Genomic DNA, 288,358 nt, shown 5'->3' on the forward strand with positions numbered 1-288,358 from the left:
CACTAGAGGCGCTGTGACTGTAGGTCACCTGTTACGTATTAGTGTTGGTGGATACTACGTAGAGAGTGTAGTCGACCGTTGTTTTTCCTGTCTTGTTCTGCGTCTCGCAGCGTGGAGTTTAGTCTGGCGTGTGTGTATGGTTGAATTGCGCCAAGGAATATTGTACGTACTAGAGTACGTATTCCCGTGTTCTTTCTCGGTTTGAAACAACTGCGTGGACACTTGTGTGACATTACGTGGGTGCTAATCACGGTAGTTGTGATCCGTCACTCGGAGGGAAAGTGCCCCTGTTGCTGGGCAGTTCTCGAACAGGACAATGGTGGAGTACTCTACCCACGAGCTTGCTGATATGCATCTTGTTTATGGAGAGGCAAACCGAAACAGCCGTGAAGCACGGCGTTCGTATCACGAACGTTTTCTCAATAGGCGGTTACCAGCACATGCACTCTTTCAAAGACTTGATGCTTGACTCTGTGAAACTGGAACTCTACTACCCCGTAGGTGGGATTGTGGAAGACCTCACACTGTGCGCACTGTGCAATTTGAAGAGGACGTGTTGGACGCGATACGAGACCGTCCTGACACCAGCACACGTGTCATTGCTCGTACTCAACAAACCCACCATAGCAATGTGTTCCGCGTTCTTCAGGAGGAGAGATTGCACCCATACAAATTGCATAAGGTGCACCACATACTGCCCACGGACTTTCCCCTACGCATGGATTTCTGCCAATGGTACGTGCAACAAACTCTTGCAATTGCAGATTTCCCAACAAGAGTTTTGTGGATCGATGAGGCAATATTCACCAGGGGCGGCATGTTCAATAGCCACAACAGCCACGTCTGGGATATGGACAATCCGCATGCAATCATTGTGCGTCATCATCAACATAGGTTCGCAGTGAATGTGTGGTGTGGCGTAGTAGGTGACCACTTGATAGGCCCGTACATTTTGCCCTCTACTTTGTGTGCTGGGAATTATCGGGTGTTTCTACATGACGTATTACCTGAAATTTTGGAAAACGTGCCACTGGCAGGTAGACAACGTATCTGGTTTCAACACGACGGCGCCCCCGCACATTTCGACCGGGGAGCCAGGGCCTTACTCAAGGATATTTTCGGCGATCGTTGGATTGGCAGGGGTGGACCTTTACCGTGGCCACCTCGTTCCCCCGACCTCACACCACTGGATTTCTTTGTGTGGGGAGAAATGAAAAGGCTCATGTATGAAACCCCTGTGGAAAGTGCTGAGGATCTCGTAGCTCGTGTTAATGCCGCGGGTGGGACAATTGGTGACATGCCAGAGGTATTTGCGCGTACCAGACAATCAGTGCTTCGCCAATGCCAACTTTGTCTTGAAGTCAATGGCGGACATTTTCAACAAAGTCTCTGAGTATACCGGTGTTTGTGAGCCCCTATCAGCACCGCATAGTGTCTTTTAGTGAAAGGTGCGAGTGAAGATGCTGGATATCGCTGTACTTCATACCGTCGATCTGCATGTGCGGAGGTTGTGCGCTTCTCAGTGGAATCCCTTCCAGATGTGCTGTGCCTGGAAATGTTACATGCCATTATGTGCGTTTTCTCGCCATTCTCCCTCTTCATTTCTTCGAGGATTACCCACTTTCTTTTGGGAGCTCTCTTGTAGTATACGTATGTACAACCTGACGTCATGTGGCCATTGTTTAACTTTCGTTTTTCGTACTGCAAAGTAGTGTGTTAACATTAACGGATTGAAAACGTTTTTTTTTTATTACGATTTTCCCGTATTTTTTTCCATTTGGGATGGTGTCCCAGCAGTAGTGAGACATGCGACAAATTGGTTTCTTTTCTTCTTCGAACCGCAATGTGAACCTTGTACAACAGGAGATTTGCGAGTTTTTTTCCTATTTCCTGGGTGTGGGACGGTGTCCCAGCAATAGTGGGACATGTGGATATACGTCACCATTTTTTACTGGCTACATTCCGATCTCAACATTATGTAGAAGATAGTAGTAAATTTCTTGTATTTTCCATCAGGGGATTCCCCACTTTCTTTGAGAGTCCCCTTGCGCAATTTACACTGGGCCTCAATTGATGCACCATTGTATTCGTCAGGCACGACTTTCTTTGTATTCTTTTAATCCGACATTGATATCTTTCTTCCTTCTTGAGTTATTGTGCTTTAAACATGGTGTGAGGCGATTTTCGCACGCCTGTCACTCGCAAACGGTGCCGATTTCGACATTTTTTCACATGGCATTTTTTCCTTGTTTTTACTTGTCGAATCACCTCCCAAGCGTTGTAACAGGTATTTTGCAACACCCTGTATATGTTATAGGACTATCGATTTTTTTTACTAAGGGAGCCCCAAAAATTTTACTTGCAAGGGGGCCAGAGAAAAATGCGCTACGCGACTGGTTCATACATACAGTATGAGAAAAATGTATATTTACATATATTTTTTTATTTGTTTTAATCACAAACTGTTCAAATATTTTACAGGGCCGTTTACTCGAAAAAGCCTTTCTATGAAAAACATATATCTATATGTATGGTGCCAAAAACCATACAAGCGTGTTTTTTTTTAAAAAAAATTTAAAAAATCAATTTAAATAAGAAAAATCATCAAAGATTTTTAAAATAAAAATCAATATTTTTATCCACCCTGATTTTCATTAATAGTTTCCTTTTCTTTCCTCTAAAGTTACAACTTAAAACGGTCTGTATTTAAGCTATATTTCTGTTGTTAGGATAGATTGAATGATTTGGTTTATTTTACTTTATTTTATTTGCTTTTCTGCCACTTTTGGCTAATCAGGTAGATGGGTACGAGTGATGATATGATGATAAAGGGATACTCACAAAGAACGTCCAGATCGGGATTCGATCCCGGAGTTGTTAGAATGTTTAACATCTAATACGTTTGTTGCTTGTGTTGCGTTTTATAGCCTATAGACAGTAGTTATTTTTATGATTCTTGCTCTAGCAATATATTGTAAAATTGTATTGCCTGCATTTAAGTCAGTCCACGCAAGGAATTATGATACCTTCGTATTCAGTAACACACACAGATTAGATTGTTCTTAGAATTGCCTGTTTCGTGCTTCAACACATAAGCACTCAAATGCAATGACTTGGAAAAATTAAGTTTTAAGGTTCACTTTCTTTCAGCGTATAAAAAAAGATGTAGTGTCTTCATTTCTACTTCAAACTTACGTCGCTTTACTTCATCTTTCATATTCTTCTTATCTTTGACATTTCTCCCTTTTCTGCGTTTCTTGGTATGTTCTCGTCGCCTGTGTCAAGATTCAACATTCACTTCCAGTCCGTCTGCATACGACGCGACTATCCACCCAGTGCGCATGCGCTAGACGAGTCCAATACAAAGAAAGGGGTGATGGCTACAAGAAAGAACGGAAACAGAGAGGCAATTTCCGTAAAAAGCTTCCGTTGCTGACAGCGCATTGAAGTTTAAAGCGTAGTATCAAATGTTACCGCAGTAAAAACCGAGTGACCTCATACAAAAAAATACCGATCAGAAACCACCGCTCAGCATGTTTCATATGTCTGCTCTCATATGTCACCTTCCACATTGTGAACACACCTCGTAGATGGTTCTCTACCTATAAAGGGCAAGGGAGTGGAGCTTGAAGGGCACTGATATTGAACTCATAGCAACAGATCCTCAGAAAAAGTTGCGATATCAAAGACTCAAAGATCAAGTGAACACGCCTCAAGAGATAAGATTTTAACCACGAGCTTAAATTAAAGTTTCACAACACAGCATAATAGCTCTACTTCTTCCCCTGTCCGGAAAAAGTTATTAGAGCATCGCTACTCAAAGATTTTGCATCGATTTTCAGTTCGTAATATATTTAATCTACTCCTAGGTTTTTACCCGTGGCGCAACAACCCGTGCCCTTCACTTCCCGACCCACCTCCGACTCGAAACTACCATAAGATTTTTTACGTCTTCAGTTCGCGCACAAGTTTAGATGCTAATAACTGCTGAAGATACGGGAAAATAATGTTTTCTCTTAAAAGAATAAGAGAATAACATTGGCACTGTTGAAAAATGCAGCACATGTAACCCGTAGCAGTGAATCTGAATATATAACATATATTTCAAATGGATATAGGCTACCACTTTACGGACACACTAGCATAAAGTTGCATTACCTGCATTATAATAGAAGTTGCATCTTCTAATGAAACCCTTCTCGTGCGGTTTTGAAATATATTCCCCAATACGAACTAGTCAAATAAATTACATAAACTTCACAACATTCAAAGTACGAAAATTTTGGTGTTTACATTAAGATACCATATCCATATTATATTTATACGGCACTTCTTTCTTTGCTCCTGAAATACTTATTGTGAAATTTACTTTAAAGTCCATTAAGAACTAATTACAATTCATAATTCATATATCATTACAACACTAGCAGATTTATTTACTGTGGCGTTACACACAGCACAGTCTATTTGTTACTGCCAACAAACCAGAGAGAAGGGACATACATACTTATGTGGCTGTTAAGTGTTTACTTCCAGTGGCGTCGCTAGGCCCTTTTGGAGGGGGCTTCAGCCCCCCCAATCCCTCGATAAGCCCCCCACAGTATTTCGAGAAAACATATTTGAACAATTGTTAATGCAGGAACATACCTCTAGATACATATTCTGGGAAAGACTCGTTTCGTTGTGACAGTTTTTTTTAAACCACGATCTTACATCTGACATGTCATGTCTTTAGCTGGCAACAGTGCAAACGATCGCCGTCATTTGTTCTATTTTCACAACGGTTGCTACGCGAGGAAACGGTAGTGGTGCGTTTTGTGTTACGGAGTTTGTGATATTGTGTGTTTGTTATCAAAGCTTTTTGTGACATTTACTGTTGTTCATACAACAATGGACAAATTTATTATTCGAAGTAAGCGCCTGAAATCGAAAATAGGAAAAGGAAGAGTGTCATGAATTGTGTGTGGATTGTGTTATTGATACTTTTGCAAGAAATTCGAACCGCAGAGTACAGCTGATACATAAAGACATAGTTCACCAGCATTAGAAAAACAGAACAAGAATATCCATCTGTTTTCATAAAATTTAATGCAGTAAGTCTATGTTAGTTTTAATTCCTTATGCTTGTTATATATTATTGTCTTATTAATCACTTTGCTATTTTCAAACATTAAAAATATTTACAATAGTAGTAAGTCATGTATCTGGTTATAGCCCCCCCAAAGCAGGTGGCCTAGCGACGCCACTGTTTACTTCAAAATAGTATTCGCGTCGGTTGTGAAAGTAAAAATAACAGTAGGAAATTTAGACATCCAACTATTTATTTAAAACAATAATATTAATAATTAGTAGACTCTTCACTCAACAAATGTTCTCCTCATGTTCATCTTTGAACTGTCTTGAATAAACAAAGCAGTCGAACATCTATTGTCTTTCTTCTTCTACTTCCTACTTTAGCTGGCGAGTAGTTCTGGTTGATAGTTGATGGTATTAACGATGGAATTAAAGACAGTTTCAAATTCTGTCGGGAACTGAATAAGAGAAAGGTACCTAACTGCCGTGTGAGACTGACTTTAGAAAACTCATTAAGGTTCCCAAGTAAAAGTGTCCGAGCAGATTAATGGTACCAAGGTTATAGCAAATTCTTTCATTGTTCAATTGGTTTTTGTGTATTTATATTGAAGTAGTTGTTACGTCTGCAGGTATATGAGTGATTAATAAATAAGAGTTTTATGCTCAAGTTGGTTAATCGAGACTGGAATTGAAGTTTAAAGTGAGATAAGAATTGCAGTACAAATGTGCCTCCACAGGGGATCGAAACAAGGACCACTTGAGTACAACACCACAGCTTTGTCACTGTGCCATCGGGAAGACCCTAATAAAGAAGGAACCGAACACTAAGATACAGATGCGGCCTCGGTGGCCATTGGTCAAATCTGGGCTCGAATTCTGGCCAGAGTCAAGGGCGCCCGCAGAGGACCCCCCCCCCTGAGATATCAGGAAAGACTTCATATAATTCAAGTGTTCAAAATGTAGCGTGAGCACGTGGACGAGGGATCGCTACGACGCCAGGGGTCCCGGGTTCGAATCCAGGCATGGGCATGGGTGTTTGTGAGGGTCCGTTCATCAATTTCATATCATCACTCATCTCCATCGCGAATAGCCAAAAGAGTTGGTGTTTTAAGTCCACTTTATGCACAGTAAGGCTAATCGGGACTGGACCTACAGTTTAAAGTGGGATCCGAACCACTTGTGCCTCCACCGGGTATCAAACCCGGGACCCCTTGATTACAAGGCAATGACACTACCACTGCGCCATGGGGGAAGCCCCAATAGCCAAAAGAGGCAGAAAGCGAAGAAAATTAACCCAATCAATCAATGGACGGGGGGTGCCGTGAAAGACAGTAGATTATGTGCCTATGCAAATTATCCTAGTGCTGCGGATGTTATGAGAATTCTCTTAACTGGAGGAAAATACGTTTCCCCCACTATAAGCATTACTGCCCACCCCAGAGAAAAAATCCTGCGGACGGCCTTGGCCAGAGTATGGGGGGTTTCAGTGTGTTTCTCCTCTCATTTACGTCCTCTGATCATCATTCATCCTCATCGTCGCGATGAGGGGTGGAGAAGCAGCATTCAATAAACAACATTCCAAGGTGCAGCTATAGTCTACCTGTGTGTTCTTAATACCTAAGTAAGGCATGAATATTTTAAATTTCAATTGAGATATGAGAATAAAGCTCGTGCAATAGACTTAAAATCACATGCCTGCCATTCTGCTCGTACATTTTTAGTTTTGAGCTGACAACACTGCTTCTCAGCTGACTGGATTCTTTACGTTCCTCTTTGCCCCTCTTGCTGCTAGCAGCAGTTCCCTGCGCAGACACCGCACCATTACATTGGATTATTTGGAAAGTCTCACCAAGGCGCATTGCAGGTGAATCACCGCATTTAAGTCTTTCCGGGTGCGACAAGAGCGCCGCCAGTGGCAGCCTGAAGCATCATCACTTCCTTGAAAACGTAGGTATCAGGAAATGCAATTTCACTCACAAGCTCTGTACAAAAAAAAAACAACTTTTTGCTTTGGTTGGATGTGACAAAATCCGTTCTCTTTTACGGCAAATAAAGAACATTATCATCGTCAGTATATATTTTATTTGACTCAACACACACATGTTGGTATTTATAATTCGGTACATAAAAAGAAGCAGGACTGAAGCCATAACTGTGAACCTATCGATTATCGAATCAACATCAAGTTTCGCGTGAAAACTCAAGAATTCTGCATCAGAAACATTCGAGATGGTGATCTATGATTAAGCCAGCCTCACACGGTGTTTACATTGTTAATATTGAGAATTGAATTGGTGACTGGTAACAACATGCAAGATTTATTTCTGGCACTGCTGTACATGGCACAATTTACATATCGCGACCTTAAAGTAAAAAGGTTCTATCTGCCAATTCGTAATATTCTCTAGGAGAGCTAGTTAAAGATTTGACTATGTGCACAGGGAAAACTAATTATTCCAACAAGTTGTCCCTCCGACATTTGTATAGTGATACCTCCCTCTCTAATATATACAGGAAAATTAATGAAAAAATATTACTAATGTTCAGGTATTGCAACGACGAATTTACAGTTACAGCCTTTTTACACCAAAAGTAACGTTTCAGATTAGAGTAAAAAGGTTATCCCTTAAATATTCAAACTTTTTGCAAAAGAAGAAAGGTGAGAAATTAGTTATATTCTAGTTATTCTATATTCTGCATAAACTATGTACATGTTAAAGTAAATAAGATGTAAAAGGTGCTCCAGAGTACAAAATAATACAAATTGTTTCATTCAATACTATAAACCAATTACGTAAGACTGTGAAGATTGGATTTTGAAATAATGTTTAATAGAAAGTATTGACATGTGAGTCAGTTGAAAAAAGTAACCATGTTGTAAATAGTGTTGCAATATATAATCGCAGTGGAAACACAAAACGTTCATTTTAACATAATATGCTACTGCATATCCTTCTGATAAGAAAATGAAAAGTATTTGTACTCATTGAGAGTAGATATCGCTTATTGGCAACAAGGCTGTAAACAAATGAAAAAAAAAAGTATCTTATATGTTTCTCTTCAGCACCGTAAGCAAAGCAACGTTTGTCCACTTCATCATATAAGTGAGATCTGACACTTTTTCTTTACTTCTTTCTCTACGTTGGAGGTTCCAATAGATGGATACATAGGAGATGAACGTTGTGCCATTTGTCTGGTTGTCACAAAGGCCGGAAACAAAGCAGATAGAACTTTTTTACCCCAACTTAAAACCTCGTTTGCAGATAGTACCATATGATAGTACTTTTTTACCCCGTTGATTTCTTCGAAACTAATATACTTCGAAGCATGATCTTTACGGAGTACAAAGAATGTAAACCAATTGTCTGCTTAAGGTCACAAACTCATTTTCGCACAAAAGTGCAGATAGAACTTTTTTACTTTAAGGTCGCGCAGCTATACATGTGTTATGTTCACTAGCGTAGGGGCTGGAATTCTAAAGGTGGATATTACGTAAATGCGTTCTGGGGTAGATGCACAATAAAAGATTTCGTAATTACCATCTTTAGCCTTCGTTTTAAAAGTTGTTCAAATACGAAAATGGTAATCGGGGGTCATTTTAAGGTGAGTTTGCATTTAACACTTTGGTTTTTTCAGGGTTCTTTACTGCTTTCATTTGAAAATTTGGATTTTCTGAAATTTTCAAGAGGGGATGAAGCCCCAACACATCAGCTGTTACCCTGCCCCCGTGTCAGGGCAACAGTGTTTTTTCTCTTATTGAAATATTTATTAATATGTTAATTAATTGGGTAATCAAGTGTATAAACATATATATGTGTGATTAGTGTAAATCAATTTATTATGTATTTTTAGGTTCGTATTATTCCATGTATAAATACCATGTAGCTCTCTGTTCTTTCTTCGTGTTTCGAACGTTCAAAAGAAAGGCGGGCAGTTTAGCTGCTAAAGATTAAAAATTTTGAAAGAAGGGCCGTTGGCAACAGACGCCAACCAAACATATATAAACTCTCAGATCTCGAGGGGGAGGTCGGCTGTTGGAACTGAGATTTGGAAGGGAGAGGCTGTTTTTGCTTCGGTTAGCTAGGACCGGAGGACAGGTCTCCCGAAACGGATGCTGTAAGAGATTGGATTGCCGGGCAAGCTAGTGCCTTGGTGTCCAGTTTACAGGTAAAAAGGTAGTTTGTACTGGATGTTATTTTGAAGTAATTACGGTGCGCCGGGCAGCCTAGTGCCTTGTCACCGTGGAGGTTGAGAAATGTACACGTCGGGCGACCTCGCGCCTGTTAAGACGTTTCTTGGGGTAACGCGAGTCTACCTTGTGACAAGCGTACTCCAGATGTAATTCATGAAATGTAAAGCATCCAGGTACAAACAATAGAGATTCCAACATCAAAATTAGAGTTTTGGCCCGATAAATAATTAGAGAAATGAACGTTCGGATACGACTTGTATATACTTCAAATTTTACGTTAATTAAACTATAGAAAATATCCAAAATTTCCGTTTTTAATTTCACAGATGCTGGACAAGGTAATTTATCCCCCTGATCATAAAGGTTTCGCAAAGGTTATCCGTTGTCTCTTGTAGTTAATTATATAATTATGTTGACTTGTAGCAACCCACGTCCATTGAAAGATTCCCCTAGACAAATCTGAGCCGAGTACGAAGTGCACCGAACCTCGAGTGCGGAGGTAAAGTGTGGGGGGTCAGGCGAGTAACACAGCTCCCTTTGGGTACGCCAGTGGTTATGTTCAGTTCAAAATTATCGTAAGCAACTGTTCGAATAAAATATATAAAATTTATACACGTATAGAACAATAATAATTTGCTGACTTCTAGTGTTGCTCACGGGACGGGACATGTCCCGTCTCGTCTCGTGTCTCGTCTCGTTTTCGAGACGAGACACGAGACGGGACAAGGCTTTTGAAATTCGAGACGGGACGAGACGGAATGCCTTTCTCGTCTCGTTTTCGAGACGAGACACGAGACGGGACGGGACGGCTTTTGAAAAGTCTCGTCTCGTCTCGAATGTCTCGAAAAAATAAAAGCAAAATATTTAATCAGTTGCAAATACTTGTTTGCTTGGAATAAAGTATTTCAATTAGAAACGTTGATAAACGTGTATTAAGTCAAAAGAGAGGAATGAATGAACACTTAAACTTATTTTCAATACTCTTTCGAAACATAGCATTACTCCCCATTTTCACCTTTTCAAAGTGGTGTATTCTGCATGATATCACTTTTCTGCTTATAATACCAACTTGATTAACAAATATTAATTTGTTTAGTGTATATATATAGAGCTATCTGTATGTGACTTTCGTTCAAGATTCGAGCGCCGACCCACGCATAGGTGATTTCTCATTCATTTATGTCCTGTAATAGCCGAGATTAACCTAAGTTTTACCCAGTCTTAAGAACTGGGGAAAAGTGTTGAATGTGGATGATTTTAAAACATCACGAATATTTTCAGGACCACAAGACATAATCTGTAGTACGGGCAAATTATTCTAATCGTGGTCGTTAGTGACAACGCTAATTATTAAAAGACATTCAAAGTTGATTCAAGATTTGGTTGGTTGGTTGATTTGGTGTTTTAAGTCCTCTTTTTGCACAGAAAAGCCAATCGGGATTGGACTAATAGTTTGAAGTGCCTGCACTGGGTATCGAACCCAGGACCAAAGGTGATCGAAGAAAACCAGACACTACATGTCTGTTGTTGTGGATTCATAGCGGTTTCTTACTATTCAGGGACTTTAATTTCGAGATGATGAGTCTGAGGAAACCTTAACAAAAGGAATTTCTTCGATACTCTTGAAGTTAATGAGGGAATGATATTATTTGGAAATGTATTGAACGTGAACCTTAAAATGCAAATTAAATTCGATTCAAAACATATCGCGGCCAGGTAAAAGAATGCTTATTAGGATTTGCCATTCTTCAATCATTAGATGCAGGTTCGCTCTTTCTCGTACATATGAAAATCGAAGAACTTCTTCCCACGAACTCCATAGGTGCCTGTAATAGAGTAGCACAGACATACGTTGGAGTGGTAGAGTAAGAGTAAGTATTGCCAGGGTCAGAATATTTCTTGAATTATGAGATAACTGTAACCTTTGTCTGATTTTTTATCCTGTGATAACATTTCCCTGAAAGGTGAAACACAAATTTTGCCCAAAACTCTTCAGCGTTACGAAGATGGTTGTCCTTAAAATCTTTGAAAAGGCTTGCTCGAAACAGGATGCTGGATGCAAACTGCCTCATTTGGCTGTTCTTGCCATTGAGAAGAAATGTCAAGTCCTGGACGTACCAAAGGTGCGCAATGAGTTCTCCAAAGCACATAGAGCAGAATTCTCCTACAGGAGAATTGCACTTTACTAAGTGCCTCACATTGTTTCTAATACTTAAGAAGATTAATTTCTTCCAACGTCACGTTTATTTTGTAAGAAAATTAAACTCTTAGAAGCATTATTTTCATCATTTATATTATTATCTTATAACTTAAATATTTATATCAGTAGTTTCATCTCAAGAAAGACGATGAATTATAAAATTATGAATGTCTTTCAATACTGAAATAGGCCACTAGAGACAACGCAACTTACCAATAAAAAAGAATTAATGTCTTTATTAAAACGAATCATGTGGAGATACACTCGTAATCAAGAAGTAAATTTAGGCAGTAAACGTTCACTCTAAATAAAAGACACACACAAAACACCATACATGAATATAATAATAATTATTATTATAATTATTATTATATAAGTATATATATGTGTAGTGTTTTCGGGCGTTTTAATGTGACTGCCCCCTTACAATATTTTGTTGCCAGGCTTCCCCCCTTAGTCAAATTTCCCTGGCGCCGTCACTGGTTGGAAGTAAATTTATTAGGACGAGGAAAGTAACATTAGCTGTTGACAGTGTTGCACCAAAGGACGTGATATGTGCTACTGTTTGTATAAATGATAGGAAATTTAAGTTTCCTTCATTTGATCTTAGGAAGAGGTTTTCTGAGACAGAGTGGGATTATTTTACACATACATGGGAAAGGGTGGTTGTTTAAAGATAGAGACGCATTTTGCACATTTTTTAAAAGTTCCGACAAAACAAGAATTTAGCCTTACTGTTATGAAAAGAAATAACGCAGTACGGGGAAATAATAACTTCACATTTTTCGCACCTGGTGGGATGCAACACAAGAGTATTGCAGGAAGTCTATGAACGAGGATGAAGAAGGATATGTGAAATTTGACTTACCTGCGGGTGAATTAGTTTATTCTAATATTCTTAAGGTTGATATTGTTTCTTTTTGTTTTTTTTTAAAGTTCACTTGATTCGCAAATAGGCTAAATCGCGAACCGACCTACAGTTTAAAGTGCGATCCGATCCACGTTGTGCCTCCATTGAGTATCGACGCGAGGACCCTTCATTACAACACCTCGACGTTATTACTACGCCATCGGGGAGGCACCCAATTTACACAAATATGATGATTCCAATAACACGTTATATGCATAATCTGATAATGATGCACTTTGGGTGCATCTAAACATATTTTTTTCAACTATAGCATGTCTAAAAGAATCATTGAAGTTGGGATTTTTATAACTTCAGGAGGCACGGCTCTGTAAACGTGCGATATAAAATTAATGCAGGTTTGCCTTCCATACGTGGTAGTTTTGTCACGTTTCTTTGCTTCGTAAAACATACACTTTTGCAGGAAAGGCTTCTTGCATCCTCCTGGGGCCTTGCTCTAGCTAAACAAAAAATATATTTGTTTAGCATAATCGAGGGTTACATATTCCTGCCGAACTTACTAGAAAACAAGGATTCTATTGGGATCATACTCTTTGAATGGCAGTATCAATGAAGTTTTATGTACGCTACTACTTATAATAATGAGCATAAAATATTAATCAGGAACTTTATTTTTCGTCAACTGGATGTAACATCTTTTTTTGTTATTTAGCAAATATTCAATTCATCACCTTTCTTGACATTAATGTTCTTGCTAGGACAGCTGTTTTTATGAAGATTTTGACGATCTTAACTACACGTAAGCTAGATATTAGCTAATATTCGTGCTGTTATATTACTATTCTTCTACCATCTTTGTAACATGTCATGCAATAACAATAATAGAATTGATTAATTTACATATTCAAGTGAATAGACCTATGAATTATATTAATGCATTAATTTAAACATTTGCTTAATTGTTGTCGTTAATGTTATTATTATCATTTTTTCTGAAACACTTGGCTCAGACACCCTCCCCCGACATATATTTCTAGATGCGTGCCTGCCGAAGGATAAATTAATAGATCAAGCGGTGGTGGTACCGGACTTAAAGGCTAAAGGGAAAACAAAGAAGTATGTGCGTCATAAGCTGGGCATAAGAAACAGCACAATATCACAAAGAAACACTTTTTGAAACTTATGTCATAGAAGATGTTTAACAATATTAAGAACAATAAATGCTTTCTATTTGTAATATACTAAATATTGAAATTTTAAATAGTCTTTTGTGTTCGTACTACACATTTAAAAACTTTTTTGTTGCTCCCCAGCGCCAAGCTTAGAATTTAAAGAAAAAATGTACATTTTCATAGTGCACGGAAGTTCGACATTCAGAAAGAAAGAAGATCTATTGGAAAACATTTCAAGACTTCCAAAAGGTATAGCAGTAATGAAAAAGAGCACTCACTTATACCGTGTTTGTTACAACCTGTCCGGCTTCCCGCGGTAGCTGATCGCTGGCTTTTCTAGCATAAACCAAGCGATGTTGCTGCTGAAGACCGCCTGAACTCGGTGCTGGGGAAAGCCAAAGCCAGGCAGCAAATTAAAATACGCAACGTGGCAACAACGTCTACGTAAGCTCCTCTCTTCTGGCTTCCATTCGCTCCTCGCTGCCCAGCAGACGACTTTTTTCTCGTTTCTCATTGGCACCAAAACTGCCGAGCGATCGCTAGCGCGGGGAACGAGACAGGTTCTAACAAACTTGGTATAAATGTACGATGGATAGACAGTTGTATGAAGCGAGAAAAACCACAAGGTAGATTTCATAAGATACCTAGCAATCAGTAACCAACAAACTGCATTTTTAATATTAATGTCCTCATGATGAACGAACCTTATTTATTCTCAACACGCAATGGGTAAAATATTTGGAGCTTTATCCCACTTTCCGGAAAAATATTTCGTGTTTCTGCTACTTTTGAATTTTGTTGGCATGATATCCCGGATCACTTTTACGAGACGAGACGGGACAAAACGAGACGGGACGAGACGAGACGAGACAGAACCCTTCGAGACGGGACACGAGACGGGACACGAGACGGGACAAACGAATATTTTCGAGACGAGACAGCATTTTCACGAGACGGGACGGGACAGACCAAAGTCTCGTCTCGTCTCGTCTCGTCTCGTGGGCAACACTACTGACTTCTCAATCAATAAATGACATTTTTCCTCAATTGTGTGGAAAAAATACTTAAAGTGCTAGTGCGCTTCTTCTTCTTCTATTTTTGCTTACAGTTGACATTACGGTGCCCAATTCTGATTGGTTGGACTTGAGGATAGTTTTTTTAAGTATGCTTTCTGTTTCTTTTCTGACCTGAGAAGAGAGCTCTCACATGACTCTGAACTGAAGTAAAGAAGCTGTAGATTTACCTTGAATTTATGACCGAACTAAGTACCATGTGAGACAAACTCTAGACTTGTATGTCCAGAACCAGTGTGCGAAATAACGGGAGATGCCGGAGATCCCCTCCCCTCCCCGCCCAAAAAAATGTTATATCCGGCAAAATAAAATGATTCTTATCCCCGCCAAGGATGTTTTCATCCCCTTCAAAGTAAATGGAATTAAAAGCATATGGGCGCTATTCACCGGATGTTTATATTTCTGTGCTTCCTTGGCGCGCGCGGACACTGCACTTCCGGTTTTGAAAAGAATAACATGGAATTCAAAGGTGTAAAGGCAGTGTCTTCGGAAAAGGCGACAATATTTGTGTGGCTTTTGGTTTCAACACGAGATAGGGAACAAATAATTGTTCTCAGATATCTATGCATCCTTTTCAGACAGACCAGATACGGAAAAATCAGTGGATTTAGGCAGTAAAGCGAAAAGATTGGACACAAACATGAAGGAGTAGGCTCTGCAGTCGGCATTTCATCAAATCAAATTAAAATATTTTACGTGTTTCAAAAATTATAATTATAGATACATTGACGAATCTTGCACCACGACATAGGCCAGCTAACGAGGCTTTCAGCAGCAGTTTTTGGTAGGTGAAAGGTTTGCTGTGCTTGAACATCCACCTTACTCGCAAGATCTTGTTCCATATGACTTTTTCTTGGTTCAGAAAATCATAAGAGCTCAAAAGCTGTGACTATATATACTCTTTAATCAAGATCTTTTCCCCCTACCAGCAAATAAGAAAAATAGATAAATGAATGCTTGTTTAGCCCAAATATGCATTTTTGTATGGGACGGCGTCATGCTTTGGGCTCCAGCTACGGAATGCGCGCAGGTTCGGGTCTCCTGGGGGAAGCGTAACAAATTTTCTCCTGAGATTTCGGCCTGTGTATGGGACCAGTGGCCCTCCACCATCGTGAGGAAATTGGGGAACTACGAATGAGTAGCGCAATCCAGTTATAAACCTACAACAGCGACGTGCTGACCACACGTCACCCCGTAAGTCGGTTGGAAGATCTTCCAGCTCCGCAGGTGGGAGTGAGGTCGGCAGTCGGTAGGTAGGCCCTTCCGTGTAAACTATATTGTCTTTGTTCTACAGCACATACATACGAAACGAGTCCCCCCCACCCTGTGACCTAAAGATTAGCGAAAATAGGAGCTTTGTGTTCAAATTCCGGCAAAGGAACTGAGGTGTTCATTTTAAATGAACACCCGTCACACCCACGGCCCCGACATTCCCTCACTCTCACCACTTGCCTCACCTTCACCTTCGTGTTCCGCCTCCGTTCGCCGTCACACTCATGACTTGGCCCTCACCCAATGATCATTGTTTCTCCCTCACAAGTCTTCCGGAGCGTGAGGGTGAGGTGTGTCCTCACGAGGGTCGCCCTCCGGATGGTGAACACCTCTGCGATGTGTCTGGTTATTCCAGGAAAATTAAAATTTCGTACGTAACTGTCCGTCTGCCATGATGCATGTGGGTCGTGCAACACCAGAACCTGCAGCTGAGGAAGAGATGTCAGCGTCGCCAGCTAGACAACTGTGGTTCAGTGTCCTCCGATGAAGATTATCTTTGTTACTTTAGCTACATACCCTCATCACGGCTCGTCCTCTCCCTTACAACTTGCCCTCGCGCTCGCACCCACTCTCATGTCGTACCCTCAGCCACACCCTCAAACTTTCTCACCCTCACGCTTCACCGCCCTACTAAATTAATACTGTCGGCTTGGAAAGATTTAGTAAAAATGTTCTTCCTCCCTTCGATCCATTTCTTTCAGTCTCGCCAATAAATACTTGTTACTTAGAAACATATGTTATATATAGTACATGATTCGTTAATGATGATGCGATATAGTCTACTATAATGATTAACCAAGTAATGACTGTGTGTGTGTAGAGATGATTTGAAAATCAGAAATGTAGTTCGGTGTCTTGATGAAATGTTTGGTATTAATTGTCTTAATTATAAAATACTTATAAAATTATAAAAATACTTCATCGTGGCGTTATATTACATTTAAAGTACATGCAATAGTATTAGAATGTTGGGTACTATTATCGTATGAGGGAAACACCTACGAATCATATATTTCGGACTTCTTTACATTGCTAACGTGTTATTTTCGAATGTGGAACATTTCCTAAAGTGAAATAATGCATATCAATGTATATTTCTTAGATTTACGAGTACTTACTGTTACTTGTTGTTTCGAATCTGTAACACATTATGGCCGTGATAGCGTACTGGTTTAGGGGGCGTTCTGACATTGTTTTGTCGATTTATGCAGTGTTGCAACCTCGTTCACCGGAAAATATCTACTTTCGTGCCCGGATTTGAAATTATGCTAATACGTCGCAAACCATTGACGTTAGTTTCACAAACCATTGACGTTAGCCCCACAAACCATTCACGTTAGCCCCAAAAACCATTCACTTTAGCCCCAAAAAACATTTTCTGTAAGGTTAGGTTAGGTTAAGTTAGGTTAGGCAAGCATAGTTAAAAAAAAAAAATTAAAATAGTCGAAAAGTCATGTTTTAGTGAAAACACGGCGAGGCTGAAACACTGGCTACAGGGTTGCATCATCTTAACACACGGAACATTGCACTCTCGTGCAGAAAGCAAATGGCGGGAGCAGAAACAGCGTGTCGGACAGAGATTTTCGCAGAAAACAACACGCATTCACATTAAAATGGATCAAATCTACATTCAGGAACTTCCACAACGCTAAAGAAAATGATTTCCGTAAGTACTTTCTCCTGGAAATTTGAAGGAATCCGTTTCCCTCATACGATAATGTTACCATATTGTGCAATTTGTACAATTAAAAATACTCATTTAGAAGTTTTGTCGCAGTCGCAGGATAGTTGTCTTAATACAGATAAGACACAAAATCATTTTGTAATAGGTCACATACTTTAATTCTAATTTTACAGTGTTTGCTTGCAGTAGGTTCGTTACGAAATTCTATTACAGAAACTCAACGTTATTTTTACTTGCATTGTTCAAAGATGTACTTTATTGTTGGAAATTGCCACCGTCCCAGTCAGCTCTGACTTCAGATGTCTCTTGAGAACTTACATTCAAAACCTCCTAATCTGAGCCCCTTGATTTTTTCTTCTTTTATCTGACTGACATCTCGTTCTCGCAATGTTTATGCAATAAGATGTAGCTACCATCTGTACAGAAGCGTTCACTGACCGTGACAAAGACTTCACTTTGCGCCACAGACCATCAATAACTAACTGGATGCTTCACTTTGACAACGAACACAATATTCTCACCCGGTGGCACGAAGATCGATTAAAAGCAGTCTATTATTGTACGAATATTTGAGTGCTAGTAATTTATGTAGAAATAGTAATCAAAGGTTAACCTATATTAATTCCTAGCTGCATATATGATCGCCAACAAGGCTTTTATATTTTATAGTTTATCCCTCCAGGCATTGTGGCCCTTTGCAGATCGAGGTGCCCGTGGGTGTATTATCTCCAAGCCCTCCCCTCAATCCGGACCTGCATTCTATTAGGGTGTCCGAGGTACCCCTAAATTATACGTAGTAACATAGAGTTCCCCATTAGTCCTCGATTTGTAGGCTATATGCGAAATTATTTATAGTGCACTGTGCACATACTTGCGAACTTTACATTACGTTATAGTACGCACATCGTTTGCCCAGTAATTTGTCGTTCGTGCAGCCACACCAAGGAATATAGAGCACCCACACACACGTCACTATATAGCCGTTCCTCAACGCTGTAACTACCGTATGTTCGCTAACAAAAGACATGCGCAACAACTGACATACGAATTCGAGCGAGTAGGGATGCCAACCCGTGAAAATGAAATCATTCCGAAGCAACCAAATACCGGTCAATTTTGAAAACTGTCCCAACAGGATACATGCAAGTAGAGGTACGGGGAGCGGACTTCTTGGATCAATATACAAATTTGGCAAAAAAGTTAAAGGCCCTGAGGAAGTTGCATTGTCCTCATAAGAAGTGTTCATTTTAAACATGGACGTCCGGAAGGGGGGCCGTCCCCCCTGGAAAATGAAAGTCAACCAAAAAATATGTATTTCACACATATATTTTCATTTTAGCCACAATAATATGTGTTAATTATTGCATGAACACCACAGATGCAAATTTAAGCAATGTTTTTTTTAGGGAACAACACTATTTTTGTTGAAAATTTGCCTTCGTTTGCCACCCCTGGAAAAAATACCTTCCTTGTCCCTCCCTGGAAAAAATCCTGCTGACGTCCATGATTTTAAATCAACTTCCTTCACCATCACGACTTGCCCTCGCCCTCAGCCTCACAAGTTTCCCAAAGGGCGAAAGCGCTTGCACACGTGCCGATCTTTTGTCGGAGTCGTTGATGACACCGACACCGGATTTAGCACACGCTTAGGTCCAGTGGCGTCGCGTGCGGTTCGCATACGAGTGTTCACAATAATGTTTTTGTACTGAATGAAGATTTAATCCTCTTTCTTATAACTTCATCTTCAATTGAAAAAGTGAGAATATTTTATTTTCAACAATTTCCCCCCAAAAGCACGCTATATTTGAAGTAATGCAAGAAGGACCTAGGGGAAATTGACCCTCTCCCCCTTAAAATCTGCCAGGTTTAGCGAATCCTCGATAAAGTTTGCAACTATGTAGCACAGATATTTTCGAGTCCCCCTAGATATGCCTTCTACATGCTGCACTCTGGTGCCGAATGTAAGAAGTATTTCCGCTTGCATCAGTGTTCGCACAGCGAAGTTAACATCTTCGGGGTAGAGTGGCCAACAGCCTCTTAGCTGTCAGCTCTATGCAACACGCACAGCAATTGTGTTCAACGCCCTCCGTGGAACACCGTTCGAGTCAGGGTTACCAACTATCTAGAGAAGTTATCAGACGTGAAAGAAGTCGTGTCAGACTAATTTTGCGTATATACTCGTACATCAAACATAGTATTCTTTCGAATAAATATACGTATGTGTGTGTGCATTTAATATGTACGTAATTTAAGACATATACGAGTGTTCATTAGTGTTGCCCACGAGACGAGACGAGACGAGACGAGACATTGGTCTGTCCCGTCCCGTCTCGTGAAAATGCTGTCTCGTCTCGTGTCTCGTCTCGAAAATATTTGTTTGTCCCGTCTCGTGTCCCGTCTCGAAGGGTTCTATCTCGTCTCGTCTCGTCCCGTCTCGTTTTGTCTCGTAAAAGTGATCCGGGATATCATGCCAACAAAAGTCAAAAGTAGCAGAAACACAAAATATTTTTCTGGAAAGTGGGATAAAGCTCCAAATATTTTACCCATTGCGTGGTGAGAATAAATAAGGTTCGTTAATCATGAGAACATTAATATTAAAAATGCAGTGTGTTGGTTACTGATTGCTAGGTATCTTATGAAATCTACCTTGTGGTTTTTCTCGCTTCATACAACTGTCTATCCATCGTACATTTATACCAAGTTTGTTAGAACTTGTCCCGTTTCCCGCGCTAGCGATCGCCGGACAGTTTTGGTGCCAATGAGAAACGAGAAAAAAATCGTCTGCTGGGCAGCGAGGAGCGAATGGAAGCCAGAAGAGAGGAGCTTACGTAGACGTTGTTGCCACATTGCGTATTTTAATTTGCTGCCTAGCTTTGGCTTTCCCCAGCACGGAGTTCAGGCGGTCTTCAGCATCAACACCGCTTGGTTTATGCTAGAAAAGCCAGCGATCAGCTACCGCGGGAAGCCGGACAGGTTGTAACAAACACGGTATAAGTGAGTGCTCTTTTTCATTATTGCTATACCTTTTGGAAGTCTTGAAATGTTTTCCAATAGACCTTCTTTCTTTCTGAATGTCGAACTTCCGTGCACTATGAAAATGTACATTTTTCTTTAAATTCTAAGCTTGGCGCTGGGGAGCAACAAAAAAAAAGTTTTTAAATGTGTAGTACGAACACAAAAGACTATTTAAAATTTCAATATTTAGTATATTACAAATAGAAAGCATTTATTGTTCTTAATATTGTTAAACATCTTCTATGACATAAGTTTCAAAAAGTGTTTCTTTGTGATATTGTGCTGTTTCTTATGCTCAGCTTATGACGCACATACTTCTTTGTTTTCCCTTTAGCCTCTAAGTCCGGTACCACCACCGCTTGATCTATTAATTTATCCTTCGGCAGGCACGCATCTAGAAATATATGTCGGGGGAGGGTGTCTGAGCCAAGTGTTTCAGAAAAAATGATAATAATAACATTAACGACAACAATTAAGCAAATGTTTAAATTAATGCATTAATATAATTCATAGATCTATTCACTTGAATATGTAAATTAATCAATTCTATTATTGTTATTGCATGACATGTTACAAAGATGGTAGAAGAATAGTAATATAACAGCACGAATATTAGCTAATATCTAGCTTACGTGTAGTTAAGATCGTCAAAATCTTCATAAAAACAGCTGTCCTGGCAAGAAAATTAATGTAAAAAAAGGTGATGACTTGAATATTTGCTGAATAACAAAAAAAGATGTTACATCCAGTTGACGAAAAATAAAGTTCCTGATTAATATTTTATGCTCATTATTATAAGTAGTAGCGTACATAAAACTTCATTGATACTGCCATTCAAAGAGTATGATCCCAATAGAATCCTTGTTTTCTAGTAAGTTCGGCAGGAATATGTAACCCTCGATTATGCTAAACAAATATATTTTTTGTTTAGCTAGAGCAAGGCCCCAGGAGGATGCAAGAAGCCTTTCCTGCAAAAGTGTATGTTTTACGAAGCAAAGAAACGTGACAAAACTACCACGTATGGAAGGCAAACCTGCATTAATTTTATATTGCACGTTTACAGAGCCGTGCCTCCTGAAGTTATAAAAATCCCAACTTCAATGATTCTTTTAGACATGCTATAGTTGAAAAAGATATGTTTAGATGCACCCAAAGTGCATCATTATCAGATTATGCATATAAAGTGTGATTGGAATCAACATATTTGTGTAAATTGGGTGACTCCCCGATGGCGTAGTAATAACGTCGAGGTCTTGTGGACAAAGTGGATCGGATCGCACTTTAAACTGCAGGTCTGTTCGCGATTTAGCCTATTTGCGAATCAAGTGAACTTTAAAAAAAAACAAAAAAATACAATATCAACCTTAAGAATATTAGAATAAACTAATTCACCCGCAGGTAAGTCAAATTTCGCATATCCTTCTTCATCCTCGTTCATAGACTTCATGCAATACTCTTGTGTTGCATCCCACCAGGTGCGAAAAATGTGAAGTTATTATTTCCCCGTACTGCGTTATTTCTTTTCATAACAGTAAGGCTAAATTCTCGTTTTATCTGAACTTTTAAAAAATGTGCAAAATACGTCTCTATCTTTAAACAACCACCCTTTCCCATGTATGTGTAAAATAATACCGCTCTGTCTCAGAAAACCTCTTCCTACGATCAAATGAAGGAAACAACTCTCAAGTCTCAACAATTATAAATTTTTGCTTAAATTTCCTATCATTTATACAAACAGTAGCACATATCACGTCCTTTGGTGCAACACTGTCAACAACTAATGTTACTTTCCTCGTCCTAATAAATTTACTTCCAACCAGTGACGGCGCCAGGGAAATTTGACTGGGGGGGAAAGACTGGCAACAAAATATTGTAAGGGGACAGTCACATTAAAACGCCCGAAAACACTACACACATATATATATACTTATATAATAATAATTATTATTATTATATTCATGTATGGTGTTTTGTGTTTGTCTTTTATTTAGAGTGGACGTTTACTGCCTAAATTTACTTCTTGATTACGAGTGTATCTCCACATGATTCGTTTTAATAAAGACATTAATTCTTTTTTATTGGTAAGTTGCGTTGTCTCTAGTGGCCTATTTCAGTATTGAAAGACATTCATAATTTTATAATTCATCGTCTTTCTTGAGATGAAACTACTGATATAAATATTTAAGTTATAAGATAATAATATAAATGATGAAAATAATGCTTCTAAGAGTTTAATTTTCTTGCAAAATAAACGTGACGTGAAATTAATCTTCTTAAGTATTAGAAACAATGTGAGGCACTTAGTAAAGTGCAATTCTCCTGTAGGAGAATTCTGCTCTATGTGCTTTGGAGAACACATTGCGCAACTTTGGTACGTCCAGGACTTGACATTTCTTCTCAATGGCAAGAACAGGCAAATGAGGTAGTCTGCATCCGGCATCCTGTTTCGAGCAAACCTTTTCAAAGATTTTACGGACAACCATCTTCGTAACGCTGAAGAGTTTTGGGCAAAATTTGTGTTTCACCTTTCAGGGAAATGTTATCACAGGTTAAAAAATCAGACAAAGGTTACAGTTATCTCATAATTCAAGAAATATTCTGACCCTGGCAATACTTACTCTTACTCTACCACTCCAACGTATGTCTGTGCTACCCTATTACAGGCACCTATGGAGTTCGTGGGAAGAAGTTCTTCGATTTTCATATGTACGAGAAAGAGCGAACCTGCATCTAATGATTGAAGAATGGCAAATCCTAATAAGCATTCTTTTACCTGGCCGCGATATGTTTTGAATCGAATTTAATTTGCATTTTAAGGTTCACGTTCAATACATTTCCAAATAATATCATTCCCTCATTAACTTCAAGAGTATCGAAGAAATTCCTTTTGTTAAGGTTTCCTCAGACTCATCATCTCGAAATTAAAGTCCCTGAATAGTAAGAAACCGCTATGAATCCACAACAACAGACATGTAGTGTCTGGTTTTCTTCGATCACCTTTGGTCCTGGGTTCGATACCCAGTGGACGCACTTTAAACTGTAAGTCCAGTCCCGATTAGCCTTACTGTGCATAAAGTGGACTTCAAACACCAAATCAACCAACCAACCAAATCTTGAATCAACTTTGAATGTCTTTTAGTAATTAGCGTTGTCACTAACGACCACGATTAGAATAATTTGCCCGTACTACAGATGATGTCTTGTGGTCCTGAAAGTATTCGTGATGTTTTAAAATCATCCATATTCAACACTTTTTCCCAGTTCTTAAGACTGGTTAAAACTTAGGTTAATCTCGGCTATTACAGGACATAAATGAATGAGAAATCACCTATGCCCAGGTCGGCGCTCGAATCTTGGACGAAGCAAATTAATATTTGTTAATCAAGTTGGTATTATAAGCAGGAAAGTGATATCATGCAGAATACACCACTTTGAAAAGGTGAAAATCGTCATACTCTTGTAAATGAACTCTCTTATTATTCGATATTTAATTAACTTCAGTTGGGGGGCCCGGGTTGGGGGGGGGCGAAGTGTCTGACATGGGGCGTCGTCACTGCTTCCAACCCTCTAATAACTTCGCTGCTGATAGTCTCACCTTCGAAATGGAAGCTTGTGTGTCGGCGAATAATACAGAGAACTTGTGTTCACTGTCCCTCTTTCATTCAAAGTCTGCCGTTTTCCTTTTCACCTTTTCCTGCAAAACTTCCTGTCAGCAAGCAAACCAAATTACAGAATTTTTATTGCCCCTCCCTTGCATCAACTTTCATTCCTACTTTAGGCCTGGATTTATGGCACTTACCCACTACTGCAGGTCAACCTCGCCCCTATGTTGGTGTTTTCCCCCTGAAGCAACGGTGTCCATTGTTCAAAGCGAAACCTCTGACAGTGGGGAACGGCGAAAAGTAGTCTCGGAATACACCCTGGTCGTAAACAAGCTCCCGCCACCCTGACATTGCTGTCAGTTTCCCTCTGAAGTTCGATAAAACTACTTTGTGAAATGTGAAAATGTAACGAGTGAAAATGTAGACAGTAGATACTACATGTATTTTGCTCATAAGCTTGAAGGCTAAATTTACAGAATAAAAAGAACAGCTACAACATTTCTTCATCTGATTTACAGAAAGGCTAATCGGGACTGGACCCACAGTTTAAAGTGGGGTTCAAATCACAATGTGCCTTCACCGGGTATCGAACCCGGGACCCCTTGATTACAAGGCGACGACGCTACCACTGTACCATCGGGGAGTCCCCTCATAGAACAAAGTTTCCTTCTACGACGATTATACAGAACTTAGTGCACTTCCTTCATTTGAAATCTATTCTATATCAGCCTCAGTATTTCGTTATTAGCTACAATCCAAGGAATAGTATTCTCCTTAAATAAGAAATAAAGAAATAATAATAAAAAAAACATTGGAAATAATCTTCAAACGGACGTAAAAAAAACGAATCCAACCACCTGCAGAATGCCTGAGGGAAACAACAAGAATTTTCTCAACAAAGACATATCCGAAATTTCCATAACATTCTAATAATTTCGCAACCCGTGCAAATAATCATGTGGTAAAATCTTGTCGTGGTTCCCTGTAAACTCTAAAATCACCAAATTACTTCTTTCCATATTTCCCGTACTTTCTCCTCCTCTTTAGCTCTCAGCTGTTCGGAGTGGGATAATGCAAGATTATTTGTCCCTAATTATCTCCTTCTCTTAGTCTTGCTTATATCTTGGACTCAATTAATAACTTTCCCAACAACCCCTTATCAATTTGTACTGCCATGTTTTCTACAGTGTTTTTCCTACTTCCTAATAACAATCACTTCTGTACACCCTTTGATGTAAAAATTAAATAATAAAAATAAACCATATCCGTCGGTCCGTTTATCTTTCCAACCTATAGAGCTGAGACTATTTTTACAAGATAAATCTCGGACGCAGACATTCCACGATCTTTTGGCTCCTCCTTCCACCTTCTCTACCTGCCCTTTTACTTGATGTTATTCAGAATTGTATTAGTATCTAGAGTACTATTGTAACATAAAGTTATTAACCTGTAATAATTTTTTTTTAAAGAATGGGGAGTAACGCTGTGTTTCGAAAGAGTATAGGAAATAAGTGTAGGTATTCATTCATGCCTCTCTCTAGAATAGTCTTCTTATTTTGACTTAATACACGCTTATCAACGTTTCTAATTGAAATACTTTATTCCAAGCAAACAAGTATTTGCAACTGATTAAAAATTTTGCTTTAATTTTTTCGAGACATTCGAGACGAGACGAGACTTTTCAAAAGCCGTCCCGTCCCGTCTCGTGTCTCGTCTCGAAAACGAGACGAGAAAGGCATTCCGTCTCGTCCCGTCTCGAATTTCAAAAGGTTTGTCCCGTCCCGTGAGCAACACTAGTGTTCATGTGCTCATGCGAACATTATCAGGCGACGCGCCTGCTTAGGTCCGACTGCCGTTTTGTCGAGGAGAGCTCCGGCCGCATACCGACCCTTCGGCGGTCCTTCCGGAAAATTTGTCGTGTAGGACCACGTGTGCATCTGTGCCATTAACCCCCGTTGGTTATTGATGCTGACGATATCGATGTAGGAGACGCCACCGATTCGGTGCGTGTGCAAACGATGAGGGTCGACTTCCGGATGAATGATTTTTTCTTGAAGTTTTCCGTTCTGAAGTACCGTTTCCTTTCGTTCCATCTGCTTTATAGGTTTGGTAGTGGCGTACTGCGATGAGTGGATCTCTTGCAGTGTTGCCACATGAAGGGAAATTTCCCTTTTCGATGGAAATTTAGATAATTTTAAGCCACAAGAAAAAAAGGGAAATTTTGATTAAAAATACCAAAATTTCGGTGAAATTTAAAGATTTCAGACTCAGTGTTAGTAGACGTTATATTAGTTTCCAATTTCGGATCCATCATTTTCTGCTGTTCCTTCTTTATTTCTGTATTGGTTATTTTACATCACATCTTCGGTTGTAGCAACGACAAGGATGAATGATAAACAATGGGCCATGGACCTGACCAGGGTTAGAGCGTGAGGCATCTGGCTCATGTGATTAATATTTTAACCTTTTCACGCTTTAAACATAGGCCAACGAAAATACTACTACTACTACTTATTACTATTATTATTATTATATTATTATTTGATTTCTCATGTGAAGGGAAAAATTGGGAGAAAAGGTGAAATTTTGTCCCTTGCAGAGGGAAATTATGCCCTCAGATTGTGGCAACACTGATCTCTTGTTACCCCTGCAACATCTTCTCTGTGCTGCAACTGTCACTCGAAGTCCACTCGAAGTTAGGTCGGTGTTGGTGCTTTCCGGAGGGTGAACACCTCTAGTGCTTACAGTAGTCGCGTTACCACGTGAGTCACGTCGTCACCAAGCTGCTCCCAATCCCAACTGACTGTCGGGAGAACACGACAGTACAATTTTAGCTCGGAGCTTTCTGGTTTCAAAGCATGTCCCACTTCTCACGCTAATTGAACACTACGTCAGCAACCGTGACACTCAAACAACGATAACGCTTCTACTACTATCTCTTAAAGTTGAATCCTTCACAAACACTTTCCTCATGACGTCACTGTACACGGAATAAATAGAAAGGGAGGTCAGTGTCAAGGAGAAATGGGGGTCCTTATTTATAGGAACTATTTACTTCTCCTCTCCGGAACTTCGCCGTTTGGCGGGGAGGGGATGACGGTCCTTCGCCCTGCTTGGAATTGTCTCAGCCCACCCTTCTGCTCATAGGCGTATCTAGATTTTTTCTGGGGGTACAGGATGTCCTGTGAACACATCCACACAACCACACCCCTCCGGCCCCCACACACACATACCGATGCTTGAAAATTGTAATAATTAAAAGCTATTCAATATATTGATTAATATTAGTTTGTAGGTATTCCACTCCAATTAACTATATGCAACAATTTATCAAGAATTTTGCTTTAAAACCAGTGGCGTAGAGCAGTTCTCTGCCCCATCCCCTGCAAGTATAATATTGGGGCCTTCTTAGTGACAAAAAAAATATGATAGCAGAGTGGGGTGGACGTACAAGAGTTAGCTAGTCCACAAAATTTCAATATGTAAGAAAAATGAACTTACAAAATTACACAAAATAATGGTCACATTTAACTCATAATGGCCCTTAGGGCAAAATAATTATTTCCCATGAGCTTCACCTCCAACTGAGTTTGTGGGCCCCTTTGAAGTAAAACGTAACAGGTGTAGATAATGTGGGAAATTCATTTCAGCTCTTATTTCAATATGAAAAGGCTTGGGCCCTCCATGAAAATATTTAGTGTGAAGTTAGATTTTAAATATCATGTGTAAAACTAATATTAGCGGTTAAAGGCTGAATTACCAAGTTTGATGTTTATTGTGTAGCAATAAAGAATCGATTGGTTGAGCAACTGAATCTTTCTACTGGATTCATAACTGTAGAGTGACGCACTACACTACGTTTACCACAAACTGCGTAGCTATAAAGGTATGAAATGAGATATATTTTTCTATCGTTTTCTATCTGCGGAGTAAGCATATTAATTCTACATTTCGGAGGGGACCCATATGACAAGTTACCCAGGCCCCTCTGGCTGAAACAATACGCCATTGCTTATTATCGCAGACGTCGTCATATGATGTTACTGGGAACCAGATTTCTGTTTTCTTTCGTAAATCGACTTTTTTATAAGTGACACTATTTGTGGAATTTCTGCGACTATATGTATAAAATTTCAGGAGCACACTGTGGGGCCCGTACACCTCGCTCCCCCTCTCCGCATTGCGGGGGTGGCCGCTACGCCACTGTTTAAAACAAACAAGAAGTATATCAGAATATTAAAATATCTCTTATGTCACCACAAAATCCAGTTTTTCACACAAAATTGGTGCAAATTAAAAAAAAATCTTCGAGTTTTGCATAATTTCCATTCGTGAAAGTGTCGCGCGGCATTTTTCCCGACCTCGTAAGACAAAAATTCGGAAACGGATCGACTGAAATCGGTAAATTCTAGTCGATACTTTCCGATACCGATGCATATATGTATTGGGGGGAGGGGGGATGTCGCAACATTTCACTGATAAATTTTCAGATTTCAGAGTGCTTGGAGAAAATGATGCCGAACAACTTTTCTAAATGACATTTTACTTATTTCGTGCCTCACCAATGGTGTAGTAGTAACGCTGTTGCCTTGTAATCAAGGGGTCGTGGGTTCGATACCCGGTGGGCCAGTATCCCTATTTTCACCCTGTACACGTTAATCTATGGACCATGTATTGTTTGTATTAAAACTATGTAAATATTGGTTAGAATGGACTTCTGCAGGAAAACTGCCCCTCCCAAGTGTCACTCGTCTCGTGAATGCGCCACTGAGTAAGATACAGGATAGAGTAAATGCTCTGAAGTGTAAATATCTCTTACAAATGTTACGAAATCTTTCTTTTATGCAAACGCATCAAATACGATAAGCAATAGTGATAAATGCATTATCTGAGGAAAATAGGTAAGATCAATGACTTCACCCTGACAAAGCTTCTTCTGGCAGTAGCGGCGATTAAGGGGAGCGTGGGGGTAGTTACCCCCTCTTTGCCACTTTTGCTCCCGCAGTATGCTAAACCTTGTCAATCAAGAAAAACTAAACTGTCCTTGCCACCCCAGTTGTGGCGCGCAATCGTCGCTACTGACTGCTCGTATGACGTTTCCATAGCGTACTATCCCTTTTAGAATCGTATCTGACAGTCAAAATAAATCCCAATGTCAACCAAGATGCTACCCACGAGACTGCATATATTAAGTATCAGTGACGTGCGGTGGTCTCGTCACTTGAGACACACACATACCAAAATGCATAGATTGTTTCAATACAGATGAGATAATTTATCTATTTCAATGAAAGTGATAATTTAACACGAAACCTGAATTCCATTTTTTTTTAATCACTTGTAAGTTTGGGCCCACCCGTTACTTACATGTGATTGTTATTTGGGACAAACTTTTTTTCAACGAACCACTTATTTGTTAGCTATCAGAAAACGCTGAAATGTGTGGCATACAATGAGCTGTTTTGTCTCAGTTCGTATTTTTATGTGGAAAATTGTCATTTTTTTTAAAAAAAAATAGAAATTCGATTATCTCGAAAACTACTAATTGTCGGACGGGGTATCATATGGTCAAATTTATTGCAAATTGTCTCTAGTTTAACCCCTTTCAGGGAATACATCTAATTACAAGTCACCCTGTATATATATATATATATATATATATATATATATATATATATATATATATATATATAAAAGTAAAAAAAACTCAAAATAAAAAAAAACACATATACAAATACGTATGTACAGGGAGGTTATTTCAGTCGTTTACCGCGAGAGTGTCGGCCGCTCAGCGGCCCCTTCATGCAACAGGTCCCGGCAAAATGCGTTACAGGAAGTCCGTAACAGAAACAGCTTGTTTTGTAATGTTTCCACTTTTCACAATTACAGTTACAATTACAATTGAAATAAGCACGTACCTTGTCGCAAGGATGCTGGAAAAGGTATCCTCCCAAATACAAATATTTCTGGCACCTTATTTGTGACATCTAATCTTAGATTAGACATCGCTACTTTATCCTGAGTTGTCGCGAGAGCGCCGGCAGCTTATCGGAGGAGTCAGCCGCGAGAGGGCGCTTCATACTGCACGAATGCGACAACTGTCGGCAGTGATGCCAACCGTAGGGAAATGTCCCTACGCATAGGGACTTTTCACTGTATTTTGCCCGCGTAGGAACGTATGAACAGATTTGCCAAATGAGGGAAATCGTAGAGACTTTTTTCGATCTTGGAAAATAACATTTTATTGTGCAAAGCTTACTCGCCAGTCAGTTGCACTTTCTTCGTGCTCGGTTTGGAATGAATGGATTAGTTTATCTGGATACTTTAAACTAACAAATCTCCATCAGAATTCGGAACATGTTATCGGTTACCAAGAAATTTCAAGGCAAGTTCCTTTTTGAAAACATTTCCACTTTCGCGAAAATAGTGCTAACATTGCCACATTCTAACGCGGAAATGGAAAGATTATTTTCAATGTTAAGTGATACAAAAACAAAAAAGAGAAATAAAATGGGACCAAGCAGCATGTATGACTTCATATAACATAATCAACAGTAAATGACTCAACGTTATTCATTAGGAGTGTGCGGGATCCAGAAAAGTCGGGACCGGGATCGGGAAAAGTATTTCCCGTCTCGATCCCAACTTCGGGAAATGACTTCCCGACTTCTCGGGATTCCGAGCAGTCGGGAAATACCGAATGGTCACTTTAAAAACTCGTTAATTCTCGACGTTTTCTGCATTGTAAGTTTCTGGAACTTATCGGAAATTGTATGTTTTTATTCTGGAAATGCAAAAATAATCACTTAAAGTGAAAATGACGTGTAGAATTCGAAATTTCCAGAGCTTCGGGAAATTTCGAACATTTCCCGTCCCGAAAATGTCGGGAAATTGCAAATTTTTCCCGTCCCGAATGTCGGGATTTAAAAAATATTCCCGTCCCTATCCCGTCCTGACCCAAAACATACTGTCCCGCACACCCCTATTATTCATTAAGGCAAGAATTTACAATACCGGATCCTTCTGTAATTTCTATGCTACGTCTTATTCTCACGAAATAATTAGTCGTGATGATTTATCTCAAGTTAACATGTTGGGGTGAGGTGAAAAAATTCTTCATTAACGTGTAGAAGTTGTAAAATAAGCTTTTCAATTCTCGCAATGATTTTCCGCATACAAGTATGGTAGCCATATTTGTTGATATGAACAATTGACGTTCGCAATTAGTTACGCTGTCTACAGCGTTGCCACACTGTTGATTTCATACTTGGAGAGCATGGATCGTGTAAGAATGGCGCAAGAGAACAGTAAAAAAGTTTTTAATGTTGTACAGATTTTTAGGTGGAGTGTGGAGGAGGATTGCCATGGGATAATTAAAAAACTTATGGATTTCGGTATATTGCCCAAAGAAGGTGCTTACATGTGACAGTGACAATCACGATGTAGAAGAACATGTCGAATGTGGACTGATTTGATTACAGTTAACTTTGGCAACAGTGCATCGATCGTAAAATTGCAGGATACGAAAATGGCGTCTTCGATGATGAACGTTTGCCGTTAAAGTGATACGAAAATAAGATTTTTTATCGGTTCGTAATCACAATTACCGCAAAACTATTCACGGATAGCTACACTGACCATTCTCGGTAAGGTTAGGTTAAGTTAGGTTAGGCAAGGCAAACATAATTAAAATTTGGGGTCGAAAAACCATGCACGGGTAGCCCCACAAACCATTGACGGATAGCCCCACGAACCATTCACGGTAAGGTTATGTTAGGTTAGGATAGGCAAACATAGTTAAAATTTGGGGTCGTAGTAATATGAGGAATGTATATTTCGTTTTTTAACTATTGGAAACAAAAAAATCTTCCGGTAAATAATGAGCAATCGTGCCGATCGTGGACCACTCAATTTCACTTATTTTGCAATTTGTACAGGTGACCCCCAAATTTTAACTTCAAATTCGTGATTAGGAGGCCTCAATTAGTGAGTATGCGAAATATTACAAAAATCGGGGAGGGGTCCTGTATTGTAAATTTGCTCCTTCATTAATTGTGGAAGCACCGAACAGAAAGATTTGGTAAGTAAATGTGTACATTTTATCTTCTGTTTGCATGCTCATGAGGTGTTTTTTTTTTTCGTCGCTTTACTTGGTCAGATGTAGGGGAGATTTTGACTACGTCTGTAGGGACATTGCCGGAAAATGGTTAGCAATACTGTCGGCTACCACACGTAGTGAGTCTTACGCTCATGTTCACTTCTGTTTGCGTTTATCAGTACGCGTGTTTTTTATACTGTGTTATTGAGTTAGTGTCCTATTCAGTGCTAGTGCTTTATTGTGTGTTAATTGTTATTCATTCATTAGTTATTCCGTTAAACAAATATAGTCTTGAACAAAGAGTTTTTATGTACGATAATTACGTGAAAACGAACTCTTGCAGAAAAGTGGTCAGGCAATTACGAGAGACAGGATCTGTTGAACCTAAGAAACGTGTTGTATTGCTGTTGTATTCAACATCTCTAGGTTAGTGATCATCATTATTATTACTTTTAAATATCATTTCACGCTTTCGGTTTGCTTTATATGCCGGGATGCTGTCTTCCCTTTCTGTCAACTGAGAATACAGTAGCGATGTCTAATCTAAGATTAGATGTCACAAATAAGGTGCCAGAAATATTTGTATTTGGGAGGATACCTTTTCCAGCATCCTTGCGACAAGGTACGTGCTTATTTCAATTGTAATTGTAAATGTAATTGTGAAAAGTGGAAACATTACAAAACAAGCTGTTTCTGTTACGGACTTCCTGTAACGCAATTTGCCGGGACCTGTTGCATGAAGGGACCAGTGAACGGCCGACACTCACGCGGTAAAAGACTGAAATAATCGCCCTGTATATTTGTGTGTGTGCAAATTAGGGTCCTCCTCCCCCCACCAATCTACAATGATTTCACACTCTGAAAAATCATCCCCCACCCCCACCACCCGGTTTCCATTGAATTCTCCTTCTTGGCACACCAGGGATTTTCTTTTTAGACTCTAAACCCACTTCAACGGACATTCACCAATCACCGTGTATTAGAAAATGGCTTCCCGAAAGAATATTTGGTTACGCCGTTTGAGCTTGAGTGAGCACGCTTCCCGTGTGTGTATCGACATGTCCCCAGGTGAGTGGAGCGAGAGAAAGCTTTGTCGCAACTCATGCACGTGAACGACCGCCCAGTCGCGTCGATTGTTCCATGTTTCTTCAATCAATACACCTGGCAGGATGTGATTTCAGATTTATAAATTCGAATGTAGTCTACCGTTCTCAATCTCCGCTTTTTTTAAGCCACTCCATCACAAGGATTTAAAGGGCTGCCGAAACAGGCCAGTGTACAAAATGACGCCCCTCCCATCCCAGCCATAGGCGTGCGCACGGAGTGGGAGGGGGCAAGGGGGACAGTTGCCGCTCCTAATACTCTCACTTAGAAATTAAGTGTAGATTTCATTTCCATCGTTTGAGATATGTATTTTAGAACATGAAATAAAGTAAAGCGAACACACTTTTTGTTGCACCTTTTGTGAGATTAGCACATTTATCCCCTTTTCATCCCCCCTTTGACGCTTCAGCACCTTTTTCTATCCTTTTATTTCATGTTTTGTTTAGAATATTGGACACAAAAATAAATGAATTTTCACTCTTCTTGAGCAGCTATACATACAATCCTATAGTCTCAATAATATAATCATTGCAGCCCCAATAATTCCAAAGATAATGTAGAAAAAACAAACTTCAACTAAACCAACTGGACTCTATGCGGTCTGCCCTGGGCGTTTGTGTCCCTTCATTAATTTCATCTTATCATCACTCATCCTCCATGTTGCAAGTGGAAGCGTTTCTTTTAAGTTGATTATTAAGCTAGACACGATGTTTGAAAAATATGATGAATCAGTATTTACAGAATCCCATGTATTTCTTATGGGGAATCAACTTCAAGTTACGGCAACTCCCGGGGCAGTTTCGCGATGGAGGCACAATGGTTCCGGTTCAATCTCTCTTTGCACTGCAATTCCAGTACCAATCAGCCTACATGAACATAGTGTGAAGTGAACTTAAAACAAATTTTGATTCTGAAGAATGCACCGGCGTCCGCAAGATTTTTAAAGGCATTTTTCTGCTTTAGTTTGAAGTTATCGCGTTTCTGCAACGATATGTACCCGTCTATCTTGGCCAGTCCTTTATACTCACAACAATTAACGAAAATTACTGTGACCGAAATTCAATTAGATGTGCAAAATATAATCTTAGGTTGACATTCATGTCCCCTCTCCTCCAGGCGCCCACCCAATGCAAAACCTCTAAACCAGGGTACCCAACTACGGCCCGAGGGTCACATCCGGTCTACCTTAGTACTTATAAACCTTCAAATTTTATCTTGGGGTAATATATTTTGTCTTTAAGTAGAATATTATATTCTACACGGAGTAGAATACGTATAATTGGCCCACAATCAATCAGTTTTACTGGTCCCGCTAATGAAAAATATTTGGGCGTCCGCTACTCTAAACGGTGGATTCTTGGTGCTCTATAAAACGGAAGTTGCACTGGCAACACTGGATTTATTGAGGATAACAGAACTCGTGACTAACGCAATGCCGAGTATTTCTCAATCTCCCATATCGCAGGGAAAGACATTACAACATCTTGTGTAAGCCCTTGCACTTACGAACTGCACTTGTGTCGACCTGCACGTTCGCCTACCTCGATGGCGGCAGAACGCGTAATTTGGTCTGAAAGAGCAATTAGTTCTAGTAATTATATAGTAATTATATTGCAAGAGCTGTATGCTCTACACTAGACCATAGACAAGCCTCTTATGCTGTTTGATATTCTTACTTCTTCCTAAATCCTCTTTCATAGATAACTTCATTTCCTTGATAGTTTTGATAATTGATAGACAACAATGATTGATAACGATAAGTAATTACATTTATATTAACATAGGACAGCGGGAGAGGGGTCTCCTACAACTCCCATACGACTTCATTTCTTCAAAAGAATGAAAATTATTTTCACGAAATTTTTAAAACTTCAAATAAGTTCTACAAACAGATGAGTACCTGCGAGGTGAACACAAAGTCAGGACGCATTGTATTTTTTTTTTAAGTAATTCAATATGGTTCCCGCCATTTTCAATCAAGTCAGTGTTCCTTCATCAGTTTCTTCAAATCGCCATTCATCCCCATCGTCGCGATTTGCCAACAGTGGCAGAAAGTCGACGTTAAATAACACAAACATCAACCAGTTTCTAACCAGGGCCGGCGGAAAAAAGGGGGGGGTTGAACCGTGCCACTGCCCAGAGCGGCAAATTTGAAGAGAAGGAAAAAAAATAAGCCTATTGAAAACTTGAAAGTCATAATATTATACAGTATGTAACATTGTTATTCGTACACATAGAAATTCCGAAGAAAAAATGTCATATCTACTAGTAAATATAATCATTTTCGTATGTACCTGGAAATTAATGTTAATGAAGGTTTCACCAACAAATGTCAATAAAAATGTATGTTCAAAGTGTATAAACAGAGCATATAATTTGTGTGAAAAGAGAAAAACACGCTGTTTCATGCAACATTGTTATTCGTACAGGCAAGAGTTTCAATCTTCCTCGCATACAGCGCCACCGCTATTCGGGCGATTTCGTGCAGTTTGCAATTTCGTAACAAGTTTGAACATGCAGGCGCGCTCCCCGTCAAGCGGAATGCTGGCGTAGGTATTGTTGTAGGTCTATCGTATATCTATCAGCGTGTTCGAAATGGGCAAGGTGAAGGAACGTTCCGATCTGAAGGATGTTATTATAAATTTGGCCCTTAGAGGTTATTCGTTAAGAAAAATTGGACAAACAGTCAATAAATCACACTCCACAGTTCAATACATAGTAAACAAATTTAGAGAGGAAGGTTCAACACAGAATGTGCCAACCAAAAGAGAGACGGTTGAATAAACGTGATGAACGCTTTATTTTAAAAAGAGTGCGAGAAATCCCCCGACTAAGTGTTCCTCAGTTACGACCGTTAGTAGAAAATGTTGCTGGCCAGATGATGTCTGATCAAACTGTCCGACGTGCCTTGTGGAAGCATGGATATCATGGCAGAATACCACGAAAGAGGCCGTATGTAAATAAGGTGAATCGCAGGAATACTTTCATTCGCGAAAGAGCACATCCACAAGGACAAGGAATTTTGGGATAGTGTCATATGGTCGGACGAGTCCAATATTAATACAGTATATAACATTGTTATTCGTACACATAGAATTTCCGAGGAAAAAATATATCTACTAGTAAATATAATAATTTTCATATGTACCTGGAAATTAATGTTAATGAAGGTTTCACCAACATATATCAATAAAAATGTATGTTCAAAGTGTATACACAGAGCATATAATTTGTGTGAAAAGAGAAAAACACGCTGTTTCATGCAACATTGTTATTCGTACAGGCAAGAGTTTCAATCTTCCTCGCATACAGCGCCACCGCTATTCGGGCGATTTCGTGCAGTTTGTAACTTCGTAACAAGTTTGAACATGCAGGCGCGCTCCCCGTCAAGCGGAATGCTGGCGTAGGTATTCTTGTAGACCTATCGTCTATCTATCAGCGTGTTCGAAATGGGCCACGTGAAGGAACTTAGTTCCGATCTGAAGGATGTTATTATAAATTTGGCCCTTAGAGGTTATTCGTTAAGAAAAATTGGACAAACAGTCAATAAATCACATTCCACAGTTCAATACATAGTAAACACATTTAGAGAGGAAGGTTCAACACAGAATGTGCCGAGAAAACCAAAAGAGAGACGGTTGAATAAACGTGAAGAACGCTTTATTTTAAAAAGAGTGCGAGAAATCCCCCGACTAAGTGTTCCTCAGTTACGACCGTTAGTAGAAAATGTTGCTGACTGTCCGACATGCCTTGTGGAAGCATGGATATCATGGCAGAATACCACGAAAGAGGCCGTATATAAATAAGGTGAATCGCAGGAATAGACTTTCATTCGCGAAAGAGCACATCCACAAGGATAAGGAATTTTGCGATAGTGTCATATGGTCAGACGAGTCCAAGATTAATATATACGGGTCAGATGAGATAAATAGGGTCTAGAGAAAATCAAATAAGACAATGATCACATTAACACAGTTCCAACAGTTAAAGACGGTGGTGGTTCATTAATGATTTGGGGCTGTATGTCGTCCAAAAGTGTTGGTACCATCCAGTTTATTGATGGTATCATGGATTCATATGTCTAGTTGGACATATTGAAGAACAATGTAAAGCAGAGTGCCCAAAAAATGGATATGCCGCCTATCTACAGATTCAAACAAGACAATGACAATGAGAATAAGGCGCGAGTTAACATGAATTGGCTAATACGGACTGTGCCCAAACTACTACAAACACCAGCTCAAAGTCCAGACTTAAATCCGATTGAGCATTTATGGACAATTTTGTAGAGGCGAGTCCATAAAACTGGAGTCAAGTCGAAACAAGAGTTGAAAAGTGTTGTGCAAGTCGAGTGGAATAAAATAAGCTCTGAAACATGTCGGAAACTGGTTAATTCTATGAAGAACAGGTGTCAAGCAGTAATTAAAGCCAAAGGATACGCATCAAAGTATTAGAATTGTCAGTAAATTTGCTCTGAACATACTTTTTAATTTATATTATTAAGTGTACGAATAGAAAAGCTGTACAAAAAATGGCATGTTTCTCTTTCATTTTCATTTAATTTATTATTGTCATTGGTTATACAGAATTTGGTACGATTTTATGTTCCTAATGATATTAGTTATTGAATTGTAAAGAAACAATTTCAAAAGAGTGTATTTCCTTTCAGATATTAAAGCATTTGTTTTGAAAATCCGTGTGTACGAATAAGAATGTTACATACTGTATATACGAGTCAGATGGGATAAATAGGGTCTGGAGAAAATCAAATAAAGACAATGATCACTTGATCACATTAACACAGTTCCAACAGTTAAAGGCGGTGGTGGGTCATTAATGATTTGGGGCTGTATGTCGTCCAGAGGTGTTGGTACCATCCAGTTTATTGATGGTATCATAGATGCATATGTCTATTTGGACATATTGAAGAACAATATAAAGCAGAGTGCCCAAAAAATGGACATGCCGCCTATCTACAGATTCAAACAAGACAATGACAGTAAGCATGAGGAGCGAGTTAACATGAATTGGTTAATATGGAATGTGCCCAAACTACTACAAACACCAGCTCAAAGTCCAGACTTAAATCCGATTGAGCATTTATGGACAATTTTGTAGAGGCGAGTCCATAAAACTGGAGTCAAGTCGAAACAAGAGTTGAAAAGTGTTGTGCAAGTCGAGTGGAATAAAATAATCTCTGAAACATGTCGGAAACTGGTTAATTCTATGAAGAACAGGTGTCAAGCAGTAATTAAAGCCAAAGGATACGCATCAAAGTATTAGAATTGTCAGTAAATTTGCTCTGAACATACTTTTTCATTTATATTATTAAGTGTACGAATAGAAAAGTTGTACAAAAAATGGCATGTTTCTCTTTCATTTTCATTTAATTTATTATTGTCATTGGTTATACAGAATTTGGTACGATTTTATGTTCCTAATGATATTAGTTATTGAATTGTAAAGAAACAATTTCAAAAGAGTGTATTTCCTTTCAGATATTAAAGCATTTGTTTTGAAAATCCGTGTGTACGAATAAGAATGTTATATACTGTATATACGAGTCAGATGGGATAAATAGGGTCTGGAGAAAATCAAATAAAGACAATGATCACTTGATCACATTAACACAGTTCCAACAGTTAAAGGCGGTGGTGGGTCATTAATGATTTGGGGCTGTATGTCGTCCAGAGGTGTTGGTACCATCCAGTTTATTGATGGTATCATAGATGCATATGTCTATTTGGACATATTGAAGAACAATATAAAGCAGAGTGCCCAAAAAATGGACATGCCGCCTATCTACAGATTCCAACAAGACAATGACAGTAAGCATGAGGAGCGAGTTAACATGAATTGGCTAATATGGAATGTGCCCAAACTACTACAAACACCAGCTTAAAGTCCAGACTTAAATCCGATTGAGCATTTATGGACAATTTTGTAGAGGCGAGTCCATAAAACTGGAGTCAAGTCGAAACAAGAGTTGAAAAGTGTTGTGCAAGTCGAGTGGAATAAAATAAGCTCTGAAACATGTCGGAAACTGGTTAATTCTATGAAGAACAGGTGTCAAGCAGTAATTAAAGCCAAAGGATACGCATCAAAGTATTAGAATTGTCAGTAAATTTGCTCTGAACATACTTTTTAATTTATATTATTAAGTGTACGAATAGAAAAGCTGTACAAAAAATGGCATGTTTCTCTTTCATTTTCATTTAATTTATTATTGTCATTGGTTATACAGAATTTGGTACGATTTTATGTTCCTAATGATATTAGTTATTGAATTGTAAAGAAACAATTTCAAAAGAGTGTATTTCCTTTCAGATATTAAAGCATTTGTTTTGAAAATCCGTGTGTACGAATAAGAATGTTACATACTGTATATACGAGTCAGATGGGATAAATAGGGTCTGGAGAAAATCAAATAAAGACAATGATCACTTGATCACATTAACACAGTTCCAACAGTTAAAGGCGGTGGTGGGTCATTAATGATTTGGGGCTGTATGTCGTCCAGAGGTGTTGGTACCATCCAGTTTATTGATGGTATCATAGATGCATATGTCTATTTGGACATATTGAAGAACAATATAAAGCAGAGTGCCCAAAAAATGGACATGCCGCCTATCTACAGATTCCAACAAGACAATGACAGTAAGCATGAGGAGCGAGTTAACATGAATTGGCTAATATGGAATGTGCCCAAACTACTACAAACACCAGCTCAAAGTCCAGACTTAAATCCGATTGAGCATTTATGGGCAATTTTGAAGAGGCGAGTCCATAAAGCAGGCGTCAAGTCCAAACAAGAGTTGAAAACTGTTGTGCAAGCCGAGTGGAATAAAATAAGCTCTAAAACATGTCGGAAACTGGTTAATTCTATGAAGAACAGGTGTCAAGCAGTAATTAAAGCCAAAGGATACGCATCAAAGTATTAGAACTGTCAGTCAATTTGCTCTGAATATACTTTTTTCTTTTATATTATTAAGTGTACGAATAGAAAAGTTGTACAAAAAATGGCATGTTTCTCTTTCAGTTTCATTTAAGATATTATTGTCATTGGTTATACAGAATTTGGGTAAGATTTTATGTTCCTAATGATATTAGTTATTGAATTGTAAATAAACAATTTCAAAAGAGTGTATTTCCTTTCAGATATTAAAGCATTTTCTTTGAAAATCCGTGTGTACGAATAAGAATGTTACATACTGTATTTCCAGTCATTACGAGCAGAGTGTAACCCCATCTCAACTCAACATACAAGCGTACAGTCAACGGCAAAGATAATGGTAGGCAAATTGTCCACCACTATTTTCATTACTTTTTTATTCTATATCCTGTGTTGTTTTAAGGAATGAAACTATGTTTGTTCGAAGCAGGCATTCTTCTCTGCTTATTGACGTCATTATTTCATTTCATTGTCATCACATTGTGTAATACAGACCGAATGAAAATGGTAGTGGACAATTCGCCTACTGTTTCTTTCGCCGTTGGGTGTACAAGACGTGGTCGAAGGTCACGTCGAAAGCGTGCGAGTAATTTAACATAATCCTTCCACGACTTGAGCTATCGAGCTGCTATGTATGAGAGCTGCTATGTATGAGAGGAATATGCACACACGGAAATTACATGGGAAAGCGTCAAGGTCAACCGGTGTGATCTCAACACCAAGACCCCCATTGTTTTAACTCCCTAGACAAAAAGAAATTGCACGTGGTATGTAATTAGAAAAACGAACGTGCTACGTTCCCAAGGAAATAACGGATACTGAATTTTAGTGCGCTACGTTCAAGTATAAAACCACATCGTTTGCGCTACAACTGTATTCTTACATCATACGTGTTTTCAAGGAATGGATGTTTACGCATATTTGTGCACAAATTGTCAGCAGTTTGTTTGGCGTTTTGTTTTCAATTCTTGAGAGAATAAACATGGTGATGAACAACTTTGTTTGGAATTAGAAATACTTATGCATCACACTCTAGAAGTTTAAAACAAAGTATTTTTCGTCCTGCAACGTCCTCCAGTTGTGAATTTATAAAGGGAACAGGAAGTGCCGTCACAATAACAAATGCCGGGAACGTTGAGTCCAGTGGTGTAGCGCAGTTTTCAGTGGGCCCCCGCAAGAAAATATTATGACGTATACATACCACTGATGATGCCAGCAGTGTTTCTTTCAGGCACCTTTCCGGGAGTGCGGAGCACCCCCTGAGGGAATCTACCGCCCCCCCGGACAAAATTGTACAACAAAACCAAAGTATAAAACTTTTCTGCTACCGTTGTTTCCCTCGCATCGGACCGCATTACTTTGTGTGGCGAATATTTTTGCCTTTATATTTCCCTGTGTAAATAACAATGACCACACTTGTCCAATCTTACAGAAGAATAAAACTGGCAACCGCAGTAGCCTTATCTCCTCTCTCCCATCTCGAATGAAAGTTTCATTATTACTTGCAATGTGATGAATGAAATCTTCAGTGCACTTTCTATCCTCAGCAACGCTTTGCAAAACGAGGATTTGAGTCTGGCCAAAGTCATCCCTCTAATTACTTCAACCAAATTGCATTTGCAGGATATTGCAAATCAGTGTGAAAACATCAACAGTGATCTGCAAAAAATATTCGGACCGAACTGAAGAATATCGGATCTGAAGTGCACCTGGTTGCTGTTGAAGATGCTAGGAAAACTTTCTATGGGATGAAGGAATACGCGGAAAGTGTAATTGAAGAAATGGAAAACAGGTTAAACGATCAATCTGTTGATACCATGAGATTCGCAAGTCAACTTGGAACCTTTCAGTCAGTAGTAGACTTGCAAGACACCGAAGTCAAAAGGTTTTGTGCTAATTTCCCCATGCTTAAAGTGGAAGGTGTTCTTGCTGACCTCAAGTCCTACAAATTTCTTCTCAAGTCGATGCTTGTTAATGGAATATATACAGAAGCTAACAATCCATTGTTGAAACTCTTAGAAGCTGACGTGGGATATTGCGAGTTGAAAAATTCTGTGAAGTCCTTCAAACCATTCCCGTAACGACAGCCGGCGTAGAAAGGTCTTTCAGTGCTATGAATAGGATACTAACTAAGACAAGAAGTAGAATGCTACCAGGAACTTTAATGCATTGCATGATAATAAGCATTGAGGGACCTAAGATTCCAACTGATGATTTTCTGGAGAAAACAGTAGATTTATATGCCTCGAAGAAAGCTCGCAGGATAAGATTGCTGTAAATTATTCATGCCATCTTAAGTTTTGCATGATGTATTCTATTGATTTTAATAATTGTAATATTTTTTCCTGGTTCACCATTGTGGAATTTGTTCTGGATAATAAAATGTAAAAGTAGGTAATAATTTACCATTTACTATTGTAATGCTAATTGACAATATAATATTTGTAACTGTTAGGCAACAGACTATTAAAAAGAAACAGAGACTAATAAAAAGAAAAATCTATGTCTTTCCATATTGAATTACAAGTATACTTAGGTCACCGCATCCTACTTTATTTTTGTTACTGTACGTCATTTCCTGCCTGTAACGCTCAGCGTCAAGTTCCTTGACGAACCACGAACGACCACTGGTAATTCTCAATGTTAAACGCACATATGTTGTATTTCGCAGATGAGATTCACAACGCCCTCCCGGTTCTCTGGAATGCTCCTCGGAGCAAATTTTCTGAAAGAAACACTAGATGCCAGAGGGGGATATATACAGCAAGCTAGCCCCCCCCCTTCCCCCAGTTGTACAAAAAATTACATTTTACCTCAAGTACTTTGCTTTACCATTTCTTGTTATCGACTTATGTATCAATGTAGTTGCTAAATGAGGGTAGTCAGAATCTCTGAGGAAGAAGAAATTGGAAATATTTATTTTACTTCAACGAAGTAGCACAGTCAGGACTCTTTCTTAGAGCAGTGGGCCAAATATTTTGCTCGTAATTATTTTATTTTTGGTTTGCTCCATTTTTTTTAACAAAAGTTACATATAATACACAAAAATTCACAGATATTTTAAAAAAATGTTTGTGAGAATTGTTTAAATGATAGTAAATACTCCTCTTATGAACTTTGATGTGGATGCGACTTCAGCCCCACAAGTCGTTCTCTGGTTGCGTCAGGCCAAGATTCAACGGAAGAGTCGCGCCATTCCCCTTCTAATACTAATATTCAAGCAAACTTACAATTTCAGTTTTCGGGGGTTGAACTACACTGCTCAAAATAATTAGGGGACCAGGCAAAAATAAGTAGGGGATCAGACCAGATACCAAAACTCATGTAGGCATACTAATACCAGATCCTTTATTTCATTTTGAGATTAGTTACAGCAAGATATGCTGTCATGATACCTGATGTTAATGACATTAATGACATGTGATGCGATTTGACAATTAGAGCATCAGTAGGACAGCACAAAAACAGACACAAACACTACAGAAACTCTCCTCTAGTACGGTGTATGGCCTCCCCTAATGGCCAATACTGCTGCACACCTGTGTGGCATGGAATCAATGAGCTGTTGGGGGATACGTCACCACTCTGCCAGAAGGGCAATTTCCAGCTCTGCACGAGTTGTGAGAGCTGCTGATCGAGCTGCAACTTGTCGGCCTAGTGCATCCCAGATATGCTCGATTGAATTTAAGTCTGGAGAGCAAGCTGGCCAGGACAGACGCTCGATACCCTCCTGCTCCAACATGTCATCCACCAACCCAGCTCGGTGAGGACGAGCATTATCATCCATGAAACGGAAAGAATCACCAATGGCACCAGCATAATGCACGACATAAGGTCGGAGGATCTCGTCTCTATACCTTCGAGCTGTCAAGGTGCCATCCCGGATGATGTGCAGGTCCGAATGTCCACCAATACTGATTCCTGCCCACACCGTCAGTCCACCGCCACCAAAGCTCTATTACGCGCTCTACGGTGTTGTAACGTTAATGTAACACACACCATGGGCATAGAGGCCACCTTCATGAAGACGATTCTGGTCAGTTTGCGATGACACTCTGCGTCCGGTTGCTGTTTGCCAGGAACGTTGCAGTAGCGTTGCGCTCTGCCCCTGTTCCGACGGGCTGTGATTAAGAGATAACGGTCCTCCCTCGATGTTATTGCTCGTGGACGACCTTGGCCTTGTCTTCTGCGAACACTTCCTGTTGTTTCAAAACGATTCCATAGTCTGGAAATCACACCTTGCGACACTCCAATGGCGTGTGCTACTTGGCATTGTGGCTTCCCAGCTTCCTATGGCTCCAAGCCATAGTTTCCGGTAAATCACGTTGGTGCGGCATTGCCTTTCTCACCTGAACCTTTGCCTTCCCCAACTGAACTGTATCGCTAACCAGATACGACTAGCATACAACTCCAGCACGCACACACTCCTCTCCTCTACCCTTTGATATCACCAGTGCAAAAGTTACGTAATGTTTAAGACACTGGAACTTTCGTTTACGGGGCTTTAGCAGCTGATTGTAGCTCATACAGGCGATGACAACATATCTGATCTGATCCCCTACTTATTTTTGCCTAATCTCCTAATTATTTTGAGCAGTGTAGGTTATAGGTGTCAATCCAGCATCACAAAGTCAATTGGAGTGTACTAGAAGAAAGTAGACTCTAGTCTTGAATGACACATAATACACCGGCGACGGGACTATATTCACTGAAAATACTCAACTCAATGAAAGGCCGATCGGAGGGACTTCACCCCTAAAAGGTTGTTCCCACACGGACACAGTGTTTAATTTTAATGTTAGTGGACTTTGATATTATTAATCATAATTTTAACAATGCCATTTCTTTTCGATATTGCACCAAATATATATTTCTAGTTTTTTTTTATGAAACAAGGCGTTTCTTTTTATTTTGGTAGATCATGAGTGCACGAAGGCACTGCTTCCCCAGAGAACTGCTATTCCCCAGTTAAGAAAATTTTCATAGCATCCCCTCCAGCTAGGATAATTTGCATAAGCATCCACCCACTCACTTCATCGTCTCCACATAGGATCCTCCCTTCTACCCTCAACCTAGACCAAACGTACTCCCAGCTAGGAATTTTCACTTCCTGCACTGTAGAGCATAACACACTAGAAAAGAAATTCCGACAAAAATGTCCACAACATTTCAATTTCAACCTCCGCCCCCCCCCAAAATAATTAACTCAGACACTTTAAAGCCTGCGTGGCATAAGAGAGGGTACTGGCTGGTATTGGATAAGTTGACCGGTTTAACGAAAGTCAGGATTAACTGAAATAACCTAAAAGAACAGTAGAAAGTGCATTAAAACTCCGATTATAGCAACGAAACACGTTTATTATGGTGTATTTAAAGGGCATAGGCCCTAAATACACTATACAGTAGAGTACAAAGTCTGCGGGAAACAGAATTTCATCAGTGATTGACTGCCGTTTCTTTGGGAAGTTCTCTTGTTGACTTCTAGCCGCATTTAAAACCTTACATTCTGCTTTTTACCTTTTCCCTTTGCCTGTCCGGATTAAGCGAAGTCCGACTTAACGAGGTTTTACTGTACTCGTTTCCCTGGAAGGCGCTGTGTGTGTTGCCTAACTCTACGGCGATGGTAGAAGTTGACATTGAAAATGTGCTATTAAAATTCACTTAACGCCGTAAAGATAGGCAACACACACAACGCCTTCCAGGGAAACTAGTATTTCAAGATCTAGGTTTCCCATTTTTTTTTTTGCCGGTGACCGTACTCTCAGCGCAATCACAAAAAGAGATACGGTGAAAAGTGAAGTTGCGCTGTGGTGTTTATCCGTATGAACTTGTCGCTAGAGAAATGAAAAGGGATATAAATATATGGGCAACGGTGGAATGTCAGATACATACGAGTATTTAAGCAACAAACCATTGCGTTTAAATCTCCCCCGCTCCAATGGTAGTTCGCATTTGTTTACCTAGCAGGCCCCATCCTACAGCAGGTAAGTTTTTTAAAAGCACCGTTTCTTACTTTCTATTCGTACCTACGTTTGGGAGACTGATTCTGTCTCCGTCTTAAGGGTTTGTATTTGCGTCTACTTCTCATTTCTCCGTAGTCCCTGAACACGTTGACACCTTTCCCAAACTGCCAAACACACTTTGTGTTCGGGGACTGCGGACAGGTGAACCAGTTGGATGCAAATACAAAACCCTGAAAATGGTGGCAGACTGAGTCTCCGAAACGTAGGCACGAATATAAATTAAGAAACTGTGGTCAAATGTTTTTAAAAATTCAGCACAGACCTTCCACCATAATAGTAGACAACAACCAACTGGATGGGATTGGAAGTGGGTTGCACTGCGACTTGTTTATGCCGGATGAGACACATGGTGAAAAGACTTGTTTCAGAAGTTGTACATAGAATGTGCTACTGAACGAGTTTCCTGTTCTTTCAGCAGATATTAGCGCTGTAGTTTGTCTCCTTTCGTTATCGGCTATTTAAAGCTTGCACAAGAACAATGCGCACGGGCTTTATCCTTGAAGAAGTTGCTTTACAAGGTCGGTTGAACAAATGTCACGTTTTCAATTTTGCTTCCTTTCCCGCCATAATACTGAGTCTCTCGGAAAGGGAATGACCCCTTTTTTATCTATGACTGTATTTTTCTTAAACTACACTACACGATTACGATGAGAATTGATGATGATTTTGATTTACTTTGCTTCATTTCACTTCGCTTTCTACCACTTTTGGCTAATCGCGAAGATGAGGATGAGTGACGATATAATGAAATTGATGAAGGGACACTCACAAAGAACACCCGGGATTCGAACCCTGGACCCCTGGCGTTATATCGCGCTGTGCTAACCACTCCGCCACGGAGGCTGGCAGAATTGACAATGATTACGTGAAAAGGGACACTCACTAATAGGACCAAGGCCAGGATTCAAAACTGGAATCTTTCCTGGCGCATGGAAATGGAAGATATTCAGCTTGACGTCATCATGCAGTGTGCACTATGGGAAGAAACATGATCAAGTCGGGCAAACAAACAAAAAAAAACATTCTACACAAGAAAGTGGATTCTAACCAGCAAAACTATACAAATAGTCACAGTTTCCCATTATATTAAATCGGTATATATTCGGTGCAACAGGTATGTTGCCTATTTGCCATCCTACTTGTTGATAAGTAGTGGATTTTTATGTACACTCTTGCAGAGGTCATGAGCAGGTTGTTTAGCCTTTTGTTTCAATTCTTGAAGCTCTCATTCCGTAAAACAATTTGCTTGCTAATACATATGCATCCCACTCTACGTCTAGAAAAATAAAGTAAGTTTCCAAAGGACATAACAATTATAATAATAATGGTTCATTGTTATTATTACTACTACTATTACCTCTACTATTCAATTTTGTATCAAGAGCCCTCCCCCCCCCCAAAAAAAAACTCTCGCGATGACTTTATTTCCCAATCACTTGTTTGGCAGCTTGCACCACCTGGCAACTTTTAATGAACATTCAGAAACAACCAATGATTTGTTTTATGTTCAATAGAAATTCATTGTATTGAATTTAAATGGGAACAGAGGTGGGAAATCACCCCCCCTGCCACTCCTACAATAGACATTACTGCGCAAATTACACAAAACCTATTAGCAGTTTTCTCACTATACTAATTTGCAACTTTGCCATTTCATATCACTTTTCCGGTTTATGAAATTTAATCACGAGAATAACAATCGCTACATACGTAGTAGCTCAGTCATAGACAAACCAGTCATGATTTACTCTGAATTTGATCCCAAAAACATTTTTTGCATGTGATTTTCAAAGAGAGATTTCTGAATATTGATTGCGTGCATACAGACTTCGCCCTGCTGAAAAAGTATTTTTGAATACTATTATTATTAGGACAATGTTGCAAAATCATATTCTGAAGATTTCCGTTTGTTGGTTACGCAGAGAGAGATAATCAATCCACTCTAAGTTCATGGTTCATTTTTCATCATGGTAAATTGAACCGTTAATTTATTAGAGTGAATATTTTTTCATGTAAATTAAAGGGCTTTCTGATCACTCCCTACAACCACATTCCCTTATTTATTTATTTGTGTTTATGCAAAAGTGTAGCAAATGATGAAGAGACAAGCTACTTCAGTACTATCTAACAATATTTTCAGTCACCTGCAGTATATTTCTCAAGTTTTTATTTGGTTATCCAGCACCTCTTTTCTGTCTAATTGTGACTGTTTTTTTTATGCTATCCTATAACATAAATGCAAATCATGTTAAATTTTTGAAGTGAAATTTCATTGAGGTAAAGGTAAAGTGCTCCCCTGTGCTTAGCACCATGCCATGAAGGTGTATAGGGGGTGTGGGGGTACCGCCCCAGGGTTTCCCCCAGGTACGCATGTCATTTGACGCTGGGTGGGCACCGGGGCCACTTCCAACGTTAGAAAAGTTCCCGGATTTGACATTTCATTGAGGATTCAGGTTATTTGCTGTAGGCATGGATACAGGTAAATAAAATCTAGGTTTAGTGCCAAATTATCACTTCCATAAAAATAAAAAATTATTTCCTCGGTATTGAAACAACTCTGAAATATATTGTGTTGGGGGAAGGGGATGCTTTAAAAATTTACCCATAATCTGTTGGTACCCGAGGTAACCACACCTCACTGTTTAAAGTTTTTCTTGTTTGCTGCAAGGCAAATTTCAAACAACTCATCCATGCATGAAAAAGTAAAAAAAAAAGTTTACATTTGTAGCGTCAGGAGTTTCACTGTAGCAATGAAGAAAGGAATATGTTGTGTGTGTGAATCGTGACTGAAGTTCATCTGAAAGCAATGTAATCTTTAATTCGTTCACAATGCTTTGGCACAGAAAATAAAAACAATTACATCATGCTCTGGTGACCTTCGTCTGGGCAAAGTGATAATAACAGACATACAGAGCTACTTATGTCATTACTCAGCACATGATACAGCACAGTCTATAATGAGCAATAATTATGATAAGGGAAAGAGCAAGTCATGTGTGTGTAGCAAGAGTGAGGCAACAGTAGAGCTTGCCCCCTTACATTAGCAAAGATTTGATTCATTTGGTTTATTTTACTTTGCTTTCCTGCCACGTTGGGCTAATCCTAAAGATTAATTAATTAAGGGACACTTACAAAGAACACCCATACACAGACCAGGATTCAAACCCAGAACCCTTAGTGTTGTAGCAACATTAGCAAAGAGAAAGACTTTATATTATATTGAAGTAATTCTTGAAGCTTTCCTGGCGGCAAATGATGATGAAGTTCTCTCAGGACATCAGCCAGGTGATTTCCGGATAGGCTTCTGAGCTTTCGAGAGCTAACGTCACTCTCATCTTCAGAGATTGAAGTGCAGAGAAAAGTTGGGGTATGGTTTTATGTATTTGATGTGGGAGGGGTACGGTGCAGGTGGCGGGCCAATCAGGTGCCGTCTCTATGTGTTTACAACCACAGCTGGTGTCTTTAACGGCAAGATGAAACAGTCTACCGAGTGTCTGATATTCCATTAGTGCAAAGCACGTAATGCTCTTGTTTTCGAATATAATGAGTAGGGGTGTGGATTTGTAGTCAGCAAAAACCTCTGAAACAAGTAGGCAAATAGGAACCCAAAGGATAAAAAATGCATTTCTCTGTTTTTTGGTTTGATCGTGGCGACGATGATGAATGGTGGTTAGATGAAATTAGGAGAAAGTTACTTTGCATTAAAGAAAGAAATTTAAACGTACCAATTACCGTGAAGAGGGCTTTCGCCAAGTCTAACGGTTAGCGCTCTAGATTTTGGTGCAAGTGGTCCCGGGTTCGATTCCCAGTACGAACTCTCAAAACTTCCATGTTAACCCAGCATCATGAGAACAATTAAAGAGCTACTTGAAAAGAAGCAGTAGCGGGCTCCAGTCTCGAAAGCCAGAAATTAGCAGCAATGGGATTCGATGCACTCACCACAGGTCAGTCACCAAAAGAAAAGCTGTTTGGCAGGCTGTGCCCTTAAGATGGCTCTTGCGACACGGAGTTCTTGGTAGCAGCATTACTGTGAAGAATTTCGAGATTAAAGATAAGTTCAGTTCTTTTGCTTCACTCATATCATCCCATTTTTTAATTCCTACTATTCAAATATCTAATTCTCAAAAAATGCACTCGCTCGAATCCTGACGTGGGCTTGGATGTTCCTTTGTGAGTGTCCCATCTTCAATTCTATACAAGGGTCATTCATGCTCATTGTTACGATTTAACTAAAGTAGCAGAAAAGCGACATAAAATAAGAAAAGTAGGCATAAATATAGTTTGAGAACAGTCCCATTGCTGGCACAAACAATAATTTGTCACTTTTATGCAAATGTGACTGCAGTATTTAAGCAAACCTCAGTTTGCAAAAATTCATTTTCATTGTGTTTTCATTTTAGCTTTTCTGCATGTATAGTAATCTCCCCATTTTTAAGGCAAGCAATTAGCAACACAGGATTAGCGTCAATCTTTAGTCCCTTATTTTGTGATATTCCAAGCACTTCAGTTTGTAAATAGCGCATGTAAAAAAATGAATGGCTTGTCTTTTAATAATTTTTCGAAGGAAACATGGAAAACAATATCAGTTTTTTAATATTGCATTTTAACGTACTTGATGACAGTATTTATGTCTCAAACTTAGATATGAAATGAGAATCCCACAAAAATAAATCCCAAGGAACACACGAATACAACAAAAATTACACAAGATTATATCACTTTTTAATCAGGGGTGTACTCTGTTTTCCTCACGCGGCCTTCCCTCCCTCTGACATCAAACTTTACAACTTCATCCATTTCCAAAAAGTGGCTTCAGAAACAGGCCTCTCAAGACAAGTGGTGTGCAGGTCAAAGGAACTTGTGTCGGCATATTGCCTCCCTAGATGAAATAGAAGTAAAGATCTGGAGATATGAGTACTTTATTTTTATCGCTTCTCAAACCCTCCCAGAGAAGAAACGTTTCCAGATTTTGCCAGATTTTACAACCATGCCCAAGTGTCAACATATTTGAAGTCATCCTTGTTTGACACAGTAGTGCGTGCAGGTGTGTAGAATCGCAATTATAGGAATATGTTAGGAATGGGAAAAAAATCATAAATTTGAATTTGGCTGGATTCTAAAATGCTAAAAAGAAATGGAAAAAAGGATGTGTTTTTAAAAAAACAGAAGGGTGCCTTCGAGAATTTTTTGCTGCCTGGAAATACAGTTTTCATTTCAAATTTCGTCACGATAAACAGAATTAATGCAGATACACTTGACATCAAGGGTTTTAGTGTTCATAGTGATGTTACGGAGTGTGTTCGTGATATAGTCGTGTACCAATGGCGACAGTGACCTTAAATGTAGCTCGTCTGTGAAACAGGTGCCAAACGTAGGAACTATTTGCGAGGAGGTGACAGATTGCCTCTGCTTCTAGATCCAGGCTAACAGTTACAAATTTGATTCAATCATTCAAAAGGACCCTAATCACACCATAAATCATGATTACCCAATTAATGATGATAATAGACACCTTTCAGCTGGACATTATAAGCATGTTATGCAAAATGGGGAAACAGTCGGCAGAAGGCGGTTGGTGTACCCGAAGAGAAAAGATAAGATTTTCTGTTTTTGTTCTAATCTGTTTGGGGACTAGGGTGGGGGTATGCTGGCAAATGAAGGCTTCGATGATTGGAGGCATTTAAGCTATCGACCACAAAACCATGAAATACCAGAAAGTCACATTCAATGCCTTAAAAAAATGGACCGAATGTGAATTTAGATTGCAGAAAAACATAGCTATTGATGAGCAACAGGGACTGTTGATTTCACAGGGAAAGCAGAACTAGCGCGAGGTCTTGAAACGAATACTGTATGTCATTAAATATTTGGCAGAGCATAACCGTGCTTTACAGGGTCTGGGACATATAAACTATTCGCGGGACGTATAATTATTATTTTTTGCATTTTTTTTTTCCTTAGTCTGAAGTACAGGTGTCCTATAATATCATAATGTAATGCACTATTACATTTTCATTTCGTTTTCATTCTGATGTACATCGTTGCCTTATAATCAAGGGTTCCCGGGTTTGATACCAGGTCGAGGCACATGGCACAGTGGTTCGGATCCACATTAAACTGTAGGTCCAATACTGCTTATCATCTCTTGGCATAAAGTGGACTTGAAACAATAAATCAATCAATCAATCTGATATACCCTCAGTATGACGTTCATTATATTTAATTGCAATAGCTGGAATGTTCAATATCATATTCTTACTTTAACTAAAAAGTAGCAATATTTAATCATATCTTTACTTTTCATTGAATTTTGACACAGTAGTGAATTTGCATTGTTTCCATAGAAATAATATTTTCATATAGTTCATTCTATAAGTAAACAAACAATATATGTTAAGTATTTTTGATACAAATATTTGGAACACTATCATTATGTAGTAGCTACTTTGTTTATTATTTCAGTAATTTTGGATATGTTTAAGTACGAGGGTGGTTTGAAAAGTTCTCGGAATGGAATAGAAAGAAACGACTTACAACAGTGATTTTTTTTTTATTTTTCAATGTAGTCTCCCTGTACACTAATGCACTTGGTGCAGCGATGTTCCAATGCCTTGATCCCATCTCGAAAATTAGATTCCTCCAGGCCTGTGAAATACATGTCAACTTCGGCTATTAGTTCTTCCTTTGAAGAGAATCTCCGTCCACCGAGGAAACTTTTGAGTTTGGGGAAAAGATGGAAGTCTGAGGGAGCCAAATCAGGCGAATAAGGCGGATGTGGCAACAATTCGTAACCAAGTTCATGAATTTTTGCCATGGCAACGACACTTGTGTGAGGGTGCGCATTGTCCTGATGCAAGATGATTTTCTTTCTTGCCAAACCTGGCCTCTTTTCCCGTATCTTATGCTTTAGTTGGTCGAGGAGATTAGCGTAGTATTGTCCCATAATTGTTTGACCAGTGGGAAGATAATCGATCAACAGAATTCCTTTCGCATCCCAAAACACTGACGCCATTACCTTTCCGGCCGACCGTATTGCCTTTGCTTTCTTTGGTGGTGGTGAATCAACATGTTTCCACTGCTTTGACTGTTGTTTTGTCTCTGGGGTATAGTAGTGAACCCACGTTTCATCTGTCGTCACAAACCGGCGCAAAAAATCTGTTTGGTTTCTATTAAAATGAGTCAAACATTGTTCGGAAATGTCCACTCTGATGCGTTTATGGTCCTGTGTTAAGTTGCGGCACCCATCTTGCAGATAATTTTCTCATATCCAATTCAACTGTTAAAATGTGATAAGCCCGTTCAGATGACATCCCTATAGCTTCAGCAATTTCACGCACTTTCAGTCGGCGATCATCCATGACCAATTTATGCACTTTTTCAATAGGGTGGTAGCACATTTTGGGTCATCTTTTAAGCTGTCCCGACCAAATTTAAACTCGTTTGTCCACTTTGCAACAGTTGAATATGAAGGAGCAGAGTCCCCCAGTGTGTTCAGAAAATCGGCATGAATTTCCTTTGCTTTCATACCTTTCTTTACGAAGTACTTAATCACCGCTCGAATCTCAATTCTTTCCATCTTCACAAAGCACTGCACGGGAACAACTACAAAGTGATGTCCGCACCACAGATCTCTACCCAGAACACTGACGCGCCACGTGTTTATTAATAAAGGATGGCCTATTACTATGCGGGAACCTCGTTGTCCTAGCACTGACATCTGGTGGTGATTCCGAGAACTTTTCAAACCACCCTCGTATGTCAAAATAAGATACGAATGCAGGCTATATCAGATTAGTTACTTCATTGGGAGCACCAGCATCCTCTAAATTCACAAAAAAAAAAAAAAATGAATACAAACTACATATTATGGTGTCCCCTGGAGCACGGGCCCTCGGGCAAGTGCCTGAGTTGCCACCCCCTAAGGCCGGCTCTGGCTGTCATGATCCCCTTTCCGTACTTAGTGCGTTCTCTGGCAGAAAAGATAAATATCAACAAGGAGGGTCAATTTACAGTACATGGCTGTGAACACACAGGATAAAATATATATTTTTTAGGGATTGTATCGCTGAAACAAGGTCTCAATCAGCAGTCATTAAGAAAAGCTGGTTGACAAATTTTAAATTTTATTGGTACTAACGGTGATACTGCGAACGCGCACTCGTGCTTAACAATAATTACAGAATTCTAATAACCAGGTTGGCGTTAGAGAAGAATTTTACGAGAAATGGATGTTATCGATATTTTAACATTATTTAATACAAGGGCCTCGCGGATATAGTTCTCAAAGGACCTTGCGTTTCCTAACGGCGGCCCTGTGTGTCTTGTTTACAGACAAACACATACAAACTTTCACATTCTGCACATTCCTGCTTTTCTTTCTCTCATCCATCTTTGCTGTTGAGTCTTTTAAACATTTTTTTAATATTCTAATTCCTGGGATTTCACAAATGGATCCAAAATGTTCGACAGAAGATGTAAAGTACAAAAACTATTTTCATGTGACTTTTATCAAATTGCCACCAGTGGCTATGCAAACATTCAATAAAATGCAATGTAAAGTAATGCATTACATTCCAAATCCTGATATACTTTCAGTAACACAATATACAGAGGTTGTTTGCTTTATATCCGACCATTTTCGATTTGGTGCTGCCACCTGGCATATCATGCTGGAACTATGGGTCTGCTGGCGGGAGCAGTATTGTGTCTGACCTTGTAGGTGCGTGAGTGTTGGTAGTGAATGTTATCAAATGGCGCCGAAAATTAACCGGTATTGGGAGGGTTACGTAATGGCCCTTTCCATGCTAAGTTTTCATACGTACGCATTGTGAAACAGTGTCGGGAGAATGGGGTAACACTCGGGGTGACTACTGCGAAAGCTATTGTGGCCCGTTACACACAACAGGCTCTCCATGCAAAACATTCACCAACGAAAACCACCAGGAGAAGGGCTGCAAGCAAAGTGTCACCTGTAGTGCGAAGGGCGATCCGTCGATTGGCGTGCCAAGAAACATCTTCAACATCGCCGCCCGCGCACCCTGGATGGTCTATGGAAAGCTTGCAGGGAGGAGTGGGACAGAATTCCCATGCCTGTCCTGCGCCGGAGCTTGCTGCAATGGAAACTGCGATGCCAGGTGATAGTCCACAATGCTGGGGGCCCAATAGAACATGATCGGTGGTGGCAGCGTGGTATCTCTTAAGGTGAGTACCCGTCAAACATGGTCGGATATAAAGCGAACAACCTTCTGTAATGCATTGTAGAGAAAGTTATATATTACTCGTGTTGCATTACTTCTCCAACACTGCTCATTAATTCATTACACCATGAGGCATCACCCTAAACAATAAGGCATAAAATTAAACACACACAAAAAAACAGTAATTTTATATTTTTGATAGCCTGCAATTACAGAGCTTCTTATTGCAAGTTTATGTCTCATCAATTCATAAAATATGTGCAATTAACAATAACTATCTATGTCTCTCCGATGATGTAGTGGTGATGTCGTCACCATGTAATTTAAGGGGTTCAGTACCTGGTGGCGGCACATGGCACAGTAGTTCGGATCCAATTTTAAACTGTAGGTCCAGTCCCGATCATCCTTTCTGTGCATAAAGTGAACTTAAAGCAACAATTCATTCAATCTATGTCTGTGATATTAGACTTTAAAAAAAAAACTCTCCTGTATCAGTCTCACACAAAGTGACAGATTCCATGTGGACAAATGTTTTCGCAAAGAACATGAATTTTGATATAAATAACGATATGTGCACTGATAGCTTAAAATGAGATCTTTTATTATCACAGATTCTAATACAATAAGGCTTCTAAAAAACTAATACAAACCAACCAACAAAAAATAAAAAACACATGTAACTATTTTGCACAATGTAATAGAACATATCTTTGGTAGAGCTTTAAATATGCTGCAAAGAGTACAAAAACATTTGAAATGCATAATTTGATACCAAATTATGATATGTATGTATGTGCCTCATATAAAAACATGAGACAAATCAAGAGAGCTTTATTTATAACATATTAAGTAAATTATTACGACATTCACATTTGTTACCAAATGGAAGTATAGTCATTCGATAGAAAACATGAATACTATGAGGTAATATTTGTAAGAAAATAGAAGTATCAATAACAGATATGGACGGAACAATACATGAACTGATAATCCTGTGATGCTTTCACAATATTAGACTAATCTAATACTGGTTAGTTATGTAATTTATTATATAATGCCCTAAAACAACAGTGACGAACTTTCAATTGTATTTTATATCAAAAATTATCACAGAATTAGAATACCAAACAGATACATTGTTGAAATATAGCAAACAATTCAGGCTCAATATGGACAGGGCTTTCGATCTTATCAATATAGACAATACCAAATGTACAATATTCAATATATCAGCTCGATATCAATATTATAGGTATCGATGTTGGCATTTTGATACTTGCTGCATTAACTCGATATTGCATAGTCTTACCTGAATATGGGTCTAGGACTGGCCATGCTACACAGCCAGTTATACCTTTGCTCACATTTTTGGCCTTTGCAGTTTTTCCTTTACAGCAACATTCAATAACATACACTACAATTTCAAATTTTGAAGTAAGGCATAAGTTAGAACAATTAGTACTCAAATATCAAATTCCATTTAGAACTAACTGTAATGTGCAACTTTAAGGTAGGATCTAGAACTTGTGCCAAAATTCTAGAATAAAAATCCTGATATCTCAATTTGGCCTTTTCTAATCGAAAGCAATTCTGATAGTATGAAAATGCAGAGAGTATGCCATAAGTGAAATTGCTACACGCTACGTTCCAATCTCACTAACACGTTTCTTTTAATACTTTCATTACAAATGAACAAATAATGTGTAGTAACAAACAGTGAAATAGCAAACTGAAAATACATGGATTTACTGTCCCACACTCGCCTATATGTTTTGCTAATCAGAACCTCTGCCATCGCCAATTCTAATAGTTATCAATTTCTACTATTATACACTATATTCTTCACTAATATTCATGAAACAATAAAAGCACATTATGATTTGTTCCAATTGACAATTACCCACAACAACTACTTACAAGAGTAAGTCTTCTCTTCCATATAATTGTATAAAAGTTCCTTTTGTTAAACAAATATGGAATTTAAAATGACATATTGCAGATATAAAAATGGGGGGAATGTCCAAAATTAAAGCAACAAACAGAAATTCTTTCCCGTGTGTCCATTTGACCACATAATACGATGAGGTGATAGTAATATTTATGATGTCATAGACAACTGGTTTAAGATAGAAAATAAACTAACCTTAATGTGCCAGGATCCAGGTGTGCCCATCCTCCCCAAGGGTAATGGCGTATCCCTCCCAAAATCATGTCATGCGTTTCCCCCAAATCATATCATTTGCGCCCTTAAACCATATCGTAATCCCCACAAAATATTTAATTACGACAGCGTGTCTACCGAAAGCAACTTTTTTCTTAGCTTTACTGAACATTATAATTGATCTGCCCCTCCTCCCTAAACAGGGGTGCCATCACTCAAGACTATCCCTAAATTCGTACATCATAATCGAGAATATCACATGGATCCCACTTTAAACTGTAGGTTCAGTCCCGATTAGCCTTAGAGTGCATAAAGTGGACTTAAAAAACCAAATCAATCAATCGAGAATATTGCTTCTCTTGTAATGCAGCTTCAGTATGGAAATTTCATATTCATCACATTAAAGTGCCAAACTCATATCGTAGCAACAAATCATTGCGAGCAAATTAATCCCCCCCCCCCCCTTTTCGATAATGCCCTAAACACTTTCATTTCTTCATCTAATGGATTCAATATGGTGCATTTAAGGTGTAGAATTTTTACATATATTTTGGAAAAGATATAAATGTTGAATTTTATATTATTTGAAGGGAAAAAATCCCCCCCAAAAAATCTCGATGGCGCAACCTGCACTATAAAACCTCCCTGTGGGCACCCCTGCCAGGATTTATCAACAAAAAAATCACGATAGCAACAGGTTAAACTGGCAAATTTATCACAAAAAAAAAACCACGAGGAAAGGATTTCGGTTTGTTGCTTTAATTTTGGACACTAGTGTAGTAAGCCAGAGAGAGTGTGTATGTTTGTTAGGACCAAGTTGATTCTGAGACATATATTGAATATCAGTGGCAGAACAAAAGTTAATTCAAGTTTTTGGCAATATTTCACACTGAATCAACACACAACATTATTCCTTCTGAACAAACCAATCAACAGCACTGTTTCACACTGTAGTCAAATGTCATGCTGCACAAGCCTGCATTTGATTGGTGAAATCGTGAAGTGATACATGACACGCGTTGCTTTAATATGAATTCTCCCAAGTTTTTATGCATGTCACTATCTAATTAGAATTGGTTCATGCTGATGATGCACGTCTAACCAATCAGTGATAGCTGAGACTTCATAGGCAGCACTGACGTGATTTTGACATTCAACGTAAAGTGTTGGACAACGGATTTCATCTGCTGTTGGTTGAACTTTTGTCATGCATTTAGTGAATAATATGGCAAAATTTTAAGACATATCAGAGAAAAAAACTAAAGCAGGGTGAAGTGTTTTCCATTTATGGAAAGACTTTGATGTATCCCATACATCACCCCATAAAAAATTAAGATTTTGGTGAAGTGTTCTGTACGGCTTATGAAAACAATTTTTAGTTCTTTAAGTGTGTATAACAGAGTTCACTTACAGAATTATCTAGCCTAGCAGTTATATCTAATATTATATATCAGTTGTCCGTAAAGGGGGAGGGGGGCACAATGTTGTTAGACCCATGCCTCCATTACATATATAAAAAATCTGGCCTATTATAAAGGCAACCCCTAAGTAGTAGAAGTTCACACTCTGGCAACTGTCTTTTTTCTTTATTTATTTCTTGCATGATCTTGTCATGTGGATACATTACGTAGAAGTTTACCTACAAAGTAGGCTCAATGATAAGATATACTCTATTGAGAAGTACGCATGATAGTATAAAACTTGTTGCTTCGTGATTGCTTTGTCATTATCTCACTGTTGATAGTTCTGGGGTTGAAACGCTATGGGTATTCCTTGCGAGTGTCCTTCCAAATTTCATCTAATCGTCATTCATCCTCATTGTTGTGATTAGCCTAAAGAGGCAGAAAAGTAATGTAAAATAAGAAAAATACAAAAAAATACACAGTTAAAAAGCTTACGGTGAAAGAACATACATTCTTTCATTCAATTATAATTTAATGAAATTACCTTTCATTTTTTTCTGGTGAATAAAGTAACTCTAAATGTGACAGTACTAGAACTGATCAAATAATTAAATAACTATAACAGTTACTTTTTGGGCAAAGTAATTACAACTCAGTTATTTGTAAAAAATAACTTTCCAAACACTGTGAAAAATCCAGTGATAAGTTAACTCTTCTTCAACTACCTGTTTAACCAGATACTGAAAAACTGACAGTTGCTGTATAGAAAAATACACACTCTTTTGTTACTCTGTCAGCATCACTGAAATGGACGGAATATTTATCACAAAGTTCAGATGAATGTTTTTCCTGTAATTACTGTTGTGTATCCTGATCTGGAAAAAAAAAAGTGATTCTAGTTGTGATGTGCATACAGTACATAGGTGCTACATGTACCTGGTACACTAAATAATGCTAATTCATGTAGTTACGCTACATAATCACTCTATTTAGGCCTGAGTAGATACTACTTTGAACCAATACCCACAACAATGTCTATACTCTTATTAATTTCTGCCGATACCGACACAGATGCTTGAAAATTGTAACAATTAGAAGTTGTTTGAAATATGTTTGGTATGTTTAAAATAACATTTTAAAAATGTTTAAAACATAGGACTTTGATTTTTACAAATGTTTAAAACATTTAAAACACAAGTATTTTAAACACTTTTTTTATTAGGCTTGTTTAAAACACATTGTGATACTTGATATTTGATGTGTGTCGTTATTTGCATGTTTTGTGACTCTTGTCTTTTCATTCAATCCGTCATTTTGTTTAATGTGCACAGAAATCTGTTCAGCGGCTGAAAATCTATATCCAGTTAATAAAGGAACATAGTGTGATGGCTATGTTTCCTTTTTTTTTACAGGTGTATAAAACATTTATAAAATTGTATAGTATATGGATGTAACATTTTTGTTCCCCATGTTCAGTACCTTAATGAAAACACTTCTGTGATATTCGGAGGCACTCAAAACACCTATTCAAAAATAAGTATATTCATTACGTAAATAACTTAACATCAGAGTGCACAACTGATCCAAAGAAGTTATTTTCGTTAGTAAATTCAAGAAAGCAGAACCGATGGAAATTGTGCATAATTCTACCACTGCTGTAGAAGATGAGAGAGCGCAACTCTCTAATGTGCTTTTTCATGAAAATTTCTCCTCAGAAACAGTTTCTGAACCGTTTCCTCTAGTCAAGTCTATCAGTTCAAACACACACTATTCGATTAAAACCTCCCCTGAAGAAGTAAAAATCTCTCCACTCCTCTTTGCTGTTGCGCCGGTCCTTAGCCACAGATGGAATTCCAACAATTTTTCTTCGTAACACTGCTGACTCCTTGGCTCACCCTCTGTGCCTCTTACTTAATAAGTGTATTTCTACAGGTGTGTTTCCCGACTTGTTCAAAAGTGCCAATATTGTACATATCTACAAATGTGGAGACAAATTCCACAAATTCATATAGACCAATCTCTCTTTTGTGATCTCTCTCTATTGTCTGTGACAAAGACAGGTTGCTAAAGTTCACTTCGGTCCTTATAAATACTGCTCAGCATGGTTTCCTTTTAGGCAGCTTTTGCCTGACCAATCTTTCAGTGTTACTTTCTCATGCTACTCAATCAATTTCCAATAATTCCCAGCTTGACGTTATATATTTGGACATTTCAAAAGCCTTCGATAAAATAAATCATAATCTCCTTCTTCATAAATTACAATCCAGATTTAACATCCATGGGAAATTTCTATCCTTACTACAAGACTATCTGAGTGCACGTGAGCAACGTGTTATCCTTCCTGGCACCTGTTCCAGCTTTCTTCCTGTTTTGTCCAGAGTCCCCCAAGGGAGCATCTTAGGCTCATTTTTGCTTCTTCTTTACATGGATGATCTCCCCGACAGATTGTCCTCTCTCCCTATAAATATACTTCTGTTTGCCGATGACTGTAAACTCTTCACAGAAATCTCATCAGAACACGATGCTTTAATCTTGCAGCATGCTCTTACAGAACTGCTTGTGCGGTGTCGTCAGTGGAAACTTGAATTGAATCCTCAGAAAAGCTCCCGCCTCACCATTCCCCTCACAACGTGGCCACGGTGGCTCAGTCGGTAACGCATCTGACTACCATGCTAAAGGTCCCGGGTTCGATCCCCGGCCGGTTCAAATCCGGGAACTTTTCTAATGTTGGAAGCGGCCCCGGTGCCCACCCAGCGTCGAATAACATGGGTACCTGGGGGAAACCCTGGGGGGGTAAAGGCAGTCAGGGGCATGGTGCTGATCACATCACCCCCACTCACAACCGGATCAAGAAAGTGTGGGGCGTTACCTCCGCACCCCCTATACGCCTTCATGGCGTGGTGCTAAGCACAGGGGAACACTTTACTTTACTTTACTTTTACTCACCATTCCCCTAAAAAGGAACAAACTCGATTCTGCTTATTATCTTGAAAACAACCTCATCAAAAAGTTTCCACTCAAAAAGATCTCGGAGTTACCGTCGATGAAAAACTAAACTTTAATGAGCACAATACCAACATTACTAAAAGAGCAATGCGTCGTCTCAGTCTTCTGTACAGATTTGCTGAAATCCAACACCAATCATCCATCAGCATATCTTACAAATCCCTTATCTCCCCTATTCTTGAATACTGTTCCCCTAACTGAACCATGGCTTCCAAAACTAATCTCTCCCGGATTGATTCTGTCCTCAACTTTTTGCCACTGCTCACCACAGAATACCTTCTCGTGAGGCACCTTCACAAAACAGATATTATGTCTGTCTTAATATCCAACCACCACACACTCGTCGCGAATAAGCAGACATGAAATTTTTGCACAAAATCATGAATGGTAAAATTAAATCAGAATTTCTGCTCAACAAATTTCATCTACGAGTTCCCACACGGCCAACCCGCAACGTAAAGCTCTTTCACAATCCCACTGCAAGGCTCTCTCTTCTACAGCAGTCTCTTTTCTACAGGCTTCCTTGCTCATATAATAACTAACCTGCCTTAAAATGTGGACATATTCTTGCCAGAACAAAGTTTTAGAAAATTGTTAACGATGCATGTATAATTTTCATTTCTTCTTGTGCAATCTTGTACTCTATTTTGTTGTCATTATTATTATTATTTTCCTGCTGTTACTGTTTCAGTGTAAAAAGGCCATTTAGTACTGTATCTGAAACTTTAGGTAAAATAAATAAATGTCATATTTTAGAAAATAGAGTACAGTACCTATCACGTGGATCGGGGCCTGGCAACTGTGGATTAGCTGAAACTTCTCAAACATCTTACATGCGAGATTTAAGACAAGTAAAGTAAATAGGTATTTTAACAAGTCAGTCAAGTGTTTACTTTATAACTAGAAATGATTAATGAATGATTAAGAGATTCCTTATTAATCATTATTCTTCGAAAATAAGTCTTATTATGTTTTAAACATTTAATTTGTTTAAAACATATTTTTGTTCTTGATTAAAACACTGTTTAAAACATTGTATCTAAACACATCTGTTTGACGGTTACGCGGAGATAGGTAATTAACTCTGATAAGCTTACCTTTCATTTTTCCGGGTAAATTTCTCTCGCGTACCGTGCCAAAACCCCGTTGTGCGGTAAAAGAAGAAAGCACTACACCCACACGAGAACAGAAGAAAGTGAAAGAACTGTGTCAACTAGCACCGCCACGAACACAAGCGGAAGAAGAAGGAACCACCCCACCCGCAGCAAGACAGTACACACCTGACGAAGTCACCAGGATAGTGGCGAAATCTTTCGCGAAAGCAGACGATGAGAGTGGGAACTGCCACGTACAGCACCCAAACCCCGATGCACAGTAAAAGAAGGATGCTTACAACCACACGAGAACGGCAGAAAGTGAAATGACTGCATCAACTAGCGCTGCCATGAACAGAAGTGGAAAAAGAAGGAAACATGCCGTCCGCAGCAAGACAGTACATGCCTGACGAAGCCACCATACGAGTGGTGAAATCGTTTGCGAGAAAAATTTACATGGAAAAATGAAAAGTAAGCTTATCATAGTTAATTACTATTTAAAACATGTTTAAAACAAAAAAAAAACTGTTATATTTGTTTCTTTTAAAAAAACACACATTTTTTTCAAGTAAATAAGTATTGCACTCCAATTATATGCATCTATTCTTCAAGAGTTTTGCTTTAAAATATTGAAAAATTTCATCAGAATATTAAAATACATGCTGGAATAACAGGTAAAAACAGAGTATATAGAATTCTAAATACTGCATATGCAATCACAAAATACACAAACTATTGGTGCAAAATCAATGGAAACTTCAAATTTTGCACAATTAGACTCTTGCAAAAGTGTTATGTGGCATTGCTACGAGCCCCATAAAAGACCAATATGCCAGAAAAGTATTGGCCAGCATCGATAAATAAGATCTAACCAATATTTTCCGATACCGATACCTCTGGTATCGACCAGTACTACTACATCAACATCGCTATCAGCTCAGTCCTACTGTCAGGTCAATGGCTAAGCAGGTTGATAACTAATGAACTTGCCATCGAAAGATAAGAGATCAAGTCCTGGTCTGAGCATGACTGTCCCTTCAATTTCATCGAATCATCGTTCATTCATTTGTGTTGTTGCTATGAGTCATAAGTGATAGAGAAGTGATAAAAAACATCCATACAAAAAAGCCCACACTTAGGTGAAACTGCCACCTTCTAGTTTTCCTCATGCAGAATGATGCTTTGCACATATTCATAACAGAGGGTGTCCAGAAATTATTGGTCAATTTTGTAAGGCCATATTTTCACCAATAGTGAACAGGAATACACGTTACTACAACCATTTGAAAGAGGACTATTTGCAGTTTTACACAGACCTTAAATGTATTCATTGTGAAAGGTGTCCAAGTGGTACTTTCATTCCCGCCATTCTTCTCAAGCATGTCCTATGTGATGTTTCTGATGGCGATGTTGATTCACCTTTGTAATTCTGGCAGTGTCTTTTGCGTCGCTATTACCAGATCTTCCAATTCTACGTACCTTAAAACATAGGCATGTTTTACATAAACAGCCTTCAATGTAACATGGCAAGTTAAATCCGCTGTCCGGAACCTTAGGTGTTTCAATGCATGCTTTTGGTACCCGTCATGCAACTTCCAGTTCTATCTCGAAGGTACGAAAAGCTTGGCCTGATAAATCGACTGCAGCTGCCTAGTTGTTGAACATCGTTTCACGGTCCCATCGAAGCACGAACTAAAATTGCTGAAAGACCAGCAATTTCAGGGTATTTGGAGGAGTACCACATAGCGTCACCAGGAGGCAGCACGTCTATATGCAGCTGACAGACGGAGCTACCCTCTGGCGGCGGACATGAGAAATTCATTTTTTAAATGAAAGTTCCTTTTGTGGACTGTGACGCTGCGGGATTTTATATTATAAAATCGCATCATCACACTTGGAAGTGACGGAACATAATCATTTTCTTTGATGAAACCCCACAGGCAGAAATCGCACACAAGAGTCCCATCGCAAATGTCACACAAGACATACTTGTGAAGATCTGGCGTGTGAGGTGAGTAAAAGTACCGCTTGGAGACCTGTCCTGCCGCACATGAGGTTCACAACGAATGCATTTAAGGTCTGTGAGAAATGGCAAATATTCCTCTTTCAAATGGTTGTAGTATCATGTATTTCTGTTCACTATTGGTGAAAATATGGCCTTACAAAATTGACCAATAATTTCTGAACACCGTGTACAAAGTGAACCATACACTTTGTAGCAGTAAAATATGAACAATCCCAGTTTCATTTAGCTCAAAATGCAGTACTTACATTCGAACAGATTACTCCTCTCCCTCTGGAAACAGGTACGGCTTCGCATTCTGAATCTGTCGCACATTCTCCGACTGTACTTTCTCACCACACATCGGACAAGGTTCTCCAACTTCAATGATTCTGAAATAACAGAAAGCCCTTGTTAAAAATAAAGAAACTAAGTCTTGGAAAGTTACTTTCTAAAAATAACTGAGTTATAGAGGTAACTCATAACTGAAGTTTCCAGGTTTGAATTCATACCTGGGGAGGAGTGTTCTTTGTTAGCATCCATTCATCAATTTCATTCCATCATCACTCATCCTCACCACAATTAGCCAAAAGTGGCAGAAAAGCAATGCAAAAATGACAAAAATGCAAATACAAGAAGTAACTCAGCTAGTCATGGTTTTTGAAATATTGATTCGAAAAGAAGTTAAGAATCAATAGTAGATAACAAATAAAAACATAAATTTTAATAGGTGTTCAAATTACAATGCAAATCTGCAAAAAATAACAACTGAGAAGTACTATGCTAGAGACCTGACTTATAATTCAGGTATAGTAGGGATGGGCAGATTAATCAGTACTCTATTGGTATCAGCCAATAGGTATTTTGGTGCATCAGTTTATCAGTAATATTATCCGATAATTTTAGCAATCCAATATATCTTATAATTTAGTGCAATATTCTGCCACTTTGCTACATTTCTTTATGGATATAAATATGTAATCTCTATTCCCTACTTTTTATAAAAGTAACTGTCTCAATATGCAACTTCTTTTGCATTGCGGTCGTCTGGTAGCACACATTTATTAAGTCACTGGAGATGTCATTACACTGTGAATTTATCACATCCCTATTATATTATGTATAAAAAACTTAGAGAGAGATAGACAGAGAGAGAACAGTACTAACTGAACTTACAGCCTAAATTCAGAAGCTATAGCTGGGAAGTCACAAGAAGGGCATGCTGTTAGATCTTCCTTCACAATATGGCGACCCTGCAAGACAAGATCGAGCCGACAATAAAATCATCCACATATAATCTTAGTGGCTATAACAGTTGATTTCCTCCTCCAAATACTCTATAGAATCCTGTAAACAATTAATATCTTTCTGAAATATTATTTTTTTCTCACTGACTGAGGCAGGAAATGAGAGCATGTAATTTCAGTTACCTTACTCTTGGAAACACAGTAAATGTACTACATATAAATTTCAGAGAAAAATGTCTGCTCGACCAGGACTCTAATCTGTCTCTTGAGCTAGCCCTCCGGTTTCACTTGTTGGTGGAGCAATGGCATGGTATGTCACAGACCCGGATAAGAAATCTGGTCGAGCCTGCATTTTTCACTGATATTTCTAGGATGTATACAGGAACACTTGAGTTTAAATTTTGCAGTGGAAATATATGGAACCTTTTCCGAGTTCAAAGATGTTTCTGGATAGTGTCAAAATGCTTAAAGTGAAGGTGTACAATCACAGAAAGCACACCATCTTTTGAATTTCGTAATAATGGTAATTAAACGACCAAACATATCATAAGTTAATCTTTTTATTTTCCACTATTGAAATGTGAGCAATAGATATTAAACCTATGATTTCAAACTGCTCCACGCTGGGCAGATACTACTATGATCTCAATTTCTATATGAGGATTAAATAAATAAATAAATAAATAAATAAACAATACTTTATTTCACTGCATGCATCCTGTTTTCTTAATCCAAAAATTGGTTTATAACTTTTCATCACATAATCGACCCATTGGTGTGATCAGTGTTAGGTGCAGAATTATCGGACATAAAATATTAAATTCTGTAAGTCCTTACTTCACAACATTGTAGTAAATTGCTCAAGTGTAATATTAATAACAACTAATGTGTAAACGTTTCTCTTCATACTGGAAAAGTGTTCACTAAACTGTCACAAAAAATGATGAAAAAATGATGTGCATTGATTTGGACTATTCAGTTTTAACGAGTATTCCATGCATCCTAATCTTACACCAAAAACAGTTTATCTAGTAATAAATAAAGTAATGGAAATGCCAGCACATCTTTTTTTTTTTTTTTAGAAAAAGCTTCAGATAATGGTCACACACACTTTTTTTTGCAAAAATTTGGAATAAAATCTGCAATGATTATATGGTGAAATACAGTAGTTAGTACAGTCATTATATCCTACCGTTGCAATGCAAAATGGTATGAAGTTCTTGCACTGAGAACAGTTGAGCTCAGTCTCAGCCAGCTCGAAGTTGCAGTAGGGGCAAGGGGTGTTCGGCTCCTCCTCCTCCACCCTGGACGGTTTCCTCACAACAGCTTCGATCTTCTTCTTATACTTTGGGTCCACTTTGGTCCGGTACTCAGGACGCATCAGCATTGCGGCGTAACTAAACGACGAACTCTTCAGACCAGCACGATGACATTCGATAACAGTAGATGTAAGGATGGGTACAATATCTTGAAAAGAAAATTACACAAATAAAATAGGAGCAATATGTTACGTACCCTATAGGACCAAGTAATGTAAATACAAGGTAACCAAAAAGTTCTTGCTGTTCTACAGCAGTGATAAACAAAGAGCAATACAGTGGATGGTACGTACCTTTAGGTTTCGAAGTAATCTCCATCAGCATCCAACACCTTTTGCCAACGTTCCTGCAGCTGCACAATACCCTGGTGATAAAACTCGGCGAGCTTGGATGCAAAGAAGTCCGTGAGTGCGTTCCGCAGGTCTCCCTCATTCGCGAAGGATCTCCCACGGAGGTGGTTGTCAAGGGAATGAAACAGATGGTAATCTGTTGGTACAAGGTCCGGTGAATATGGTGGATGGCACAGTGTCTCCCAGCCAAGTTGCTGAAGGGTCTCCCAGGTCCTCTTTGACACATGTGGCTTGGCATTGTCGTGCAGGAACAGCACACCCTTGCGATTCACCAATGCCGGATCCTTCTGCTGCAATGCACGGTGCACCCTTTGCAACTGCTGAGAGTAGAGGTCAGCAGTGATGATTTGACCAGGTGGAAGGAGCTCGTAATGCACCACTTGCCAACAATTCAACCATACAGAGAGCATAACCTTTCGTGGGTGCAGAGGTGGTCTTGAGGTGCGAGGAACAGGGTCACGTGGCAACAACCAATGTCTGGTATGTTTGGGAGTGTCATAGAGAACCCACTGTTCGTCACCAGTGAGCAAGCGATCAAATAGGGGTGTTCAGGTGCCGAGTGAGCAAGGACAAACAGGCTGTCACTCGTTGTTCCTTGTTGGCTGCCGACAATGTGTGTGGGTACCCACTTGCTTAACTTGTATGACTTCCCTATCACATGCAGGTGCAGTGTGACTGTTTCATTAAGAAGGAAGTCCATACAGAATAATATTCAAATCAAGAAAATAAATAATAATAAGCATATTGAGATGAAAATTGACTGTGAATGAAAATTACAGAAGAATGTAACTTATCATGTAAATATTCCGATTCCATGTATCCTGTGATCGAATAATATATACGTTTAAACATCTCAATTGGAAAGCATCCTGTCTGGTTTCATTGTCTACAAAGAACCCTACCCTATAGATATTCTAGCTGAGGTTTAAAATTTGTACTTTGCACCAAATGGAGGTAGCAAATATTGAGTAGCGAACAACAGAATGTTAAATTTAATTGCTTGATTTGGTGTATTTTGCATTGCTTTTCTGCCACTTTTGGTAAATCGTGAAGATGAAGATGGGTGATATGATGAAATTCATGAACGGGCACTCACAAAGAACACTCATGTTCAGATCGGGATTCAAACCCAGGACCCTGCATTGCAGCAAATTGTGCTAACCACTCTGCCACGGAAGTTGACCAAATACTGCAAAAGTATGTAATGTTCCACTGCAAATATGTGCATTGAGTTACCACAGTTTTGCTTAAAAATGTTCAAGAATTACACCCAAATCTATTTTTTTCACAAAAATTCATCCTTTCATACAATATTGGTGCAAAACAAATGAATACTTTACATTTTGCATAATTTTTATGATAATTAGACTCTACAAACATGTCACATGGCATTTTTGTGTACCGCATGAAGTATCCAAACTCCAGAGAAGTATAGATTGGTATTGGTGAAAAAATTCCAACACATTTTTCAAATACTGTTACCACAGCTGCAGATTGGTATCGGCTAGACCCTAGCTAGTCAACCTCTGTGGTGGAGTGGTTAGTACAGAATACTACAGTGCCAGGGATCCTCATGTTCAAATCCAAGCCTGGGCATGGATGTTCTTTGGGAGTGTCCCTTCATCAATTTCATCATATCTTAGCAATCTTTATCATCTTCACAAATAGCCAAAAGTGGCAGAAAAGCAACGCTAAATAACACAAATCAAATCTAAATCAATCCTAGCTTATTGTTATTGCTTCTAAACTGGTAAAGGTATGCATATAGCACCGTGCCATGAAGGTACATTTTAGGGAATGTGAGGGTAGGGTCCCATACATTCTCAATCTCGGCCATTTTGGAGGTGATGTGATCAGCACCATGCTCTGGTCCAGAAAAATTCCAACCTTAGATCACCCAGCCCAGGAATCGAACCTGGGTATCCAGCGTGGCAATCAGACACAATACCTGGGCCTCCCGGATGACACAGTGGTAGTGTCGTTGCCTTGTAATCAAGGGGTCTCTGGTTCGATACCCAGTGGAGGCACATATGGTTCGGATTCCACTTTAAACTGTAGGTCCAGTCCCTATTAGCCTTACTGTGCACAAAGTGGACTTAAAACGTCAACTCAACCCGAACTCAGACACCATACCGACAAGATCGCCGCAGCTCATACTTCTAAGCTGAGCAGATACTATTAATACCACAGATGCCAAAGCTCATCTTTAGTCAGGAGTTCACAAGATAACCGTTTGTACTTACGGGACGGAAACTTGGATATGTTGTTCGCAACACGGATAAGCATCCTGGCTCCCTTCATATGGTCCTGCCGACGAACATGCAGCCGCACCAAGATATATGAGTGAAGGAGAGTCAGATTCTCCTCCATTTCCTTCGGGATCTTAATGTGCTGCTTCTTCAACTCTTGGTACATGCCGAAAAGGACATCATGGGCATTCCTGTAATTACCTGTTAACAGAGAGGGAGACAAAGGAAAAATTAATGGATGAACAGTAAACAAAACCATTAAGCTATTTTTTTTTTTTTTTTTTAAAGAAAAGCTTATACTACATACCAATATTTTGATGCAGTGCAGTGGACTCTCTTCATTCGAACTCCAATGATTTGTGCATTATAGTCGAAATATTACATATGAGAAAATTTACTTCAGATGGAGTTACCGATGATTCTGCTCCACTACAGAGGCTGTTCAGTCTCCATCCGAACAAAATAAAAGTGGTGCTTACCTAAGAGATTCCAGCCTGCCACCATCGATCATGCTCGATGTAATGGCCACCTGTGTGTACTATTGCACAACATCACAGTTTCCATTGCAGCAGACTTCGTCCCAGCTGTACCAGAGGTAAATTTGGTTCCACTCCTGCTTGCAGGCTATCCATAGGCCATGCAAGGTGCAACACCAACGTGTTGAAAGGCACCGTTTGAGAAGTCCAAAAGCACAAAAATCCATTGAACTAGCATCTGGACTCTTCACTGGAATGTCCTTGAACGGAACAGCATGGATACCAGTTTCAGCTGCCATGTGTTGGTAGAAGGCCAGCGATGACTTGAAGCTTTATCCTGGTGCACTTCCACACAATTGGTGTCTGCTCCATACAAGACCGGTATTTCTTTCGTGTACATTGGTGGTAGGACATGTTCTTGGTAATAAGCAGCATTGATTTTGACTTTTTTTTTTTTTTTTTTTTTGACCCGACGAATCATCAGCTTCCCTCCCAGTCACAATCATGAAACCTTTGGAGAAACTTTCTTTGCCTTGATGCACAAAGTGACACCGGTCTTTTGCATCAACACCGCTGTAGGTTATGGCTTGAACTTTGGATGCAATTTCGTTGGTGATGTGGGCTGCAGTGATTTCGTTTAATTATATCACTAACAGTGGCCCGTCCTAACACCAATCCACTGTTCCGACACTGTTCTACTAAGTGGGAAATGTTGAATTTGGCATGGAAAAGTGCCATAATGTACCCTTCCCAATAGCGATTTTCGGCAACATTCTGCCCACTACAACACCTTCACTCTGCAAGACAACAGCTTACACACTGCTCATTGTGTGCGTGAAGTTTGGGTGCTCTGTGCAAACCGATTTGCCAGGTGGCACTGTCTGCATGTTGTTCGGATGGAGACGGATCGGCCTCTGTATGACTGGTTTCGTTATCTAATGCACAAGCACAAATGTGATGAATAAGCAATGAAAATTTTAAACCAATATTTGGACTGAAAAAAAAAAAAAAAAAAACTGGTGCAAAGATTATGCGATGAGATACGGTATCAGACTTTGCTTTTCTGTCCCTTTTGGCTAATCATGAAGTTAAGAATAAGTGCATGATGAAGAGACACTCACAGAGAACACCCATGCCCAGGACAGGATTCAAACCTGAGACCCCTGGCATTGTAGAGTGCAGTGCTAACCACTCTGCCATGAAGGTCAGTTAAATGTTCATTGTAGTACAAGGTGCGCAAAAAACATCACCTGATTTTCTTAGCCTATAGCTTGGGTTTTAAATTAAACAAAGTAGGTTTTTTTGTGTTAAACTTTTATTGATACTTGTAAGTTTTATGTCCTCAATTTTTAAAGATAACATCCAATAAATGACCATCATTCGAATTGATGCAAATCTGGGCTCTTTTTATTGCGTTTTCCATGGTGTTGGAAAGAATCTGCGGGGAAATTTTTCAATTTCATACTTAATATTGTCCTTTAGTTGCTGTAACCTCTCTGGCTTATTCACATAAACCAATGACTTCAAATATCCCCAAAAAGAAAAAATCTGGAGCGGTCAAATCGGGGGACCATGGAAAATGTCGTCTAAATTCTCGATGTGTCATGATTATAGATAGATTATTCCTTTAAAATATTGTCAAAATTTTTCCATGTTCTTGTGGGGCATACTTATTCATTTTCGCACACAATAAATTTTGTGAGTATCTTCTATTTAACTGACAAAACACTACTGATATAAACAACAAGATGTCAAAATAAAGGTCAGTTCAAATAGGATGATGACTTTGCGGCACCCTTTAAAAGTTAGTAAGTATTTAAATTAAAAATTTACAGTGACAATTACAAGTTCTCAATGTGTGCTCCAGGGGTTACCCTACACATGTCAAGGCTGCAGTCAAATTGGCCCATCATTTCTCCAGCAATTCCAGTTATACATCCTTGTAAGTATTCAAATGTAGAATGGAGTTGTGGGACAAACATTTAGTTTACCATCCAACTCCAAAGATAAAAGTTCAAAAGTAAATAATTACTTTTCTGTCGAGATCTTTTTGTGTAACCCTTTACATATAAAGTGATGAAGATCTTAGCATTATTTATAAAATGTACAGATCGGAACCTTGAATGCACTTACCAGCATTTTGTTCCTCATTGGCAATTATAATTGCAGTCTTCGCAGCCTCCCTGTATTGTCTTCTGGCCATGTATAATCTGAACAGATACTTTGGATCCTGTAAACAGAAATTCACATAAAATATTTGCAGTGTTACAAGAGCTAATAACACTTTAAACTGGTACCAATACTACCGTAATTTTACATTCCACGTTTGATACAGTTAAGACAAACATATTGTGCTCTGTATTTCCAAACTAATATCTAGTCATATTTTTCTTATTATGTGCACTGCTTGTTGCACTAACAAAATACGTTCCACCAAGGGCTGAGACAATACAGAAACCAACGGTAACAGTCTGGAGTCCAAGTGACTGCTAAAATGACGAGTGACATTTTTGTGGAGTTTCAATATTCTGGAAATTATCCAAAATGCATATTTCTTATTATTTTTGCAAAACGTTGTGGGGGGAAATGGATTCTTGATTACATAATTACTTCATGTAAAATTATGAATATTTGAAAGCAAAGTTTTGGTACATTGCTATGGTATAATTTCAAAGGAAAATTAATATATTAACATTTACAAATATTCTGAACTATCTTGAATTGTTACAAATATCAAATATCACTATCGGTAGAAATCAGTAAGGGTATCAACAGCAGTATTGGCATCGGTTCTTAGGTCAGTCCTAGTCCCATCCTTAATTTTACTCTCAGTCAAAATGTTAATATTTCTTCATATATTATTGTGCTCAGCATTTAAATAAACTGCATTAACTGAAGATCACTCACCTTTGGGACACCATCTGTTTCCCCCATGAGATACTCAATGACCTGATTGGCCAGCTGATCATCATTGCTGGCTCCCACGACATCGATAGCAAGCTGCAAGGATTCTGTGTCCTCCGTATTAGACTTTGCAGCTCTCAAGAGGTGCTTCAAAGCCTACGGGATTGGAAGAAATGTCAGTTGGTCTCTGATGCATTCTTTCACATCACATAAGGAAATATATACTAACTCTATCGATAATTGAAGGAGTGAAAGAGGTTGCAGAAAATGAATACACTAGAATCAGGTACTTATTCATCTGCAAAACAAACTATAACATGTATGTATAACATGAATTTTTTAAAAAATATTTTTAAAATTATTTTAAAAAATTCAAAAAACACAAAAAATGGTAGTTATGTTTTATGAGTATGTTATTTGCAAAACGACGTTTCGAGAATCTACTGTTCTCTCCTTCAGGTCCAAATGTTGAAATACGTGTTTTAGATGGAAAGGATCTTTTAACTTCAGGGACTGTTAATTTGTAACGGAATATGGAGGCTACAACAATTTTAGACATAGTTTTTGAATTCCTGTCTAACCCATATCAAATCCACACCCTTATTCCTGGTTTTTAAAATATCTTGACGTGGCTATGGAAAGTTTTTCGAAGTCGAAGTTTTGGACCTGAAGAAGAGAACAGTAGATTATCGAAACATCGTTTTGCAATTAACATACTCATAAAACACAAGTACCATTTCTTGTGTTTTTTGAATATTTTTAAAATACGTGTTATATTGCTATTGTGAGTAATTCGCACATTCATAATGAGTCTGCAAAACTGTTTTCTCAAAGTTCGATCAATTTTGAAGGCCACTGCCACCATCCACTTGGAAATATGATGTGTTACTGCTTGGTGAAGTTATTTAGAACTTACTGCATTTTGTAGTTATCAAGAATCACATTTCTACAATTTTCAGCTATTGATGACAATAACAATAAATTATAAGATAGAAGTGGATGAAGGGATGCTCACAAACAAACACCAATTCTCAAACCATAACTCAGGCCCAGAACTTCAGTGGTGAGTTGTCCATTCAATGTGCTCAATCACCAATCCATGATAAACTAAACTGTTACCATTCAAAGATAAATAGTATGTGATAATTCTGTTTCATGCAGTGGAAATTTTTCAAACTAGCATTGCTGTAGAGCTACTTTTGGGCTGTAGCATTCTGATCCTGTTGTGAAAGTATTAGCCAAGTACATCTAGTCTTTTGGTGTTGACACAGCATTATGATGACAACTGGGAAGCTACTTGAAGCTACTAGCAGCACTGTATTTCACCACATAACCATCGCCACTATATAATAGTTGCACCCTTTTCTTCAGTTCAAAAATTGGTTTATCTGCATGTCAGATAACAAAACAAATGATAGCGAAGCAGAATCTTCGGACACAGAAGATTAAATTTTGTATGTCCGTACTTCGCAGCACTGTAGTAACTTTTCGACTGTAATGCTCAAATCAATAACCACTGACTAATGTGTTAAGTTTTATTTTCAGACTGGAAAAATGTTTGCTAAATAAGAAATGATGCATGTCGATTTGGACTATTCAATTTTAACGAATATTCATGAGTATTCCACACATCTTAATCTTGAAAAACTAAATATGCTGACCAAGGCAGTAATTTATTTTATTAAAAACATAAACTAAATGTAACATTTCAACCTTCTAGCATGGTCTTCTTCAGACTCTGTATCACGTACAAAAAACGTTACGTTTAGTTTATGTTTTTAATAAAATAAATTACTGCCTTGGTCAGCATATTTAGTTTTTCATAATCATGGAAACAAGGCTTAATGGTGTTATCTTAATCTTGCACCAAAGACAGTGGAACATTTTTTTAATAAAAAAAAAAAAAAACAAAGTTTGCACCCCACTCTTGAAAACAAAAAATCTGAGATGATTATGTCGAGAAATACGGTAGCAGACTCTGGACTCAAAAGCCGGAACACAACAACGATTGGACTCAATGCACTGAACAATGAAAACCCACTTGTCAGAGCCAAGCCCTCACAAGGCTGTTGCATCGTGCAGTTTAGTCTAGTTCTTGCAGGCACATACCTTGAAATGGTCTCCAGCGTAGTAGTAGTACTTTCCTGCCAAGTGACTGTTCTTCTCCCCTTCAAAGTGGACTGCAACACTTCTGTAGTCTTCCGGATCAGCATCTCGGCCGAGAATATCTCCGTACAGTTCCATCTTCCCATGCTGTCTTGCCAACTGAAAAGCCTCATCGATGCAATGCGATAAAACCAAAAACTGTATAGCAGAGGTGTAATCACTCAGTTTTTGGAAAAACCTAAAACGATAAAGGAGATCCATGTCTGAGGACAAAGTATTTTAAAAATTAAGATTAATGCACTGCAAACACAGGTAATGTGGTGAATAGGGTAGAGAAGAGAACATGATCCTCAAACTCCATCAGAATAATAATATGTAGTTATTATAAGATGAGGTATGTCTTATCTTAATTGAATTGAGAAAAAATCTGCCTCGCACTGGGAAGTTATCAAGTATTCCCCTCAAAAGAAAATCAAACATCACAAATTGCAGTCATGAACACAAATGTATACTGACTTTTACTGACATTACTTACAATTTTTCAGCCCTGTGTTCCTGAAACTGTCACAAATATCAGAAACAAATTTCTGGCCTGCTTCCCAATTCAAAGTACACTGACAAGAGTGAAGTTAGGTTTTAATGGAACATCAGAGAAATCTTTGGGGTCATCCTGTGTGAAATGTGTACATAACAAACTAGGGCTGAGGCAACACCACTTTGAGTTGAACTGAATTGCCGTTTTAAGTCCAAGTCAAGAATTAAACTGGGATATAAAAGTGGCTGTAATATAACCACAAAATCCATTTTCTCATGTACTACTGGTGCATAATAATTGAAAACTTCAAAGGTTGCTGCGTAATACCCAAACTCTGAAAAAGCATGGCCACTATTGGTGAATGAATTGCAACTGATACAAATACCACTAACATCACACAATACTGATATATTGGTATCGGCTCAGCCCGAATAAAAAATGAATGTAACCACCACTTACTTGGCTACCATCTTTGCCCCCTCAATGCTTCGGGTCTCCTTAACGACTTGCACAGCATCTTCAGGGTTGTTCAGATGGTCCAGATTAATCCTGATTACATTGTCATAATCTCTTGCGGTCTCGTATGCTTTCACAGCTTCTTTGTATTTACCGTCTGCTTCCTTTGCCTGAAATGCAACATGGTAACACTCATTAATCTATCACCTGCGTAGTATTAACGATACAAAGGGACCTTTATTTTAAGTCTTTTGTGAGGAACAAAATTTTAAAAACTTAGTTTTATCATATTTTGCTCTATTGGAACCATGAAGACTAAATGTATAATGTGGGAAAATGTAAAATCTGAGAGAATGATATTGGATTTCCACTGTAAATGCTTCTTAGCTGCAACTTTTCTTCCATTAAGTTAGTGTTTTGTCGATAACACTCTGAACCAAATTGAATAGCAATACCAATATGACACCAATTCCTGCCAATGTTGATCATTATTCTTCAAGGGCCTGACCAACGGCATAGTGGTAACAATTCTCTTTTCAATTACGAACTATTCATAGCTTTTGAAGATATAAATAATAGAACTATACTTAAAATGGTCAAAAGTACTTACTCTTACGAGCTCCTCTAACAATTGCCATAGTTTTGAAGATCTCGCATCTTCCCTAGTAGATCCATTATGTGTTACTCAAGTACATTTTGCATAGCTACAGTCATGAAAAAAAATACTTCCCCACAGAGACTTGACCCAGTATTCTTATGGGGGAAGTATTTCTTTTCACGACTGTACTCCATGTTAAAAAGAAATTAAATAGTACTTAAAAACTTATCCTTGTCTCATTTTAATTGTATTTAACATCGAGAACACCTGCCAACACTTTGATTAATTGAATTAGGTTCTTTCAGGTAAATTGAATAACTAAGCACAGTCGCATCTTAATTGAAATGCTTCTATGTATCACCCCTCCTTTTTTTGTTCTCCAAATTCTCAAGTAAGCTTCAACCTAACACAAAAAAAGATGAAAAAAACTGTTACCTTTGCATATTGAATATGAATTTTTGGAGATGTTATGTTCGGCAGTAAGTCTCCAACCTTCTGCCAGTTCTTCAGTCTGATGTAGAGAGATGCCGATTTGTCATAATAACTGCCTTTCTCATACAACATTGCTGCGTCTGAATATTGCTACAGAGAATGAAAAGAATGGCCACTTATTAAACATCTGAAAACACCTTGAACAACTCATATGCATCTTACCTACTGTACATTTGCTATTTAATATTGCTTTCCTGCATTTTTAGGTTTGGTGAAACTATGAAAATGAATGATGATTAGTAGGGAGACAAATTTATGGTAAATAAAAACTGAGGAGAGCGGTAAATAAAATGTTAGATCAGTGGTATATACCAGCGGTGGAAAAAAATTAAATTGGCACACACGTTTTCATCATGAGAGGAAACAACACACAAAAGAGCTATAAATTGATAAACTACTTCATTTTTATATACTGTACACATACACAAGTACTTAGATTTCAACTGTAATTGCCAGTAGCGGCGATTGGGTGTGGCAAGGATAGTTTACTTTTCTTGCTAGACAAGGCTTAGTATTTAGAGACCATAGAGCAGGGGCAAAGAAAGCCAGCAAGTTCAATGAAACTGGAAGTTGAGTAGACATTCGGGGGGAGAAACGAATGCAGCTTGACAGCGAGCAAAGTTTTCGAACTGAGATTATGTGCATGGGAAATCCCAATTTGCAGCGTCTTCCTGATGTGATCGAAAATAAAACGTTCTTCAGCTGCAAGTGGTAGGAAACTTTAGGCAAACGTTTCGTTACAAATCGACTGTTTGCGCGCACAACCTCGATTGCCGGTTTTTGCATGTTTTCTACTTAATTTCATGATATTTCACGGAAATATTCGTGATATTTCGCGAAAAAGTGTTCATTTCGTGGAAAAGCACACATTTCGCATTACTTCGTGAATAAAACTCGTGCATATTTCATCATTGGGGGTGTAGTTACGTGCAGAATGTTCCAAATTGTATCTTTTTTTCACATTTCGTGATTTTGCGCATCGCGAAAATTCAATGTCCCTAATGATTAGATTAGATTAAATTATGGCTGAGATGAGACAATTTTGAAGCAATACCCATACAAATGATGAGTGGTTCAAGATACGGATTACTATTAGTGGGTAAGTAGGTAAGGCTTGATTCACATCTACACTCAAGCAACACTCAGGTCACTGTCCCCTGATGATCCGCACACGGTCAGGGGGTATCCACACTAGCGGTCAATCTTCACTCCAGTCAAGCTACGATCAATGTGAGTCTGGTGTTGGTTTCTTCACAGAGTACACCAATTTTTCTGTATAAAAAGCCTGCCGATTGTGCTAAGTACAATATTTAAGAGATTTTCAATGACGGACTTGTTTGTTACAGCATTGGCATTAATTAGAAGAAAATAAAGAAGAAAAAGAATTGCAGAAACGGGGATTGATTGATTTGGTTGATTTACTTCCCTTTTCTGCCAGTTTTGACTAATTGCGAGGATGAGGATGATATGACCAATCAAGGATTGGGCATACATGCCCCGACACAAACACCCACAGACCCAACCTAAATGCAAGGGCCATTAGGTTCATAATAGAAAGGGCTGGTGAGAGCTATTTCTCAATGTCTTATACTTTCCCATAAATAGCATCATGAGTAATGCTTAAAAACCATTTGCTACACCCACAGGATTGATAGAAATGCTTTATTTGTTAAAAAGTAACAATTTTCAGGCAAACATTAGCCATCTTGAATACAAGAAACCATGTGGTCCAAACTAGATATTTGCTAAATCCCTTATTTTTTATTAAATATAAAAGATAACATTTGTGCATAGGTAAAATAATGCATAAATCATGAAAAGTTAACTCATTTTTTACTATCTGGCATAAATAGACCAGAAAAAGTGAAAAACTACCCTTGTTTACATTTTGCATCCAGGTATTGTTCACAACCACTAGAGTCCCTGGATGTATGACTTGGCGTCATATACGAGTACTTGCAATCCATTCTCCTTATGGAGAGTTGAGATTTACCTACAATATGGCATCGTCAGCTGATTCTGGTAGTGCAAGAAAAGAATTACTCTAACTTTCTTTATTTCAAAGTAATAATAATAATAATAATCGCAAAATTAAAATTATTATTTCCTAGTCAATTGTACGTACATTTGTGAGTTTCTATGTAATACAAAACTCAATTACATGTTAGTACAAAATATGTGTTCAACCACCTGTGATCCAACCAGTGCGAAATACTACATTTTAGAATTTGTGAGCCTAGTTGATTGGCAACGACGAGGTGTCAATATTTTCCAATAGTTATGACACTTATCTGGAAATATATTTCGGGAAGGGTTCTTGAACACCCCAAGTAACCACCAGCATTGGGCCAACGTCAGATTTGGTTGGCAAATTGACGTTGGTCTTACGTTGGGCCGACGGTGGTTGCCAACGTTTGCCCAACCATGGAAACGTAAGTCAAAATCAGTTTTATAAACAACTTTATAATGCTAAGACAACTTTCAGGAGAATGCTGAAGACATGGGAACTACTTTGATTTGATTTGGTTTGGTTTGGTTTATTTTACTTTGCTTTTCTGCCACCTTGGCTAATTGTGAAGATGGGGATGAGTGATGATATGATGAAATTGATGAATGGACTCTCACAAACACCCATGCCGGGATTCGAGCCCGGGACCCCTGGCATTGTAGCGCAATGTGCTAACCACTCTGCCACGGGGGCCACTTCAAGGGAATTACTACTACTACTATTGCCACCGCCGCCGCCACCGCCACCACCACCACCAATAGTAATATTAAAAGCATATTAAAACAAAGTCATTTTATTTATTATATTATTATCAATATTATCATCATTTGTGATTTTTTTTTTGGGAAGAAACTTTTCGGTACTCTTCAGGTCCCTACTACTACTCTCAATATTATGGTATGTTCATAAATGATTGTGCGGGGTGTAAGGAGTGACCCTTTCACAATACACCCAAATGTCAACCTCACCAGACTGAATTATGCAGACTAACAAAATTCTGGCATCTGACTCCATGGCCAGTATATCCTCTTTGGGGCTTGTGTTGTGTGCTGTCAATATATATTTCTGATTGACCTTGTCTATATATATTGGTAGCACCATTTTTCCTCGTCTTCGCAATTAGCCAAAAGTGGCAAAAAGCGCAAAGTAAAATAAAACAATTCATAATTGATCGTGCAAGAGAAAAATGGAGTGATTATATTATTATTAATGCATCCACAGTAAATATATATAAACACAAGATCTATCATGTTTGTCACTTCAGGAAATTAGGTTCTCAATTACAACTTAAACAAATAGCACTGACCGAAACATATTTCTTTTCTAAATTTTGGGACCACCCCCGACAAGAGACAAATTTAGTTCAAGAACTTTCTCTTTCCTCTTTACCTATTGTTTACAAGGTGTAACGAAGAATGGACTTTCGTGCATTATGTTGCAGCAGAAACTGAGTTCCGACAACAAACAAAGTTTCGGCTCACTTTAGCAACTTTTCCAGGGGACCTTCACCTGCAGGACCATCCCTATAAATACGATGTTACATACAAAAACTACAACAAGAATTGCATACATATAGGTCTCTATACTAATTGAGAACATCCGTGCCTCTAATGCGCTTCCAGGTAATTAGACTGGCGAAGGAAGGCAAGTGCTTCCGCGATGACGTCACAGAATTCTCGACCAAGTGGGTTGTTAGGAAGCTCAGTTATGTTGGGACCTTCTCAGGCAGGGAGAAAGACTGATTCGATGGACCTTGTCCAATACTAAGCAAAGTGATTGTGTGCGTGTTCACTATCAACCTAAACGAAACATTTTTTTGCTAAATTAAGAAATTGAACGAATTTGAATTTAAAATATTGGGGCTATTTTGCACCCTTCCCATTATACGGGGTCCAGCCCCTTATCTAAAATAGCATAATTGCAATGTCGTGTTACTAAAATATTAAAATTTTCTGACTTTCGTTAAAAACTGAGGCTGTAAAGGGGGAATCATTACACATAAGGACAACACACAGAATTATACTGGCCATAAGGCCAGATGCCAGAGCCTCATAGTCTGCAAAATGCAGTCCAGTGTGTACTACGTGGAAGTGAGGTTGACAATTGAGTGTAAAAGAAATTGAACGAATAATAGCAATAAAACTTACCTTCATTCCTTCTAGTATCTCAGCACACTCCTTCTTCAAGATGCGGCTGTTGCTCTCCGAGGCAAGTGAAACACCCCTGCGAACATCCCCACACCTCAATGCAGTGCGTGCGATGCCTGCCTTGCAGGATGCGTTATGGTCTTCACTTGAAGCTGTTGTCGGAGTTATAATTCCACTTTCGTAGTGGCTCAGTGCCTCTTGGTAACTGCCACTATGGAGGACAAAAGAAGTTATCAGAGTAAGTACTATTCCAGGTTTTCAAGGAAAAATTTCCAGAAATTAAGTAACATTTACAATTAAAATTAGTGAATACACAGATTAATCAGTATGTGCTGATATAATGTACAGATTGTAATGTGGGAGACTCAGGTTCAATTTGCACAGTGGATGATCTTTGCTGAAAATTCTTCCTACCATGTCACTGGCGATTTAAACTGTTACAATTTTCAAGTATTAGTATTGGGTAAGACAGCTGATACCGATGCTGATGTATCTTGATTAAATGATTTGGTGGTTTATTTTATATCACTTTTCTACCACTTTGGCTGATTGTGAAAATGAAGACGAGTGATGATATGATGAAGGAACACTCCTTGTCCAGGATGGGATTCGAACCTGGGAACCCTGGCATCTAACTGTGCTAACCACTCTGCCACAGAAGTTGGCACTGATGTATCTGCCAATACCAGTGGTATCGATATCTGATAATATCGATTCAAATTTAATGACTGTTACTGTTCAACAGTGGTGTAGCATTATTGAATGCCAACACACCCGGCATTCCCTGATTTAATATGGGTTAAATTGCGTGAATGCTGTAAATAAAAAGTAAAACATTACTAATTATATATGTTTGATTATATATACACATTATAATAGCTACTTATCGTGGTACGCCTACAACGCTCCACTAAACAGTTCTCATTCTATCATTTTTCTAATGCCTTTGATGGCCAGATGCCGGGTAGGTTTAGCATACAGGACTCTGCCTGGCTCAAGGGAAAACTTGGATCTCTACAGCACGAGCAACATGCTCTCTCAAATGCCAGTGTACGGAGCACCTGATTGGTTCTAGGGCTCATGTGTCCCTTCCTGCTTCCGATGCAGAAAACAAACCTACCTGGTTCTTTGTGCTCATGATGTGTGATGCTACAATATGCAACATGACTCATGTAACTTTATAAAACTCCAATATATAACTTCTTTGCATAATTTATTGCACGAACAGCGATGTGCATTTAAAAAAAAAAAAAAGTTTTTGTCAGTGTTTTCAGTCCTCGCTGGATGAACCCTTAGAAACAGAGATTAATTATTCATGGGCGAAGATCAGTCTATGGTTGCTCTACCACTTAACCTGGAAAACAAATATATCATTAAGAAAGTTTATTTGTCTGTTAATATCTAAATCATTTTGTCAATGGAAATGTTTTGACATTCGTTTGAAAACTCTTAACATCGAATAATCTCTGGATGAAATAATTTTCAAATGTTAACAGGTTTTTTATGACGCAACGTGATGTATCAGATAGAAGTCTGAATTACTAATCGACACTGTTACGTCAGGAAAGTGTACAGTAGGTGGATCTTCCGCCAACCTCCGTGGTGGAGTGATTAGCATGGGTATTGTTTGTGAGAGTCCCATCAACTTCATCAATATTATTACTTATAATATTCATCTTAGCGATTAGCCAAAAGTGGCAGAAAAACAAAGTAAAATAATCCAAATCAATCAATAGTTACATCATCCACAATAATAATGCATCTACTATTGTTCTAGAAGCGCTTATGATTCTGGTAGGTTTTTTCTTTACTTGAGTCATGCTGAAAGGTTTCCTTGGTTAGCTGGGTGTGCTGAGAGAAACAAAACATAGTTCTGCTACACATGCACTATCTTTTGGGCAAAAGACTCCAAATGGCGTAAGGTGTTCTTAGTTGAACAACCTAATTACAAAAAGCTATAATAGACAAGTCTTCAAAATCTTTCTTGCATAGTGAGGCATCTCATTTGCTAGCTTTTAAATATGCATGGATCATGTTTTATCAGAAGCCGGCCGACTTCAGGCAACAAAACACAATGAAATTGTACTTTCAAATAGACAATACTCATATCGAATAATCCCATAAGTAAACTATTAGGCGAAAAAGGGCATAGCCTTCCTTTGGACTTGGCATTCCCACCCAAAATGCTCATGCTACGCCACACTTTTTCCCAAGTTTGGACATCTCGTGGGGTCCGCAAAAATGCCATGCTAAACTTTTAGTCTAATTATTCTTGAAATTTTGGGAAATGCTTAATTTTCATTTATTTGAGAACAGCACTGCAGAGAGAAAAGGATATTGTGAATTATGTAACATTGTCAATATTTTAAATCAAAACTGCCATTGATTTTTGTGGTATAGCTTCACTTACAAACTAGATTTAATTATTTAAAAATAATGAACTACTTTACACTGCTTCAGTTTCCAAGTACCAGCATTGTTATCGGTGGGAATCGCTAAGTACAGAGTGTCCAAGAAGTTCCTCTACCCCTTGATTACATATTTCCCCTATATATACAAGGTGGTGCATATTATATTTACCAAAACTTAAATGACAACAGTAAGACAGTGAGTGGTTGTAGTAACTTTATATTGTTATGAAATAAAAAATATACACATAGGCATTTAATACAGTATACAATAAGGAAAATACAGACATCAGTGCACCTTGAAAATGACTTACTTGACTTAATTCCTGTTGTTCCCTGTGGAACATAGGGCATCAACAAGGCATCTCCACCAGGTCCTACTGACAGCAATTCTCTTCAGTGCATTCCAGCTCCTTCCTTCCTCCAATGCAATGCCTCCGCGTGGACAGATCTTCGCCACGTTTGTCTAGGCCTCCCTCTTTTCCTTCTTCCCTGCGGGTTCCAGTCTAGTGCCTCTCTCTCGACAGCCTCATTTTCCTTCCTCAACGTATGCCCTATCCAATTCCATTTTCACCGCTTTATCTGTATGGAGTATGGACACCTCGATTTCTCCAGTCTTTATCCAAAGTTCTTGGTTTTGAATCACTTCTGGCCAAAAGATATTCAAATTTTTTCTCAGGCAGCGATTGATGAAGGTCTGTAGTGTGATTGTTTTTGTTACCTTCCATGTCTCAGACCCATATAACAGCACAGACTTAACATTACTTCGAAATTTGTTATTCCATACTGGATAGAGCCTCACAAAGGTGCCGTTTGCTTTTGGATATGTTGAGAAACATCCTATGAAGCCCCTCCGTCTCTCGCCACCACACTACCCAGGTAAGTACAGCTATCCACATTTTCAATAATCTCTTCACTGATACTAAACGGATCTGTTTTTGTGGAGTTAATCCTCAGTGCCTTGGTCTTCTTGGAGTTAATCACAAGTCCTACTATTTTTGCATTTTCTATCAAATCTGCTAGTTTTGTTTGCATATCACCATATGCTTCAGACAAGAAACACAAATCGTCTGCAAAATCAAGATCTTCTAGTCTGTTATTCAATCCCCATTGGTTACCACGTCTTTTCCCTCTTATTGCATTTCACATCACTGCATCAATCACGATCAGGAACATTGTGGGTGATAATATACACCTTGCCTCGCTCTAGATTGCACATCCATGGGCTCAGATACACAGCCTTCATGTATAACTCTACATGTATAATCACGATAAGTTTCTCGGATAAGACCAAGAACTTCATAACGTTTCACTTCCTTCCACATTGCCTTTCTGTTGACCGAGTCAAATGCTTTCTCAAAGTCAACGGAAACTGTATAGAGATGAGATGACCATTCTATAATTGCTCCAAAATTATCTGCAAGGTGTTAATTTGATCGGTACAAGAGCGATTTCGTCAAAACCCTGCCTGTTCTCTTCCAAGTCTCAAGTTAACAACTTCCTTAATTCTGTTTAGGATAACTCTAGTGAAGACCTTTCTCGGAATGGAGAGAAGTGCTATACCTCTCCAGTTATCACACTTTGATGTATACCCCTTTTTCGGTAGCTTCACCAACAGGCCACTCCTCCAGTCCTTAGGCATCTCTCCCTCTATCCATATCTTCTCAAACAAGGGCTGCAACATAGTTGCGGTGGTGTTTATGTCACTTTTCATCACATCCGGTGGTATGTTGTCAACTCCCGCTGCTTTACCATTACGTATCTCTTTCAGAGCCTGTTCAATTTCTCCTACTGTTAGAACATCAGTCCTAATTCTTACGCTGGGGTCAACATTACCTTCATTATCATTTTCCTCTTGCCCCTGGTCTATCTGAGCATCCACAGAGCTATTAAGGGTTGCAGAGAAGTGTTCCTCCCAACGTTTCAGTTGGTCCCCAATATTTATAAGGAGGGTACCATCTTTACTTCTCATCTGTTTCCTTGACAGAACTTTTGTGATGATGTACAGTTCTGTAAGATTTCGCTTTTTTTGCTGCTTCCTCCACCTGCTGGGACAGAGTGTCTACCCAATTCCATTGATCCCTACGAACACTACTCTTTACTTTTCGATCCTTCTCTGTATACTTTGTTTGTAATTCTGCCTTCCTTGGCCTTGTCCTGCTTGAGTTCATTGCCTCCTTAATTATTTTTGGATCTAATATTTTCCCAGGTCTGCTCAGTCATCCAGTCTTTTTCCTCCTATCCTTAAAGCCAGAACCTTTCACTTACTTCTGTGAATGCAGAATGGACTTTTGCCCATCTTCTTCAATGGCTTCATTTTCCTCATTTACATCCGTCAATACTTGGAATCGATTTCTCAGTTTAATCCTGAATGTTTCCTGGAGATTCTTATCCTTCAACTTACTAACATCATACCACTTTCTTGTCTGTTCCATTCTCTTCTTCTGTGATTGAATTTTCATTTTAAAGTTAGCCACTACCAAATGATGATCTCTCCCAATGTCTGCACCTCTCTTGTTTGTTACATCCTGTGGTGAACATCGCCACCTCTGTCCAATTGCCATGTGGTCTACCTGGTTTTCCATTCTATGGGTTGGTGACATCCACGTTACCTTATGGCATTTCTTGTGAGGAAATATAGTACCACTAATAACTAAGTCATGGCTAGCACGGAAGTCCACAAAAAGTTGTCCATTCTCATTTCGCTTGCGATCCGCGAGAGAAAAAAGACAGACGATAGATTCAGGAGTTGAATGGCTTCGTCTACGCGGCTGGTCCAGGGATACGTGCCTCCAGGTTACGTTGCCGAACAATAGGATAGGTGAACCTAACCTACTCACCCACTTTGGGCTTGATTGAACCTACGAAACTGCTCTGCTATGCAACCTGGACGCACCCATCCCCGTGCAGCTCTACGCTGTCCTCCAGTGACCATTAACATGGAGGATGTCGCCAGTAGACCAGCATCCATTCCGAGGAATGATTGCTGGTTTATCATAGGGACTTTCAGCCTAGTTATTCCGGAGCGAGAAGCACGCTTCCCGGACTTACCCGCCCAAATATGAATTGATAAATCAAGATGTTGGAAAGACACATTTAATATTCTGGGTATTATCACATTTAACTATATACAAGCACTGCACAAACTTATAGGTTTGATTTTACACATGGAACCAACAAATGGGTAACAAAAACATGGTACTTACATATCCTGCATTCACCTCATCACACCTGGGCCTTGCTGCAAACACTTATCACTCCAACTATAAATGGGGGGATTTCTGTGAATTTGCACTAAAAATATAGCGGTATCTTAATACATATGGGTATTGGCTTGCACATGAACTGTTTCAGGGAGCTGTATGACAAAGGATGGGCCGAATAATCATGGATGTCTTTGGATACAAGGCATCATGGTTTCTTGAAGGCTCATTGTCCTCTCCATGTGGTTTTGAAAATTTCCGAATTTTCATGGATATTAGTTCCATGCACTTTAAGGCACTTTAAGTGCTGTAATTCGTTCATATTATACACTACTGGACTATTTCCAAGCACTTAGTAGATATTTCACATGTTGGAGTACAAAGGCTACTCCATTGTCCTCTCTCCACTGGCCTACTCAGGCCCAAAAACTTGGAGTGATGTGAACTGTACTAAATCTCACCACAAAGTGAAATCAAGATGGCTTCCTCTCATGATAAAAGCTATCTCAGTCTTATTGTCTGGTAGCCACGCCCTTGAGGCCATCTGATTGGTCCACAGCACCTTGGGTTACTTGCCTTTATCTAGTACCTAAAGAAATCCACTAGATGGCAGTCTAGTCGGGGCTAGTTCCACTGGCAATTGGCCTTGTACTTTGGTTGGAGTGGAGTGCTGCCTGTATGTATTGGGGATGTATACCCAACCTTTGGTTGGTTATACGCTCTCCTAAGCCATGTTTACCCATGACATGCTCAAGGCCTTCGTTGTCCTGCCCCACCTTTGTGTTTAAATCTCCTCCAATTATTATGATATCCTTCCTTTTTTGTGTCATTGAGCAGCTTATAAAACTCTTGTTTATCTTCAGGCTCTGCTGCTTCTGTGGGTGCATAACACTGTATCATAATGATCTTTCTGATATTGGTTTTCAAATGTGCCACAATTATCCTTGCAGACATGGGATACCATTGAATAAGGCTCCTTTTTGCCTCCTTGTCCATCGATATACCCACACCATCACGGCTTGCCCCTTCACCCTCAGGTCTTCCAGAATATATGAATGTAATTCCATGGGTATTTACAGTTGGGAGCTGAGAAGACTGCCAGTGCGGGGTGAGGTTCGGGGGTGAACGGGGAGGTAGTGTGGGGAGGGAAGCTTCGACTTGGTGTTCAATTTTTCAGTGTTGCCAGACATGCAGAAGTCCCTGTAGGAAAGGGTGAGAATCTGATAATGGAATCGGGACTTACAGTGTGAGGTGCAGTCTGGCATTCGGAAAAGTTCGGAACCATTCGTGAACCTCCACGGATGATGTCAGCCACGGGACATCTCAAAGACCAGCAACGGCATAGGAATTCACACTTCTTCCGTGTTTTCCGAAATGAATTTGTTTTAAAAATTGAATGAATGTTCTGGCGTGTGTGTATAAGTAAATGTATATGTATAGAGTAGACTATATCTAGTAAACTGGGTCGCTGAAGGTTAACTGTCAATAGAATTAACATGCAACGAAAAGAGGGAAAGCCGACACGGGGGTTGAGCAAAGGTTTATTCAGATTTTTTTTTTATTTGAGGGGTGTAAGTTTGTGTTTATGTGTGTGAAAAGGTATACTTAGAGCCAAAATGACCATAAATTTGTCCTTTTATAAAAATTGTGTGGGGTGTTAGCATGGACGTCCGCAGGATTCTTTCCAGGGAGGGGCAAGCAAGGTATTTTTTTTCCAGGGAGGGGCAAAGGACACATATTTTCATCTAAAATAGTGATGCCCCCTCAAAAAACACTGTTTCAGTCTGAAATTATCATGTTTCTTCAACGAATTTATAATAATTAACATAAATTACTGTGATTGAAATGAAATTCTGTGTGAATTATATAATTTTTATGTACACATTCATTTTCCAGGGGGGGGCGTGGCCCCCTCTTGCCCCCCCCCCTTGCGAACGCCCATGGGTGTTAGGGCGTAGTTGGTGGATAAATCACTGGGGCCGAGACATTACAACTTCATGTTCCATAATCCGAAAGTTGCAGAAAAGCGATGCTACATACCAAAATGTAAATACAAACGAGGGAGAAAATGTACTACCCTCCATAAGTTAAAATTAATTGATCCATGTCCAGGAAAGAAGCATTACAAGATGCTAGGAAATACACAAAAAGCACGCACACACCCTTACTTTCTTAGTCACGTTGGAAGCAGATTGGTTTGATTTGTGAAGTTTTATTCCATTATTAGTATTGCTTTCACTTATTACTACGTAATATGTTCCATTCATTTGCAATGCGTTTTCGTAGAATACCATGCCTTTTTTATTTATGTCGCTGCCACCCTGAAAGGAAGACGAGCTGGCTGCACACGGCGACAACAGGCAGGTCAGTTTCGCATTCCTCAGCCTTGCAGTCTTCTCAGCTCCCAACTGTACCTCTCCAAACTTTGACCATCTCCCTTCACTTATACCTAGGATGCTCAGACCAAAGCTCTTCATGCAGGCCACTGCCTGCAGTAGTTTTCCACTCTCCTGCAGGGTTCTTACATTCCATATTCAAATTTTCATTATCCTTTTCAGGCCAAATGTCATCGTCTTAGAATCAGTTCAGCTTCCTCTTGTTGATGTTTCTTTAATAGTGTGATTTAAAGTGTGCCGTATATTGGCCCACAGCACCTGATCTTGTTGATGGGGCCACAACCTAAGCTTCCGAGCAGGCTAATTTTCTGTCATGGTATTTTCGCCTAGTCTTTGAGGATTCCTCCTCTCCACAAGACAGTGGCTCTTTCTCATATTTATACTCGATGACAATGAGTGCCTCTTCCGAAGGTCTCCTTCTCTGCCATAGTTGCCATTGAGGTCTACAGCGTAACCCTGGCAAGGGGCCCTTACAAGGTGCTACCAGCCAGTGCCAGCTGGACCAAGATTTTTTTAAAGAGGTGTTACTCCTCCTGGTTTCTGGCTCTTTCGCCTCCTTCGCCGTTGAGATGGCCATCCATCTATTTCCGCCATTGGAGCCGTTGACCAGTAGGTTGCTTCTTAGTCTGACTCTTTACCACTAGCCTGCCCAGCATGGGAGACCCTACCAGTAGCTATGCTACCGCTGGTATAGCCTAGTGGATCATCAGAATATGCAAGCCCCACCACCAACTACAAGGTCATGCAACCACTAGGTAGGGGCACCTTGAAAATAACATCCTATAAATGTCCTCCTGTTTGGATGCACTGTTCGAGGAGATGCGGGAAGGCTTTCATGATGTGCACCTCAACATGTCCTGTGGAATAGCGAGTATTTCACAGAAACTGATGCTTACAACAATACCCATGGCTCTTCACTGTCTAACCAACTTCAGAATGTTGTGTGTCTCTGGAACAAGTGCATGGCAATCTTCATTGTTCTATTGGCCAACGTTTCATGATATACTAATTGCCTAACTCCCAACTCTCCACGGGTGTAGGTATGCCACGCATGCACATGTGCATTCTGAAACAGTTGCCAACTCAAATTGGTAGATACAATATGCACAACCCTGTATATGGCATATTTATTTATTATAACATATATATTAATCTATTTACATTGTAACATACTAGCCAGGAACAAAATCAACAACAACAAGCTACCATGACAACAACAATACAAAACATAAGAAATCAAATTATGGCAATCTAGCCCATGTCTACATACTTAAACTTTCTAATATATTAAACACCTGAAGTCATGAGCCTCCTAGGGCTTGTCATCAACAGGTTGGATTAGTTCACTACCAGCATAAAGTCAATGTAAAGTTCAAAATTAAAGAATACTAGCCAATTTTCAACACAGTCGCAACATGATACATTCACATTGGGGTATGGGGACTTCTTGGACATACCGTATTTTGGAAGCAGTATTGGTATCGGCTCAGCCCTAGTGAAAGTTCAATATTAAAGTGCGGATTTATAGGCACTAAAACCTCTCAAATAGGCACCAAAAATGATGAAAATAGGCACTTAAAAGGCACCCTAAAATAGGCAATGAACATGATCTTTTTAAAATTGTATCTTACAATGCACAGTTGTACTGCACGTCAGTTTATACATAAAAAAGTGCACTAACGATTAACAAACTATTACTACTATTTTGATCGAGATGCACATTTGTGTTGAATCATCAGTTAAAATAATTCTCCCAAAAAGAACTTGTGCTAATGATTGTGTCAATTTGGACAATTTTAACTGAAAAAATATTTTAAACTATGTTCCAATCAAAATTTCTCTGAAGAAATGAACTTGTATTGCCCATTGTACTAATTGCACACAAATGTTTCACAAACAATTGACAATAGTTTGAATCAAATCCTTATTTGCAGGGAAGCAGGGTAACACAATTTGGTTAATTTAAAGAGCTTGAATTTTTCTTGGCATAAAGTGTGTTTCACCTATGTCAGAAACGGCTGAATTGTGGCTTCAAGCAGCGACAATGGAAGCTAGTTCTTCTAAACACTGAATTCAAGCAAGCAGGCAGGAGATTTGAATCTTGTTTACGATGGTACGTTGTGTAGTATTTGGTGCAGAGGCTCACGTTATTTCACAAAATTTCCCTGTACACGACAAACAAAATTGGCCGCAAACATGGCGGCTGTGCACATCCTGATGTCACATGAAACCCACCAAAGCACACTACCAGCTAAAGAAAAGGGTCGACCAAACACCCCCTAAGCTAATATTTTCCAGTTCCAAGCGCTGCTTAGTGTAATTCTCTATATGCAACAGAAGCCCACTAAACCGAGTTTTTCACATAACTAGCATTGTTGAATTCAGAACTGAGGTAATATAAGATGATAGCACAGCTCCATCATAACCTTGTTTCCAAATAATACGATGCATAAAATCATTTTCGGATGACTCGGAAATCACGTCAGCAGCTCAGAGTTTTGAACAAGGCCATTATATGAAACTATATATCCACATATCCAAATATATTTCCCACGTGGAAAAATTGTCAAGCAATTTAACAGTTAAAGGTATCACCTTGACACAAGTTTGACAGAAAATTACTTTTCCGTCAGTGGGCCAAAAGTAGCACAAAAGCGAAGTAAAATAATCAATCAATCGATCAACAAGTTTCTGGAGCAATTCATTTTTTTAAATTATTACATTTGTGACAGATTTGTGCTTTGGCATTTTTAAACACATGAACACGATATCTCCACAGATAACTACATACTTCGTTACACACACACACAAAGCAAATTAGTACTGGTTGACACCTACAAGCTTTCAGGTGAAAAAAAGAGGAGTAGGTTAGCCAACAGGTTGTCCAGTTTGCTTACCTTGATTAAGCGACATTTGGTATTTCCAAGGATCTGACACCCTTTGAGAACCTCAAAGCTGGCAAATACTAGATTTCAGTCAGGTCAACATAAACAAAGGCTTACATTATTCAGTTTAGGGAGAGCCAAAGTCATGTAAAAAAAGCTGAAGCAAGCAAAAATTGCAAAATAGGCACTTTTAGGCATAATTAAGCAAAATAGACACTAATCCTCAAAATAGGCATTTATATGCACTATAAAAATGAGTTTTCTGACTAGAAACACCATGAAACAAACTTAAAACATTAAAGCCTATGTTTTACTACAAAGGAATAAAAAAGTCAAATAGGCAAAAAATCCACACCCTATTCATTATAGACAAATTTAAGAATTTGTCCACAAAAAATGTCTTTAACTTACGTGAACTCCAACTGCTGTCCATATTCCCGTGAAATGTATGGAATTTGATCAGGAGCTAATTTCCTAGCAAGCTGCAAGGCCTGGTCCCACTGAAGAAGATCTCTCCTCATGTCCAGGGCTGCTGAGGGTTGGCTTGACATTAGATACCATTCCTGAAAGTAGTGTATATCACAGTTACTCAACACAGTGAAGAACCACAAAGTTAACTGTACATTAAACCCCGGGCTGCATGAAACTACCTCTAAAAAACAATCAACTTTCTTTCTTTCTATTTTCGTTACTTAATGTAACTTTTCTACCTCTTTGGGTTAATAATGATGAGGATGAATATGAACTGATGAAATGGGTAATGAGGAGAGGTACAAATTTTTGGCAAATAAAAAAGCAAAATTTTGGTACAAAAACAGAGCCAATTTCAGGTTCAAAAGCGGTTAAAAAAATAAAATTTCCCTGTTGTAGCGGTGAAAAAGTGGTATATAAAATGACATTTTGGTTTTAAAACTGTGAATATGATACTAAATTTGATTTAAAAACTGCACTTACTATACAAAATAAACATATCCCTTCTAATGACACATTTATGTCATTACCAGAATATTAAGTTTATTCCTGTATAAAGGGGTCCATTTTTGCTTCTCAAATATTTACAGCAGAATTAATCAATTTTACGTGAATAGCATAACTCAGAAAGTGTCGTGTCGGTAAATAAACACTAAATTTCGTGGTTAAGAGTCTGTTTCGCATTATTTCGTGACAAAACAGGGTAGGAAAATGCACCTCGCACCTTTCAGAAACATGAAAAATTAACATTACAATGCGTTATTTTACATTTCGTTTTTTTCCTCACAAACGAAATATGTATGCCTCTAGTCATGAGACAAACACAATAATGCATTCATGTCTTGTTCAGGATTCAAACCGGGGACCTCTGATTTTGTACCACTTTACACTGGCGACTCTGCCTTGGAGGATGGCAACTACAGTGTTGTACGGAAAGGATTTTGCTTGAGCACCAAATAGTGTGGATTGATGATGCTACATAGCATATGGAACTGAGAGCTTCTTTGCTCAAGTGAATAATACTCGAACAGGCAAAATGAGCAGTATACATTCGAACTCCAGCAATACATATATAACTGTCATTTGTCTGTTGTAGTGGGCACTCAAATATGGATCATGAAGTAAAAGACACAGTAACATTGAAACTTAAGTGAACATGTTCATATCTCCATGTTAAAATGAAGTTTAGTCTATCTTAACAATACAGAGTGATATATGAAAATGAAACAGATCACAGTGGCCTAAAACTTTCAAGGTGGATATTTTACATATATGTGTCTACGATTATTGTCACATTAAAATGATATTTCATTGTATACACTTGGGAGTAGCACGGAGGTGGCAGGGAAAAAGAGTCAAAAGCCTCCAGCCACCAACAAAGGGTTGGAAAACAGCTGACTGCTCTTTGCTGCTTCACAAAGGATCACCGTAGGATTACAAAGGAAGTATTGTTGAATGGTTTGTCCTGTTTCTGTCGGTCATGATATTTATTAGCCCCTTGCATCACGTGTTTACTTAGTTATGTTGCTGCGGAGGGTATGGAAGTGATTGGTTGGTTGATTTGGTGTTTTAAGTCCACTTTATGCACAGTAAGATTAATCGGGACTGGACCTACAGTTTAAAGTGGGATCCGAACCACTTGTACCTCCACCGGGTATCGAACCCGGGACCCCTTGATTACAAGGCGACGACAAGGTATGAAAGTGAGTTGGACAAATTGAAATTATTCAATTTTGAACTTTCGTTCAGTGTGCGTGTTTTCCAGCTTTTGGTGTGTGACCAGCAGCAGATGTGGTACTGAGGCTTTTTTCTCCTCCAACAAGAGTAAAGGGCATATAAGATGGCAAGAACCACCTTTGGGTACCTTTTGGAGACTCACGTCCTCGTGTAGCCTGCGTGTGGGAATGATCAATTTCAAATTTTGTGTAAAAAAATAGTTACTTTCCCTTTTCTTCTTCTTCTTTTAACTGATTATGGAAAAAAAAATCCCCATCAGGATTATGGCCCAAAGTATACTGAACAAAACTAGGTATCATTTGTATCTCTAACGTTCTTAATTTCAGAAATATAAAATTTCATTTAGAAGCATGCAGAATTTCAAATTTCCTGCTGGAAACAAGCTCAGCGTTAGTGCAAAACCTGGAATTGATTGATTGATTTGGTGTTTTAAGTCCACTTTATGCACAGTAAGGCTAATCGGGACTGGACCTACAGTTTAAAGTGGGATCCGAACCACTGTGCCATGTGCTTCCACCGGGTATCAAACCTGGGACCCCTTGATTACAAAGCGACGATGCTACCACTGTGCCATTGGGGAGGCCCTGCAAAACCTGGAAAATCAGTCAAAGGGTTAATGTGTACAACCAGGTGTCTGTGGTAAATCTTGCCATGGGGAATGAAACTGTATGAAGTATTATTTTTGTTCAGTGAAATGGTATGTGTAAGCAGACACTCTTCTCTTTCCACTGACCTACTTCTAGGACACGGGACATAGGAGATAGCTAGGGACATTGAATTTTCGCGATGCGCAAAATCACGAAATGTGAAAAAAAGATGCAATTTTGAACATTCTGCATGTAACTACACCCCCAATGATGAAATATGCATGAGTTTTATTCTCGAAACAATGAGAAATGTGTGCTTTTCCACGAAATGAACGATTTTTCACGAAATAACCATGAAATAGCATCAAATTAAGTAGATAACACGCAAAAACCGGCAATCGAGGTTGTGCGCGCAAACTGTCAATTTGTAACAAAACTTTTGCCTAAAGTTTCCTACCACTTGCAGCTGAAGAACATTTTATCTTTCATCACATCAGGAATACGCTGCAAATTGGGATTTCCCATGCACATAATCTCAGTTCAAAAACTTCGCTCCCTGTCAAGCTGCATTCATTTCTTCCCCCGAATGTCTTCTCAACTTCCAGTTTCATTGAACTTGCTAGCTGTAGCAGCGATAAGATTAGTCTGTTCCCGCACATCAAGGGACACAATGGTGTCATTTGTGTTCAGTAATGAATGAATTTTGTTTATCATCATGTGATTTTCAACGTGTTTGTGTATGTGCAGTAGTGATTATTTTATTTCTTGGACAGCAAGGATATCCTTTAAATACATACAATGAATAAATCACTTGAGATACGCAATTTAGAAATGAAGTAATTTTGTGTTGATGTTTTCTTTTTGGTTGGACAGCTAAGTACTTGTGTATGTGTACAGTATATAAAAATGAAGTAGTTTATCAATTTATAGCTCTTTTGTATGTTGTTTCCTCTCATAATGAAAAAGTGTGTGCCAATTTTTTTTCTTTCCACCGCTGGTATATACCGCTGATCTACCATTTTATTTACCGCTCTTCTCAGTTTATATTTACCATAAATTTGTCTCCCTAGAGATAGCAAACTGACAATTGGTATGCACTCTTCAAAACCATATAATCCCTCCAGGTGAGAGCAACTGGCATGTCAGCCATTTTCTTCTTTGCTTGGTACAAACCACAGCTTGCTTTGTTAAACAGAGTGGATTGAGTGGTTTAAGGTTTCTATCTTAGAACTGGTTTGTAGGATGGGGAGATCCCAGTCAGATAACAAATGGATTACTCCAGAGTTGTAGATATCCACAACCTATTTTCGCAACACAACAATTGGGATCCTATCATAAAAAATATCCAAGCAATATTCATTTGGAAGCACTGACTGTAGGATTTCAAATCCCTTCAACAGATTGCTGACTGCCAATTCCCTATCTCCTATGTGTACATGGTCTTAAACCAGAAAGTTATTATTATAAGAATCAAGAATCAAATATAAACAAATATGGAGATTGTTAACTTTTCCCCAAAAAATCTGGCACAACTTATAGCATGCCAACATGGGTCATTTCTAGTGATGCATTCTTTCTTACCAAAAATAATCTAGTGACAAGTGGTTAATCTATTTGAAATATTGTGAATACAATGCAAATATCACCTGAGCTTTTTCAAAGTCCTTCATAAACATTGCTATGTGGCCTGCAAGCAGCTTCTTGTCTTCAATGTCATGTATACTCTCTAAGGACCACACCATACCCACGTCTCCAATGTGCCTGTACACCCTCGTTGCTGTAGAATATAATAAACAAATCTTGCATCAAATTACAATAATACAATGTACAGGTTCTTCTTAATGATATGAACTGCTTAATGTACTTATACACTCCCCACAAAAAGTTTGAAATATTGTTACATTAGGCCCAAAAAGTTTGGAATGTTGTTATACAGGGTGGCTCAAAAAGTCACTTAACACCTCCGGTACAAGGCCACTGCAGCGTGCAACATGGAAATGGTGATGACCAATCGTTGCCAGGCCAAGGGGGAACCACAATGACGCCACCCGCATGGTCGGCGGCCATTTTGATGTCCGCCATCTTGAATTCAACTTTAGAATTTTAAATGGGAAGGGGGTGATATGAAATATAAACAAATCAGGCTAGAATTTCACGAGAAATGCAATGGTGAAGGTTTTTCTGATGTATCTTTAACCAGTAAAAAGTTATGACTGAATTCTTGTACCAATTTGCTCCTTTTCGAGGTGTTACAAAAGTGCCTTAAAATTTGTTTAGCGCATCGGTAATGCATCAAGATCAAAGTGACGTCTATGGAGAGAAGTTTGCATGCCATTGCACAAGACTTTTGGAAAAGGAGCAAATTGGTACAAGAATTCAGTCATAACTTTTTACTGGTTAAAGATACATCATGGTGGCATATGTCAGCGAAAAAATGAGAGCGTACAGCCATGTGTTGTTGCATTCCAAGGTCATGCCTATCACCTATTGCCTAATAAAACAATATTCCAAACTTTTTTGAGAAATGTATTTCAATGTAATGAAGCCACAAATGTTATGTATTCTATATTTATATTTCTCTTTTATTTAGCACTGACTTTCTGCCACTTGTGGTTAATTGCAACAATGATGATGAGTGATGACTAGATGAACTAGATAAAGGGACATTCAAAAAGGACACCAATGCCCAGATGGGGATTCAAATCCAGGAACTTCAGTGGCAAGTCTGAAAGTTGACCACTTAATGCACTTGGCCACTGAACCGGCACACATATCTCGTACATGTAATACATATTGGCAACATAGCTAAAATATAAAGTGGCTATTGAATTATTAATGTGTATAAAATATACACATTGTTACTTGCACGGAATATGAAATAGTGGTTTGATAAAAATTGCCATAAGTGTGTATTGAAATATAGCCAATTTAAAAACAAGAGATTGTTTATGTGACATGTGTGACTATTATTACACTGAAACAGAACAGTGTTTTAAAGTTTCACATGTATTTTTTTAGTTTCCTAAAATATTTTCAGTGAAAGCAGTATCTTATGTTATCAGCAAACTGATGATTTACTGTATTTACTCATGTATAATGCACACTTTTTTCCAAAATTTTTGCTCCCAAAAACTGTGGTGCGTATTATGCACGGAATAATTCAGACAGCCAACATGGAACTGTGCAGGGTCATTCCATGATTTTGGGACACTTGCATTGATTTTTCATGTTTACGGAACCATCATGTTAAATATCATTGCAAAGCTTAAATCCTGCAGTTTCTCAATATGGCAACAGTATTCCATTCAAGGTAACGACACTAATGTGAAATGCGGTTGAAATAAGTTCATCACAAAATGAAGGAACGTTCTGATTTCTATGGTGCTTTGGATGAAAGAAAACATAAGAAAAAAGAAAACAATAATTAAAATGTATTACTGGCTAAATAATAATATATATATATATATATATATATATGGAGTGTGATATGGAGTGTGTAAATTCCTTAATGGAAGAAATCTTGTGCTAACTGCTAGTTTGAAGGTTCTGAATGTGCCTCGTATAAATGTTACATTAGTCATGGAAAAAGTATATATTTTGAAGTTCTTTTAGAAAAAGTAAAGAAGGAATGAGCAAAATCACGTATAAAATTTTGAAGGCCATTTCACATGATTTTTCACTTTGTAATGTAATGTTCTGCAACACCAAGAAAAGCAGTGCAACTCTGGCAGAATTCGAGCATGCACCGCATGGGATGCATATCAGCAGTATTTGTTGGGTGAGAAATAATAGAAAATAACTTCCTGAGCACTGCAAATCCATAATGTAATTTTGATCTTGCTATCTACGATTACAGAATAAATAAGGTGGTTAAAGAGTGAAAGCTTTGGGATGCTAAACACAGTGGAGGGAGAAGGAGGAGGTGGCATGGGTTGAGACTTACTGTTTACACAAGAGGATATTCTAGCAACAGGTGACTCATTGAATAGGTATGATGTCATTCACTCTTCATCAGCATAGCAACAGCTTTACGACCTACAACTAAGGAAGCCATTTCTTGAAACTGGATCGTACTGCGTATTATAAACGAGATATAATTTTTTGTAACTTTTACCCATCAAAAACCAGGGTGCGCATTATAGGTGCACGTGCACTATAAATGCGTAAATACGGTATATGCAAATTCAGAAGTCTCAATAATGTGATTTTCCTTTCTTCTGATAAGTAGGTTTGTGAATGGAACTGATGGAACTTGTTTGAATTATTGTTTTAAGGGCACTACAGTTTAAAGTGGGATCCAAACCACTGTGCCATGTGCCTCCAGCAGGTATCAACCCTGGGACCCTTTGATTACAAGGCCGACATTACCACAACATCCTGTAGCATGAGGCAATTGACCATTTCTTTAGTGTGAGAACTAATGGACATGCAAACTAAATTCCACATTGTAGTGACTAGAGTGGGGCAAGGAGTGAGTTTCGCTCAAATGCCAAATTGTTCAAACGGACGATGTTAGAGAGCATATGGAGTTAAGGGTTTCTTTGCTTAAGTGAATAACACTTGAACAGGCAAAATTAGCAGTATACGCTCGAAGCGTAGTAGTACACATAAGTCGTAATTTGTCCGTGGTAGTGATCTTCAAATATCGATTGTGAAGTGAAAGACATAGTGAAATTGAAACTTAGGTAAACATAGTCATCATTCCCATGTTAAAATGCAGTTTGTTCTACCTTGCCAATACACAATGAAAATGAAATAAATGATTATGGGCTGAAACTACCAATGCGGATATTTCACACATGTGTGTCTATGATTATTGTCACATTAAAATGATATTCCACTGTATACGCTTGAGTGTAATACGCTCGAGGGTGGGATATTCAAACAAGTACGAGTGAACAAAAGTGGTCCCATGCAAGACTCTCGTAGTGACGTTCCCTGTTAAATTTGGAGCCAGTATATCTAACAACACAGACAAAATACAACACAAATAACTTAGTTTGTTTACATCCTTTCTTTAGACACTGAACAACATTCATAAGAATATATTTTTTTTAATATTCTGTAGTTTTTCTTAAGTTGTTTGAATTTGAATTTAAAAGTTTGGGTGCATCAGAGCTTAGGCTCTTCTGCACCCATCACATCATACAGGGTGCAGCTCCTTACCATAACTAAAATATCATAACTACTGTCCCACATAACTAAAATCTTAAAACATTCTGACCGGTTAAAAGCCGAGGCTGTAAAGGGGCACTCAGCACACATAAGGACAAAAAACAGGACAACACAGAATTATACTGGCCACAGAGCCAGCGCCGGAGCCTCGTTAGTCTGCAAAATGCAGTTCAGGGTGTACTACGGTTGACAATTGGCTGTACTATGTGGAAGGTCACCCCTTAAACCCCCTTATGTTGTTCTGTACAGTATTTGTACTGGGCTATATGATCAGTATAAGCATCAGAAGGAAAATAGTGGCAAAATTAATGCTGTGTGTGCCAACTTGGGTATGAATATAATTAAATAATAATTACATATCTGGATCTAGTACTAAAGGAAAAGAGAAATACAGACAAAGATGAGAAATCTGTTAAAAAGAAATTTGTTTGCATTCCATTCCACAAGGGATTCTCACATAAAATTGCAAAAATTTTTAGAAGATTTAAATTCAAAGTTGTTTTTAGATCACCAAGAAGTTTGGAATGTACATTTAATGAATACAAAATGAGAAACTCTCTACCAGATGTGGAAACCACAGGCATATATAATATAAGTTGCTCATGTTTAAAGGATTATGTAGGACAAACAGCAAGGAAAATGGCAATAAGATGGCACGAACACGATTTGGACATTATAAATCTAAAACCAAGAACAGGTTTGTCAACTCACATTATCGAAGAGAAACATTTGATTAAAAACAGAAGGGTTATAAAAAGAATAACGGTAAACATAGATATGAATGTCTGGGAAGCTTCGTTCATTGCAGAAAAACACTGGATTAAATTAAATAATGAAAATGGTAACATAGACCCACTATGGAGTTTTTTCTTTTTCATAAATGGAGTAAGCCACCACTTTAAAATTTAATGTAACAGAAAACATCAAGAAACTCTGTGAAAGCAATGATGATTTTGAATTGCCTGATGATATTTGGGATTCATAATATTTTTTAATAAAAATAATGTGATCAAAATTTTTATCTGAAATAAAAATAAAACAGACTGCTTGTTTTTTCAGTTATGTTGCTATATTACAACAATGTAACATTGACAACATCCATTGTATAACGGATTCTCCTTTTTATTTAAAAAATTCTAAACCAATGTTATAACTGTATCTTTAGTCAAACTAAAAATAAATGTCTGATGAAGGGAGCGTGTGTGTGTTCTCCTGAAACATCACAATGAAAAACTGTGTTTTTATGCTTGTAATAACCGCAGACTACAAGAGAAATAGTACTTACCAAGATCAACATTTAAATCTTTCATGGCTGCATCAGCTAACTTAATCCAGGTATCTTTGGTGTTGAGGACTTGGCATATCGACCATGCATCTTTGAATCTGATATATAAAAAAAATATAAAAAAATAAAAAATCAGTGTTCTATCTTATCAAGTATGTTGTATGGTTATTAATATAAATTAAGAGAAATGGAACTTCATCTATCCCTTGCAATCAACTTTAGCAAACATTTAAGATTTGTATTTTAAGAAGAAAACTGAACACTACATGATTGCTAGTGATTCAATGTTTTGAACAAAGGTAAATGAGGGAAGATCAGATGAAAATTTTACTGATCAAGTGCACATAAAAGTTATTGTTTACAATGATGGTGATTTCGTTAACTTTGGCTTGTACAGAAAAATAGTCTTCCAAAAAGGCTAATTGGGACTGGACCTACAGATTAAAGTGGGATTTCAAATATTTATGTATCTTCACTGGGGTTTGAACCTGAGATCTCTTGGTGCTGTAACCAGGAGAGGACCAAAAAATACTGTTCCTTCTGTGCTTACTCTATTCATGAAGTTCAATGATATGGTGTCCTTTTCTATTCAAATATATACTGGTATCGGTAAATAAATTCCAACCACTACTTTCCGATACCATTAGTATACGCCGATACTAATACATTAGCAGCATTATCAGCATAGCCATAGTAGGTATCCATACAAAGGTTAAAATTGCTGTGAAGAATGAAGGTAAACATGTGTTGTTCCTACAGGGTGGCTACTCTAGGACCATGATAAAATTCAAGTATAATTCCCGGTATTCAATGTGAATTTTCCAAAAATTCAAGGCTGCAAGCAGATGTTTCCTCTATTTCAACCATAGGTATTATCGCCTCTCAAGACCCACAAATATGAACACACAAATATATTAACACTATAAAGGCTCTGTGTGATTCAAATGTATCCAAAAATATATCTTGCAATAATCTTCCATCTGTCTGATTGCTCTACAAAGGACACTAACAAAGTAAACAAGTTGAGAGAATTCGGTTTTATTTTTCACAGCATTATTTTCCTTCTTCAATGAAAATAAAAACCAAACTGTGAAAATTTCGGATCAGGTCATTTATAAATAAGTATAAATTCAATAGAATTTGAATTAATAAGAATTGTAATTTGTCATGTCTATGGAGAAAAAATCAAGCAGAATTCACGCAGAATTCCCAGTGAGTAGCCATCCTGTCCTTGCAAGTTGTGACCTATGGTAAAATGTAGGATAACAACCTTATGATGTGCCAAGCTTTAAACAGAATAAAATGAATCCACACCTTCTCAGAGCCAGATGCTTCATCAAGGTTCCTTGACGGTTTCCTGGCTTTGGATCCTGGATCTTTGGTCCAACCTCGTGGCTACCCAGAACCAGATTTGCAAGCTTTCCACTGGGCGTCTGCAGCGTCACTTCCCCATTGTACAGCAGGAGTGGCATTTGTCCCAAAGGAATCTTCGTGGATCCCACCTTTTCAACTGACGTCCCTGGAATAAAAGATCACATGTAGATGTAACTTGCCATTACCGGTCATACCTGAAAAGCCCTATGCTAAGCATTATCCAACTCGTAAGAGCACTATAAAAGAAGTACACAGCCGGTCTTGGGAGGAGAATGCAAGGAGGCCACCAAGTAGGTTAAGGTCCACATCGAGTCACAAGGGTGACAGCTGTCGGCCAGAGCCACACGAACAAATGCAGAGATGAGACACCTCAGGTCAGCCAGCAGGCTCAGCACCCAGCCTACCATTCCAGCATCAAGGCTTGATCCAGGAACCCTAGATAAGTACCTGCCCCTTTAGGGTGCTCATCCCTTCACCCCTAAACTTCTGAACATCATAATAAAATAGGAAATTTTGGCCGATACCGATAAATTACAGATATAAAATTTACCGATACCAATAACCGATATTCTACCATTCTGATATAAAATTAGAAATGGTCCGTGAAGAACCTGATATCAGATATTTATCGATATATCGGATCGGTAAAATAACACTGCACAACACAAAATTTGTCCTTTAGATGAAAATGTGTAATTCTAATGTATTTGTGCATGACAAAAACGAATCTGCAATTTGTTTCCGTGTCATTTAGCCAAAAACACAAAATTTGAAAGTTACATAAGAAATGCATGGTACAATAGCCGAAAGTGTGTTTCTCGTGTGTTACAAGGAACGAATGCTCGAAATTATTCATTGGTATGACAGGATAAGATGTATGCAAGAAGGTTACATGAAATACTGATGCTTCCTCTGTGAGTGGGACAGTCAGGACAGAGATAATCATTAAGTCCGTAAACACTGGCTGCCACGACAGGCATCAAGAACACATCACAAGATCCAAACATCAAGCTCCAAAATGTGGGATGCGGCAACGAGAAGAAGCTTCATGCGATTAAGCCCACCATAGGTGCATGGTGTTCCTCCCTTTCTCTCTAGTCAAGAAGAAGTTCTTATTCGACTGTGTATTGGACACAGCTGTCTAACCCATGGTCACTTGCTGCAAGGGTTGGACCCTCCAATTGCTGTATTTGTAATGTCGTTTTAAGTATTCTACATGTTCTTGTTGAATGTGCCGATTTTGCTTTCCTCCGGCAAACTTCTATTCTCACCAGCTGTTTCTCGTCCCTGTTGGAATATGATGAGTGTTTTATCAAATGATTTTAGCTTTAGCTGGTCTGTGATGAAGCTTTTAGTTAATTCGACTTTTAAATGTATTGTTTTTGTCTTGTCTACAACCTTGCACTTTTTACAATCTTGTTTTAACATTTTAAGTAAGAATATTAGTTAAGGGGATGCAAAATGGCCACACGTGCCGAAGCAACCAAATATTTTAAGATACCTCTGGACAAAATTGAGGCAAAAGTTATGGAAGATATGTTTATTAACACACAAATTATAAACGTTTTTCATGATGGTGCGTTTGATTCTACACTTTCTGACCCAGCAAAGCAGCATGGCAGGAATTCAAAGTTGGTGTGCTCTAATTTCCTGGGTAATTTGAAAGCACAAAATTATAAAGCCATTGTTCGTGACATGGTGCACTGATTTCATGTCATGGGGTGCCACATGTTACTAAAAAATTACACTTTCTGGACACACGTGTGGGCTTTTCCCCGCAAAACCTGGGAGGAGCCAGTGAAGACGTGGGGAAAGGTTCCACCAGGACATTGATGTTTGAAAAGCGCTTCAGAAGACGTTGGAACGGCAGTATGCTTGCTGACTGTTGTTGGTCTATCATCAGGGAGACCCCTACAGATATGTACAAGCGTAAATGCTCCACAACGTCATGTTCGTAGGTATTGTTACTGTGTTTTCTTACTGTACAGTGTATTGTAATATGCCTTTCACACATAAAGTAAAAAAAAAAAAAATAAAGTGTTCCCCTGTGCTTAGCACCACGCCATGAAGGCATATAGGGGGTGTGGGGGTAACGCCCCACACTTTCTTGATCCGGTCGTGAGTGGGGGTGATGTGATCAGCACCACGCCCCTGACCGCCTTTACCCCCCAGGTTTCCCCAGGTACCTATGTTATTCGATGCTGGGTGGGCGCCGGGGCCGCTTCCATCGTTAGAAAAGTTCCCGGATTTGAACCGGCAGGGGATCGAACCCGGGACCTTTAGCATGGTAGTCAGACGCGTTACCGACTGAGCTACCGCGGCACCTACCTAAATACATACTTGTAGCAATAATGAATAAGGTGGCTATCCGATGAAAATGATGCGTGAAAGAAGCATACGGTTTTCACACTTCAATTCTGTAACCTTTTTTTAGTCCAAATCACATGATTTCATCTAAAGGACAGAAAATGTCTTCAAATTTGTTGTGCAGTGTAATCGGTAATTTTACCGATAAACCGATATGCCTATATCGGCCGATACCGATAGAGTACCGATTAATCGGTTCCATTCCTAAAGAAAGCATATCCAAGAATGTAAAATAAAGTGTCATTTATGCACACAAGTTAACTTACCACTCCTTATTTGTACAGTAATAATGACAATTGCAGAGAAAATGTTAAGACCAAGCATGATCGAAAGGAAGGAAGTGGACTTGGCCTTCAATGAAAGTATCATCCCATGCGGTACAAAAATATGCCATTTTATAACAATTATTAAAAAGGCTTTGTTTCTTCAATGACTGAAATTCTTTCTTAATGTTAATTGCAAAGAATAAAAGGCAACAATTTTGTAACCAGAGCTTTTTTTTTCTAGGAAGAAAGGTTCTAGTACTCTTCTAGTTGGTTCGTTTTTGTAATTTTGGGTTTCCTATTGTGTTCATCGTAAGAACTACTCAAAACATTGTACTATGTTCTTACACATGGTGCAGCAATGAATCTGGCAACTTTGCAACACTGGATATAGCTGGATCTTGCATAAGAGGTAACACGTGACTACTGCTATATTGAAACCCTTGCTTTACCATTCAGTTACGATGGATTCATGGAACAAGGCACAGCTTACATCCGCTGTAAAAACATATTACAAGAACATTAGTTATGTGTCAGCACAGTATTTTGGGTAGGTTTCACATCACATTGCGAAGGATAGCCACAGAAATTTCAGTCTCCTATTCCCAGAACCGATCCTTCGAACCCATTTCTTCAAAGTTGTTAATACATATTTTGATGACATGGGCAGAGAGCAGCAGATCATGACATGGAATACTAAAATGTTCCTGAAATGCACGCTGCGTGGACACATACCTATCACGGGTTTACAGCGAATGCTTGCTGTGCCTGATTCACGACTCCATTATAACTTCTTATGCCCTTACAATATTTGATAAATTTAATACAACAACAAGAAGAGAGAAAGAAAAAATGTATAAGGTGCAAAGTTTAAAGGTTGAAAACTAAAAGATTTGTCATGGCCAAAAGAGTAGAGTTGATTGATCCAATGTACTAAATATTATGATGTAATTGAATGAACGCCAATTAAAAATTAGAAAGATGTTGATGTACTAATCTTTATGTATGAAACTGATCGCGGAATGTTAAAAAATGTATACTTTTGAATTGTGGTGACCGGAACTCAAAACCTTTTATTTTATCCCATTCTCCACGTCGTTCTCACCACCCTTGGTGTGTAAGAGGAGAATCACGTCAACAGATTCTCATTTGTTATTTTGTTTATTTACTCATCTGGCAACAAGGAGCTTGCAAGAGGCACACTGCTGCCACCTAGCAACCTCCTTCACGTGCCAAGCTGGCTTACTCCGCAAGGCAGTTAACAGTACACTCAGAGTTTGTGCAGTGCAATCACCGACAGACGTAGTTACATAACATGCCTTTCCGCTGACGTGAAAACCTGCCCGAGGCATGGGTGAGTTTATCGCCAACACTCCATTTACCTGGGAACACAGCAGCAGCAAGGAAAATCGATCTAATTGTTAAACTGGGCCTACGCAAATCTAAATTCTCGTTGATTTCATGAATTAAGTAATTGAATTGCTAAAGTCACTGTGCATTAGTAGCTTATCAATTGCCGGGCTTTATATATAGTCTTCTGTGATGTACTGTCAGAAACCACAAATCTTTCGTTTCACCAAAACTTGAATACTGTTCTCCCATCTGGTCTATGGCATGCCCCTCAAAATTAGATAAGACTAAATTCTGTTCTAAATTTCTTCCCGGCCATTGTTCGCCACCGAATTCCATCCACAAAACATTTACAAAAGTCCATCCTTCTGAAAATGCTAAATATCCATACCCCTCATGATAGACACATACTTGCAGACCATATTTTCCTCCATAAAATAACCAATGGGAACATAAGAAGTGATCACCTTCTTCAAGAAATTTACTTTAGAGTACTGTTCCATGCCACAAGGAGCACTCAGCTTTTCACATATCAGAAACCCAGATTAAGCCTAACACAGCGTTCTCTCTTCCACAGATTACATGGCCAATACAACACTCTATCAAACCAAGTTGATATTTTTGAAAACCAGTCATGTTTTAGAAAGCTACTGTGTAACAACATGTAATCCACTTTATCTCATATGTATGTATTTTAGTTTATGTTATTATTCTTTATTGTTACTTCCACTGTTATTTTTTTGTTATTTCCATTGTTATTACATTCCAATATAAAATGGCCAAAGCTGTATTTGGAATTCTCTGGTAAATAAATAAATAAATACATAAATTAGAGTAATGTGGGTAACCCCTATGACGAGAGAAACTGGACACTATGTTTGTGTGTGCTTGTTTGTTGCAATATTAATGTAAGTATAGAACATGTACATATTCTTATTTGTTGATAATTTTTATCTTGCGAGTGTATTAAATCGTAAGATTGCAACAAGATTGAATGAGAGATATACCCCCAAATAATTGTAGGATGGTACTTACATGCTAATGAAGTCAAGTAAATGTACTAGAGGATATGTTCAAATTATAAAGATGTTATTGATATATGTGCATATTCTTTTTGCACTGTATATTTTCATGACTTATTTAGAATACCTGTTGTTATTTAAATGTATCATTACTCATGGAAATCTCCTGTTAATATGTCTGTTAATGTTAATAGATTAGATGATATTTTTAATTTCATGCAGAACAAATTAATTATTAGATGTCCCGTGACCTTGAGGTTGTTCTACAAGGATCATTGCATATACTTGATTTGGTTTATTAAGTAATTAACAATAGAGTGTACAAACTTGAATATACAAAAACATCCCTAAAAATATCTATCCTTACCTTCAAGTGAATCCTTGACATAGACATAAGTTGTAATTTCATTCTCATCATATGCTATGAATATATTCCTATCTATGGGCCAATTTTCCCATAGAATACCAATAGCCTTGGGAGGGAAGTCTGGTATTTTCACCATTTGGTCATTGACCTGCGGGAACAAAGGAAAGCAACACAGGCTTAGAATTATCAATAATGTGACCATAAAAATACAGATTTAATTTTCATTATGTATCGAAAAAATGAAATAGTAGTAACAGTTGAAATATGCCAAATGGATACCATTCAGAATTAGGCAATTTTTTCACTGAAAGATTATAGAAGGTGAAGTTGAAAACCTATATTTCACCACATTCACTTGACTTGTTCGGGATACATACATTTTCCCCTGACCGCCTTTACCCCCCCCAGGGTTTCCCCCAGGTACCCATGTTATTTGACGCTGGGTGGGCACCGGGGCCGCTTCCAACGTTAGAAAAGGTCCCGGATTTGAACCGGCCAGGGATCGAACCTGGGACCTTGAGCATGGTAGTCAGATGCGTTACCAACTGAACCACCACGGCCACTGAGCATGTCATTGGAATATTAAAATGATTGTACAATCACAGACACTTCTAGGTTGTAACAACTCTATTGAAAATCATTGGTGTCCTTACAATCCAGAAGTGTCTGTGACTGTACTGCTACATGTAAAAGGTGAAGGTTAAAACTTCAGTTTAACCGATACTACTCTGTACTGTAAGGGATATGAAGCAAAAACCTCCCAGTGTATTTTGACCAGAGATAATGATAATAATAACGCACAGTGCAAGCCATTAGGTCCAAGACCTATCTACAGACTGCTGGCCTGAACCCCACCAGAGGTGGGTGATCGTTCAACCAGTTTATGGAGTGACGCGCAGTCACCACGACCAGCTCCCAGTCGTTGTTGTAGTTTCTCCATGGCCAGATTACGCTACTCGTTCATAGCTCCTCAATTTCCTCACAATGGTGGGTGGCCACCAGTTCCATACACAAGCCAAAATCTCAGAAGAAAAGTTGTTACGCTTCCCCCTGGAAACTCGAACCTGCGCATGTACAATAGCCGGAACCCACAACTTGCACGGCCATGGTGTAGGACTTTGGCCAGAGTTGCTGATGTCAAATTGGCTGTGTAGAACCAGACATTGTCATGAAGAAGAATGACATTTCCAGAGAACATCCTAGTCTTTTCTTGTGAATGGAACGGTACCCATCATCAATCTGCAGTAATAGAGCATTAAGTGTGACCATTTTCTCCCTAAAAACTCCACATCAATAACATCTTGCATATTCCAGAACACAGCTTATGTCTACACTCTATGCTGATTCTTTTGACACATGGGGGTGAAATGGTGGATCCATGCTTCATCACACATGATTGACTGAAAAAATTCATCTCCTTCAGTTTGAAACCAATTTAGGTGTTCTGTATATATCGTCAGGAATGTTCACATCTGATCAAATATCAGTTGTCGGGGAACTTATGTTGCACAGCATTAACAGAAGAGTAAATGCTAGTGAATGATTGTCTCCACACTGTCGACATTGATGTTCCCACAGCACAATGCAAGACAGTTTAAAAGTCTGTCCGAACTTTAGACTCCATCACGGAGTCATCATCAGGGAAAAAGATGCGATCGAGGTTCGGATGACGCTACTTGCTGTGTCTGCTGTCATTCCGGTCTTGTAGTGTTGGTAAGTTCCAGGTTGTTCCAATTGATCGCTGAAGAGGTACAACTTTTCAATTTAACTGTGTTCATACTGTGCTGTTTATGTGTTTTTTAACAAGAATGTTGCCAGCATGTGATGTAAGAAGTTTCCTAACATCATACTGATATTGACCTTGGTTGGCTGCAATGTCCTGCACTGTTACCAGTTCTAAAGGACCAATTGTTCAACATGTGCAATATTCACTGATGTGACAGCAGCCCAACAAATGTATCCATGAAGTTTGTTCATTACAAACTCTCATTATTCACCAAACTGTTATGACGCTCCAGGAGAACTGAGAACTCCAACCGGTATTATCCCTTACTTTGGAGGAAGCCCCCCCACAGGTCACTCTCGCAGCGCCTGAAAGCGCAGGTGGGAGGAAATTTGCCGGGGGAGATCAACTACCCCAAATAAAATATGACGTCAGAAACCCCATCTAAGTATACGTAATTTTCGTATGACGCTCCAGGAGAACTGAGAACCCCAACCAGTATTTTTCCTTTGTTTTGGAGGAAGCCCCCCCACAGGTCACTCTGAATAAAATTTAAATTACCATAAATCCTTTACCACTTATGGTATTTAATGCACTCTCAATGAGTTACAAACACACTGTACACAGTTCAACTATTAATCATAGAAAAATACAAGATTCTTGTTTCTTTAACAAAGAATGCTCTAACCAGATAATGAAAACGTCGCCTGTCAGTTGATGTACATCATGACATTGCACACGATTTTTGTGTAATTTATCTTGCAACACACGCCTCACACGAATGCATGCATATTTGTACACTGTTAATTTTTTGTAGATCTACCTAATTTGCGTCGACATGAGCTCATGCTAAAAGTTTGGAAAACAGCAGCTTACCTTCTGTAGCCGGGAAAAGACGCCATGCCGTTGTCCCTCTGCGGACTATTTGGGCACGATATTTTTAACATATCACTTACGCATCTTCCTTCTCCAAATCTTGAAGACGTTCCTCACCCATTACCGGTGTGGAAACAACACTCAGTCCTTGTCTCACAAATGTGTGATCACCAAAATTTTACGGGAAAAGATTATCCCTTCTCTTCACCAACAAGCTTCTTCCGCTCCATCTTTTCCAGAATCAACCGCTTTTTTTCTTCCTCTTCTTCTAACCTGTACCACCGTCTTTTTTGTACAACAGATTTAACTCGGATAATTTGTTAGTTAAAATAGTTGTATATTATCACAATACTTGCAGATGCATATGTCCAAGATATTTTTGTAATAAACATTTGAACAAACTGTCTATCTTTATTCATGCGATAGCATGGAGAATATTACGCTGTAAATTTTATAGGTTTTCGCCATCACTGCAAATTGTCCTTGCGTGCAGCTGCCGTCACATCAAAATGTCCTTGTGCATAGCGAAAGCAAACTGTTTTTGGCGGTAAATTTTACGACAATGAGATCTTCAACAACAAGAGATTAAAATTTGTTACAAAGGCACTTGCAAAAAGATGACTTTGAATTTAACTTCAAAATAACATTCACGTACAATGTGATTAAAGAATTTTACAATTTATAATGACTTACAAATGGTGCCATCTAGCGTTATTTTCTGAACTTCGTATTGTACCGGTTTACGGACGTAAGAAGATTATTTAAATGTTCTCAACATTCATTACATTCTTTTAATATTATGATGCCATATGACAATAACCGTCATATTTGGCGCCCAACAGGGGCTAACCCTTGCCAAAGACCAGTAACATATTATCAATTACTAGGTTTGGTCAATACTATTTGACTAATCATAAATACATATACTTGTTCTTAAACAGTCACATAGTTACAGACTCATTACACTTATATACACTATATATAATTCTAATCATCACCTAGATGATTCTTTTATTCTACATGAAGAAGAAACACCGAGCCTTGCAACAGGTGCCTAGCATTCCAGTACAGGATCATTTTACGCTTCAGGCCCCCGCCACGCTATACCGAATTTTGTTCCTGAAAAGTCGCATTCCATTAGAGACTTATGAACGTTATACAGTGCCATTTGTTTTAGAAAGGAAGACTCCCTGGGGCGTATTCGGATTGTGAATATATTTCAACATATTTGAAAGAATGAAGGAAAATCTCAGGTTTTTGATCTTGTATGCTGGTTCGCCGCAGAATTACATCCACTTGACCTCCTGGCCCACCGCAGACTAATTCACACTTAACCCACACGAGACTTTACAAAACCTTAATCCTCTCTTCCCACAACCTTACTTTGATTCCCCTTGCAGGAAGCTTCTTTCTCATCAGCAACCTCAAGTTGCTTCAGCCACTGCTCCACATTCTCTAAATTCAAACCCCTCAAGTTATTCTTCCAAACCACCAACTTGTCCTCTGAGCAATTCCACAATTTACAGTTCTGAATGGATTGGTCAACTATTTGTTCCCCTGTGACACAATCTATCAACGATAGCGTAGAATCTTTGTTGTTTTTTACACAAAGATATGGACCAAGAAAGAGTTCACAATATTTTTTAATCACTTTATCCCCCAAACCGCTCAACGTTTGATTTTTTACAAAGACCAAGGCGCCCTCTTTAATCACTGGTTTACCATTCTCCTTGGCATTAAACTTTATCAACTTACCCCGCCTTTTTTGGTGACTAGTCAGATTGGCCATTACCAATTTGTCATCCCATGTGACATTAGTATCCTGGGCAACTACAGACGACATGTCAACCAGACGCATAGGCACGTTTAGTCTTAACTCAGCCGGAGAATAACCTGTCTGTGACGAAACAGATCCATTCAACAATTTCAATAATTCCGGCACCTTCTCTGGCCACTTGGTATGATTCGAAGAACAGAGCACCCTCATTAAACGATTTAATTCTGAATGGTAACGCTCAACTAAATTTGAGCTCGGGTGATATACGGGAGTGAAAGTCAGTTGTACCCCCCAAGATTTCATAGCATTTCTGAATATATTTGATTTGAACTGAGGTCCATTGTCTGAGACTATTCTTTTAGGAACTCCTAAGTGAACAAAGTAAATGTTTGATAATTTGTTCACGATCGTGTAGGCATTGCTGTTAACAACGGGATAAGCCACTAAATATCTCGTCGCTCCGTCTAACACAGTGAACAAAAACCTTTCTCGTTTTGGCCCCATTATAAACGGACCCTGTAAATCGATGAATAATAACTCTCCAGGCTTATCAGTAAAATGTGACCTGGCTACAAATTTTGACGGATGTTTGTTTGGCTTAGTTCGCTGACACAGATCACAATTTTTTATGTATGTTTTTATGTCAGTCTTCATTCCACTCCAATAGAACGTGCGATAAATTTGAGCTAAAGTTTTGGCCACCCCAAAGTGTCCTTTATCATCATGACAAGCTATTAAAATTTTACCGATTAATTTGACTGGGACGCAAATCCTCAAACGCGAGTTATCATGAAAGTCCTTGATATAGAGAACATCATTCCTCATACAGTACGTTTGACTCCATGATCTCGAACGAGGTTGGACTTTTTGTCCTGTTCCCATCAGGTTGTCAATGATTTCGGATAACTTGTCATCTTGACTTTGTAAACTTATCAACTCTTCTTTCGTGAACACTTCCTGATCTGTTTGTGCACAAGGAGATACATTTATCCTAAATTGTGAATCAGAAATGTCGGGAAAGCTCCTACTAAGAGTGTCTGCCAAAATATTGTCTGCGCCTTTACAATATTGAACAACGAAAGAATACTGTTGAATTTGGATAAACCACCTCGTCAGTCTGGCGTTCCAAGAATGTGCTGATTCTAACCAGGTGAGGGATTTATGATCGGAAACTACAACAAACTGTCTGCCTTTTAGGAAGGAGGAAAATTTATCAATCGTGTACAAAATAGCCAATACTTCTATTTCGGTGGAAGTGTACGATTTCTCATAGGACTTCAACAGTCGGCTGACAAAACCTAAGGGTTTGACGTTACCGTCAATAAGCTGATAACAGTAACCACCTACCCCAATTAGGGAAGCGTCTGTTTGAATGTAAAATGTTCTTTCAAAGTTGGGATAGCTCAGAGTGACCTCTTGGACGACCAAAGCTTTTAACATCTTGAGCGCTTTATCCGCTTCCATGGTCCAATGCCACTTGGTCTTTTGTTTCAACAACTCGTATAAAGGGTGAGCCACAAGTGCATAATTGGGTATATACTTAGATAACCAATTAAAACATCCCAACAATCGCTGAAGCTGTTTCAAGTTTTCAGGTTTGCGTAGCTGGACTATACTTTCCACGTACATAGGATCTTTTTTAAAGCCACAGGTAGTGACTATGTGTCCCAGAAATTTAAATTCCTGTACGGAAAACTTGCATTTCCCTAATTTTAAGGTAAATCCTGCCCGCTGCAACCTTTCCAGTACCAAACCTACATGCTTCATGTGCGATTCGAAGTCTTTTGATTGGATAATTATGTCATCAACGTACACTACTACAAAATCCATAAATGATCCAAGGACCCGATTCATGACATCAACAAATATGGCCGTGCCATTCACTGATCCAAAAACTACTCTCTTAAATTGGTACAAAATTCATTCAAAGGCAAAGGCCGTATACTTACGACTACTTTCATGAAGAGGAACTTGCCAATACGCATTTCCCAAGTCAAGTGAGGTGAAGTACTTGCAGCCAATGAACGACGTCAACAAGTCATTAATTCTCATGGGAGCAAGTTGCATCGGTTTCACGTGGGAATTTACTTTCTTCAGATCGACACATAGACGAATTTCCCCGTTGGGTTTTGGCACAACTAGCAGAGGCGAACGATGTTCTGAGACAGAAAGTTCAATTACCCCCCAAGCCAACATTACATTCAGTTGTTGCTTTACCTTATCCCTATAGGCATATGGGATAGGATAATTTCGTGCCACGATTGGTTCGTCTGTGTCTACCTCCATCCGATGCACGTATTCGGTACATAAACCCGGTTTATCAGTAAACATCAGCTGGAAGTCATAGAGTACATCGATCAAACGTGAATCTAATTTTCTACCTTCATCTAAAGAGGCGTTTATTTTATTTTCAAAGTTTGATCGCTCAAGTTTCGAAGGTTCTGCCACGAAGGACATGTTGGCAACTGACAAATCTTGCTCATTAGACATTATGTCAGCAAGTGGAGTGAACTTCAAAAGTGTCCTGCCATTTGGAGTTTGGTAAAACAAAGCCTCAACATCGAAGTTCAATTCCCCATGTATACCGTATATAACATCTAATCCTAATATGATGGGTACATTTAGTTTTTTGACAACCACAAATTGCACATAAAATTCATAACTCACTAAATTGACATTCAATCGCGTAATACCCTCTACCGATTTAGACTTCGTGCCCAAATAATCAATTAACTTAATACTTGACGCCTACTCCAACCTAGGCCGCGAGACCGACGATGATATCAATTTCCAGGTGTCGTAAGCCAGGAGGCTCAGTTCCGCACCACTATCACAGAGGGCTACGAACGGTTCACCCATAATAGAAACATTGATCATTGCAGATCCACATCTTTGATTACTAGTATTAATTGGCGTTATAGAATTTATTGATTCCCCCAGATCAAACTCATCAATACCCTCCTCTATATTTACAAATAATATGGCAGATGACTTTAATTTGCCCTCACCCCCTGCCCGTTGGTAAGGGTCCTTTGTCGGTTTTCCGACCTCGACGTTTCCTTTCTATTTACTGGAAATTCTTCGATCGCATGGATCTCAGCTTCAACCACGAGTTGAGACGCTTGTTTGAAGTTAGTACGGCCCAAAACGTTAAATACACCCCTACTTCGAAGAAGGTCCACCACCCGGGCCATTCCTGCTCTGTTCCAGTGAATTTTATCGATCTTGCCTCGCGAGGGATTCCCTAAATATTCTTCATACAAATCACCCCGAATTTCATTTTGCTCTGTGAAGAACAAAGGCACAATGTCAACTACCCTAACATTTTTTCCATTAAGGAACGACATGATAAGCTCATTGATGCTCTGCCACTTTCTCCACACACTGGTACCTTTGTCGCGCATAATCCGTGCCAGTGGAGGTATCGTTAGCCAATGTATTTCCTTTGTCCTTTTAGACAAAAGATCCAACGTCTGCAATAAACTTTGCTTAATAGCTTCTTCAGACCTAAACTTGAGAATATCATTTGTCCCAATTAATATAACTACCGAGTCAGACAGCTTTTGACAAGACCGAAGTCTTTCGTTTAACTGTTCAGCAGTTTGACCACTGATCGTTAATCCTACGCCGCGGTTGCCCCTCTGATCACATTCAATTCTACAACTTGTATGATTTTGAGCTAACCTTAGCAACATGCTGTCCCCTACTAGTTGTTTATTTTCCAACAATGGTGACAACGAGTAAGATTTAGATAATGCATCTGAACCTGTACTAGTAGACACCGAAGCACTTGTGCTCTTGGGAGGATCTATATTTACCGACCTCACATCACCTCCTACAACGTGAGGGGTAACTTGTTTCCCAACGACTTGTCATTTGATGTAGACACCTTGTTTAAATGGCGTGATTTGGACTTTGGACTTCTATACCACAGCCTATCCCCGTTTGAAGGAGGACTACTTGGCAATTGGTTATCCCCCAGATTCTTTTCTTCAGAGCTAGGTGACCCTAACGCCACCATATTTACTCCGCCCCTTTGACCCTTTACCTTAGGAGAAGAAGGCCAATCCCTTTTTACTGATACATCCTTTAGCGACTCAAAGTTTTCAATTACATGAATTGCCTCCGAGAACGACGATATGTCCTGCATTACAAAGTGCTCTTTTAGTTTATAAGGTAAAAGAATGCCCATTTGCGCAATAATCTGCGACTCTTCGGCTTTAGGTTGGATCGTACGCAGGAGTTTAAAGTTTTTTGAGAAAAACTGTAAGACGCTCTCCTCCGAGGTTTTGATATATGGCGCATTCAGAATTTTAGCCAAACATGAACTTTTCCACCTAGAACTCTCATAGTAGTTTATGAATTCTTTCTTGAAAAGATCATATGTTGTAACGTGATCCTTCCGTTCCGCAAACCAAAGCTTGGCGCTTTCTGTTAACAATTTTGGGACATGCTTTATGTATTGCCCATCCTCTACCCCATAAAGCTCTAGCAGCTCCTCAACCTTCTCCAGGAATTCGGATGGAGTTACTGTAGTTATTAACCCACTGAATTTTGGAAATTTCATTAAGTCCTGAGGTTTTATACTAAAGACTTTCGCTTGAGTGTTTCTGTTATTATCGTTAGTGTTAGAGCGTACCAGATTATCCTTTATTACCTTTGTCCGAGGTTCTACTAATCCTTGCAACCCTTTCATTTTTGCCTTCCCATGCCTGGTCTTAATGTAACTCTTCTTCTTTGACGTCAGATAGCAATCACCCGACCTATCCGCCTCACTTAAGGAATCTACATTTTCAGGCTGAGTGGACCTGAAGTGGTTGAATTTTGAACACCTAAGTGCAGAATCTCCATCTGATTCTTCAGTAGAAGTGGCTTTGTCTACACCATGCTTCCTTAACGCCTCCGACTCCGAGTAATGACAACCAACCCGCCTTACTTCGATCCCATCAGCATTTGGCTTTACGAGATCCTGATCAGAGCCCCTAGACTCCCACCTATCCAAGACCCCATTGAACCTTGCCAAAGAACTTTCCATCGATCTTAATGTTAACAATACATCAGCCGGTAAACTATTCATCCCTGCAGCACTATCCTCAACCCCGTACAACGAACCCCTCGGAGTTCCCTGAACCGATGAAAAAACTTCCTTCTTGACTACGGTTAAGTCACTATCACTGACAGCCTTTACTACCTTCTTTCCTTCAACAATCCGAACCGACGGAGTCTTCCTTACTACTACTCTATCCATCACTTTCTCCACAACCTGTTCCTCCAACAATTTAAAACTATTTTCATTATCCAATTTTAACTGTTGTATTGCCTGCTGCACACCCTGTACTTCCGAGTCTAGTCTTTTAGCCAACCCCTCATGCTTCTTTTCTAATCTCTCGGCTCTACTCATACATTCAATCCTGTACTGGGATACTGACAATGCAAGCTCTTGAAGACCTTCACTTGTCTTCATAGTGTCTTGTTTTAACTCCAACATGGATTTATTGGTATGAGATATCAACTCAGATTTCATTAGCTCTGTGTTTTCTCTGGACGCCTGATTACTTTCCTTAATAAACAAAAGCAAGGTGTCCAGAGTCACAGGCTCCTGTTCAGTTCCCATATTCGTTTCCTATACTTAATCTTTACTAATTTGAATTACCCCTTCCAAACTATCTTAATAAGACAAGTTTAAACAAACAACAAAAGGAACTTAATTCCAACTTATTTACTTTAACTTTTTTTTATTTAAACTTATTTATTTGACTTTTTGTTTAAACTTATTTGTTTAAACTTATTTATTTTAATCTTACCCCAGCATCAAACGCTCCACCCTGAGTCTCATGGATCTTATTTATGACGCTCCAGGAGAACTGAGAACTCCAACCGGTATTATCCCTTACTTTGGAGGAAGCCCCCCCACAGGTCACTCTCGCAGCGCCTGAAAGCGCAGGTGGGAGGAAATTTGCCGGGGGAGATCAACTACCCCAAATAAAATATGACGTCAGAAACCCCATCTAAGTATACGTAATTTTCGTATGACGCTCCAGGAGAACTGAGAACCCCAACCAGTATTTTTCCTTTGTTTTGGAGGAAGCCCCCCCACAGGTCACTCTGAATAAAATTTAAATTACCATAAATCCTTTACCACTTATGGTATTTAATGCACTCTCAATGAGTTACAAACACACTGTACACAGTTCAACTATTAATCATAGAAAAATACAAGATTCTTGTTTCTTTAACAAAGAATGCTCTAACCAGATAATGAAAACGTCGCCTGTCAGTTGATGTACATCATGACATTGCACACGATTTTTGTGTAATTTATCTTGCAACACACGCCTCACACGAATGCATGCATATTTGTACACTGTTAATTTTTTGTAGATCTACCTAATTTGCGTCGACATGAGCTCATGCTAAAAGTTTGGAAAACAGCAGCTTACCTTCTGTAGCCGGGAAAAGACGCCATGCCGTTGTCCCTCTGCGGACTATTTGGGCACGATATTTTTAACATATCACTTACGCATCTTCCTTCTCCAAATCTTGAAGACGTTCCTCACCCATTACCGGTGTGGAAACAACACTCAGTCCTTGTCTCACAAATGTGTGATCACCAAAATTTTACGGGAAAAGATTATCCCTTCTCTTCACCAACAAGCTTCTTCCGCTCCATCTTTTCCAGAATCAACCGCTTTTTTTCTTCCTCTTCTTCTAACCTGTACCACCGTCTTTTTTGTACAACAGATTTAACTCGGATAATTTGTTAGTTAAAATAGTTGTATATTATCACAATACTTGCAGATGCATATGTCCAAGATATTTTTGTAATAAACGTTTGAACAAACTGTCTATCTTTATTCATGCGATAGCATGGAGAATATTACGCTGTAAATTTTATAGGTTTTCGCCATCACTGCAAATTGTCCTTGCGTGCAGCTGCCGTCACATCAAAATGTCCTTGTGCATAGCGAAAGCAAACTGTTTTTGGCGGTAAATTTTACGACAATGAGATCTTCAACAACAAGAGATTAAAATTTGTTACAAAGGCACTTGCAAAAAGATGACTTTGAATTTAACTTCAAAATAACATTCACGTACAATGTGATTAAAGAATTTTACAATTTATAATGACTTACAAATGGTGCCATCTAGCGTTATTTTCTGAACTTCGTATTGTACCGGTTTACGGACGTAAGTAGATTATTTAAATGTTCTCAACATTCATTACATTCTTTTAATATTATGATGCCATATGACAATAACCGTCATACTGTTAAAATTATTCGTGACATCATTTGCTCCAAATACTATACATGAATCTTCTCAAAATCTCAGCATGTTTAATATTCTCTTTCACAAGAAATTTGATTATAAACTGCTGTTCTACACTGCTCACTAGAGTGCTGCATGGGACCACATTCACTCGCTCAAACTCGTTCGAGTCTCCCAACAGCACTTTCAACTTAAAACCCATACATACAAGTAAACCACTCTATGCAATTACAATTCCGAATAATAATTCCATATATTATTATGTAATACTCAAATACAACACATATGAAAGTACGCAATATCTACAGACCGAAACGTAAAATGGATACACATGCTGACAGACCTGCCTAAGCAATTGCAAATATCGTATCACAGCACAGCAAGTACGTGTACATCATTGTTCACTTACCAAAAAGGATAATCATATTCTGCGGAATAATAAAATGTAGTTATAACATTCAATCGAACATCAGTAAGTGACAGTAATCATAGAAACATAAAATGACAGCCTAGGCAGTTTCAGCCCATCATCTATTTCATTATCACATCTCGGTAAGATATACAAAACTGCATTTTTACATGGAGATGATTACTATCTTCACTTAACTTCACAATCCATAATTGAGTGCCCACTACCACAGACAAATGACGGAAATACGTGTAGTAATAGGGTTCAAGAGTTCGAGTGTATTTCGACGTTCGAGCATTTTTCGCTCGAGCGGTACACCTATCAATTCTGTATGCCATCTAGCGTTGCCCATGCAAACTATTTGCCACTCGAGCAAAAAAAAGCTCACTGCAGCATTCTACTGCTTACCGTCATATTTGTTACAACCGCTGCACATGTGCCCAATACCTTGTGCTGGGTGTTGGTACTCATGAAAGATTATGTTACATCCTCTGCATGTTTCATCGTGCTACAGTAGCCAGGTCCAAACTTTGCATAGAGCAGGTTCGGCAGTGCTTACTACATTCTAGGCATGTTAAATGTGGGGCAGGGCCAGAAAATGTCACTCAATTTCCTGTAGGGTGTTTTTAGGTCCATTGGCACCCAATGGGGAGAGACCTGCTAAATTCTCACATTTTGAAAATTTTGGACTAGTGCTACAGTTTATCATGGATTTTTTTGATTTTTTTTGTGCACAGAAGTCTCAGTCAATCATGAACAACCCTTGTATATGTAGATTTAATTTTCTTGCAGTTAGTTAAAAATTTAAAAATTGATATCTACTCTTTACTACCACAGACAGATATGCACACTAATCAAGATTACATTGCATTAAGATGAATAAAAATTATATTTTGCACGTAACACTGATTTGGTGCTGATGATTTATATATGAAGTAAATGGGAGATACGTTTAAGGTAAGATCATGCACTTCTTTATACAAAAGATTAACGATACTCACAGGATTGTACAAATAGCCCTCACTCTTGTCATCTATTATGGCCAATCTACTGCCACTGGCTTCAGCATACAGTTCTCTAATGCCCACGCTGTGACGATACTCATTTATCATCTTCCAGTCTTCAATGAAAAAGTAAAATATGCTCCCCATCTAAAAGATGAATCATAGTTATGATATAGCTAATATTCTGACTGGGCTGATTTGACATCAGAGAGTGAACAGTAGTACTAGATCACTGTAATATTTTTACACAACAATGGTCACAAGATATTTTCAAATATAAAATAAGAATATATTTTCTAAAAGCTATCTCCTGGTAATTAGCATGTTCAGGTGTATTACTTAAATAAATACAAGCATTCTTTCACCCCCCGACTCAAGTATTTTATAATTAACCCTTTAATTGATTGATTGACTTTATTTTACTTCGCTTTTTGTGCCACTTTTTGGATAATTTGCGAAGATGGGGATGAGCGATGACATGATGAAATTATTGAATGGACACTCACAAACATCCATGCCCAGGCTGGGATTCGTACCGGGACTCGTGGCATCATAGCACAATGTGCTAACCACTCCGGCATGGTGGCCGACAATTAATTAACCCCTTAAGTTTGGATGGTGAATATATATGCCCCCTGACGTTGAAAACATAACAATCACGTTAGGTGAAATTATGCTCGCTGTAGTAAAAAAAAACAGTAGCAGAAGAGGGAGATGAAAAAGAAGAAGAAGAAAGAATATAAGTTAGATGTAAGAAAAGTTGTCTGCTTTTATGCGGTGTAGTTCATGTACAATAGACAACCGAAATATGGCTCAAAAATGAAGTTTGTATGACGAGGACATTGAGTTGTAATTGCTTTTGTCAAGTTTTATTTTTAAGTCCACTTTATGCACATATAGGCAAATCAGGACTGGACCTACTGTTTAAAGTTCAATCAGAACTACCTCCACTGGGTATAGAACCTGGTACTCCTTGATTACAAGGCAACAATGTTACCACTATGCCATTAGGGAATCAAAGAGTTGCACTTGTTGATCTTTGAAAGCAGTGACTGTCAATGAAGAAGAAGGAAGTGATGAATCAGAATTTTGCTTTAGAAAATCCATTTTTCAGTAGTGACTTGTTTGGAAAATTCCACACTTAGGGGATTAAAAGAAAATACCCACTCATGACCGGATCAAGAAAGTGTGGGGCGTTACCCCCACACCCCCTATACGCCTTCATGGCGTGGTGCTATGCACAGGGGAACACTTTACCTTTTACCTTTTTTTATGTTTGGTTTCCATTGTGGATTCTGTCCACTCTGAATAATGAAAGTTTGATGCTCTTAATTCAATATATATCAGGGTTAGAGCAATATCAAATTTTTGCCTATATCAATAATATATCAATAAAATTTATCAATATATCAAGATTCTAATGATCTGATATAACATTCATTCAACCAAGTAATTTCATTAACTTTGCCTCAGACGAAGAAACTGCATACAGTTCTTAGACATTCACTATACAAAATCATGATACACAAATTGTACAAAGGTTTATAAAGATGACAGCTATCAGAGCAAAGCAACAGGCAACAAGCAAAATGTGTCACTTGGAAACAAACCTTCAGAAATAAATGCAACGTAATGTACTGACATAACCCAACAAGCAGCATGTGTCACTCTGACTAGGCTGTTTTCTCAGCAGCATGCACTGTCTCTTTGGTCTCTGTTGATCTCGCTTGTACACTCAACAGCACAAGAAACAGTAATCGAATTGTCCATGACCATTTTCGTTCAGTCTGTTTTATACAGGGTGGTGCAAAAAGAATGCATGTTTTTGGAATAAGTGTAGCGTCGTTGATTTTCAAGATACAAATGTTTTATTAATGTCAAAACCATTGGTAAGAAATGCAGTTTGGATAGGTGTACAGTGATGATTTAAGTATGGAAGATGATGTCATTGTTGCTACACACATCCAGAGCCTCACCTCAAAGTTCTGCAATGCCCTTGCCAACATTTTGTTTGGCACAGCTGTAATTCCTTCACGAATGGCAACTTTCAGCTGAACAAGGTTTTCGACTTGAGGTAACCCCACAGAAAGAAGTCACAGACAGACAAATCTGGGGAGTGTGGGGTCCAAAAGACATTGCCGAAACGTGAGATTACATGGTGGGGACGGCAACAATGATGTCATCCTTCCGACATCATCTTTCATACTTAAATCATCACTGTACACCAATCCAAACTGCATTTCTTACCGATGGTTTTGATGTTAATAAAATGTTTGTATCTTGAAAATCAACGACGCTACACTTATTCCAAAAAACATGCATTCTTTTTGCGCCACCCTGTACAATGTAATGATAATGAATTGAAATAAAAATGTCAATATGCAGAGGACAATACCTGTTTCGAATCAATAGAATTTTATTTCTTAAAACAACACAGGATGTAGAATAAAAAAGTAATGAAAATAATGATGGACAATTTCACTGCTATTATCTATGTCGTTGACTGTATAATGATAACAGGCAGGTAAGTCCATTTTATGAACAGATAGGCTAATTGGGACTGGGCCTACAGTTTAAAGTAGGATCCGAACCACTGTGCCATGTACCTCTCCATGGGTACCGAACCTGCGACACGTCACTTCAATCTCAAAGCTGCCAATATTCATAAAAATAACAATAAAATGACAGAATTTAAATCTTTGCAATGATCCATATAGGCACATTTTATATAATTATTATTAGTAACAAAATAATAAGAAAAGTTTGTTTGAGTTAGTCCACTTTATGCACAGAACCTACAGTTTAAAGTAGGATTCAAACCACTGTGTGCCTCCACCTGGTACCAAACCTGGGACAAGGAGATGACAAATAAGAAATGTTGTTTCTTCAATGGATTTTTAAATTTGTTTAACGTTTTGACATAATCAATATAAATATTTTTCAAAGAGTCCATAATACAATGAAATGTAACGTGGTCACAAAAGATAAAGGGTAATAATATTATAATATCATTTAGTGGCTGGTTTCAAAAACACACAGCCTTGTACTTTGTTATAATATTGTTGCATTTTACCCTTTGTAATTAACATTACATTTCACAGTATTTTTGAATCTTAAAAAAAAAATGTAAGTGCAATACATTGAACGTTAAGCAATTTTGAAAATTTCAGCCACTGAAGAAACAAGAAGCAAAAGCTCTTATTAATAACAATTATAAAATGACACAATTCTGCACTAAATAACAGACAATTTTTAGAAATAACACATTGATAATATTATCAGCAATTTCAACAATAAACAGTTACGAGGGACGTTCATTAAAGATTTCCCCTGACCCAGTTCTAGTTAATGTAGAATACTGAAATTGTGTAATGATACATATGTGCATAGGTCATGAGGTAATTTGCAATTCTGAACTCCGCTTAGTTTTTCTCTTACAAGTACTGAATTGAGACAAGGTGTAGTGATGGATCCAGTGGAATACCAAGCAGTCATCCAGTTTCTTTACTTGAGAGGCCGCACACCAAAGGAAATGTTTGATGAGATGAAAGTGACCTATGGAGAGGATGCCCCATCGTCAGACATAGTGAAGCACTGGCATTGTCAGTTCAAGCGTGGGCGGACTTCAGTAGAAACAACCCCATTCCTGGGCGACCCCAGTCAACCATTGACAAAGATGCCATTGGGCAAGTGAAAGCCGCCATCTTGGAGGATCGCTGCATAACCATTCGCCAACTAGCTGAAGATGTCAAGATCAGTGTGAGGTCTGTGGGAAAAATCATCCATGGCCATTTGCACATGAGGAAGGTGTATGCCCGATGGGTTCCTTGGCTACTCACACCTTTCCAAATGCAGGAACGAGTCCCATGCTCCCAGGCTAATTTGACCATGTGCCACGAAAACCAGGAGGAACTTTTTGACAGACTAATCACCCAGGGTGAAACGTGGATCCATCACTACGACTCAGAGACCAAGGCCCAGTCAAAGCAATGGAAGCATCCTGACTCACCACCACCAAAGAAGGCCCGTGTCCAACTCTCAGCGGGCAAAGTGATGCTCATGGTTTTTTGGGACCAGCATGGAGTAGTTATGATGGATTTCCTGGCGAAGGGTACCACAAATACCAGGACGTACTACGCTTCACTGCTGCAGAAATTGCGGAAGGCCATCAAAACCAAGAGGCGTGCATGCTGACCAAAGGCGTCCACATCCTGCAAGACAACGCTCCAGTTCACAACTCGAATGTTGCCCAGACAGAAGCACGGTCCTGCGAATATGAAATCCTTCCTCATCTCCCGTACTCTCCTGACCTCGCACCATCAGACTTCCACCCTTCCCAACCATGAAGTCACTTCTGAAGGGGACGCACTTCCACGACGATGAAACGTTGATTTCTGAGGTCAAGTCATGACTTCTGGAGCAACATGCAGACTTCTACAAACAAGGTCTCCACGGGTACATAAAGCGATGGGAAAAGTGTGTGGCCATTGGTGGTTCCTATGTAGAGGACTAATGTCTGTACCAATTTTCATTTATCTCCGTCCACGGGAACTGGTTCAGGGGAAATCTTTAATGAACGTCCCTCGTATGTCCATATCAATACTCACAATGTGCCAATAAATCAGTCCCTTCCCTCTTACATTCATTCAAAGTGTTCAAGACAATGAAACAAATACATAACCAGACTTACATCTGTGCCATAGATGAGGAAGTCCTGCGTAAGAGCATGGCAGTTGATGCTGACCTCCTGGCCTTCAGTGTCCGGGAAGATTTTGGTTTCTCTTTCCTCGCTATCAACAGCCTCCCCTTCAATCTGGAACAAATATGGCAACATTCTCTGTTAATGCTTAGTACAAAGGAATTTCTCCAAGAATGTATGCAGAACAAAGGCATCCCACACAATTGAAGTGACAAAAGTACCTAGCCATACATTCAGAGCAGAAACACAATTTAAATTAACTTCTTACACAAATATACATTAATGCCATATCAAACAATATTAAGGAAAATTTATCAAAGGAATGCAGGAAACCAGGAGTGGGAACTCAATATAAATGAGGGTTGTTTGAAATACTTGGGAAATTTCCACAAGTCATTAAGTGGCATCACTAGAGGCATGAACATTTTGTTTTTGGTGAAACCACGAAATTTGAAATAATACACTGTAATTTTCATTTTCTGTTTTTGAAAGGTGTGAGGTGTATTTTTCTACAATGTTTAGTCACGAAATGAAGCAAAATAAACTCCTAAACCTGAAGTTTATTTACCAACGTAACACTTTCTGAAGTCTGAATTACCCTGCGAGTTGTCAAAATTACGGAAAATTGATCAATTCTGCTGCAAATATGGACTCAATTTCACAGGAATAAACATATTACATTGATAATTATATAAATGTTCTATTAGAAGGGAAATGTTTCTTTCGTGTAATAAGTGTAGTTTTTAAAATCAAAGTTAGTGTTTTGTTCACCATTTTAACACCAAAATGCTATTTTTATACCACTTCTGATCCTGAAATATGCCCAGTTTTTGCACCGAAATCTTTATGTTTTATTCCCCATAAATATGGATTTCTAAGCATCACTGTTTAAGCACAAAATATTTGTTTTACACAATACTAGTGCAAAATAAATGAAAATTTTGCATTTTGCATGATTTGCAGGATATTTAGCCTCTGCAAAAGTGTTATGCAACATTTTGGTGGACTCTGCAAAGTAGACAAACTATAGAAAAGTATCAGTGGATAACAGTTAATAACCCCCAACCAATACTTTCCAATAAGAATGCTAACCATCATTACATGTATATTTGTGTAATAAATACGTAGATGGCTCTAGTTCAAATGATGATAATAAATAATCCAGAACTTACCATATGCAGTTGAATTTTTCCTTCGTATAGGACTGAGGCATAGTCAGAATTCAACAACATACTCTTAATTGTCCCCAAGTATTCCTTGTCCTTAATGAAATCAGCTCCATTCTCCCCTAGGCCATACAACCAGGCCCTGTTATTCATCCCTGATGCAAAATGATATGGTCCAACTGCTATAAATGAAGGCTCCACCTCCGTTGTGATCGTTATCGAAGGTTCCTAATAAAAATGCAATGATTAGAGCACTTCGGATGTATGCTATATCATTCAGAAAAAAAATCTCTACTTTATCATGTATGTTAAGTTGTGGGTCCTATAAAAGACGAGACTCAATTTTAATTCTCTTCTATCAAGATAGAATGATTACTTGAAGAATGGTAATCAATGTATGTAATGAACTAATATGTTTTAGTATGTGCTATTGAATTTGTCTTTTAGTATTTAGTATATTTTTAGTGTGTAGTGTAACATACAGAAACCTGGTAGTTACATAATACCGGCATTGTCTCGAAATAAGGAAAGACAAGAAAAAGACACACATAAACAAACACATACGTACATTTATCTCAACCTCAGTTCTTGGAAGGTGGTCAAGGTTTTACCCCTTCCCCTTGTCAGTGCAAGTGAACCAGGAAAAACCACAAAACAGGATATCATTGTGGCTTTTGCGATTCCAGGAGTGCTATATGGCCCTGGCGATTCTGGGAAAGAACTTTGAAGACAACAGAATGTCAAAAGTGCATCTGTTCTGGGAAGGGTGCACCAGATGAGTACCAAAGTACCAATCACTTCCTTCAAAGGTGCAAAGGCACCTTTAATTCCTAGAAAGGACTAACTAAGTATACAGGGTGTTTCTAAAGGTCGTTTACAACGCTTGGGAGGTGATTCCTCACACAAAAACAAGCAAAAAGTCTAAGTTCCATTTTTACGACTGAGGCTTCGTTTCCGAGATAGGAGCCTCGCAAAAGGTGACAAAGTGAACGTCACACCTGACTGGGACGAATACTATAACAGATAGAGAGGCGGTTCCAAGGGAATCATAAAGGAATCGTATGTGCTCAGTCCGGAAGTCACTATGAAAAGTTCACTGCACGCATGCGCAATGGAGTCCTCAAAGGAATTGGGGATTTCCAGCAAGAACAATGCATGGAAAGTGTATGTAACGCAGCAAGAAGGACCGTGACAATGAGAAATGCGTTAAAGACAACACATCCCGACCTCAAACATCAAAACATGAGCACGGAACACATAATCCGAAAAGTTGAGCACGGTTGCATACCCCAGTTACACGCGAGGAATGAACGAATCGTGTCATGTGGCATACGAGAGACACATTACTCCACCAGGAGGAGGGAAAGAAAAACACAATATCAGATGATTGCGACAACGTGTATTTTTAAACGCGACAACTACGTAATATCCCCACACACACAACAAACAACAAATGCTACAATATCTTACGCACGGACAGTGCGTGTGACTGTACACCAACTGAAGATGTCACTTTCACCACACAAAGGGGGTGGGGAGCAATACCAAGAGTGTTCGCGCGCGATCACTGTGACGTAAAAGAGACCAGTTTTGGAAGCGCTGCGCAGGCAAGTCTGGCTCTCATAGTCTACGTTTGACCTTCATGGCCGCTGTACCCGCGAGAGGAGCTCGAAAGGTTGGTTCTCTCCGGCAGTCGTCCCAATCGTGTTGCAGGTGCTGGGATATGATCAGCAGTTCGCTCTAGGTTGTCATACGCATTGAAGAGTACTAGTATGTTGTATTTAAAGAAGTTGACGTGGTGGAGTGGGCAAGTCAAGTATCGCAACAATTGGTCTTTGGTGTTCGTACGGTGATACGGCCAATTTTTGCAATGTGCCAGTGTTAAACAAAAACGATACTTTGCAGTTCCAGCTCCCTATTACACAGATGGCTGCGTATACGACCCAGCAGTTAGCAGACATGCATCTCATGTATGGGGAGGCACGTGCTAATAGCCATGAGGGAAGTTGTCTTTATGGAGAACACTTTCCACATAAACGTTTACCGTTTCACACCTTCTTTCAGGTAGTGGACAGTCGACTGCGTGAAACAGGGTCAGTCTTACCACCGCGGCAAGACGTTGGAAGACCCCGAAGTGTACGCACATATCAGTTTGCAGAAGATGTGTTAACAGCGGTCGCAGAACATCCTGGCACCAGTACGCACGTGCTCGCTCGGGCACGAAACACGTGTCATGTGAATGTTTGGCGAGTGTTGTCAAAAGAAGGAATGCACCCTTTGAAACTGCAAAAAGTACAAGAACTGTTACCTCGTGACTTTCAACCTCGTATTGAGTTTTGCCAATGGTTGTTGAATCAGCTGGACACAAACCATCACTTCTGGGGAAAGGTATTGTGAGCAGATGAAGCCATTTTCACCAGGATGGATGTCTTCAATAGTAGAAATAGTCATGTCTGAGACTTTGACAACCCACATGCACTTTTTGTGGCCCATCACCTGCACAGGTTTTCAGTGAATGTGTGGTGCGGGATAGTACATGATCATTTAATTGGACCATACATTCTTCCTGTTCGCCTGATTGATCGCACGTAGCATGCATTTCTTAGTGAGGTTCTGCCTGAACTGTTGGAGACCGTACCTTTGGCACTGCGGCAAGAAATGTGGTACTAACACGATGGGACAACAGCTCATATCGATCGTAATGTACGACATTTCCTGCATGACGTGTTTCGTAATAGGTTCAATGGTAGGGATGAACCTATGCCTTGGCCACAGAGGTTGCCAGATCTCAACCCTCTCGATTTGTTCTTCTGGGGAGATATGAAAACCCTCGTATGCGACACACCTGTCACATCAGCTGAGGACCTCGTTGCTCGCATCAACGTCGCCGCCGCGACGGTAGCATATACACCTAGCTTGTTTGCTCGTACTCGACAATCCTTGATTCGTCTCTGTCATCTCTGCGTAGAAGTGAACGGCAGACATTTTGAAAACCGTCTGTGATTATCGTTCTCGGCAAATCCCAGTGAGAACACTCTTGGTATTGCTCCCCACCCCCTTTGTATGTTGAAAGTGACATCTTCAGTTGGTGTACAGTGAAACGCACACGCAAGACATTGTAGCATTTGTTGTTTGTTGTGTGTGTGTGGGGGGGGGGAGGGGGATTTACGCAGTTGTCGCGTGTAAAATTACACGTTGTCGCAATCATCTGATATTGTGTTTTTCTTTCCCTCCTCCTGGTGGAGTAATGTGTCTCTCGTATGCCACATGACATGATTCGTTCATTCCTCGCGTGTAACTGGGGTATGCAACCGTGCTCAACTTTTCGGATTTTGTGTTCCGTGCTCATGTTTTGATGTTTGAGGTCGGGATGTGTTGTCTTTAACGCATTTCTCATTGTCACGGTCCTTCTTGCTGCGTTACATACACTTTCCATGCATTGTTCTTGCTGGAAATCCCCAATTCCTTTGAGGACTCCATTGCGCATGCGTGCAGTGAACTTTTCATAGTGACTTCCGGACTGAGCACATACGATTCCTTTATGATTCCCTTGGAACCGCCTCTCTATCTGTTATAGTATTCGTCCCAGTCAGGTGTGACGTTCACTTTGTCACCTTTTGCGAGGCTCCTATCTCGGAAACGAAGCCTCAGTCGTAAAAATGGAACTTAGACTTTTTGCTTGTTTTTGTGTGAGGAATCACCTCCCAAGCGTTGTAAACGACCTTTAGAAACACCCTGTATAAGCCACTCAGTGCAAGTGTCCCTAAGCGAGAACTAAGGGTGAGACAAAGGAAATAGACAAATATAAAAAGGGCAGGATATAGAATTCAGAGAGCAGTTGATTCTCATAGTCCAGAGAGTCGAGAGTGCAGTCCTGATGATCCAGTCAGCCAGGGGGGAGGGTAGTTCACTTACATCAATACACCGAGATGCTGCCAGTCTACTTAGCTCCTCTCTACCTTAAGTGGGTAAGACGACGTTCCTTTCTCTCTCTAATACAACTGGTCATTTATTTAGCTAGAGTCAGGCCTTAGATTGTTGTACGATGCAACATGACCAATGTTCATAGCAGTATACAATAAACCATACTTAATCTACCTCTGTTGTGTTGTGTTCTAGCAAGTAAGATTCCTTTAAGTAACGTTTGTATCCCCACGAGCGTTACAGTAGTTATCTTTATTCTTGTGTGCATGTGTAATTTGCATCCATATGTTGTCCATTAAGGGGAAGCGAGACAGTTTCGCACCAGTTGTACATTTATTTCATTATTGTCAGAATGGGCACTGCTACTAAAAAAAACAACAGACTGGACAAGAGAGTATGACTTTCTCCCCATGTTGCAAGTGGAAGCGGTTTTTCAAGTTGATTGATTATTAAGCTAGACACGATGTTTGTAAAATTTGATGAATAAGTATTTACAGAATCTCATGTATTCCTCATGGGAAATGAACTTAAATTTCAAATTATGGCTAATCAAATGGGAGTTTTGACTTTTCCTATGAGCAAGAAATTGTTTGTGTCCTTTTTCCATCTCTGTACTTTTCTACGCCATTGGATGTGCATTAATCTCGAGAGAACAAATAAAATAATGCTCCCATGAGTGTAATGCATCCTTGCATCCTCCAACGGCAATCCTGGCAGTGTTGCCAAACCTGATGTGCATAAAAGAGCTAAATTTCACCTTAAATGGAAATAAAATTGACTTTCGAGGATCTAGATTTACGAGGGCTGGATAAAGTGCCTCTTAGGGTAATTTTATGTATCAAAGAGCAAGGGGCGCTACTATTACCGTTAATGTGATGACAATTTATTCTTAGTTTTCACTGTCTAGATTTGGCGGCATCACCTATCTCAATAATCCACCGATGGTCGAATGAAATCGAAAATAAAGGATTACCAGATAACTAAATTTAAGTCATTTTCATGTCAGCCATGGCGCTATAAAAGAAGTAGCTGGGAAGGTAAGATGGGATAGGATGATGCAGCCAAAATAACAATATCACCTGTAAAATGTATATTCATGGCGAAAGTTGGTCTATGTGGGAGGGTGCCCCAGTTTATAGCCAAACGAGTGCACAAAAGAGCCAGATCTGGCTCCAAAAGAGATAAGTTGCCAACAGTGTTCACATCCGCCGCCAAGTGAAGAGCCTCGCGGAGACCATCCCTCATGCCCTTAAACTGCTGTATTAGACTTGTATGCTTTCCAGCAGTATAACTTAAGTACGTGAATAAAATATGGTTCACATTCTAAAGGCAGCTCACTAATAGCGAAAGAGTACTGATTAATCTGTCACATCCCTCAATACAATGCAAGAGAATAATGAAATTATAATGTTGGGTGATTCAACACTAAGGCTATTTGCACCTGCCATGATATAAAGAGACAAGACAAGACCCTAATTGATAACTACATGAAGGGCAAAACTAGAAACAATCCTGAAGACTCAATCTTCCATACCTATGCTATAAGCTGAGGCTTAAAAAATTCACTAACCACACAAATCTCAGGATAACACAGTCAAACAGAGGATTATACTGCCTGTGGGTGCAGGTGCCAGAGCCTCATTAACCTTCCAGTATGAAGTACCAACAAATGTGTCAAAGAGAGATTGAAACTTTACAAGGGTGGCTACTCTAGGACCATGATAAAATTCAAGTTTAATTCCAGGTTTTCAAGGCAAACTTTCCAAAAATTCAAGCATATAGATGTTTTCTCTATTTCAACTATACGTATTAACGCCTCTCAACACCACACACACATACACACAAAAATATGTTACCAATATAAAGGGTCTATGTGATTACAACATGTCCAAAACTTCTAATTCAATTAAAAGGTATATATAATTAAAGTATTTTTATTTAAGGTGCTGAGTTTCCATTTACCATTTCACTCGAAATACATCTACAAACACATGTCACAGATGTTACGGGATATACCAATCTATGAAAAATTATTAAATGCCAAACTCAAATTCAGTGGTCAGAAGTAGTGCGCTACTTGTAGCATCGCTACAGTAGCTAGCTACAAAATTTGTAGCTGTAGCTGTAGCGACGCTACATTTTGAAAATTGTAGTTGTAGCGGTAGCGAAGCTACAAAATTCCTGTAGTTGTAGCGAAAATTTCGCTACAGCTACATTTTCTCTCATCATTTTGAGATGAATTTTGAATGTGGCAACAGCGTCAGAAAAAATCAACAATAACCTTTAATTTTGCAGGAGGTTCATAAAGACAAAGTCAATTACATCAAAATACAGGTTATCTAGATTGTACATTAGATATATCTGCATGTTATTTAATTAGTATTTGGATATCTAACTAACTGACATATATGAATATATTCCAGCTAACAGCTACGTTTTATTGAGCTTCATCGTTATTTTGGGGAGAAACATAGATCGTTTGCTGCACCGCTGGAAAAAAGTGCCTCGTTTGCATCACCCCCGGAACAAATCCTGTGGATATCCATGGTGTAAGAGGCACCAAAATGTCATTAATTGCTGTGTAAAACACAACTCGCAGTGCAAAAACGAGCAATGGATTTTCCACTGCACTGACAATGGAATAGTGCCAGCAATAAATGGTTCAGTACGTTAACAGCATTGATCATTGTCAGTATATAGGATCTCACCAGCAAGAAATTATTGTTACAAAAATGATAGAGTTTCTGGAATTACAATTATTTTCGTGAAAATATTTGTTCACAAATTTTAAAATTACAATACGTGTAGAACACTCGGGTTTACACGACAGTTTCCTCAATATATTGTATCATATTGTAAAAAGTACGTACGAGTTATTGACATTCCTGCAGAAATGACAATTTTCTTTAGTTCTTTAGTTAATATACATAGTTTTCAAATTTATGTATTTTTCCTACTTTTGCGTCACTTTTCTGTAACTTTTGCTAATCATGACATCATCATCATCATTATCCTTCGCCGTTTCCTGCCTCTGACTGGGTCGGCATAGAAGTGAAGCCTCTCCATTATTTCCTGGTCTTCCACCACTCCTCTCTTTCCACGGTGTCCCCAATCTTCTCCTCTTCTCCTAACACTCTCCGCTATCTGCTCTTTCCACCGACATCTTGGTCTCCCCCTTGGCTTTGTGCATTATAATCTCTTACTGGTAGTCTTTCTGCATCCATTCTCTTCATGTGCCCGAACCATCTCATCTGTGCCTGATCTATCCTGTCCTGAAGCTTCACCACACCCACTGGCTGTCGGATCTCCTCATTCCTTATTCTATCCCTTCTAGTCTTCTCCCATAGACTCCTTAAAATTTCATCTCCACTGCCTGCATCTTTTTCTTGTCTCTCTATGTCACGTAATTATTGGCACATAGTATGTGTTACATGTTACCTTCTTGCATTTCATAGGTACATCCCTGTTCCATATTAATCTTCGAACGCTTTTATATAGTCCACCACCCATTTGTCCTCTTCTGTTTACCTCCTCATCTATTCTTCAACTCTTCTCAATCATGACAATGAGGATGAATGGTTTATTTAATTCTCTTATCTATACTAGTAGCTTTCTGCCACTTTCGGCTAATTGTGAGAACGAGGAAGAATGATGAATGATGAGCAGTGTGGGGAATGGAGGAGCAGGAGGATCCCATCCTCCCAACTTGGAGTCTTTCCTACTTTTTGTTTTGAGTCCATTTTATGCATAGATAAGCTGATCGAGACTGGATCCGAGCCACTATGTGCCTCCGCTGGGTATCGAACCTGGAGCCCTTTTGTAAACAAAGGACTCCAGGTACTTTTCATTCAAAATGCTGCCATCATATCAGTCTATTAAAAAATGAAGTATTTATTCTCAAGAAAAATAAGTTGATGTGAACATAAACGTAATCCTACAAAATTTCATTTGTGTATAGTTGTAATCATTAATTTGGGTAACACCCTAATTGCAATATTCATATATCAAATTTGAATTGAAATGCCACTTGCATAGGTACGTTATTCTCAAAAACTATAGTAAAAATAAGTAACTGAAGTAACACAGCTATCAAAATTATTGAATGACGGGAATCATGATAATAAATAACAGAATCTATTTACCAGTAGTAGGGGATTTTTTAATATTCACATGGTTATTTTTAAGTTTTTTTTATGCAGAAGTAGCGCAAAAAGTAGCGAAGTAGCGAGTAGCGAACAGGAGTAGCGTAGCGAGCTACTTTTTGATAAATGTAGCTGTAGCTGTAGCGAAGCTACATTTTGGAAGAATATCTGTAGCTGTAGCGAAGCTACTTTTAAAATGTAGCGTTCTGATCACTGCTCAAATTTACCTAATCAACTTCAAGATATCTTGCAATAATCTTCTGTCTGTTAGATTGTTCCGGAAAGGATACTAACAAAGTAAACTGATTGCTAGAATTGTTTTACTTTTCACAGAGCCTTCCTTTCCTTCCTCGGTAAATGAAAGCTAAACTGCTATAAAACTTGCCTCAGGGCATTTATAAATACATGTATAAATTCAATAGGATCTTGATTAATAAAATTTTCCAATTTTTCAAGTCTACAAAGAAAAATTCATGCAGAATTTCCGGAGCTAATAATTCAAGCATAATCCGTGGAATTCCTGGTGTGTAGCCACCCTGTTTACTGCCTTTAAAAACGGTCACCTCCTTACACCCTGCAAAAGGGAAATACACACCCTTTCAGTTGGCTGATATATGGTGATCTCCATCAGGCTTGTCAGCAGAGCAATTTTGGTTCCGTGGACGCTCGAAATAAGCGGTAACTTGGTCAGAAAAACATGGACAGATCCTCCAGCGGTTCCGACAGCAAGGAGTTGGCCGTCATCGCTCCAAGCCATTCTGTCCACCCCTCTTTCCTCCTCTAACGTCAAAACATTTGAAGTGTCCTGCAAGTTGCCCATCTCGTGAAACTTTACTCTGAAAATATATATACATGGTGTTACGTAGAGCTAAATATTTGTGACAATAATTCATGTTCTCGGAATGTTAGTGACAATGGTTCCTTAATACCATGATGAGAGAAGAGGTACCATCTCGAAACATAATGTTAGTACAAGTATAAGTTTAAAAAAAACACTAGACAATGGATAAAGTATAATTAACATTGCATGCTAATAATTTATGTTACATATTTAATTAGATATTTTTAGATAATTCTTGAAGCATTCCTAGTGGCGAATGATGAAGAGCTTTTCTCAGGATATCAACCAGGTGATTTCCGGATAGGCTTCTGAGCTTTCGAGAGCTAACGTTACTCTCATCTTCAGGGATTGAAGTGCAGAAATGTGTGAAGCGATGTGACTACCAAAAGTCAGAAGCCAATATCGAAATCCTAAAGACGACCTAGGAAAGAAGACACTTGGAATTTACCATATCATCTGTTCCTGCAATAAAGCCTACATTGGACAAACAGGGAAGACAATTGTCCAACACTGCAAAGAACAAGCCAGCTACATCAAGATTTTCATCCCGAAAACATCAGGGTTAGCAGAACATTCCATCCAGGAGGGCCATAGAATTGACTTCACAACTACCAAGATCATCAATAAATCATTCAATTACTGGTATCGAATCATCAAAGAAGCAATAACCTTCAACGGGGAAAAGAAAAACCTCAACAGGGACATGGGACTTGAACTGGACCCAGCCTTGTTAGCGATAGTCAACTGGGAGTGTGGACATCATTGAGAGATGGCCCCTGATTGGCCCACTACCTACAGCAGAGCCATCCCACACCAAATATATATAACCTTACCCTCACACATATCTGTACTTCAATCCCTGAAGATGAGAGTGATGTTAGCTCTCGAAAGCCTATACAAAAATCATCTGGTTGATATAACGAGAAAACCTCTTCACATTAAATGACATATGAACATCAGATGAAAATCGGAACTAGAATTGGAATGTGCAAAAAGCATATTGTATAAACCAATTTCGATATTAATTTTCTTACTTTCAAAATTTTGATCATAGGGTGAAATGTACCTCCAGTCTTCCATTTACTACTCATGAAAATATAAAAAACTGTAACATGATACCTGGCAAATTCATAATTCAAATTTGCCAATGGTTTAAATCAGCTGCTTCATTTATTTATTTTTTTTGTTTGGTGGGAAATTCAAAGTTCCTTTTTTTTTTTCAATATCTCAGATACTGTGAATGCTAGAGTTAAAAATTATATTTTGTTTTCTTCAATGGATCATTCCATGCCAAATCAACTGGGGTCTGAACCTTGAAATCTCAGAAATTGATAATTTTTGGTACAGTGGTAGTATCAGTAAAGTTGACGAAAACTGCCAAATTTCAGATCTTTTCCGATCTTACTTTTCGAGTTATTGACTTTCAAAAAAGCAAAAATTCCCAAAATTTGATGACATTTTGAAATCTTTAAACAGCTGTAGATCAAAAACTATTTGACCTAGAGAGCTGAAATTGGTGTCATTCCCTTCTGCTTTTAATGGGCTTTAATTTGATATGCAACATCAGTGTGGTATTTGAATTTTGTAATTAAAAAAAAAAAAGTTTTTTGAAAATCTCATAACACCATTTTTTTTTTTTTTCAAAAAAATATATCATTTGAAGACATCAACTGACTATTTGTGTGCAAAATTTCATAATGGGACGGACATGGGTTCCAATGGAAATTTAATTTTTGTATTGTAATGTGTGCGAAATTTGCTAAATTTGTTGACTTCCATGTTATAACCACAGCTATATGCTGAGTGGTTGATGTTGAAGTCTTCATATTAGTCTATTTTATAATTGTTGGACTACACATATGAAAATATCTCAAATTTATCATTTTTAACATCAGACAAGCAAATTGAAAAATGTACGAGGGGAAGTCATTAAGTAACAGGAATTAAGATTCTAAACTTCGTGGAGATTAATGTACAATGAAAATTTGTGTTTTGGCACTCAAAATGGTTCCTTAGCAACACACCATAAAGTTGTCATGACAATCGAGCAGTATGCGCCTGCACAGTAGCTTGTACAGCATGGCCGCTCCGCTGTTGACTTGCACTGTAGAAAAGCAACGAAGTGTTACTAATTTTTTTGTGGTTAAAGCCCATTAAATGCAGAAGGGAATGACAACAATTTGAGCTCTCTAGGTCAAATAGTTTTTGATCTACAGTTGTTTAAAGATTTCAAAGTGTCATCAAATTTTGGGATTTTTGCTTTTTTGAAAGTCAATAACTCAAAAAGTAAGATCGAAAAAGATCTGAAATTTGGCAGTTTTTGTCCTCTTGATAGGTGCAATGCATAATCAAAAAATCTAAAAAATCTGAACCCTTAAGGTTAAAAAATAATTATTATCGGTTGATTTGGTATATAATGAGCCCAATATAAACTAGGCTATAAGCCTATGGTCGAAGCCATTTACCAAGTAGAAGAAGAAGATGAAAATGTTTGAAAAAAATGTTTATGCATTTTGAACCACCTGAGTCCCCATGTAGGCAACACCGGGGCGTGATTGTTCAAATCAGTACCTGTATATTGCCTGATATGTGTTTCATTCTTGTGCCAAGAATTGCATACTTTCTGCTGATACTTTCACAGCTAAAAAATATTGTAATGTGAAATCCGTGCTTGTTTTCGGCAGGAAATTTAAAATTCCCTCACATTTTTTTCTTTAAATATGTATCTCGGAAACTCTGTTTGCTAGAGTTTCAAATTATACCTCATTTTCTTCAGTACAGACTAGGTTATAAGCCCGTGGTCTAAAAAAACAATTTTCATTTATGAAGAAGAAGAAGACAATGACAGTAACAAAATCTGATTATTTTACGAAATTTGAAATTTGTCATGTCCCATGTATGTAAAGCCATAACATGACAGTTCAAAATTGTGCCTGCATATTACCTGATATGTGTTCTCTTCTTGTGACAAGAATTGCGCACTTGCTACCAACACTTTAGGAGAAAAAAATAATTTCTAGTATAAAGGCGGCGATTATCTTTTCAGAGGGAAATTGCCCCTAAACATATATCTCCGAACATTATCTGATACACAGAGTCTTCCCAAAGTTACACAACACTAATTGTGACATGGGTGTCACAACTGGCGCTAGCAACAATACCTGGGTGTGACATGGGTATCACAGCCAGCGAGGACAAACCTCTAAGAAGAAAATAAAATATTGCTATTAAAACTTCACGATTCACATTTTAAAACTAATTCATTCATTCATTGCTTAACATGAGCTAAAACTATACTGTTTTTGAGGACTAAAATTTCCTTTCCTATTAAAAGCTAAGACTGTAATGGAGCACACAGAAGGACGAACACAAGACAACACAGCCCTATGGAGGATTATACTGGCTGTAGGTCCAGACGCCAGTGTTTCGTTAGCCTGTAATATTGCAGTTACCACGGACTACTACGTGGAAGACAAGTTGACTCTTGGGTGCCTTACCAGAAGGTTGCCCCTAGTACCCCATGAGCACATAAGACCTGCATTTACAGGGAGGGGGATGGTGGGGAAGCTATGGTCCTGGGCCTCCAATGCAGAAAAACTGATTTGAAAAAGGCCTCAAAATGATACATAGGCTGTTGCAGAGAAGGTGAGACAGATTTTTTCCTGGCTTGGCAACACTGCCTATGGTTTCGGCACTAGTTATGTCGTGTAGGATGACTCATTCTGTTTCCATAGCAAGTTGTCACATGTTGCGAAACCAGGTTAGTGAGCAGCTGTGTTGATTTACGTGGAACGTGTTTCGTTTACCCCTCCAGGTTTTTGTGTAAAAAAATAAAAAAAGTAAAGTGTTCCCCTGTGCTTAGCACCACGCCATGAAGGCGTATAGGGGGTGTGGGGGTAACGCCCCACACTTTCTTGATCCGGTCATGAGTGGGGGTGATGTGATCAGCATCACGCCCCTGACCGCCTTTACCCCCCAGGGTTTCCCCCACGTACCCATGTTATTCGACGCTGGGTGGGCGCCGGGGCCGCTTCCATCGTTAGAAAAGTTCCCGGATTTTTTGTATAACATTGTTTTTCGCGATGAGTATTCAAGATGAACAGCAACATGGCATAAAATTTTGTTGGCGTTTAGGGAAAAGTGCTGCGAAAACATATGCAATGTTTCAACAGGCATATGCCGATCAAGACAGACTGAGTAGAGCCACAGAGTACCGATGGCACAAGTTGTTTGAAGATGGGCACGAATCAGGTGCATCCTAGACAAAGACTGTCCATGATTAACGAGACAATAGTGAATATGGTTGCATACCTCGTGGGCTGTTTTATTATAGACATTTTCCTGCATCCAGCATACAGCCCGGGCCTTGCACCCTGCAACTTTTGGCTATTTCCACTTTTAAAGGCCGCTTTACGTGGTCGTCATTTCATGACGAACAAAGAAGTGATCGCAAGTTTTCTTCAGTTTGCTACCTGACGACGAATTTTCAAAGACATTCACAAAGTGGCAGGAGCATATGAACACTTGCTTAGCTGTCAATGGTGCCTATTTTGAAAAAGATGTACGTCTACTCGATATGGCTGATTCTGAATAAAAATTTTGTGGTTTGCACTTTTTTTGTTTCATTTTAATGATTCTTGGAGGGGTCCATGTACATGCTTCTCTTTTAACTGCTACACCAAATTTTCACCCTAGTACATTTGCTAGCCAATGGAGGTCGCTGTTTTCCTATACAGGAATTAGTCTCACCTTCTCTGCGACAGCCTTTGTATATTTATACCGAAAAACTTCTCAATAATGGACAGGCCTATTCAGAGAAAAGTGTAGGATGTTACACAATAGGATAAGCATATTACAGTACGTACGTACTTTACGAACATAATGTTTTTTGTTTTTCTTCCTACATTCAAGAAACAAAATACTGTACTACATACAGTGAATTTAAATTTACTAAAGTATCCCTACATACATTACAAATTGACTTCAACTTTTTCCTTAAAATCAGTCGTTTGTGTTTCTGCGACATCATAGCAGAAGTGACTCACACTTCTCAAGATAACCACAAGGTCTACTGCCCGCACTTTTAAAAAGAAATATGTTCGGTGTAACATGAAATAATGTGTGCTGGTTCTAAATACTGGCCATTGTTGTGTCAAGTAATATTGGCATTAAACCCCGTATTTCTGCCGGGGAAATTAAAAATGTCTGTAATTTAGAGGTGTCCACTATTCAGATGTACCCGTTACTGTATATGGTACAGAATATAACCAGCCATCTGACACAACTTGACATGAAAGCTTTCACCACCGTTACCCCAGAGTAGCCATTTATTAAAGGCTGTGAGAATGTCTAATGCAACGACATGCTCTGAACATTTCTCACCCTCAGATATTGAACCTTGGTCTCCCGCACGGCAGTCAGACATTCTACTATTGACTGATTTCAATTTTTAATGTGGCTTGTGCGTTTCAAGACATGTGACAAGCACAATAGTTACAATGTTGTGTTGTGTTGAGTTATGATGAGTTTGTAATGTGAATTTATGAACGTACATGTTGTGTAATGTTGAGTTATGATGAGTTTGTAATGTGAATTTATGAACGTACGTGTTCAAAATGAAACATATGACTATCGAATATAGTAAACAGTTTGTAAAAAGTTATGTACCATATCTAAGTTATGAATACAAGAAATATTAATATTGGAATCTAGTTTTATGTTGATAAAAATGTGTAGGTTTCAATAATTTGGCGACCCAGTTTTCAGGATTCGAATTAGTAAGTGTTTAGCTATACGTTTTTTTCTTAATAATATAGTTAAATAATGACAGATAAAGGGAAAAGATCAACACGAAAAGGACAAACTATTGATGAAAGCTTGATTTCTGACAATGCGGAAATCAATGTTGAAAATTTCGGTTGTTGTAAGGATCCAGATAAGAATGCTAAGTGTATATCTTGTCGCAAATGTGGAAAGTTATATCACCATAAATGTCTACAGTTAGCAGCGTTACATTCCAGTAATTCTGATACATTTGATCAGTACTTGTGCAAAGTATGTGATCCGATGTTTGGCCAGCATGGGACTGAACACAATAAAGATACTAATTTCAATGCATTATTGGAGACAATAATTCATAAAATGGATGACGTTCAGTTGCAGTTTACAAACAGCCAAGCGCAGATGAAACAGCAGCTTACAGACAGCCAAGTGCAGATGAAACAGCTTACGGACAGCCAAGCGCAGATGAAACAGCAGCTTACAGACAGCCAAGCGCAGATGAAACAGCAGCTTACAGACAGCCAAGCGCAGATGAAACAGCAGCTTACAGACAGCCAAGCGCAGATGAAACAGCTCACAGACAGCCAAGCACAGATGGAACAGCAGCTTACACACAGCCAAGTGCAGATGAAACAGCATCTTACAGACAGCCAAGCACAGATGAAGCAGCTTACAGACAGCCAAGCGCAGATGAAACAGCAGCTTACAGACAGCCAAGCGCAGATGAAACAGCTCACAGACAGCCAAGCACAGATGAAACAGCAGCTTACAGACAGCCAAGATCAGATGAAACAGCAACTCACTGATCAAATGAAAAAGTTTTCTGAAAGTCAGGAGTTAATAACAGCAACTCTTTCAGAAAGTTTCAATCAGTCTCTTGTTACTTTCGTCCTGAACTCCGAGAAGAAATAAAACAGGTGGCTGATGCTTGCAAAATAAATACTAACGCCCTTAAAAATGATGTTAAAGAGGAATTAAGTGGTGTGTAGTCTAATATAGAATCACCTATTGCAAAGACGTCTTCTCATCAGGAACATCTCGTCGAACTAACGACACAAGCGGAAGAACAAGTCTGCAATATAAGTGCTGTTAAAATTACACTAAATGAACAAGTATGTATTTCTCGCTTAGAAGACGAGATTGGTGATATTAAAACTAAAATAGGGCACATTAGTAGTACAAAAGTGTTAGCTTCTGAGAATGATAAAGCACCAACCGTTCATAAAATATCTGACGTGTCTGAGACAATATACAAAATATAATGCAATTTACACACATAGTGTGTGAAAGTGTTATGATACTAACGTGTTATCGCCACATGAAGCAGCTTTACCAAGAGCCGTGGAGAGGGCAATATCTGTTACACTGTCTCTGTAGTTCTTAACTTGGAATAACTCTTGGCCAATCTCCTTCATGTGGGTAGAGATTCCTACAAAATATCCAGCATTGAATCCAAGGAGTATGTAGCCATCTCCAAACCTGGAAGTAAATAACTCTTTTCAGTAGAAATTAAGAGTGGGACAAATTTATTGGTGTAAGCCAACATAAATACATCAATGTATGGGGCAAAATGGGGAAAAAATTTACTACGACTAAGCTGATACCCATATCAAAAATTTAATCACTGATAATGGTCAATTCTTTTCCGAGTCTAGGTGTATTGGAGTGTTCACAAACGTGCTGTGCAATGCTTTCACGGATTCTACATATTGTCAGCTGAATACTATGTTGTCGTATGTCCATCTGCAGTGATTTTGCAGGAGAACTGATTGAAGTTTGACGTACGCGGGTTCTGAATACACTAGAAAATTTGCGCAAACAGTTTATTAATGTTGATAATTCACACCACTTGACATCCAGATATGTTGCATTGGAACATGATGCATTAACATGAAAGGGACACGATTATGTCAACTCATTTCTGACAAAACGTGGATATACGACAAAACGGTATTCAGTGACATCCCGAAAATTATGCAAAATGCATAGTGTACGTGTGTGCAAGCAAAAAAAAGCATACACTAAAAATTATAAAGACAGTGCTCACTGAGCAAATTGAAGAAGACATATGTAGCTTTTTATTTTTGGTTATCACAGATGTTTGAAAACAGTCGTTCAGGTCCAGGCACTTCTAAAAATACCAATCAACAAAATTACAAATATCACAAATAACTTCTTTGCTTGTAATCTGGGTGCATCCTCCTTCAATGGTTGTTTTTAATTAAGTAATTTTTACCCATTTTGTCGCATACGTATCACCATGGATGTCTCCCCATAAAAAGAATTTCAGTGGTGTTTGATGTGATGGATGCAGCATCTCTTCAATACTAACTCTTCACCAAATCCATCACTAGATTTCACCAAGATAGGCCCTCACATCATAGGGAGGTACTCATTCAGACTGGAAATAAAGCTCTCTCTGCCGTTAACATTTTAGCTGCCACGTGTACCGCCGGTAGTATACCCTAAGTCCTCTAAGTATCACCAGTTCGGCATCTTTGACATAACCCCAGAAGAAGCTGACCGGAACCGCATCTGGTTTCAAGCCTTACCTTACCTTACCACATGGCGCTACAGCTCCTCATGGGCTTTGGCCTCCTCAACTATGTGCCTCCATCTATTCCTGTCCTCTGCAATCTCCCACCATCTTTTCACCTTCATGTGACGCAAATCTTCCAGGACACCATCTAGCCATCTTGTCATTGGTCTTCCTCTTCTTCTTGTTGAATAGATTTTTCTTGCATCACTTTCCTTTGCATTCTATCCTTTCCCATTCTCTGTACGTGACCCAGCCACCGCATTCTTTGTGATTTAATAAATCTCACCATATCCTCTTTCCCTAGTATATGGTTAATTTCTTCATTAGTTCTTATTCTCCAGAAATTATTTTCATTAACCGGTTAATATATTTTGCGTATCACCCTCCTCTCAAATCTGCGCAATGCTTCATCTTCTGTCTTATTCATTACCCATGTCTCTGAACCATATGTTATTATAGGTCTTATTAACGTTTTATATATGGTAATTTTGAGATTCCTGTTTATTAGTTTGCTCTTTAATAATTGCATGTTTGCATAATATGCTCTATTCCCCATGTATATCCTTTCCTTTATCATGCTATCTTCTTTGTTTTGTTCATTTATGATCAGCCCTGAGTATTGGAATGACCTGACTCTTTCAAATTCCTTCCCATTTATTTCTATTCTTTCCTCTCTATATTTGTCAGGTTTTTGGGTAACAATCATGTACTTTGTTTTATTGACATTTGTTTCTAGTCCTAACCTATTTGCAGTTTCTTCTAATCTGGTATGTTTTCTTTAAATAGTTTCCTGTTCGTGTTATTATTGCAATGTCATCTGCATATGCGCATATTTGAGTGCTCTTTGTAAAAAAATTGATCCTCTCTTATCTACCTTTTGAATGGCCACGTGTAATGCTAGTATGAAGAGTGTGGTTGACAGTCCATCTCCTTGTTTGACTCCTCTGCAATATGGAAATTCTCTACTTGTTTCATTCCCTATTTTCACTTTTGCTCTGGTCTGTTTCATTGTCATTTCTATTAAATTTATTAACTTGATGGGGAGTAGTGTGTTTTGTGGTACTACTGGGACGAGAAATGATGAGCCCCCCTCAGGCAGATTTGGCTACACTTAAAACTAGCTCAAGATGTGCATATGAGATTATTGCTCAAGTGTGGTACTCTGTCTAACCCAAGATTTTTGTAAAAATGCCCTCGGGAATTTCCCGTGAAATGATGAGCCCCCTCAGATTGATTTGCCTACACTTACAAAAGCCACATCTGTGAGATTGTTGTCCATAAGCCTGTCAAAAATATGCCCCTCTTGATATTGTTTTTGCTACACTTAAAATTAAGCCAAGATGCTCATAAAACCCACACCCACACATATTTACTTCTGGTCCACTTCCGGTCCACTTCAACGTATGTTGAAACGTTTATATAGGAACAATGGGCATTGATTGCCACTTTTCAAATCACAATGACCTATGGGTTGCAAACATGCTTTTAGATTGCTGTATAATTGTAAATATTGTTTATTTTACAGCCTATTCTGTTAAGGCAGTCAAACCCTGTCAGAACAAACAGCAATCAAACCTGTAACATTACAGAGTGAGCATGTAGAGTGGCACAGAGTGCATTCAAACCTGTAGAATAAACAATACAGAATAAACAGCAGTCAAATATGTAGAGTGAATAGCAGTTAAACCCATGTCAGGATTAACAGCATTCAAACCCTGTCAGGATAAATATTTAAATATGTATGTATTTATAAATTAACACAAGTATTAATATGTATTTCCTGTTCAACAGGTACAGCAAGCAGCCCTGAGTATCTCAGCAGGTTCATAGAAGGCATAGACAGCAGACAAGGTAATATGAGATTATTGTTGAAACAACAGAACTTTGTACCTGTCAAATATTTTATATGCTAGGAACAATATTAGGTTATAGAAGGAGTGGCATATGTGTGTTTTATCTTTGCATGGATAATTCTGCTACAGGATTTTTTGAAAGAAGATGCATTTCAAAATACATAAAATCCAAGTCACTTGTTGATGATTTCAAGCTTAGATTCTCTGGCCTATCTGAGTATGACCTGTTTGCTGTACAGAATGAAACTGAAATGCAGTGGGTGCTTATGAGTGACAAGATTTTCCAGTACCTGTGCCTGAAACTGCTTAGCAGGTTTGAAAAATTTGTATACAACAGGTGCAGGAGAATTGTTGGATTTTTTATCAATTTTTACACAGATGAATATTATTATTACTGCATGTTGAAATTGTTTGATAATTACTGGTTCAACAATTGCTATGAATTGTTTGCAGAGTATAGGATGTACACAATTTCAGATCAGAGTTCAAATTGGAGGCATTACAAATTTTCAAATAAAATTATTGACAAGAAATTAATAGATGAGAATATTGAATTTGTTACAACAGATAATGGACACTTGTACAGCAGGGAAGATTTTAAGCAAAACCTTGTCTGGTACTCCCAGTATACACACCTGAATGAGCTTATTATGTATTTCCTAAGGCAAAGATTTAGGGATTGCACCTATGATTGTATTGTTGAATCTCTAGATGAGAACAACCTGAATGATACATGCAGCTGTGGTAAACAATTATCCAGTCTGTCAGTGTAATTTTTTACATGTATTTCAGCAGTGGTCAAGTGAGCATCAATCTAGTGCTGCAACAGCCCTGAGCATCTAAGCAGGCAAACAGGACAGAGACAACAAGCAAGGTAATTGAGATTATTTTTATTGAAACAGAGCTCTGTGCTAGAAACAATCTCAACCTAGGGCAGGCAAGCAGGGGTGTTTATGTAAATTGCACATGTATCTTGTTTTCTATTAGAATTATATGGAATTACCTGATACAGGATTTTTTGAAAGAAGATGCATTTCAAAATACATAAAATCCAAGTCACTTGTTGATGATTTCAAGCTTAGATTCTCTGGCCTATCTGAGTATGACCTGTTTGCTGTACAGAATGAAACTGAAATGCAGTGGGTGCTTATCAGTGACAGGATTTTCCAGTACTTGTGTCTTAAGATGCTTAGCAAGTTTGAAAGGCTTGCATACAACAGGTACAGGAGAATTGTTGGGTTTTTTGTTAATTTTTACACAGAAAAGTGCCATTACTATTCCATGTTGAGATTGTATGACAATTATTGGTTCAACAATTGCTATGAATTGCATGCAGAGTATAAGATGTACATGATTGCAGATCAGAGTTCAAATTGGAAGCATTACAAATATTTAAATAAAATTAACAGGAAATTGATGGATAAGAGTGTTGAATTTGTCACCACAGATGATGGGAACTTGTACAGTGGTGAAGATTTTAATCCAGATCTTGTCAGGTGCCCAGAGCATACACACACAAGTGAGATTGTTATGTATTTTCTGAGACAAAAATTTAGGGATTGTAATTATAAGTGTGTTGTTGAATCACTAGATGAGATCAACTACACATGCAACTGTGGGAAACAATTATACAGTCTGCCTGTGTGATAATACATACATTTAATTTTTAAAGCAAAATATGTATTTCAGATACAAGGATCTGGCAATAAGCAGTGAGCACCAATCTGCAACAGCCCCGAGTGACAGAAAACATCAAGCAAGGTAATTGAGATTATTTTTGTTGAAATAGAGCTCTGTAACTGTTAAATATTTGCTGCAAACAATCTCAAAGGATAGACAGGGGTGTTTAAATTATATGGAATTACCTGAAACAGGATTTTTTGAGAAAAGATGTATTTCAAAATACATAAAATCCAAGTCACTTGTTGATGATTTCAAGCTTAGGTTCTCTAGCCTGTCTGAATATAACCTGTTTGCTGTTCAGAATGAAACTGAAATGCACTGGGTGCTTATAAGTGACAGGATTTTTCAATACCTGTGCCTCAAGCTCCTTAGCAGGTTTGAGAGGTTTGTATACAATAGATGTAGGAGGATTGTTGGATTTTTTGTTAATTTTTATACAGACCAGTAACATTACTATTGCATGTTGAGATTGTATAATAGTCACTGGTTCAACAATTGCTATGAATTCTGTTTTGAGTACAGGCTGTACATAATTGCATCTCAGAGTTTAAATTGGAGGCATTTTAAATTTTTAAGTAAAATGATTAATATGCAATTGGAGCATAGCAGTATTGAATTTATCACCACAGATGAGGGAAATTTGTTTAGTGGGGTGGATTTTGATCCTGATAGGGTTGAGTACTCAAAGCACACATACCTGAATGAGCTTGTTATGTATTTTCTGAGGCAAAAATTTAGAAATTGTAGCCATGAGTGTCTTTCCCTGTCACTAGAGGAGAATAATTGGAGTGATGTATGTAACTGTGGAAAACAATTATCTAACCTGCCAATAATACATACATAGGGTTGGAACAAAGATTTTTGAAGCCAAACAGACATCATGTATTTAGGGTACAAAGGTTTGGATATAAACAGGAAGTATCAGCAGCAGAGGAATGCCCTCATGCCCTCAAAAATTGCAGCATTGTATCTTTGAGTGTGTTGTTGTCTTGGAGGGATAGCTATATGTGCCTAAAACACAAAACAATTCTAGTCATGCACCTGTTTCTATAGATTTGTTACCCAGTACTGTTCACACTATACAATAATGTTTTTTGACAGGAGGAATCTTTCAAGATACATAAAATCAGAGTCACTATTGAGGGATTTCAGGCTTGTGTTCTCTGACTTGTCGGAATATGATCTGTTTGCTGTAAGAAATGAAACTGAGTTCAGGTGGATGCTTGACAGTGAGCATGAGTTTAGATACATGAACCTGGGGTGCCTTGGTGATTATGAAAAAATTGCATATCTTATACACAGGAAGATTGTTGCATTTTTTGTCAGTTTCTATAATTTCTCTAGGATCAGTTACTGGTTCACAAACACAAATTTCACAGCACTGTACAATTTTTATATGCTTTTTGACCAGACTTCAAACTGGAAACATTGCAATTGTGATGTTGTTATGAGTTGTTTTGATACATTTGAGTTTGTAACTACAAATACAGGCATGGTGTATTCTGGGTTGGATTTTGTTGGCAGGCAAAATTTCCACAACAGGAGAATTGTTAATATGAATGAGGTTTTGTTGTATCTGCTTAGTCAAAAAATTAAAACTTGTGATCCTGTTATAAGACCTCTTGTGTGTAATTTTCTAGACAGAAGCAATATTCACTTATTCTTAGGGCACCATGTGTAAAAATGTCAAGAGGTATTGCAAAATATTGAGGATTTCAAAATTAGATTCTCAACCCTGTCAGAGTATGATGTGTTTGCCAGAGTTTCACTGGGCACTTAACAGCAAACACAGTTTCAGTCTTGTATTTTCTGCTTTACAGTGGCAACAGTGTCCTCTGGAGACATGGGGCTTGGTGATTTCTCATAGACATGCCAAAATGCAACTTTTTGATCTCTATAATTTTTCAAAAAAATCTTGTTCTCTAGATCCTGAATAACTTGCCTATTTTTCAAGATAAAGGCATGGGAGTTGTGTATTTCAACTCTGTATGCTGTTTAGAAGTTTTGTGAAAAAATCGATAATTTTTTGATTTTGTGATTTCTCAAAAACTACAAGTGCTAGAGACCTGGAATTTTTTCAGGTGGATTCTGTGCATGATTTTCTATGTTTAAGGTCTCTATAATTTTTTTGATAGATGCAATATTTAAGCTGCAAATGTCCAATTTATGTCTGTTCTATAAATAGAATTTTATGAAAAGTGCAGTATTAACAGAGTTTTGAGAACTATGCATTCTGGACCACTCCAGCAGGGAAATATAAACTTGCGGTGCCCTACTGAATTTTTGAATTTTGAGTATGTTGTTAAAAACAATCCTGTTGTTAGATTGTAGATGTCATAGACATAGACCTCTGATCTCTTAGGTATGTACGATATCAACAATAAAAAATAAAACAGCTGTATATCTCTGCCCTGCAATGCCCTTGCCAGGCTTTAGTCTGTATGCAGAAACAGGCAAGATACCTATATGGGCATATAAAATCTTGGAATCAATTTTTTGAAGCCTATACCTAATAATAGCATCACAACATAATTCTGACAGACATACAGACATTAACAATCTAACAGATGTAGGTATGGAGGTTAATCCAGAGGACACTGTTGCCACTGTAAAGCAGAAAATACAAGACTGAAACTGTGTTTGCTGTTAAGTGCCCAGTGAAACTCTGGCAAACACATCATACTCTGACAGGGTTGAGAATCTAATTTTGAAATCCTCAATATTTTGCAATACCTCTTGACATTTTTACACATGGTGCCCTAAGAATAAGTGAATATTGCTTCTGTCTAGAAAATTACACACAAGAGGTCTTATAACAGGATCACAAGTTTTAATTTTTTGACTAGGCAGATACAACAAAACCTCATTCATATTAACAATTCTCCTGTTGTGGAAATTTTGCCTGCCAACAAAATCCAACCCAGAATACACCATGCCTGTATTTGTAGTTACAAACTCAAATGTATCAAAACAACTCATAACAACATCACAATTGCAATGTTTCCAGTTTGAAGTCTGGTCAAAAAGCATATAAAAATTGTACAGTGCTGTGAAATTTGTGTTTGTGAACCAGTAACTGATCCTAGAGAAATTATAGAAACTGACAAAAAATGCAACAATCTTCCTGTGTATAAGATATGCAATTTTTTCATAATCACCAAGGCACCCCAGGTTCATGTATCTAAACTCATGCTCACTGTCAAGCATCCACCTGAACTCAGTTTCATTTCTTACAGCAAACAGATCATATTCCGACAAGTCAGAGAACACAAGCCTGAAATCCCTCAATAGTGACTCTGATTTTATGTATCTTGAAAGATTCCTCCTGTCAAAAAACATTATTGTATAGTGTGAACAGTACTGGGTAACAAATCTATAGAAACAGGTGCATGACTAGAATTGTTTTGTGTTTTAGGCACATATAGCTATCCCTCCAAGACAACAACACACTCAAAGATACAATGCTGCAATTTTTGAGGGCATGAGGGCATTCCTCTGCTGCTGATACTTCCTGTTTATATCCAAACCTTTGTACCCTAAATACATGATGTCTGTTTGGCTTCAAAAATCTTTGTTCCAACCCTATGTATGTATTATTGGCAGGTTAGATAATTGTTTTCCACAGTTACATACATCACTCCAATTATTCTCCTCTAGTGACAGGGAAAGACACTCATGGCTACAATTTCTAAATTTTTGCCTCAGAAAATACATAACAAGCTCATTCAGGTATGTGTGCTTTGAGTACTCAACCCTATCAGGATCAAAATCCACCCCACTAAACAAATTTCCCTCATCTGTGGTGATAAATTCAATACTGCTATGCTCCAATTGCATATTAATCATTTTACTTAAAAATTTAAAATGCCTCCAATTTAAACTCTGAGATGCAATTATGTACAGCCTGTACTCAAAACAGAATTCATAGCAATTGTTGAACCAGTGACTATTATACAATCTCAACATGCAATAGTAATGTTACTGGTCTGTATAAAAATTAACAAAAAATCCAACAATCCTCCTACATCTATTGTATACAAACCTCTCAAACCTGCTAAGGAGCTTGAGGCACAGGTATTGAAAAATCCTGTCACTTATAAGCACCCAGTGCATTTCAGTTTCATTCTGAACAGCAAACAGGTTATATTCAGACAGGCTAGAGAACCTAAGCTTGAAATCATCAACAAGTGACTTGGATTTTATGTATTTTGAAATACATCTTTTCTCAAAAAATCCTGTTTCAGGTAATTCCATATAATTTAAACACCCCTGTCTATCCTTTGAGATTGTTTGCAGCAAATATTTAACAGTTACAGAGCTCTATTTCAACAAAAATAATCTCAATTACCTTGCTTGATGTTTTCTGTCACTCGGGGCTGTTGCAGATTGGTGCTCACTGCTTATTGCCAGATCCTTGTATCTGAAATACATATTTTGCTTTAAAAATTAAATGTATGTATTATCACACAGGCAGACTGTATAATTGTTTCCCACAGTTGCATGTGTAGTTGATCTCATCTAGTGATTCAACAACACACTTATAATTACAATCCCTAAATTTTTGTCTCAGAAAATACATAACAATCTCACTTGTGTGTGTATGCTCTGGGCACCTGACAAGATCTGGATTAAAATCTTCACCACTGTACAAGTTCCCATCATCTGTGGTGACAAATTCAACACTCTTATCCATCAATTTCCTGTTAATTTTATTTAAATATTTGTAATGCTTCCAATTTGAACTCTGATCTGCAATCATGTACATCTTATACTCTGCATGCAATTCATAGCAATTGTTGAACCAATAATTGTCATACAATCTCAACATGGAATAGTAATGGCACTTTTCTGTGTAAAAATTAACAAAAAACCCAACAATTCTCCTGTACCTGTTGTATGCAAGCCTTTCAAACTTGCTAAGCATCTTAAGACACAAGTACTGGAAAATCCTGTCACTGATAAGCACCCACTGCATTTCAGTTTCATTCTGTACAGCAAACAGGTCATACTCAGATAGGCCAGAGAATCTAAGCTTGAAATCATCAACAAGTGACTTGGATTTTATGTATTTTGAAATGCATCTTCTTTCAAAAAATCCTGTATCAGGTAATTCCATATAATTCTAATAGAAAACAAGATACATGTGCAATTTACATAAACACCCCTGCTTGCCTGCCCTAGGTTGAGATTGTTTCTAGCACAGAGCTCTGTTTCAATAAAAATAATCTCAATTACCTTGCTTGTTGTCTCTGTCCTGTTTGCCTGCTTAGATGCTCAGGGCTGTTGCAGCACTAGATTGATGCTCACTTGACCACTGCTGAAATACATGTAAAAAATTACACTGACAGACTGGATAATTGTTTACCACAGCTGCATGTATCATTCAGGTTGTTCTCATCTAGAGATTCAACAATACAATCATAGGTGCAATCCCTAAATCTTTGCCTTAGGAAATACATAATAAGCTCATTCAGGTGTGTATACTGGGAGTACCAGACAAGGTTTTGCTTAAAATCTTCCCTGCTGTACAAGTGTCCATTATCTGTTGTAACAAATTCAATATTCTCATCTATTAATTTCTTGTCAATAATTTTATTTGAAAATTTGTAATGCCTCCAATTTGAACTCTGATCTGAAATTGTGTACATCCTATACTCTGCAAACAATTCATAGCAATTGTTGAACCAGTAATTATCAAACAATTTCAACATGCAGTAATAATAATATTCATCTGTGTAAAAATTGATAAAAAATCCAACAATTCTCCTGCACCTGTTGTATACAAATTTTTCAAACCTGCTAAGCAGTTTCAGGCACAGGTACTGGAAAATCTTGTCACTCATAAGCACCCACTGCATTTCAGTTTCATTCTGTACAGCAAACAGGTCATACTCAGATAGGCCAGAGAATCTAAGCTTGAAATCATCAACAAGTGACTTGGATTTTATGTATTTTGAAATGCATCTTCTTTCAAAAAATCCTGTAGCAGAATTATCCATGCAAAGATAAAACACACATATGCCACTCCTTCTATAACCTAATATTGTTCCTAGCATATAAAATATTTGACAGGTACAAAGTTCTGTTGTTTCAACAATAATCTCATATTACCTTGTCTGCTGTCTATGCCTTCTATGAACCTGCTGAGATACTCAGGGCTGCTTGCTGTACCTGTTGAACAGGAAATACATATTAATACTTGTGTTAATTTATAAATACATACATATTTAAATATTTATCCTGACAGGGTTTGAATGCTGTTAATCCTGACATGGGTTTAACTGCTATTCACTCTACATATTTGACTGCTGTTTATTCTGTATTGTTTATTCTACAGGTTTGAATGCACTCTGTGCCACTCTACATGCTCACTCTGTAATGTTACAGGTTTGATTGCTGTTTGTTCTGACAGGGTTTGACTGCCTTAACAGAATAGGCTGTAAAATAAACAATATTTACAATTATACAGCAATCTAAAAGCATGTTTGCAACCCATAGGTCATTGTGATTTGAAAAGTGGCAATCAATGCCCATTGTTCCTATATAAACGTTTCAACATACGTTGAAGTGGACCGGAAGTGGACCAGAAGTAAATATGTGTGGGTGTGGGTTTTATGAGCATCTTGGCTTAATTTTAAGTGTAGCAAAAACAATATCAAGAGGGGCATATTTTTGACAGGCTTATGGACAACAATCTCACAGATGTGGCTTTTGTAAGTGTAGGCAAATCAATCTGAGGGGGCTCATCATTTCACGGGAAATTCCCGAGGGCATTTTTACAAAAATCTTGGGTTAGACAGAGTACCACACTTGAGCAATAATCTCATATGCACATCTTGAGCTAGTTTTAAGTGTAGCCAAATCTGCCTGAGGGGGGGCTCATCATTTCTCGTCCCAGTAGTACCACAAAACACACTACTATGGGGATTTTTAATTATTGCATAGCTCTAATCAGTTCGGGTCTCCTTATACTATCAAATGCTCTTTTGTAGTCAATGAATAGAATTAGGAGGTCTATTGCATATTCATAGTGTTTTTCAATTATCTGTTGTATAACGAATAATTGATCTGTTGTACCCCTGCCTGGTCTAAATCCACATTGATATTCTCCTACTATAGCTTCAGTATATTTCTTCAGTCTTTCATTAATAATACTGGTAAGGACTTTGTACACCACATTTAGCAGCATTATTGGTCTATAGTTACTACATTCCGTTCGATCCCCTTTTTTGTGTATTGGGCATATGATTCCAACTTTCCATCCTTCCGGCATTTGTTCTTCTTTCCAGATCCGTTCCAGGAGTTTATGGATTTCAATTTTCATTGTCAGTCCTGCCATCTTTAGCATTTCTATTATTATACCGTCTTCTCCTGGTGCTTTGTTATTTTTCGCTTTTCTAATTGCTATTTCTATCTCCTCCATTGTTGGTGGGTCTTCAATGCTTCCCTCATTGTATCCATCTATTCCTGTTGTTCCCACTAGTTCCTCTTCTTTTCCTAGTTGTTCTTGATAATATTCTGCCCATCTCTCTAATTTTCTATGCTGATCTCCTATCACTGCTCCGTTTTTATCCTTATAGCCAATTTCCTTTGGTTGGTCCCTTTATTTACTTTTTTATTGCAGTATATATTTTTTTTTTCATTTTGTCTACTCAAGTCATCTATCTCCATCAGCTGTTTCTTCATTATCTCCTTCTTTTTCTGTTTGCATGTTTTATTAGCTATATTCCTTTTTTCTCGATACCTTTCGACATTTCCTCTCCTTTTTCTTTGTATCATTTTTTGTCTAGCTTCATTCTTTTCCTTTATTACTTTCTCACAATCCTCATCGAACCACATTTTTTCCCCTACTTGTTTATCTTCTCCTATTATTTCTTCTGCTACTTCTTTTAGAGTTCCTTGTATTTTCTCCCAGTGTTTTTCGGTTGAGCTCCTCTCCTCTGCTGTCCAACTTTGTGTTTTTTGAGCTATTGCATCTTGGTATCATTGTCTGAGTTCTTCTTTTTTCCATTTCTGCATATTCCATTTTATTCTTTTTAGTTTTTGATAGATGCATGATAAGAGGAAGAAGAAGAATATGTATTCTATAGCATGTTATTGATTGGTTGTTATAGTATCAGTGTGTAAGATGTACGTGAATGGCTTCCATGTATTAAAGTTATATTGTTTAATTTGAACCTACGTATTTTGTATGTCTTGTGCATGTATAGATAAGAAAACACACACAACAAAACAAGGCTTACATCTATGGCGCAGTCGGTAGGATATTCTTGGTGATTCTTCGTAAGAAGAAGTATGGATGAAGACGTCACGAAGAGTACGCGACGATCATCATTCCAGCATAGGTTTATGCAAGGAGAAATTGTGTCGGCTTGATCAATTTCTACGGTAAGAACCAAGATTACACGGTTTGTGTATTGATTACAATAATTGTACAAGGCAAATTCAAATCAGTGTGATACGGATTGTGTTTACGATATTGTGATATTTAGTTGACCACAATTATGAATATGTTCGGTTTGAATTTATTCTCTGAGTTCCGGCCAGATTCGGAAGAAATAGAAGATTATTTAACGAGGTTCGAACAGTCTTGCTTGGCTCATGATGTTAATGAAGCCAGGAAGATACCCATACTGATTGCAGTTATAGGGTCTGAAGCTTTCAAAGTGCTGAAGAACATCCTTGCACCTGAACCAGTAGATCGTCAAACGTATTCGATCCTCAAGGACAATCTGCTTAAACATTATGGCCAGAGAACAAACAAATATGTGGAACGTTTTAAGTTCAGGCAATGCATACAGGAAAGCGTCGAGGATGCAACACGATTTATGGTACGTGTTAAGCAACAAGGACTTAAATGTAGTTTTGGCCAGTACTTACAGGAAGCCATTGTAGAGCAAATAATTGTAGGCGTTCGGTCTGACGCCATTAGAAAGAAATTACTATCTGAACCTACATTGACTCCAGCAAAATGTCAAGATATTGTGCTTCAAATGGAATTAATTGAACGGGAAACCCAAATGTTCACACATCGTGAAAAGGAATGTAGTTCTAATGTAGTTGCATTTGCTGGGACACAGAAATTTAAACCATGTTTCCAGTCCTCGCAAGCGCACAAAAAGAACTTTGTCAATCCTCAGAATAGAAGTTATAAAAGCACTAAAGAATGTGATAGATGCTCCAGAAGGTATGATCTTGGATATTGTCCAGCAAAATATTCGATATGTTCATTTTGCAAAAAGAAAGGTCATTGGCATGTAAAATGCAAGTTTAGGAAAAATAATGGTGGAGTTGCGAGTAAGACAATTACAAGTGATCAAATATCCACGTCTAATATTAAACCTTTAGACGTTATTGTTGAACAAGACATACATAACGAATTTCATGGTTTGTCTTTATTGCACGTCGAAGTTAGTGATTCTCATCCGCCAGAAGATAATACTTGCACTATTTCATCAAGCACAGATAATTCACAAGTGGAAGATGCAACACTCACTCGTTCAGAAGGAAGGAGTGTTAGTTTCAAGCCAAGAACACAAGCTATAGATGGCACTAATGTTCTTGTGTCGGCAGAACCGTGCGTAGTTGATTTGTGTATTGATAAGCGAATTGTACAATGTGAAGTAGATACTGGATCTACGGTTACTCTGTTTAATAACAAGTCTTTCAAACAATTGTTTCCACATCAGCGAACACATTGTACTTCACTAACGTTACGAGGCGTGAATAATGATAAGTTAAAGTTGAAAGGTCAAACCTTGGTTGATTTATCATTGAATGATGTATTGTATAAATTGCCGGTTATATTGTGTGAAGAAGAACTGCGTTATCCGTTGATTGGACGTTTATGGCTGGACAGTATTCATCCGGATTGGAGAAACCTGTTAGCACAATGTAACACATTGTTCACAAATACGGGGTCCGAACGAAATGATAAAGCAGATATTACTACTAAAATACCGGAAAGTGAATTTTTGAGAGTACAGCTGGAGAAGAAACTTGACCAGAAAGAAAAGGAGAATAAAGAAGAGCATCTGAGGCAGTTGGCTCAGAAGGCGAGAGAAGAGAGAGCTGGAATTCGAACACAGGCAATGGGAGATAAGGATGATGAATCAAGGGAAAGTGACAAACTGCGTTACAAGAGACATAAATATATGACTGAACGGGAAAGGCGAGTGGATCGCCCACCATTTCTTGGATCACGGCGGGGCCGAGTAGAGAGGAAGAGACTTGACAAAACTTATCTTACATATCTTCCGAATGATACAGTCTGGGTGCAGACCCCGAAGGTAAATTCTCCGAAGCATGTACCAGGAATGGTATTGTCTAGAGTTGGCAACAGCCTAATATATAAAGTGCAGTTGTTCGACGGATCGACACGAACGGTACACGTCAGGTGGCTACGAAAACGTGAGTGTGAACCAAACCCCTCAACAGATCTACCTGATCCAAACCTTGAATCGATACCAGAAGGACAGCCGGAGGATGCAGAGGGAAGAGATAACCAAAACCAACCATATACAGACGCTGGGCACACACCAATCAGAAGATCGAATAGACCTAGGAGACCTCCTGATAGATACGGTGAGACCAGCACTTAAAACAAAACAAAAAGAGACTCCAGGAGGAGATGATAGACGCATGATAAGAGGAAGAAGAAGAATATGTATTCTATAGCATGTTATTGATTGGTTGTTATAGTATCAGTGTGTAAGATGTACGTGAATGGCTTCCATGTATTAAAGTTATATTGTTTAATTTGAACCTACGTATTTTGTATGTCTTGTGCATGTATAGATAAGAAAACACACACAACAAAACAAGGCTTACAGTTTTTCTGTCTGTTGTGTTGTTCTTATTCTCTCTCGAACTTTTACTTTCAAAAGAAAGTGGTCAGAGTCACAGTTAGGTCCTCTGCAACTTCTAATATCTGTGATTGAGGAGGAATATCTGTGACCTACCAAAACATGGTCGATTTGGTTTGTTGTTGTTCCATCTGGGGATCTCCAGGTCCCCAAATGTATATCTTTATGTGGGAAACACGTGCTTTTTATTATCATTTTGTTTCTAATTGCAAACTGATAAGAGTAGATTGCCATTATTATTGCTTTCTCTATGTAAGGTATAGATTCCACTTATTCCTTTTCTCCTATCCTCCTTGCCAATTTGTGCATTAAAATCTCCCATGATAATAATTGAATCATATATACGTGTTTCTTCTAATGTTTCCTCCAGCACATCATTAAATTCTTCTTTCTCTTGATCACCTTTGTCTTCTGTAGGTGCATACACTGTTATAATTGTTATGTTTCTGAATGATCCTTTAACTCTGAGCTTGCTTATTCTATCACATACTGGCACAAACTGCAGTATACTTTTTCTTGCTTCCTTAGTTATTATGAAGCCTGTACCTCTCTGCCCTGTCCTTTGTTCTGTTCCACTATAAAACACTGTGAAGTCTTTTTTGTCTACTCTACCTGTTCCAACCCATCTAATTTCCTGTACTGCTGCTATCTGTATATCATTTTTTTCTATTTCTTGTGCTACCTCCTGCATCTTTCGTGGGGCTAGCATTGTCTCTATATTCCACGTGGCCATATTCATGTTCATTATCCGTTTAGCTGGTCTGTCATCATGTTTATCCACTTTCCGAGGCACAAGTTGTGGTTTCTGAACGATTGATTTTTTCCGGATAAGGTTGTCAGCCTCACGCCAACCCCCAACCTGGAGGACCAGGTAATTTTCTGTTAGGGTTTTCTTCCCTTAGCCTTTATAGATCCCTCTATGACTACAAGGCAGCAGTATTTGGGACTAGGAAGGAATATTAGGATAGGATATGGTAAAGATGGGACGTTGTAGAACACCTTAGTCTGGCTTCTCTTCTGAGACCTGTCCAGCATGGGTGACCCTGCCGGTAGATTCTACCGCTGGCATAGCTCTCAGCCTCAACAAAGCACACAAACCCCTCTGCCCGCACGGTCAGTGCTACTTTAAGGCGGTGTTCCCTGGAGGGGCTGGTTTCAAGCCACCACCTGTTTTTCGGCAAAGTGCTGTTGTCGCTTTTGCATGCAGTGTTTAGACATCCATTCATTCACTGCGACGTTTTACTCCCATGGTCTTTATATTGTATTAAAAAAATTGCACAGTACAACCTCGCGTTTAAAAATCTCTAAAGAAACTGAATTAGCAACATCTCATTTAGTCCACGTGGAGTTGACGAGAGCTGTCATTCTTGGACGGACACTATTGGTGGAAAAGGTTTCAGGGGAGTATTTACTGGACTCCACGTGGACCTGATATATGGTTGTAAGGGGGAAACTGATCTTTCGGAACTTTCTTCGAAGTAAAGTGAGGTTGCTTTGGGGACCAGAACTATACAAGCGTATGCTTTATTAGCAAATCAGCAGAGATTTTGGTTGGCATACCCAGGAGGCCAAAATTTCATCTTTAGTAATACAGTCTTATTTACTTCCTTTAAGTACCTGCATGGCTCATTATTGACAATAATATGTCAAATAATTGTGTTTTTCCTTTGTCAAACTCTTTGTGATTTAACATGATTTGATATATGTGAGGCCAACATGACAGCCGGCGGTTCAAAGGATTAAAACCTGTTTATCTTTTATGAAATGTTTTATGAACATTCACAGAGGAAATTTATCAACAGTAATATTATTACAATTGCTTTCATTGATAAGATACATTGTTGTTATTCATTGTTCTTGTTATTGTTGTCACTACTTGTTATTTTTATTGTTTTCCTGTATTTTTTGTTACTCCGCTTTTGGCACTTTGCAAAATGAAGAACACTTGATTCAAAAACTGAAAAAAGCTATTTCGATGAACACTTTATTCAAAAACTGAACAAAGCTAAAATACGATGCTATTTCTTCTGTCATGTTCATTGTATTGACACAAACATCAATGTCTGAACTGGGATTTGAACCTGCGATCTCTGGCATCGTAGCATACTGCGATGACCACTCCACCATGGAAGATGACATTGACAACACTACCTCTGCTCTCTTTTAAGAAAAAATAGACTGAAAAATTCATTTATGCAAAAATATTTTAGCTAGTACTAATGGAAACAATAATCGTCAAAATATAATAAACAAAACAAAATAAATCAATTAGAAAAAGTAAATATTCCGCTTGTAGAACGAAAATACTATTCCCAGCAGGCCACATTGAATCTATAATTATCTGCCCACAGAGCCTTACAAAACAAATCTAACGGCCACTTGACTGTCGGCAGGTCTGCTGTTCTGTTTCGAAGATGGCACCAATAGGCTTTCATCACAGTTGACACCATGCTCCTTGCAACTCCCACAAGGTTGGCTGCTTTTGTCACTGAGGCATTGGACATAATGACACTTGACTCGTAGCAGAATGTTCACATACAACCCGTACAACTGCTGCTTTTAAACTGATACCTTCACCTATGCAGCCACTAGGTGAGAGACTTGCATATCAGGTGGCATGTCTGTGGATGAATAAATGATCAATTTTCATAGGTGTTCATATTATTTTGTCCACACCTATATGTTCTATAGTCACTCATTTCTGGGAATTATACAAAGATCCACTAGCTGAAGAATATGAATAGTAATTAGTCCAAACACTAGGAATGAAACATGTTAAGACACGAGGGGAAGTCAGTAAGTCAGTCGCAAACTGATGTGGGTTAGTTGAAAATAGTAGTAAGTAGTTTCTAAAGATGTCATTAGGTGGCAGCACAATCCAGATATTCAGTTAGCAGTCCCTAGACAGCAGATGTATGCAGCAGCAGCAGTTTTAAAATGGCGACCGTACATGGAGATGGTATGGGTGTAGATGATTCGAGCTGACAAGCAAGTGACGATATAGACAGCACAACAACTGCAGTAGGCTGTTCTCATGGTTTAGCCTACAGCAAAAAGCCTGATCGTTTCAATGCCAAAAAAAAGTGTATGTGAAACGGCATGAAGATGTTGAATATGAGGTGCGACTGTGGCTGAGACAGCAGCCCAAATATATTTTATGCAGCATGTTTTTGGGGACTGATAAAGCGAAGGGATAAATGTATCAATGTCGTAGATGGTTGAAAAATAAAAATGGTTTTCAAGTCAGTACCTCATTTTGTATTTTTTTAATAATCATTTGTGACCTATTTACTGACTTAACTACGTATTACAAAAATAATATGGGTTAAAAATCTGCTTTCCTTACCATTTATATGTTACCACAGAGCCATATCGTGCCTGGAATGCTAATTCTATTGGGTTTTCTGGATCATGCATGTTGTAGAGGAATAATGTCTTCTTACCAATCAGCACACTAACCTGAAATATATTAAGGAATAATAAAACAAATATTCCAATATAAATTTCCAGTTAGAGTAGTACGTATATTATATACTCAATCACTAGCAACAGTACTGGCATCACGATCAAGAAAAAACTACAAACCTTAAAGAAGCTGAAGTTAATGATCGTGGTTCAAACAAGAAATGTGGCTGTCTCGCTGGCCGAGAATGCTAAGTGGTGGACTTTTGAACTTGACACCAAAGCTCCCGTGTCTTGAGTCGCAGCCTGGGAATGGGTGTTATTTATGAGTATCCCTTCATCATTTCATCTATCTCATCCTCATCTTTATCACTAGCCAGAAGTTGCAGAAAAGTGACGTAAAATAACAAAAATACAAATAGGGATTAAGCCTTAGGATTTTGACATTCCATTGATTGATTGATTGACTTTGTTTATTTTACTTTGCTTTTGTGCCACTATTGGCTAATCACGCAGATGAGATTGAGTGATGATATGAAATTGATGAAAGGGAGATTCACAACGAACACCCATGTGTGGGACATGAATCAAAACCAGGACCCCTGGCATCATAGCATATTGTGCCACAGAGCAAACCACTTGCCTCAACACAATTATACAACATAGATATACAGGGTATACACAAATGAATGGTGTGGTTATAAATGTCAATAAAAAATTTATTTTTCAACTTACGTGGTTGCAGCAAACACTATTATAAAGGCGGAAAAAGTCCGTTTTTGATATGCGAGTTAAAATTACAATCTTTTTGATACGCTGATTCGAAATATGGCCTCCACCATGTAAGGATTTTCCATAAAAAAAATTACATTCTCCCTTGGCCCCCTTGTTCCCTGGATCTTACACTGCAATTTCTTTCTATGGGGTTTTATTAAAGCCAGGGTTTATGCACAACCAATGCCAACATCCATCCAGTAACTTCATGATTGGATAATGCATGCAGTGCAGGACATTACATGTTACACCGTGTCTGGAACGAGTTTGATTACCACATTGATGTGTGTCGTGTGACCAGGGGAGGAGCCCAAATTGAAGAATTGTAATTTTAACTCACATATCAAAAACTAGGACAGTTTCTACCTCTAACAGTGTTTGCTGCAACCACTTAAGTTGAAAAATATTTTTTTTATTGACATTTATAACCGCACCATTCATTTGTGTATACCCTGTATAAACAATGTTATTTACAGCAAATGATATCATAGCACGTTTGAAACAATATATACACTCAGGATGGACCAGGCAAGTTGAGTTTCTAAGTTCACTTTATACACACGTAAGTTAATTGAGACCGGAGCTAGAGTTTGAATTGGGATCAGAATACCAGTGGGTATTAAATCCAGGAGCCAGCCCTTCATTACAAGGCAAAGATGTTACCACTATGCCAACAGGAAAGCCCTAAGAATGGACCATTCATGAAATTCTTGCCAAAGAATTTACAAATAAAAATACATATAACAATACATATTTTGTTAAAAACATACAAAAATGAAACAATTAATTCAGGAAATTAATTCCCTCTCCTCTCCTTTTTTCAGATGAAGGTGAGCTCTGGTTGATTTGGATCTCTGCCTTTATGATACAGGGTGGGCCACAAGTAGGTATACACTATATAGTATATTTGTAATGGGGATAATATATACACCTACTTTTGGCCCACCCTGTATATCTCTACCATCTGATAAAAACATTCTATTGCATCAAAAAAGTCTATGCACGGAATTTAACTTATTTATAGAATGTTGCGCAAAGGTAGAATAACATAAAATACCTCCACTTAATTGGAAGTAATCTTTGCTTACTGTGTTTTCACCCATGACCCTCTCATCTAGCTTCATCTCCGAGAACTGGATGTCCGAGGGGTCGGCCCTTAAGTTGATAACCCGTAACGTATCACCCTCCACATTATTGATTGTCATGGTCTTATCTTCAGATCCCAAAGCAAGAAGGTTTTCCTTGCTCCAAGCTCCACACGTGATCCGTTTTGTGTGCTTCCCCAAAATAGGAATACGCCTGCAAGGTCAACATTTCTATGTTTAGAACTGGTTCAAAATGTCCATTTACTTTTGCAAAGCAGTAAATAAGCTCAGAGGTAACAGTGATAGGTCTGTTGGAAAGAATAGTTTGTTTGATGTCCACATTATGCACAGACAGGATAATCGGCTAATCAGGAATTGACCTACAGTTTAAAGTGGATCCGAACATTTATGAGTCTCCACTGGGATTAAACCTGGAATCCCTTTATTTCAAGACAACAGCATTACCGCTATGTCACTGGAGAGGGCCTGGAAAGCATTAGCTTGATGCTGGATACACTTTCACAGAAACAAAATATTCTAGGAATTTGGCAAAATTTTAGTTTTACTTTATTAAATCGAAATGAGATTTAATGATTACATAACATCAGCTACTTTAATATCATCTGCGAAGAGCCACAGTGGTAGTCGGTACTCAAGTGCCATGCAGGAGACCCAGGATTGGTTCCTAGGGTGAGGTGATTTCATGCAGGAATTTATCCAGCAATGTCGTTGCATGGTCCAGCATCAACGATAATATGCTTTCAAGGACCTCCCTGATGGCATAGTGGTAATGCTGTTATCTTGTAATCAAGAGGTGCTGTGTTTGATCACAGTGGAAACTCATAGTTGTTTGGATCCCAATTTAACCCTTTCAGAATGGGACTTGTTGAGTTTTCCGAAAGATGTGTTTCTTTAATTTCTCTTTTTTTTTCTGTTTTCAAAAGAATCATAGAAAATATTTTCTTACATTTGTTATTATTTAACAAAATCTACAAAACTTCTTCTTTCCAGAGATATATAATATGTTACATTTCATATACATATTCTAACATTTATGAATTTTTGAAAGTAAAAAAAATATAACATTGCACAAAAGTTACTCGAACATATTTTGAATAGATAATATAAAATTAATTCGTGAAAATAATCTAAAAACTTTCTATTAGGATCAAAATCATCACTAACTGCAAAATCCGAAGCAGAATGTTTGTATGAAATTTCCACAATGTGAATATAAATTATTAAATGATATTCTGAAGAGTATAAACAAAAGTGCAACTTCATTCAATGTAAGTACAAGTAAAATTCAGCAACAAAGAAAACCCCACATCTAGTGGTTGAAATTTGAAAATGGTGGTTACAACACATGTGCATGAGAGATGCAGTGTGATTATAGTCCATCGTTCATTCACAATGAAATCCTATAGTGACTGAGTAGGTTTCAAGTAAACTTTGGAGATTTAAACTAATACTTTCCAACACAGATAACTGCTGGGCCCAGTCTATAAATTATGAATGCAACTTCAGCATCCAGAGCTATCGATAAAAGAGTGTATGTTTGTTAGGACAAATTATGCATTTTTCAAAAATGAGGCCCTGAGACACCTACCTAAGAAAGATCTGCTTGTAAATTTAAACATAAATACTTCAGAATCACGTAGATACGTTGCAGATATGAAATTACTACAGAAGATCATTAATGGAAACCTAAGATGTAGCATCCCACTCCCTCAGAGTGCCCAGACATAAAACATGGAGCAAGGAGACTTTCCACACTGCAACTCCCAGACTATAACTCATACAACGTTCATTATTCCATAGGCTACCGAACCAATTCAATATCATCTCAAACCAAGTAGATATTTTTAGTTCATATTCGTCTTTTATCACCAACTTATAAAAAAATGTACATAAGTAATGCATTGTGAAAGTAATCTGTTTTCCTTGGTACTGTCTTGGCTTGTTAATGTTTATATTTATGTTTATAATTTGTTTATTTTATTTTATCTTGTTCCGTGTGTTCAACACTAGGGTACTGTTTTACTGTTGTGTCTTTCCGGTTTAAAATGGCTTCTGCTGTACTGGAAATTTCAATAAATAAATAAAAAATTCAAAATTCATCATATGACTGACTGACTGACTGACTGAATTAGAAAAAGTGTTTAATTATTCAAGTACCTTTACAAATACATGATTTACCATTTATGGAATATTCAACCCCACATATTTATATCTAAAGCAATTTTACAGGTATTTTTTTAAGACTTTACTTTACGAACCTCAGATCTTTGCTCACAAGCATTCTGGCGAATTTTCAAATACTCCCAAGCAAGATTATCAATCAATTAATGCTAAAAAATTAAAAATCACATCACTTTGCACAGCTGAAGTATAACAGTTCCTTGAGCACACTTACTTGGCAGACTTGTGGTTGTAGATCATGAGGTTGCCCCGCGATGTTGCAACTGCCACCAAAGGTCCACCTTTCGCCCATATGATGCAGCTCATGGCGTCTCTGAGCCCAGTGTCCATCTGGTGGCCTTTCCCCGTGTTGGCATCCCACAGGAGCAGGTACGGGGACTTGTCTGTTATCATCCCAAGAATGTCGCCATCTGCATCCCATCCAAACCCTGTGCACATGCTAGAACAGAGAGAAAAGGGACACAAATCAGGCTGGTTAGGTTACTTAATTTATTCATGTGTCATTAACAGAGAATATAGGTTCTCCTATAACAGAGGCATGTACACATTATAAACAAAGACTATGGGTTTAATAGTAATAGTACACATTACATAGTCTTATGTACATATACCTACTCTGTAACATTATATGTGTATGTATAAGAGGCTACTGATTTTGGGGATTTACTTGCTGCACAATTCAACAAAAGTTGTTATTTTGGGCCCAGTCTATAAATTATGAATTACTATAGTTGTACTAATTTTCAGGTTCATTCCCTAGATGTCACTTGCAACTTTGTTCAAAGGCCTTTGTTATGAATAGAGTGGAGATTTTCAAGGTGTCATCTTCTTCCTTTTTTTTTAGAAATGGTGATATGTTTCTGATATATACAGAAAGTCAAGTTATGAATATATGAATGGACCATATTAGTGGCGACAGAGCATGCATGGTTTGAGTCCAAAGCAGTCACATGGTTTTCTCCTATTTAAAAGCATTGGAATTTTCCATTGGAAAGAATAACTTTAATGATTGTGACAGCAGATGTGTATCGTACATCAATGCAAATATGAGATTTTGGACAATACGTCTACATATCACACATACCTTAGAAAGAATAAGGTAAAGAAAAACTGGAGTAAGAAAATCATGCATTTTTTAAAAATAAAAAAAAAAATAATAAGATATTCCAGTTCCGAGCACAGAGGAAGCCAGTCCGAAACTCAGCCGATCTCAAGTGCAGTCATGCTATCACTATGGATGATGGAAAACCAGCAGCCAAACGTGACTGCAGTAGCGCCGCCCATTGGCTGCCATTCCAGAAGAGACGCAGTTAGATGAATTCGCTTTACTCAATTTCTAGTCCATTTATTCTTTACATTCTCATCTGTAAGGTATGTTACATACATGGGTTGGAGATTTAATAGTGGCAACACTGCTGTATACAAGATATGAAACGGAACTGGTGATTCTTGCTTATACCACACGTTAGTTTGATACCTAACCTACCTCCCAGTAAATGGACTCTTCCTTTGAACACTACGTGCATGCGCAGGGATGGAGGAATACAGTATCGTTGGAATTTTTTGAATTTGAATTTAAAAGTTTGGGTGCATCAGTGCTTGGGTTATTTTGCACCCGTCACATGATACGAGATCCAGCCCCTTACTGTAACTAAAATAACGTAACTGTAATGTCATTAAAATATTAAAATATTCTGACTTCGGTTAAAACCTGAGGCTCTAAAGGGGCACTCAGCACACCAAGAACAATCAACAGGACAACACACAGAATTATACTGGCCATAGGGTCAGATGTCAGAACCTCAGTATCGTTAGAGTTGGCGGTCTAAAGTTGTTTTCGAAGCAGGAACAGTGGAGTTGGATAAATATTAAATGTGCCCACAGCCGTACAGCATGACAGTGTCATCAAGGTTTCCGCGAGGCATGCAGAAAATCTACATTTCCTGCAGCCTGCGTTGTGAAAGACGAGGCAACACTTCCTGCTGAATCCTCCCATCATTATTTCTCTTGTAGTCATAACGTAACACAGTTTTTCATTGTCACGTTTCAGGAGAACACATGCTCCTGTGTTTTTGTGCTTGTAATAATCGTAGACTACAAGATAAATAATTCTACAATGCAAGCAATGCATACATACAAGAAAAATCCTGCCATCATTTTGCAGGACAATGTTCGGGCGCATTTGTAGGGACACAAATTTATGGTAAATAAAAACTGAGGAGAGCGGTAAATAAAATGATAGATCAGCGGTATATACCAGCGGTGAAAAAAAAATGGCACACACTTTTTCATCATGAGAGGAAACAACATACAAAAGAGCTATAAATTGATAAAGTACTTCATTTTTATATACTGTACACATACACAAGTACTTAGCTGTCCAACCAAAAAGAAAACATCAATACAAAATCACTTCATTTCTAAAATGCATAACTCAAGTGATTTATTCATAGTATGTATTTAAAGGATATCCTTGCTGTCCATCAAATAAAATAATCACTACTGCACATACACAAACACATGTTGAAAATCACATGATGATAAACAAAATTCATTCATGACTGAACACAAATGACACCATTGTTTCCCTTCATGTGCGGGAACAGACTAATCTGATCGCTGCTACAGCTAGCAAGTTCAATGAAACTGGAAGTTGAGTAGACATTCGGGGGAAGAAAGGAATGCAGCTTGACAGGCAGCGAAATTTTCGAACTGAGATTATGTGCATGGGAAATCCCAATTTGCAACGTCTTCCTGATGTGATCGAAGATAAAACGTTCTTCAGCTGCAAGTGGTAGGAAACTTTAGGCAAACGTTTCGTTACAAATCAACAGTTTGCGCGCACAACCTCGATTGCCGGTTTTTGCGTGTTTTCTACTTAATTTGATGATATTTCACGGTTATTTCACGAAAAAGCGTTCATTTCATGGAAAAGCACACATTTTGCATTACTTCGTGAATAAAACTCATGCATATTTCATCATTGGGGGTGTAGTTATGTGCAGAATGTTCAAAATTGCATCTTTTTTTCACATTTCGCGATTTTGCGCATCACAAAAATTCAATGTCCCTACTGATTTGTTAGCTCAATGGGGCTCGCAGGTGCTCGCTCTACCATCCCCCATACTCCACAGACATATGCCCGTGACTTTGATTTGATTGCTAAGATAAATGGCATTCGTTTCCAGAGATTCTTCAGGCAATGGACCGCTCTTTTCGAACCATCAATAGAACAGGCGCTGCTACAGGTGTACTACGACTTCCACATCTTTGGCAATGGATTGTAATTAATGCTGGTGATTACATTGAAGGGTTGCAAAAGTTCAAAGTTTCTTTTGTATCATTTGTAAATAAATAGTTGCCACTATTAAATCTCCAACCCATGTATAGACGTAGACAGATTCTCCGAAATCTTATATTTACACTGATCTATGATACGCATCACAATTTTGTTTCATAACTGCTGTAACAATTCTTAAAGGTACCCATTCTGATGGGAAATTCAATGGTTTTGAATTGGTTAAAACCACTTGGCTGCTTTGTTGGACTCAATCTTCCAGCATGACACCACACTAATATGGTCCATTAAATTCAGATGCTTTAGGGGAGGGGGCATATTTTGCCATTTCTGTGTGAATGACCATATTATAACCATTTTTCTGGTCATATTTGGCATAACTGAGCATTTTACTCTGATAATCTTACTTTACATTTTTCCGCGAAAATTTTCTTCGCAATGGATTTCGCCACACATCTGGTGGCTTCGTCAGGCATGTACTGTCTTGCTGCGGGTGACGTGGTTCCTTCTTCTTCCACTTGTGCTCGTGACGATGCTAGATGATGAGGTCCTTTAACTTTCTGCCGTTCTGGTGTGGGTGTAGTGCTTCCTCCTATTGCCCTGCATCGGGGTTTTGGTGCTGTAGGTGAAAAGACATTTGTTCGCATGCACAGGCATGCTTTTTGCGAAATGCTTAAGGCCCGTGCTTGGTTTCTTGTCGTGCGGGAGGAGCAGGTTGGGTGGGCACAAATATTCCTCATAGCGAGAAGCCAGATTTTATTGAAGGCCCCAGGATTAGTGTTGAGGTCGGCGGGAGGGGTTACTATTGCATAAGTTTCTTTTGGGAACCTTTCCAAGGTGGATTTTGCTTGCATGACTATTTTGGCAGAGTCTATGTTGTGGTTTTTGTCTATAAGGTGGCAGGAAGGCCTGTTCTTCTCCTCCCTCCCGAGTCGGTGGTCAGCATCATGCTTCCTTGGGCCTATCATCAAGTCGGCACTTTGTCATACCTACATACTTGCTTCCACATGTGCAGGTGATCATCTAGATGCCACTTCTTGCATTGAGGTTGGTGTAATACCCTTTGAAATGGGTTATGTGCGAGGCTATGGAAGGAGGGGGTTGGTCTAATATCTTGAAACTGAGCCTGGTTAGAACTTTTTGAATTTTCTTGGATAGGTCAGCAGTAGCGAAGCGTAGTCTTACGAAGGAGGCAAGCAATGTTTCAGTACAACAAAACATGTAGTACAACGACATGCCGAGGGGAAAGATTCAAGGTTTATAGCCTCATTTACCCAGTCGCTGGATTTGTCAAAATATCGTAATAAAGTGACTGTACTAAAAATAAACCATATGATCCGCAAACGTCACATTTACTTTTTTTAAAAAATCCAGGTAACGTTATTCATATGATATTAAACGTTTTGCATATGCGAACTTTCCGCATACGACTAAAGGGAGACGGAATTTCTTACTTACTTATTAGTACCTTTATTTGTTCATTATTATTTAATATGGTCAAACGGTGACCAAACCGATTTAGATAAAAAAAAATGGGAATCATTTGTTTATTTTACGCTGCATGATGTAATTTAGTATTTTTGGGCACCCTAAAAACCGCATTGGAGTAACTTAAACACTAAATAAAAAGTTAAACACAAACAAAAAAAAATTCATTTCAAAGCAAAGAAACACATGCATAGACGATGTAGTCACCACAATAAATTTCAAACTCTTGGTGTTGGTCGACCCCCTTCCACGATTTTCATTTTAACACTTATCTCTCTCGAGCTAAACGAAGCAATTTTCAATTGCTCAATAATACACCCGCACTTCACATCAACCGTTCCTAAATACGCGTTCATTCCGATAAATTCACAGCACAAAACACGAAGCAACAAACACTCACACTATCCCATGCGCTTTCCACAACTGCAAATGCAAGCATCCACACAAGATCACTTTGAAAATCTCTGAAACAACAGAAAGTGATACCAACCTATTTCCTTAATTTTATCCGTCACAAAGGAAAGATATATCAGTTTGGAGATAAAAATTACGCGGAGGAATCAGAATCATTTCAGCAGAACGAGTATGTACATTAATATTTAAGTAATAAAGTGTCATTCAATGGCGTGCCCGGGGCGAAGGGGGGTGGGTGGATGGTAGACATAACCCCCTTTTGGCCCAGTATATCTAAGAAAAAACGTCAAAGGAAGGAAAAGATGACAAAATGGGGACCGTAAAAAGACCCTGGGAACACCACTTGCGTCATAATAATAGAACTTAAAACATATTCGGGCCTCCCCGATGGCGCAGTGGTAGTGTCGTCGCCTTGTAATCAAGGGGTTCCGGGTTCGATATCCGGTGGAGGCACAAGTGTTTCAGATCCCATTTTAAACTGTAGGTCCAGTCCCGATTAGCCTTACTGTGCATAAAGTGGACTTAAAACAACATATCAATCAATCAATCATTAAAACATATTCTTGTGCTCATAATATGCAGAATGTATACGATTTACTTCTATGCCATGTACAAATATCAGTAGATAGTTCTTTCTCAGATAGCTTTATTTTCACCCCAAGTTTTATTCAAAAGCAGTCAATTTATTGATTGTAAAATTTGTGAAAGAGCTCACTTGAATTACTGCGTAAATAATTTGGCAGTTGCAAACACTGGTAGCGGTCAACACTTCTGGCGTAATTTGAGCTGGACCGACCAGGAAGCAGGGTGCAGGACCAATGTCCGTCCAATCTTCCCTCCCTCCCTGAGAAAACTCTTCACGGGGGTGCAGAAATTCCACTGCCCCAACTCCCAATTTCAACTTTTTTTACGCGTTTTACATTTCGCGAAATCTAAAATAATTTGTAATATAATATATATGGAATTTAGAACAGTGATAATAACTTCTTTTAGTTATTTTATGACTAACAATTATTATTATATTTGCGATCTTGTTTACGTGTTCATGAAGACAAATATTCGTTAGTAGTTTTTGCTGGCAACGTACCCATAGATGAATCCTTCTGCTTTCGGTTGAACTCGGCTATTTTCGGGAATCACGCAAGCTCGGAAAGCACAGCTTTTTGTAGAAGCTTTGTGGACAGGTTCCACCAGAATTTCACGCTTCGCCATGTGACTCCTTCGGAGGCCTTATTTTCCCGCAGAACGGCTGCAAGCATTGAGGCTGGTGCTTGCTACAGAGCTGCTGGGGGAGTTTGCGGCCGCATTTTTTCGCGAAATCGAGTGCGATGGAAACTAAATACGGTTAGAACATTAAGTACATTAAATGATATTCGAATTATGCAAGCAGTGCTTGCATTGCTTGTACTATATCTTCGCCTCTGTAGGTCAGGATGTCAGGGAAGGCCGATTCATTTTTCTTTTATCTTTTCTTTCTGGGAGCGAGGCTGGTTCATTTTTCTTTTGGTACTGTCTAGGAGGTGGAGGAGTTTCTGTCGGCTGTACCCAATGCTGATATCAAAAGAGATGATATGCTCGAATTCAGTCTGCAGGTCTACAGGTTCTGAAGTAAGGTTGATCGCTCGCTGGAAGAAGTTGACCCAAATGTTGTTTCTTTGCCATGCAGTGACCAGAAAGTGTGCGAATGTATTGCATTCTAGAGTTGGGTTTTTTGTATGCAATGGTCTTAAATTTGTTGTTCTTCCTGCTTATAGCGAGATCCAGGTAGTTTAGTATGTTGTCCTATTCTTCCTCTAGAATGAAGCCCACAGCAAGACAGTACACAACTGACGAAGCCAAAACACAGGTGGTGAAATCGAACGCGAAGAAAATTTGCATGGAAAAATGAAAAGTAAGTTTATCAGAGTAAATTACCTATCTCCGCATAACCGCCAACCAGATATCTTTAGATACAATAAAACTGAGCATATTCAAGGTATAAAGAATTTCTACACACTTAGCTATTTCTGAAGTAGATTTCATTCTTTCTACATGTTCACTTGAGAAGTATGTACTGCAGAAAGTAGGGGAGGAAACTGCTGTTACTCTAATATTCTAGCATATGGTATTCATATTGGAATAAAATAAATATGCCTCTGGATACTTTAAAATTTTATTTCTTGACTTCTTCCTACATTTTTTTTTCCTCATGCAAATACTTCACTTCATGAACTACACAAGAAAACAAAATTCATGTACTAGAAATTATGTACCACTTTGAACTGACACCTTAACAATTCCCACCAATACTGACATGATGCTTCACAAATTTAATAATTAAAAGTTATTCAAAATAGTGATTAATATTAGCAAGTGAACATCCAAATCCAATTATATGCATCATTTTAATAGATTTTTTGCTGCATAATATTAAAAAATTACATCGGAATATTAAAATACCTGTTATGCAATCATAAATATAGTTTTTGGTTCAAAATAAAATTTGCACAACTTTCATGATAATTAGACCGTGAAAATGTCGTGTGGCATTTTTGAGACCCTTGTGAAAGACCAAAATGTCAGAACAATATTGACTGGTATTGGTAAGTAAAATCTGACTGATACTTTCTGATACCAATACATGGGTATTGTTATTGGCTCGGACCTACTACAAATTTATAGTGACGCCATTCTCACCCATAGCATAGTGGTAACATCTCACCTTGTAAACAAGGGGTCCTGGGTTTGATACCAAGAGAGGCACACAGTGCTTTGGATCTCACTTTAAACTGTAGGGCCAGTCCAGATTAGCCTCCTGTGCATAAAGTGGACTTAAAACTCAGACTTTACTAGGGTTACCAGACGTCCGGTTTTACCCGAACATGTCCTACATTTTAGCCGTATGTCCGGCATCTGGGAGGAATTTGAAAAATATTATAAATGTCCTACATTTTGAGCATCACATAATATTAATTAGGAAAATACGAAGCAGAAAAAAATCATGCAAGTTACAAGTCTATGGACTGCACTTCCAAACCCAATAGTAAAATTTATTTTGATTCAGGCATTGCCCAAAAAGAAAAAAGGTTTGTCCTGCTATTAAACAAACGGGAAAACGGAAGCAATTAATGAACAAAGTTTTGGGACCACTTTCTGATAACGTCACTGTTCAATGCCTGAGCAGAATTTCTTGCCTTAGGGTTTATACTGATGGAACAAGGTGTTGCCCATTCTTATTCAATATAATTTGATTGTAAAGCAGGGGTATATAGAGCAAAGTTATTCAGGTTGTCTGCCAGTCAAGAAAAATTAAAGAAATCAACAAGAAGTCAATAAAAAGGCAATAAATTATTCTTGTGGTCGAGAATTTTTGTTATCAAAATGACTGATTGTTTGATTTAGTTTATTTTACTTCACTTTTTTCTGTCCCTTTGGCTAATCATAAAGATGAGGATGAATAGTGGTAAGATAAGATGGATGAAGGGACAGTCACAAACATATAGGGACAACCGACACAAGTCCCATATAAGATTGATTATACTGGCTGTGAGTCCAGACACCAAAGCCTCGTTTGTCTGCCAAACACAGTTCAGGATGCATTAATACGAGAAAGCAGATCTAATTCTCTTCTTAAATTCAGCTTCAGTTCTTATCTTAACTGGCCCTTTGGTAGGGGTTTTCATTAAATATATATTAATTTCGTAATTACTAATTTCCAACTTTACCGAAGTAGGGAACGAATAAATAAACGTTAAGAAAAACTAAAAGTCCAGAAAAAGTCAAGAATTCTGGATGTGTTATTTTGGTAGACACCCTGTTATTGAACAAAAGACTACCCAAGATGTTGAAAGTAGGGATGGCCAAACGGATCCGGATCCAAAAGTTACGGATCCGGATCCAGGTTTGAAAGTTTTGGATCTCGATCTGGATCTGAAAGTTCCGGATCCGAGAGTTCCGGATCTGGGTCTGAAAGTTTCGGATCTGGATACGGGTCCGAAAAATTCGGATCTGGATCCGGATCCTAGAGTTTCGTATCTCAATCCCATTATAATATTACCACACCTTAAAAAGTATTATGATCTTCGATTAAAAAGAAATTTTTCGTTAGTCCTACAAGAATTTTTTTCAAGTGTTGTTCCTAAAATACTTTGCTACGCATCTGCTAACACTCGTGCACACATGTCAGAGGTGATTTTGTAAATGCCATTGAAACGAATATGTATTCATTCGAATGTATTGGAAATGGAAACACACATAAATGTGAGACATTCCATTCCAGGATGAAACCTCTAACACATATAACAAGATAGAAATGTTATACAAAAATTATACAATTGTTCTACAGTTACAGTTCTACAAATTAAAATAAAACATTATAATATATGCAGTGTTAAATAATTACAAGGGAGGTTATCTAAGTGTCCCCCTCAGATTTCCATGTAACTTGGCAGGCGTATAGTGGGGCCCAAAGGAAGAATTGCGTGTTTTTTTGTTTCAACTAAAAAACGGTTTTAGGGGGCAAAACCCCCTCAAATGTCAAGATGAGGACAAATTGAAGTGAGGATCTGACCCCTGTGTCCCTCCGATTTCCATAAAACTTGGCAGGTGTATAGTGGGGCCCAATGGAAGAAATACGTGTTTTTTTGTTTCAGCTAAAAAACGGGTTTAGGGGGCAAAACCCCCTCAAATGTCAAGATGAGGACAAATTGAAGTGAGGATCTGACCCCTGTGTCCCCCTCCGATTTCCATGAAACTTGGCAGGTGTACAGTGGGGCCCAAAGGAAGAATTACGTGTTTTTTTTTTGTTTCAGCTAAAAAACTGTTTTAGGGGGCAAAACCCCCTCAAATGCCAAGATGAAGACAAATTGAAGTGAGTATCTGACCCCTGTGTCCCCCTCCGATTTCCATGATACTTGGCACGTGTGTGTAGAAACGGGCCCAATGGAAGAAATACGTGTTTTTTTGTTTCAGCTAAAAAACGGGTTTAGGGGGCAAAACCCCCTCAAATGTCAAGATGAGGACAAATTGAAGTGAGGATCTGACCCCTGTGTCCCCCTCCGATTTCCATGATACTTGGCACGTGTGTGTAGAAACGGGCCCAAATGAAGAAATACGTGTTTTTTTTTTGTTTCAGCTAAAAAACCGTTTTTGGGGGCAAAACCCCCTCAAATGTCAAGATGAGGACAAATTGAAGTGAGGATCTGACCCCTGTGTCCCTCGGATTTCCATGAAACTTGGCAGGTGTACAGTGGGGCCCAAAGGAAGAATTACGTGTTTTTTTTTTGTTTCAGCTAAAAAACTGTTTTAGGGTGCAAAACCCCCTCAAATGTCTAGATGAAGACAAATTGAAGTGAGTATCTGACCCCTGTGTCCCCCTCCGATTTCCATGATACTTGGCAGGTGTGTGTAGAAACGGGCCCAAATGAAGAAATACGTGTTTTTTTTTGTTTGTTTCAGCTAAAAAACTGTTTTTGGGGGCAAAACCCCCTCAAATGTCAAGATGAGGACAAATTGAAGTGAGGATCTGACCCCTGTGTCCCTCCGATTTCCATAAAACTTGGCAGGTGTATAGTGGGGCCCAATGGAAGAAATACGTGTTTTTTTGTTTCAGCTAAAAAACGGGTTTAGGGGGCAAAACCCCCTCAAATGTCAAGATGAGGACAAATTGAAGTGAGGATCTGACCCCTGTGTCCCCCTCCGATTTCCATGATACTTGGCACGTGTGTGTAGAAACGGGCCCAAATGAAGAAATACGTGTTTTTTTTTGTTTCAGCTAAAAAACCGTTTTTGGGGGCAAAACCCCCTCAAATGTCAAGATGAGGACAAATTGAAGTGAGGATCTGACCCCTGTGTCCCTCCGATTTCCATGAAACTTGGCAGGTGTACAGTGGGGCCCAAAGGAAGAATTACGTGGTTTTTTTTTTGTTTCAGCTAAAAAACTGTTTTAGGGGGCAAAACCCCCTCAAATGTCAAGATGAAGACAAATTGAAGTGAGGATCTGACCCCTGTGTCCCCCTCCGATTTCCATGATACTTGGCAGGTGTGTGTAGAAACGGGCCCAAATGAAGAAATACGTGTTTTTTTTTTTGTTTCAGCTAAAAAACGTTTTTGGGGGCAAAACCCCCTCAAATGTCAAGATGAGGACAAATTGAAGTGAGGATCTGACCCCTGTGCCCCTCCGATTTCCATGAAACTTGGCAGGTGTACAGTGGGGCCCAAAGGAAGAATTACGTGTTTTTTTTTTTGTTTCAGCTAAAAAACTGTTTTAGGGGGCAAAACCCCCTCAAATGTCAAGATGAAGACAAATTGAAGTGAGGATCTGACCCCTGTGTCCCCCTCCGATTTCCATGATACTTGGCAGGTGTGTGTATAAACGGGCCCAAATGAAGAAATACGTGTTTTTTTTGTTTCGGCTAAAAACTATTTTAGGGGGCAACCCCCCCCCCTCAAATGTCAATATGAGGACAAATTTAAGTGGTCATTTGACTTGTGTGTCCCCCTCCGATTTCCATGAAACTTGGCAAGTGTATAGTGGGGCCGAAAGGAAGAAATACGTGTTTTTTTTTGTTTCAGCTAAAAAACGGTTTTACAGGGCGAAACCCACTCAATTGTCAAGATGAGGACAAATTAAAGTTGAGATCTGACCACTGTGCCCCCCTCCGATTTCCATGAAACTTGGCAGGTGTGTGTATAAATGGGCCCAAATGAAGAAATACGTGTTTTTTGTTTCGGCAAAAAATTTGTTCTAGGGGGCAACCTCCTCTCAAATGTCAAGATGAGGACAAATTGAAGTGGGGATCTGACCCCTGTGTTCCCCTCCGATTTCCATGAAACTTGGCAGGTGTATAGAGGGGCCCAAAGGAAGAAATACGTGTTTTTTGTTTCGTCTAAAAAACTGTTTTAGTGGGCAAAACCCGCCTCAAATGTCACGATGAGGACAAATTGACGTGAGGATCATCTGACCCCTGTGTCCCCCTCCGATTCTCATGAAATTTGACAGGTGTATAGAGAGGGCGTATGCCCCCTGTTTCTTCCTATGCCATATTTACTTGGTTTCAGGGTCAAATCCCCACTTCAATTTCTCATCATACTGACATTTGAGGAGGGGGAATGAAATCAAACATAAATGTGAGACATTCCATTCCAGGATGAAACCTTTAACACATATAACAAGATAGAAATGTTATACAAAAATTATACAATTGTTCTACAGTTCTACAAATTAAAATAAAAAAGTTCTGGATCTAGATTTCGGATCCGCTAGGATCCGGATCTGGCCATCCCTACTATACACCTGCCACGTTTCATAGAAATCGGAGGGGAACACAGGGGTCAGATCCCCACTTCAATTTGTCCTCATCTTGACATTTGAGAGGTGGTTGCCCCCTAGAACAAATTTTTTGCCGAAACAAAAAAACACGTTTCTTCATTTGGGCCCTGCAAGTTTCATGAAAATCGGAGGGGGAGACTTAGACCTCCCTTGTAAGTGTATTAATTAATTACAAATGGCGCACGTGCGCACGCACACTATATATATATGTGTGTGTGTATGTATATTATATATATATGTATATTAGCAGGTAACAATATGTTATAAGCACATTCTTACTTTCCAAAGAAGTGCATGTGGGATGGCAAAACGGATCCGGATCCGAAAATTCCGGATCCAAAAGTACCGGATCCGGATCTGAAAGTTTTGGATCCGGATCCGAAAATTCTGGATCCGGATCTGAAAGTTCTGGATCCGGATTCGAAAATTCTGGATCCGGATCTGAAAATTCTGGATCCGAATCCGAAAGTACCGGATCCGGATCCGAAAAATTTTAGGATCCGGAACCAACCAGATCCGGATTTCGGATCCGCTAAGATCCGGATCTGGCCATCCCTAGTTGAGAGAGTACTTTCATTACCATCAGCACAACAGACTCACGAGAAATTATTTTTTCATGAAGTCTGTAAAATGTTTGGTATTGGTCCCTATAATTTCAAAGAGTTTGACTGTCCACTCTAACATAAATATATTTAGACTAAATCTCAAATTTTGATAAAAATTGTCTCCTCTGAGAAGTACCACTTAAATCATGTAGTAAGAGGTGCATTGATTAGTATGATTGCAAGTTTTGAAATTTTGCATTTAAAAATTCATTAAGAATTCATTTTTTAAAACTGAAAAGTGTCATTTTTCAACAACTTTCTAACGTGTTCTATAGAAATATGTATTATTTATCGAGAATGTTTTGTGTCCTACATTTTGAGACAGCATGTCCTACATTTCCCTTATAGTGATCTGGTTACCGTAGACTTTACCTACCTTTCCTTGCACAGGGGTCAGCAAGTGGGCTTGTTCAGGTCAGGGGATATGGTTGCACTTGTGGCTGGTATGCAGGCCCTCTTCCATCTTTTACCTAGTGAGGTGTAGGTGGATTGGAGCAAGGGGAAGCAGTCATTGAAGGGAATATTATGGTGGTTGGTGTGCACCGCAACTGCGAAGTCTCGGTTTTGGGTGAAGGAGCGGTGGTTGTTGATGCAGAGGTTGAGGGCTGTGGATGTTTGTCCGAGGTAGAAGCTACCACAGATGTTGCAGGTGAGGACATAAATCAGGTTGGTGGCGTAGCAAGTCAGAGTGAATTTGCCAGTGGCAGTGTGGATCTGGAGGGTGCAGGAAGTGACAAAAATGGGGCAGTTTTGATAGTAAATTTGAAGTTTTTAACATGCCTTACAATTGTTCGATAGGTTCTCCCATGGTGACCCGACAAGACATAAAATGAATATGTAGGCTCGAGCCATCACCTGAGACAGTGGACCACATATGAGAAAGATTACAGAATTGACAGAGACTTTATTAAAGATACCATCCCAGCATTCTATTAGGAGAAACAAACTCACCCAGGTAGCCTTATCTGCTCCACAAGCTCTCCATGTCTGTCGTAGATGCTGACAACTTGATTATACCCAGTTGTGGCCAAATAACCTCCACTTCCTCGCTGCCAACAAAAGAACACATCACTTGGCCCATGAGGATGGAATAGGCTGAATACCAACTGAAACCACACACAAAAAAGATCAATGTTACTGACTCATTTGGGGGGAAAATTCCCTGACTTTTCCAACTTTATTGCTATCTTGAAATAAACTTCCAGACCATTCTGGGGTGCTTTTAACATGCTACTGGCAAGCAGATAAAAAAAACTATTTATGTATTTAGTAAATGCCCTGTTTTTTCACTCGTAAGTCAACTGGCACTCTTGACCATCTTTACCCCTACTAGAAAGTGGAAAATTATGCATGGTTTTTGAAACTTGGTTATTTATGAACATATTTCTGTAGTTTTTAGCTGACGAAGATGTGTTACAGTGTGTAGTTTTATGTGGTATTATTGGGTTATTATTGGCTACTGTATCGTATTGGTTATTTGTAGCTTTCCACGCCCTGAAACAAACTGTATATAATACATTGAAATATCTTGAATATGGCACATGTGTTCCTTTTTTCTTTCCTTACTTCCATCTTTTTCTTCTTCTTCTTCCCAAGTGTGTATAGAACTGGTTTTGATGCACAAAAAACAGTGAAGTACGTCATTCATGTGCTGCTGGAGACATTTCACTCTGCAACCACAGAGTGGAAAAATGCATATTTTCAAGATATTTATGTATGTTTCTCTAGCTTTTGAGTTTAATTATCTTCATCCTCATTGAATATCCACTTTTTTTTTAATTCTAGTATTTAACTATGATGTTGAAATAAAAATAAAAGTGTTACTTAATGTAATAAGTCATCATATTCCACATACGAATTTAACACTTCAGAGTAACATGGTTGGTATACATTATTATAGTTGCACTCGCAAATGAATTTAATTGTCTTCCATCCTTCCTTTACCTTCATCATATTAAAAATGTCTCATAAATTGTTATTGTCCAATATATGTCACAATTTTATACATAATAACAAAGTGATATTCTTGTATTAAAATATTACTGATTACATATGATAAATTATCAAGAAAAACATAGAACACTTTTTTATATTATTATTTTAAATTTTCTTTTCATTTGACTAATTTTATACTATGCTATTAATTTGCAAAACGTTAGTAAGAAATCCCATTATTTATTACTTGTTGACAAGGAAGAGATGTACATTCAACTCTGTAGAAACAAAGCTCAAGTAAATTAGCTTTATTTTCAATGGCTGATTGCCCCATGTTGCAATCATGGTCACTGTTCAATAGTTTTTCAACCTAATCATCTTCTGAGGCTTGAGAATAAAATAGTCTTCCCAGGCCTCCTGTTTCACTCAATGTGCAGGAACACCTTATCTGCAATTAGCTTTGACTGAAAAGTCCCATTTCTCTGTGATATTTTCCCTTATAATGGAAAATATGAGGAGCAAATACTCTACCTCATGATACTGATTATCCACTGTGACTAAAAGAAACCTAGAGATAAGACCATTCAGTACTGTGGACCAATTTAAGCTAATGTAGGGATATTAGCAAAAAATGTAGGCTTGACTAGGACTCGAACCTTGGTCTCAGGAACACCATGCAACCCAAGCTTCATCTGATTCTTTGCTGTCACTGTTTTACCTGTGTGGAGTTCTCTGCCAGTGCTGTCGACATCATGAACGTTTCAAAGGCAACAAATCCCATTGTTTTAGCAATGCCAGAGACAACTCCTCACAGGTAAAACAGTGACAGCTAAAAATCAGGCAGAGCCAGGACTGGTTCGGTAGCTCAGTTGGTAGAGCAAGGGCATGGTATGTCTGAGGTTCGAGTCCTGGTCCGGTAACGGTTCCGATTGTTTTATGATTTCTCCTAGCACAAAGGCTAATCGTATAATTTTGGAAATCATTGTCACACGAAATTTGAACATTCCTTAAAGTAATGAGTGCTGTTTGGACTCAAAAAAAGTTATTTATGTTGAAAAAATAACTTGAAAATTACCTTATGCACTTCTCATGGACAAGATATTCACCGTCGACCACCGACAGTAAATATCGTAGAAGCATGGGAATGAATGTAGAAGTAAATCGGAACCTTAGTAAAATGCATTTAGAGACTTTATTTTAATGCTAAGGGAACCAAACCTAACCTGCCTAACCTAATCACGACAGCATATATTGAACAAAATATTAAGTGATCGCTAAAACTCCGCAGTATGTGTTAACAGACATAAATCGAAATCGAACCATGTAAAAATTACATTCGTAGCATGATGGAATCGCAATAAAACAAAAGGAACTTGAGCCATCCAGACTTACACCATAAGTGTCCGGTTTTTGATACTATTATAGTATGGGGGTGACATCTATAAATCATATATTTCGCATTTTTTTACATTTCTAACGTACATCCAATGGAATGAACGACGAAGTCATGAATGTACACATTCTTAAGATGAATAAATCTATCATATAACACATAGTAGTCTATCCGAAATAGAGGCAATAAAACAAATATTTTTCTAAAAACTTAAACAATTATTTCTCACCTTTTCACTTGACATGTTATTCATTGTACGTCAATTATTGTAACGTTTCACTGTGGACGGGCTAGTAATAAGTATAAATATATAAAACTAGGATATGCAAAAACAAACAATTCGCAAACATTCGCCACAGACTATATATCTTTCAGAATGCATATCACAGTCTCATGAAGAGTATATGACAAGTACGACAAGTACGGTCTACAATCGTCGCGGGGAATATGTGGCAAATTAAATTTCATTTTCTCTGATTTTCTGTTTGTTTGTCCTCTGTCTGTGTGGTGCATTGCTTTCAGTTCTCGAATCTCACATTGCATATAAAAATTGATTGAACATAAGCAATTGTGTTACTCATTAATATTTTTATTAGATTTGCCTTGCTTGGAAGAGGGAAAAATCCGTTGAATAATCGGATGAAGGGAGAATTTTGCACGGTGAATGGGAAGTTTTATCTATGGACAACACTGATCGGGAGTCCCAACCAGAGTGCGTGTCGAGCAACTTGTGATTCAAGATGGCCTATTCCAACCGAACTGCTGATATTATGTTATGGTGGGTTATTTCGTAAAATTTCTTACGTAAAGTCAGTAAAAATGATAAGTAAGCAACATTTTGCACGTTTCTTGTAACTTCATAGTTATTTACTTTGCCGACAATGTGTAGTTTTTAATAACAGTGAATCTAATGGTAATGTAAGTAAAACCGATGGATTATTTCAATTTAATCTGTTGGTAATTCTTCGTATTACTTTTTTTTAGTAGTTCAAATTACAATAATTGAACTTGCACTATGGTGTCATGAGTGTAAATTTTCGTGTTTCATACAGTGACGACGTCTGACCTGTAACGTGCATTAACCATAAGTAAAAAGTATTCGATGGCCTGGCGACCAACAGTTGTTATCTCATCCCCCTCCTCCAAAGCCGATATTCAGTCAAATAAGGAAATGAATAGAATATAAACAGATGTCCCAAAGTATGATACAATCTTATGATATTTTATTTTACTATGAGGTACGTGATCATTCTAATTGCTTTGTTAAATGCAACTCACTATGCAATCTCAACATCATACCTGTTAACAGCCAAACTTGTTTACATGTAATTACATTTCATATGTTGATGATCAATCTGCTAGCTAGTCTTCACAAGCTATAAATATACTGTTAGTGGTACACTGGAAGAAGAAATATGCTAAACAGTATGTGTGTCAGCTTCTGCAGCACACATGTGTTTCCGTAGAGTGAACTTTAGTGCAATATCTGTGTGGTGAATTTTCAAGTTAAATTTAACAATAATGTTAAATGTGTTAATTAAAAAATTTCAAATGATCTGAACAATAATATAATATCTAGTACAGCATGTTGGCAATGTAGTACATATGATAATAGTTTTCACATCACGGTGAAGAAATTGTAATTCATTTCAATACACAAACCCACATTGAAGTTAAAATGTTCAGACAATATTAATAAACATGGTTTAAGCTATTTTTTCATTTTGTTGCAGAACTCATGGAGGAGAGAAGACTGCAGGCTCACTCATTGAAAAACAGTATGGACAGTTCAACATGAAATCATCCATAGAAGAGTGAATGCAAAAAAGCATCACACAATGACTTCAACAGTAACATACTCTCATTCTCGTAACCCCAGCCAAATTGACGATGATGACATACAGATTAGCTTGGCACCATATTTACAAACTTACCTGGCACAAGTTGGGCACCAACCAAGCTGCTGCCCAATTCTCTTCGAAAGAGCATCAAGTACATGGTGGGATCCAAAATTTGATTCTGAAATTTTGGAAGGCCAATATTGGAGAAGTTCGTTACCACAGATAAGGCTTCGCTTCCAATATGCTCTTTTATATATTTTTTTTGTATCTTTTACATGGTGCATTTACTTTGCAGCCATGACCACGAGAAATTGGCTAGTAATTGTGATAACGTTATTAGTTGTGAAGTTCATAATTGCATCTATCCTCCTTTTTACATACACGAGCCACTATCAGCATCATTACCTCTCGGTTTCTATAACAGTTTCAGTATTGCTCTGTGCACTATCTCTGATATTACTAATATATGAGGCTGATGATCAGTTTACAGTAGATATTACTCCTGTTGGACTGTTTTCAATATGTATTGAAATACTACTACTTTTGTACACTGTAATCCCTCTCCCATTATATATTTGTATTATAATGGGAGGATTGTATTCTACAATTTTTGAATTTCTTGCTGCAACTTTTCCAGGTATGAATGGAGCAATTCCAATTTCTATTAGAGCTCTGCTTCACGTTTGTATACATATAATTGGTGTTCATATATTGATCATGACTCATGTTCGCATGAGAGGGACATTTATGAAAGTGGGCCAATCCCTTCTGGTTCGCCGACAGCTGGAGATGGAAAAACAGTTGAAGGAGAAAATGATTCACTCTGTGATGCCACCAAAAGTTGCTGATTGGCTGATGAAGGAAGGCCATAGTGACGATAGCGGAGAAGATATGTACTGTTCAGAAAGTGGTGCCATGCTCCGGAAGCCTTCATCACCACGTTCTTCCAATCCTGGAGATATTCGATCTCTTTTCAGACCGTTCAACATGCATCGAATGGAAGACGTGAGCATTTTGTTTGCCGATATTGTTGGCTTTACGAAGATGAGTTCAAACAAGACAGCGGAACAGTTAGTGGGCCTATTGAATGATTTGTTTGAAAGGTTTGATGATTTGTGTGTCAATCATGGCTGTGAGAAAATTTCCACCCTAGGAGACTGTTACTATTGCGTGTCTGGTTGTCCTGAGCCTCGCGTGGACCATGCACAGTGTTGTGTCGAGATGGGGCTTAGCATGATAACAGCCATCAGACAGTTTGACGAGGATCGTGGTGAAAACATAAATATGCGAGTTGGTGTGCACACTGGAACCGTACTGTGTGGCATTGTGGGTACGAAGAGATTCAAGTTTGATGTATGGTCAAACGATGTCACTTTGGCCAACCAAATGGAATCAACCGGGATGCCTGGCAGAGTTCATATATCTGAAAAAACATACCAGTTTTTAGAAGATCATTACATATTTGAAGATGGTGAAATGGTACAAGGTCAGTATCATTCATTAAATCTCTATATTTCGTAATTTATTACTCTGTTTTCGAGTTGCAGGGTCTTTTTTTTGTAATTTGTATTTAAAACATTATTTCAAACATATACTACAACAGTAATGATAAATGCATGTCCAGGGCTCGAAAAATCCTCTTCAGATCCAGGTGCCAGCTCTGAAAATTAGGCACCAGGAAAAATCAATGGCTAATGAAATACAACCGATACACACCTTTTTTGAGCTTTAAATTGCGATTGAAAAGATACAAACTCACTGTTGTGTTGAGAGGATATCTAATGATGTAGTTTGTTTAAGAAATATTCACTGCACATAGTGGATAGAACATAAGAGGATTTATCTGTTCATACATCCAACATTAAACCAGTGCAGATTAAAGATGTTCTCTTGGAAGGGGCGGACACCCATTGCGGCACCCCCTCCTCCCGAACATTCAGCGCCCAGAACACTTCCATCATAAACTACGGTCCTACCATATGTGTCACAAAATCACTGTAGTAACTAAAACGTTGGAGGTGTGTCAGGACAACACACAGAATTATACTGGCCATGGAGCCGGCTCCCAGAGCCTTGTTCGTGTGCAAAGTGCAGTTCAGTGCCCACCAAACCAGAGTATTTCTTGCACTATAAAGCGGTTACAATTATGAACTGCATGCTTATATTGTTTTTAACTCAGAAAACCCACATGGTGTGGCTGATGTTTATTGAAGGAAGTTTGCATTTTACATCAAAACAAGTAATGCATGTGTATTTAACATGTATCAAACAATCAAGTTACAAGAAATAAGTAACGATATCAAATTCAGCGTAAAAATAATTATTTGCAAAAATTAAAATTTTCCCTTAGTGCTTTGGCATGAGCAAAGTGTTTCATAACCTGTTCAGCGTTTAGCCGTTCTGTTTGCCTGTGCTCATTGTTCAAAACAGATATGTTTGTTTATCTTTGCTGATGAGCGAGTGCTATTCAACAGATAATAATTTATCGGTGGGGTCACCTTCTGTTGTAGTACACCCAATTGTCAACCTCACTTCCACGTAGTACACCCTGGACTGCATTTTGCAGACGAACAAGGCTCTGCCAGTTGACCCTATGGCCAGTATAATTCTGTGTTTTGTCTATATGTGTGCTGAGTGCCTCTTAACAGCCTCAGCTTTTAACTGGTCAGGATATTTTAGTTACGACAGAACATTATAGTTATATTATTTTAGTTCTGGTAAGGGGCTGAACCCCGTATAAAGTGGCGGATGCAAAATAGCCAACGAGCTGAAGCAACTAAAATTTTAAATTCAAATAATTTATTGGCTGAAGTTTGGGAAGTGCACGTTTTGCAGAGATAACAGTGACGTATAAAGTGAAGAAAACAAAGAAGCAGTAAATAAATCCGGAAAGGAAGTTTAATAGTCATGTTCCACTATGAAAGTAGTGACGTCGCCAATGGTCTCCAGTTTTGTGATCAGAGGCATGCAAAGGGGGGTTGATGGGAGTCATAACCCCACTTTAACCCAGTACTTCTAAAAAAGAACTTAAAAGTTGGCACAAAAGCGAAGTGAAATAAAACAAATCTATCAAAAAAAGAATCCCCTTCTGAAAATCCTGGGCACGCCATTGTTTGTAATATCTTCCATTGTATAGTGTCTGAATGTATTGGGTGTAAGAGATTAGAACTAATGTCGCTGGTACACTTTTTTAAGGCTTTTCTTTGATAAGTCAAAGAGCACTGCAAGACCAAGAAACGATTTTGTTAAAGGCCCGCAAAGTCTCTATGGTGTGTTGCTGCACGTACGTTTAGTACAAACCTGTGTTACTTAATAAGTGATATATTATTGTTTTATCCAATTTCATCTTTATTTAACTGTGGAACAAAAAAGAAAGGAATATTCATTCTAATTATTTTTTTAAGAAAGCTGGATGGCGCCTGCAGCTCCAAAGCTTTAAGCACTGCTTGCACCTCCATTTTTTATAGCACTATATAAAATACTACGTTTGCTGAGCCCACCAATCATTCTAAGTTGTTTAACTTCAATAAAATGAAGGTTTGAATGAATTTATAAAAAATCACAAATTGATTTTTGATTACAATATATGTGACTGCCGGAAACAGTAGAGCAGCATAACCTATGTTTTGTCCCAATAGGCCAAAAAGCACTGCTACCATGGTTCCTAATTTTTCACTCTTGGGTATGTCATAAAATGCCACAATGTTTTATGTATTTCATTCCAACTTTGCAAATTTATCAATAACTTAAAAAGAAAGCCCTTGTGGGGGGTGCAGGAGAAGAATGATCGCCCCTTCAAGCCTTTAATTCACCCTTGCAGCAAGCTACTAAGATTGATAGTTGCAGTTTCCCTAGTGGCGCTGGGGTACAGGATACATGCCTCCTCTCTCTCCCTAGCCATGACCTTTCCACAGTGACTGCGCATGAAAAAAATGATGAGGCAGAGGTGGCGGGAATATTTTCTAGATCCTCTGTGAAGAGGCGGTCACCTTACGTCTCCTTTGATCCACCCCTGTAATATTATACAATTCGTTTACCTTTAGTTCAGTTCATTCTTATCTTTTGTCACCCCCTCTTTTCCTCCATCACCCTTACCTTTGTTCACTCCCTGTCTCTTGTCGCCTCCTTTCTTTTGTCTTCCTCTAATATTTCGTTAACTCTTATCTTTCTTCACACCTATACATATCTTTGTGCGCCCCTGTCTCTCGTCACCCCCTTATCTTTCGTAGCCCCATCCTTCATCATTCTTATGTTTGTTTACTCCCTTATCATTTGTTACGTGCTATATTCATCACCCCCATCCTTCGTCATTCTAATCTTAGTTCACCCCCTTATCATTCATTATGTCCTATCTTCATTGCCCATATCCTTCGTCATTCTTATCTTTGTTCGCCCCTACCCTTCGTCATTCTAATCTTTGTTTGCCCCCTGTCTCTCGTCGCCTGCTTATCATTTGTTAAATACTTTATTGCATTTCAAACGTGAATATTATTGAAGAAATAAAATAAGGTCCTTAAGGGTCTGTCGCCCCTCGAGTAGTGGGGCACCCTCTCTGCTCCCCTTCATTCGCTCTTGTATGTTTCGTAATTGACACAATGTGTGTTATGTTTCATTCCAACTGTGTAAATTTTTTATCAATATATGAAAAAATAAAATAGGTCCTCCATGGAAGTCACCCATGACGCCCCCTCGAGGAACTGGGAGTGGGTGACCCCCCCCCTCATTTAGTCCGCCATTGCATTAAACTTACATACTTCTGTTCTTTCAGTTCGCTGATTAATTCTACAATATGAGACACGACGGCACAAATCATGCCATTTCTATACTAACTTTTCATTGTAACACCTAGTATGTTAACGTTAACAAGCCTTCACAATTGGAGAACAGATTGTTACTATTTTGCTACATAACAGGCTACATTGAAAACACTTTCGAGGTGTGTGAAGGGTGTAAAAACAAACAAACCTTTCTTCGTCCATCTTCTGAACACATGCTGCCAAAGAGGCTGATTCCAGTGAAGTTACTGCCCTGTTTGCTGCAACGCATTTTTTATTGGGAATTTTTTTGGAAGATTCCCACTTGAACAGACCAGGAAACACTTCCACAATTTTTGAATTTCTGTCTGATATGGTGGGAAATGAAGCACATGTCTTACATCTTGTAACACTAACATTGGGATCAAATTTAAGTCACTTTAGTTTGTTGCACCATTCTTCCTTTTTTCTTAAATTTCCATTATATGGAAATAATTCGACTCAAAATTGCAGTCACTGCCCCACATGGTTCTGATGAAGTACTCAAACTCTAGTCTTTCTCTTTCGAAGGAATGGGAAAAAATGTATTGTTAGCCGAGACTGCTTCCAGCTCTGCATTTTTTCATTCATTGCTGCACATTTCATAATGAATTCACACACCACTAATGTTTACAAATGTTTTTACTACAGCACAAACACAAAACAGAGAGAACTTCACATTTGCATTCGTACGCTTTCACTCTAAGAATATCAAACTTGGTTGGGTCAACCCCCGATACATTAAAAGAACTCCAGTCTTGACCTTCAAGTGATGCCACCTACTTACAATTTTGCATACTATAAGAAGCTGAGCATCACCGCATTCAATACATTGTTGATAAAAAGAAATCATTTGCTAACTTACACTGTACTGCAGGAATATTCAAAGTTTCGTACATGCAAATTAAAAAAATACAGCAAAACATCAGTCGCCATGGCGACCAGAATTTTTTCGATCCCTGTGCATATCATTATTTTCTTTTCTTGTATGTGTACATATTGCTTGCATTGTACAATTACTTCTCTTGTAGTTTATGGTTCTTACAAGCACATAAACACAATTTTGTTGTAATGTTCCGGGAGAACACACGGCCCCTTCATCAGAGATTTATTTTTACTTTTATTACAGTAATATCAATGGGATTATATATTGTCACACCCCATCGAATTGAAAATTCTGGATAAACCCATGATTCCTATAGACCCGAAAAATCAAGAAAATTCACTTGCTAGTGTAAATAATGGGATTTTGTAAAAACATTGAAAAACCTTCGGGGAAAATCAAGATATAAATACAATAAATATAATTTAAAAAATAAAGATTTGTTCTACCTTGGCATGCTAAGAGAATAAATGTTTATTGATTGACATTAATATTCCATATACACATTATTTGTTTGTTCAGAATGATGTTGAATTGGCATTACCCTACATACTTAGTTTCTTATAACTTTCTGTCTGAACTTTGAATGGAGCGTGTGTTCTGAAACATCACAAGGAAAAACTGTGTTTTATGCTTGTAATTCTATAATGCAAGCAATAAGTACACATAAGAACAATAATACAGATATTGTTGTTTACATGCCTTAATTGTAATTCAGACATAACCCTTCGTCTGTACATATGAATGGCTTATTGCAGAAAGGGACCTGAGTCACTTTTGCACAATTCTGAGAAAAACAAGAAAAATCGTATAATATTGATAGTGTAAGAAAGAAATGCACCGTTGTTGGCTCAAATTTTCAGCATAATGAATAGTTAATTTTGCAACCCTCAGTGCGCCCCCCCTGCAGTATGCTGCTAGAGACAGTGGAGATGAAAAAGTTGTGTCTCCGGTACCTTTCTGCAATAAAAGTGGAAACTGTGTGAAATAAGACCGAGAAATATCCTACAAACGCCCATTTGTCGTTGCCACATACCCTAGGTTAGGTTGGATTATGTTATATATGTCACAGGAAATTATAGATTCATCAATAAATGAGAGTGTACCGCACTTTCTGGACTTTATTGTCGGTGTTTGAAGTACAATAATGTACGAGCTCATACATGCATGTGGTACTCTACATCTGAGTCTGTTTCATTGGCGCGTGGAGTGGGCCACTGAAGAATATCTTCATAAAATCCTCTGACACATAGGACAAGGCAGTTCGTATGTCCTTCAATTTAGTAAGCTTGATCGGCAGACGTGCAACTGGGAACGTACGTGGCGTAGGAATTACAATTCTTGCACCTTTGGACAGATAGAAGGTGTGAGACGTCAAACCTTTGATGAATTCGGAAACCTTGAGAGTACCTTATTTTCAACACAGTATTCAAAGTAATGATACTTGGAAATCTGAAAATACTGCCTATTCTTGTAGGAACACATGGTAGTTTCCACAGATGCCACATTTTTTTTGTAGACATGAGGCCACCACGTTGCGAAATCAATAATGTTACTGGTGTCAATAAGTTTGACAGTATTTTTACCGCCCCGAGCTGCATTACAGATTAGCGTACTCAGTTCGTACAACGTATAAATACGGCTACAACGTCTGATGGGACGTCGAATCCCACTAAACTTCCGGTCACATGGAAGATATGAGTGACCTCTGATACGAAAATGATGCACGATTTTTGTGCAAGTGTCCGTTAATGCTAGTAGAACATGACACAATGTGTGATTTTTATTTTGTGCAGGACAATTGTCCGAGAAAAGTTGCAATTCTGTAACACTAAGAGGCACATAGTCTGCAATGTAATCTAACAGGAAAGATGCCACGGCATTTGGTCCTTTGCCTGCTTGTCCTTCATATCACACAAAACGTATTTACTGTCACCTGACGCAAATAAAACATGTCTTGTACAGGAACTTTTGGTAGGTCCAGATTTTGCATGAAATCGAAACACGGCCCCACTGTATCTTCCCTAGAACGAGACAAAGTTGCAGATTCCTTCACTGCTGTGTAGAACTTGTTTGATCGTCTTTTATGAACTATTAATTCGGCAGCAGCAACTCTTTTTGCATTGTCATTTAAGAGTATACTCTTCATTTTGTTAGTCTGTTCTTCGCAGATACCACACGTGTCTACCTGTGGCCTCCCAAAACGAAACGCAAAATTTTCCTTAAAATACTTGTAGTAGAAACTGTATTTTATTCTGGACGTAGGGTATTTTTCTTTAAGTAGTTCATACATCTTTTGAATTGACAGGTTTTCATGTAGGTATTTGATGTCTGCATAATGACCACGTTTAGTTGGAAAAGACGCGATATGTCCATGCACTGCCTGTATATCCTCAGCCTTAATCATATTCCCACTTTTGCTCTGTCCGCGCATATCATGAGGTATTTTGCCCTCTAACAGTAACTTCCGCAAACGCCTTATTCTTTTCTCTGACACATCATAACGTCTGCAAAACACCTCACGACAAACTTGTATTTTGCTACTTCCCAGTACTACGTGGTACTTAAACAACTCTTTGTGTAACGTAGCATCTTCTTTGCATGGACGATGTTTCTTAACATTTTCAACATGGATCATTCTCTGCAAATGTATATCCTGTTCATCTTTACTTTCCATTCTATACAATATGTCAAACACTGCACGTTGTTCGTCTTCCTTGAATTGTTCATAACGTTTTTGGGACACTTACATGGCGACCGCACTCTTTTCGCAGGTGTTGTAACACCCCTGTAGTTCACATACTCCTGTCCATTCACCCTTGCACTTCTAATCACATTTCTGGTATATGTTTTCGGATGTCGAATTTCTTTCCGACGTTTTCTTGGACTGTCAACGCTCACGTCACTAACACTACTATCGTCCTGCATATCTGTAATACAAGCAACAAAATCTCTAACAACAGTTGCCACTGCTCTGCACTAACACACATTACCCTCTACAGACCACGGCTACAGACGAACTTTTTTTTTAGGAAATCGCTTGTCACTTGTTTCAGAGTTGCCAAGTTTATTTTCCACACGGTTATTTCTCTTTCTCTGTGAAAAGGGACCAGTGTCCGTCGCTACGGAGTATCTAGGTTTATTGCAGAAAAGGACTTAGGTACCTTTCTACATTAAAGTACACTTTTCACTGTGAATTTTCTTGGCTATAGTCTCGTGCGACTGACGTCCTTTCTGCACTAAAAGATGTGTCTTTAACTAGGAAAATCAAAAATAGCATTAACTCCGATACCTCAAAAATGTGACTCAGGTCCCTTTCTGCAATAAGCCATTCATATATATATTTTTATTATATTGTTTGTACACCAGGGTCTCAGAATCTGTCAGACTCTGTCATTATGTTCAGTCTTTGGATTGTCATAAGTGAATATAAAATGCAGAAAATGTGCTATAATACTGTTAAAATGACAACAACGTCAATGCTCACCATAAGATACAAATTATTTTTTGTTACTTGGTTTGTACTTTGCATTGTCATAAATGAATATAAAATGTGAAGATGGGTAATACTTATCCAGCATGCATTCTTGCATGCTGGCGGAGAGCACACATTCTGCGTTGTTAATGCTTCAAGAGCCAGATTCAAACACTGTATGTCCGCCTCCATCGAAAAGAAAAAAAACATTCTCAAATTGATCGTCACTTGTCTTTTCTTCCAGGTGTTAAAACATACTTCATTCTAGGAAGAAAATCTGATGCCAACAACAAACTGAACCCCTGGTTGGAGCTTCCATCTCCTCTCTCCCCCCACGCACATCACCTTTCGCCTCTCTCTCATCATCTGGAGATGTTGTCATCAAAGAAGGCTTGCTCCTTGCCAAGTATATTGGATTCCGACAACGACATGCCAGAGCAGGAAGAACCAGCGAAGAGCCCAACATCTTTAACCGGACGGAACCGCTATTCCCACAGTAAGCAGTTCCATCCACTCAAGTTCACAAGAAGGATTGTTAGAAGTAAGTGGACCAACTTCCACGATTATATGTTTTTCAGGGGACCAAGGTGAAAGAACTTGAAATGCAGGACGAGGGTAAAAGCCGAGAAAATTTTCTCACATTTTCCTCTATTGAGACCATGAAGATTGAATGTACAAGGAAATGTAAAATCAGGGTTCCTCTGTAACGGCAAACTTATTTACAGAGACAGTATTCATGTTCACATCAAACTTGTATGCAAAGGTCGTCCAGAAAATAAGCTCTGTTTGCAAATTTTAAAGAACACAAAATGTATTGGAACAAAAAACTTTATTGCACGCTGAAGAACATATCTTGGACTAATATTCAACATAGTTGCCTCCACTCATAAGACACTTATCATAACAAGACACATGTTTTGTATCCCCGTATTGTAGAAAGATGCTGCCTGTGGTGATAAGCAAGTGGTAACACCGTGTTGGACTGCAGTGTGGAAAATGCACTGAAATTGCCAACAGGGTGAATCATCTTTTATCTGTAATCTTCTCTTGCACTGCACGGACCAAGTCGTCAACCACCACAGATGATCGCCAACTACGTTCCTTATTGTGCATGTTGTTGCACCCTTCGTTGAACTGTCTGTCGCACCCATCTCTGTTCCCCATTCACCTCAGCAATCTGACTGTGGATTTCAGATGCTAACACATTCCGCACATTCAAATATCAGATCACAGACCGTACTTCACTTGCGGTGGGCATCTCAATTTTCTTTAAAATTATCACGACCTACTACTATCTATCCTCCAACTGATGTCTGTGCCTTGCCAATGGGTCAAACAACTTAGCACACCCTTGCGATTGCAGCTCTGCTGTGGCACAAATTACAAACGGAACTTACTTTCTGGACGTACTATATACCATAGATCTTGTTCTGGAAAGATCAGATGTATGTTAAAAGAAAGAAGTTAGGGTATCGGTGAAATTTCATCACTAATAATAATCCAGATTTCAAGTCTCTCGTGGGTCAGGAAAATGCCACATCACACTTTGCAGTGTCTCAATATTCTGGATGTTATGCAATGCATAGTTTTCATTATTTTTATAATAATATTGTAGGGACCAATGGATTTTGCAATAAATGATTGCCTCACAATAAAGTATGAATACGTTATAGCAGAGCTCTGCTAAATTGGTGTGGTATATTCTGAATTGCAATTTTTGAAGTATCTGTATATGGAAATCTATGTACCAGCATTGCTATGGATTGAAAGTGGTATCTGCTCAGTTCTATATTTCGTTCTTTGTGTTGTGTCGTAAGTAAAAACTTACTAATAAAACAGTGTAGCTGACAACTAATACAGGGCTGCCCATGGGTGATTAATGAAAATTTGAGGTAAAAGTTTGATATACCTTTGTCTTTTATTGTTACATTATTAACATTAAAAGCAAAGTGTGAATAAAACCAAAAGGCAGTCTTGTTAATGGCCAACAGTTGAGCTGTATTTCAAGTCTTCTGTACAATATGAAAAAGTAGTTAAGAGCTTTTTGTCTTCTTTCAGGTGAAAAGAATTCACCGGAGATAAAGAACAATAGACCATTTTCACCACTGAAGGATGCCCAAGGGAGTGTGGATAACAAGTACCATCAGGTAAATTATACTTTATAGTATGTGTTGAAATACAGCAGTATTTTTTGTGGACAGATTGTTGAAAAAGTAACTTTTCAATGTTGGCTTCTTCTTCTGAACACTGTTCTTATTGACTGTGCAAACCCTTGTGTCACAGTTCTTGGAAAACTATACAGAAAATTCTTACTGTACTTTTTTATAAAGTATGTATTTGTTTTTTCTTAATCCAAAGCATACACATGGTTGAATTCTCCTCTTACACAATTATATGATAATTCCGATGGCTCACATCCACTGAAATTGATAAACAAATAAAGATTTTTTTCAAAGGACACATAATTATTTTATATTTGTACAAGAAGCATGTATATTCAATGTTCTTAACCACTGACATTGATTTTTTACTAATATATAAGGTCATTATGAATTGCATATCATTGTGTATTGCTTTTCAGGTGAATTTACTCCCATTATAATATCCGCATACATAGAGACATGTGTTTTCTCACAAGAGCTGTATGACATTATCTTGTCTTGGAGTCAATGTCAGTTTTATACATTAACTTTTATCTGCAACTTAGGAGCAACCACAAAACTACATAATTGTGTGACTAATGTAGTTATCGTAATCACAGTAACTATGTTTATTAATTTAAATATTGCTAAGTTTACCATTGCACCCATTTATGATACTTGGTTGGTATTAAAAGCGAAATAAAATCACAACACGTACCTTGATTTGTCCTCCAAATTTTCGGACCAACCTTGGTCCTTCTTCATAGTGACTTTCGTATAGAAGCTTCTTGTAATATTGCATTCAAGCTCATGCTAATGCACCATCTAAAGCTGGCATCATACCGAGGTAAATGCAAGGAACTGCTGACCACTGCAGCAACACGAACAGGACAAGTTTTTATACTTGGGCATTACATGTCCTCAAGAGTGGTTGTGTGCCTGCAAATCTGGTCGATCCATGAGGGCAACACTTGAATTAAAATTCTGGATTTTTTTTTCCGTAAGCTGGCAACGATGTCACTCTTACACATTCTTATTAACTACTTTACCAAGTAGGATCAACCTATTTTCAATGCAGCTTTGTAGGAATATATCATTGCTACATACTACATATTTCAGAATATAGAAAAGGAAAGTTAAAAATGTACTTACGTATGTGAGTATAGTGCTCTTATTGTAGAACGACGTTTCAGAGATTGACTATCTCTTTCCTCAGGTTCGTATAAAAACTAAGTACTTGGCATAGTACTGCGTCAAAAATGTAATATGAGGATTGTGGTTAAGGGTTGGTTAGGGTACATTTAAAATATTAAGTTTTTGCTATTAGAAGTACGTAAAAACCAAGTCGTTCCCTAATAAAACTTGTACAGTAGACCTATTCACAGGTAAAAAAGTTTAAAAAGTTAAAATTCTAAAAAACCTGCATAAATCACAATGCAACCTGCAGGTTTGGCCTTTCCTACCCAACTGTGCTTATCTATCCACATGAAGGTCAATTCTCAACGAATATTTCCCCTCCCCTTAATTTTCTCGTTTCCCCTTATTACGTCACAAATCCAACGTGAATTCACGTTCCTCTCTTGCAGCTTGCATAACTTCCGGAGTGACGTGGAAACCGATATTGGGTTCAATCTTCCAGGCTTTATCCCATTTTTTGAGGAAATTGATCCACCCTTCTTCCAAATTTCCTTCGTCCCTATTAAGATTACTCTTCCCCCCCCTACAAATACTCGCTGTCTCATACACATTTCTTCCTAATTTCCTCCCCTCTTTTCTGATTACCTCTTTTTTTGCGATTCTATGCCCACTTTCCAAAATATGTTCTGAGAGACCCGTTTTGGGAACTTTTTCCCTTATGTCCTTTTCATGCTCGCTCCATCTTTTACCCATATTTCGGCCCGTCTGTCCTATGTACTCCTTCCCGCATTGGCATTCTATTCGATAAACCCCCTTCTGTTTTTCCGGTATTTCCCTAGTTGTCTTTCCTTTCTTATAATCGGTGAAGTATTTTTCTACATTCTTTGGTGCTTTCATCCCGCAAACGATTCCAAAATCTCTCGTTATTTTTCCGATTTTTTCCGATACGGATTGATGGTAAGGGATGCCAACGTACTTTACCCTCCTATTTTCGATTTTTTCCCCTTCTTTTTGATCCCCTTCTTTCCTAATAATTTTCCGTGCTCTCTCCGCTATCTTATCCATTTCTCTATTTGTGTATCCATTTTTTAATCCTGTTTTTCTTATCCACCGAATTTCGTTGTCTTTTTCTTTTTCATTATTGCATAGTCTACCGGCCCTAATAAAAAAGTTGAGGAATACGTTTTTCTTTGTTATTTCGGGGTGCGCCGATTCCTTGTTAATATATAAGTTCCCCGATAGGGGTTTATGATGTACCCCTGTTCTAATCCTATTCCCTTCTTTCAAGATACTAAGATCCAGGAAATTGATTTTTCCATCGCTTAAGTTTTCCCTAGTGAAGTTTATTCTTTCGTCTTGTTTTTCTAATTCTTCAAAAACCTTGTTCAGTGCTACCCCCTTTCCTATAATCAAGATATCATCAACGTATCTCCCATAATATTTAATACCCATTCCTGTTTTTTCCAAAGCTGCCTTCTCAATGAAGTGCATAAAAATGCTCGCTACTATACCCGAAATGGGGTTTCCCATCGCCAAGCCTTCTTTTTGTCTATAAATACTGTCATTGACATAGAAAAAGTTATATTCCGTTACAAGGTTATACCATCGTACATATTCCCAAGCAGTTAGGATGTCTATTCCTTTTTCTAACAGCCACCTTAGTAAACAATCTCCCGCCCGCCCCCTCGGTACACTTGGGTATAAGTTAACAACATCAAAACTACTTATTGTATCCTCGTCATCAATTTCCAGATTTTCTATACATTCTTTAACTTCTACGGCATTCCTAACGCTATATTGGGTGTTCTCATTTACCTTCCTTATTCTTTTTACCAGCAATTTTGCTAGCCCATATCCAGGATGTTCGTATGTTGGTATAATAGGTCTAAGTGGTATGCCTTGTTTGTGTGTCTTAGGTATTCCAAAAGCAATTGGTATGTTGCCAACTTTAATTTCCTTAATAAGGATTTTCTTTTCGCTTGTGCCCAATGTAATGCTTGTCTCTACCCCTTTTTTGATCTCTCTTCTAATCTTATTAATAGGGTCTTTCTCTATTTTCTCAAAATCGTTACCTTTAAAGCTATCTTCTAATTTTTGGTGATATTCCTCTCTGTCCATGATAACCATCTTGTTTTCTTTATCAGACCTAATTAGAAATACGTTATTCGCCTTCACCCATTTTCTTACATTTTTTAAATCGCGTCTTAGGTTTTCGTTTACTTTCTCTTTCCATGTTCTATCTCCCCCTTTCATGTTCGTTTCCTTTTTAATTTCTTTTTGCAAGTGTTGTTCTACAATATTACGTATCCTTTGTCTAACCTCAGTTTTATCCTCCCTTTCGTCAATAGTTGTTACGATCGTTTCTGCTGCTATTATGAATTCCTCTTTTTCAAGTTTCTCTACCCCTATTGCAAATTTCTGCCCCTTGTTCATAATCCTAATCAACTCTTTAGGTGGTTCGTGGGTGGTTAAATTTAAAATGTTCTCATTATTTCCCCACTCCTCTGTTTTTTGTTTCTTATTCTCTAGATTATCCTTCCTATTCAATTTTAATTTCATCAATTTCCTCTCTATAGTATTACTATCCCTAAATTTGGCTTTATCCACAGCTCTAAAGTGTCTCTCTTCAATGCGGTTCCACGTCACTTCGTCTAGTTCCCCACTAACTTCCAAATGTAATCTATAGCATTCTTTATTAAGACGTTCGACTTGTCCATGTGCCTCCCTAATACATTTCCCTAGTATTTTAAACTGTATTTCTTGTTTTTGTTCAATCATGCCTACACTCAACGGTTTATACCCCCATTTTAAAAAGTTTGGTAAAACCCCCATTTTCCTGCATTGTTTTAAAAATCTAATCCTGATTAAACCCTTATTCAACTTAATCCTCTTATTTTCTAGTGCACGCACTTTTCTCCCCGTATCGGAGATCAATAGCATTTTATAGGTTTGTCGCGTGTTACTCACAAATCCAGAATATAGAAAAGGAAAGTTAAAAATGTACTTACGTATGTGAGTATAGTGCTCTTATTGTAGAACGACGTTTCAGAGATTGACTATCTCTTTCCTCAGGTTCGTATAAAAACTAAGTACTTGGCATAGTACTGCGTCAAAAATGTAATATGAGGATTGTGGTTAAGGGTTGGTTAGGGTACATTTAAAATATTAAGTTTTTGCTATTAGAAGTACGTAAAAACCAAGTCGTTCCCTAATAAAACTTGTACAGTAGACCTATTCACAGGTAAAAAAGTTTAAAAAGTTAAAATTCTAAAAAACCTGCATAAATCACAATGCAACCTGCAGGTTTGGCCTTTCCTACCCAACTGTGCTTATCTATCCACATGAAGGTCAATTCTCAACGAATATTTCCCCTCCCCTTAATTTTCTCGTTTCCCCTTATTACGTCACAAATCCAACGTGAATTCACGTTCCTCTCTTGCAGCTTGCATAACTTCCGGAGTGACGTGGAAACCGATATTGGGTTCAATCTTCCAGGCTTTATCCCATTTTTTGAGGAAATTGATCCACCCTTCTTCCAAATTTCCTTCGTCCCTATTAAGATTACTCTTCCCCCCCCTACAAATACTCGCTGTCTCATACACATTTCTTCCTAATTTCCTCCCCTCTTTTCTGATTACCTCTTTTTTTGCGATTCTATGCCCACTTTCCAAAATATGTTCTGAGAGACCCGTTTTGGGAACTTTTTCCCTTATGTCCTTTTCATGCTCGCTCCATCTTTTACCCATATTTCGGCCCGTCTGTCCTATGTACTCCTTCCCGCATTGGCATTCTATTCGATAAACCCCCTTCTGTTTTTCCGGTATTTCCCTAGTTGTCTTTCCTTTCTTATAATCGGTGAAGTATTTTTCTACATTCTTTGGTGCTTTCATCCCGCAAACGATTCCAAAATCTCTCGTTATTTTTCCGATTTTTTCCGATACGGATTGATGGTAAGGGATGCCAACGTACTTTACCCTCCTATTTTCGATTTTTTCCCCTTCTTTTTGATCCCCTTCTTTCCTAATAATTTTCCGTGCTCTCTCCGCTATCTTATCCATTTCTCTATTTGTGTATCCATTTTTTAATCCTGTTTTTCTTATCCACCGAATTTCGTTGTCTTTTTCTTTTTCATTATTGCATAGTCTACCGGCCCTAATAAAAAAGTTGAGGAATACGTTTTTCTTTGTTATTTCGGGGTGCGCCGATTCCTTGTTAATATATAAGTTCCCCGATAGGGGTTTATGATGTACCCCTGTTCTAATCCTATTCCCTTCTTTCAAGATACTAAGATCCAGGAAATTGATTTTTCCATCGCTTAAGTTTTCCCTAGTGAAGTTTATTCTTTCGTCTTGTTTTTCTAATTCTTCAAAAACCTTGTTCAGTGCTACCCCCTTTCCTATAATCAAGATATCATCAACGTATCTCCCATAATATTTAATACCCATTCCTGTTTTTTCCAAAGCTGCCTTCTCAATGAAGTGCATAAAAATGCTCGCTACTATACCCGAAATGGGGTTTCCCATCGCCAAGCCTTCTTTTTGTCTATAAATACTGTCATTGACATAGAAAAAGTTATATTCCGTTACAAGGTTATACCATCGTACATATTCCCAAGCAGTTAGGATGTCTATTCCTTTTTCTAACAGCCACCTTAGTAAACAATCTCCCGCCCGCCCCCTCGGTACACTTGGGTATAAGTTAACAACATCAAAACTACTTATTGTATCCTCGTCATCAATTTCCAGATTTTCTATACATTCTTTAACTTCTACGGCATTCCTAACGCTATATTGGGTGTTCTCATTTACCTTCCTTATTCTTTTTACCAGCAATTTTGCTAGCCCATATCCAGGATGTTCGTATGTTGGTATAATAGGTCTAAGTGGTATGCCTTGTTTGTGTGTCTTAGGTATTCCAAAAGCAATTGGTATGTTGCCAACTTTAATTTCCTTAATAAGGATTTTCTTTTCGCTTGTGCCCAATGTAATGCTTGTCTCTACCCCTTTTTTGATCTCTCTTCTAATCTTATTAATAGGGTCTTTCTCTATTTTCTCAAAATCGTTACCTTTAAAGCTATCTTCTAATTTTTGGTGATATTCCTCTCTGTCCATGATAACCATCTTGTTTTCTTTATCAGACCTAATTAGAAATACGTTATTCGCCTTCACCCATTTTCTTACATTTTTTAAATCGCGTCTTAGGTTTTCGTTTACTTTCTCTTTCCATGTTCTATCTCCCCCTTTCATGTTCGTTTCCTTTTTAATTTCTTTTTGCAAGTGTTGTTCTACAATATTACGTATCCTTTGTCTAACCTCAGTTTTATCCTCCCTTTCGTCAATAGTTGTTACGATCGTTTCTGCTGCTATTATGAATTCCTCTTTTTCAAGTTTCTCTACCCCTATTGCAAATTTCTGCCCCTTGTTCATAATCCTAATCAACTCTTTAGGTGGTTCGTGGGTGGTTAAATTTAAAATGTTCTCATTATTTCCCCACTCCTCTGTTTTTTGTTTCTTATTCTCTAGATTATCCTTCCTATTCAATTTTAATTTCATCAATTTCCTCTCTATAGTATTACTATCCCTAAATTTGGCTTTATCCACAGCTCTAAAGTGTCTCTCTTCAATGCGGTTCCACGTCACTTCGTCTAGTTCCCCACTAACTTCCAAATGTAATCTATAGCATTCTTTATTAAGACGTTCGACTTGTCCATGTGCCTCCCTAATACATTTCCCTAGTATTTTAAACTGTATTTCTTGTTTTTGTTCAATCATGCCTACACTCAACGGTTTATACCCCCATTTTAAAAAGTTTGGTAAAACCCCCATTTTCCTGCATTGTTTTAAAAATCTAATCCTGATTAAACCCTTATTCAACTTAATCCTCTTATTTTCTAGTGCACGCACTTTTCTCCCCGTATCGGAGATCAATAGCATTTTATAGGTTTGTCGCGTGTTACTCACAAATCCAGAATATAGAAAAGGAAAGTTAAAAATGTACTTACGTATGTGAGTATAGTGCTCTTATTGTAGAACGACGTTTCAGAGATTGACTATCTCTTTCCTCAGGTTCGTATAAAAACTAAGTACTTGGCATAGTACTGCGTCAAAAATGTAATATGAGGATTGTGGTTAAGGGTTGGTTAGGGTACATTTAAAATATTAAGTTTTTGCTATTAGAAGTACGTAAAAACCAAGTCGTTCCCTAATAAAACTTGTACAGTAGACCTATTCACAGGTAAAAAAGTTTAAAAAGTTAAAATTCTAAAAAACCTGCATAAATCACAATGCAACCTGCAGGTTTGGCCTTTCCTACCCAACTGTGCTTATCTATCCACATGAAGGTCAATTCTCAACGAATATTTCCCCTCCCCTTAATTTTCTCGTTTCCCCTTATTACGTCACAAATCCAACGTGAATTCACGTTCCTCTCTTGCAGCTTGCATAACTTCCGGAGTGACGTGGAAACCGATATTGGGTTCAATCTTCCAGGCTTTATCCCATTTTTTGAGGAAATTGATCCACCCTTCTTCCAAATTTCCTTCGTCCCTATTAAGATTACTCTTCCCCCCCCTACAAATACTCGCTGTCTCATACACATTTCTTCCTAATTTCCTCCCCTCTTTTCTGATTACCTCTTTTTTTGCGATTCTATGCCCACTTTCCAAAATATGTTCTGAGAGACCCGTTTTGGGAACTTTTTCCCTTATGTCCTTTTCATGCTCGCTCCATCTTTTACCCATATTTCGGCCCGTCTGTCCTATGTACTCCTTCCCGCATTGGCATTCTATTCGATAAACCCCCTTCTGTTTTTCCGGTATTTCCCTAGTTGTCTTTCCTTTCTTATAATCGGTGAAGTATTTTTCTACATTCTTTGGTGCTTTCATCCCGCAAACGATTCCAAAATCTCTCGTTATTTTTCCGATTTTTTCCGATACGGATTGATGGTAAGGGATGCCAACGTACTTTACCCTCCTATTTTCGATTTTTTCCCCTTCTTTTTGATCCCCTTCTTTCCTAATAATTTTCCGTGCTCTCTCCGCTATCTTATCCATTTCTCTATTTGTGTATCCATTTTTTAATCCTGTTTTTCTTATCCACCGAATTTCGTTGTCTTTTTCTTTTTCATTATTGCATAGTCTACCGGCCCTAATAAAAAAGTTGAGGAATACGTTTTTCTTTGTTATTTCGGGGTGCGCCGATTCCTTGTTAATATATAAGTTCCCCGATAGGGGTTTATGATGTACCCCTGTTCTAATCCTATTCCCTTCTTTCAAGATACTAAGATCCAGGAAATTGATTTTTCCATCGCTTAAGTTTTCCCTAGTGAAGTTTATTCTTTCGTCTTGTTTTTCTAATTCTTCAAAAACCTTGTTCAGTGCTACCCCCTTTCCTATAATCAAGATATCATCAACGTATCTCCCATAATATTTAATACCCATTCCTGTTTTTTCCAAAGCTGCCTTCTCAATGAAGTGCATAAAAATGCTCGCTACTATACCCGAAATGGGGTTTCCCATCGCCAAGCCTTCTTTTTGTCTATAAATACTGTCATTGACATAGAAAAAGTTATATTCCGTTACAAGGTTATACCATCGTACATATTCCCAAGCAGTTAGGATGTCTATTCCTTTTTCTAACAGCCACCTTAGTAAACAATCTCCCGCCCGCCCCCTCGGTACACTTGGGTATAAGTTAACAACATCAAAACTACTTATTGTATCCTCGTCATCAATTTCCAGATTTTCTATACATTCTTTAACTTCTACGGCATTCCTAACGCTATATTGGGTGTTCTCATTTACCTTCCTTATTCTTTTTACCAGCAATTTTGCTAGCCCATATCCAGGATGTTCGTATGTTGGTATAATAGGTCTAAGTGGTATGCCTTGTTTGTGTGTCTTAGGTATTCCAAAAGCAATTGGTATGTTGCCAACTTTAATTTCCTTAATAAGGATTTTCTTTTCGCTTGTGCCCAATGTAATGCTTGTCTCTACCCCTTTTTTGATCTCTCTTCTAATCTTATTAATAGGGTCTTTCTCTATTTTCTCAAAATCGTTACCTTTAAAGCTATCTTCTAATTTTTGGTGATATTCCTCTCTGTCCATGATAACCATCTTGTTTTCTTTATCAGACCTAATTAGAAATACGTTATTCGCCTTCACCCATTTTCTTACATTTTTTAAATCGCGTCTTAGGTTTTCGTTTACTTTCTCTTTCCATGTTCTATCTCCCCCTTTCATGTTCGTTTCCTTTTTGATTTCTTTTTGCAAGTGTTGTTCTACAATATTACGTATCCTTTGTCTAACCTCAGTTTTATCCTCCCTTTCGTCAATAGTTGTTACGATCGTTTCTGCTGCTATTATGAATTCCTCTTTTTCAAGTTTCTCTACCCCTATTGCAAATTTCTGCCCCTTGTTCATAATCCTAATCAACTCTTTAGGTGGTTCGTGGGTGGTTAAATTTAAAATGTTCTCATTATTTCCCCACTCCTCTGTTTTTTGTTTCTTATTCTCTAGATTATCCTTCCTATTCAATTTTAATTTCATCAATTTCCTCTCTATAGTATTACTATCCCTAAATTTGGCTTTATCCACAGCTCTAAAGTGTCTCTCTTCAATGCGGTTCCACGTCACTTCGTCTAGTTCCCCACTAACTTCCAAATGTAATCTATAGCATTCTTTATTAAGACGTTCGACTTGTCCATGTGCCTCCCTAATACATTTCCCTAGTATTTTAAACTGTATTTCTTGTTTTTGTTCAATCATGCCTACACTCAACGGTTTATACCCCCATTTTAAAAAGTTTGGTAAAACCCCCATTTTCCTGCATTGTTTTAAAAATCTAATCCTGATTAAACCCTTATTCAACTTAATCCTCTTATTTTCTAGTGCACGCACTTTTCTCCCCGTATCGGAGATCAATAGCATTTTATAGGTTTGTCGCGTGTTACTCACAAATCCAGAATATAGAAAAGGAAAGTTAAAAATGTACTTACGTATGTGAGTATAGTGCTCTTATTGTAGAACGACGTTTCAGAGATTGACTATCTCTTTCCTCAGGTTCGTATAAAAACTAAGTACTTGGCATATTGATCTCCGATACGGGGAGAAAAGTGCGTGCACTAGAAAATAAGAGGATTAAGTTGAATAAGGGTTTAATCAGGATTAGATTTTTAAAACAATGCAGGAAAATGGGGGTTTTACCAAACTTTTTAAAATGGGGGTATAAACCGTTGAGTGTAGGCATGATTGAACAAAAACAAGAAATACAGTTTAAAATACTAGGGAAATGTATTAGGGAGGCACATGGACAAGTCGAACGTCTTAATAAAGAATGCTATAGATTACATTTGGAAGTTAGTGGGGAACTAGACGAAGTGACGTGGAACCGCATTGAAGAGAGACACTTTAGAGCTGTGGATAAAGCCAAATTTAGGGATAGTAATACTATAGAGAGGAAATTGATGAAATTAAAATTGAATAGGAAGGATAATCTAGAGAATAAGAAACAAAAAACAGAGGAGTGGGGAAATAATGAGAACATTTTAAATTTAACCACCCACGAACCACCTAAAGAGTTGATTAGGATTATGAACAAGGGGCAGAAATTTGCAATAGGGGTAGAGAAACTTGAAAAAGAGGAATTCATAATAGCAGCAGAAACGATCGTAACAACTATTGACGAAAGGGAGGATAAAACTGAGGTTAGACAAAGGATACGTAATATTGTAGAACAACACTTGCAAAAAGAAATTAAAAAGGAAACGAACATGAAAGGGGGAGATAGAACATGGAAAGAGAAAGTAAACGAAAACCTAAGACGCGATTTAAAAAATGTAAGAAAATGGGTGAAGGCGAATAACGTATTTCTAATTAGGTCTGATAAAGAAAACAAGATGGTTATCATGGACAGAGAGGAATATCACCAAAAATTAGAAGATAGCTTTAAAGGTAACGATTTTGAGAAAATAGAGAAAGACCCTATTAATAAGATTAGAAGAGAGATCAAAAAAGGGGTAGAGACAAGCATTACATTGGGCACAAGCGAAAAGAAAATCCTTATTAAGGAAATTAAAGTTGGCAACATACCAATTGCTTTTGGAATACCTAAGACACACAAACAAGGCATACCACTTAGACCTATTATACCAACATACGAACATCCTGGATATGGGCTAGCAAAATTGCTGGTAAAAAGAATAAGGAAGGTAAATGAGAACACCCAATATAGCGTTAGGAATGCCGTAGAAGTTAAAGAATGTATAGAAAATCTGGAAATTGATGACGAGGATACAATAAGTAGTTTTGATGTTGTTAACTTATACCCAAGTGTACCGAGGGGGCGGGCGGGAGATTGTTTACTAAGGTGGCTGTTAGAAAAAGGAATAGACATCCTAACTGCTTGGGAATATGTACGATGGTATAACCTTGTAACGGAATATAACTTTTTCTATGTCAATGACAGTATTTATAGACAAAAAGAAGGCTTGGCGATGGGAAACCCCATTTCGGGTATAGTAGCGAGCATTTTTATGCACTTCATTGAGAAGGCAGCTTTGGAAAAAACAGGAATGGGTATTAAATATTATGGGAGATACGTTGATGATATCTTGATTATAGGAAAGGGGGTAGCACTGAACAAGGTTTTTGAAGAATTAGAAAAACAAGACGAAAGAATAAACTTCACTAGGGAAAACTTAAGCGATGGAAAAATCAATTTCCTGGATCTTAGTATCTTGAAAGAAGGGAATAGGATTAGAACAGGGGTACATCATAAACCCCTATCGGGGAACTTATATATTAACAAGGAATCGGCGCACCCCGAAATAACAAAGAAAAACGTATTCCTCAACTTTTTTATTAGGGCCGGTAGACTATGCAATAATGAAAAAGAAAAAGACAACGAAATTCGGTGGATAAGAAAAACAGGATTAAAAAATGGATACACAAATAGAGAAATGGATAAGATAGCGGAGAGAGCACGGAAAATTATTAGGAAAGAAGGGGATCAAAAAGAAGGGGAAAAAATCGAAAATAGGAGGGTAAAGTACGTTGGCATCCCTTACCATCAATCCGTATCGGAAAAAATCGGAAAAATAACGAGAGATTTTGGAATCGTTTGCGGGATGAAAGCACCAAAGAATGTAGAAAAATACTTCACCGATTATAAGAAAGGAAAGACAACTAGGGAAATACCGGAAAAACAGAAGGGGGTTTATCGAATAGAATGCCAATGCGGGAAGGAGTACATAGGACAGACGGGCCGAAATATGGGTAAAAGATGGAGCGAGCATGAAAAGGACATAAGGGAAAAAGTTCCCAAAACGGGTCTCTCAGAACATATTTTGGAAAGTGGGCATAGAATCGCAAAAAAAGAGGTAATCAGAAAAGAGGGGAGGAAATTAGGAAGAAATGTGTATGAGACAGCGAGTATTTGTAGGGGGGGGAAGAGTAATCTTAATAGGGACGAAGGAAATTTGGAAGAAGGGTGGATCAATTTCCTCAAAAAATGGGATAAAGCCTGGAAGATTGAACCCAATATCGGTTTCCACGTCACTCCGGAAGTTATGCAAGCTGCAAGAGAGGAACGTGAATTCACGTTGGATTTGTGACGTAATAAGGGGAAACGAGAAAATTAAGGGGAGGGGAAATATTCGTTGAGAATTGACCTTCATGTGGATAGATAAGCACAGTTGGGTAGGAAAGGCCAAACCTGCAGGTTGCATTGTGATTTATGCAGGTTTTTTAGAATTTTAACTTTTTAAACTTTTTTACCTGTGAATAGGTCTACTGTACAAGTTTTATTAGGGAACGACTTGGTTTTTACGTACTTCTAATAGCAAAAACTTAATATTTTAAATGTACCCTAACCAACCCTTAACCACAATCCTCATATTACATTTTTGACGCAGTACTATGCCAAGTACTTAGTTTTTATACGAACCTGAGGAAAGAGATAGTCAATCTCTGAAACGTCGTTCTACAATAAGAGCACTATACTCACATACGTAAGTACATTTTTAACTTTCCTTTTCTATATTCTGGATTTGTGAGTAACACGCGACAAACCTATAAAATGCTATTGATCTCCGATACGGGGAGAAAAGTGCGTGCACTAGAAAATAAGAGGATTAAGTTGAATAAGGGTTTAATCAGGATTAGATTTTTAAAACAATGCAGGAAAATGGGGGTTTTACCAAACTTTTTAAAATGGGGGTATAAACCGTTGAGTGTAGGCATGATTGAACAAAAACAAGAAATACAGTTTAAAATACTAGGGAAATGTATTAGGGAGGCACATGGACAAGTCGAACGTCTTAATAAAGAATGCTATAGATTACATTTGGAAGTTAGTGGGGAACTAGACGAAGTGACGTGGAACCGCATTGAAGAGAGACACTTTAGAGCTGTGGATAAAGCCAAATTTAGGGATAGTAATACTATAGAGAGGAAATTGATGAAATTAAAATTGAATAGGAAGGATAATCTAGAGAATAAGAAACAAAAAACAGAGGAGTGGGGAAATAATGAGAACATTTTAAATTTAACCACCCACGAACCACCTAAAGAGTTGATTAGGATTATGAACAAGGGGCAGAAATTTGCAATAGGGGTAGAGAAACTTGAAAAAGAGGAATTCATAATAGCAGCAGAAACGATCGTAACAACTATTGACGAAAGGGAGGATAAAACTGAGGTTAGACAAAGGATACGTAATATTGTAGAACAACACTTGCAAAAAGAAATTAAAAAGGAAACGAACATGAAAGGGGGAGATAGAACATGGAAAGAGAAAGTAAACGAAAACCTAAGACGCGATTTAAAAAATGTAAGAAAATGGGTGAAGGCGAATAACGTATTTCTAATTAGGTCTGATAAAGAAAACAAGATGGTTATCATGGACAGAGAGGAATATCACCAAAAATTAGAAGATAGCTTTAAAGGTAACGATTTTGAGAAAATAGAGAAAGACCCTATTAATAAGATTAGAAGAGAGATCAAAAAAGGGGTAGAGACAAGCATTACATTGGGCACAAGCGAAAAGAAAATCCTTATTAAGGAAATTAAAGTTGGCAACATACCAATTGCTTTTGGAATACCTAAGACACACAAACAAGGCATACCACTTAGACCTATTATACCAACATACGAACATCCTGGATATGGGCTAGCAAAATTGCTGGTAAAAAGAATAAGGAAGGTAAATGAGAACACCCAATATAGCGTTAGGAATGCCGTAGAAGTTAAAGAATGTATAGAAAATCTGGAAATTGATGACGAGGATACAATAAGTAGTTTTGATGTTGTTAACTTATACCCAAGTGTACCGAGGGGGCGGGCGGGAGATTGTTTACTAAGGTGGCTGTTAGAAAAAGGAATAGACATCCTAACTGCTTGGGAATATGTACGATGGTATAACCTTGTAACGGAATATAACTTTTTCTATGTCAATGACAGTATTTATAGACAAAAAGAAGGCTTGGCGATGGGAAACCCCATTTCGGGTATAGTAGCGAGCATTTTTATGCACTTCATTGAGAAGGCAGCTTTGGAAAAAACAGGAATGGGTATTAAATATTATGGGAGATACGTTGATGATATCTTGATTATAGGAAAGGGGGTAGCACTGAACAAGGTTTTTGAAGAATTAGAAAAACAAGACGAAAGAATAAACTTCACTAGGGAAAACTTAAGCGATGGAAAAATCAATTTCCTGGATCTTAGTATCTTGAAAGAAGGGAATAGGATTAGAACAGGGGTACATCATAAACCCCTATCGGGGAACTTATATATTAACAAGGAATCGGCGCACCCCGAAATAACAAAGAAAAACGTATTCCTCAACTTTTTTATTAGGGCCGGTAGACTATGCAATAATGAAAAAGAAAAAGACAACGAAATTCGGTGGATAAGAAAAACAGGATTAAAAAATGGATACACAAATAGAGAAATGGATAAGATAGCGGAGAGAGCACGGAAAATTATTAGGAAAGAAGGGGATCAAAAAGAAGGGGAAAAAATCGAAAATAGGAGGGTAAAGTACGTTGGCATCCCTTACCATCAATCCGTATCGGAAAAAATCGGAAAAATAACGAGAGATTTTGGAATCGTTTGCGGGATGAAAGCACCAAAGAATGTAGAAAAATACTTCACCGATTATAAGAAAGGAAAGACAACTAGGGAAATACCGGAAAAACAGAAGGGGGTTTATCGAATAGAATGCCAATGCGGGAAGGAGTACATAGGACAGACGGGCCGAAATATGGGTAAAAGATGGAGCGAGCATGAAAAGGACATAAGGGAAAAAGTTCCCAAAACGGGTCTCTCAGAACATATTTTGGAAAGTGGGCATAGAATCGCAAAAAAAGAGGTAATCAGAAAAGAGGGGAGGAAATTAGGAAGAAATGTGTATGAGACAGCGAGTATTTGTAGGGGGGGGAAGAGTAATCTTAATAGGGACGAAGGAAATTTGGAAGAAGGGTGGATCAATTTCCTCAAAAAATGGGATAAAGCCTGGAAGATTGAACCCAATATCGGTTTCCACGTCACTCCGGAAGTTATGCAAGCTGCAAGAGAGGAACGTGAATTCACGTTGGATTTGTGACGTAATAAGGGGAAACGAGAAAATTAAGGGGAGGGGAAATATTCGTTGAGAATTGACCTTCATGTGGATAGATAAGCACAGTTGGGTAGGAAAGGCCAAACCTGCAGGTTGCATTGTGATTTATGCAGGTTTTTTAGAATTTTAACTTTTTAAACTTTTTTACCTGTGAATAGGTCTACTGTACAAGTTTTATTAGGGAACGACTTGGTTTTTACGTACTTCTAATAGCAAAAACTTAATATTTTAAATGTACCCTAACCAACCCTTAACCACAATCCTCATATTACATTTTTGACGCAGTACTATGCCAAGTACTTAGTTTTTATACGAACCTGAGGAAAGAGATAGTCAATCTCTGAAACGTCGTTCTACAATAAGAGCACTATACTCACATACGTAAGTACATTTTTAACTTTCCTTTTCTATATTCTGGATTTGTGAGTAACACGCGACAAACCTATAAAATGCTATTGATCTCCGATACGGGGAGAAAAGTGCGTGCACTAGAAAATAAGAGGATTAAGTTGAATAAGGGTTTAATCAGGATTAGATTTTTAAAACAATGCAGGAAAATGGGGGTTTTACCAAACTTTTTAAAATGGGGGTATAAACCGTTGAGTGTAGGCATGATTGAACAAAAACAAGAAATACAGTTTAAAATACTAGGGAAATGTATTAGGGAGGCACATGGACAAGTCGAACGTCTTAATAAAGAATGCTATAGATTACATTTGGAAGTTAGTGGGGAACTAGACGAAGTGACGTGGAACCGCATTGAAGAGAGACACTTTAGAGCTGTGGATAAAGCCAAATTTAGGGATAGTAATACTATAGAGAGGAAATTGATGAAATTAAAATTGAATAGGAAGGATAATCTAGAGAATAAGAAACAAAAAACAGAGGAGTGGGGAAATAATGAGAACATTTTAAATTTAACCACCCACGAACCACCTAAAGAGTTGATTAGGATTATGAACAAGGGGCAGAAATTTGCAATAGGGGTAGAGAAACTTGAAAAAGAGGAATTCATAATAGCAGCAGAAACGATCGTAACAACTATTGACGAAAGGGAGGATAAAACTGAGGTTAGACAAAGGATACGTAATATTGTAGAACAACACTTGCAAAAAGAAATTAAAAAGGAAACGAACATGAAAGGGGGAGATAGAACATGGAAAGAGAAAGTAAACGAAAACCTAAGACGCGATTTAAAAAATGTAAGAAAATGGGTGAAGGCGAATAACGTATTTCTAATTAGGTCTGATAAAGAAAACAAGATGGTTATCATGGACAGAGAGGAATATCACCAAAAATTAGAAGATAGCTTTAAAGGTAACGATTTTGAGAAAATAGAGAAAGACCCTATTAATAAGATTAGAAGAGAGATCAAAAAAGGGGTAGAGACAAGCATTACATTGGGCACAAGCGAAAAGAAAATCCTTATTAAGGAAATTAAAGTTGGCAACATACCAATTGCTTTTGGAATACCTAAGACACACAAACAAGGCATACCACTTAGACCTATTATACCAACATACGAACATCCTGGATATGGGCTAGCAAAATTGCTGGTAAAAAGAATAAGGAAGGTAAATGAGAACACCCAATATAGCGTTAGGAATGCCGTAGAAGTTAAAGAATGTATAGAAAATCTGGAAATTGATGACGAGGATACAATAAGTAGTTTTGATGTTGTTAACTTATACCCAAGTGTACCGAGGGGGCGGGCGGGAGATTGTTTACTAAGGTGGCTGTTAGAAAAAGGAATAGACATCCTAACTGCTTGGGAATATGTACGATGGTATAACCTTGTAACGGAATATAACTTTTTCTATGTCAATGACAGTATTTATAGACAAAAAGAAGGCTTGGCGATGGGAAACCCCATTTCGGGTATAGTAGCGAGCATTTTTATGCACTTCATTGAGAAGGCAGCTTTGGAAAAAACAGGAATGGGTATTAAATATTATGGGAGATACGTTGATGATATCTTGATTATAGGAAAGGGGGTAGCACTGAACAAGGTTTTTGAAGAATTAGAAAAACAAGACGAAAGAATAAACTTCACTAGGGAAAACTTAAGCGATGGAAAAATCAATTTCCTGGATCTTAGTATCTTGAAAGAAGGGAATAGGATTAGAACAGGGGTACATCATAAACCCCTATCGGGGAACTTATATATTAACAAGGAATCGGCGCACCCCGAAATAACAAAGAAAAACGTATTCCTCAACTTTTTTATTAGGGCCGGTAGACTATGCAATAATGAAAAAGAAAAAGACAACGAAATTCGGTGGATAAGAAAAACAGGATTAAAAAATGGATACACAAATAGAGAAATGGATAAGATAGCGGAGAGAGCACGGAAAATTATTAGGAAAGAAGGGGATCAAAAAGAAGGGGAAAAAATCGAAAATAGGAGGGTAAAGTACGTTGGCATCCCTTACCATCAATCCGTATCGGAAAAAATCGGAAAAATAACGAGAGATTTTGGAATCGTTTGCGGGATGAAAGCACCAAAGAATGTAGAAAAATACTTCACCGATTATAAGAAAGGAAAGACAACTAGGGAAATACCGGAAAAACAGAAGGGGGTTTATCGAATAGAATGCCAATGCGGGAAGGAGTACATAGGACAGACGGGCCGAAATATGGGTAAAAGATGGAGCGAGCATGAAAAGGACATAAGGGAAAAAGTTCCCAAAACGGGTCTCTCAGAACATATTTTGGAAAGTGGGCATAGAATCGCAAAAAAAGAGGTAATCAGAAAAGAGGGGAGGAAATTAGGAAGAAATGTGTATGAGACAGCGAGTATTTGTAGGGGGGGGAAGAGTAATCTTAATAGGGACGAAGGAAATTTGGAAGAAGGGTGGATCAATTTCCTCAAAAAATGGGATAAAGCCTGGAAGATTGAACCCAATATCGGTTTCCACGTCACTCCGGAAGTTATGCAAGCTGCAAGAGAGGAACGTGAATTCACGTTGGATTTGTGACGTAATAAGGGGAAACGAGAAAATTAAGGGGAGGGGAAATATTCGTTGAGAATTGACCTTCATGTGGATAGATAAGCACAGTTGGGTAGGAAAGGCCAAACCTGCAGGTTGCATTGTGATTTATGCAGGTTTTTTAGAATTTTAACTTTTTAAACTTTTTTACCTGTGAATAGGTCTACTGTACAAGTTTTATTAGGGAACGACTTGGTTTTTACGTACTTCTAATAGCAAAAACTTAATATTTTAAATGTACCCTAACCAACCCTTAACCACAATCCTCATATTACATTTTTGACGCAGTACTATGCCAAGTACTTAGTTTTTATACGAACCTGAGGAAAGAGATAGTCAATCTCTGAAACGTCGTTCTACAATAAGAGCACTATACTCACATACGTAAGTACATTTTTAACTTTCCTTTTCTATATTCTGGATTTGTGAGTAACACGCGACAAACCTATAAAATGCTATTGATCTCCGATACGGGGAGAAAAGTGCGTGCACTAGAAAATAAGAGGATTAAGTTGAATAAGGGTTTAATCAGGATTAGATTTTTAAAACAATGCAGGAAAATGGGGGTTTTACCAAACTTTTTAAAATGGGGGTATAAACCGTTGAGTGTAGGCATGATTGAACAAAAACAAGAAATACAGTTTAAAATACTAGGGAAATGTATTAGGGAGGCACATGGACAAGTCGAACGTCTTAATAAAGAATGCTATAGATTACATTTGGAAGTTAGTGGGGAACTAGACGAAGTGACGTGGAACCGCATTGAAGAGAGACACTTTAGAGCTGTGGATAAAGCCAAATTTAGGGATAGTAATACTATAGAGAGGAAATTGATGAAATTAAAATTGAATAGGAAGGATAATCTAGAGAATAAGAAACAAAAAACAGAGGAGTGGGGAAATAATGAGAACATTTTAAATTTAACCACCCACGAACCACCTAAAGAGTTGATTAGGATTATGAACAAGGGGCAGAAATTTGCAATAGGGGTAGAGAAACTTGAAAAAGAGGAATTCATAATAGCAGCAGAAACGATCGTAACAACTATTGACGAAAGGGAGGATAAAACTGAGGTTAGACAAAGGATACGTAATATTGTAGAACAACACTTGCAAAAAGAAATTAAAAAGGAAACGAACATGAAAGGGGGAGATAGAACATGGAAAGAGAAAGTAAACGAAAACCTAAGACGCGATTTAAAAAATGTAAGAAAATGGGTGAAGGCGAATAACGTATTTCTAATTAGGTCTGATAAAGAAAACAAGATGGTTATCATGGACAGAGAGGAATATCACCAAAAATTAGAAGATAGCTTTAAAGGTAACGATTTTGAGAAAATAGAGAAAGACCCTATTAATAAGATTAGAAGAGAGATCAAAAAAGGGGTAGAGACAAGCATTACATTGGGCACAAGCGAAAAGAAAATCCTTATTAAGGAAATTAAAGTTGGCAACATACCAATTGCTTTTGGAATACCTAAGACACACAAACAAGGCATACCACTTAGACCTATTATACCAACATACGAACATCCTGGATATGGGCTAGCAAAATTGCTGGTAAAAAGAATAAGGAAGGTAAATGAGAACACCCAATATAGCGTTAGGAATGCCGTAGAAGTTAAAGAATGTATAGAAAATCTGGAAATTGATGACGAGGATACAATAAGTAGTTTTGATGTTGTTAACTTATACCCAAGTGTACCGAGGGGGCGGGCGGGAGATTGTTTACTAAGGTGGCTGTTAGAAAAAGGAATAGACATCCTAACTGCTTGGGAATATGTACGATGGTATAACCTTGTAACGGAATATAACTTTTTCTATGTCAATGACAGTATTTATAGACAAAAAGAAGGCTTGGCGATGGGAAACCCCATTTCGGGTATAGTAGCGAGCATTTTTATGCACTTCATTGAGAAGGCAGCTTTGGAAAAAACAGGAATGGGTATTAAATATTATGGGAGATACGTTGATGATATCTTGATTATAGGAAAGGGGGTAGCACTGAACAAGGTTTTTGAAGAATTAGAAAAACAAGACGAAAGAATAAACTTCACTAGGGAAAACTTAAGCGATGGAAAAATCAATTTCCTGGATCTTAGTATCTTGAAAGAAGGGAATAGGATTAGAACAGGGGTACATCATAAACCCCTATCGGGGAACTTATATATTAACAAGGAATCGGCGCACCCCGAAATAACAAAGAAAAACGTATTCCTCAACTTTTTTATTAGGGCCGGTAGACTATGCAATAATGAAAAAGAAAAAGACAACGAAATTCGGTGGATAAGAAAAACAGGATTAAAAAATGGATACACAAATAGAGAAATGGATAAGATAGCGGAGAGAGCACGGAAAATTATTAGGAAAGAAGGGGATCAAAAAGAAGGGGAAAAAATCGAAAATAGGAGGGTAAAGTACGTTGGCATCCCTTACCATCAATCCGTATCGGAAAAAATCGGAAAAATAACGAGAGATTTTGGAATCGTTTGCGGGATGAAAGCACCAAAGAATGTAGAAAAATACTTCACCGATTATAAGAAAGGAAAGACAACTAGGGAAATACCGGAAAAACAGAAGGGGGTTTATCGAATAGAATGCCAATGCGGGAAGGAGTACATAGGACAGACGGGCCGAAATATGGGTAAAAGATGGAGCGAGCATGAAAAGGACATAAGGGAAAAAGTTCCCAAAACGGGTCTCTCAGAACATATTTTGGAAAGTGGGCATAGAATCGCAAAAAAAGAGGTAATCAGAAAAGAGGGGAGGAAATTAGGAAGAAATGTGTATGAGACAGCGAGTATTTGTAGGGGGGGGAAGAGTAATCTTAATAGGGACGAAGGAAATTTGGAAGAAGGGTGGATCAATTTCCTCAAAAAATGGGATAAAGCCTGGAAGATTGAACCCAATATCGGTTTCCACGTCACTCCGGAAGTTATGCAAGCTGCAAGAGAGGAACGTGAATTCACGTTGGATTTGTGACGTAATAAGGGGAAACGAGAAAATTAAGGGGAGGGGAAATATTCGTTGAGAATTGACCTTCATGTGGATAGATAAGCACAGTTGGGTAGGAAAGGCCAAACCTGCAGGTTGCATTGTGATTTATGCAGGTTTTTTAGAATTTTAACTTTTTAAACTTTTTTACCTGTGAATAGGTCTACTGTACAAGTTTTATTAGGGAACGACTTGGTTTTTACGTACTTCTAATAGCAAAAACTTAATATTTTAAATGTACCCTAACCAACCCTTAACCACAATCCTCATATTACATTTTTGACGCAGTACTATGCCAAGTACTTAGTTTTTATACGAACCTGAGGAAAGAGATAGTCAATCTCTGAAACGTCGTTCTACAATAAGAGCACTATACTCACATACGTAAGTACATTTTTAACTTTCCTTTTCTATATTCTGGATTTGTGAGTAACACGCGACAAACCTATAAAATGCTACTACATATTTCATTCACTTTCGTCTGTTGTGGTGGCCACAGATGCATGCCAAATACCATTTTATTCTTTTAACTTTCATCATTGGGAGGTACAAAGTATAAATTTCAATTATGCTTTAAAATAAAACTATCATTCCAGGGGAAAAAATAAACAATTTCAACTCTGCGACGATTGGTTCTCGAGCTAGGTTTATATATATACTTTGCAACCAGTTTGAGAAGTTTTTTTATTCGGAGAGGATAGATACACACATGATGCTCCTCTCACTAAAGGTTAACTATTTTCACCAAGATTTAACCCTTTCATGACTTCTTTCCTTCCATCCGTGAGGAAGGGCCGAGGTGTTATTGAAAATTCTGAGGACAAGTCAACATACATGTTGCAATTTTTTTTCATTTTTAATATCTTGTCAACATGTGAATTAAATTTTCCCATTCCTAAAACACACACATACTTTATTTTTAGGAATAAATATATTTGTTTTTCTCTTTCAAAAAAGATATTTGAACACAAAGATAAAACTGGGGAGGAAACTGTCAGTCACCTAGAAGTTCCCGTAACAGAGGACCAGTTGAGTGTTAATTTGTCTATAAATAGTCGCAAGGATTCGGGAATTCGTAGTAATAGTAGACGAAGCAGTATCCAGCAGCAGGTGAGAAGAGCGTTCCCTCCAGTTATCTGCTTAGGTGTCTGCCGTAACGTGGTCTTCTGAATGTTATGCACAAGTTTACAAAATTGGATGTTGTGATGGTTGTTTCTTTACAAAGAAAATCTCACTTTCTGCTGCCTTAAAGATTGCATGATTTTCTTTATATCTTCAGGAAATACTGCAGTATTTTAGTAAACTCACTTTTTTTATTTCAGATTTTAATCTCTACTCACTTTATTAGTGCATGACTGTGTCTCATTTGGCTTACATTCCTCACACTGTATTGTATAATTAATTTGGGGAATGTAGTTATGTATAGGGGAAATGGTAAATACCTGGTGTCCAGATGATAGGTACATAGAAATAAGAATTTGTATTGAAATGATTTGTTGTTAATTCACAAGTGCTGCCACAGCATTAAGCTGAACTCTCCCAAGTTTTCTCAATCCATATCAGAGGGGTAGCTAAAGATTTCTGCCCTCCAGGAAGATCCTTCCCCCTCCTCCATCTCCATCTTGTTTTCGTCCACTGGCATCTTTGTCTTCCTTGCCCCACCACACCCTCTGTCCCATCCTCAAATATCAACATCACCGTAACCAAACCTGATTGATTCTCCTGCATCTTCACTAACCCCCCTCTCCCATTCCCATTCCTTTTTCTGTCTCATGGTCATCCCTACAATACCCCCATAGGGATTTCATTTCTACTGCCTGCTGGACAGTGCTTGAACTAAAGGTAAATGTGTGTTTTGAGTGGTGTATTTCCCCCATTTAGGAACATTTACACAAAGCATCCTCCCATTGATACCATTTTATATCATAGGACCATCCCCCCAGCTCAAGTGTAAACATCCCTCCCTCCCTCACAATGCACAATAGTTTCACAGTCTGGGGTCATAACTCCCCCTTAGGCCCAGTATTCCTACAAAGAAAAGGAAAGTCAAAGGTAGGAAAAGATTGCAAAATGAGGGCTGGCTACCAAAGAAAGTGTACGTAACCCCTCCCTTTCGAAAATGCTGCGCATGCCAATGAGTTCATGGCTACGTAAGTCTACTAAACTATTATCTAGACAACAGCAACAGCCAACCACATGAAGGTCCATGTAAAGGCTGTAGAAGAAATTCTAAGCAAGCATAATTTTTCAGTTGGAATATCATAACGGTCTTTTTGAAAGAAGAAAAATTTCGAAAATGCCTGTGCTGGTGTTGGGCATAGGTCCATTCAAACCTTAATTGCTTTGTCTGGAAGGTAAAGATGAAAGCTCTTAAACACGAACAACACATGGGTTACGTCTCCGCTACAATCATTTCTAATTCTGCAAGATAGGTGGGCAGAATATTGCCTTTTTATGTTTCTGGAGTATCAAGGAGCCTTGACGGAAATAAGAGTAATAGTAAATGATCTTTGAGTATTGTAATTCAAAAAGATAAATTTATGAAAACGTTAAGGAATCAGTTTATAATATCTTTGGATACCTATCATCTGGACACTGTAGTGATGCAGATTTGTCACAGTTTGGTGTTAGAATTTCACTGTTGTAAACATACAAGATCGTAAAGTATTAGTGTATTTTTTGGGTAGTAGGAGCATGAATGTATAAGATGAAGCACACAAATTTTGGATTGGTTTTGAAGTTGATTTGATAGAACATCAGCACATATTTTGAGCATTTCTGTGCTCTGGTCTCTCGGACTATTATCTTAATGTACTGCCTGGTCTTGCAGTACAATAACTTTGCTACCTAATGATTAACACTAGTGGTGGTTTATGGAAATAATGCCTGGGTGGGTGCTTAAGTTTAAATAAGTATCTAATTTGTATAAATATTTAATTTATACAGGCTTTTTACAGTAATTATGTATAAGAGCACAATATTCCATTAGAATTTTTATGATCAGAAGTGTAATCATATCTGTCATACCTTGGATCTAAAAGTTTGAAAATCACAGCACACAACGGCCAACCTCTCTTCCACTGGCATCTGGACTCGCGGCCAGTATTGTTCTCTGTGTGGCTCGTCTTGTGTCATCCATACATGTTTATGATTGTCACCTTATCCATCTCATCTTGCAACCATTTATCGACATCTTAGTGATTACCCAAAAGTAACAGGAAAACAACTTAAAATAAACTAAATCAATCAGCAATTTATGATCTTTATTATTATGATTGAAAGCTTTATTTGAGGTTTTCCCCCTTTTGTTGAGGGCTATTTTGTTAGGGTGACAACAGCCTTACCACTACATCATTGAGTATGCACACACACACATGTAAGGCAAAATTAGTAACTAGAAACTATGGTCCTGTCTATTGTGAAATTATTTAGCTAGTTTCAAAACTCACAAGTGAAATGGCATGTGAAATGAGTTAGTTGCAATTGGCCAAAAAAACCAACATTTTTCTGTTGGTTTTTTTTGTGTGTTTTTCAAAAATGCAGCTTTTTTCAACTACAATTTATGCATTTTTTATTTATTTATTTATTGAAAAAAAATCGGATACAGCAGAAGTAGCCATTTTACGCTGAAATTTTCACCAATGGAAAGAAAAGAAAACAATAACACAAAAATTAGTCAAAATTGCACTATTGCCTATATATTATCTATTTACACCTTTTTTTCTGTATTGAATATGTTAACACTTGATGGGAGGTCATTATATTACGTGGGAAGTCTGTAGAAGATACATCTTTTTTGAATTTCAAGTCTAGGTTTTTCTATGTAAAATAGGTTTGTGTTACGTGTTGTGTGTACTCTGCAATTTTCAAGTATTGACATCAGTAAAGAGAATTGGCAGTGGTATCAACTGAGCTCTTTTTGTATATAAATCAAAGTTTGCAATGCGAACGTTGTATTAACACTGAGAATTGCCAAGAAATTTGACTGCGATAGTATTCCATGTATTTTGTAGCTTACTTATACTGTGATTTGAAAAAATAATGTACATACTAGGTTATTTCTAGGTATATTTTGTAAAGTTATTCTCTCGGCCTTGAATTTTTGGTGGATGCAGGTTCACCCATGAAGATTGCCACTGATAAACTCATCCAAGAGGTTATTTTGGCATAGGAGACAGTTGAGATTATTGACTTGCTTGTAAATTTATCTCAAGAAAAGTCATGGAGGTAATTGGGTGACTTTTTAAAAATGATTTGATTCTTCTTTTATTTCAGATATTTGTTATGAATGGCATAGCACAAGGGGAGTTACTGACGCACCGAGTAAGTGGCTACTACACTTCAAGCCAGTCAACTGTGAATGAAAATGAAGCAGGTAATGATGATGTTATCAGTAGAGCCTAGAAGATCAGGCATTTATTTTGGTTCAAATAAGCATGCAAGAAGGCATTTATAATGTGGGAAATATGTACCAAATGCCAAAAAAAATAGGCACAATAAACCGAAAAAGTGACAAATTCCAAGTCACTTATAATAATAAATAACCCATGGCTCGACAGTCCTTCAAGGGCCTAGGCCGATTTCCTAACTGCCAGTCTCCCTCCCACAATCCTACCTAGAGGTGTGGAGATCTTCAACTTGTATTGGTGTGACGGGTCAACACGTCAAACCTTAAGCCGTTTAGGAGATTTCAGAGATTGGGTTACGCTATTCACTCATAGCTTCCCAATTTCCTCACAATGGTGGGTTGCCACCGGTCCTATACACAGGCCGAGAACCCAGAGACTGAACTCAGGTAGACTCTAACTCATGCCATGCCATCTCACAGTCGGATTCCAAAGCACAGCGACTTAGACTGCATGGCCACGGAGGACGACTCAAGTCACTTGATTCAAAAAGTTAAAATTCACATGGAAAGAACATGTTGTTTCCTTTGTTGCCTTGATTGCCATAACCACTAGTTTCTTTATATATATATATAAACACAGGAATAGGGTCAGAAATGGTGCCAGAAGGGCGGATAAATACAAATTATGAAGGAGACAGTAAACACTTACCACACGAATAGAAATAATTCAATATTTCGCGATCTGAGTCGCATTTTCAAGAAGGAAGATAAAAGATCGACGACACTTTGAGTAGAGGCACAGAATACTGACCGTAGCGTCTCTATGGTCAGTGTTGCCAGAAACAGTTGATAGGAAACACGAAGTACTTTACCCAGTGTTTACTGTAAGGTGGGTGGGTAGTTTCAGGGAGGAGAGGAAAGAGTTACTGGTTGGCTAGGTTGAGTCCAGGGGGTATAGTGGCGTGCATGCCTGCTATATAGGCCCTTTCCCATCGCCTGTGGAAAGATGTGTCAGAGCGGGGGAGGGGGGGGGGGTAAAAGATGGATGATGGCAACACGGAAGCAGTTATTGAAGGTGGTGTTATGGCTGTTGGTGTGGATGGCAACTGTGAAATCGGAGTTTTGGGTGGAGGTTTCGCCTAGGTAGAAGTTGCCGCAGATTTGGCAGATGAGGGTGTAAATTAGGTTGGATGAGTGGCAGGTGCCCTTAGGGTGAAGGGTGAACTCATCTGCTGCTGTGGGGATCAGGAGGGTGGGGGAGGTGATGAGTATGGGGCAGGTCTTGCATCTGGGTTTGTTGCATCTGTGGGCTGGGGGAAGTGGTGCAGAAGGGGTGGGAGTGTTTCGGACCAAGATGTTTTGGAGGTTGGGGGGGCGACGGAAGATGACCGTAGGTTTATCCCGAAAGATGTCTCTGGTATCAGGATCACTGTGCAGGATGGGGAGGAGGGAGTGGAGGGTATGTCTGAATTTTGTAATGTGAGGGTGGTATTGGGTGATGAGAGTTGGATGGTTGGTTTTGGGTTGTTTGGTGCGGTTGTGGGAGTTGGCTCTAGTGATTTGTTTGTTGATGAGGGTGGAGGGGTAGCCACGGTTGGTTAGGGCTTGGTGCAGGCATAGGTTGTAGTTTTGGCGGGATGAGGGGGATGAGTTGAGGCGCTGGCCTCTGAGGGCAAGGGAAAATGGGATGGCTTTTTTGGTGTGGTAGGGGTGTGAGCTGGAGTAGTGGAGATACTGGAGGTGGTTGGTCGGTTTGATGTGTATGGATGTTTCCAAGTGGTCTCCCGCAATGTGGATGTCCACATCTAGGAAGGTCACTTGGTCTTTGGAGTGGAACCAGGTGAATTTGAGGGTAGTGAACTCGTTTAGTGGGTTTAGGAATGTAGTGAGGGAGGGTTCGCCATGTGTCCAGAGGAGAAAAATGTCATTAATGAATCTTAGCCAGAGGAGTGGTTTCAGTTGCTGGGAGTCAAGGAATTCCTGTTGCAGCCTGCCCATGAACAGGTTGGCATAAGAGGGGGCCATGTGGGTACCCATAGCTGTGCCACGTATCTGCAGGTAATGTTGGTCACCGAAGCAGAAGTTGTTGCAGGTAAGTACAAGGTTGGCTAGTTGTATCAGGAAGTGAGTGCTGGGATTGTAGGGTTTGGGTCGGCTGTTAAGGAATGATTCCGTGGCACGGAGGCCATGGGCATGGGGAATATTTGTGTAAAGGGATGTGACATCAACTGTTGTGAGGATGGTGTTGGGTGGTAGGGATGGTAAGTTTTGGATGATGTTGAGGAAGTGGTTGGTGTCACGGAGGTAGGAGGGCAGGGCTTGGACGTGAGAGTCTAGAAAGGCTGAAATGCGTTCAGTGGGTGAATTGTAGCTGGACACAATGGGTCTTCCGGGGTTGTTCGGTTTGTGAATTTTCGGGAGGAGGTAGAAAGTGGATGTGCATACTGACATTCCTCACCCCCAACCACCCACTGACTTCACCTCCATCTTGAACCTTTCCAACCAAAACCTCACAACCACCGAAATTGACGTTCTTTCCAAAGGTCTTACCTTCTCCCCAGCCTCCACCCCTAACAATTTCCGGCTATTATTTGACATATAAACTTTCGCCCGCAGACTTAGGTGGACGTATTTTTGGACCAAGAATCCCCCTTCCAATGCTAATCCCTCAGACATACATCCCAGTCTCCTCCAATTCTGCCCCCCTTCCCCCCATGATCCCCCCTCCCTTCGCAACAACCACCCCCTCGAAAGATACATCACCTCTCTTGTTAACAATGTTTCCGACAGTACATACCTCCAAAACTCCTCTTCCCACCACAATCTAACCCCAGCCCAGCACCAAGCCCTCCGGTCCCTCCGCAACAACCCAGACATCAAAATCCTCCCCGTAGATAAAGGGTCCACCACAGTAGTCATGAACTCCTCTGACTACATGGCGGAAGCCTCCCGTCAACTCTCTGATTCATCTACCACACACCTAGACAAAATTCGGGATTTTGTCCTCTCCCGAGGACCCCCTGAAGGCCTATCCAATTCCACCATCTCCTCACTCATACCTGACAACCCCCGCACCCCCACTTTCTACCTCCTCCCGAAAATTCACAAACCGAACAACCCTGGGAGACCCATTGTGTCCAGCTACAATTCACCCACTGAACGCATTTCAGCCTTTCTAGACACTCACGTCCAAGCCCTGCCCTCCTACCTCCGTGACACCAACCACTTCCTCAACATCATCCAAAACTTACCATCCCTACCACCCAACACCATCCTCACAACAGTTGATGTCACATCCCTTTACACAAATATTCCCCATGCCCATGGCCTCCGTGCCACGGAATCATTCCTTAACAGCCGACCCAAACCCTACAATCCCAGCACTCACTTCCTGATACAACTAGCCAACCTTGTACTTACCTGCAACAACTTCTGCTTCGGTGACCAACATTACCTGCAGATACGTGGCACAGCTATGGGTACCCGCATGGCCCCCTCTTATGCCAACCTGTTCATGGGCAGGCTGGAACAGGAATTCCTTGACTCCCAGCAACTGAAACCACTCCTCTGGCTAAGATTCATTGATGACATTTTTCTCCTCTGGACACATGGCGAACCCTCCCTCACTACATTCCTAAACCGACTAAACGAGTTCACTACCCTCAAATTCACCTGGTTCCACTCCAAAGACCAAGTGACCTTCCGAGATGTGGACATGCACATTGCAGGAGACCACTTGGAAACATCCATACACATCAAACCGACCAACCACCTCCAGTATCTCCACTACTCCAGCTCACACCCCTACCACACCAAAAAAGCCATCCCATTTTCCCTTGCCCTCAGAGGCCAGCGCCTCAACTCATCCCCCTCATCCCGCCAAAACTACAACCTACGCCTGCACCAAGCCCTAACCAACCGTGGCTACCCCTCCACCCTCATCAACAAACAAATCACTAGAGCCAACTCCCACAACCGCACCAAACAACCCAAAACCAACCATCCAACTCTCATCACCCAATACCACCCTCACATTACAAAATTCAGACATACCCTCCACTCCCTCCTCCCCATCCTGCACAGTGATCCTGATACCAGAGACATCTTTCGGGATAAACCTAGGGTCATCTTCTGTCGCCCCCCCAACCTCCAAAACATCTTGGTCCGAAACACTCCCACCCCTTCTGCACCACTTCCCCCAGCCCACAGATGCAACAAACCCAGATGCAAGACCTGCCCCATACTCATCACCTCCCCCACCCTCCTGATCCCCACAGCAGCAGATGAGTTCACCCTTCACCCTAAGGGCACCTGCCACTCATCCAACCTAATTTACACCCTCATCTGCCAAATCTGCGGCAACTTCTACCTAGGCGAAACCTCCACCCAAAACTCCGATTTCACAGTTGCCATCCACACCAACAGCCATAACACCACCTTCAATAACTGCTTCCGTGTTGCCATCATCCATCTTTTACCCCCCCCCCCCCTCCCCCGCTCTGACACATCTTTCCACAGGCGATGGGAAAGGGCCTATATAGCAGGCATGCACGCCACTATACCCCCTGGACTCAACCTAGCCAACCAGTAACTCTTTCCTCTCCTCCCCGAAACTACCCACCCACCTTACAGTAAACACTGGGTAAAGTACTTCGTGTTTCCTATCAACTGTTTCTGGCAACACTGACCATAGAGACGCTACGGTCAGTATTCTGTGCCTCTACTCAAAGTGTCGTCGATCTTTTATCTTCCTTCTTGAAAATGCGACTCAGATCGCGAAATATTGAATTATTTCTATTCATGTGGTAAGTGTTTACTGTCTCCTTCATAATTTGTATTTATATATATATATATATATATATATATATATTGCAAGTTTTTAATATTCATAGATAACCGACTCAGAAAGAATGCTTTTCGTAAGAGAAAATGATCTCTACTTCAACAGAAGTAACTGGGCCATACATGGAACAGGCTATTAGAACTGGGTTCTTATCATCAGGAAAAATATTTCAACCTTTAAGAATATCACTTATTGTTTGCAATCTTTCCAATTCCACATGTGTACTCGTTACACGTTTGCACTTTTCTGCAACAGCTCCCCCTCCATGTAGGACTGCCTTGACGGGGCGAGGGGGCTTAGTAGGGAGGTCAATTTTCATCTCGTCATTTCACCCATTCTTCATATCCATATCTCACGTTTTTCACCATTCCATCACGTCATTCATCTCCATATCTTTGACCTCCCTCTAAGAAACTAAGGTAGGGAGGTCATTTTCATCTCATCATTGCACTCATTCTTCACATCCATATCTCACGTTTTCACCATTCCATCACGTCATTCATCTCCATATCTTTGACCTCCCTATAACTAAGGGTCCTGCTAGAGGAGACAACCTCGATAAAAAAAAACCTATCCCAAGGTGTGAGTTGCACGTGCCGATGGGACAGTGTTGGCTGCAGGGGTAGGTGCAGTCGCGAACGTGGCCTCGGGGATTTTGGTTTGGTCCTCGAGTAGCCTCCATTTTTGGGGGTAGGCCTTCCTCGGCATAGAGGGCATGTCGAGGGGACAATTTATGGACCCTCCACTTAAAAATCTTAGTTTATGGGAACTAAATCACCTTTTAACGGGGGGAAACCCTCAAAGCGTCAGAGGCCTTTGAGCCCGACGAGTTTATTGGAAAAGACAGGGAACGTCACGTCAGTGCCGCGTTACCTTGTAATAAGCATTGTGGAAAAGAAAGAGACGAACGATGAATGTACAAGCACGAAGAGAAATGGAGCAAAAACATTAAAGGACCTGTCACCATTCCTTATAAAGAAGCAAGTGGACTATGCCACTGGAAGTGATGTCCCTGACATCAAAAAACTGCGCAATGGAAGCCTTCTCATTCAGACCAGTACAGATCGCCAGACTAACCTCCTCCTTAAGCGTACGACCTTGGGCGACTTTCCTGTTCAGGTAGAACCTCACCGTCAACTGAACAGTTGTAAAGGTGTTATACGTCACGGATCTTTTGAATTGCACAGAAGAAGAAATCCTTCAAGAGCTCTCCGATCAACATGTAACAGCAGTGCAGCGAATCAAGACCAAAAAATCCGGAGAACTTTTACCGACAGCTTCGCTCATTCTCACCTTTAAAACGACCACTCTCCCGGATGAGGTACGGGCTGGTTATTACAACCTCCATGTCCGGCCGTACATCCCGAACCCGATGCGATGTTTCAAATGCCAGCACTTCGGGCACACTCAGCCTTCTTGCAAGGCCACCACTGCCATTTGTGGCAAATGTAGCGAGCCTGACCATGGGACCGAGCCTTGCTCATCTGGTCCCTCATGCGTCAATTGCAAAGGCAAGCACCCAGTCTGGCATCGCGACTGCCCCTCTTTCCAAGAGGAAAAGAAGATCCGAGAGTTGGTTGTGACCGAGAAAATCTCTGCCGGCGAAGCAAAAAGACGTCTCCGTGAAAGTGTACGCACTCCTCTACCTGTGCCATTCGCTACAGCTGCTTCAAATGCTCTTGCCCGTCGCAGTATTGGCATCCAAACCAGCGACGTGTCCACTCAGACAACAAGTATTCCCGGAGCAGCTCACCCCGCTCCGAAGAAACCAGCAACCACTACTCACTCCACAGAGAAGAAATTCAAGCAAGTGTATAATAAAGAACATTTTCTGAAGTCTACTAGCTCTCCAGTCAGGGTGACAGCCACCACCCTGAAACTTAAGGTGCAGCTCAAAGCTGCCCGACGGGCGCTAAAAGCACCCGCCCCCACTCCCCCTTCATCCCCTTCGCCCTCTGTGTCCTTACCCGAGGACATGATACAGGACGAAGTGGCGGATGAAGAATTTATCAAGGTGACAGGGCCTAGAAATAGAGTACGCCTCAAAAGGTTACAATCTTACCTACAGATATGGCTTATTGTCTCCAATGGAACCTTAACGGTTTCCGAACGCATCTCGAGGAACTGCAAATTCTTATATCTGAATTTGACCCTGCCATCATATGTCTCCAAGAGACACAATTTCGTCCAAATGAATCAGCGATTTTGAACGGATACACGCTTTACCGCACCGACAAGCTTCCTGAGGGTCGTCGTGCACACGGTGTTGCAATCGGTGTTCGAGATAACATCCACTCAATGCCAATCTTTCTCACCACCCCCCTCCAAGCTGTCGCCGTGCGTGTCCATCTACCACAGCCAATATCCGTTTGCTGTGTCTACTTCACAAGGGAGGAGCGATTCTCTCTTGAGGACCTCCTGTCTATATTCGAGCAACTTCCGTCTCCTGTAGTTCTTTTGGGCGATTTTAATTCCTACCATCGTTTGTGGGGCTCCGTTCGTACAGAGCCCCAGGGTCAAATTGTAGATCAATTCCGTGAGGCATCAGCTTTAACGTTGCTGAATGATGGGACTCCCACATATTTCAGTCCTTCCTCAGGCACACACTCTGCGTTGGACTTGTCCTTCTGCAGTCCCAGCCTTGCTCCTACCACATCTTGGAGCGTTCACCCTGATCTCTGTGGGAGTGATCACTTCCCACTCTTTCTTACTCTGGAACATCTTCAGCATTCACGTGAACAACACCCTCACTGGCATCTCAGTCGGGCAGACTGGGGTGCCTTCGAGCGTGCAGTGGACCTTGAAGTCGATCTTGCGTCGACTCTACCACCAATCGACGCCTTAGATATATTTGTATCACGAGTGCATGATGCTGCACGCACCTCCATTCCACATCCCAGTGGACCTGCGAGGCGACGCCCAGTCCCCTGGTGGACTGCGGATATCAGTGCAGCCATCAAGGACCGCGATCATGCCCTAGATCGATTTAATAGGAACCACACTGCCGCAAACCTCGAGCAGTTCCGCATTAAACGTGCCCGTGCCCGTCAGCTCATTCGAGCCAGTAAGAAGGCATGCTGGGTCCAATACGTGTCTTCTCTGACGAAGCAGGCTTCGTCGAAAGCCGTTTGGACCAAAGTACGTCGCATCCAGGGGGGTGCATCTACTCCTCTGAGCGCTCTGGAGCACGATGGGACGTTGTACACCGAATCCGGAGACATTGCTAATATCTTGGCCACGCAGTTTTCTGATGCCTCTAGCTCGGAAAATTATGAACCACGTTTCCGCCGTGAGAAGGACCGTCAGGAACGACACCCTCTAGTTTTTCGAAGTCATAACACTGAGCCTTACAACTCTCCATTCACTGAACGGGAGTTCTATCAGGCGCTTCGAGATTCTAAGAATACAGCTCCTGGAGTGGACAAGATCCACTATTAGATGCTTCGTCATCTGCCCATTGGAGCCAAAAATTTCCTTTTGGCGGTATTCAACAGTCTTTGGTTGGAGGACTCTTTCCCTTCGTCCTGGAAAGAAGCAATTATCGTTCCTATCCTGAAACCAGGTTAAGAACGCACCGCAGCCTTGAGTTATAGGCCTATTGCCTTAACTAGCTGTGTGTGCAAGTTGATGGGACGCATGATCAACAAGCGTCTCACCTGGTTTTTGGAGGAAAACTGCTTGATAAGTAATTTTCAATGTGGTTTTCGCTCCAACCGTTCCACACTGGACCATCTGGTTCAGCTGGAAACACATATTCAGGATGCATTCCTCAACAAGGAACATTTAGTTGCAGTTTTCTTTGACCTCCAAAAGGCATATGACACAACGTGGCGCTTTGGCATCCTAAAGCAGCTCCATTCTTGGGGCGTCCGTGGCCATATGACGTACTTTATTAAAAACTTTTTAACAGATCGTTTTTTCCGCGTACGTGTTGGGAACTCCTTTTCGGATCTTCACGAACAAGAGAACGGTGTCCCACAGGGCAGCGTTTTAAGTGTGACTCTGTTTGCCATAGCAGTGAACAGTGTTATGGCAAACATTCTTTCCCCTGTACATGGCCTCCTCTATGTAGACGACCTCACGATCTTTTGTCGCTCACGGAATCTCGCGTCAGCTTCTCGTCAACTCCAACTGACGATAAACCGTTTGGTTGAGTGGTCCTCCCAAACAGGTTTCACCTTCTCATCCGAGAAATCCGTGTGTGTTCACTTTTGTCGTCAGCGTACATGTCATTTAGATCCTGACCTGTACATGGGGAAGTCTCCCCTGTGCTTCGTGAATGAGGTCCGCTTCCTGGGCCTCATTTTCGATAAGAAATTAACATGGCTACCTCACCTTCGCCAGTTAAAGTTCTCTTGTCTTCGAGTTCTCAACCTTTTACGTGTTTTATCCCATACTTCCTGGGGTGCTGATAGGACGGTACTGCTTCGCTTGTATCGTGCACTCATCAGGTCGAAGCTTGATTATGGATGTGTTGTGTATTCTTCTGCCCGCCCATCTAGACTTCGCATGCTAGACACCGTCCACCATGCTGGTATACGTGTGTGCTCTGGTGCCTTTCGTACCAGCCCTATCACATCCCTCATTTCACACCATCTCAGACGAGAATAGGCTGGCAAGGTATCGGCTCCGCCCTAGTGCCACTAGACCATTTGGTGTTCGTGCAGACGAGATCCTGTCAGCACGTGGTGTTGACAGTGATCTTCCTGGCGTCTCTCCACTCATTCCGCCTCTCCCTACCTGGCAGTTTCCTGCACCTTCTATCGATTTTTCTCTGACTGCCCTTCCAAAGTCAGAGACACCAATGGTTGTATACCAGCAAAGGTTTTTAGAACTTCGTGCGAAGCACCCCAATTTTAATGTGTTTTACACGGATGGGTCCAAGACAGTCGAATCAGTTGGTTGCGCCTTCGTCCTAGACTCTCAGAGTTCCAGTTACTCGCTACATCCTGCCTGTTCCATCTATACGGCAGAGTTGTATGCCATCCTAAAGGCACTGGACTTTGCAGACGTCAATGGTCTGAAGAAAGTCCTGGTGTGCTGTGATTCGACCAGCGTGTTGCAGTCTCTGGATTCGCCGTATTCCCGGCATCTGGTAGCGCAACGCATATTCAGACGGCTTGTGTCCTTATCAGCCAGTGTGGATGTACACTTCTGTTGGGTCCCTAGCCACGTGGGCATCCAGAGGGACGAAGCAGCTGATGCTGCCGCCAAGTCTGCTGATGCAGACGGCGATGTTCTCGTCCACCTTTTGCCTGCTAGCGACCTGCAGAACGTGTTCCGTTGTCGCCTTCTTGACACTTGGCAGGCCGATTGGGATACGGAAACGGGGAACAAGCTTCACGCTGTTAAGCCCACCATAGGTGCTTGGCGTTCCTCATCCCGTCCCTCTCGGCGAGAAGAAGTTATTCTTACCCGCATGCGTATAGGACACAGCCGTCTAACGCATGGTCACCTGCTCCAAGGGCTGGACCCTCCGTTGTGTCGTACTTGTAATGTTATTTTAAGCATCCGACACATTCTCGTTGAATGTGTCGATCTTGCTTACCTCCGGCAGACTTTTAACCTTTCCGGCTGTTTGTCATCCCTCTTGGGTGATGACAGCAGTATTTTATCACATGTTTTTAGTTTTTTGCGAAGAGCTGGACTCTTCCACTGTCTGTAAGGAGGTTTGTAGTTCGTTCTGACTTTTTAATGTGTTGTGTATGTCTCGTGCAGGTCTTTTTACAACCTTGCACTTTTAGTTTTCCCCAAGGGGCTCTTTACACCCCTTTTTTAAGCTCTGTCAGAATTTTAGATAAGGGATATTTTCCCGTATTCATGGAAGGGTGCGAAATATCCTTAAGTGCCGACGCACCCAGAAATTTTAACTCAATCAATCAATCAATTCTGCAACAGCTACCTTTTTTCTCCTGGCACTTCGATCAGCTACGTCACCAATACCTCAAAAACTTTCATGGATGCTATAAGAGTTTCACCCCTTTTTTCCAGCTTTATAATTGCTCTGGCAACACCATAACATGCTAATAAATAACTTTTTGAAAGAAAAATAAGTTATACAGGTATACTTTTTTAAAAATCATTCTAAAATGCCATTGAAAATGGAAAAAAAGGGCATTAAAATTAAAAATTAGCAGTAGGGTACAAAATAGGCAAAATGAAAAAGCTTCAAGAATGTTAGCAACGACATAAAAAATTTTACCAATAAATGTAATGGAGGGGAAGGGGGAGACATTTCGCCAAACTTCTGATCTAGTTATCAGTAATTGCAGTAGTTGTTCCATGTGTCAGAAGTGCAAATAAAACCCAGAAAGTTTTATATTTGTTATAAATTTTATTTCGGTAAATTAAAGTACATTTCAAATCATTCATTGTACTGTACTGTAAAAGAATGGTATAGAGCTTTGCAAGGCATGCATAAATTTGACCATTGACTGCAATTTCAAGTTATGGTTTAAATTATTTTCCATTTCATTATTTGAATACAGTGCTGCATCATATAACGAACGTAATCCATTCCAGGATGGTGTGAATAGTTCATCAATCTCCTCAATTAATGTTTGTAACTAGATGGCTGCAGTAGGCTTTGCCTTTTGAAGAAGAAGAGCATGTTCAAACTTTTACTTTACAAGGCCAGAGTATACAGATTATGCATTTACACTCCTAAAAATAACAACAAAATGGCAGAATTTTACACAAAATCACAGGGTATTCATAGAGATGTCAGATTGGTAAAATTATTGCTAAGTTTACCGATAACACTGATATGCCTACAGCAACTATTAGCAATAACACTTCGTTCTACAGTGCAAGTCAACAGTGGAGCAGCCATGTTGCACAAGCTACTGTGCGGGCGAATACTGCTTGATCGTCACGGCATCTTTATGGCATGTTGGAGTTCCGAAATACAAATTTTCGTTGTGCATAAATCTCCATGAACTTTACAATAAAATTCCTGTTATTTAATGACTTCCCCTCTTAATTACACAGTCCAGAGCTGTGTGTGTGTGTGTTAAAATCCACACAGCAGTACCGATTAATCTGTCTCATCCCTAATTTTCAGAGCATGGCAACTGTGATCGTGACAACTGCCACAATGTGACCGTGCCCCTGAATGAATCCATCACCTGTTTCCACCAACTGAGAAAGCAGTCAGACCTTCAACTCATAAAGTGCGTGCAAGACAACTCCTCCCACAGGAGCTACTTCGTGAAGCCTCCACTCAGTCAACTCACTCTGTTCTTCATTCAGCCGGAAATGGAAAAGGAATATCGAACCCACGCGCATCGCCGAGAAGACAAGGACTCTCCTCCGACCCTCGCTTCGTCACGCTTCAACACTTACTTCGACATTTTAGTCTCTGCGGTAGTGTATATAATTATTTCATTTTCTCTGTTTGTATTGTACGACCACCCCTTGCTGTGGCTAATTTTTTGCTTCCTGGCGACTTTCTGTCAGCTTTTCATTGTTTTATTGTGCATCAGACAACTACTGGGTCCACGACAGACCGGCAGCTGCATAAAAACCTTGTATGACCTGTGCATCCAGTGGTATCCCTGGCATATATGTGGAGCCATTTTAGTAAGTTTACCAGTGATTTCGGTGTTTACAAATTTCTCATGCACAAACTTTGTCGAAGTCAAAGGATCGGCGCAATTTTTTTGCGTGTTGTTTATTGTTGGCCTCGTGCACTTTTGTAACTTCACGCAACTAAATTGTTGGATGAAAAGCACCCTAGCTAGTAGTGCGGGAATTTTATTTGTAATACTAGTTGCCTCCAAGGTTTGTCCGTGCCCTTTTGATAGTCACCAGAACAAGTATTCTAATATAACTAGTGATAATAGTACTGTTGGAAATAAAACTCTGAGTGAAGTTTATAGTTCGGAGCACCATTTTCATGAAGAAATTGTTGTGGATATTTTTCTCCTTCTTTGCCTTGTTTGGTTCCTGAATCGCGAGTTTGAAATAAGTTACCGACTCAGTTTCCATGGTAATGTTGTTGCAGCAAGAGATAAAGCAAGGGTTCAAGTGATGAAGGACCAAGCTGATTGGTTACTGCATAATATCATACCGAAGCATGTTGCGGAGCAGTTGAAGAGTACGGCAAAATACTCTGAAAATCATAAGGAAGTTGGTATTATTTTTGCCAGCATAGTTAACTTCAATGAAATGTACGACGAGTCTTATCTCGGAGGGAAAGAATATTTGCGTGTGCTGAACGAGCTGATCGGAGACTTTGACGAGCTTCTGAGAGAACCACAGTACAGAAACGTGGAAAAGATAAAGACCATCGGGAGCACGTTCATGGCGGCATCCGGTTTGAATCCTCAAGTACGGAAGGAGAGCACTCACAAATATCAACACTTGTTCGAGTTGGTGAACTTTGCCATGAATCTTCAGAAGGTCATCGATAATTTCAACCGTGATCTTTTAGAATTTAACCTTATCCTCAGAATTGGATACAACCATGGAGATGTTACATCAGGTGTGATCGGTACGACAAAATTGTACTACGACATATGGGGAGATGCGGTGAACATTGCAAGTCGCATGGATTCAACGGGCATCAAGGGAAGGATACAGGTAGGTGAAGCGTGCTTGCCAATACTGGAGGAAAGATATGAATTTGAACCACGTGGATCAGTGTATGTTAAAGGAAAAGACAATATGAATGTTTATCTTTTGAAGGACAAGAAAGATAGTGTTGGGAGTTGTTAAACTTCAATCCCTTCTGATGTTTTCTTCCCTAATATTAGAGCATAAGTGCTTGTTTTCTCATTGTTCAAAACAGATTCCATCTTACTAAGATTATAGCACCAAAATATTTGTTCCTTAAGATGAACAAGTTGTATGCAAATATAATAAAATTCTCAGCCTTGACCACGTTGCCAAGCCTATAAAGAAGTATTTTCTTTTTCTGTTCATGATCATTAACCCCCCCAACTGATTCTCCCCCACCTTATCTAAGAGAGAGTCAGCTATGATATCAGCATTTTGTTGAAGAAAACTAATGGAAAATGTGTACTGAATTAAAAGAAATGCCCTGCTGACCGGCTCCGCTGTGTATGCTCCTTAAAATAACATCGGTGTCTTAAGTTACCACTTTGAACCCCAACAAGTTTGGGAAGGAGATAGAGTTCGATGTTTCTTTCTCTGTCCAGAACTGTAAGTAACTAATTGTTATTAACTCCCACTTATGTAACTTTGCAAGATGTTGGCGCTAGACTGGCAATAAGTTGGAATCTGTTTTATTAATTTTATTTAAGATTTCCATACTTCTCCGTCCACAAGAGCTTTTATTTATATACTAAAATTAGTAAGATTCAATCTACTCTGTGTGGAGGACCTGTATTACTAAATTTTTTACACCACATTCCTCCTTCATTCAATTTTTAATTATTTAACTGTGTATATAGATAAATATATATACTGCTGGACAAAAAAAACCGGACACTTGCATTTTTTGTGATAACGCAATGGGTCGATAAAAGCTCTGGTACAAGGGCTAACTAAATGTTGCAGAAACTGAATTAAGTACGAATGCATAAACAAAGTCCGAGCCTATGAATGGTGCATATGGTACTACATGATCTGCCGAACATTCTGTAATATACCTGCGAGCTGTTATTGCAATTCAGATGTCAAATATTAAAGTGTCCGGTTTTCATTGTCCAGCAGTATATTATTGTGATTGTTTGTGCATAAGTACTGAGTTCATCGGAATGCCTAGTCTGACCAAGTGTATTTTTAAAATATATATGTATGTGAACCATCATATCATATAAAAAAAATGTCATATATTCAATATTTGAAATGTTAACATTACCTCGTTTTAATTGTGATGTAACTTCGAATCTAGAAATATTCCATTTGTGACAAACTTTATGAGGTAAGGTATTCATTTTCATTATTTTTTTTAGAGGGAGCTTGTGATATTTATTTTTTACATGGAGATAGAAGTACAAGAACTTGTGAAGTGAAAGTTGTTACTTTGAAGCCATATTATGCTATGTTGGTAATATTGTGATTTTTTCGTACCTGTACGGTAATTTCTATAAGGTATGTTTGATTTGTAGAAATATTGCAAATGGTAATTTTGTTTTAACTGAACTTGAATGAAAAGTTCCTATATTGGTTAGTAAAATGATTCTATATGTCACTCTTAGTGCCTTCTTCCAAGGGAAGTTCCTCAGACTCCTTATTCTGTGTATTTAATCACAGTATCTTTTTCGGATAGATTTTTGCAGAAGACTATACAACTCTCAGTAGTATACAAGGTCATATATGTATGTTCTTTACATATTCTGTAATGTATTATAAGCGAGAGGACATCAACGAACAACAACCTATCTTTAATGAATTGTGTAATGTGGCAGGAGCTGCTTTGCATGCAGTCAGTGTCAATCACTTCACGTTGAAGCCTGTTCAGTTAGAGGAGTGGCTTTTAATGTATTTATTATAATGGGTCATTTTCACATTCTATTCTATGAAGCTGTTTGTACACAATCAAATAAATCACAAACAAGTCGTTGAATTGAACACTTACAATCGACAATTGAAAGTCGTTGAACAGTATTCATATTGGAAATTTTTAATGTTCTGAAACTGCACATGTACACAATCAAAGAAAAATTGGACAAGTTCACATTTTACCAAAATGCGGCAGCATGTATGGCATGAAAGGAAATAAATAGACTAGCAATATGCCATAACAAAGGTAATAATTTTCTTTCCGAAGATGTAGGGCATATCAGAAACTTGAAATAAGTATGATTGCTGTTGATGTATTTTATCAGTATTAATAGTGTAAATGACACACCAGAAAAACAACGTGAACATAAAATAATTTTATAAAAATCTCATTTCCACAGATATCCAGATAGTTGTTTTTCGTTGTTTTTATGTGTTTATCTAAACTTCAATTCAATATCAACACAAAATATTGGTTGTTGAATATCTTCTGTTATCACATTACTCACCGTTGTGGAAATATACATCATTCTTTGTTGTATAATTGATATTAAATAAACACAGATGTTCCTCCGCTTCTCCTTTCCTTTCTCGCAAGTCACAAAACACGTCACAGGTGTTTCAATCTATGTGTCACTTTTATTACAGAATAGAAATAAATAGGATTCTGTACCTCAGTGCTTCTTTTCAATAAATAGGATTCGGTACCTCAATGCTCCTTTTCAGTAATCTATTTGAATAGCATGTGCTCTGATTGGCCGACAATCAAGCTATTCCTATTTAGAAATTGTTGGACAGTAACCATGAATACGAGAAGCAGCATGATATGTAGACTGACGTCATTTCCTTTAAACATAGAATTCAATGACTTGTTCACGTTTAATTTGATGGTGCAGAAACAACTTAAGGGACCGACAGATCAGATACTTATTTCTTATGAAACAATACATCAGCATGGGTGAAACTATTGCAAAGAATTCTCTCATGTTCTGAATTGAAGTTAGTCTCTGCAACACAATAAATAAGCATAATGAACAGTGTTAATAATTAATATGCACACGTCCTTACGTATCCGCGTACCTGTTTGTTTAATTCGATTAATTTCTCTGGCCACTATCACCATCTACATTGGAACTTGTAGTAGTCCACTTTGCACTGCTTCCAGTCTGTGCAGGGAAATTGCAACATAAACTTTGAGTAAAATTTATTTTAAAAAGGTGTGTAAAAGTTATGAAAATACAATAACTATGAAATTCAGTACACAAATTTTATTGAAATGTGGAAAAAATATTGCCAATGAATTGTGCTGGATATTCACTCATCTGTTGGTTCAAGTAGCAAAGTCCTGAATGAGATGGGTTTATTTTAATTGCAATTGTTATTATTACAGAATAATAATTATAATCATGATAATTATTATTGTTCTTATTTCTACTAATCAAGTTTTATCAATGGAGCCTCCCAAAACAATGACATTGTGGTAACATTGTTGCCTTATAATCAAAGGATCCCGGGTTCAATACAGGTACATTGCACAGTGGTTCAGATTCCACTTTAAACTGTAGGTTTAGTCCCGTTTAGCCTCTCTGTGCATAAAGTGGACTTAAAACAACAATTCAAAGAAATTCAAGTTTTATCAATGATCTGACCCCATATTAAAATTTCTGGTGACGCCAATTCTGCGCTGTTATGCTGCTGGCCACTAGGTGCACTCCTGTTGCTGAATTGTCTGTTGTCTCTTCTGCTTGGTTTTACTTGCTGAAGTAGCCGAAGCAAGGTGTAGTGAAAAATGTCGATCAGAAATTGTCGTTAATTGATATGAGCCACTTGTTGGAAGATTAAACTGGTTTTATTGAACTGGTCCTGCTTGTAAACAGTCATTAGAGTTCAAACAACTAATCAAAAGATTGGTCATTCTTTATTGAAGGTCCCTTATGTAGGAAAAAAGTGATCATATGCACCTCCCTCGAATTGTAGATGGTGTTTCTCAAGCATATGTAACAAAATGTGGTGTAGGAATTTGCCTTTTATCAGAATGGATAATCACCTTCTAAGCATTTCCGATTGTGATATCTCTTAGACAAATTTACTCAGAATTACTTATGCAATTGTGATTTATTATGGTAAAATTGAAACTTCAAATTTTATTTATATACAAACAGACTTTCATGTACTGTTCACACTTCATCCCCTCCCTATTATTTTACATATGGATCAATCCAAACAGAAGTGGTTTAGTTTGAAATTAATGGCTCTGTAGTAAAAGTTGAAAATTTCAATTTTTTTTATTGCATGTGATTTAGAAATATCAGTCCTTTTTCCATCACTTAGTGTTTTTAGTGCTTAGAGATATTTATCCATTTATTATCTTATAGATTCTTGGAGCAAAAACAATTCTAATCTGCACACTTGATACTACAATTCATGCATTTATAATAATTTCTGTCAATCTCTTCTTTATGTAGCAAAATCAAGCCCAAAAAAAAATGCATGCCATATTTTCTTAAACATGTCCTTTTCAGGTCATCATTATAAGCCTGGTTTAATTGTTGGAGCACATTGTTACAATTACAATAAACCTACCTACTAGTAATGTTGTACCCTGTAATGGAATTTGTGGCAACCCCTTCTGTTTTTAGAGCATGGTCGAACTGCAGACTTATTTTTGATCATGTTTAGGTTGAAATATCCGTGATGAGCAAATTGCTAAAATTTTGGTGATTGATTTGGTTTATTTTACTTCACATTTCTGCCACTTTTGGCTAATCACAAAGATGAGGATGAGTGATGGTATGATGAAATTGACGAATGTACACACAAACACCACCCATGCCCATGTTTGTATTCTAACCCAGGACTTCTGATGACGTAGCATGCTGTTCTAACCACTTTTCCCCCAGGAGCCTGGATAATATTAAAATTCTTATTCTTACCAACATTGAAGTACTCTATAGTAGCTGCTTTCAGTAAAAATTTTAACTGTAGGACATAACTGGGAGTGGTGCTAAAACAGACAAAATACACGGAAATATTTACACTGCCTATTGAATATAAAAAGGCTAATATGGAGGTAAATAATATTTTATTTCATATTTGCTTGCAGTATATATTACTTCTAAAAATAAGCCTTACTTTTATCTAAGCTGTTTTCATATTCTTCATAAGGATAGTGTGAGATTAATCTTAATAATGTAAAGGAAAATTAATTAAATTTTATATTAATATTATTAGTACCAAATTGTACAGAAAGGAATGCCATTTACTTGTTAATGTTTGAATATGACCCCTGGCAAATGAGTACCATGGCCTGCCACATATTCTTCCAGACCCTGTCCGTTCCTTGTCCTGACCTCCCTGATGGCATAGTGGCAACATTGTCTCCTTGTAATAAAGGAGTCCCAGGTTAAATACTCGTTTAAGGTACATGGCACATTGGTTCAGATCCCACTTTAAACTAGATTCAGTGCCAATAAGAGTTTTGGTGCATAAATTGAACTTAAAACAACAATTCAACCATTCCTTGTTAAGAAGTCCAAAGAGGACAAATCTGGCAACCCGAGTGCCACATGATGTAATTATAAAGAAAGTTTACAGAAATTGTAAATGCACTCTCAAGTGTGCCGATTAGAATGGTTCTTGTTTCAGAGATGATAATTGTATTTGAACTAAGGATACGTAGGAGCAATTGTATGCATTAATTTTAAAAAAATGGTCGAGTAGCAGACATTGGATCACTTCCTTGGATTGATCCGATATACTATTCATGCATCTGCTCACAACTGCATAACAAGCATGCATATGTGAATTGTGATTAATTAAGCAGATACGTGATGCAAGGAACATTTCCTGTTTACAAATACAGATTTCGCTCATGCATGCACCTCTTATGAATTGCTTACTCTGTGTGTCAGGGTGTCAAGAGAGACATTCCTTATAATGGTTAGAAGAATTTGTATTACATTACAGCATGGTAAATAAATTGTGGCAGGTGTCCAGTGTGGCAATTCTGACAATTATTAATCATTTACATCACATAAAATGTGTTTCCGATATTATTTTCTGTATAGTATTATAACAAATATTTATTGCGTGTGTTCAATATTATTCAATTTACCACCATTGTATCTGCATATTCCATACTGCATGTTCATATATGCTTTGTGCTTAAGCAGAATATATGCTTATAATTTAGTTTTTAAGAATTCTATAATTAGTAATGTAACAGAAAATATTGTACTCCACAAAATGCTATGATTTTTGTAAATGCTTTCAAAGTGTTGATATTTATAATATATTGCCAGTGTTCACTCTTGTTATAACTGACAAACAATAATTATACTCTTGTACAGTAGAAGAGGTTGGAGTGCATATGTTTTTCTATTATTTTTTTTAACCTGTTCAGTATCTTGTAAGTGTAGTCATTTTTCTGTTATGCAGAACTCTGGTACTGTTCAAAATAATGAAGAAACTACATGATTCTTGTGCAAACATGATGATAAGAGATTATACTCCACACAATGTGTCTTGGACCTTGTTGCAGCTTGCATATCTACAACAACACTCTGAATTTTCATACAGGGTGTATCAAAATGATTATCAGATTGGGAAGTCTCCTTTATTTTTACATGCATGCTGCACAGAAGTTCAAAAAATACACAGAAATGGGACAGTAATATTATGAGCTCGTAACAATATGGCTTTATGAGACATTCCGTACAAGTTTTTGTATGGATGATGGCATAGTGATAATGTCACCTTGTAATCAAGCTGCTTAGAATCAATACCTACTTGAGGTAGTTCGAATCCTACTTTAAAGCCTATCTGTTCATAAAGTCAACAAATGGAACCAGCTACATATGGCAGCAATTAACATGAATTGAGTTCTGTCTTTATTTTTTCATTTATTTGCACATGAAGTTGTGGCATACTGGAATGACAAAAGAATATATTTATTGTTAAGACTTCCTCCCCCCCCAAAAAAAAAATGTGATGTAACATATGAATGATGTATTATACATGAACCACCGTTTTTCTGATATATTTTACTTTTACAGGTAATAATGACAAAAAAGGGGGAAAACTTGCGACAGTTAGCGGTCTAGTGGGAGAACTCCAATTTTCAAAATAACAGCTTCCTAAACTTAGTTGCATATTTCCTTTTTTTTTTTCTTTCTTTAATTTCGGGATAGGAATTACATGTTCTTTAAATGTATTCTTCTGTCATGCAAATTTGGTCCATCCAGCATCCATAGGGTCGACTACAAGCGATTTTTCGGATTTTTTTTCTGTAAGATGGCAACTCTGCTTTTCTTATACATTATTTTTTTCCACCAAGAAGTATCTACCGAATACTGTATTAATGTGACTGCATGGTTGTAGGTACTGTTACATAAAACACTTTTTTTTTTCACTTTGATCTATCATCGTGGGCACAGGGGGATGTCAAAAAGGAATTTGGGTAAAATTTTGATTTTCCTCTTTTTCAAACTTTCATTATTGACTTGCAATAATAAAGAAATAATATAATAACATGTGGTGTAACAGCCCATGAGGGCCAGTGCCTACCTACCGACTTCTGGCCTGTTTCTCACCGGAGGTGGGAGATAATCCAATCAGTTACGAGTTGATGTGTGGTCAGCATGACGAACTATCAGTCGAAGTGAGTCTTGAAGCTTTCCTGGAAACAAATGATGAATAACTTCTCTTGGGCTATCAACCAAGTCAATTCTGAAACAGTCTCCAAGTTTTCAAGAGCTAATGAGGCTACCCTTAAGGTGAGAGTGATGTTAGCTCTCGAAGCTTTGAAACTGTTTCAGAATTGACCTGGTCTATAGCCTGAGAACAAACTGCCAACAAACCTCCAGTCGTTGTAGTTTCCATTCGTAGCTCCCAATTTCCTCATGATGGTGAGTGGCCACCGACACCATACACGGGCGGAATTTTCGAGAGAAAACTTGTTAGCTTCTTCCAGGAGACTCAAACTTGTTTGCGTCCCATAGCTGTAGCCTAAAGCATGATGCCTCTGCAAGGCTACGGTGTGGGATTACTACAGTAGTAGTAACAATAATAATGTAAATTTCGTGTTTACATTTGAATCCAGAAATGGACAGCTTGCTTCCTTCCCAAGCAAAAAGCTTAATTTTGTGGGTAATGTGCAAGAAAACTTGCATGCCTGTTGTTTCATATCATTGAACTTTCAAAGCCGCACTGGCAAAACCGTGACAATCATTTTGATACATGCTGCAGTGGATGTGAAATACTAATAAACAAAAATTCTCATTTTAATTTTCACTATGTTTTAATGTGTTGTATTTTTTGGTCTGCCTTGTCAAGGTGATTCCTAAAGTATTTGAGAATTTTGGACGGGTTGTGTTTGCTTTAGTTTTCCTCAAGCAAAATAAGGCAGTATATTTCACTTGAACTACAGTGAAATCGAATTTTCAATTGTTTGCAAAATTATTAAAGAGCAATAATGTATGAAGTATTAATCCCTGTGACAGGATAATTAATCATACTCTACTGATATATATTTGGATCCTTGATCATTCTGTTTCATGTGCGAGTGTTGTAAGCCTAGAGTAAGTGAAGGAACGCATTCTTACATGTTCGAGAACTTAGGGCATTAACATGGGAGAAGTGTGAAATATTATGCTAACTCTAAAATTTGTATTAAGTACTGTTGCCATAATATGTAATATTTTGTATGAATATTTTAGTTGGTACCATGTTGGTAAATGTTTTATGTGCTTATTTGACTGAAATTACCTATTTCAGTAAATTGTTTGGCATGGCGTGAAATTGGCTGATGCCCAAATATGATGTGCAACAGTTGATATGACCAAATGCAGAAGGTCTTTATTTATATTTTTAATGTACATATTTGTAAGTTAAACCTTGTGCAAAATGCATGACTATACCAGTTTTGTTTTTGAATTGGTCATGTACAAAGTTCACTAATTGTACTTTCAACTATTTCTTCTGACTGCAATGTGCAATGCAATTTCCATTTCTATGCAACTAGGACTATATATATGTATGGCCTTCTTGTATTTTTGTGTTTCTGAAATAGAGCACCATAATGAATTCTACAATTTTTCAGTCTGCTAACATTCAATTCTAAAGGAGTTTCTTTTTGTAACACCAGCTTAGGACACACCAAGATTTGTTCTTTTGGAAATAATATACATTTTTGTTAATATTGTTTCATGACAAGCAATGTGTAATAGTAACATCGATACTAACAAAATATATTATTAACTACTTGCATATAACAAACCACCGTGCATAATATATACTTATATTTATGTGTGAAATTTTTAAAGAAATATAAGTTCTCCTGACGGAACAATATTTTTTTCACTCCCAAGGTTTTTCTTGACTGGTTTTGTAACCTGATCTTTAAAATTCTATGACACCATTAAAATGTGATGAATATAACTATGCAGACAAAATGTATTTTTAATGTGTCTCTTTGTACCACCTTATTAATATTATTTGGTAACAGTTTGTAGAAAAACAACCTTAATAATTTATAAATATTTATTTAAAACTAGTTTGAACAGTGATGTAACCACAGTCAGTAACCAACACTATGGCAGGAGCTTCTACTATGCTGAGGGAACATTCTTTGTACACATATGGACAAAAGAAAAACGAAAAAAACTGCATTTTTTCAGTCTTAATAAAATGTGGTTGTACTTGTGATATAGAGGGTTTGTATGAACGTTTATAAGAAGAAAAAAAAGTCTGTAGTTTATGTTTATACAATTATTTTTATATGTTTAGAAAATGCCAGGCTTATTTGTGTCCAGGTACTTCTTAAAGTATTTTATTTTTATGTGAGTGTCAATTTCGACTTAGTTCTAAATTCATTCACACATCTGCCCATCACAGAGTGCATTCCCATAAGCAACATGTTAATATTTGTCGTACGTACAACCATTCACACACACAAGGAAGACATAATCCAACATCCATATGTATGCAACAATTAGACTAATTGTTTTCTTGGCCTTGTAATTTATAGATGTTTTACGCTTACAAAATAAGTTGAAACACGATCATCCACCAACGAATAATAAACCTTGTATTAATATGTGCCAAGACTCATTACATTTAGATTCAAAATAAGCCAAAAAATGAACTCTATTGAGGTTTGGATAGTTTTGAATCAATCTTATTAACTCCTCCAGTAATTTATCACACAAATAAACTCTAATATAATAAAATAGAAATTTTCAAGATAATTGATGCAGAATGAACTAAGAAATGAACTGAATCTGCAGATAATAGAATATTATTAATTTTACTGTCTGTAAATAGAAGCAACTGAATGTATAATTCTACCATTTTGCTTCTTTATGAATGTAAAAGTAAATTCACGTGTGCTGTTGTCATAATATAAAATTCTTTGTACACAATTTCCTTTTCTAATGGAAAGCCCATTCCATTGGTTCCTTGCATGCACAAATATCTCATTCAGGCTTTTAATTTTATGTATTGAATTAGTGACAGTAAAAAAATCTGTATGGATACATCCTCATTATCTATACTAACTAGAAAGGTCATTCAAGGTTGATCAGCGCTATTTCTAAATAGAAAATGGAAAGTCCAAGCACCAAAGTATGTCGCTGTTTTCCAAAGTATTCCCATGTGCGGCCAGGCAATGCTGATGTAACCACTGCAGAACATCACCATCTTCAATTTCTTCCGCCTCAGTTGCTCTTTACGAGGCCCAAGTAAATGCTAATCACTGGGGGCTAAGTCCAGATGGTAAAGGCATGAGGAAAAAACCTCCCAGTCCCTTTAGGCGAGAGTTATTGCTGTCAAATTAGCTGAGTGGAGCCGAACATTGTCATGGTGAAAAATAACATTTCTAGACAACGTCCCAATTCATGAATGTAAATAATACTGGGCATTGATTCTGACCCTTTACATATGAGTAATACCTTGCATGTCCCAGTCGAACAAACATGTCAATAGAGTTCATTCATCACCTACTATTGTTCTTTGCTGAACTGTTGACATCATTCATAATGAAAATTGACAATTGACTATGTGCTGCTGTTCCACAGCTACGGAGACACTGCTTGCTGACATTTCACTTCAACTGCTACGCATGTGCCAAATAAGTCATGCCGGGTGCTGGACACTCATAAGGATTACATTATATCCTTTGCATATTTTATTGTGCTTTAGTTCTTCATCTATTTTTTACACACAACACTGAACTACACATGTATTACTTATTTTAGAAAGCAACAATTCTGCTGAGGTGGTAATTATAAGTAGTGCTCAGAAGTTAAAGACCAAATGTCAAAATGCCTCATATGGTTACTTCAGATATTAAATTATAAGCTTGAATGTTTGGAAAATGACAAATTCTTGGGAGTTCAACATAACTGATGTTTAGTGGTTGAGGCACTTGATCCAAAAAAAAATATGAATTTTACTTTGCATTGTCAAGTTTTAGGTTAAAATAATGCACAGGACAACCATGAAGGTGCAAAACGCAGTTAAGATACTTGAAAAACAGGGTAACTACTCACCGGGAATTATGTGTGAATTTGTCTCCGTAGACGTGAAAAATTGCAACTTTTATTAATCCAAATCCCATTGAATTTATACATATTTATAAATGCTCCGAGACAAGTTTTTCATAGTTTAGCTTTTATATTTATCGAAGAAAGAATAGAAGGCTGCATGGAAAATAAAACTGAATTCTCTCAATCCGTTTACTTTATTAGTGTCCGTTGGAAAACAATCTACCTGACTGACCAAAGATTATTGCAAGATAAGATATCTTGAAGTAGATAGCTAAATTTGAATTGTTTTACAATTAGAAATTTTCCGTCAATTAGTGTATCCTGTAACATTTGTGACTTGTGTTTCTAGATGTATTTTGAGTCGGAGTATGTGAAATGGCAAATGTAAACTCTGCACCTTAATTTAAATATATATACAGTTTAAATGAATAGAATTAGAATTTTTGGATACATTGGAATCGCACAAACCCTTTATATTATTAATATATTTGTGTGTGTCTATTCACGGGTGATGATAGGCAGTAATACATAAAGGTAGAAATAGAGAAAACATCTGCTTGTACCCTTGATTTTTTGGAAAGCTTGCCTTGAAAACTGGGAATTATACTTAGATTTTATTATGGTCCTAGAGGGGCCACCCACAAAAATGAATCATAAGCAAGAAAATGTACAAAATGCAAAATATAAATAATTCTAACTGAAGGGAACTAAATTGAACTTCACGGCAACCCTTTTGGGGCCAAGGCTTGCCAAGCAGCTTTTCATTGGTTGAGGAATGGTCAATACATCGAAGTCCCATCACCATTGTTTTCTGGCTTTCAAGACCCAAACCTGCTATTGTTGCTTTTAAGTAGCTTAAGTTTCACAATACTGGGTCAAGACCATAGTTATAGGTCATGAAACCCAGGACCTCTTACACCAAAGAGAATATTTTAACAACGAGATACTAATTATGTTTAACATTGTCTTCAAGTTTCCCAAAAAAGGGAAAAAAATTACCATTAACTTTCGAGCCCTGGTTAGAAGGTTATAGATGCACTAATGCACAATTAGAACCAGTAAAAACAATGATTGCCAAAACATTAAACATTCAAACTGGAGATTGATTCCAGAAAATTTAGGGGTATACCAGCTAAAATACACACAATATTTCAGTAGTTTTTGCATGATTGGTTGCAGTTCATTCTGAGCACTCAGTATAGAAATAGATGTGTTAGAATTATTGTCTATAAATCTGTTTTTGTAAATATATTTGTGACTTAGTACGTAAAGGAGAGTCACTGTACAAAGTATTTGGAGGATAAGTTCCGTTAGTTTTGTGTTACATCTGAAATGTCTGTGTGTTTATATATTTCCCTGTGCAATGCAGGGTACAGTAGGTACGTCTATTGTACCACATTATGCAAGTAGTATCTTTTTGATTCCACTTTCTTATCTAATTGCTTTGTATTATCTATGCTGCATACTTTACAACAAAAATGTAATGCAATGATCTTTGACAGCATTCATTAGATGTCAAATTTGTGATAAAATATCAGCTTTTTTTCATAGCAAAAATGTAACGTGATTTTATAATCCTTAATTAAAAGAATATATGAGGTATTGGCTTATTGTATTCATTGTGTTTTTTACTGACGTTTATGTTGTATAAATTAGTCGTACACATTCACATGGGGTTATATAATGAGGGAAGACAGTCAATAGGTAAAAAATGCCTAAGAAAAATTTAAACAATTTATTATTACATTTACATCCCTTTACTTCTGAGCATAATGTCCAGGGCTAGATTGTGGCTTAGGCCCGATACACCTGCATCTGTTTTTTTTTTTTTATAGAGTGGCGTACTGTAGTAGAATATTATGTACTAGTGAGCTTATTGCATGAGAACCTTTCAAATAATATTGTTGAGGAAAATGTCATTTCAAATAGTTTCATAAACTACAATTCTGTACTTCGAGTGAAAGGGGATGGCATCCCCTCAGCTAGCAAAATTTTCACAAAGAATCCTCCAAATACCCCAAGGCCCGACCAAACATCTCCCAGCTAACATTTTCCACTTGCTACAAATTACTATTATTATTAAATCAATCACAATTTGTATTTTCACATCTAGTACTCAATTACTGTAGGAAAAAACGTGAAAAAAACGATCAGATTGCATCAGCCTCGTAGCTAGAATTGATCTCCAGGGGGGAAGCTCACGGGTTATCAGGGCAGGCTTTGTAAACCAAGTCCATTTTTTAAAAGAAATATTAAATGAAGGTAAATTATGTGTGTGGGGGGGGGGCCTCATTCATTTATAAATATCATATACTACACAAATTCTACATCTTTTAAAACATCTCTTGAAGTGTTAATTGACTGATACTGAAATTATCCCTTACACACCCTATACTATTTTAGATGATCCACATATGTATATCACACACAAAAAACGCACAATATTTAATCACAGTGCCTACAGTATATTCCACCCCCGGCCGAAGCAATTAAACTCCCCTTCCTTCCCAAAACTTGGGAGCCGTTGTTGACCTTTGACACAGATGTGGAGGAAACTTGCATAATAACATCAAAGTCACGGATTTCTGTCTAAACGGGAGGTTGCAACAGGGACAGTGAAGGTACAGATAAAGAAGCTCCCCTATGAAAGAACTTTCTGAAGTCTAGAGAATATTCTAAATACTTGCAGCTACTTCTGCTCATAAACAAAATGAGCGAATGTAATATATACTGTTCATATTCTGTGGAGTTATCCTTAAAGTTGTGAGTTTTCAAAATTTTCACTCTTCACTGCAAACAAATTATGCAAAATAGTTTACCTAATGTAAATGGTGGCTGATCCCCCCCCCCCTCCCCTGGCTACGGGCCTGGATTGCATTAGTTTTAGGAGAATTTTGTTCTGACATCTATGAACAGAAAATACAAGCTTGATATTTTTTTTAACGAGCTGCTAGCAACTTTGAGATGTATTCTATCTAACAGCACCAAATGTGACCTGCCTAACCTGCTCACATATGCATCTAATAGCGTAAACAAACATGTGAATAGGTTAGGTCATAGTCGTAACTTCATGGGGCAAGGGGGTCACTAACTTACCCACCCACCCAAAATTTTCAGGTTTAATAAAATATATGAGTTAAAAATTTACTTCTGTTAACTTCCTGGAACCTGAGAAGCAAATTAATAAAGAGTAATATGTCTAATGTTATTTAGCAAATAATCTTGGGTGATATTATTATGGGATGGAAAACTTTTCAATTTTGCAGCCCCAAGTTAATTCCCCCCCAAAAGTTTCCCCAAGTTATGCCCATCGATTAGATTTAGTGCTCTTAGCATCATTTGCACAGTAGAAAATAAGTATGTGACATTATAAACCCCCCCCCAACCCAATATTCCTCTTAAAAAGGCCAGAAGAAATGGCAAAATGAGGGCTGACTAATTAAACCGTTGGTAGTGATTGCTGCTACAACTGTTTCCAGCATTCCCATTAGCTGGTAGCTTTCTGGGGTGGTAAATAATCTGTGGTGGTTAGGTTAGGCTTGTTGGATATGGTTCTCTTAGAGGAAGACTACGAAAAATGGTTGTAGCAACAATACCGACAAAGACAATTATACGTCCCCCCACTTTCGAATATCCTGTACACGCCTCTGGCTTACAGTATATTTTCCCAAGTTGCTAAAGCTATCGCTAGCCCCTCTTTTATTTGAGGGCTTAATTTTGTGTCCAATCAAAAGTGCGTTAATGGAGAGAAGGGCCAATATAGTATGTTCGATATTGTTTCCATGGCGAGGGTGTATGATCATTACATCTTTTCGGTTCCCAAACGGAGGCAGGACGCCAAGATTAAAGCGCATACCGGAATATTGCCCCGTGGGTCAGTCCGACCCTGGCTTCAATCGACTGTTATGTTACTATGTGGCACGAGGTCCCACAACCCGTAAAAACCATAACAAAGTGTGTGCCGTGGCTGGCTTACAGGGGCACCGCGAAATGTTCCAATATTTTCACTGAAATGACCTCTACCCATGCATGACCGTAGGCAGAAAAAAAAATGTGGGGGGGGGTTCATTCATCATTGTTCCCATGGGCATCGCAAGATATTTGAGTAATAGAAATAATAATTAAAAATTCATAATAAACTGATACCAAACGTATTATTATTATTATTATTATTATTATTGCTGTCCTTATATCCTTGAGGGGACTTTTCTCCCCTATCCACCAGAAGTGTGAATATGCAGCACAACTTTTTTTTTCATCTTTTTTTTTTTTTTTGTATGTTTCATGCAGTGTGTACTGAAATGCACAGTTATTATATTTTGTTATTAAATTTTAGGTACCTAAGAAAAGCTTTAAAAGTAAGAGATAACTTTTAGTCATCAAGTTTGTGTTTGACCATTCACATAAAACTTAATTTGTGGAATTTTGAAAACTGGAAACCAGTTCTTCTTTGGATTAAATGGTACAACATAACCTGGTGGCTGTATTGTAACCTCAGTTTTTCGATCTAACGCCATTTTTCTTTGGTTATTCTGTTCAAATACTAACTAACTGGACTTTATTTTCGTTATTAACAACAAAACTAACAAACGTTCTGGTATTTTGTAACTTGCAATAAACGATGTCAATTCGGGGGGGGAGGGGACCAGTTCCGTCCCACTTTCCGACGCTCCTGTTGTTCCCATACTTACCAAACAGCATTACATACAACCACTACGCACTATACAAGTATGTACTTTATAGGACCGCATATAGGTTAAATGTATGTACTATATCGATCGGTGGGTGAACGGCAGTGAATGTAATGCGCTACGAATCTGGATATCCTAGGTTGGAACTCTTATAAAGGGGTTTTAAACCGTTATCGAACAGGAAATTTAAAAGTTGGAACGGGAATATTGGGAAAATCGCAAGGGAGTTTTCAGTCTGGTCCAGGAACAGCACTGAAAAGAGGACAGCAGAAGTCAGCAGAAGTGAAAATGATGGGGTTGCAGGTAGTTGCGATTATGAGAAAGGCGTTTCGCTCAAATTTAAGAATTCAGAATGTTTGAAAATTCTAGCTCGATCATTTCAGAATTGTATCCCTGTTGCGGGGGCGCCGACTTGTCAAAATTATTGGGGGGGGGGCTCTGATCACTGAAATAAATTAATGAATGACTCACTCTCTCCCTTTTTTAAGTTTTGGCCTCAGAGTTTGGAATCTCATAAAAGCCAACGAATTTCTCAAAAATATCAAAATTTTTATTCACAGTTCTAATGCAGAATATTAATTGTCCACGGATGGATATGTCACAAGTTTCGTCAACCATAATAGTAAATAGTATAATAGTAAAATATTCCGGACTTTTAATATCTGCTACCACGGAGCGCAAAACGGATCTTGCTAATATATCAATGATCTCGTTCTGAAAGTCATGTTAGAGACATCTGTAGCCCGAACGTCCCATCCACTACCCTAGTTCATGCACATCGTCTTTTGAAACTCTTTTTAGTAAAAATGTTAACAATACTCATAATTACATACTTAGTATATAGTAATAAGCCATGTGTTTTGCTGTGTCTGGTCATTGCCCCCCCAAAATTGATGGTCTAGAACATTTGAAATGTGTATTTAAAGTTAAGTTCATGTGGCACAATTCAGAGTAAACTTTACAAGAAAAGCAAAATAATACATTAGATCCTCTTAAGCAAAATTATTTGGGGGGCTCTGCCCCCACATCGTTAACATTGGGGGGGGCTCGAGCCTCCCCAAGCCCCATGGAGTCGGCGCCTATGCCCTGTTGTATTTTTGTGATACTGCGAATAATTTTTTGAAAATGTGTTTCAAATTTTGGTTTCTAAACTTATATTAATCCAATATGCCAGACGTTTAGGGGTGGTTGAACCCTAAAATAACCCTCTAAATACGGCCATGTACACATGGTTTTAGATCCAGACCATCACATCAATCCGAATATGTGCGTATTTAGTACTTTTTACATATACAATGTTTCTGAATTTGAAACAGTGCCGTGCCCAGGTTTTTCGAAAGGAGGGGGTGTTAGGTATACATTTTTTAGTAGTCGGCCCTCATTTTGCCATCTTTTTCTGCATTTGGTGTTCTTTTCTTTAGGAATACTAGGCCAAAGGGGGCAGTTATCAACCCCCCCCCCCCATATCGGCACGCCACTGATTTGGATTTTTTTTTTTTTTTACTTAAAGCAAGCAACCAAACCACGCACTGAGCGTTGCAAGTGTGGCTTACATTCTGACTTGGGCGCCGCGGCAAAATCTTGAAACACTAACGGGGTTTAACGGCGCCGTGAAACGAAAAAGTGTGGGAACCCCTGGCATAACAAAAATGCATATTTGGGCAGAGAAAGAACATTTATCTAGTTCCTGTTCTGTGGAGACGGTGCTCCCCGATAGTTTATTGATTTGGTTTATTTTACTTCGCTTTTACAATACTTTTGGCTAATCACATAGATAATGAAATTTATGAAGATGGTACGCTCATAAAGAACAGCCAGGCCGGAATTCAAACCTGCGCTGTGATAGTCACGGAGGTCGGCGTTCCCCTATATTGTAGTGGCTTACATTCACCCCCCTTCTGATCAAGTGGTCCTTCCCGATAGTTGATCGATTTAGTTCATTTAACCTTGCATTTCTGCCACATTTCTAATGGTGACTATTCAAGTGGTTCGGATCCCACTTGAAACAGTAGGTGCAGTCTCGATTAGCCTTTCTGAGCATAAAGTCTAGAGTCATTAGTGGGCTGGAATCCCATACAAATTTTTACTGTAAAAATATTGTCATGGTGGAAAATATTTCCAGTTTTCGAATTTCCAGTGTTACAATTCAATGGAGCGGTCCCGAGTTCGAATCCCGGTCTGGTCATGGGTGTTCTTCGCGAGTGTCCCTTCATCAATTTCATCATATCATCACTCGTACTCATCTTCGCGATTAACCAAAAAGTGCCAGAAAAAAAGCGAAGTAAAATCAACTTAACGGAACGTTTAATGTTGTTAGATAAGTATGACATTTGTGAATTTTTGATTCTGAAAAATCATTTATATGGAACGAAAGGTTGCAGGAGACGTACAGTGGGGTGCACAAGTATTGCTCTGCAAATTGTCCATGATTATTGTCATGAATACCTTACATCCTACGTGTTTTTAACGAATGGATTTTTACATATTCTAGTGCAGAGCTTGTTTTGGCGTTTTGTTTAAATTCCTGAAGCTCTCTTGGCTTAAAACAAGGAAACTAAACTTTGTGATTGATATCTTGATTGGTAATACTTACGACTCCCACTGTACAAAGTGGTACTTTTTTCGTATGACCGTGTTTTCTTCTTCCGCCTCTTCTCTGCATGAGACTATTGCGTAAATGCCTCAGTCGCACGAGTTGATACCTCCCCTCCCTTCCCCTACACGCAAGAACAACATGCGTAGTACTACGCATAGCCATGTGCTTGCGTTCGTGATTCCATTCACTGTAGCAGCTGCTGCAGGGGTCGCTGCATGCGTGTGCGTGGATTCCACAGGTGACAGCGTCGCCGGCACGTGACTCTGGCTGTGGCCTTGACCTGGAATCGATGAGCAGATGGCCGTGTTTGTGTTCCGGAGTCATCACCCTTGCCAAACTGGCTCCGGCAGCTGTGTCTCATGACTTGACTTGCAGCAACGACGGCGAAAGTGACATGTTCGCGTCTGTGCCACTTAGGAATCGACATTTTACGTTTACAATACAATATCCATTGTTCACCTTGAAGGAGGAGGGAAACCCAGGAAATTTCCAAATAATAGGACAGACACACTGCCCAAAAATGTAGGACATAATGCACAAGGGCCGAGCCTACCAAATAAATTTGTCGTATTATTATTATTATGATTATTATATACAGGGTGTTCCCAAAAATGCATTCACACGTTAACAGGAATATCAAAATCAGGTGTCTGTTGCATTTTGGAAGAGTTAGGCTCGCTTTAGACGGAAGAATTTAGCTTTAACATTTTTAATGCTATGTTATGTTTCCAAATATAATAGACAGTACTTTACACGGAAGTATTTCACGTAACATCCCGTTAGCCTTTTCGATTTCGATGTCTCTACAGCACGAAAAGTTACACTAGATATGATTAGTGCACGGTGATTACCATTGAAATAAAACATCCCTCCATGCGTCTGTCCTGTATAGTATACGCTATAAGTATGTATTTAAGCAGCGCCACTGATTTGTACCTAACATATTTTTGTAGGAAACATTATTCCTCTCGGTTGAATAGTTATCGCTTTTTATTCCTTTTAGAAATGTGAAGTGATACATTGCTTACATACCATTCTATGTACGATTCTATCCTTGAGAAATGCCATAACATTTTTTACTTTACACGGTAACATTTTGGTCATGTCATAAATGTTAAGGAAAATGCTTGTTCCGGACCGTAGAGTGCAGTTTTGCGAGTGGTACAGTCAACGGCAAAGATAATGGTAGGCCAAATTGTCCACCGCTATTTTCATTACTTTTTTGTTCTACATCCTGTGTTGTTTTAAGGAAATAAACTATGTTGCTTCGAAGCAGGCATTGTTCTTTGCTTATTGAAGTCATTATTTCAATTCATTGTCATCATACTGTGTAATTCAGCCCGAATGAAAATGGTGGTGGACAATTCGCCTACTGTTTCTTTCGCCGTTGGGTGTACTTGGCAAAAAGTGCCGAACAGATAGATTGGATAAAGAGGTTGAGATCTCACGCCACTAGACTCTTTGTATACGGATGTATAAAAGTTAAAGTTTACGGTCAAAAAAAATCCCCGGCAAGAGTCGTTAAAGGTAGCCATTGGACGAGAATGAGCACAAACACCGAACGAAATGATGATTCTTGGTGTTTGCGATTCCTTTGCTTCGCATTTCCAGTAGTGCTATACCAGAACGGTCATCAGTTTGAAAAAAAGATGTTGACAAAGAAAATTATTCATGTTTGTAGATTATTCTGTTAAATTTCGAAAATTAACTTATCTTAATAAGCACTGACTTCATAATCATTCAAATTGTGTATACATTTTTGGTACACCCTGTATTTGTTATCGTGATTCATGGTGGGGTGCTTATTGAAATCAGTAAATAACATGTTTTTTTTTTAAGAAGAAATAAGTAAAGGAGGGAGGGAGCTATGAGACTTTTTGTGAACGTATAATACAAGTATGTTGATTAACTTCCATGGTGGAATGATTAGAATAGCGTGCTACGACATCTAGGTTTCCGACCTGTGCATTGTGAGTATCTCCCTTCATCGATTGCATCATATCACTCATCCTCATATTCGCGATTAACCAAAAAAAAGCAAAAAAAGCGAAGTAAAATAAACCAAACCAATCAAATGTTTTAATCCACCCAATGTTTTTCAAAAGTTGGCGTCCCTGTATAACATGTAGTAAGAATTGCTAGCAAATAATGTGGAAGTAACATATTTTCAGTTCAAAGACTTTTATAAAATTCCCAAACTTGCCGCTACTCTATACAGGTGGGTATTTGAAGTTGGTTGAGGGACATTTCCTTCTTTCATGTTAATTTTCAGTACTTGGGGCGAAAATTACACATGCACACTTCATATACTATCCAAGGAACTTCAGCGAAAAATGCAGGGTCGACCAGGACTCGGACCCGGGTCTCTGGCTTACCGTGCATTTCTCTCCCGTTTTTCTCTTCTTTTCAAGGAAAAGAAAAGCTCCTACGCTACAGTTTGCCTGTCATTGCCTTTCTCATTCATTTTTTATTAAACTATTTACTGTTTTATTCAGGACGGACAAACAGGATTCGAACCTGAGAAGGAAGTGTTGATTTTTAATAAACGAACAATCACTTTCTATCTCATTTATTCTCACCCTCTCGTGATTCCTCAATGTATGTGTGATTCTCTACTGTGAAATTTGTAACTCTTTGGAAAATGGACTATCATTATTTCACCCCTGCCCATCGCCACCAATGACTTTGTCCCTGTGTTCATATGGCCTTGCTTCTGTGGTCAGGGTGTATCCTCTATTTGTTTACTTTCGTTCTCTTGTTTGCTCTTTCACTTTCACCTTTTCCTTTATTTCCATTTTCTTTACTTTTTTTACAGACTGTTCTCCTTTTAATTTTTATTTACAGTATCTCCCTTTATCTTGTCAATTTTTTTTCTTTTCTTTATTGTTTCTTTCATTTTGTTCTTCTTTGTAATCTCAATCTTTCATTCTCCCTCTACTTTTCGTTTCCTTCCTTTCCTTCTTTACTTACAGTCTCTCTCTATTGTCCGTTTGTTTTTCCTTATTTCCTTTTCTTTCATTCTTTACAGTCTCTATCTCCTCCTTTTCCTTATATTGTATCTTCATTTCCTTTCCATTTTTCCTTACTTTATCTCTATCTCTTTCTCTCTTCCATTCTTTTATCTTATTCTTTTTATTTATCTTTATTTTCTAACTATCTCTCTCTCTCTCTCTCTCTCTCTCTCTCTCTCATTGTTTTTCTCTCAGTTTTTCTCTTGTCATTTTCTATGGCGTTTTCTGTCCCGCATGTTGTTTCGATTTTGCTCTCATCTACCCCCTCTGTGTGAATCTAGTTTCATTTGTTTGAGTTTGCTTCTAAGTCCACTTTATGCACAGAAAGGCTAATCAGGATTGGACCTACAGTTTAAAGTGGGATCCAAAGCATTATGTGCTTCTATCGGGAATCGAACCCGGAACTCCCTAGATGACATAGCCACAATGGTGCCCATAGGGAAGCTCTTCATATATTTGAAAACTCCAATATATAGAAGGAAGGAATTTACTGAATATGTCGGACAATATTGTATATTGTCCATTCTATCAACGTTTCTAGATCAAAGAATGTCCAATTCGAGAACAAAAGCAAGGGGGAAATCATATTTTGAACTTCGAAAGCTGTCGAGGCATTTCTTCTTTGGATTAAGTGGTACTGCATGAAAACTTGACACTAATAGGCGAAACTTGGAGGCGCCGCAAGGAGGTCACTTGCCCCCCAAAATTTTCAGCTTATTAAATTTAAAAGTTAAGCATACTTTTGTTAACCTTCTGGGTCCTGAGGAGCGAAGAATTGAAAGTTACCTTTTGTGACTTCGCAAATATAACAGTTATTTAGCTGTTTTTAGGAGATGCAAAACTTGTCGATTCTGGTCCCTAAAGTTAAGTCCCAAGTTTGATTCTGCCACGCTCCCAAAGTTAAGTTTCAAGTTTGATTCTGCCCCTAAAGTTATATCCCAAGTTTCAAGTTTGATTCTATCCCTAAAGATAAGTTTCAAGTTTGATTCTGCCCCTAAAGTTATGTCCCAAGTTTCAAGTTTGATTCTACCCCTAAAGTTAAGTCACAAGTTTCAAGTTTGATTCTGCCCCTAAAGTTAAGTTTCAAGTTTGATTCTGTCCCTAAAGTTAAGTCCCAAGTTTCAAGTTTGATTCTGCCCCTAAAGTTATGTCCCAAGTTTCGAGTTTGATTCTGCCCCTAAAGTTATGTCCCAAGTTTCAAGTTTGATTCTGCCCCTAAAGTTAAGTTTCAAGTTTGATTCTGCCCCTAAAGTTATGTCCCAAGTTTCAAGTTTGATTCTGCCCCTAAAGTTAAATCCCAAGTTTCAAGTTTGATTCTGCCCCTAAAGTTAAATCCCAAGTTTCAATTTTGATTCTGGCCCTAAAGTTATGTCCCAAGTTTCAAGTTTGATTCTGCCCCTAAAGTTAAGTCCCAAGTTTCAAGTTTGATTCTGCCCTCCAAACTTAGGACTCAAGTTATGCCAATGATAACGCATTTTTACTTTATTTCTACTCCTACTATAAAACTAACAAGCCTTCTGCTTTTTTATAAATTGAAAAGAACGCTTCAATGTCCAGGGGCTAGTTGGTGGTTTTGATCACCTGAGAAACCATTCACTTTCTTGAAGCGATCTCACGGACCTACGTCTCCCTGTTGTATCTTCCTTTTGCCGAGTGTCCAACTACCTGTTGTTGAGCTTCCCCCTGTGCAGAGGGCGCTGCTACGACACCGAGAAGGCGATTTGCTAAATCTGCTGAATGCTCTGTTGGCAGGGATCAACAGGGAAGGAGGCAGCCGTGAGGTTGTGTTGTGGCAGATATTGATCTTGTTATGTTAGACTCGGGCACACGAAGGAGGGTGGAGTGAGTTGTCGCTACGGACAATCGATATGCTTGGCCCCGCCGACTATTGAGATCAAAGCAGTGAATCAACACACGTAAAAAAACCAGCTCTGGTGGTCTCTGGCTTGTAGCGAGGGGTAGGCTAAAGTGGCAGTTTGTAGTACCAGAAAGCTCATAATTAGACTAGGATTTTGATGACCTTAAAATTGCCAAAAAATTACCTTTAAAAATGCATTTATGACCTAATACATGCAAGAAAATGCCCTATAAACTTAGAAAAATGACCTAAAATTTCTGAAAGATTTGTAGAACAAATTTATAAACTACCAAGAGAAATTCAATTTACAAATTAACGTTACAGTATCTATCACATGTTCATTGCGTATGGTAGTACAAGTAAGAAAGATCACTTCTTGTCATCTTTTACACTTTAAGTACTGAGTTGCAGTACACAACGAAAATCATATGCAAACTTTCAAAAGTGAATGATTGTCGGACAAGAATTCCTTGTACGTACATGGAAAAGCTCTCGACTTCCACCGACACAAGAGGAGCGTACTTGAAATTAACAATATCACTTGCTGTTAAGTCACTTTCAATTCCATTGAGTGCAACTAAAGAGGAATTTTGAACAATAATCCGTTCGGCAACAATGTATCTACTGATAGAGGGGGAAATCACATTGTTTGAGCTGAGTTTACACAACAGCATGTGCAGGCACGTATCCAGGAATTTCTTTCGGGGGGGGGGGGGGGCTCAACACAATTTTTTAAGGGGTATAGTAAAAACCTCACAATTGTATGTTCAAGACCAGTGGTGGCAATTGGGTTTCAAAACCGGGGGGGGGGGGTGGAGGGCGGTGCAAGGAAATTTTACTTTCTTTTGGTAGACAAGGCTTAACATTAAGAGGCCATAATGTTGAGGGGAAAAAATGGGGAGCAACTATCCCTTAAATCGTCGCCACTGTAAGGCTGTCATTGTAATCAGAACGTGAAATCGGAACATTTTTTACCACTCGGCTCCTCTGTTTCCATGCATTAACATTGTGTGCCGGAACCATCTCAGTATGTGTGTTTGTCCATTTCTTATCATCAGGCATAAACACATCTACGGTGTCTTTGAGTGTTTTTACGAAGCTGTTACACATGCACGGGATGGACAATTCACTCGACAACACGAGATTCAAATTGTGGGCTGCGAACTGGACGCAGACAGCTCTCGAATATTTTTCTCTGATTCGAGCCTGAACACCACTAATGTGTCTTGTCCTCCCATGTTTGCAGCTCTTATAAAAACCGAACCCCACCAAATTGTTCAGATTCAGGAATTAGCACCCACAAGTGTTCAAAAATGCCTGTCACAGCTTCCGCTGTCTTGTCATATATCGGCACGAATCAAATTAAGTCCTCTCGAATACAGGTGGATCGCGAAACAATTACTGCACAGTGAAAACCTTCCGTTCCCAACACATCTAATGTTTCGTCTCCAGTGACGTGCCCAAGGGAGGGTTGGTGAGTTCATAACCCCATTTGACCCAGTAATAATAATAAAAAAATAAATAAAAAAGAGGAACGTCAAAGACAGGAAAAAAAGGCAAAATCAGGACTGACCATTAAAAATACTATGCGTAACCCCTCTCCCTTCCGAAAATCCTGGGCACGCCTCTCTTTATCTCGGACACATTTTTTAAAATCAACTCAACAGTAGTTTTTATCATTCCGTATTGGAGATTGAAGTAAGATGCGTTCTTCCTGTAGGTTTGGATATGATCCTTTAGGGTGCTGTCGTCTGTCTGCCTTCCTACCTAACCTTAACAAGGCCCTAATTTTCCATCCTTGTGACTTGCATTTTCAAGACTTAGGAAGGTTTCAGACCTAAGGGACATGCGATACATGTCGATTGGAATGGGCCAATCAAACAGCGACGTTTCACACCGTAGCGACACAAAAGGTCTCACAAACCTAATCTTCAGGCGACACGGTGTGAAATCTCCCTTATTAGGCCACTGTTATTGTCACCTCGAAGTAATAGCTCTTGTTGACAACAGAAAAAAATTCTCCTCAACCGGTGGGAATGCTCCTCAGTTTTCTTCTCTCTCCTATATTTTCTGTGCTTGTTCACTATACAGGCAACACCTTATGATTTGATATACACAGGACATTTTAATGAAAAATCGGTTGAAGTCAAGGATGGCTAGGTGGCTCAGTTGGTAGAGCCCTGATTTAGGTCCTGGTAGAGCCTGCAATTTCCGCCTAAAATGTCTACATATGCAACATCTTCTTGCTTTCTCTTCTCGACATTCAAAATTTTCGGCTGTCTCTTTATGGTAGTTAAGTGTTTGAATGTGTTTCGAACCCAATTGGCTTAAACAAAAGTATTTTCTTATACCATGAAATTCTCGTACTGCATATACAAAATGTAGTTCTGGCAAAACTAAATCATCACTCAAAACTTTGATTTTCAGTTGATTTATGCAGCTTATTCCTGTTTTAATAAACCACTTCAATATCTGGTACTGCTGAAATATTTACTTACTTAGAGAGAGAGAGAGAGAGAGAGAGGGAGAGAGAGAGAGAAAGAGAAAGAACCGAACTAGCACTACACTGAGGCCCTGGAAGTTCTGCTGTCGTCAATGTCTTCATTTTCGAATCACTATATCTTATAAAGCAACCAGAGGACGCTGACTGATCTGATCACCAATCGACTGTATGAATTGTCACACTTACCTCATTAAATCTCATTAACCGATTCTTTGTACAGATCAACCGAAAAATTGAACCCACGTATTTATATCCTCATTATATTCTAGAACGTTCCGCAGATAAAACGATTCGTTAATATTGCCAGTAATTGACTCCTTCTCTCATTCAAGAACGTACCCTCTCCCGCCTTCCAGAGATTAGAAATTACAACGAATCGCCCTACGCGTGGCACTACCTTTGTTGTGCAGCTTCCAAATTCTGACAAGTCTCTACAATAGTGCTCAAGTGCGCTGCGACAACACCGAAAGCGCAAGAAATGTTTACGTGCAATATTATCAACAACAGGGTTATAGAACATTCTCCGTCTTGCCTCGATAATTGTCTATCTCCTTAAATCATCGTCGCATTATTCAAAAAGCCAAAATCCTAATTTTATCTAGTGTAAACAGAAAAAAATCCTGAAGGGGGCTCGAGCCTCCTGATTTCCATTTTGGATATGTGCTATTGACAATAATAAGGTTATAGAACACACTCCGTCTTGTCTCGATAATTATTTCTCTCAGATTTATGAATTTATTATCTTCACATTATTCAAGACGCCAAAAATCTAATTTTATGTAGTGTAAATTGAAAAATTTCCTGAGGGGAGAGGGGGCTCGAGCTACCTCATCCCCACCTTGGATACGTGCTATTAACAATAACAGGGGTATAAAACATGCTCCGTCTTGCCTCGAAAATTATTTCTCTCCTTACATTATTTTCACATTATTGAAGAAGCCAAAAACCTAATTTTATGTAACGTAAACTAAAATATTTCCTGGGGAGAAGGTCGAGCCCCCTGTGTCCCATCTTGGATACGTGGTATTATCAATAACAGGGTTACGGAACATTCTCCGTCTTACCTCGATAATTATTTCTCTCCTTAAATTATTGTCACATTATTTTATTTCACACCACAAGAAACCAAAACCTCATTTTATCTAGTGTAAACCTAAAACTTTCGGGGGGGGCTCGAGCCCCCTAAGCCCCCCCTCTGGATACGTGCCTGAGCATGTGTCAACAATACTGCACAGAATTTCCTTGTTTCCTCAAACACAGTCGTTCAGAACTGCGCTGAAGGCAATGAGACGAGAGTCGGGAACCTCTCTCCTTCAAAGGGTTACGTTTGCATGTAAAAATGCCCCTTCTTTCACCAAAATGTAGAACAATGCATAATGACAAACGGTTTAAAATGTTTTAAAAAATGACCTTTACTCCAAAAAGGATAAAAAACTGCCATAACAAAGACATCCCAATTTACTCACTTGTAAAAAACGTTCCTATCTACTTATGCAACGTTTCTGCCTTACCAAAAATAAGATGCATTTGCATCAAAATCCTAGTCCTACTCATAAGGTATATGCGTGAAACCTTAAGTGAAGTTATTAACTTCGGATTATATCTAGATTAAATATATGGATGAAGTAATTTATTTATTTTACCAAAAGGTTCACATACAGTAGAGAACGACCATTTTATACTGAAACAGTAACAGCAGGAAAACAACAACAATAATAACAAGATAATAGAGTACAAGATAGCACAGAAAAAAATTAAAAATACACATACATTGGTAAAAAAATTCTGAAACTGTGCTCCGACAAGAATATGTCAACATTTGAATGCAGGTTATTACATGAGCGAGGAAGCCTGTAGAAAAGACACCGCTATGGAAGGGAGAGCGCTGTGGTGGGAATGTGAAAGAGCTTTAAGTTGCGGGTAGGCCGTGTTAACTCGGTGATGAAATTTGTTGAGCAGAAATTCGGAATTAATTTTGCCGTTCATGATTTTATGCATCCGAATTTCTGCTCAACAAATTTCATATGCGAGTCCCCACACGGCCAACCCCTAATCCTTTAAGTTATGCAAAAAATTTAATTCATGGTACAATATTGATGGCGATGAACACGGGCGTCGCCAGAAATTTTCCTAGGGGGGATCGAATCGAAGACGTCGATGACACCCCCTCCCCTCAAGAATATTCTGATACAGACCAGTGGCATATGCAGAAGTTTGTCAAACAGGGGTTCATTTTTTAAAATTATTGCATTATCGGTATTTTAAATTGTTATTATTATTATTATTACTACTACTACTACTAGTAGTAGTAGTAGCAGCAGTTTTAGTTTAGTTATTAGTTTATTTTAGCATCCAATAAGTTTATTATATGAATAATAGTACTTGTTACAACCAAGATCACATAATAGTTACTTCGAACATTAGTAGCAGTAGCAACAGCAAACGCAGTAGTATGAGAAGCTTCAAAATGTGTGAAAGTTACAAATTAAGAGTTTCAGTGTTGCAAATTATGAAAGTTTCGTACCAAATTCGATATCTCAAGACCATTTTTAAACAATGACGCAAGATGAGGTGAAATAAAGTGCTTCGTTTATAAATTGCCATAAATTTAAAAAAAGGTAGATGGAAATTTCCAGGGGGTCGACCAATCGGTTCAACCTCCCCCCTCTTTGTCGATGCCCATGGCGATGACCCATAATTTGGGGAAAAAAAGACATATTGCAATAGAATATGCATTTTTTAAAAAAAAACAGAAAAATACTTTTGTGCATTGTCCGTTTGTATACTGTTATCAATTTTAATAATAGTGCTCACCAAAAGTGAAAATCTTGGGGAAGAAAAGTATGTAAGAAAAGAAATGAACATAAAGACAACAATTCTCTTTTCTTTCGTTCTCTCAGTGTTCAAACTGAATTCTTGAAGCTCTCCTGGTGGCGAATATGGAAGAGGTTTACTCGGGCAATGAGCCAGGTGATTTCCGATAAGGCTTCCGAGCTTAATTGTCACGTTTAACTATGAAACCATTCATAGTCTGCCGCCAATTGTTTCCGGTGAAAAAAAAAATAACATTATTTAGGGAGATTTCACACCGAAGCGGCAAGCGACACGTGTCACTTGAAAATTATAAGCTCACTGGTCTAATGGCAAAATTACATAAGTAAATATAAACGAGACATAAGTAGATGATATAACACGCTCTTAAAACAAAAAGGAAGGTCAGAATATGCAACTGAGAAATTTACACTTGCCACAGGTAAGAAGAGAAGGAAAATATACAATGATGTGTCAACACACTTTTGACCCTCGCTGACGGTTTTGCTTCATTGAAACCAATAAAAGTTAAATCCTATGTGTTTTGTTTCTCAGATATCAGTCAGGCTTTATAAACATTCCGTAAATTTTACTTAGGATAATGTGTAATACATAGTTCATAACGATGTTATATTTTTCAAGCAGAGTTGAATAATTTTAAATTTCAATATTTTCTACTGAGACTATTATTTATTTTAATTATTGTTCTTAACCTTTTTCTTTATTTTTACTTGTAGGCATATATATACTGGTAGCACACTGCTGGAATTTTCAGTTTCCCAAAGTACTGGTAATAGTACGTTTATAAAGATGTTCTTCAGACACTAAGGCAGGAAAATAAGCAAACAAGATGATAGTGTTCAACTTCAAAATGATATTACAAATTTAGAAACGTGGACAATAAACAATGATTTAACACTAAATATCAATAAATGCCATTTTGTATCATATACTCGAAAGAAAAACCCAGTTGAATTTCAGTATCAAATATACAACCATACTCTAGCAAGAAATTTTTTAGTCAAGGATTTAGGGGTTATTTTTGATTCAAATCTTACTTTTAAAAAACACGTAGAACAAATAATTAGTGAAGCGTTCAAGAGCCTTGGGTTCATTCTTAAAATAGGGAGGGATTTCAAGAGTATAGACACAGTAAAAGTTTTGTATTATTCGTATGTAAGACCAAAACTCGAATATGCATCTGTTATATGGAATACAGACACAGCAAAGTACAGTGAAGCAATTGAAAGAGTCCAATCACGATTTCTTAGATTTTTAAAATACAAATTTCAGAAAGTTTACCCCCATTTGAACACTACGACAACCTAATATATGAAAGTCGGTTTACAAAGCTGTGTCATAGAAGAACGTTACAGGAAATAGTATTCTTGTGGAAGTTGTTAAATAACGAAGTAGATGCTGAAAATCTACTCTGCCAGATAAATTTTCGAATCCCGTCGTCGAAAACTAGAATCAAGAACGAAGTTTTTCTTATAAAGAAGGCTAGATCGGAAATTAAAAAGAAATCTCGATTGTGGAGAATGTGCACCAGTTACAATAAATTGCTAATCAACAATAACACCATTGACATCTTTTCTATGAACCTAAGGGACCCCAGTAAAGCCACTATTAACACAATAACCTAAGCTTAAACACATAATTTCCTAATGAAATGATATGTGATCAAGTGTGTGTGTGTGTATATATATATATATAGGAAATAATTTTAAATGTATTTTATGTAGGTGTGTGTGTATATGTAATTGTATTCACTATGTATCCTTCACATGGGCTCTGTAATTAGGTATGTACCTGTTGAGTTTGATAAATAAATAAATATTCTTAAATGAGAAATGCAAACTACTAATCATTTTCAATGAGGTTTACTTTGTTTCCTCATTTCAGCATTTGTAGGATGTAAATATCACAAACCATGACATAAGAAGAAAATATCGAAGGACGCACATATAATTATGTCGGTGCTTAATGGTGCGCTGGGAGGTCGGGGCATCGAACCACAATTCTGCCTAGGGCGTAAAAAAATCTAGCTACGGATGTGAAAAAAATGCACCTTACACTAACCGGGTATTGCTTTTTAAAAGTGTACATCTGCGTAATATTTTTTTGTGCCTTCCCGCTTATGTTCAAAGTACACTTTGCAAATCAAATATAGATCACGCGTGTAGTCCCAGTCCCCCTCTTTCATTTCCCTCCTCCCCTCAAACAGGAGTGCCCATGAGGGGGGATAATGGAGCGGACCGCACCATGTAAATTTTGGGGAGAGTCCCTTAAAACAACATAAAATTCAACTTGTATATAATTTTCTGAGATATACAAGGTGGTCCAAAAGTCCCGGGACGGTCACATATCGTGAGAAATACACATCGAATGGGAAAACGAAAAAATACATGTTTAATAAGTGAAAGAGAGCTATTCGATGATATCACACTTGATTCCCCACCCCCGCCCTCTGTGGGTGGGGCGGGGGGCAACTGTGAAATTTTGAATATAAACCCCCATTTTGTATTGTAGAATCAGAAAGAGGACTTCATTCCGAGTCCAACGAGCTATCAACCATCCTCCTAGCTCAATTAGGAACGGAGATATGGCGATTTTAAATTTTCGCAAAGAAAAGAAAAAAAAACGTGAAAATTTCATAAAACCCAAAAAAAAATTCCAAAGGGACGCTCTGCTCCTAATTGAGCTAGAGTGAAGGCGATTGCAGATTCGGAATCTGCCCGTCAAGACCTCTCAATAGAGTATATGGAAGGGGGCGGGGGTGGGAAATCAAGTGTGATATCATTGAATAGCTCTCTTTCACTTATTAAACACGTATTTTTTCGTTTTCCGATTCGATGTGTATTTCTCACCATATGTGACCGTTCCGGGACTTTTGGACCACCCGGTATGTAAAAAAAAATACACCGTGTCACCATGTTGTAATATGTGTGATGGGGAGGGGGGAGGGGGAATGAGAATATACTTCCTTTTTAATTCATTTACTGTAGCTAGTTCCAAGTCACTCGTGCTGTCAGGTGCACCATATTTAATCCGTTACATAAAGGAAAGGAAGATTTTATGGGGGTCAGATCAAGTAAAGCGCTCAGTAAAACTAAAAAAGAAGTAACTTTCAGAAATAAGATAATAATGGGCAAGCTGTTGTAACTAAATACTTTATGGCCTAGGCGTAACTCGGCGGAGGTAAGGGGGCATTTGCCTCCCCCCCCAATTTTCAGGTTTTTGAAAATTTACTAGTTAATTGTACTTTTGTGAACCTCCTCGGAACGTGAGGGACAAAGTAACAAGTTATTTTAATGATTTTGCAAATGTAATACTTATTTATCAAAATAATCCTGGATGATATTTTTATGGGCTTGAAAACTTTTTGAATCTGACCCCCCCTTCCGTTTAAGCTCCAGTTCGACTCAACGTCTGGTCCCAAGTTACAGTTATGCTTTATGGGGAGTATTGCATGATCTAGAAGACACGCCCCATTGGCCCCGAAGGGAATGGGCACCCCTGCCCTCAAGCATTTATTTATTTACTTATTATTTTTAAACACAACAGGCGAATGCCCAATTACAGTGTTCTACATTTCTTGCTTTGAGTTTGTAAATTTACAGTTTGATAAGAAATATTATTGTGCAGAAATGTAAATAAACATAAAACATGTCAACGCTGAAGTATATGTGTATACAACAGGACACAGGTAACAAACCGAGTTATAATAATACATGTTAATTGAAGAAAGTGGAATAAAATATCTAACTATTATCTACAAAAATAGCCTACATGAATACAAGATTTCAATTATTAAGTACAATGCACAACGTATTTATCTTTACACTCAATATAAAGATCATATTTCTTACAAAATTTCAATTGAACGGAAAGTATAAAGCTTCTAATGCTCCTGTACGGCTTTCATTCTTTATTGTGTAATTTAATTGTGGATATTTGTTTATCCTATCTTTCAGTTATTTTGCGTTGCTTTTCAGCCTCTTTAGAGCAACTATGACCTAATTGGACCTCCATTCGAGTATGTTGAGAACTCGAAAGTTCGAACACGTAGAGGGCAATATGGAAACATTAATAACGTTAGTCTGTTCTTTCCATGAATGAACATTAGAGGTTTACAATCTTACCTTACCAGTTATTAGAGTTCTAGAATCACTATAGAGTGGAAAATGCCGTTAGCACGTGCCATCGCTTTGCTGTCGAGGTGAAAAAACGAACTAAGTATCAAGGGCGCCACAGAATACACCTGGAACATTCTCTCAAGGTTTACTGAACCCGATCCTCATAAAGAAGGATGCCTGTCTGCGCATGCGCCGTGTGTGTCTTTGTTAGGATACATTGCCAACTTCTGAATCTGATTGAGTCATTCGCTCGTGAAGACTGAAAAGAAACAAAAAAACAGGAAGGGTGGTGGAGTGGTGACATAGCATTGAGGATGCTGTATACATACAGATATATTCAATCATCTCTTTTGGAAAAAGAAAACAAAAAAGCAACTTACCCTTTTGTTTCTGTTCCTATACATTTCTTTATTGCCGTGTCTCTCTTTAAAACCTCATTTTATCCAGACATACCAATGTATATATCTATCAGTGGCGTGCCCAAGGGGCGAAAGGCGAAAGTGTGCATACATACATTTTTTTACATAAAAGAAACACCCGTAACCTTTCTTTCGAAAATCCTGGGCACGCCCATGGACGTCCGGAAGGGGGGGCAAGGGGGGCACGCCCCCCCTGGAAAATGAATGTCCGACAAAAAGTATATATTTCGCACATAATTTCATTTCAGTCAGTAATTTATGTTAATTATTATAAGGGCGTTAAGGAACATGATCATTTCAGATTGAAGCAGTGTTTTTTGAAGGGACATCACTATTATGGGGGAAAATATGCCTCCTTTGCCCCCCTGGAAAAAAAGTGCCTTACTTGCCCCTCCCTGGAAAAAATCCTGCGGACGTCCATGGGCACACCACTTATATCTATCTACCTGATTCAGGTCCGTAGCGAGGGGTAGTTAGGGGGATTGAAGCCTCGGGTGCCATACATTTTTTTTTTTTTTTTTTAAAGTCAGAATATGCGACGGAGAGATTTATAATTGGCGGAGGTAAGGGGAGAAGGAAAACATTCAAGTTGATAATCAACCCTTTTTTTCCTTCTTTTACTTGTAAGCTTATGTTCTGGTAACATACAGCTGGAATTTTCTGCTTCCCAATGTAGTAGTAATAGTTAGTACGTTTATAGAGATGTTCTACAGACAGTAAGACGTAAGTGAAATATTCTTATTCTTAAATATGGTCAATTATTAAATCAGAAATGCAAACCACAAATTTGTAAAATAACCTTAAATTTAAAGAGCTTTTCTTTGTTTCCCCATTTCAAAATTCTTAGGATGTAATAATCTAACAAACTTCAGGTACCCATTGATTAGAAGCCAAAGGACCCCTAGAACCGCTCTACCGGTATGCATATGTCATGACCTCCCCACCGAAATCACCCACGCCGGGAATCGAACCAGGTTCACATGCGTGGCAGACAGACGCCATTCTGACATTTTTTTTTACGTAAATGAAAGACTCGTAAGTGGCCATCTCCTCTGTCATTCTCTTCTTTGGTTTCATGCATATCAGTTTTATTCAATTCTATTTTTCTCATTTATGACGAAAACAAACATCCATATGGTCTTACCCGGGACTGAAACCCAGTACCCGGACTATTGAATGTCGTTTTTTCAAGAGTTTCCAAAATGAAATTTTCCATTCAAGACCATAACGATGATACGTACACCCCTGTAATTTTTGGAGTGGGGCGGTCCCTCACCTTTCCATCTTCTTCCAATAAAATAGAGAGAAAGAGAGAAGAGAGGGCACCCACTATGGGAGAAGGTTAATGGCGGCTAATTTTATTTGCGCCTCTCTCTCATTGCCGAGAACGGGAAAGGAAAGGTAAAGTAATGAAAGAAAGAAGAAGGAAAGAAGAAAAATAGAAGGAAGAAAGGTGAAGAAAACGAAAAGAAAAATAATGAAAGAAAAAAGAAGGAAGAAAGAAAATAAAATAAAAAGAATGAAAGACAGAAGAAGGAAGGGAGAAAGAAAAGAAATGAAAAAGAATGAAAGAGGGAAGGAAAAGAAAAGAAAATGTCCAGTCCGAATTAGCCTTACTGTGCCTAAAGTGGGCTTCAAACACTAACTCAATCAATCAAAATTGCGAGTGAAGCGAGTAAGAAAATTTTACGAGATGTATTTTTATTTGTATAAAAATTTATATCGAGGGTGGCAATTCCCACCTTGTACCCCTTACACGTGCTCTTGGCCGTCTGGAAGAAATAATGCAAGAAAGACGTGGAAACTAATTCCATCTTGAATATCCTTTTGTCCTGACTTGTTTTGATTTCTTTTAACTCAATGTTTGCCACCCTTGCCTCCTAGAATTGATTTCTGTCCAAGTTTGGGATAGGGCAATGCCCATTGCCCCCCTGTGGTTGCGCCACTGCACGCCCTTCCCCTGTAGTTGCTTTGAACTTTTATTAGCTTGGAAATACTTGATTTTCTTAAGAGTATAATATATTTTAATAACTACGATAAGATTCCTCTTCATTAAATTTCTAGGTGAAAGTAAAATAATGTAGGGACATTGACCTGTGGAAATCAAATGTCAACCTAAAAGTATATATTTCACATGTATAATTTGATTTCAGCCATAGTCATTTACATTAATGAGTTGAGTTGGTGTTTTAAGTCCACTTTATGCACAGTAAGGCTAATCGGGACTGGACCTACCGTTTAAAGTGGAATCCGAACGACTGTTCCTCCACCGTTTATCGAACCCGGGACCCCTTGATTACAAGGCGACAACGCTACCACTGCGCCATCGGAGAGCCACACTTCGCTCGCAATATCTGCGAGATAATTTCAAATTAAAATGGTGTTTCTTGAGCGGGCAACACTATTATCGGCGTAATATACCCATAGAAAAATACATTAATTGTCCCTCTGTGAAAAAAATCTGCGGACGTATCCATAATTAGGGGGCAATTGCCCCCCTTGCCCCCCCGTGCGCACGCCTATGACTGGAACTACAGCTTAAAGTAGGATCCACTGCGTAATGTTTGTTCACCGGGATCGAACCCGGGGCCCCTTGATTACAAGGAGACGCCGTTACCACTACGCCATCGTAGAGGCCACATTCACTGCTTACAATCAAACTTTAAACTACAGGGTCAGTCCAGATACGATGGACATAGTAAAATCAACTTGGCCCAAAATGGTATAACAAATCGTAATCCACACGTACGAGAAAAATGATTCCCGTCAGTGTTTTGGAAGTTACTTTTTTACAAGTAACCGAGTTACAGATACCAGTTACTCGAAAGAAATTAAAAAAAAAAAAAACCATTGGCCAAGCACCACCCCTGCACTCGTCCCGTAAGAATGAAATTTTCGAATCAACTCCTGGACACTTTACGTCCGTGTCAGAGAACCAAGGTCTCTGTAGGTCAAAACTTGGATACCGACCTTTTAAGCTCAGCAACCTGCCCGCCACCTGGTGTCGGTTACGTAACAACGGGCTCACGCTACATCAATTTATCGATTTTGTCACGACTTTTGTCTACGATACGTCCGCCATCTTGCTAATGTCTACCAGGAAACGAACGGTTACTTTTTATGCATTCTTGTCTCTTCCTTCTCCTCTCGCTGCTAAACAATTATCAAGGCTAGCGCGCGGCCTTGTACTTTATGCTTTCCGAAGATTATAGACCGCGCAAGTACTCAAGGTTAGATTGAACAGTACGAGAAATGCCAGTTGTTAACATTTCTTTGAATATTTTTAAAATGCCAATATTGAAGATTAATATTCTGTCGATCTCTACCACTCTACCAAACAATTAATCGTTTATTCGAGCAAGAGTAAATACAGGATGGGTCTTGACTTTCTGTTGTGTTTTGACTGGTGTGTAAGCATTGATGGTTGTGCGGCCTTGGTATCTATTATTCCTTGCGAGTAACCTGCCTTCCTCTATAGCACTAGTAGTTCCTATTTCTGACACAGATGGTGCCACGTGTTCTATCTCTGACGTTACGGCGCTCCATCAACCAGGCTGGTTGTGCAGTGCAGTTCATTGGTCGCTGCTCGTGCCGACAGTGGTGCCAAATAGTGGCAAAAGGGCCTAATATTCCATCTGAACTTTTTTTTAATTTATTTATTTGCAAGTTTTCCGCCAAGGATGAATATTTTTCAGCGTGTGTCTTAGTCAACTGCTGAACTCGTTGCGAGCGGGTTGAACAAAGGCTAGTGGACTTCCTCTTTCCATGACGTCCCTCACTAATCGCAACAACTCCGAAGACAAACTAAAAACTCTATTGTTAAATGAACAATATCTGTGTTCCAGCACTCACGAAGAATAGCTCTCATTTCTGAACCAACTTCCTAATAACAAGTATTTTCATCTTCATTTTGCTTGTTTACTTTTCCCCTTACATGTTGCCAACCCTTAACGATATTTTGTCCTTTCTCGGATATTAAGAACATTTATATGTTTTTACACATAACGTTAATATTAATTTGCATTATTCTTAACCATATCATACCAAGCACGATTGTGTCAATTAATTTGTGTATCCTTGTGTATTTGTTTTCAATCTTTTTTATTATTATTATTATTTCTAGTGTGTAGACGAGCCTTTGTTCTCAATTTTGTATTTGTTCTTTTTGTATCTTCTTTATGTTTCTCACTTTCTTCTTTGTTTGTTATTGTATAAACATTTAGTAGGTAGAATGTATTTAGTATGTATATGTATCCATCGGGGTTAGGTGGTAGAACAGCCGCAGGCTGAACCTCGCCCTTTAATAAAGGAAAATTGAATTGAATTGAATTGAACATATATAAAGTTCTATTGATTCTATTCCAACAGAATACCAGACTGAAAAACGAGTTAGTTAGATCGAAAAATTGAGAGAAGAGCACAGAAACCAGATCTAACATTTTCATATTCTTCCATTAAAACCAAAAAATATGTATGATGCTTATCAAAAATTTAAAAAATGATATTCTTGTCTCAATGTAAACTTTATTACTTAAATTTAGCTTCAAAATTTTTCATGATCGACGCGTGTAAAAGTTAATGACAAAATATAACAATAGTTGTGCCGGATCATTATTCATTTGGAGAACAACAATAATTCACAATGGCAATATTATAATTATTATTATTTTTTATTATTATTGGCTTAAATATATAGATAAAATAATAAAAAAAATATTATTGTAAATGATACTATATTATAATTTGATAACTATTTTTATTTCTACTTGTCTCTCACGTGTGAGTGGTCCTGGGTTCGATTCCTGGTGGGATCCCAAAATTTTGCTGTTGACTCAGTATTGTGAGGGCAATTTGGGAGCTACTTGAAGAAAGGAAGCAGCGGGCTCTGGTCTCGAAAGCCAGAAAACAGAAGCGATGGGATTCGATGTGCTAACTAAACCAACACCCAATGAAAGATCCGCTCGACAGCCCTTCTCTTTAGATGGCTGTTGCGTCATGTACGTGAGTTAATTATTATTTATTGTTAGGTTAACAACCTGGTCCCATCTCCACCACCCTTTCAAAAATTGCCGGACCCTGTGGCCGAGTGGTGTTGACCTCCGTGGCGGAGTGGTTAACACAGCGCGCTACAACGCCAGGGGTTCCGGGTTCGAGTCCCGGGTAAGGCATGGGTATTTGTGTTTGTCCAAATGAGAAAAAATGAAAATTGAGAAAAACTGAGAATAGAGTGAAAAACGGGGAATACTACGGCTTAGGGGTATTCCTTTTTTTAAAGAAAAAAAAGTGGTTAGCACATCGCGCTGCGACGCCAAGGGTCACGGGTTCTAATCCCGCTCGGACTTGGTTTTGTTGTGAATGTCCATTCATCAATTGCATCACTCATCCCCATCTTCGCAAATTAGCCAAGAGGCACAAAACGCGAAGTAAAAAAAACTAAATCAATCAATCAATCAACCTTTCAAAAATTCCTTACGACGTTCATGCCATGGATAAAGGCTTGCAAATTCCGCAGCCCCCCCCCAAAAGAATATTCTCATTCACCTCTACCTCACCCCATCATTTTTTGATGCCATCACGTCACCAGTCAAGCTCCCCCCCCCTCTCCCCCGGTTCAGACTCCCACGCCCGTGTTCAAATTCGCTCTTTGCACTCAGGAAAATAATCTAATTTATGTCGCAGATAACCGAGCAGTTGCAAGACCTATGTTTCTACTCAATAAATAACAATTCTGCTGTAAAAAACTACTGGTCATACGGACACGGTGATCGTCCAGACGTCTTGGCCTCTTCCAACACTCGCAACTGGAAACACTGAGCCGCTTGAGGCTTCGGCTGCAAAAGTAGCGTGACCCTGACCTTTCTCACTGCGCGCGAAACACGTGACTCCCGAAGTGGCGGTGGCGCTGTCAAACTCGTGGCGCGAACAGCTGACTGCGTTTGTCCCGCATGGTACCATTTTTCGGATTATTGTAACACCTGTTTTTTACCCCCTTCTTCGCAAGAGAAAGACGTGCAATGCAGAGTATGGAGTGAGTACTGCACCCGGCTTGCCATGAATGAAAGGGAATGGTCGGTTAGTAGGTCGACGTGCTGGGAAAACAACCGCCGGCAGACGCCGCATTTCAAAAGTCTGTGAAAATTAAACGTGCGTGTCGCCGGGAAAGGAATTCGGGCCAAAAAAGACCCGTGTCGGCGGCCATTTCCCCGTACACAAGCACGTGACAGGACCTGCAAGGAGAGCACGAGAAATACCCCCAATAGCGGAAGTGATTTGTGACGTAAGAGGTCTGACGTCGAAATAGATTTGGTGCGAGTGTCAGCTGTTTATCGCCGCAAACGACAGATACTGAAGTGAGAAGCGAGCAAATAAGATCAGTTTACCTTTGTTCCATTGCACCAGGGGGCATTGCGTTTTATTTTCATTGCACTTTCATTTGATTAAAAAATAAAGTTATCTTTTTTTTGTAAAAAATATCAGGTACTAATACTGGAGGCCACGCATGGTTAGCGTGGGGGAAGGGGGACATTTCCTAAATAATCCAGAAAAATGAATTATGCTTATATAAGATGTTGCTTCCTTATAAAACATCCTCCCCACCAGTTAAAACATCGCCAGGAAGAAGCAATTGGGTATATGCAAGAACTCAAATATGATGGCCAATATCAAATGATTAGCATGAAATTTGCTTAAAATTAAGACACTTATGGCCGCGTGCACCAACGCCGATTATTTCGAAGTTCAGATGAACGAGATCAATTTTAATCCATTCTAAATGAACTTGGTTTAAAGATTTGCATTGCACCAACGAAAAACGACGTTCACGAGATTCCGTTCAAATGATCCGAGATTAATTTGTAAGGCTATACCTGATTGGTTGGCTAAAACAAATGACAATCAAGAACCCCACCGAGTAGTGTGATGTGTTAAAGTATCAACGTGTAGGAGAAGAAAGTACTTCGGGCCGCAAATTTATCTGAATTTGAGAAATGTATTGATCAACCTTGTCAACGAGTACAAGGATGTAGTAGGGTGTAAAGATGATATGATCCACATTGTTATGTGACGTCATCAGTAAAAGATATGTCACTAATGTATTTATTTTTGTAAAAGAAAGCGTAATTTCTTTGTTATTAAATGTAATAATGCACCTTGTTTGTAATATATATCTTTTGTTTAATGTTTATTGTATTTTATGCTCTGTTATGAGTAACTTAATGTATCTTTGTTTGCAAGAGTGCTCTATACGAATTTGTATTTCTAAAGATGTATAGATGTCAGTCTTGTTGATAGTATCCTTTTGTAGATAGTGAGTGATTCATCTGTACTTTAATCTGTGTTCTCGAAAAGAGTATAAAAGCGAGGATATCGCGTAAGAATCATCACACTTTCGCCACGGATCGTCGAAGCTTTTTAACTTAAAAAGAACTCCTCGGTATTGTGCATACATCCTGGTATGGTAGTTCGGGGCGCAAGCTAGGTCTATGTGAACATAGGTACGCCGATAGCCATGCATTGATGATATGCACAATACTGCAACTATTCTACGTTAAATAATAAAGCTAGCCTAAAGATTAATTTGAAAAAAAAAAAAGGCTAAAGAGCAAATATTGGCTCAGTTATCATTGCATATCTCTTGGTGTGGTAGTTCGGGGCGCAAGCTAGGTCTATGCAATCATAGGCTTGCCGATAGCCACGCATTGAGTTTATGCGTTTTAGTTGAGTCAATTCATCGACATAGCGAAATCCTCGCTTTCATCTCAAGTATATTTGCATTATAATTGCAATGAATAAAGAATAAAACCTTTCAGTTTATATATACTGCAATAATGTGATTTTATTTCTCTGTGCAGTGAATATTGTCTTTGCCCAACACTACCCCTGTACCTGAGAGGAGTCTGTGTACTTCACCGAGTCTCATCGTTCACCGCTGAGTATTATTAAGTTAATATTAATAGTATAATAATACGACGCGTACGTTCTAAGTTAGTTAGTCGTTAGAACGTGTCAAGTGGCAGCTCAACGTGTTGGCTCGATTTTGTAGTGTACAAGGGCAAGACCATTGTTTAAAGTTGAGATTAATTGTGCAAGAGCACTGAACTTTCATATTTATAGAAAAGCACAGAACTACTTCGTTCGAAATGGAAAGAAAACATTTGCGTAGCGCAAATAAAAATCTTGCTTCAAATTCAGAGCTTAATGTTCCCGATTGTTGTCGGAACATTGATAAAGATAAAACCACATTTGTGTGCAAGAAATGTACAAAGCTTTTACATTTTGAATGTTGTGGCCTAGATATTCGAACTGAAAGCCACGAGTCTACCGATTTGGTTTGTAAAGATTGTGAATTATTGTCTACGGATAGTTCATCTGATCCATTAAATATGTTCAACGCATTAAAAGCAATGATTGAAGGAATTAGCAAACAACAAGTCGAAAGTATGGGAAAATTACAGGCTGATATTAGCAATGATATCTGCAAACAGTCTGAAGCACTGAAAGCTGATATTAAACAACAAGCTGATTCCATTACCAGTTTGAAAGCTGATATGTGTAAACAGTCTGAAGCACTGAAAGCTGATATCTGTAAACAGTCTGAAACACTGCAGGCTGATATTAAACAGCAAGCTGATTCCATTACCAGTTTGAAAGCTGATATCTGCAAACAGTCTGAAACACTGAAGGCTGATATCTGTAGACAATCTGACATATTGAAGGAAGATATCCTCAGAGAATGTGCGTTGCTAAAGGATGATATCGGTAAGCAGCACGATGAATCCATGAAAGCTTTAACCCTGGGTCAGTCTGGTGAAAAGAAAATACATCATTAGTCTGGAGGGGTGTGAGGCACCCCAATTCTTATTTTTATTTTAACTAGTTTATTTTTTATTACAAATACCTTACATTTGCCGAAAAAGCTTTTCTATTGTTACAAATAATTTCTGAAAGCAAAAATTAAAAAAGAAAAGACCTCAAAGTTCAGTGACATTCAGTCAGGTTCACCGTTGTTTGCTTGTCCGTAACATTCTTTACAAAGAGAGAGTGCGTGTTCCAAACATAGAAATTTTGCACACTTTGCACAAGTGAACCTAGTCTTTCGATCTTTTGAACGTGGACAGATTACACATCGTCCTTGAGAACACTTTGGACCTGGAGCTGGAACGTCCTCTTCTGTATCATGTCTTCTTTTCAGCTTCAGTTGTAGTTCCCTCGGAAGATTGCTGCTAGAAGCAGCCCGAAGATTGCGGTGTTCTTCGATCAATTCAAACGCCAACTTTTTTAGAAACTTACGTCTTTGTATTTGCTGGTTGGTGTTACTCACAAATATAACCTGAGAATTGATGCCACTGATATTCAGTACAGCATAAAATACCGTCAAAGGCCAACGTCTAGAGTTTCTAGAAACGTCGTACGTGGCACACATTTGATCCACTGTGTCAACACCACCCTTACACAAATTGTACGTGGTGATCATTTCTGGTTTTTGAAGATCGCCTGTTGTTTCATCAATCCTGTCGTCATGATGCATAGTAGAAACGACAAGCACAATCTTATTTTTTTTGGGATAGTAGGAAACTAACGTTATATCTTTGGTGAAAGCAAAGATACTACTGTTCACTGTTCTTTTTGTGCCTTCAGTTAGCTCAGGTGGTATCTCTCTCTTGTTTTTCCTGATTGTACCAAGTAAGGTTAGGTTATGATCTTTCAATAGTTTATTGGCCAGTGGTATGCTGGTGAACCAATTATCTACCGTAACGTTTCTTCCAGAACCTGTTATTGGTGGCACCATTCGCTCTACGACAGATTCCGGAGAATTGCTGATCTTGAACGGTCCATCAGGTTGTTTACCAGCATATATTTCCAGGTTTTGCGAATAGAAGACTCTTGAATCTACAAGAGCAAAAATTTTAATGCCATACTTGCCTGGCTTGGTGGGTAAGTATTGTTGAAAGGGACACCTACCTCTGAACTTTTCGAGTTGCTCGTCTATTGTTACATTTGCTCCAACAGAGTAATGTACTTTACACTGCTCAACGAAAGTTTCAAAAAAATCTCTTATCGGTGCAAGTTTATCAAATTGAGATCGCTCAGCTCTCGTAGATTTGTCGTCGAAACGGAGACAAGTGAGTAAGAATCGGAAGCGTTGCAACGTCATTGTACTCCAAAATATATCCATCCCAGTACCATCTCTCGCCCACAAATCATCTAAATTTACTCTGTTTGCTTTGTAAACACCTGCCATGTACAAAAGTCCAATTACAGCTTTTATTTCTACTAATGACGTATTTTTTACTTTATATTTCTCATGTTCACCATACTTTTGGGACGCATTGTCTATGAATTTGTTTGTGTTACTTACAATTTTCTGCAGTGTGTCGTCACTAAGAAATAACTGAAAGCATTCTGAAGGACTTTTGCAGTTCTTAGCCACACCTCGTACACATGGGAGACGTGTTCTGATAATATTACTCGCTCTTGTTCTTGTATTCGTACGTGGTGCTGACTTGCTCCACTTTGTGGTACCGTCCTTACCTACGTAAAAATTCTCATTTACACTATCGGTATTGTCTAAATCCGCATCTTCTTCAGAATCTGTGTTATGTTCATATTCACTAAGCCAAGCGTCAGGTTAACCTTGCAGCAGGTTTTATGTATCAATCCGCGCGAGAACTGAGCTCAGAATCTTCCGTGCCAGTCTTTCCTCAACCGCCGAGCTGCTTACATCGGAGACACTGAGAAAATCTACAGTATTGCCAACCGCACAACACATCAAAACCCGCATGCATGTCAAGTGGATTGTATTTTTGCTTCTCTTTGTCTCCTGAAACATAACATTTTAAAAGTACTTTCTGCGCATATATTATTTAATAAATGTGTCATTAATATAAGAGCGAAACAACTTCTAAACATGAGAGCATGTGTGTATATTTCGAGCACGCAAAAATAAAAATAAACAAAGATAAAAGTAAACAACGATAGGCCCCTCTTGAATTTAATGACAAATTATTGTTTTTGGTTTAGAAAGAAATAGATTTATGAAAAACTTGGTTGCTTCGTTCGCAATACATCCGTTACTGTAAGACACACGCACTTCAAGTTGTACCACCAAAAAAGCATGATTTGTTATTGGTGATATATACAATCAGGTGCATTGTCTGTTGCTATTACTCTGGTTTCAATTTATGAATCACTTCACTAAACCAGGATTCAAATCTTGGTCTGTCTATTTGTTGCTGATAATCACCCTTCCCTTTCTTTGCGCTGAAAAGTAAATATGCGCCTTCAACAAAGCTTTCATTGCCGCCAGTGGGTGAAACAATAAGCCTCCCCCTTCCCCTCATCGTCGGTTTCTTCAGCCCTGGCGGTGGTTTTGCATGGTGGTATCCTTCCATGGTTTATTCCCCCTTCCCCCACTCACCGAGTTGAAGGACGTCTCGTCCAAATAATAAACATGTTTCTTCTCACTGCGATATATTTTAATACCGCGGAGATTCTTTTGTCGTCAAACAACAAACAATCGTTTCCTCTTGCTAAACTCAAACCGCAAATCATTCAACACCCGTGATACAATTCGTGTGCACATTGACGGCAAATCACCTCACGCCCTGTTTTACTTTGATCTTGTTGCCGCAAGGAGGATTATGCATTTAAAACAACTTGCTTGACTTTGAAGAACATTTCCTTTCGGATGAAGCCCAAAATAACATTCGGGTAAAACCGCGCGCTGAACAGGAGATTCAGCCATTCTCGCCGCTCTACAATAAACATAGGGTTAAAATAGTGGGATGTGCAACACTGGTATCAGCGATTTCACGCGCTCTGCAACGCATTCAGTCTCGCTCGACTCGCTCTAAAGTTTCAATGTCTCTTCAACGCAATACAGATTCGAGTTGGCGAATCTGCGGTTCTAAGTTCGTCTGCACAGTGATTGCAACCAATTAAGTCCATACCTGCTAATCAATGTATTATTTTGTCTGTATATTACAAATTAAATAACTGTTTTCTTGCAAGTATGCAGTTGTGTCGGAATAGAACCCGTCTCAGTGGAACTATATTCTTGCGCGCACGTTTGGATCTACATATGCTAAAACCTGCTGCAAGGTTGACCTGACGCTTAGCTTAGCATGGTCCGACCAACAATCATTACCCTCACCTCCCTCCACATCCGATTCCACTTCTTCGCATTCTTGTAACAATCGCCTAATACGTTCCACTTCAGAACCCATTGTTTGCAGAATACACAGACACTAAAAAAACAATAACAAATAAACTATTGGCTCTTTTTTGTATTTAGTCCGTACATAAAAACAGAACCGTGACTAGTCTGGCGGGGTATGTCAAACCCCAAAGCCAACAAATACGTGACAACAACTTAACAGCTCCAGCACCTACAATTGCAAATACACTACAAACATCCACGATAAATACTTGCCAGGTACACGGATGGACAAAGTTCAGTGTTGCTAAATCGTTGAGAAATAAACTAATATAGTACGACTGGGGTTTGTCACACCCCAACAGACTAACGCAGGGTTAAGAGCTGAAGTAGGCGAGATGGCCTGTGAAATACAACAACTAAAGTCTGAGAACGAGAGTACTAGGGCCCGATTCTCTGAAGAAATTCGGCAGGCTAGAGAGATGGACTTTGATGAGTTCCGGCGTAGCTTAGCAGCCGATGTTAATAAAGCCACGGAAAGTGTTCGCATCGATGTAGAGGATATTAATTCGAGATTCACTGAGGAGTGCAATAAGATTATTGAAAAACAGCTGACGATGGAACAGATATTGGCCGAGGCCGAGGCTGACAAAATACAGTTCCGGGCTGAGGTCCAAGAAAATATTAGTCAGATTTCAGTAGTTGTGTCTCAAAGAAGCAAGGACGTTGAGGAAATAAAGACTCAAGTAGAACAGCTTACGAATCAGTTAGAGACCATGCACGTCACCCGACAAACAGAAACAGAAACTGGATCTCGAACAGCTGGTCATCCGTCTGCAGTTGCTGAGAGTGCAGCGTTGCCAACCGTGAACATTGAACTAAATGAAGCGATGGACAGAGCCGGTGGAGAGAGAACTAGAGAAGACAAACAAGTCTGTCGCCCACGAGATACACCTGATTCAAGAGGTAATGGAGTGGCGTCTGCTGTTCCACCTACCTTTAGTCTTTCGGGCGATGACAGAAGTTACAGAGAGCGTGAATCTCGCAGGGCCCGGCACAGTCTTTATGAAGAAAGGACAAAGAGGAAACGTCTAGAAAGGAAGAAAGATCACAGTTCCTCCTCTTCCAGCACCACCTCTGACTCTCAGTATCAAGCAAAAATCAGGAAGCGAACGCGAAGGCATGGAAATTCAAGGAGCGGGCCAGATGAGTCGCCGCCAAGAACTCAGCGATCAGCAATGACTGGAACTCCAAGGATGGCAGACCTTAATTCCTTGTCGAATTTCAAGGGAGACCTGGAAGCCCAGAATGCTGAACAATACTTAAAAGAACTTAATATCAATTTTGATTTAATGCAGATTCCATACGAATACCGATTGGAAATTATTCCTCGGCTTTTCAAGGGCCAGGCTGAGCATTGGTTTCGAGCAAACCAGTTAGAGTTCAAGTCCTATTCTGATTTCTGCCGTCGTTTTCGCAAACAATATGCTTCAGAAGAGGCCAAAGAGAGGCAGCTGACAGCAGTGAGATCTCGCCGATACTTAAAGCAGTCCGGTATGAGCATGGAGGAATATGCCTGGTCTATTTACTCAGCCTACCGCAATCTGTCTGCTCGTTACATAGAACCTGAGATTGTGAATTTAATCATCTCCCAGCTTCCATATAGAGCTCGCAGTCTGAGTCTAGCTAATTCTCCTCAAACTGTACGGCAGCTAGCCGACTTTCTGAAAAGGTTCGAAGTGCTTGAAGAACAGGACAGTTGGAAGCCTGTGTGGAATAGGGAAGGTGCAGGCCAGGGAAATGCTCCCAGACAAAATAGAATTGGAAACCAACAACCCAGAGTCAGACAAGTTATGCAGAACCAGAGGAATGGATATTCCAATTACAACAGGCGGCGTAATCCTCTGAGAAGGGATGGCAGGAACAACTACGCACGTGGGCCGCGTCGTTCCAGATCTGATCCAGAAGAACATTCCCGTGACTCTTCACGTAACGCCTCTGAACCCAGTAACTTCAGAGCGACGGCGCCTCCGTTTGAACCTTCAGCTTCACGTTTGACGAACGAGCAACGTCAAAGCGTCGAGATGACGAGAGACTTTTGTTGGGCTCCATCGACTAGTGCTAATCCGAGTGGTATACAGTCGGATTTAGCCAGTCGCCCAACGTGGATTCTTCGTTCCCGATCACGGTTGGGCTAAAATCTTGGACTTCTCTGGGAACAGATGAGAGCGTTATAAATAGTGAAGACAATCATCTTTTTGTTGTGCTGACTCTCAATGAAGGAGAACAAAGTTTTGATAGAGCACTACAACAGGCAGTTAGAAAGGAAAATTTACCCAGGGCTCCATTAATTAAGGCAACTGTAACAGGCGTCGAGTTTATTTGTGTTCTGGACACTGGCAGCGAATGTAATCTCATGAGCTACGCCATTTGGAAGAAGATTAAAGAGAAGCAGCCGTCATTGCAGTTACAAACATGTCCAGATGTTAGGCTGACTGATTTCACTGGGAGAAACAAAACTAGAGTTGTGGGATGTAGACAAGTATATCTGGAGATTGCTGGAAGAAATTTATTGGAGGACATGTTTGTCTTGAGAGGTCTCGAAGCTGACTTTATTTTGGGCTACCCATTCCTCAGGAAATATGAAGCAGGAATTGACCTACAGCGCGAGAAGTTATCCCTCACCGTAGACGGAGTTCCGGTAGAGCAGGACCTCGTGAATAATGGATCTTCGAAAGGGACGTATGTAAGAAATGTCCGTGAAGATTCCCATGTCGATCAGTGGACGGCTAGTCCTGACGACATTCTGCAGAAGGTCAATGCGAATGAGATTTTATGCGAAAGGGGTAGAAGCCAATTGAAAGACGTCTTATTGAAGCATAGAGATGTATTTTCCGAGAGACCAGGTACTATTAAAAACTTCCAGTGTGAGATTGAACTCACCACCACAGAACCTGTGTATCGATCTCCATATCCCATACCTATAGCAAAAAGGAAACTCCTGGAGGAAGAATTAGAAAAGTGGAGACAATGGGGTGTTATAATTCCTTGTAATTCCCCTTACTTGAACCCTTTAATTGTAGTCGACAAGCCTGACGGTACAGTACGCCCATGCATTGACTTCAGAAATTTGAATAAAATTGTACGTTCCACGAAATTCAGTTGAGCCCATTTCGGATGCCTTACAAAAATTTAAAGGTGCTCGTTATTTTACAAATCTGGATCTGGCTTCTGGATATTTACAGATCCCTGTAAAAACTGACTGCCAACCATGTACTGCCTTCTCCTATAAAGGACGTCAGTGGATGTTTGCTCGAATGCCTTTTGGTATCTCTAGTGCTGTGTCAATTTTCATAGCGGCCATGCATGCTGTATTTGGTCCTGAAACCGAAGAGTATCTAACTCAATATATGGATGACTTGCTGATTTTCGACAAAGAACTCTCCAAGCATCTCGAACATCTGGACGAAGTGTTGCAGCGACTCCAAGAAGTGGGGATGACTGTAAAGCTACGAAAATGTGAATTTGTCAAAAAGGAAATTACCTACTTGGGTCACATTGTTTCTGGAGATGCTATCAAAATCCAACCAGACAAAAATTCCGCCATTAAGTTATTTCCTAAACCTAAAACTAGAAAGGATGTTCGGAAATTTCTTGGCCTCGCCAACTGGAGGCGGAAGTTCATTGAAAATTTTGCAGAAAAATCTGAACCGCTCACCAAGCTGTTAGGTAAAAATCAACGTTGGATTTGGGGAGACGAGGAAGAACAAAGTTTCCAGCTATTGAAGAATGAACTTGTAAGAGATGCTGAATTAGCACAGCCTGATTTTGAACAGGAATTCTGTATCCAATGCGATGCTTCTGGGAAAGGATTGAGTAGTATTCTTTTCCAAATGGATGGTGAAGAGAGAAAGGTCATTCAGTATGCAAGCCGAAAACTGAAGGAGAACGAACGCCATTACTCCATCCATGAGTTAGAATGTTTGGCCATAATCTTTGGAGTTGAGAAGTATGCTGTTTATTTGAAAGGTAGACCCTTCACTATCTACAGTGATCATAAAGGGTTGGTATGGTTACAAGACGCCCGTAACTGGAACAGTCGTTTGACTCGCTGGTCTCTAAAACTCCAACAGTACCAGTATAAAATAATATACGTCTCTGGTCGCCAAAACGATCTGGCAGATATTTTATCTCGGTATCCTGCTAATGATATACCCCAGATTCATCCTGAAAATAGCCAGCAGACATTCAGAATAAACTACCTGTGGGCCGAAAGAGGAAAAATAGATGACATCGACAAGTGGAGAGAGGCACAATCTGAAGATGAATTCTGCAAAAAATTTACTCCAATCTCTAAATTCTCAGGAACCTAACCTCAGATTGCATCGTTCCTATCGCATTCAAGAAGGAATTTTATTTAAGAGAGGATCAGACAATCAGTCCCTTTGGAAACTGTGTGTTCCGGTGGTAATGAAGCAGCCTCTCTTGAAAGTAATTCATGATGAAGCTGGACATTTTGGAGTATCCAAGACATTGAAGCGACTTGCAGTACGATACTTCTGGAAAGGCATGAAGGATGACGTGATACAGTACATCCGAGATTGTGAAATTTGTGCCCAGAGTAAACCAGAAAAATTAGGGATACTCAAGGAGACCCTTCATATCAGTCCCAAGCAACCTCATGAGATGCTTTCTCTGGACTTGATTGGGAAGCTTCCTCGTTCTAATGGATACCAGTACATCTTGAGCCTTATTGATGTGGGTACACGTTTTGTCTCCGCATATGCTTTACGGACTGCCAGCACCACGGAAATTATAAATACGCTTCAGAGAGGATATTTTGCTCACTATCCAAACGTTACATTTACCCTAAGCGACATAGGAGCTCAGTTTACCTCGAAGCAGTGGAAGGAATTTACCAAAAACCGTGGTATCCATCATGTTTGCACAACAGCTTACAATCCAAAGGGGAACATGGTAGAACGAGCAAATCAAGAGATAGTCAGATTACTTCGTTTATTTTGTTATCGAGAACATCAGACTTGGTCTCGATACATATCAAAAGTTGTTTGGTTAATTAATTATTCTATTTCTGAAACAACTGGATATTCACCTGCTGAACTATTCTTCAATCATCCTATACCCAGAGAGATCCTAACTCATTTCAATTGGCCCGAACGGGAAGAAGCCCAACCGGATTGGAAGTCCAAATTATTCTTAGCCCAAGTCAGGGAGAAGAAGAAGCTGTCGAAGGATTTAAAACAGAAGGGAAACGCCAAGACAGTGACAGTTGGAGACTTCGTGATGGTTAAGAACCATTCCTTCAAAAGTTATTTATGTTGTGGATAGGACCTTATCTAGTGGACAAAGTGGAAAATAATGTTGTGACATTGCTAATTCCAAGGACTAAAGAATTATATGGTAAGGTTAACTTGGATAACGTAAAACTGGTGCGTTTTTCGGAGGATAAAAAGAAAGAATTTGTAATTTAAAACTAAGTTTCCTCCAGGTAGATAACTTCCTTCCTGAAACTTAGTTTCCGAAAGGAAGGGGCAGATGATATGATCCACATTGTTATGTGACGTCATCAGTAAAAGATATGTCACTAATGTATTTATTTTTGTAAAAGAAAGCGTAATTTCTTTGTTATTAAATGTAATAATGCACCTTGTTTGTAATATATATCTTTTGTTTAATGTTTATTGTATTTTATGCTCTGTTATGAGTAACTTAATGTATCTTTGTTTGCAAGAGTGCTCTATACGAATTTGTATTTCTAAAGATGTATAGATGTCAGTCTTGTTGATAGTATCCTTTTGTAGATAGTGAGTGATTCATCTGTACTTTAATCTGTGTTCTCGAAAAGAGTATAAAAGCGAGGATATCGCGTAAGAATCATCACACTTTCGCCACGGATCGTCGAAGCTTTTTAACTTAAAAAGAACTCCTCGGTATTGTGCATACATCCTGGTATGGTAGTTCGGGGCGCAAGCTAGGTCTATGTGAACATAGGTACGCCGATAGCCATGCATTGATGATATGCACAATACTGCAACTATTCTACGTTAAATAATAAAGCTAGCCTAAAGATTAATTTGAAAAAAAAAAAAGGCTAAAGAGCAAATATTGGCTCAGTTATCATTGCATATCTCTTGGTGTGGTAGTTCGGGGCGCAAGCTAGGTCTATGCAATCATAGGCTTGCCGATAGCCACGCATTGAGTTTATGCGTTTTAGTTGAGTCAATTCATCGACATAGCGAAATCCTCGCTTTCATCTCAAGTATATTTGCATTATAATTGCAATGAATAAAGAATAAAACCTTTCAGTTTATATATACTGCAATAATGTGATTTTATTTCTCTGTGCAGTGAATATTGTCTTTGCCCAACACTACCCCTGTACCTGAGAGGAGTCTGTGTACTTCACCGAGTCTCATCGTTCACCGCTGAGTATTATTAAGTTAATATTAATAGTATAATAATACGACGCGTACGTTCTAAGTTAGTTAGTCGTTAGAACGTGTCAAAGAAATAATAATCTTAAAAAAGAACTGACGGCACAAGACAAAAGGATAAGGAGAAAGCATGGAACCTTCTTCTACGGGACTTACAAAATGCACTCGCGAGAGAACAGCGTACGCTGAACTTCGCCCGCTCAATAAAGATATTTTATTA

The 288,358-nt window shown here is 38.6% G+C and overlaps 2 protein-coding genes across 4 annotated transcripts; one reads left to right on the plus strand and one right to left on the minus strand.

Annotated features, from left to right (window-relative positions):
- Positions 1-58,169: 58,169 nt before the first annotated feature.
- Positions 58,170-183,785, minus strand: Oseg6 (intraflagellar transport protein Oseg6). The gene is made up of 26 exons (XM_083134247.1): positions 183,654-183,785; positions 181,048-181,202; positions 167,197-167,421; positions 164,784-164,994; positions 162,866-162,978; positions 143,885-144,058; positions 136,553-136,793; positions 127,898-128,119; positions 126,717-126,839; positions 122,024-122,173; positions 108,969-109,116; positions 103,540-103,744; positions 102,226-102,323; positions 97,412-97,542; positions 93,382-93,533; positions 82,079-82,289; positions 77,867-78,013; positions 76,837-77,003; positions 75,846-76,080; positions 73,740-73,892; positions 72,966-73,062; positions 70,351-70,557; positions 67,631-67,905; positions 66,368-66,444; positions 65,461-65,583; positions 58,170-59,964 (listed from the first exon to the last, which is right to left on the minus strand). Exons 1-25 carry the CDS (start codon positions 183,675-183,677, stop codon positions 65,472-65,474), a joined length of 4,053 nt encoding a protein of 1,350 aa, XP_082990373.1. The 5' UTR covers positions 183,678-183,785; the 3' UTR covers positions 58,170-59,964; positions 65,461-65,471.
- A 358-nt stretch (positions 183,786-184,143) lies between these two features.
- Ac13E (Adenylyl cyclase 13E) lies at positions 184,144-242,726 on the plus strand. Of its 3 annotated transcripts, none has more exons than XM_083134254.1 (7): positions 184,144-184,202; positions 185,158-186,751; positions 194,661-194,957; positions 196,475-196,563; positions 219,253-219,405; positions 222,571-222,670; positions 234,550-242,726. In XM_083134254.1, exons 2-7 carry the CDS (start codon positions 185,263-185,265, stop codon positions 236,202-236,204), a joined length of 3,783 nt encoding a protein of 1,260 aa, XP_082990380.1. In that variant the 5' UTR covers positions 184,144-184,202; positions 185,158-185,262; the 3' UTR covers positions 236,205-242,726. The 3 variants fall into 3 exon arrangements, with proteins under 3 accessions (XP_082990380.1, XP_082990381.1, XP_082990382.1); XM_083134255.1 differs by having other exon boundaries at positions 194,661-194,912; XM_083134256.1 differs by lacking the exon at positions 219,253-219,405.
- The last annotated feature ends 45,632 nt before the right edge of the window (positions 242,727-288,358 follow it).

Source organism: Lepisma saccharinum, chromosome 13 (genome assembly GCF_977018435.1).
Source record: "Lepisma saccharinum chromosome 13, izLepSacc3.1, whole genome shotgun sequence".
NCBI lineage: Eukaryota > Metazoa > Arthropoda > Insecta > Zygentoma > Lepismatidae > Lepisma > Lepisma saccharinum.

Bases quoted from the DNA above. Each gene is read 5' to 3' on its own strand.
- Ac13E (XM_083134254.1), top strand. From the start codon at position 185,263: ATGACTTCAACAGTAACATACTCTCATTCTCGTAACCCCAGCCAAATT. The intron at 186,752-194,660 runs GTCAGTATCATT...CTTTTCTTCCAG, and splicing joins AGATGGTGAAATGGTACAAG to GTGTTAAAACATACTTCATT. The intron at 194,958-196,474 runs GTAAGTGGACCA...GTCTTCTTTCAG, and splicing joins CACAAGAAGGATTGTTAGAA to GTGAAAAGAATTCACCGGAG.
- Oseg6 (XM_083134247.1), bottom strand. From the start codon at position 183,677: ATGAATAACATGTCAAGTGAAAAG. The intron at 181,203-183,653 runs GTGAGAAATAAT...GTGTGGTTTCAG, and splicing joins ATAACATGTCAAGTGAAAAG to TTGGTATTCAGCCTATTCCA. The intron at 103,745-108,968 runs GTAAGGATAGAT...CTTTTATTCCAG, and splicing joins TGTCAAGGATTCACTTGAAG to GGACGTCAGTTGAAAAGGTG.